The sequence below is a fragment of the Athene noctua genome, chromosome 23 (assembly GCF_965140245.1).
Source record: "Athene noctua chromosome 23, bAthNoc1.hap1.1, whole genome shotgun sequence".
Classification (NCBI taxonomy): domain Eukaryota; kingdom Metazoa; phylum Chordata; class Aves; order Strigiformes; family Strigidae; genus Athene; species Athene noctua.
Window position 1 is genome coordinate 6,406,482 of NC_134059.1, and position 231,252 is coordinate 6,637,733.

Sequence of the window (231,252 nt, forward strand, 5' to 3'; positions counted from 1 at the left end):
TCCTGGCTGGCTGCCACCTCCGAGCTGGCTCCGAGCAGAGCATCTCACACCAGTCAGCTGCTTCCCACCGCAGCCTGGACAACGGGCACCCAGCAGAGAGGATTTAAAGCTCCTCAGCTGCACCTCGTGTTATTGGTGCTCCTGGCCAGGCTCAGGTTTTTGTGCTAAATCCTTTGGATAAGAAAATAAAATAATAGCTGTGTTGGTTCGGGATGTTGGCTGAGCCAACAAATCTCCTCCGAAGGGGAGCTGTCAGTGGCACATACAGCTCTGTTTGTCGAGTGCAAATCTGGTCCGGGAGCACTGGGCAAACCCTGAAAAGGTCAAGCCAGTTAATCACGGGGGGAAGATTTGTTCTCCGAGTGTGCTTGTCCCCCGCGGTGGGGGCTCCTCGGGGGTGTCAATCTGCTCAAGTCAATACCCTCCCTGTGCCGATGGGCAGCAGGCACAGCTGCCCCTGAGCGTTTACCCCTTCCTAGGGGCTACTCCTGCTGCTCTCCAGCACCGGGAGCACTGGGGCCATTGTGGCTGCTGGTTCCTCGAATGAGATCTCAAATGGGGGCTGCATCCAGGGATGGGGAACCAGGCACCGAGACCCGACCAGCAGTCCCCAAACCCGGGGGGACCCCGGCTCTCCGACACTCGCCAGCGTGCAGAACCTGGGGCTGTTTGGAGGGTGTCTGAGCTGGGGTGTCTGTCTGAGGAGCCTCCGGGAAGGCACAGCACGCAGGCAGCTCCCAGATGGCTTCAGCGGTGGGTGGGAAGGACGCACAGACAGGGTGGGGGAGAGAGGGGGACCGTGGGGACGGACACGCAGCATGGGAGGAGGTGGTGGCAGGAGCAGGACCAACCCTGGGGACGAGCAGCTCCTGCCCGACAGCCCCGGGAAGCACTTCTGGCCACAGGCACAGGAGGTCTCATATGGAGAAGGGAAGCACAGTATGGAAAAATATAAGGATTTCTGCTCTGGAGGACATGTTTATGCTAGAAATATCCCTGGAGAGACTCTCAGGTGCCCCAAGCTCAGGGGTTTTGGCCCATTTGCCACACAAGAACAACCTCCTGCTGAGCATCATTGCTCAGGTGTGCAGGGGGTGGGGGTCACGCACCGAGGTGTCCCCCAGCCTGTGGTGTGGGAGCTCCCAGTCCACACCAGTCACACAGGGAGCAGCATCTGAGGAGGGTTGGTGTGTCTGGTGCCTCCAAAACACTCTGGTGCGCTGCACCTGTGGGACCAGGCAGGGCAGAGGTGTGGAGAATGGCTTCGTGGAGTCACAGATATTTGCTTGAGACAGATTTAAAAAAAAAAAAAAAAAAAACCTCAAAACCAGCTTGGTTTTTACATTCAGCCAATTCTGCAGCAGCAGGACAACTTACCAGCCAGGGGCCAGCCTCTCCGGCACTATGACTCCAGGAAGGACAAGGTCTGGCCCTGGCTTTTGGTTCCTTTCAGGGTCTGTCTGTTGAGATTTGTTGGAGTGAGGGCAGGTTGGCTTGCTCAGGAGGGAAATCTCTGCCCCGCTGGGACACAGGGTCCCTCTGACACCGGGTGCTTGGGTCCTGAGGGCTCAGCACCCAGCTGGGCTGGGTGTCCGGGCAGAATTGCTGCAGCACCTGGATCACATCCACAGCATCTGCTTCTGCCTCTCGGCAAGGTCGTTCCCATGCTTCAGCTCTCCCCTGGCCACGCAAGTATCTGGGAAGAAGGAGGGGAGAGAAAATGAGAGAAGCTGCAGGATAAGTGTGCTGGAGCAGATTAACCAGCTCCCTCCGCGCTCTCCCCACCCGCTGCTACAATCGATGAGCAAAGCCCTTGCTCTGCCGCGGGCTCCCCTTCCCCTGCCAAGCACCATCCCGGCCCATCAGCTCAGCCAAGCAGCCCCCCAGCTGCCTGAGACACCCCAAGACGATGCGGGCAGAGGGTGATGCCTGGCGGGGAGCTGGTCCTTGGAGAGGCAAGAAAAAAGGAGGCAGCAAATTCCCTCCCAGCAGACCCAGCGTACCGATGGGAAGGGGACAGTCCCGAGGCGCTGCTGGGCAGGGCAGACTCACGAGTCTGCTCCTCACACCGCTGTCTCCTGCCCCGCGCTGGACTCTTCTTTCTTCCTCTTCATCTTGCAGAAGCCATGGAGCCCGCAGAAGCAAGCAAAGGTGAATTGGGGCATCACCTGGAGCAACAGAGGTGTGGGAGGACCCCCGGGAGACCTGGATGGGGACAGGGAGAGGACTCAGGGCAGCTCCTGCACATGCACAGGGGATGCACGGGCAGGACGGAGGGTGCAGGACAGATCCCCCCAAACCACACAACATCACCCTGCACCGGCACACATCTCCCTTCCCCCTCCTTCCCCGCATCCGAGGCCTCCAGCCATGCACTCCCAGATTCCCCACCCAGCCAAAGACAAGGAGATTAAAACTCCCCCCGCCGCCGCCCCTCAGCCCCTCTCCTCAAAAGCGGGGAACAATCGGGACAGACGTGGGGACAGCTTGCAGTGCCTAATGCATATTCGAGGCCCCGGGAGGTGAGGTGCCCTGGGAGCGCCCCGGCGCAGAGGCAGCACCAGCGGTTACGGCACAATGAGGCACAGCTGAGAGCGGAGTTCACTCTCTTTGTGTCCGTTTCCAACGGATAAAATAATGCCCCAAAGCGCAGCCCACATTATGGCCCAACAGCTGCAAAATGTAATTATGCAAATGAATGCTGTGGGGTTTATTTTAAATAAATTACAAATATTCTATCTGAAATACTATCTGAAATCAAACCGTCGTTTTCTCCCTACTTTAATTTTTAGCTTTTGTACAGTTTGCAGAGGACCAGCTTGAATTCTGCCCCAGAAGAGGCGGTGCTGGTGCTCAAAGCGAGCCGTGCCCAAGCCACGCACCGCCCGGCAAGGCTCATCCTCACCACCACGACTGTGGCATCCCACAGCCGTACGGCGAGCAGAGGGACCTCAGCACCCAAAGCACGGGGCTCCCTGCAGAGCCTCAACTCGGTGTTTTGTGCCCTGTTAGCACCAGCGCGGAGAAGGACCATCTTGGGGCCTCAGTTTACCCATCTGTGAAATGGGCGCGATGCTCAAGCTGTCAGGGAAATCTCAGTGCAGGCGGTACTGTCACCTCCCGAGGCTCACAGCCACTGACAGTAGCAAGCAAAGAGTAACCCCCCCCCGCCAAGACCTGGGTACTACTGAGAGCCCCCAGCCTGCTGCCTGCAGGCCACAGCGCCGGGCAAAGTTTGGAGCAGCCCTAATTCACAACAAGGACAGCTGGGAGAAAATTAACCACAGGGAAAAAAGCCAAAGCAGGTGGGACCCATGGCCCCCCATCTCTACACGCTCTTCGCCAGCGGTGATGTTGCAGGGGGGTGATGCCACCTCCCTGCCTCCCCCCTTTCCAAGGGGCCCAGCTGCAGCACAAAGCGAACGGCAGCAGCGAGAGGCATCGCATTTAATTCACTTTTGCACTGCCCCCCCCTCCTCAGCCATCTGGGTACCTGTCTAGTCGCTCCCAAATTAAATAAGGCTACCTCTGGAGCTCACAAATAATGACAACAGGCTCCTTAATGAGTCTCCCGTTCTGAATGGCTTCTCGGCGTAGCGGCAGGTCTCCGCGTCTCTCTTTGTGCTGCTGCTTTTTGTTACCAGCCTGAGAATGGGATTTTGGAGGGAATGGCTGGTGTGGAGGGGCCAGGCTGGCGGGGTGGTGGTGGCCGCTCACCTCCCAGCCCCTGCGCCCTCCTGGATTTGCACAGCTTCAGCGGGGAAGGGACAGCGGGAAGGGAGAAGAAGCCTCTGGGAGCTATCACCCTGGTTTGGCACCCTGGGTCTGACCCGGCACCGCCAAACCCAGGTTTGGCAAACACCCTCCTCGCCCCTGCAGGGCTCCCACCCAGCGCCCGTCCCTGCTGTTCAACGCTCTCCGGTTTAACCAGGCAAACACAGCACCAGACCTCCCAGGCAGCCTCGGGTCCCCGTGGGTGCCCGTCCCCGCTGCCCCGTGCCACCCCACGTCCCCGCCGTGCCCATCCTGGCTGTCCCCCCCTCGCAGACACAAAGCCAGCCCGAGAGCCTGGGCGGTCCGGCTGGGACCCCAGCGTCTATTAGGGACCTATTGATATATTTAGAGGAGCTTGTAACGCGGAGGCTTTTCAGGCTGACCCTCTGCCTCCCATTCAGGCGACAGACAATGATGAATGAGCCCCGGAGAATAGAGGCAGCCCAGCTGAGGCTGACGCTCCTGTTCTTCTTGAAAAGGTAGAAAAAGGATCCTGAAGGAGCAAGGAATAATTAAAAAATAAATGAACTGGCTTGGGCAGTGATGACAGAAGCCCTGCCTGATTTGCAAGGGCTGGGCATGCTTCACAGACCCGTGCTGCCCTTTCTATTCAAGGGAGAAGATCCTTTGGATAAAACTCCACTGCAGCAGAGAAAATGCGAGGAGCATTAAAAATGTAAAGCTAGAGAATTCTCTTTAGTCAACTGCATAACCCCAGGCCATGTTTGTCACTGTCACAGTGATGAATTGGGAGCTGTCTGGAATCAGCATGCTCACTTTAATAATGTCACTTTCCCTGAGCCCTAAAAAATGTCTTTCTGAACCAGCTGGCCAGAGCCCATTCCTTAGCCCAGCAATTACCCATTTCCCTGGGCTTCGCTGCTCTCAGCAGCCTGCCCGGCAGCTGACACACACAAGACAGGTCCTGGTGCAGGCAGGGGTGCAGGCAGGGGTGCAGGCAGGGGTGCAGGTGCTGCAGACAAGGGCTGGGGCAGCCAGGTGGACACCAGTGGCCACCGGACCCAGGGAAGGGCTGCTCAGGCCCCAGGAGCTTTCATTCCAGCTGATTTTCCTACTCTGCCTCCGCTTTTCTATTTCTGAGAAACGTCGTTGAATTAACTTTTAGCTACTTGGTTGGAAAAAACAACATTAAGTTTTGCATTTTAAACCCTGAATTTCAAAGCCGCCTTTTTGCTGCCAGCGTGTTGCTTTTTTTTTTCCTGGGAAATGAGATCATTTGCAATGGAAATTGGTCCCATATTTTTGCAGGGAACCGAATGGAATTAAATGATTTGTAATGAAATGTAGAAAAGTTCCCAGAAATTTCATTTTATTTGCCTTTCACGATAGCTAGTCCATCCATCCGCCTCTACAGCCAAGATTTCCAGGAGTGGCTGATGATTTGGGGATCAGCCTGGTTTTCTAAAATCCACTGAGCAGACAACCTCGGAAAAGTCCCTGGAGAGGCACCTGGGGTGGCAGCTCTTTGCTCACGAGATTTGCAGAGACTTTCTCCTGAAGCATGGCAGCTCTGCGCCGTGCAGACACTCCCTGCACGGAGGAGCCTTGCCTGGGACTTTTGTTTTTTTTTCTTTTTTAAGCATCAGAAGTGCAGGTCCTACATCCTCAGGGCTCTCTGCCTGTCCTTGAGGGGACACAACCCTTTCTCACACTCCCCATCTCCCTCCTCCTCACAGCCACAGGATCCATCCAATTTAGCGATTTTTCAGCCAAGCTTTCAAAATCATTATTTCCTAGGGTTGCTTTTTTTTTTTTTTTTTTTTTTTTCCCCCACAAACCTTGGACATCTCACTGCTTACAACCAGACCTAAGATAAAACCAACTTCAAAGCAGTTTCTATAATGAGCAGCAGTGCATTAGAAACCCAACAACAGAGGAGACAAGACCAGGATAAAACTAACCTGAAAAGAAGCACCATCCCTTTAAGGAGAGATAATGAACGGAGAAGCTGTTGCTTGGCATGTTTGCAGAGAATCGCTAATTAAAACATCGCTTCTGTAAAGTATGCTGATCCCATTGATTCTTCCCCCCACACAGTTAATTTGCTGCTAGGAAGGCAAAGTCGCAAGGGTCCTCATTATAAAAATTTCACTGGCTGCAGCTAATGGTTGTAATTAATAGGTGCAATAAATTTCAAATGGGCAGCCAGGGTGTTCATTAGCTGTGGGCTGACTCAGCACCGGTGGCCTCACCAGTTACTAAATAACCCATTTCCAAGCAGACGGGAGGAGGAAGGTGCTCTGTGGCACAACCGGCACATCTGTAATTCCCCACCGAGAGCAGAGCTGAATAAATAATTCCTGGCAAGTCCCGGATTTGTCTCTTTTTGTCTTGTTGGTGAATTGTCCATGCAAACCTCCTCCAGCTCTCCGCCAGCTAACCGGGGGCAGGTTTTCTCAAAAGCTCTGGTGCAGCCAAGTGACCTGGATTTCGTGAGGGACTGGCGCTCGAGGAACTGAACCCTCTGACGCAAAGGGTGGGCAAATACTCAACGATAATATCACGGCTCAAACCCCCGGGGACGCCGTTTGTGCAAAGCACAAACCCACGCGGGGCTGGCTCTGCCCGTTGGGGACGTGGGCTGCAGTGTGGTTTTTAACACCCTGGTCCTTCTCTGAGCATCCTGAGCTTTAAAATCTCCTGCTGAGCATCATCCCCTCCGCTGAAGGTCCTGGTGTCACAGCCCCGTGCCGGCACCGACCCTCCCGGGAGCCGGGTGCTGTCGGCGAGGCGCTGGGCGTCCCGCTGTGTCCCGTTTGGGTTGGGTGCTGTCACCGCTTTGATTAAAAACCCCAAGCTTTCCAGTTCATTATCATCTGGCTGTAATTAAAATATTAATCATTGGCACTCTCTCCCTGAGTTATTCCCTGGGACCAACATCCACGGGGCTGGGCGGATGCAGCAAGAAGCTGATGCTGGTTCTGCTGCTCTTCCAAAGCACCATCAACACCTCACGGAGGCAAAGCCCACCCCGAGCCCTGCGCAGGGAGCAGCGGGCAGTGACCCCAGCCCGGGGGGGCGGGGGGTGTGTGAAAGGCCTGCTCACCCCCGTGGTATCTGGGAGCTGCTGCCCCGTTCACGAGCCGGGTGGCCCTCACATGCCTGAAGCCAAAACCCCACGAGGGATGTCCGGGGGGGCAGCATGGGGGCTCTGTGTCGGGGCACGCAGCTGCGATTTCCCCTCGCTGCAGGGCAGCGCAGGACAAGCCTGTGCCTCTCCCACCGACAGCTCTGGGATACGGGAGCTCCACACCCAGCTCCCGGAGGAAGCCGGGGATGGTGGATGCCTCATTCATAAATGCCAGTTATTATCTGTAATTAGCAGCTTGTCCTGCTCTGCACAATCGCTCCAGGGAGCTCAGGAAGGATCCGGGACTGCTGGGAGGGTCCAACTGCTCCAGCATCTTCCTTCACCGGGTGATTTTGGAGACGGAGATGCCCAGGAGAGCCTTTGTAGCGGCTTTTCCTCGAGCTCACTTCTCAGGGATGGGATTCCGATTGCTGCCTTTTTCAAAATAGGTGTGTGCCTAAGTTCTCGAAGATGCTTTGAAAACGCCAACCTGATCTAGTGTTTTATTTAATGCTGTGAATGTTTTATGAGGGTTTTTGCTTTGCCTGGCCCTGGACGTGGGCAGTAATCGCAGCCGCACGGGGCCGCGGGCAGAGGCTGCGCTAATTGAAAGGTGACTGGAGCTGCTGCTGGGAGGTGGATGCCAGACAAGCTGAGAGCTCACCTGGCGCTGGCAGCATCTCCTCTTCACGATGGAACTTTTCCAGGGGTCCCTGCCAATGCCTTCTGGACAGCAGGACTTTCACCGAAACACTTGTCCCGTGCATCTCCCCCCTCGCCTCCTGCAAGCCCCGGGTCGGGTGCGCCCCTGAGGATCAGACAGACTGAAAACCACGAGTCAAATCTCACTGCTTAAACCCTTGTACATTGCCAGGGGGTACCGGAGCTGGACAAACCAAGGCGAGATAGAGATTTGGCAGAAAGTCACCAGCCCTGGCTCCCCAACCAACGTGCGCACTCGATTTTCTCCTGTGCCGGCGGCTCTTGAACACGGCACTGAAGAAACACGGTGGCTCGTGCTCCTTCTGTTTCTTCCCTGTTTAATGCCTGCCTTGCTAAAAGAAAAATCAATAGCATAAAGGGTAGTGAGAGCAGGTCTCAGGGGTGGAGTATCTCGTCGGTGTAGTGCAGACAGGCTGCCAATAATCCTGCTCTGAGCAGCTTGCCCAACAGCCACCGAAATATTAATAGGGGCTGCTGCCTCTCCAGCGCAGGTGTTTGCATCGCTCCGTGGGCTCTTCACGACAGGCGATGTCTGTACCCCCGCGCCACCATCCCCTCTCCCCGATAGCTCCTTCCCTCCGTGCTTGCAGGGATGCTTGTGGCAGGGGCTTTGCCGGGGGGCTCAGGGCTGTGCCCCCCTCAGGGACCCACCGCAGCGCCGAACCCGCTGCCCCACCGTCACCAGCCAGAGAGGATTTTGCTCATTACTTCCCCACCTCAACATTTTGGGTTCCAGCAAAGCAAATGGCAAAATGTGGACTCTTCCTGTATTTTTGGTTAATTCGCCCTGTTCTCCCCTCCTTGGCGGGCAACAGCACCCTCACTCCGGGCTCCCCATCCCCGACCCTGCGCGGGGTCCGGAGCAGCCCCGGGGTGGGAGCGCTGGGGCCAAGCCATGCGTGTCCGACGGGCCCTGCTCGGTGTGAATGGCTCGGGGCAGCCATTGTCATGGGTGAATTTTCTGAATGAGCAAATCCTCATTAAAAAATAATTAAAACAGCCTGGTGAGATTGGCTTAATTCCTTTCATTTTGACTGATGGTGTTTAGTTTTGATGATTTATGTGCCACAGTCTTGCCAGCTCTCATGCTTTCATTGTTGGAACTCGGGGGATTTCATGATTTTCTTCCTTCCACACCTCCTTGAGTCATGGGATTACAGCTGAATCTCAGCTTTCATTTTTTTCAATTACTATTATTTTTAAAGATGCATTCCAGGCTGGTGAAATAAACTTGAAAGCCTGACACCTAATGACTCAAAGCTCAGGAAGTGAGAAAAAAAAAAAAAAAAAAAAGAATAGAGAAATTGCTCGCTTCCTGCTTGGCAAGGGAGGTTTGTAACCCCCCCACTGTTGTTCAGGTGCTGATGGAGGCAGCGGGGTCTGCCGTGGGGGGGTCTCTGATGGTGGGGTCTTGCAGCAACGGGGTCTGCAGCAGCATCTTCCTCTCCCACCCCGTCCAGCCCAGCTCTGCCAGGCTGCTGTGCTCACACTTAAAAAGCACAAATTTCCCAAGTCTCACTCTATAATCGAACCCGTCCTCCTCATGTGCTCCGGCCAGCGACGTCCTCGTGGCACCGGGCTGGTTGTGACCTCGTGGGCCTGGTGCAAACTGGGTGACTCCAAGCTCTGTGCAACCCGCTGGGTCTGCAGCATCCCTGGCAGGGGCATGGCGTGGGGACGGGGGACAGGGCTGGAGGTGCCTGAGCTTTTCTCAGCCCCCTGTGAGCCCCAGCTCGGGAGAGCCAACAGCAAGAAGGGCTCCTGCCATCACCTGGCAGCCGTTTCGGTGTTGGGTTAAAGCAGCAGCCACGGCCCTTGGAAATGCCCTTGGTCTCCGCCTGATGCTTTTGTTCTGCAGGGCTGCAGGTGGGGATGCTTTGAACCGTGTGAGAAAAGCTCGCTGCCAAAGAAAAGCCGCTTCCACCGCCCTCGCAGCCCCCTTCGCCGGCACCCGGCGCCGCCAAGCGCCCTTTCAGCTCTGAATGGGGACGACGGCGCCTGAAAGGCCGTGCCCCCACCATCCCCGTCCCCCTTTGTCTCTCCCTCTACTCGCCACCCCCTGCCCCATCCGTCTTGCTAAACCTCTAAGGCCCTGCAAGGCTTCAATGCCCCCTTTCACTTGTTATTTGTTACCAAATAAATATGGGTGATTAAAAAGGGATCAGGAGTCCGTGCGGTTTGCAGAGGTGCCTGGAAGGTGGAGTCCCTCCTCTGTGTAGCCCATGGCTTTTCGCCCTACATGAGTTAGGAAAAGCAATCACATAGGAATAAAAAGCCATAGACCACAGCAGAGGGCTTACCCAGGATAAGCCAGCAGTCTTTGGGGAAAGAAAAGGAAAAGGGGAAAGGAGGGGGGAAAAAAATGTGACCCTTCCATCTAAGTTGTCCTCCCTCCCTGTGCCCAGCTGGGAGCACGACCAGCTCCCTCCTCGCATGGGGACCCCCAAAATAGGGGAACCTCCCACTCGGAGCACCCCTCAGCACCACGGTATCACAGGGTGCTTTCTCCTGGGTTACCCCCAGGTCAGGAAGGAGAGGGCCAAACCTGCCATGTCTGTCCCCTCAGCAGTAACCTGCCAGCGTGGTGGCCTGACCCAGGGAGGAGGACCCAGCGCCCTGCCTTTTCTGCTCCAAGCGCTGTAATGAACTGTGATTGCAGGGACAACAGTCTCTTGCAGCAGAGGTGATGCTTAGAAGACAACATGCCATAGCCTGAATCAATGGCAGCGTGCCCAAGGAGCCGGCAATGGAAAGGGTTTTTTTTTTTACTCTCCCCATGTCCTGGCCACAGCTACACCTTATCTCTGTCAGTAAGGTGTTACTCCCCATCACATCTTTTTTGGGTGCTGCTTTTAAGGATCCCAATAGACCTGATAAACCTTGAGTTATAAAACAGGTAGTCACTCTGGTTGGAAATGGAGCAGCACAGGTTTACGCCGGCAGAGAGAATGTGCCTTTCTGTAAAGGACCACCGCGCTGTTTGGCAGCTTCCCCTGCAGCAGCTCAGAAGCCCACAGGGTAAATCCCTTTTGCAAGGAGGGTAAGGGCTCACTTTGGGATCTGGCTGTACCCTGCCCTGAAGCTGTTTTGAAAATCTGACCCTTTGGGCCACCGAGGGACTTGCTCACAGTCACAGAGTCGCTCAGTGGCAGAACTGGGAACCGAAAACCTTCCCTTGGCCCCGCTGCCCCCGCAGCTCACCTGGCTGCAGAGGCGGCGGATGCTCAGCTGCGAGAGGTGCATCCAACAGACCCGCCTTTGTCGGCCGAGACAAAGGGTTTAAAGAAAGGTCTGGCTGCAAACCCGCCTCCCGCTCGCTTCCCCTGCTGCTGCCTTCCCCCGTTGCCTTTTCAAGGGAGCCTTCGTCTCCGTACCCACAAAAGAGGCATCTCAGGACAAGGTGACGCGTTTCATGGGGAGCAGCTGCTCCAGCAGCTTCTCTGAGAGCCAGACACAAACCTTATTCTTTAGCAAAAGCCTCTGCACCTCCCTGCACCTGGGGGAGCTCCTCCGGTCGCACCAAAGCTGCCCAGGTTGTCCCTGGGAAAGCACTGGCCTCTGCCTTTATTCTCTTCCCCTGCCAGGACGCCGTCTCGTTCAGCAACAGTGACTGCTAATTGCCAGGAGCTGATGAGGTCAGCTCTGCTATAGTCTAGGAAACTCCCTTTCTTGTTATCCTAGCGAGAAGCCTTGGGAAATTCAATGTTTCTATAACTATACAGCAACCAGGTTTGGAAGAAGGAAGGATTTTGCACCCTGCGGTTCGTAATAGCAGTGAACGCGTCTTTGACCTACAAACCAAACTTCTGAAGCACACAGGTAGCTCTGAAGTGGCGTTTCCCCAAGGTCTTTCCTCTTTTAACTCCCATATATGAATGGCCAGAAAAAAAAAAAAGGCCACCATGTCCCCCACCTTCTGACACCTCACGCTCCCTTCCCGGCCCTTTGCTCTGTGGGTGGCAGCCACGGGGCAGTGCAGCCGTGGGCAGCCCGGCACACCGAGCTCTGCAGGAGCATCATTTGGCCCTGGTGTAACACCCTTGGGTACAGGCATCATGCGGGGATGGGGTCTGTCAGCAAACACCCTGCTCGTGAACGTCAGGAGCTCCACGTGGGTCTCTGCCCCCCCAGCTCTGGCACCAACCCACCCCCTTGTCCCCGGGGTGCATGAACGAGACAATCCCAATTTCAGATTCGAGGGGTGAATCTGTCCAGGTGAACTTAACGCCTCTTTGGGGTATGGCCCCATGGCTCTGCTTCGGCAGCCAAGACCTTCCCAAGGAGGTTGAACCCAAGGCAGGGCAGCTCCGGTGCCAGGCTGCTCTCCCCAGCATCGGAGCACGAGGGCACGTGCCCATCCGGTGGCCACCAGCCCCACACCACACCGCAGGGACCCGAGGAGAGCCCGGAGCCACCGGCCGAGCGCGGCTGACCTCACCTTTGGCAGCGCGGCATCCTCTCCGCGGGAAGGGCACCACGCCAGCCGGCACGGGCGTGGGGATGGCACCCGCCGTGGCATGGCCCGCACCGTCCTCTGCTCCCCGCGCCGCCCTGGCCACCGCCACCAACACCCGGGTGCCACAGGGATGCTCAGGGAAACGCGTGCCCGGCGCTGCCCTGGGTGGCCGCCCCCACTGCCTCCGAGCCCTGGCTGGCTATGGGGGGGGGGGGGGGGGTGTCTCATTTTCGAAGCCTTGACCCCTCCCTTGCTGGCTGCTCCCGCTGCCATCCCCATGGCCCCGTCCCCGCGTCCCCGCCGAGCCTCGCTGCGCGGTCACATACTTGAAATGGTTGTGCACCGAGGGGCCGGGTGCGGAGGGAGGGAGCGGGGGGTCAGGTATTTCTCCATCCCCAGCTCCGGAGAGCCGGTAACAAAGGCGCTATTGAACTGCAGCCTCTCTGGTCTGTGAAGCAGAAACCTCTTGTATCTACTTCACTGCCTTTGATCTAACTCCCCCAGTGGGATGTATATTACTCATGTCCTGCTGCTCGGGTACTGCTGCCAGAGTGGGACGGGGGGGACAACCCCCCGCTCCTCACCCCGGGTTTGGGAAGCGTCCCACCAGCACGGGGCAGGAGCACCCAGCACCCACCCCTGCTGCTGTCCTTCCCTACGGCCCCTCTGCCCCCCCCGTTCTGTCCCCCAACCCCGCCACCCTCCCAGACCCCAAACTTTGGGGGATACGTGCGGGTGCCCAGCGCTCAGCCGAGTGTAGAGGCGGGAGGAGCAGGGCTCTGCGCCTCACATTCCTCTTCTGTAATTAAAGCCGGTGCACTGGGTGGAGGGGGAATTTCCCAAAGGGTTTTACTGGCGTCTGGACAAGGGTCAGACAATGAGAACATTTGACAGGGTGCCCAAATCCACTGTATCTTGGATACGCTCAAAGCCTCCCCCGTGCTGTTCGTCCCAGGGGCTGGTTTGCAGGAGCTGGGGGCTCTTTGGGCAGGCTGGGCGGTGGGGAAGGCAGGCGGGAGACTGGGGACTCTCTCACAACGTCCCCACAGCTTTCGCCCCAGCCAGGCTGCCCCAAAAATGCAAAAGCTTGAGCAGCACCAGCTTGTTTTGAAACTATCCTCACTGGGATCCCCCAGAAAATCCGGGGTAAAGGCATCAAAGGCACCTTAGAGACTCACGGTACTTAGAGTGGTGCTTTAAAAAGTGCTTTGGTGCCTTCAGCTCCCCTGAGGAGCCAGGGGCTCTGGGGCCTTAGCCTGGTTTTGCCAGTCCAGGGGGGGCACTGGGATGCTGTGACAAACTGGCTGGAAACCATCCCAGCTACCCAAAAGCACTTGAGTGCTTTTGGAAATCTTAATTCTCCTGCCTTTCCAGCTGGTTTGCAGAAAACCCTGCGCCTGGCAGCTCCCACGGGCACCCAGAGAGACACGTGCGGGCATTGTCCTGGGAGCAGGCAGGCCCCTGGGGTGCCCACATGACAGTACCCAAAGTGGAAGTACCCAAAATTACAGCACGAGAGGAAGCCTCCCTGCAGCCAAGGGCTCTTGGCGCTGCTTCGCCTCCTCCCAGGGCTCATCCCCTCCTTCCCCAGCTCCCTGCCCGTGTCTCGGGTGCAGGGAGAGCTGAGACACACACAGAATCTCTCCAGGGCTGCCTCCATCCCCACTGCAAGGTGGAGAGAAACAATAAATACCCAACAACTGAAACAGAAAGGATGGATGGATGGACAGATGGACAGGCAGATGGACAGATACTCAAGAACAGAGACTGACCAAGCTGGGTACACCTGAAGGATTTTTGTTTTCTACAGAGATCCATACTAGTTGCCCCCCAAGAGGTTGCAATCAGCCTTTCTTTTAGGGGATCATCTGCTGTTCCCCCCTCCCCAGCCCCTCTCTCCCCAGCTACAGGCTGGCTCGTGCCCCAGGGCAGGGCGTGCGGGACCCAACTCTTGTTTAGTTTTTAAACATTAACTGTTAGAACTTGGGGAGCAGTTGAAGTCAGAGTTGGCCAACGATCCATTTTCAAGCTGTCTTGACAACTGGCTCCAGCACAGCGAGATTAGATCTACTAATCACATTTATAAGGCGCCCAGGATCATGAATTGGGTATTCGGAGAATATTTGTCATTGTAACAATGTCATTTCCCAGCCTTCAGCGTGCATTACTTTGTCCTCCAAGTCATTATGGTTGGACTTTTTGGCTTTATAGAAACAGCTGCTTGAGGAAGAGGAGGCTCTGACGCATTTGTTGTATCGGCGCTCTGTGCGGATAAAGGTGCACGCTGTCTGTCACCTGTACGTCCCATGGATAGGGTAATGCTGGGGTTATTTATGGATTTTAATCAGCTTTCTCACCACCTGATTTTGTATTGATAGCTGCCTTAACAAAACAGATATAACCTAAATCTCTCCAGAATGCTATCTAAATCCCCCAGCTCTAACAGGCAATAAAAAGGGAGGCCAGGTAAGCTGAGCAGCACCCCACACCACGCAGCTCAGCCTTAACGCCGAGCTCAGGTGAGCCCCACCGACCCGCTTCCCTGCCGCTCCCCAAAGCAGGCGTCTGATGGCGAGACCCCACTGCCAACAACACCCTGATGGAGACTTTCCGGAGACACACGTCCAGCAAACCCCCGTGGGCAGCGCCAGCAGCAGTGGCGGCGTCGCAGCCCGCGCGCAGCAGCTGCCGCTGGGCTGCGGGCGCTGCAGCGTTGCATTAAGGAGGGACCAGACGGAGCCTGGGCTGCCTGCACAGGATGTGCTGGCGGCCACAGAAAATCCACAGGCTCGGGAAAGGCTAAAATAGTCCTAATTTTGCAGGCGCGCACACAATCACACGCTCCTTCCGAAATGCAGAATACAGTATAAACCTGGTCTGCTTTGTTTTTAAGGAGAGGAAAGAAATCCTTTAATTTTCTGGCTACTTTACCACTTTGCTTTATGCCCGTGGGGATGCTCAGCCCATCTCTCCAGAGCAGCAGGCGTTGCTCACGCAGCCTCTCCCCAACACCCTGACAGCCCAGGAGATGTGTTTTTCCCTTCCAGTGGGTACCAGAGCTCCAGAGCCTGGCTTTCCCTAAAGCAGGGGCATGTGCAGGAAAACTGGAGCTTCCCTAACGCAGGGACGTGTGTAGGAAAACTGGGGCTCGGAGGTGCTGAGGGGAACGGGGCGTGCAGAGCTGAGCCCAGCACGGCTCAGCCCAGCACCGGGACCCCACAGGTCTGGCTTTTCTGTGGGTGCCTGAGGTTGCTTTAGCGAGCAGAAATGTTCTCACCGAAACAGGCTAGTTTGAGCCAGGAGGAATATTTTGCAAATCCAGTTCGTTTGTACCAGTTGGCTTTGGGTACAAAACCAGCTCTGAGAAGTTGCAACGTTTCCTTCCCACTTTTCCATTTGGAACAGCATGGCACTTCCAGCTCTGCTTTGTTCTTACCAAAAATATGTATTTTAGGTGACCGGAAATGTAATGAAAGGTTTTTCTCTGGGCGAAACAAAATATTCTCCAACCCTAGATGATTTCGTTTCTCGACTTGCTGAAAAAAGTGAGAATAAATTCATTTTGGCTTGACCCCTTGGTGCTCCTGTGCTCTGCAAAGCAACAAATCAGCCCTCAGCAGAGGACTTGCACCTGAGCCAGGTGACCCTTGGAGGGACACGTCTGGCCCCAGGACCCCGAGGACGTTCCCTGTGTGTCCCGGGTCACAGCCCCTATGATCCTGCCAAACCCCAAACCCCTCGCTCAGCCCCACTGTGTTTCCAGCATTGCTGTTTCCTCCAGATTTTTTTCAAGGTGGAGGGGTGAGAGAGGCAGAGAAGGAAGGGACGAGATAATGACCCAGATCTGTTCCTGCAAACTAGCCATCAATTTGCCACACAGCCCATTAAGAGAGGGCAAATGCAGCTCGGGAATCCAGGTAAGTCACTCGCTAACAAGATCCTCCCGGGCCTTTTAGCACATTCCTGGTCACAGATATTTCAGCTCCCGCAGCCCCAGCTGTAATTAAGTCTAGGCTGCGAGGCAGGATACGCTGCAGAAGCCAGGGGGGAATTTGTCTAGATTTGCTGGAGGAGCAGAGAGCTGATGAGCAACGGTCTCTCTAAGGCAGGGGCTGAGGTGGGGGCTCAGCCCGAGCCACCCCGCACAGCCCAGGGGCTGGTCCCTGGCTCGGAGGGCGAGCGCTGCTCCCCTTGGATCTCCAACAACTTGGACTTGGTAATGGAGGGAGAGGGAAACCGATGGGCTGAAGGGGATGGTTCAGTGGCTTGAGAGAGGGAACAAAGAGATGGAGGAATTAGAGGGGGAAGGTGAGGAAAGAGCCCCAGTGGGCTTACAGGGCACTTTGTCCAGAGGTAGAAAGCAAAGGCAGGATAACCATCACCTCTGCACCAGCCTGGCCCCTTCAACCCCCCCGGGGAGCCTCTTCCCTGAGCTCAGACCTGCCTCAGGTGACTCCAGTGACATCACCCTGAGCACAAGCTTGGGAAGAAAAGTGATCAACCAGTCTCCCACCATCATAAATCAGGGCTGAAACCACTAACAACAGGCCTCCGTGACAGGGAAGCAGACGTGCTCAGGTGCCCTTCTGCTCCCCTCACAGAACAGACCCCAAACCCCCTTTGCACGTGGCTTTGCATCACACACACAAGCTCAAACAGCTCCTGTAAAGCCTCAGCCCCATCTCCCTCCTGGGGCAGGAGCAGAGACAACCACCAGCGCCCAGCTGGGATGCACACCGCAGCTTCACGCCGTGTTGGAAGAGGGTTCAACCACCCATCTCCACCGAGGCTCCTGTTCCTCACTGGCACGGGGGATTTGCACTGGCACAAAGAAGAGAAATTGCAACCTCCTTTACAAACATCGCTGCCCCACGGTGTGATCCCTGCACTCGCCCAGCAGCTGCACTGACCCCCCCAGCGCCCCCCTGAATTAATCTGAGCGTGAAACGGAGGATTTCTGGCAGATATTCCCATCCAGGCTGTCCTGTGCAACCCCATCTGGCTGCAACATGGGTCGCTGGTGGGCTTCCCACCGGGGATTCCCCTCTGGCTGCACAAGTGAGGCCGGTGGGGCAAGGAGAGATGAAGGCAAAGACGCTGGCAGAGCTGTGGGGCTGGGGTCACCCTCCCTGCGTGCCCCCGCTGAGCTCCCCATTGCTGGCTGGAGAGGATTAGCCAGAGCTGAGGTGACTGGGATGGAAACAGGACGGGTTGATGGTTTACCCAAGTGGGAGCTGCCATTGCGGCCCTGTGCGTGTGCCAGGCAGAAGGGTGGTTAAGCCTCACGCAGCTATTTGTGCCCTTTTGGGGTTTGGTAAACCATGTTTAGGCACTTAGAGGTCAAGCTCGCTCTTGCTTTGGGCTTTGTGGGCTCTCTGCCATGGTCATCCTGAGCTGGCAGCCCCAGAGGGAAGATCTCCTGAAAGCTGAGCTCGGGCTGATCCCGGCTCATGGGTTGTCCTCTGCCGTTGTAGGCAGCTCGGTGCAACAATCAGTGTGCAAGGGCAGAGCGCCCTGTGAGTAGGAAATGTGGGACTGGAATAAGAGACAGCGCATGGCTTAGCCCCTGGAGAGGGAACGGTGGCATCCGTGCCTGGAGGCAGGTTTGTACCTGCGGGGTGGGGGAGCATCCTGGATGCATCCTCCGTGTCAGGTCCAAGGTGATGCAGACGTGAGATGTTTGTGTTCCGACTGCTGCTGCCCCTGTTGTTTGCTGTTACCAGTGATTTGTCATGTTCTGCTGACAAGTCATCCGGGACTCGTGACATAATGTGACACCTATTAGCATAAGGAGAAATTCGGGTGGAGAAAGTGTCTCTTTTTCCACTTTGGAGACCTCTCCTCCATTGCACACCCCACGGGACAGGACACCAGGGTCCCGTTGCTCCCTCCCAAGGGACCCTCACACCTGGAGGGAAGATGAACCCCATGGGGAGACCCCATAAGAGCAGTGAGGTTCCCCAAGCCCCTACCCGAGCCTGTTCTCTCTGCCTGGAGCTGTCCCAGCCCTGGTCCCACCCAGCCCTGCTGCTGAGCCTCTGCCACCGCTCCCTGGGGACACACAGACCAGCAAAAACCAGGAGGGGACATCCCTGGGGTCCATCTGAGCACCCCCAGCCTGCTCCTCGGAGGGGGGCTGGGAGGCTCTGCCACCCTCCCCTCTCCTCGCTGGCGCTGATGCTTCCAACAGAGAAAAATTATTATTCTCCCTAACAGGCTATCGCAGCCCAGACACACGAGTGCACCCAGGCACTTACACACACACACACACACACGCACACACACAGAGTCTCTGTACACCAGTACTCAAATCACTGCCCAAGCCCCCGGGAACCGTTTGGTCTCCCCAGACCCTGCCAGCCTGCCGGACCCCATCCCCGGAGTCCCCTCGGTTTCAGTATCCCAGCACGCCTGAAATAACAGCAAGAATCAAATGACACTTGAAATCAAGGCAATTCCTATCTCAAACTAATTAATTTCCTTTCCCCTCGCTGACATCACCGTTCAGGTTAATACATGCAGCACTTCCCTTATCTTTCTTTGGGATTACCTCATCGGAGAGAGCCTCCCTCTCCGCCGTGCCGAATACCAGCACTGGTGTTGGAGCTGCAAGTTTGCAGCCGGAGGAAGGATTGCTCAGATGCAGTTCCACCAGCACACCCAGCTCTTCCGACCACACCGGCACTTCATGCTCTTTTCTTACAGGATTTGGCGATATTCAGCAAAGCACAAGCACTAACAAATCTGCTCTTCGCCCTTCAGTTCACACTCAACAGGGAAAAAAAAAATAAAAATACACTTCTGCACCAGGCAGAGTTTCTCTGCCTGCAATCGGGGGCTGATGCACAGATTTTTAGACACGTTATCAACACCGCAAAAGTGTTTCCACACACACACATACACACACACACCCAGCCCTGCAAAAACACCCCCACTTCATGTGTGGCGCTTGAGTAAGACAAAAAACTTATCACGTATGTCCACAAAGATATATTCATATACCGGAACACTCATACAAGTGCAGACTTCATATCGAAATCCAACAGTTAAAGAGCTCACGTGTAATTTAGCCGATAAGTACGTTAACATGTGTTGCATGTAATTGTGTGTCAACGCAAGTCATGCGAATGCACATGAACATATAAACACACGTCTTCACAAACATTCATACAGTGACCGATTCTGACCAACTGGTGATTATTCTCACCTAAAACAAAGAGCATTTAGTTTTTTTCAGCTAAGCACATACATAACCCGCAAGAATACAACTACTGCAAGCAAACGCCACACATTTAGCCACAACACAGCGTGAACAGATGTAAATAGATATCTCCACATCCACACGCACAGACGCCTTTCCAGCACACAGAACAAACGGATAAAGGACTTGAGTTCCTTCGGGATGCTCCTCACACACAGGCATTGCCCGCAGAGTTTCAGTCCCGGGGGGGAGCTGTGCAGGTAATGCATGCACCGGGGAGCTGAGGGATGCTGGTGTTGGGGGGAGCTCATTACAAATGCCCATCGTACACTGAGCGTGCAGCCTCTGCCCCCACTCCTATTCACTGCCTCGCTCTCTCACACACACAACTCCTCCAGGCAAGACTTCAAACAAAGAAAGAAAGAGAAAAAAAATAATGCTGTCTTACTTTTTTTCCTTTTTTTTTTTTTTTTTTTTTTTTTCTGCTCTCTCCTCCCCGCCGCCTCAATCGCGGGACTTCAGCGGGACTGCAATTCTTTGGTGGAGATTATGAAAAGCAACTTAACAAACCGCCGAGCGCTGCACACAGCCGTGCGGAGGGGAAGAAGAGCTTTGCCAGCAGAGAAGAGAAGGAACAAAAGCCCAGCAATGCCAGAGCGGTGCTGAATAGGTGTCTTCCTAATTGTAAGGGGATTGTGTGGCTGTGTGTGGTTGCAGGGTGGGAGGAGGCGGGTGGAAGGGGCGATGGAAAGAGGCCTCCCTCCCACGCCGGCTGGGGATGGCCGCCCGCAACCCCAATCTGAGGTTAGTGCATAAATTATCTCCCGTCTCTCGCGCTTTCCCCATTGGGTCGCGAAGCCACGCACACGTCTGCATCCCCGCTGCTCCGCTCCGCCAACAGCTTCCCATTCCCCGCACGGCCCACCACCGATGCCCGGTACCCACGGCCCCCCGTATGCCCCCCGCCCAGGGCAGGGGTGCTGCTTCTCCCCATCTCGCCTCTCTCCTGCTTTCTCCTTTCTGCTTTGTCTTCGGCCCCGTCTCCCAGCCGAGCAGACACAAAAGAGCCTCTGACCTGAGGAGAAATACTCATTTCCAGAAAAAAAAAAAAAAAAAAAGAACGCCCGAGTGCTCCGGTGTGCGCTTTCAGCAGGCAGGGAAATTAAAAATAGCTGGTACAGCTCGAAATCGGAGGCAACATTCCTTCCCTAATGAGTGTAATTAGCAGAGTGAGGATGGAAGCGTGTTTCCCTGGCTGTTCCCTGCATCTTTCCGTGTCTCCAAGCACCAGCCTGCCTGTGCTCTTCCACGGGCGTTTGGGAAACGGCGTTTTTCCACTTCCAGGAGCTGCCGGGGCAGGAGCTGCGCTTGGCTGCAGCTGTCGACGTGCACTTCAGCTGCCTTCAGCTCTCCCTCCTTCTCCGTCTCAAAACAGAGGGGTTCAGACAGGATTAAATCCCCAAACGCACATCCCGAGTCCTCTAGGGTTTGCAGAAGCAAAGACAAGTAAGATTTGGGACCTTTTTCTTTTTTTTTTTTTTTTTCCCCCCCCAGTCGTTGCTATCCATCCACTTTAGCTCCCATAAATCCCAAGCTGTCAGTGTAACAACGGGTGATTCAGTGGGGATTTAGCCAGGCTTCAGACCCGTGGAGCGAACCAGATCCTCCTCCCGTGGCAGTGCCTGACTGAACATGAGCATGGCGTTACCTCGCCCCACACCGGGATGTGGGGCATTGGGCTGCTCCCCCTTGGGGAGCTGGGAGGTCCCTTGCGGGGAGCGAGGACACTCTCTCCCTGTGGGTAGCCCCCATAAATCCAAATTCTGCCTGGGATTAGTCCAACCACTGACTTCGGCTGCATCGGTCTAGGTGAGAGCAGCGAGCGCCTGCGATGGGATGAGGATGCAGCAGCATCCACCCCACGCATCCTTACCCCGAACAGGGACGGGGCAGCAGACGAAGCCCCACGGGAGGGCAGCACGCTGGGAGATGTGCCGGGCAGCTCATTAACTAATGGGCCTAATGACCTGCTGGGCTGCCTTGTCTGCGCAAGCTGGAGGAGGAGCAGGAGCATCCGCGCAGGGAGACACGTTGGATCTGGGCACGGGACTGCCCGAGCTGGTGGTCCAGCCGTGCCGCCGGGCTGCGGCAGGTCAGGAGCGGCCAGGGAGGGCTGCGCCCTCTCTCAGCATCTGCTCTGCTCTGACATTGTGCTCACTTGGTTTTTTTTTTTAATTGTCTTGATGTCCTTCATTTGCATAATCCCCATAATGCAGCGCAGCAGGACTTTTGCTCTGAGCTAATAAATAGATGACAAAAATAAATGTGTCATGTAAGATTTGCTTCCATTTCTTTCCTTTGTGAGCGAGCTATCACCAAGAAATGATGCTCGTGGGGTTGATCTCACAGGAACTGTCAGCCTGGCCTCCCCTAAGCAGCGATGTTCGCTTCACCCGTGGTACGCAACTTTGCCAGATGTTAGGCTGAAGTCATGAGCTGGGAGCTGGAGGAAAAGGTGGCTGTGAAACGTGTGGATGAGCTCCTCACTGCCTGGGCTTTGGCCCCCATCGGCCCTCCAAGGCTCTGCCCCGAAAGTCATTCCAAAAGCAGCTGGTGAAGTGCCAGTGGAAGGACTGCAGACTGCAAAAAAGGTTCATCATTATGTGCGGAGCGTGTTTGTATTCAGTAACAGCCAGGCAGGTGTCTCTGTGCCTTATTTTTAGATGTATTTTCTTCAAAATTACAGGGCACTGTGGTTTCCTTTCCTCCCTAACAGCACAGTCAGCTCTCTGCTCGTGGTGGAGTTGCACTACTTATGAAATTAGTTCCCTTAGCTGAGAAAAAGAGTAATAGCTCTGCCGTGAATATCCAAGGGGACTCATGAGGCTGGAAAGGTGCCACGTGTTTGCTTCAGGATGATTTCCCCCTCGGTTATACAAGAATTTATTTATCCCCTCAAAGAACTTGGCCAGATGGTGCACGGGGCATCGATGGGAACGCCAGAGATCCCACCCCAAACAGCCTTAACAGGCTCAAAGTTTTAAAACAGAGGCTGCAAATATCACTGGGGCTCTGCATCCCTGGAAATCTTCACTCCAGGACTGAGGGTTTTCTTAGGCTGGAGCTCAGCTGGAAGTGAAGGAGCCGCCAGGCATCACCCCCGTGTCGGTCAGACCAGCAGATCCCGTCCCAACGTCGGGTCTGTGAAGAGACGGGGTTTGGGTCTGACGGCAGGCAGCGATGCGACTCCTTGGGTTTCTGAAGATGTAGTAGAGATGGTTACTTTGCAGGGGGTGCTGGCAGCGCTGGAGATCATATCTCGTGCATTACAGCAGTTGATTTTTTTTTTTTTTTTTTTCCCTTCCCGCAGCCCTGTGATTCTGGAGGATTCTCAGCTCTTATATAAAAACGCTTTAGCGTTTCCAACTGTGTTGTTTGTTGAGAAAAGCCTGAAAACATGAATCCTAAAGGGTAAAAGCTAGAAGAGAAATAAAGACCTGATAATATATGAGCTTTCTTTTTTTTTTTTTTTTTTTTTTCCCTTTTAAAACCCTGACCAATTTTAAATCATTTTTATGACTGTACATAACTGCCTTCTGGCATGTGAATGCTTGTGCCTGGTGTTACTGTAAAGATGGATTCACAACTGCTGGTCAGCAGAGGAAAAAACACAGCCTGTGGTTTCCAAAATGCCCAGATCAGGCTACGAAAGAAGCTCATCAACCTCACAGAGCTGCACTTAATTGACATTTAGCAGGTCCTGGGATGAGGCTTTGGGCTCATCACAGGGTTTCCCGGCGGGGCGGCTCTCTGGAGGTCTCCCCCCACCTTGGAGGTGGGATGTGTTTGCAGAGGCTGGGCTGGCAGCCGGGGTGCTCGGGGCTGCTGGGCTGCTTCGTCTGTGGCAGCAGCCCCCAGGAGGAGACACACGTGGAGATGGGTGCTGGTGGGGGAAGCAAAGGCAGGGAGAGACAGGGAACAGAAGCGGAGGAGGAGGGAGAGGTGAGCTGTGGTGTAAGGCTGGATCGTGCCTCTGGCTGTGGTGAGCCCCAGCGGGAGAGCTTTCCACCGCGGGCAGCTGAGATCTGCAACAAGTCCTCTCCCAGTTTGTCCCAGCGGTGAGGTCTGCACCCCTGATGGCCTGGACCAGGCTCAGCTGCCTCCCAGCCTGAGCACCAGATCCGTGCGGTGGGGTGAGGCACTGGGGTGCTGGGACAAGGGAAGGCAGAGAGCTGTAAGGATGGAAAGAAGGAAAAACCAGCGAGAGAGGTGGAAATTAGATGAGGTACAGGAGCGAGGCATGGAGGACCACAGACCATCCCTCCAGGATGCAGCGAATAATTTTCCCCTTCCCCAAAGCACCGCGGCCAGGGGATGGGATCATCCGTCTTCATTACATCACCAGAATAGGCTCTGTCAGGTTACACTGTAAAACTAATCAATATTCCCTGCGGCCTAGCTGGCCGCAGCTCCCAGCACGCTGGCAGGCAGCCGTGCGGGCAGGGTGGGCACCGGGGCACGCTGGCACCCTGGGCTGTGTGCCACTGGTCCCCGTGGCGCTGGGGGGAGCAGAGACACCCAGTTATCACCACACACTCTCTACTCACGCTTGATGATTTTTTTTAAACGAGCTCACACTCTTTCTTAGCTGGCTACCCGGGTATTTCATTTTTCCCTTGACACCTGGCCACTTGTTTTCTATAGACAACTGAACAAACCTCCTGCAACAAAACCCCACGGAAGTGGATCTCTTCAGGGAGCAGAAATCACCACGGAAAGTCTTATTTACCCAGCTGCGATCACACCACCTCACTTAGACTGCAAACCTAACTCGGATGCAGTGGCCTGTGCACAGAGCAAGGCACTTCCCTCCGCAGGGACATTCCTCTAGAGCGGAGAGAAGCGACGGGGTGTGCTCCGCGCGTTGCTTGGCTCCTCAACAGTTTGGACCAGCTTGGCCAAAGTGCTCAGTAGCCAGCCCCCAACACAACTGGGCGTTGCTTCGCCCTGGTGCAAACTCCTGGCAGTCCCGAGGCAGCGCTGGAAATTGTCTCATCGCCGCCTGGCCCTGCTCAGTCCACACATACGGGGGCAGGGAGTTAATAAACCTGGGAAATAAAGGTCGAGATTCAATCATCGGGTGCTGCTGAGAGCAGAGCAGAGATGTTAAGGCTTTCAATGGTGGTTAAAAAATGACAGAGGGGTGCAGGGGACATGCCTGTGGGAGCAGGGCTGTTGGGGAGGGAGGGGTGGGAGGTGCAGAGGGGTTAACCCCATCGACGCCGCAGGGATCAGCCCTTCCCCAGGGAGCTCCTGGCTGCACCTAAACACCTAAATTCCTGCTCTCTGATTGCTCCTGAGAAACACCAGTGAGCAGACAGACCCCTGGGATGGGAGACCCTCAGGGCAGACGAGACCCTGACCACCACTTGGGTCTTTGGAGGATTTTACCAGGGGATGCTGCAAGTAAAGTGTATCGGGGGTCCCTGGGAGGTGGCTGCCCAGCAGCAGGCAGCCCGCACTAACTCATACCAGCCTCGCAGCCAGCCCGGCCCAGTCCGTGCCCACCCTATGGCCTGTTCCCAGGGCAGAGCGGGGGCCCAGCGAGCTCCCTGCTCTGCTCCAGGGAGCTTTGCCCCGGCTGTTTTCAAGGCAGCTTCCAAAGCAGTCGCTCCCACCCCATGCCCAGGCTCCTGCTGCAAGCAAAAATCTTGCCCAACACAAGACCCATCCATCTTAACTCTCAGCCCGGCCGTGCGGCTAAAAATAAGCCAATAAAGTAGCAATCACCTTGGAGCAGCAGCAGCTCTATTAAAGCAGAGCGAGCCCAGGCACCTGAGCCCCAGCTTCACGGTGTGCTCGAGCCAGAAGCCCAGGAGCATCCACCGGCCCTGCACCGCAGCAGGAGCTGGCACCCGGTGCTGCCCCACGGCCCCACACTCCTGCCAGACCCCAGCCCTGCCTCACTGGGGCTTCTCCAGAGATGCTCCTGGCTGCCCCGCTCAGCTCTGTCCCTCTGGCACCTCTCCTGCCTTCGCTTCGCACCTCTCCCCTGTCCCAGTGGCTCTCGTGGCCCAAATTGCCCAGCCGGGCTCCTCCACCTGGCTGCAGGGAGCCCGTATTCGTTGGGGTTGCTCGTGTGCCTCTTCCCGGTGCAGATGTTGGCCGAGGGGCAGATCCATCCTGATCTGATGCGCTGGATGTTTGCATCAGTTTCCATTGCAAACGCTCATTTGTCATGTAGATCTCCTGGCATTTTTTTAAAGGGTAGATTAATTTAGGGGAGCTCTCAGATCCAATTTCCTCTGGCAATGGCTCTATTAGGCTGTGCACAGCAGAGATACAGGCTCCCGTCCTCCTGCTGCTACTGATGGAATTTGATTCTGCGCTGCCAAATCTGCAGGGCTGCAAACACATTCTCACTCTTGATTAATGTGAGTAATTTCTGCTTGAAAGAAGGTTGAAATGAGCAGCCAAGGGGAAGCGAACGGTGAGGGTTCCCCCCCACTACCCCTCCTCCTCCCCCATCCCTCACTGCTGTTTGCATTTTACCAGCTCTGGCATGGGCTAACAGATAAACAGAATCGCTGGCCCCGTTTCAAGAGCAGCAGAAGGTGCGGGAGGCGGGGGGCACCTCGGCGCAGGCGGGATGCTGCTCTGCTACAGCTCCCGTAAGGCGAGGGGCGAGGGACCCCCCACCCCCGGCTCCAGGGCAAGGAGGGGACCCCGGGCTGGGGGACACGGCTGCTCCGGCCCCACTCACCCACCCTGCGCGGTGGGGGGGCAGCACGGGGAGGGGGGGTACATGGGGGGTGCACGCAGGAGACACGGCGGGGATTGCACATGGGTCTGGCTGTGAGGCGCAGGTGGGTGGAAACGTGAGGGGAAGTGGGGTCCCACCTGGGGGTCTGTACGTGGGGAGCGGGGTCCCCCAGACCTGGCTGCAAGAGAAGGGGGTGCTCGGGGTTCCCTATGGCGACACGCCAGGGCACAGGGGTCCTGCCCTCAGCCTGGGTTTGCTCACTCCCGCTCTGAGCAGCGACACTGTCAGCGGGGCAGCTCCTGAACCTCTCTCCGACTCCATCTTTCCGTCCTGTCCCACCCGTGGGTCCCCGTGGGTCCCCCTGGCTCCCGCTGGGCAGCCGCTGCAGGGACTCCCTGTAGAACATTCACACCATCTGCTTCTGGTTCCTTCAGGCCCATCACCCGGGGCTGGTGTGGGGACCTGAGGTGCCTGCGCCGCTCTCCAGGTGGTTTTGGAGAGGGAGAACCAGTTGCCCCACGCCAGCACGGTCAGTACCCTCTGCCTCCGCCTCCCTGCCGCCCCTGCCACACCAAACCTGCCCCACAGGCAGGGTCTTTGTAGGACAGCACTGTAGCACCATTAATAATGGGAGTTTTTCCCCAGCGAAACCCTAAGTCCTCTCCCTCAGGAGCAGCGGTGGCTTTGCATCTTCTTTTCAATTTATTTTTATAAGGAAGGAGGGAGAGAGTCACATCCTAATCTGGCAAAATGTCAGGGAGTGATTCAGAGAAGAGGCGAGCAGCAGAAAGAGGCAGCCCACACAGGAGAGTTGTTTCTGATTTCCAAATGTCAGCATGTCCTTTAATTAAATGCTGATTAACAGGGGACGTGCTCCCTTGTGCTGGAACCGGGGCTGCTGCTGGTAACATCGCAGCCCGCAGAGAGCCCGGGCAGTGCCGCCAGCCCGCTCGCACCCATGGGATGAGCCGCCTGCCACGAGGGCTCATTCCATCCGCAGGGCTTGGGGGGCCACGAGAGCTGCCTGAGCAAGGCAGCCTCACCCCGTGGCTTGAACCACACCGAGGGCACCAAAAAGTGCTGGTTTGGGGGCTGCACGGCTCGGCTGTGGCAGACAAGCCTCTCGTCCCCGCTGTCTCATCTCGTCTCTGAGCTGGGATCGCGCCTGTGAGATTTTTTGTCTCCAAGTGGAAATTGCATTGGATCTAGTTGAGTGAAACTGGATGCAAACCCTGGTGTGGATGCTCTTACTTTAGTCTGAGCAGCTCTTTTCTTCCTCAGCTTCTGTCTGTTCTCCGTACACTTAAACTAGGCTGCAAAACTTATTGCATTTGGGATCTCCGAAAACAACTTACGTACCTAATAATGTCTCTAGGCATTATTACAATGCTGCTCTTTGTCCTCCCAGGCACGCCTTGCCTTTGAAGCCAGCGGGAGGGTTATCCTCGAGGCTGGGAGGGCCGGGCTATGCTCTGGGCTGTGTCTGCCCTGGGCTGGTGGCAAACTCCTGCTGACCCTGGAAGCCAGAGATCACCAGCCTGGAAGGTGGCCACCTGCTCCGGTCCTGGGTGCCACCCCGCTGCCTCTGCCCGACGCCGTCCCCAAGCACCAGGGCCGATTCTCTCCCGTGGTGCGGGATGGAGTAGATAAGTTGGGGCAGTGCTGCGGGAGCCCGGGGAGCTCTGCACGGGACCTTACTACGTGCAGCCCTTCCTGGAGAACTTCACTTTGTGCCCTGGGACGGGCGGGTGCCCAAGCCCAGCTCTGCTCTGACCTTCGGGATGGCCCAGCTGAAGGTTTTGTTCTGGGCGTTACAGGGTTGGGGCAGCCCCACTGCAGGAGCAGCGGGTTTATCAGGACAAAAGGGGTACAACCTGCTCTGCACCGCCCGCGGCTGCCTGACCATGGAAGTGTTCCTGAGCGTACAAAAGCTTTCTAGACAGCACAGAAACTTTTACCTCGCGCAGGCTCCTCCAGAGACCCATGTCACACTGCGTGTATGGAGCCACTTGCACAAGCAAAGCCTGCCAAGGAGGTGACAGGGCTGAAGTCACACGCCAGACAAGGCTAAATCTGAAGAAATAGTCTATAATTAAAATCACGCTTTTCAGTGCCAGAGCTGAGTGAAAAAGCTTTTCACGCTCACCCTCCCATCTTCACCGCCACGAACGCTCCGCATAGCCCTCCCAGCACCCGCAGAAAGTCTTTCCTCCCTTTCTCTGTTGCTTCCCAGCAGACGGCGGGGCCGGAGGTGTGGGCTTGGGTGGCCAGTGGCTCTGGGTGCCCCGTTTGCCCGTGGCCCCTGCAATGTGCAGCTTGCAGCAACAAGTGTTCTCTCTCCGGACTCCCACCGTGCCGCTGCCTATTCCCAAGCGCCACCTGATGGCATCATCTCCAGAAAGGGTTTCTTAGACAATATTTATCCCGGCACAGCCACGGGAACCAGCTCTGGCACCAGAGAGGGTGGAAAAGGAAAATAGGGCTGAGAGCACCCCTGGTCTCGGCACCCTGCCCCTCCCCAGGATGGGGCAGACCAAAGCTGAGCTCAGCGAACGCACGCGCTGGCTGCTCTCTTCTTTTGAAGGCCACAAAAAGTTCTTCTGAGCTGCCCAGGAGGCAGGCAGATCCTGGCTGGGGGATCCCCACAACTTCCCCCTTTTTAATTCTCCTTGAATTAAGAAGAAAAGCTTGAGAAAACAGGTCTGTGACAGAAATCCTAGGGGCAGCAAGCCCCGAACACCTCCCCCACGGCGATGGGAGAAAAGCCACTTTCTTCTACCGCCAGACAAGGGATTTTGCCACCCCGTTGTTATCTCCACCTCCCTCTGCCTCCCCACAGAGGTGCCACCAGACATTTGCTGGCCCCAATAGCCCTGCAGCAGGTGGGATGCCCTCCCAGCCGAAAGGAGACGGTGGCCCCCGACACAGCGAACAGCAGCCCCGGCTCGTGCAACCAGCAATAGCACAGCAAAGAGGCAGCCAGGCCTCTCTTCCTCCCCTCTCCCCAAACCGGCGCCTGCTCAGAGCGGGGGCCTTAGCTGAGATGACTGTGGTGCTGGCTCAGGGTCCTCTTTGTAAAGCCCCAGGAGGGGGGACCCCCACTCTGCTGCACTGCCTCCCCCTGCCCCCCTCCCTCCCCTGGAATCCCCAAAACTCGTCAGGGGCAACAGCACCCATTAGGGCCAGCCCCTGGTTGCATCCCGAGCGTCGCGTGCTGAGCAGGGCAGTGCCTGGCTCGCCAGGGATGGTTCTTACCAGCCGGGATCCCTGCTCAGCGTCTGGCACAAGCCAACCCGCCAGTGCCCCGGGTCCAGAGCCCACCAACCCCGTGGGTACCACCCGCTCTCTCCTGCTGCTCTCCCCGGGTCTCGCTCAGCCTCCGCTCCCGACTTCGGCACCCACGGGAACACTAAGACACCCAACACGAAGGCACCCAGATGGAGAGACTGCGGCGAAGTGCTTTGTGCTGGGAGGGATGGGGAGAGGACGCAGGGGGAGGGGAGGTGGCGGTGGTGGGAAGGGGGGATGAATCATTTCGAGGGAGCCAGATTTCCATATTCCCCCTGCTGGAAAATTAAAGTCTGCTCTGAGTTTGCATCCCAAATGTGATTGCTTTCGGATCCCTGCCTTGGAAGGCACGTACCTCTCTCAGCAGCCGGCCCTGCCGGGATCAGTGTCCATGCTGTCTACCTGTCAGCAGGCTCTTCCTTCTGTTCACGCTGAGCATCATATTTTCTTTGAACACCGAGGTAGTTAAAAGCTGCAACTTAAGGACTCGAGGGGGGGCTGGAGGTGGACGGACTCACTGAGCATGAAAAGCAGCTATTGGCTCTGCCTCTCCGGCTGCTCTGCCACTGGGTTGGGCTGAACTTGTGTCATCCTTCCCCTCCGTTCCCCTTATTTCCCCGTCACTGTCCTTCCCCGCTCGGTGCCGGGAAGGCGGCGAGTTATTGCTGGGTTCTGACCCCCGCCGTGGCAGCGCACATCGCAGCGGCCCCCCCCGCGGGGCCGCTCGGGCAGATGCAGACGCTGCCCGAGACACCCCGCTCCCTCCCCGTGCCGCGGCATATGGTGCGCGATTTTTAATTTCCTCGGGACGGCGGCTCGTATGGCGACTGGCAGGTTTCTCATCGCGCTTTAGCAGGCCTTTGATTAACCCCCGGTAGATCCTTACGTGCCAACTGTCCGTATGGGCTGAACAAAGCATTTCCCGATTCCACCGCTCCCTACTTCCTTCTCATTAACGGGGAGCTCTTCAGTTGAGCCCCAGCCAGGACAGAGATCGGCATCCTGCCTTTAAAAGCTGCCTCTCCCCACCTTATGGCAGGTGAGATCTGTTGCTGGGAAGAGGAGCCGGGCTATAATCCCTTTTCAAACCCTGCCTACCTGTTACATGTCAGCCCCGTGCAGGATTGATCTTGCCAAGTGAAATAGCTGAATGTTTAAATCAGTGGCAACACGAGAATCCAGCTTTTCTGCCGGGCTTCACTCTCAGGCTCTCTGCAAACACAGGTGGAGTCAGGGAGTTTCACTCGGGTTCTGCTGGGAAAGGTTCCTCTGCAACCCCAGCCACTTCTCTCACAAAATTTGAGGTCCTTAATAACATGAGAAATTAGTCCAGCCCTTTGACAAATCCCTGCCATGCTGTGTCTCTTGGGTAACAGAGACCATTTCCAACAACATATATATTGTGCTTGCAGATCAGCCGCAGGTTTATTCACTCTTCTGCATTAATTACGGATTCCTCGCGGGAGTAGCTTTCACTCTGCAGACTGTTCAAACTGAGACTGGGGCGGGATGGTTTGAAGACAGACGGGCAACAAGCAGCCTGGTTGTTTCTTCTGCTGAAAGGTTTCTACCGCCTGCAGCAGGAATGTCACTGCTGCAACTCCACCTCGTGTCAGCAAGGCCCCACCGCCTCTGCGTGTGGTCCTGGGTGCAGGGGCAGCCCGGAGAGCAGGGACCCGCTCGCCTGGCGGGTTGGGGTTGGGGGGTGATTGCGGAGAAGTGGCTGCTGCCTCCTCGGTGAGGATGTGCGTGTGCTTCCGACCCCTAACCCAGCTCTGCCGTCTCACCGCGGCATCGCCATGGCACGCGGGTCCTCTCGCTGGCATTAGGAGGAACAATCACGTTGCATTTTGCACAGAAGGAGCATGGCAAATGGATTTGCCGTCTTCATGGACTTTGTTTTTTAACAAAAGCAAAAACTACTAAAAATGTAATCACTTTGCGCTGCTGCTGTTACGAAACAAAGCTGAGTCTCGCCCATGCCTAGCAAACACTCAATCTTTCACCTTTGTTCAGGCAGAGAGGGGATCATTAGGGCAGCAGATGCCACCAGAGAAATCCTTCTATTTGCTTTGTTCTTCAGTAGACCCCGAGGTTGCAAGAGCTGTGTGGGAACTAAGGACTTTGATATGTGTTTGATGTCCAGGGTGAAGATTTTGGCAGCACCTCTGGACCTGGGACACTGCTTCCTGGAGTTAAAGACCTTGGTGCCCTGGCTAGAGGCAAAGAAGAGGGAAAGCTGCTGACAAACAGGCGTTTCTGATGCTGCTCGTGAGGGGCAGATCCCATGAGCACAGCGCTTGGATGAACAGTGGGGTGAGTTCCTGCAAAACTGCAATGTAACGCAAGAAATCTGACACTCGCGTGACTGCTGACGGGGTTATACCGTGTCTGCTGCTGGACAGGCAGTCGAGCAATGCATCCCCACCTGCAGGAGTTTTACAGCCTTGCAAGCTGCAGGAGAGTTGCAGCTCAGCTATAGTTAATGTTGAGCAAATTTCTAAAAGAGGAGTCGCATCCTCTAAAATACACATATTGAGATGGATTTCCATAGCGCTTGCTGGGAAGGCAGAAATGAGGGATAGTTGTCCATCCTCGGGGGTATTTCAGAGAGATACAGATGCCCTAAACCACAGGGTTCTTACAAAGGCCCACCTGGTTCCTGTAGCAGCATGTGGGGGGAAGCACTGCCAGGTTTTTAAGTGTTTTTCCAAAATCCACCCGCTAGCGGGCAGCAGGACGAGAGGCTGTTTATGGGAGAAATGAGATGTCGCCTGAGAATGGCAAGAGAAGGATCGTTTGTCTTAAAAACATTTAATGTCGAGTGTAACAGTTGGGGCCCGGAAGAAAACTGCGGATGTTTCATCCTGATCCTCTGCAATAACCAGCCAAATCCTCTGTGTCCCGGCAGGAAATGTGTGTGCGAGCTGAGGATTTTTTTCCTGGAGCATTAAAGCCCAGGTAGGACCCTCAGTGGAGCAGCAGGGACTTGCCCAGCCTTTCAGAGGGTGCTGGTGGCAGAAGCAGGATGGGGACCCCCCCTCCGGGTGTGATCCCCCCTCCCTGCATCTTTTCCCACAGGCCAGGGCAGATTGTGTGGTGAAGCCCTGAGTGTCACCAAGTGCCCGGTGCTTACCAAAGTGTGCCCAAGGCTTTTCCACTCCTTTCCCACCCCACCTGCCTGCGCAGGCGGGTTCTGGGGAGGGCATCAGGAGTGGTGATGCTGTCCCCGGGCAGAACAGCTTTGGCAGCTGCGGTGCCCCAGGTTGAGCTTTCCAAGCACTTGTGTGTCTTTGTGTGTGGACACATGGGCTGTGAAGACGGTGTTTTAACAGACCATGGGCTGCTGTAGCTCCTCCTCAGCCCCGGAGAAGTCTGTGCGCATCCTGAGGGACACCCCAGCGCTGGTCCCCGGGTACTGGGAAGCCTGGGCTCCGCTGCCTGCGCTCTGCCTGGTGTGTGCATGGCGGGTGCCAGCAGCACCCAGGCAGTGCCAGGGCTGAGCAGAGGTACTGGGAGCCCCAGTTCATCCTGGGTGAAGGCAACAGAGCCAGCAGAAAGGGTGGCATGGCCTTGTTTCTGCCTGTCTCAGCTGGGTTCCATGGGCGCAGCCCGGCGTTTCCCAGCCAGTCGTTTCTCCAGAGAGCCACGAGGTGGAAGCATTTTCCAAAAACTCCTGCGATGACCTGGGAGCGTGGGGGCAACCTGCCTCTGACTTGAGCAGGGGACACAGGACAGCCAAGGAGCTGGCTGAGGGGTGACTGTGTCGTGGAGAAAAGAGCCGAGAAGGGTTCAAGTAGGGGCACAGGTCACAAGGGTAAAATCCCCTTCTCCAGGAAAAAGGCTCCTATAATTATCCATGATGGTAGCTGCCCACTACCCAGGGAAAAATATCTTGTATTCTGCACCTCAGGGGCAGAAATGCAGGAGCACAGACCGCCCAGGGCCATGCCCCATGCTCTGGACCGCTCATGCTTGCTCCATGCAGATGACCCTGCACCCCAGATGCTGAGCCCGGACATCCTGCAGAGATGACTGGGTTCCTCTTTTCCCTCCTCTAAACAAAGCTCCTGGACACGTGGGTTTGTGGCAGCTCCGTGCAGCCCACTCCCGTTTCACAGGAGGGCCAACCCAGATCCCCGATGCCCGTCTATCTCTCTCCCCACGCACCAAGTCCTGTTGCTCACAGCCAGCCAGTCCAACCAGTAGCCCCAGGGCTGCGAGCCTGGCCAGACCTGCCTCTGCCTGCCTGGGAGGACCAGTGCTTCCCCGTGGGCTTGGCCGTGGCCAGGTAACACAGCCAGGAGCAGGGTTTGCCCCTTGGCACGGCCTGTGCTCAGCCCTTGTTCATCACGCCCGACAGGGGCGCGGGGTGCTGAGTCACGGCCGCCCAGCTGTGGCCCCGCAGGAATCCCTGGCACGCTGCTGAACGCCGGCACCAGCCTGCCGGGAGGTTGTCTCGGCTCATGAGAGACGTCGGCTGGTGCTTCCCCAGCCCAGAGAGCTCAGCTGCTGCCAGCCAGGGTCTGGCACAAAGCAGGGTGGGGACAGAGCCCCCGTGAAGATCGTTCCTTATGGCCACCAGCCTATGCACCCCTGCAAAACCTTGGTGCCTGTGCCGAAAGCACACGTTGCCCTGAAATCTTTTATAAGTGAGGCCTGGAGAGGATAAAGGACTCAGTGAAGCAGCGGTGGAGGGCTCCTGTTCAGTCCTCCGCTCCGCCACACCATCCCGTCAACCTCGGGCAAGTCCCTTCACCTCTTCTCCTCTTGTGACACTGGAGCTGGATGTTTCCTTGCTCGCTGCGGGTGTGGAGGGGATAAATATGGTAAAAAGCAGGGAGGAGATCATACATACAGCCAGCTAAATGTGTACTGCACTCCTTTGACAGATGATCTCACAGTCAGGAGGTGCTTGCCTTCCAGATGTTTGGGGGGTTACAAGCAGCATCAGCTTCTAGGCAGGACCCACATGCCTTGGCTGGCCCTGCTCCACCCCCAGCTCCAGAGCAAAGGAGTAGTTTGATCCAGCATCCCTGTATGTGACAGAATAAATGCGCAGAGTCCAGCTCGGTATGCAAAAATGCCTTGACATTTAGCCTTCCCTTGTGTTTGTTTAATAAGTAAACAGCTAAAAATAAGTTGGTTATACCCAAGGGGCTTTTGAGTAGCACTAAACCGAGAGAGTGAAGGTTGTATGCTGAGTAACAGAACTGGTATTTTCCTCTCACTCTCCGTTCTACACCAAAGTCGGTTTATGGACTTTATTTGTTCCCAACTTGAATCAGCGTGAGCACAAGGAGAATCAGCCTCAGCATCTGCAAATGCAGACCTCTTCTGTGGTGCTAATTGATTTAATCTGTGAGACAACAAGAGAGCAGATTCATCCAGAACAGTCCTGCCTTAAACCTGTATTTTTCTTTTTTTTTTTCTGGAAGTGCTTACTTAGTCAGAAGTGGTGGCATCAGGCGTGCAGGAAGGCCTGTGCTGGCAGATGGTGGGTCAGTGCTGGATCTCTCCAGGACACGGCACAGGGGAAGGGAGAGCAAAATGCAGCCCTGGGGTTGCTCTGATTTCTGAAACCTCCCGAGAGCTGCGCTGGCAGCGAGCCCTGACGGGGTCACGCACACACACCATCCCACTGCGGCTTCCAGCGCTCTCCGTCTGGCAAAAGGAGATGTGGGGTGCTTTGAAGTCCTGCTGTGAGACCTCTTGGGCTCTTTACCTGGATTGCGGGGCTTTAAGTGACCAAGTGCAGGTTCCAGTCCTAGGGCACCCTGCTCCGGTTCGGGGCATTTAGATTGTATGAAGCACCATGACTGGATGGACCCCCAGAGCCCTTTTTTTGAGCTTCAGGATTTGGGAAGTTTCTGGTCAGATTATTTGGTTCACAGAGAGGTTACACAGCAGAATGACCTCGTGCTTTACCCAGAAATGGCTGCAAAGGCAGCGTTTCCCTACCCGGGGGCCCTTTGGGGATGCTGTGGATGGGGTGATGGGGTGAGCAGCCCCGGCTCCTGGGCGCGCTGTGCAGACACCAAGGATTTCCCTATGCTGTGGAGGCTCAGAGCCCAGAAAAATCAAACCAGCTGAGGGCAGGATGAGGCTGGGATCCGTGGAGCCTGCTGGGCTGCGGCTGCCCTGTCCACAGAGCTCTCAGCATCTGTCAGAATGAATCTTGAGCCTCTTCCAGGCAGAAGAAGTCAGCGGGAAAGTTTCTCTGCAGCCTGTCAGGGAAGATGATTTCAGGCTGTGTTTATAGCAGGTGTGCAGCGTGTGAGCAGAAGAGGAGACTCAACATGCCGTCAGAGCACTGACTGCCTGGGGAATTAACGGCGTTAATGAAATAATAGGTGCATTCAGCTAGCAAGAGGCTTGTGCTGTAGATTCTCCCCAGAGGAGGAGGCCTTGCAGGGAGCTGCCTGCCACCAGCCTGCTGGGGGTTTTGTCCTGAGCAGATGCCTCAGCACCAGTTAAAGCAAGTTCTGGGCTGCACCCTGAGAGCCCTTCCCCAGTGAGGGAGGGCAGCCCATCTCCCCTCCCCGCAGAGCCTGGAGCAGGACCTGTGCTGTGCCTGCAGGGTGCTCTGTGCTCTCCCTGGGATGCCTGGGGTTTTTCCTGGGGTGCAGGCTGTCCTGCAAGGCTTTTCCACCGAGTCTCACCTCCAGGAACCTCTCTCTTCGCTGCCAATGCACGTGTGTTTGCTAGCTGGGAAGGAGGGCGCAAGCGCCTCGCTGCCCTGCCTGCACCAGCCAGTTTTGCTTTCACCCAGGGGAGAAGCAGCACACAGCAGAGTGCAAATGTTGATGGTGGAGGCAGAAGACCGGAGCAGGGTTGCATTCAAGTGCAGGTTTCCATGCCGCTGGGGCGCAGGGACCTGCGGGGGCTCCCACGGCCCCTCCACCCCTGCCTGGTGGCTGTGGGTCCCACCCCAGGCCCACCGTGCTCGTGGTTGCCCTCCCAGCCCCCAGTTGGGAGTATTTTGGGGATGTTGCTGCTGCAGCACCCGGCCCCAGCACCTCGGATCACAGGAGCTGTCATCCTCCTGACATGCCTAAGAGGGAAGGACTTGCGCGCAGCGAGTGGCAGCTGTGTATGAGATTTTCCTCTTTTTCAGCTAACTCTGCTGCCATCTGCTCCCATTCCCTAATTATAACAGCAGCGGTGGGGGATGTCAGACTGGTTAGCAGGCAGTGTGGGGTGAACATCAGCTCCAGCAGCCTCGATAGACCCGTGGGGGCCGGAGCGGCTCCCAGACACCGTGAGTTCGGCTGGCACAAGCGCCGGCATAAGTGTGAAGGTGGGACTGCGCCCACTCCACTCCCAGCTAAGCCAAGCATCTTTCTTGGGCATAGCCCTTCCACTCCTGCCCTCTCAGGGATGCTTTGCTCTGTGCTCCACCGTGTGTGTGTCCAGCACTGCAGTTCAAGCCTTTTCTTGGCTCTTTTCTTTTGAAAATGTTCTTGCATTTATCATCTCTCCAACGCCCGCTGAAGTCTCTGCCTGCATCAATGTTTTAGGAAGCCAAAGCTGGGCTGGATTCCTCATTTGGGCTGAAAATAGCTAACAGACTGTGAGGCAAGCAGCAAATCCTGGCTTAGCATCCTGAGGCTGTCGTAGTCAGCAGTGAGGGAGTCCCTTTCTGGTGCCACCCAAGCTATTCTTGATGAATAGTGCCAGCCCGCTGCCATGGCTCCTCCCTTTCCATCCATCCCTGCGGATAGAAGAGTCCTTATTATTCTCCAGCCAGACCTCCAGCACTGCCTAGGCCAAAGGATTGCATCCTGCTAATAGGGGTCTTACTGGTTTGGGCTGGAAAACCCCATCTGGTGCTCTGTTCTTAATCACTGGGTATTTCTTGTACGGCTGGTCTCGGTCCAAGCAGGGACTCCCACTTTCTGTCAGCAGGAAAGCACCAGACACTTTGCTGGTGTTTCTGGTGTACGCTGGCAAAGAGATGCATCTGGTGTGTTCGGTTTGCCCAGGCACATTCCCCTACAGTACTTTAACCCCGGTGCTCCTTGCTCCCATGAGGAAGCAGAGATTTAAGCCCTTGGTGCACTTACTCACCTCTTTCCAGTAGAGAGGACTGATTGTTCAGCCTACAGCTCACCCCGTGAACTGCCTTGGAAAGGGGAAGCTTGCCCGTGAGTCAGTGGGAGAGAGAGGGATTGTTCTCTGAAAAAATAACTTATCTCCTCCCCGCGGTTGCTTCACCCAGGGTGACAAGGACAAGGTCCGCTCCCAGGAGCAAACTCCTTTGGGGACAGCGTTTGGTTACTTTTGAACAGCAGCGCTGGTGCCTGGGCTCCTCTCTGCAGAGCTGAGATGTTTTGACCCCTGTGAACCAACAGCTAAACCCCCCTGGAAACCTTCTAACAGCACAGTCTTGCTTGGTTTCTCCAGGTCCCACGGCTGGGTGATGGGTGGTGTTAGTGGGGGTCAGCCCCGGTTCGGCTGTCAGCCCCACCTTTGCACTGAGGCTGCCCCTCTCTGCCGCGTAACAGGGAGGAGGCTCCACGCAGCCCTGAGTGAAATGCCAAAACCAAACTCACCTTCCAGTGATGCTTTTGCTCCAGAGCTACTTGCAGGGGGAGAAGTTTTGGTATCCATCGCACTCTGTGCGTTATTCTGGCCTTGCCCACTGGAGTTCTGCACACCTACGGGAGCATCGTGGAGGAAATACTTTGTGCATCATTTTTACTTTTTTTTTTTTTTTTTTTTAATAATTTGGCAGCTCCTGGTTGCTAAGTGCATGAATCTCTGGTGTGGATTGGTGGATCTGTTGTTATGGTGATGCTCCATGGGCAAAAGTAAGAGGAGTTGCTGCTGGATTCACCAGTTTGGAATTGGCCTGATGGTTGCCGTGCTTTGGCCAACTGCACTTTGGGGATGGCGACGTTATTTTTGCAGGAAGCCCTTTGATTTAGGCAGTGATTTACACTGAGGTTAGTTTCAGGGTGTTTGGTGTTCACAGAGAGTGTGGGACGGGAGCAGACTGCAGTTCAGCTGGGATCAGTTATGAATGTGGTTGGAGATTTGCCCTGGGACCCTGAGGAACTCCCTCAGCTCTGGGAACAGGCTCTATCTGCGTTAACAAGGATATCTGGACTTGTCTGCATTTCTCCTGCTCCTCAGTTCACCTGCCTGTAAAATGGGAATAACAACATTCCTTCCGTCTTGCCCATTTACCTTTTGAGTCGGTGGAGCTACAGATGCCCAACAGCGACGTAACTTGTTGGGTTTGCTGTTAAATAAGGGTGCTCTACACCCCTCGTTAGCCCCCCGCACAGGCACACGCTGAGCCTTGTGATGCAGCAGCAGCACCCTCCCACCAACAGCAGTGGGTGCGTTTGGCCTCTCCAGCACTCGCTGTGAGCAGATGCTGATGTGCCAGGCTGGGCAGTTAAGCAGCGGGTCCATTTGCCAGTTTTCCTCAACTTAGCAGCCAGCCTTTAAAAACTGAAGCACTCTGATCGTCGCTGAAATGCAGCTCTGGTCTCCGGGCAATGATTTCCACATGCCTGCGTGTGTACAAGGGAGAACTGTCCACGGGCAGGGGAGGCATTGAACACATTTTCTTTCCATGAGTCGGTGCCTGTGTTACTATTGAATGTCAGGGCAGTGGGGAAGGGAACTGCTGCCTGGATGCAGTGACTGTAAAATATTCCCCGCAGACCCACAGGCAGCCGCTTGCCTCGGAGCAGCACACATGCGTGTCCATGTGAGTTTAGCAGTGGAGAGAACGTGCCTGTGAGCTGCTGGGGATCGGGAGGGATCTGCAACTCAGACACTGCTCTGTGCAGCAGAGGAATGAGGCCGAGGGAGCTGCAGGAAGAAAACAGGTGAAACCCCCCCGGAGCTGCGTTTCCCTGAGAAGACAAGCTCATTCATGTTGCTGCTGGTTCTCTAATGCTCCAGTCTAAGCTGTCAGGTTTAATATACTGCCTATAAGTACTGGGATTGCCAGGACTCTTATGTGAGAGCGCTGGATTGCAGAGGCCCTCCGGATCTCTCTCTAGGGAGACAGTGATGCCTACTGGGTAGAGCAATGTTCGGAGGCTGCATCTTTCTTAACCGGCTCTTACTGGCCGGGAATGTCATTGCTTAGTGTGTTTTAACATCTTTGTTCCATTCGACTCCCTGCTAAGCACATCCAGAGGGCTCCCACTTAGGCTTGGAGTCCAGCCTCTGCAGCCTGGGGACGGTGTAGGTGAGCTCCTGCCTCCCCGCAGGACGCGGGACAGGCGGGCAGGGCTGCCCCCAGGCCAGGGATGGGGGTTAAAGGGGGGCTGGCACCTTACAGCAAAAATCATGTGTCCTTATACCTGTCTGCAAAGGACGCTTGGCACGGCTGTAACAGAGGACAGGCTGCTCCTTCCACTTTTATGCATTTAGAGGCTGCTGTCACCTCTGCTCAGCTTTTTGCTCTCGAGGCTAAACAGCCTGAAGTGCCTTAGCCCCCTCCTGAGGCGGGTCTGCCAGCCCTCTGGCTGTCCCCACAGCCACCCTGGGCACTCTCCCTCCTCTCTCCCCAAGCTGGTGCCCGGGACTGGATGGAGCATCCCCATCGGGGCCTCACCATGTGAGGGAGAAACGGGAGGATTTAATGTGTCTGGCCAGGAGCCACGCAGGGAGCAAGCCTGGGGCAGGGCACAGTTTTACGAGACCCGCTCTATCTCCCTGTCAGTTCGTGCAGTGCTCCCAGAGCTCCGTCCTCCAACAGCTTTGCACAGGGACAAGGGGGGCACAGTGACCTCTCTCACACCCTGTGCTTGCCCTTGCGTTGGCCGTGGGGCTGGGACTGCTCTCCCACCGCCCCGAGGCTGCGCTGACCCCTCGGCACCCCGCGGCCCCTCTCTCCCATCTCTGCAGTGGTGTTTGCTGACGAGGAAGGTTCTGGAGAGGAGCAGCCCTAGCAAACCCCTTGGGTCTGTGATTAAAATGCTGCTCAGGATGCTGCTGCCTTCCCTGCTGCTCCTGAAAATCACTCCAGCCTGCATGCTGCTGTGAAGGAGAGGTACCCTCTTCGCCTGGCTTAGCAGAAGAGCCCGGCTCAGCACCTCTGGCCGCTGTGGTTCTGGGGGTGGCTCTTCAGGAGGGGCGAGGAGGGTGCGTGATCTCCTGGTGCAGAGCAGAACCAGGATTGCTTCCACCCGGAGCAAGTCCTAGGACTGTGCTCAGAGCCATCACCCCAGGTTACGTGCACCACAGCCCTGCTCAGGGTGCTGCTGCTGATCCAGGACACCCTGGATGAGGCCGACGTGAGCCCCCGGGTCTCCGTCAGGCCTCATCCCTCCGCTTGCTGCAGCCTCCTCTCCATCACACCTCCCCCTTCTTCCCTCCCTCTGGCCAAACGCGGAGCTGGGCCGAGGTGCTGTTTGCAGGAAGGTGACAGCAAACAGACCCTGGGTGAGGAAGCACAGCCTGTGTATCTTCAAAAGAGGCGATTTATATATAAAGGGAGAGCAGCTGTGGGCCGCAGCCCAGCACTCCGCTGGCTGCACCAGGCAAGGGACACGCTAGGAACTGTGTAACTGGAGGAGAAGGATAAGGATTTGCTGAGCAAAGTCTCCCCAGCATGAACTGATCACAACCATGGACTTCCACAGTCTTGTAGTTTCCCAGCCAGAGCCATTTAAAAAAAAATACCCTCAACACTAAGGAGCCCATTTCGACACCTGATTTCCCCTGGAGCTCCACGAGGTGACTGTGATTTCACCAGAACAAAACAAAAGGGAAAAAAAATCAACCCCAGAACCCAAAGTAATTTCGGGGAAAAAAAAAAATAAATCACAAAAGACAAGCAGACCTGCCTTTTGCTCAGCCATTCAGCTGGCATGTTTGAAGAACGCCCTGCAGGCACTGCCTTGCAAATCCACTGCTCCCTATTGCAGAGGCATCGGCTGGCTGGCGGGTGCCAAGTTCAACACCAGCGACCTCAGCCCATGTTGCCCTTCACAGAGCACACATTAAGGGACAGTTTGCTTTGGGCTGTTGTTGGTGGAACAGACCCAGCCTCATTACACAGTGCAGAGTCTCGTTAGTACCAGGTCACTCTGCCAGGGAGATGGACTGTGCTCTTGTCCCACGTGCTGGTGAGCATCCATCACGCCGTAACGCAGCTCCGCTCCCACCCAGCCTTCCAACGCGCGTGTCCAGGAATCCCTCCCTGCAGCAGCTGCCTGCTTTGCCTCTCCACATCCTCCTCCCAAAGCCAGCCCTGTCACGCTTACAGAAATCCCTTCCTTGGCATGTTGATTATTGTAATTTATGTTTATGAGGAATATTACGCACCAACGAGCAGCTTGTGTGACACAGCCACTGAGCTCGTGTCTCTGTCCACTAATTGCTTATAACGTTCTTGCTCCTTGCACATCGCTTTCTTTTAGAGCTGGTTTCTCTGTCCATCTCCAATTTGGGGGCTTCCTCTCCTTCATTAGCCACAGTTTTTGCAGGGAATCTCCTTTGCATTCTGTTTTAGGATGGATTTACGGTGCTAGGTGGTCTCACAGCTGTGTCACGGTGTATGTGGCAGCGGTTGTTATGCCGAGGGCTGGGAATGGCACGTAAGTGGTCGAGACATCTCTCCCCCGGGATACATCTCCCCTTTAAACAGAGGAGACGGGTGAGAATGGAAGTCAGAGGCATCCCAGAGCCTGGCAGGACCGCCAGGCTGCGGAAAATGTGCCAGTTTCTGCCGCCAGTGGCATAAAGGGAGCGTGATGGCTAATGTCACATGGAGCTGCCGCTGACTTTGCAGCCCACATGACCAGGTACTCATTGACCAGGGGTTAGGGGAGGGCAATCATTCACGTGAGCCAAGGGCCAGCCTGCACATCGTGCCTCTGGGTCTTATCCTCTGCTGCTCCTCCCTGAGCCCTGCGGAGCAAAGGATGCAAATCCCCAACATGCAGGTGAGAAGCTGCGGAGGGCAGTGAGAAATAAGCTCCTCGCCCTGTGTTGTGGAGAACTGGGTTTTACCCCTGCTGCAAAGTCATCACGCCCCAACTGGGGCAGCGTGCTTCAAACTTGAACTCCACGTCTGCTTCTGGAGGGGCAGTTCCAGTTCAGAGCCCGTTCGTTCAGCCTTGAGTGCTCAGATGAGTCTTGGCTCACGTGCTCGCTAGATGAGGTGACTGAAGAGCTGGTGTCGGAATGTTTTGCCCCACTCAGAGCAGAGAAGCATTACCAAGGGCTCCAGGTCTTGGCTAGCTGTTGCCAAGGGATGGCTAAAGTGAACAAACAAAATGGATCCTGGTGAAACACTCCTTTCTTCCACAGGGGCTCAGCTTTTACACTTCTGCAATTCCATCTGTGAACCACTTCCCTGTTCCTCGAAGTGCCTCCCAGCAAGCTTGAACAGGTTCTAATATAAGAAATGAGAGTCAGTAAGTCCCCTGAGACTCCCACATTCAAAAAAGGGGAAAAAGGACTTTTGTTAGCAGCAGAACTAAGAAAGCCTGAATTTGTGTCTTCTGGACAGTCTTGTGGAATCTCAGACGTCTGGAAAGAAGATCCTATTTGCTTCCCTGCACTAGGATTTAGCCCCCCCAGAGCTTGTGCCACCTTTCCTCCTCCTCGCCAGCTCTGCTGCATCCTCCAGGTTCCCGCTCTCCACACTCCAGATTTTGTGCCTTCCCTGCCCAGTCCTGCTGCTGGCATCCCTCTGCCTTCCCCCGCCACATCGAACCTCCTGCACATCCCCCAGATTTAGGCATAATACCCACTAATTACAAAAACTACTGACAGGATGGTCTGTAGAGAGGGAAGGCGAGGATTAATATAGCCGGCGATATAAGAAATTAATTAGTTTCAGACAGACAGTGTTGGCACCTCCAGTCTGCCTGATTTATTTCCATGGCTGGTCTATTTTTGGCAAACTGAGGATGTTTGGCTAAATCTAAGGCAATAAATAGCTGGAATGGACGGTGGTAAAGCGGCTGTTTAATCCCTAACCGCGCTGGAGTGACAGGGGTTGGTATTTCCAAGGCTGCCTACGGGACGCGGGTCCCGAGCGTGGCCCCGGTTTCACGGGCGGCCCCGCATCTGCCGGGAGCCTCAAGGAAAAGGAGGAGGAGGAGGAGGAGGGGGAGGAGGAAGAGCTGCGGGAGGGAACTCCCCTGCCTCGTGTGCTGGGGCTGGGAGCGGGGGGTGCGCGGCTCCCCCAGCCCGCAGAGCAGCCGCTCTCCGCCGCGCAGCCTGAGCGGGGCCGGGGGTGCCCGCAGCGCTCCCGGTACGGCCCGGCCCGGCGGCGAGCGCCGAGCGGCTCCTCAGCCCCGGGGCTGCGGCGGGGAGGAGCCAGCGCCGCGCCGGGTCCCGCACCGGCTCCGGCACCGCTTCTGCTCCGGAACCGCGCCGGGTCCCGCACCGCACCCGCACCGGCTCCGGCCCTGCTTCTGCTCCGGCACCGGCACCGCACCCGCACCGGCTCCGGCACCGGCCCCGCTTCTGCTCCGGGTCCCGCACCGGCCCCGCACCGGCTCCGGCACCGCTCCAACCCCTTCCGGCCCCGGCTCCGCGTCTGCTCCGGCCCCGGAACCGGCACCGCGCCCGTCCCGCACCGGCACCGCGCCCGCTCCGGCCCCTCCCGGCCCCGGCCCCGGTGCGGCCCCGGAGCGCCGCCCCTGCCCTTCCCCGGGACCCGGCGCGGCGGCGGCAGGAAGGAGGAAGGCGGGAGGCGAGACCTGCTCGGCGGCCGGTGAGTGCCGGGGTGACGGCGGCGGCGGGGGGCTGCGGGGCCCCCCCTGCCCTCCCCTCCCCTCCCGCAGCCCCGCCGCTGCCTGCTGGGGGCTGTGCGGGCAGAAAGTGCTCGGGGAGGGGAGACCTGAACTTGGGGAGTCGGTGAGGGAGGGTTCAGCTCTGTACCGGGCGCAGCCAGAATTTATACCCGTCTGTTCCCTAGTTGGTTGTTTTGGTCCTAAACGTGGTTTCGGGAGCCCTGGTCATCACTCACTATCCACTTCAACACCGTTAGACACCCCAGAGGGGTCCCTCTGTGAAGAACCTGGGGGGGGACCCTTCTTTCTCCAACCTGAAAGCTTCCAGGGGGGCCTGCAGACCCCCAGTGTCTGGCTGGTGGGTTCCCCAGCTCGGGCTGGAGCCCTGCTGCTGGCTGGCCGGCAGCGTGGCATTCTCCTTGCGCTGCATTTTTTTGTGGCAGTCGGTATCAGCTGCATCTCCCCAACACGCCTGTTGCTCTGACAAGTTCCCAGGGGTGTGGAAAACTTGCCCCCAGGATGCCTGTCCCCCTCCTCGCTGGCAAGGAGCTCCCCAGACCAAACCACCCCGCTGAGAGCGGGTCTCCCTGCCACGCCAATGCTAGCTCCTGTAAAAAGTCAGGCTTTAATAAACTGGCTCTTCTTTCCGTGAAAACAAACCGGAATGAGCGTGCTGGCTGGTGGGCACAATGGTGGCATTAGCTCTGAAAAGAAGAAAGCATCAGGGTCAGGCCTGAGGCTGCTGGCGTTGGTATTTTTTGTGCTCTGCATCAACCAGATGAGCGATGCGATGCGATGCGATGCGATGCGACGCGTGCTGGGGGTTGGAGAAGGCGCCTGAAGGGGAATCGCTCTGAACGAGCGGTGCGTTGAAAAGTTAGTGCCTCCAGATGAGATTTGCGAAAGGGCAAGCGCTTTTGGACAGGACCCTCTTTCTGCGTGGAAATAGGATTAATTTCCTCCGCGGTGGTGTAATAGGGCCACAGGTAGTGCTGCAGCATGTGCTCACACAGAGCTGAAATGTGGGAAATCGCAGCAGAGTCTTGTTTTCCAGCCTCACAAGGCATTGTCAGGGCAGCTGGGTCACCCCATCTGTGGAGAGGTCATGAAAACCAGTTGCCGTGATCCTGAAAAGGTTCCCTCGGTGCAAACACCAGGCCATTAGGTAACTGGTCAGCGAGTGTCAGCGGGAACCCAGCGGTGGTGGCGTGCTGAGATCTCCAAGTGTGTTTGTCTAGAGCATCCTTTCCTCCCTGGAGACGATACGTGGATGGGACATGACATGTCCAAGAGCCCGATGCAAAGAAGGAACAGAGGCAGGAATAGGAGGAGGGCACCTGGTTTGCCAGCTGGCCACCCCGTCCACGAAACTTCACCTGTGTGTGTGTGTGTGTGAGGCATCCAGCTCACACTTCGCTGATTTTTAGACTCTCTTTGTCATGCCAGCAGACTGTTGTGCAAGTTTTGGTGCCCATTCTTCAGGCAGGACTATTTTTGATGGGATGTTTTGCAGGTTTCACAGATTTGTTTCCAAGAGCCCCAAATTATTAAGGCAAGAAAGTATTGGTGCTATGTCCAAATGAGGGCAATTAATGCATGAGTAGTGGAACCACTTCCCCAGCAATGGTTGGGAGTCCCTCCTCTCTTACCCTGCTTGGAAATGAGAGGAGATTTAGTAATTAAAGAACAAGATTCTGGAGAGCTGTCCCTGGCCTTGCCATGGGGACAGATCTTGCCACCTATCTGACCTTGGACACATCACCATATCCCCATGGCTGAGTTCCCCCATCTGTTAACACTTGACCTTGCTTTGTTCCCAGAGGTTTGCTCCCAGAGCTCTCTAGAGCTTTGGGATGCGGGCAGAGATAGGCGGGGACGCACTCAAATACTTGTCTGGATGCTGAGCAGGCCCCTTTCCCTAAACAAACGCTCTTTGTGGTGCCCTGAATGGACCCTTCAGGCTGTGCTGGCAAACCAGTGACACAGGCTGAAGTGATGGTGTCACGTATTCATACGTTACAGGTGACTGAAATGCAGCTGACGTGCCCGGCTGCTTTTTTCCGGGCTTCCAAACTAGCAGCTTTAAATCTTTAGCTGCTGCCTTTCGTATGCATTTATTGCCATTGTTGCTGTCTTGTTTATCACAGTTAGGCACAGGCTGGGGTATGGCCCTGCTGTGCCAAGAGCACGGGTGCGGGAGGAGCAGCTTCTGCCTTCTGTTGCTGGCACTGTAACTAGACAAGATAGATGAAGGCAGCTTCATTTTGCATAAGGGAAAATGGAAAGAAAATGCCTTGCTCAAGGGGCTCCAGGGAGCCTGTGGTAGCAGAGGGAATTGAGTTTTGACCTCCCAAGTCCATGAGGATCCCTCCGTTCCCGCTGTCCTTTGTGCTGCTTGGTGAAACCCGTGTGTGTGCTTTCCCGATGTTGCGTACGCATTAAAATATCCACGTTGCAGTTTCCACTGAGACCATCCCCTTGGTCTGGTCTTCTGGATCGAAATGAATGTTTGGTCAGTCCTTGTAACCCTGAGACATTCCTCTGGCTTCCATACAGACCTGAGGTTTGGGCCAGGAGGTCTGAGGATCTCCAGAAAATCTGGGACACGTGTTTGGAGTCATGTCCAAATAATAGTAAGAGTTTCCAGGAGGGTTAATATTCAGTTAGAGCCTCCCAAATTCTCCTTCCGTGCTCAGGGAAATTGAGGCAAACTTAAAGCAGCTTCTCCAGGCAAGAGGACAGGGGGTCTTGACGCCGGGGCCAGCTACAGAGTTCAGAAAAGATCCCAGCCCAGCCTGGAGTGAGTTCTCTGTGTAACTAGTGTACTGAAGCCCTGAAAGGTCAGCTCTGCTTGATGGCGTGGTCTTGGTTTACATCTTTACAGGTAGAAAAACAATAAACAGTGTCTATTTTAGAAAGGCCCTTCAGCTGCTTTCAGCAAACTCTGACCGCGCGGAGGTTTGACCCGCCGCGTTTGCTTTCCTTTAAATTAACTTGCTGATGCTGTTTGTAAAGGGAAAACTGATAGTAGAAAGCAACCTGTTGATTAAACGTAGATGCAAAAGCCCAGATTAAGATCTGGTGAACAATTAACTTTGCAGAGTGATCTGTAATCAGCTGGAGCATCTTTTGCTCTCTCTGCATTTCTAATCAAGGTTTCTTTTCAGGTAGCGTTTTGCCTGCAGCCAGTGTTGCTCATCTGGTGCTTGTTTGCTCAGTAGCTCTCAATCTTTGCTCGTATCTTTGTCTAGGCAGCCTGGCTGGAAAAGAAGCCGGTGTGAAATTATTCTCAAGCCACAGAGCAGAGCTAGCAAGCCTCCAGAGATGGTTGGGGTTCATCTGTGCTTCTGACAACGCCGCAATCTCTCATCTCTCTTGTTCTGTCTTTGCCTCCCTCCTTTCGTGTGGCTTATTCTTGCTGTATCTCCAATCACAACTTGAGATCTGTATTCTCTTGCCTTCTGGGTTTCCTCACTGTTTTAAGAGACGAGCTCCAAGCCACCGCAATTAAGGACAGATTTTTGCAGGCAGGCTAGGCACGCCACATTCCCACTGGGAGATGTCCATGTATCTTCAGCACAGCATGCCTGCCCACTGGGCTGATCTCTGCTGAAAATCTGACTGTTTCTTTTCACACCTGAGCAGCAGCTGGGCTCTTGATAAAATTCTCACTCGTGTGGTGAATGTATAATGCACCACAATTTCAAGCGTAGGTAGGACCTGCAGGAATACACGAAGCGGAAGGATGCTCCAGGCTTTGGGGCACTTGCTTCAGAGAGTTGGCTTCAGATGCCAGCACCAGCTCTTGGTTTTGTCTGTGGCTTTCCCGTGCTCCCGTCTTCTATCAGGTACCGTCCCTCCCACACCAGGGTGTCGGGAGGATAAATGACTCTGAAAGTGTTCACACTGTGGAACGGAGGGGTGTTTGACCTGCTGCTTTCAAAGATGGATGCTCATTGCTTTTTGGGAGCCAGGTCTCGCAGAGCAGCTCAGGTGGAGACATTTCAGAGCATCTCAGACAGCCTGGGTCTGATGCTGACCTGCTGTGAGCCTGGCCCTGTATTCTGCTTCCCTTTTCTCTTCCTTTGTGGATTTAAATCAGGGGCATCTTGAACCAGGAACAATTTCTCGTTGCACAGCGAGTCTTCCATCTCTGGGGCCAGCAGGCAGTAACATAACAAAAAAAAAAATAATATTATTTGAGTAGGGAATTTCTGATAGCTGTCAGTGCCTGGTACCAGTCACCTCTGCCAGCGCTGCGGGGACACAGGGTGTCATCAGAGCTGCTACTGCTTGGGCTGCACAGAGGAGGCAGCAGACGGGATGGAAAGCTCTTGGTTTACTACCCTTAGTGCATGTGGAGGGAAAATGTGCAGCTTCTGGGTGCGCCTGGAAGGAAGGGTGCTGCTAATGAAGACACTTCATTGCCAGTTAACGGTGTGTTCGATCCAGTTATTTTGTTACTTTTTGATTTTCTTAATTACACCCAAACAATTCACCCTCACACCACCCTTGAGCTAGCACTATCATCTTAATTTATCAGGTGGGAAACTGAGGCAAGGAGCGTATATATTGCTGGCGTTGGCAGGGTCCCAGCACTGGTGGCACCAGCTCTCAGACCTGAAGGTCTAATACTCCCCCAATGTGTGCTGTTGTGTGTAGCCAGCAGCCCGTCTCTCACTGTGGTCTGGGGTGACACAAATTCTATTTGTCTTTTGGGCACCCTTTCAGTTTTTGCTCATGACCCGCCACGCAGTGATGTTTTTATGACTGAAGACTTCTCCATGAACCCTCTCCCCCTCCTTCTCTTTCTTCTCCAACCTCTGAAAAACTCAGTGGTTTCCTTTAAAACAACCCAAATTTCCTCAGCAGGGCACTTCAGAGGGGGACGGGGGGGTTGGATTTGACCGTTTTCATGGCGTGCTGCTGTTGTTTTGGTGACTTTTAATTGAATTGCTGAATTAAAAAGGAGAGGCTGTTGAAGCTGACCATAAACACTGAAACCTCTGAAGAAATAAAAAAAAGTCCCTTTTCTGGGAAGCAGAAACATTCCAAACGTTCCGTTTATTTCTGTTACTTCTCTGCTTTGATTTAAATAGTTTATTTTTACTCAGTCTATTTAATTATTTGTAAGTGTTAATATGCTGGTCACTCCGGGGTTGTGATTCATGATCCCAGTTAGATTTAGCTGCACACACACACCCCCCACACCCCCCCCATTGCTTTTCCCTTGCACCCGCTTCTCCCCAGCACTGCCCACTCTTGAAGCTGCATCTTTTTTTAGTTGCTAAGTCTGACAAGGTTTATGAACGAGAGCATTAACTCGGCGCGTGTGAACACGCACATGCATAGAAATTCATCGGCGCTGGGGTTTTTTTTCTGTGTTCCATCATGGAATATCACCTGGAGCTTGGTTTTATGCCTTCTAGCATGACTTGAATTATTTGGTGGAAAGCCTCTTAGAGTGGCAGCTTATGCCCTGAGTGCTGGAGCAAATGCTGCTGATCTGTGGATACCCAAAGATGCAGCCAGGGACCTACAGGGATATTCAATAGCACTTTGTTGTGGCTTCTTTTATTTTGGACTTTAAAAATACGGTTTGAAGAGTATAATAGCAGTTGAAGGGATCTCTTTTTCACCCAGAAAATGCGTCCTCCTCTTGCATCTGCCCACGTTAGTAGGTTAAATTCCACTTTCTGCCTTATTTCACCAGATGCTCAGACGGTGTAAATCAGCGCTGCTCCGCTGAGGTCAGGGAACACGCAGCAGCACAAGACACGGCGGTTTTGTCACCAGCCAAGGTTCTGAGTGTCACAAATCCTCTCTAGTTTTGTAGTAGCATCTCCTCTGTAATACGTGCTTGTGTCATCTCTGCTGTCACCCGGATAACACCGGGAACTAGAAACCACCACTCATTTCTGCAGTACCAGCATTGCCAGTGACCTGGCAGAGCTTCAGAAATTCAGGATCCTAGTCCTGACCCAGTAGAGCCGGGCAGCAGTGATCTATGATAAACACCAGACTGAAGGAAACGGTGCTGCAGGAGTGGTTTGGAGGTAGGATCCAGGGCCAGATCTCCTCAACTCTTTTCCTGGCAGTGCCATCGATTTGCTATTTGACTTTGGGTGAGTCCCATCCTCTCTCTGTGTTTCTGTTTTTCCCGTCTTGGAGGGGGGATAGTAGCCAAATTCACAGCTAGGCTGAGGTACAGCTGGTATTAGTGAAATGCTTGGCTATCCTTGAACAGTGATCACAGAAGGGCGAGGAACTGTTCCTGTGTTACTGTAGGCATAATAACCTCTCTGGCATCTGTTCTCCCTGCCTCAAATTGGAGCGGTGATTTAAGGGCAGGGGAGAAGCAGTAAGGAAAATCTGCGTTCAGCCTAAAGCACGTATTGCTCCTTCTGCTGCAGATATTCCTGAGGGTTGGTCAGCTTGTAATTATTAACTAATTACTGCACAGTAATCAGTGTGCCGCAGGATACAGGAAGTATAGGCAGTCGGGAACAAGCCGTATCTCACAAATCCCAGCCTTTTCTTATCTGTCCTTTGTATTTTACCCATCGTGGTGGTATCTGACTTAACAGCCCTGCCCCGTCGGGCTCTGGGACGGGACATAACAAGTCAGCCTGTGGCTGGGGACTCCTGTGCTCTGTTTGCTTTTCGTGTTTGCGTTTAGGGGACTGAAGGCCAGTGTTAGTCCAGAACAGGGCAGAGCTCCATCCCGGACTGTTGGCTGCTAGAAGAACCTCTCTTGCAGCTCTGCCAACATCCCCTGTCCTGCTTGGAGCACATCTAGGGGCAAGCCTCTGCCGCCCTCGCCATCTGCCTCCACAAGCAAGGCATTGAGATTGTGCGTTTCCTGAGCGTGGCACTGGCTGGAGGAGGTGAATTAGCAACCCTGGAGGCTGAAAGCTTCTGTTTATCCCACGAGCAGGTTCGACACAGCCAGAGGAGCTGCTCTGCCAGCTGTGCCACCCCGGTGTGCTGCGGGCTGAGGGACCTCCTGCGTGGGACCTGATGGAGTCGGTCCCCGTGGCCTGTTCAGGGTGGGTGTGCTGAGCAGCAGTGACTGTTGTCGGGGGTCTCTGGGACCCGGGGGACAGCACAGAGCCCGTGTCACCCCTTACAGCAGCCTCAGACAGAGCGAAGAACAGCACCTCAGTCCATCAGCTGGCATATTTTCTTTTTCAAGGAAAAGCTAGAGTCTGAAATGCTGCCCAGCGCAGCGGAAACCTCTGCAGGGCCAAGTCTCACTGTAGGCTTGTGTGGTCGAGGCAAGAAACCTCTAAGGGATGCCTGAGACTGCCCTGGTCAAAGGAGCCAAGAGGTTTGTTTTTCCGCCGGTTTGTTTTTTGATTCAAGGCAGAAAACATCTCTGACGTGGGTCTGAGGTGGGGGAGGATGGACTGTCGGGGCCATCACAAATCATCGTCGGCGTCAAGAGCTGCTGCTGTGCCTGTAGCCGAAGGGAGATGGGGACATGGGGACCTGAAGCTGCAGGAGTGGCGGTTTGAGCCCGATGCTCCTTGTGTGGACCAGGCGCCCCAGAGCCATTTCAGCTCTTTGGAAGGGTCCCAGAAAGGCTGGGGATGGTCTGGCTGCACCTGGGCAGCTTTCCTAGGACCTGGGGTTTAGGCAGGAATTTGCAAACACCATTTGCAATGTAAATTGGTGTGTGGGGGACAGAGAAGCAACATCACCTGCCTGGGAGTCTGAGGGGGAGGCAGAACTAGTGGGTTTAATGCTCTTTTTGGTCATACCCTGCGTCTCGTCCAAAAGACAAAAATGCAAAGAGTGCCTCTGTGTCCCCAAACTGCTTTCTCCATGAAATGCACCATCACAACACTCCAGCACCCACCTCCCAGTGCCACCTTGGCATCCCTCCCTTGCACCCTGAGCCTCCTGCTTTCGCAGGACCTCTCAAAGCCCCTGGAAAGAGCAGCAGCAGCGAGGAGCTTTCCCATCCCTCCTGTTGCTGCCCTGTCCCTGGAGAGCCGTGGCTGGGAGGCGCAGAGGCGCCCATCCTGCTGCTGAATTCCTCTCAGACCCCGGCTGCAGCTGTGCAGCGATGGGAACAGGTCTTTCCTCCGTGCAGGAGGTGCAGAGAAAAAGTTCGATTGAGTCATTTTCATTCCAGGAAAACACGACACGGTATCTGAGGGAGAAGGCGTGTTTTTATAAATTACCGTTAGCAGCATGTGTTCTATTTAAGTACTTAATCCCTTTCAATCCCTTCTTATTAACGATTAATTGTGCAACTAATCGCACTATGATAGCAGCGTTGCAAGTGCAGTTCGTCGCCCTGTGTACGAGCAACCCTACCAGTATTAAACCAGATAAGAATTTGGTGTGGTGGTGAGGGGGGGGGGGGCACCTCAGCTCAGCCGGGATGCTCTGCTGTGTGAACGCAGGCCAAATCTCTCATCTCTTTGGGTCTCAGGATTATAATCCTTTCTTATCTCGAGCATTTCCTATGAAGCATACAGCTTATCAGCTTGCGAGGCAGGAGGGGAGTAGAATCGAAGACAACCAAGTGAGCTTTGAACAGCCCTGCTTGATGTAGTCCCTTTTCATCTCGCTTTCTGAGCTTTGTCTCCTTGACTCTCGTGGCCCGTTACTGAAAACCACGTGGAAATATGCCTGTGTTTTGATTTGGGGGCGGGGGCTATATTTGAAATTATTTCCAGGCGTGATTCTGATGTCGTACCAAAGGGCAGTGGACTGCAGGCCGTGGTCAGCACGTGTGGCAGCCCAGCACCTATCTCCCCCTAACAGTGTCCAAGGGCTGGTGAGTCCAACCGTGTGTTTCCCGTGCTCGCCCTCGCCCTCTTTCACTCTGTTTATCTCACGCTGGGCTCTGTTATCTCCCCCGGCTTCCAAGGCTTCTGCAGAAACCCATCGAGCTTGTCAAGGACAGCAGAGCTGTGGGGGGGACTCATGCAGCGAGGGTTGAGATAGTTTGTAAAGTGCAGGGGGGAGGTGGGCTGGGAGTGCGGACAGAAGTGGAGAAATGAACTTAAAAAAGAAAAAAAAAAAAAAGAGATAAACTCTTTATTTTAAAACCCACCAAATATACTTGCTCTGTCTGCCATTCCCATGACTGACATTGCAACTTTCAGGACACCGAGCAGCGAGCTGGGGCTTGGCTTGGCGAAACAGATGTTATTTACAGTTTAACAAGGAACAAGGTTTATCTAAACAGTGTGTGCTTGCCGAGTTCCCAGATATGCATGAAATGTTGCCCTCCATAGGGAAGTGAGGTTTGCAGGCACTGAGGCATGCTTAATCTGTTTATACATGTTTCATCTAGGATGTCTCCATTTGGTATCCAGACGTGTCCATGTTTGGTTTAACATGAAAATGTTGTAGTCATGGTGGTGCTTAGCTGTGGCGGGGTGGGGATATTAGGGGGGTGGGTGTCTCCAGGCAGGCTGGCTGAGGATGCCCTGCAAGCATGTGCTGCTCGCTCAGGAATAGTTTTCCTGGAAGGCAGCATCTCAGTGGGTTTGGGATCCTGGAGAGCTTGTACCATCACAGGGCCTGGGCTGGGCTCTTGTAGCATCCCTGTGTTTATGAAAAATGGTGCTGCTGGTGCAAAATACCCGAGAAAGAGCTTCTTGAGCAGAGGAGGTGCAGCACAGACACAGCAGGACAGGCTGATCTTCAAGCAGATCCCTGTGCCGGGCTGCCCAGGGGAGGGAGGTACACCCCAGGGTGTAGGATGAGGAGTGTCTCTGCATCTCAGACCGGCCTCCCGTCTTTCTGCTCTCCCACCTCTTTCTAAGGAAGCTGGTGGAGGAGGCAAGACAGTTACTGAGAAGGTTTTTTGCCATATGGGCACACGTCCAAGCTGGTTGGCAACCCCCGGATCTCAGGAGCTGCCATACATCTGGGGGAGTCCCTCATTTAATGCTGGTTGTGCTAGTCAAAGCTGAAGGACTCTCTGAGGATCCACTTCATTTGCTTTCGCTAGTGGTTCCCTGAGACATTTGCTACTGCAAAAATCCCTTTTGGTGTTTGTTTCTGCATTATTCCTTCCCTGCCTGTGGCCCAGACAACGTCTGGTTTTCAGTGTGTTGCCCAAGCTCTGGCTCTTTGCAAGATGGAAATGCTTCACGTGCAGAAATAAGGAGTGTAGTGTTATTGGTGGCGGTGCTGGCGCTGGGATCTGAGAAGCCAGAGGAGGAACGGCAGAGGCATTTGGGTCCCTTCAGATTATGGAGAAAAACTTGGACACTGAAATGGGGAAGAGAGAGCACAGGGGATGGGAGAGCAGGTGGAATCTGTCTGTACAGGAGCAGCTTGAAGAGTTTGCGGCAGCAGGGCACAAGTCGTGCAAAGCGCATTCGGCTTTCAGGGTGATGCATGTGCACAGGCCAGGGAGAACCATCCCTGCAGCGAGGGAGAACGATCCCTGCAGCGAGGGAGAACCATCCCTGGGGGCTCTTCGTGCTGGTGCGAGGCTGCCTCAAAGCATCTCAGCAGCAACACAGAGCTCTTGCCAAGCTTGCTGCCTCAGAAGAGTGCTCTTATCACCCTGGGATCACTGGCAGCCACCTCTTGGCTCAGGAGGGGTTTTTTTAAATCTTCTGCCTTCCTCCAGCCTTGACAGCAGCTTAGTGGAGCAGAAGTCGCTGATCACCAGCGGGAGCGCGGACTCGAGCAATCCCCTCTCTCATCCTGAAGGCAAAGCCCAGCCAGAGGGATCACACGGATGCCCACCTGCACATCTCAGCCCTGGCTGGGGCTCTGAGCACCGGTAATCGCGATAAGGAAGAGTCTGGATAAAAGCTACTGCGGCGTTACCCTTCCCGGGGATGCCAAAAGTAATTACAGTGTGTGCTGTGCTTTGAAATCCTCTGATTCCTCAAGCGTTGGCTCGTCATGCTCCCTACCTGTGTGGCTGCAATTCCCTCACATCTGAGGGAGAAATACGTACACACACGTGCGCAAAGCCCTCCAAGGATGGGTGCACAACTGGTTTAAGATTAAATACCAGATTAGTGCAATCCCTGGCAGGGAAGTAGACTTGCAGTGTTTGCTCACTACCTTACCACCATGTGACTATACCAGAGCTTTAAATAAAACAGATTTAAAACCCTGCTGCAAAGAGTTTTATGTGCCTAATGCCAAACAGTGGTACCGCTGCTCCAGAGCACAGTCCTGGGGAGAAACCCAGCCCGTAGCTGGTACTGTGAACTCTGCTGGAGTGGGGAGAAGTAGGTCAGGAACACCGTCCCCTTTCATTCATGGCTTTTCCTGTTGCTGCAAGAAAGATCTGTCCAAGGGCGGTGGGGGGCTGGTTCACTTGCAGTGTCAGCTTCAAGTTGCTGCTGGATCTGAGCTGGGAGCTTGCAGGGGGAGGAAGGAGCGTTAATCCCGCATGAAGCTGTCTGTGCAGTCTCTCCAGCTCCTCCTCCCAGTGCCAGGGCCCCGTGGCATTAAGATCCAGGTATCTACGGATTGTAGAGCACAACTGGGAGAGGCCTCAGCCCTTTCGTAAGTGTGGTTTAGCAGGGTAGAGCAAGGCAAGCTGGACTCTGTGCATTTCTAGTCTCCTAGAAAATGCGTGGCAAAGAGCCGAGCTCTTAATTGCTTTGAGTGCTTGTGGTGGTGCTGCTTCTTATAAATGTTGTGCTTCTGTTTATATTAAAACCGTTTTCTATTTTTCTGGGAAATTCGGTCCTGTCAAGATCCTTTGATACCCAGGTCCCTCTAGTAAGACCTTGCATGAGGATCTGGCTTTTATTTCTTCTTTTCACCCCTTCGTTGTGTGCTGGTTGCCGTCTGCCTCATTTTCTTTGCACCAGAGGTAGCTGCATTTCACAAATTCCACGCAGCTATCAGGTGTACAGGATGTAATTGCTGTTTCTTTAAATACCCTCCCTGGGAATGCTCTCCGAAAGGGGACCCGGGCAGTGGGACCGTGTGATCCCTCTGCTCAGCTGTCCCTGCGGAGCTGAGGCAGCGTGATGCCCGCCCAGCTGTGATCACAGCCCTGGGCAGCAGGTCAAAGCTGACTCCTGGGTCTGCCTTCCACATCACAGCTGAAGAAATGAATGACCCCCAGTCCTCATTTCACACTAATACCTTCCTTGCAGCCTTGTTCTCACGTGCCAGAAAGAGACGCCTTGGGTGGAAGATGAAATCATGGGTCATGGGAGGAAAATTCCAGCATTTTGTGTTAAAAGAGAAAGGGAGACATCCTCTCAACCTCTCCTGGCTCCTCCTGACCGCTGCAAGGAAAGTGAATCCTGGCTTTCTGTGAGCTCTTGTCTGCATGGCAATCACAGGCGAGCTTGCAGCTCTGGGAGCATTGTGTGGGCTGGAGAAAGAACGAAAGCTCTAATTAAACAAAAAAAAAAAAAAAAAAAAAAAGGAAAAGGAGGAAAGAAAATAGCAATTAAGAAGGCAGCAGACTCTACATACCCCATGCTGTGTGGGCGTGTGGATGACAGCCTCGCACAGCTTCACGGGGTGTGCTGGGGACATGGCTGGGGGAGAGGCTCAGGGGGGTTTGGTCCCTCCTGCACCAGGGATCTTCTCCCGTAACGTGGATCCTCCTTCCATCTAGCAGTAAAGGGAGGGCAGGTGCTGACAGCCTCAGCCACAGGTTAAACACTCCTGCGAGAGAAAATAAGTGGCTTTGTGTTGCTGGGAATGACTTTCTTTGGCAGCTGGAAGCTGGCACCCTCTTCGCTGTCTCTCCCAGCCACCTGGGAACGCCGGCTGCCAGCTGCGGGGATGACAGTGCTGGGTTTGTCTTTCTGGTGTGTCTTTCATTCAGCGGGATCCGTGAGCGCTTTCTTGGTTGTGCTTGAGCCTCTGTCACTTTTGGGGCGTGACGTGCCAGCCAGGTAACTGGGAGGTGATGCTGGGAGAGGGCAGCACAGGACACGGGGTCTGCAGGGGGTTGGTGAAGAGCAGACGGGCTTCCCCGCGAGGTCCCTGCCGTGTGGCAGGAAGAGCCAGTCCGCCTCGGATGCAGCTTGGATTGTGTTAGTTAATTGTCAGTCAGCAGTCGTTTGAGTGTCATAAAAGGCAAGGACCGGGCTGGCTTTTGCTGGTAATGTTCCTCTTTGGTAATTGCGTGTGTTGATATTGCAGTAGCTACTCACTGTGCTAGGAGCTTGGTATCACATGCTGCTTGTGCCTGCTGTGTAATAAAAGGGTGAACGGAGGAAGTGAGTCACAGAAAAGGGAGGAGAACGGCTAAATATCATGCAGCTGAGGAGCAGCCCCTCCAGGAGCACACCTGAGCTGTCAAGGGCTGCAGCCCCAACAATCCCAGCACAGCTCTTTGCTCCCAGGAGTCACATTAGAGCCCAGGTCTCTGGGCTGTGATCTGGCAGCACTGGATGAGCGAGACCTCTACAGCTACCTGAAAGGAAGCTGCAGAGAGCTGGGTTTGAGCCTCTTTAGCCTAGTAGAAAGCGACAGGACAAGAGGGAATGGCCTCAAGTTGCGTCAGGGAAAGTTTAGACTAGATGTCAGGCAGTATTTCTTTACAGAAGGGGTTGTTGGGCGTTGGAATGGGCTGCCCAGGGAGGTGGTGGAGTCCCCATCCCTGGAAGGGTTTAAGAGTAGAGTTGATTTAGAGCTTAAGGATAGGCTGTAGGTGGAAACTGTCAGTGCTGGGTGAACGGTTGGACTAGATGATCTCCAAGGTCCTTTCCAACCTAAATGATTCTGTGATTCTGCGACAACGCTGCCGTCACGGTGAACGCTGCCAGTGGGACACGCGCCCTCAACTCCCGAGAGACCTGAAATTCAGTCTCGATAACTTTAGATAGCTGCCGTAGCAAAATTGGGTAGCAAAGGGAGTGGCTGTCTCTGAGCCAAACGCAGTTGTGTTGGGCTCCTGGGGGAAAAGTCGTGCGCTGTTGCTGAGACTCATGCCCCACCACCTGCCCCTCTGGTGCAGAGAGCGGTGATGGATGGGTGGGAGCAGGGGATCTGCTGATCTACAGCAGCTGCGAGTCCCGACCGCTCATCCCCGGAAGATGCTGAACGTACCATAGAAACACTGACGCCGTCACCTTCAGGTGACATTCTGCACAGCAGACAATGTGGGCACTGAGCTCCCACCCATGACTGGGATGTCTGTGGTGGACAAACTGGCTATTAGGGGTCTATTGTTGTTCCAGCTGAACACAGGACACTTTTCTCAGGTTAGTATCGGCTGAGGAATAAGTGCCTAGTGTTTTGAGGCTGCTGGAATAATGACCATCATTTTAATGCTTTCCTCAGAGCTGCCCTGATCTCACCAAGAGCCAGGAAGGGAAGAGCCAAGTGAGAACTGCTGACTGCACCGCACAGGGCTGTGGACACAGAGAAAGGCAAAATATACAAAGGCAGAACAAACCTCCTTTGTGTGCTCTTGTTACTGGGCTCATTGTCAGGACTGGGACGACTGAGAGTGGAAATGCACATCCAGCAAAATGCCTTTCCTTCCCACTCTCACCTGTGCATCAAGTGCAGGTTATGAGGTCTCCAGAGGCTGGGCTTGCAGAAAGTTTTCCGTAGCATTCACCCTTCCCAGGTTGTCTTCATGTCTGTTCGAGTCTCAGAGATCTGTATGTGCTCCACGTGGCTCGTGCTTTGCCTGCATCGTGGTTTCTTAACAGCAGTTTGCCACGGCCGTAATTGCAGTGCTGAAATGAGGGACAGAACCCTGCTGTGCTGGGCGCTGTACACCCCACAAACCAGGCGTCTGCCTTCAAGGGTCTCACAACCGGGGAAAATGCAAACAAACAGTCTTGATATATAGCTGAGGAAACCAAGGCATGCCAGGAGGGTCAGAGCCGGAGTGGAAGGCAGACTTGCACATTTGCTACAGGATCATTTTTCCTCCCAGGCCTCCTCTGGACTGCAGAAGTGAGCAGGGAGGACAGTGATCTCCTGGCTGCCATGATCACACTCCTGGTGTGCTGCATCTGTTGTAAGCACAGAAGCCAGTAGTACAGAGGAAAGAAAATTGCAGCACGAGGATAGATCCACTCTCTGGGGACCCAACGTTCCCCTTTCAGTCACGGCCTAGCTCCCTGGGATGATGGCCTTGCTGTTGCTACAGGGCTCCAGTAGATTAATAGGAATTGACTGTGCTCCCTTCCCCGCAGGATCTTGACTGCCAGGCAGGGGCTTTGCTCCCTGTGTAGGAGGGAAATGTTGGACCCCCTGAGTGGGAGGCAGATGTGGAGGGAGGGGAGCTGGCCTTGCTCTCTTCCCCTCATCCCTCACCTTTTGGGGAGAGTCATTGTGCAAACGGCTCTGTGCGATGGGCAGGGTCTGCTCAGCAGAATGTGCTCCTGGCTCTCAGGGCCCTGCCAGTCCTCCCAGCAGCCCAGAGCAGCCTTTGTCCAGCTGAACTAATCGACACGGGCACTCGGATGGGGCTTTGCAGCATCTGTCATGGGGAGGGAGCGACTGGGAGCTTGTTACCCCGGGGAGGGTTTCATGCCAACAGCTGAGCAGCCCCAGAGACATTCATTTGGTGGTTGGAGGCTGGTATCCTTCCCTGCCCCTCCGACCTTGCCGCAGTAGGATTCCCAGCTGCTGCAGAAAATTCAGCATCGCCCCTGGTGTATGTTAGAGTCCTCCCCAGCACGCTGCGATTTCCCTCTGACTCCCCAGCACAGCCCCAGACCTCTCCCGTCCCGCCCCGTACACCGCCGCCGGGGACCCAGCTCTGGCCCTGCCAAGGAAATTCGGAGCAGGGGAGGAATTCAGCTTGTGCTGAGCTCCTGTTTGCACAGGAATGTGCACCGTGGAGGGGCCAAAATCTCTCCCATCGCCTGCACGCTGCGGTCTTGGCAGCTCATGGTACTTTTCTCTCCTCTGCGCTGGAGCTGGGGAGGGAGCACATCAGCTGGCCAGAAGAGACCTGCTGCTGGCCAGTGGCGAGGGCTGCTTGGCACATGGGCCACGCCGGGGAGCTTTGCTGGGTCTGACTTTTGTCTCCACGCCTTGCGATGTGAGGAGGGGCACGTATTCAACTGGTGCCTCGATTCGTTGTTTGTTTAGCCCCGTAGCCACATGCAGCGTTGCACGATAGCCGTGTTTGCAGAGCAAATAAGGCTCTATGAGCAGAATTCCCCATTTCTCTGATACTTCCAGGAGTGAATCAATGCTACCTAATAGCTAGAAGCATGAGCCATAACTGCTGAATAGGACTGTTCATTTTGCCTTGTAAACACAACTGTTAATCTCTCTGGGGATTTAAAAAAAAAAAAAAAAAAAAGCTTAAAAAAAAAAAGCATGCTATTCCCTCCAAGCCTTCCACCCTTTCAGCTGGAAAATAGGGGCAGGAGTCTGTTAAAATGGTAAGGAAAAAAAAAAAAAAAAAAAGGAGCCACTTATCATTTGTGAAAAGCAATAAAGTGGTTAGGCCGAGCCCCTACAATATGCTGAAGGAGAAAGGGGACAGTTTCATTCTGATGGCTTATCTGTGCCTAAAATACCTGTCTCTTGAATTCCGCAGCAGAGAGCCAGCAGGTTTCGCTGTACAAATGCAAGAGAGATTCATGTGGGGAGTCACAGCCCAAATGCCTATGGGAATTGTTCGCTGAAAAATCGCCCGGCTGTTGCTAGTGCAGGCTTTGAACGCAGTGTTTAAAGAATCGTTAACATCTTGTCCTGGGCATGTGATGAGCTTTCCTGATGGGATTCAGCTTTGGGCTCTTTGAAGTGTTTTAGCCAAGTATTTACTCTCTGACTATATTACGGCAAATGCAGATCATTCACACTTCTGGCTTTAATCCCTGGCTAAATTCCAACCCGAGTGATTTCATTTTTGCCTGTTGATGCAAAAATTCTTTATTGCCGTTTTAGACTGCATCTTCCTGTCGTGTTCTGCCGTGCAACGTCATGTTTCCACACGGTCATCAGCCGGCTCCTTCCATCCCAGAGCTGACTGCAGTTCAGGGGTTGCTGTAATTCCCCTCAAGATCCTTCAGGCTGTAAAACAAGTGATGTCATTGCTTTTGCTTAGCGAGTGGCACTTTCTCTCAGAAAGTCAATAAATGCCTCCGCTTCCTTTAGTGCACTGAACGGTGGAAAACAACAGGCAGTCGCTAGTAATTCTCCCTGTGAAATCCACACCCGGGGGAGAGGGCTGGGCTGCTCTGTTTAGCTGTGAAAAGGGGTTGCCTTCCCTCAGAAGAAATGCAGGCGGAGGGTGGACGAAGCCCCTCGCACCTCGGGGTGGTGTGTGGGGAGGGGAACCCACCACGGCCCTGCCCCCTGTGGGGTGCTGCGAGTTGTGGGGTGCTGCGCTTGCAGGAGGGGAGCAAATCCCAGCTGGAAGGCACCTGGATCCGAATGGCCCCTCAGGGTGGGACAAAATCCTCTCCAGGAGGAGTGGAGGGCTGAGGACAAGAACAGTCCCATAAATTCCAGCTGACAAAACACTTTAATGTGAACTCCATCACCAGATGCCAAGCAGGGCCAGGTCTAGCTGGAAAAAAACCAGCCACAATTGCACAAAGCCATAAAGATAACGAGCACAGGGCAGGCTTGTGCATAGCAGGAGAGGTAGCTAGCAATGTCGGTGCTATTTTTACCCCCACCCCACTTCCTCTCCGAGGAGGTTTATATTTAGCAGCCCCGAGCTGCTGGCACTCCAGTTGGTGGCAAGGAGGGGATGGATTTGGACTGCGATTTGCAGAGCACAGATTTTTTTGTCGGTGCGAAGCTGTTTGCCTGCTAAACCGTTTGCACGGTTTTGAGGAGGGTGAGTGGACAGGGAGCGGGGTGGAAGGAGAGACCCCTTCCCCTCATCCCCTTCCTCATTCACCTGAGGGTGGAGCATCTTTTATGTTCCCTGTATCTTTCCTGGTCCTGGAGTGAGGGGCCCTTCTGGAGGTGATGGATTGGCTTGCTGGGGGATTGTCAGAGCAGGAATGGCTCAGCAGCTCACGCTCAGCACCTTCCCGTGACCTTGGGGACCTGTGGTGTGGCTTGCTGTCCTGACCACCCCGTGCCACTCCTTGCCAGGGTGGCACTTTGTCCCCAGAGTAGCAGGGTGACTCTGTCCTTTGAGCATGGCAGGTGGGGTGGCAGGTTGAACAGCTCTGCAGCAGCCCCCAGCCCTCCATCCCAGTCCCTCCCAGTCCCAGGTGGGGTGCCCTTTCCGAAAGGGAAGGGGATCATGCCCAGAGTTGGGATCTGTTCTCCTTGATCCTGCAAGTGTGTTATCCACCATGTGGATATGCTTCTTTTCCACTGTCAGGGGTGCACAGCACTGCTAAATCTCCCTTGAAACAGTCTTCCTCTCCAAGGTGGGATTTGAGCACCTTGGGGGACTGGCAAGGGGCAATCTCATGCAGCTTTTTCTTTCTTCCCTGACCGTTTCTGGTGAAGGCAACCTGGTACCTTCAGGTGGGCTTGAAGTCAGGTAATTGCAGCGTTTGGTGCTGCTAGCGTGTCCTTGCACTCGCTGTGTTATGGACATGTGCAGGGGTGGCTCAGGATGCTGCCAGAGGGCTGTTCACAGTGTAACCTTCACCAGAGATTCGTGGAAACCTGCTTATGCTCTCCTTTGAAAGAATAATCACTGGGGCTTATCTGAACATTGATGAGGAAAGAGTCTTTTGTTGAGCCTCTGCTGTACCTGCTGGGAGCAACACGGATTTCCCCTGAGCTCCTGTTTCCTGTTTGGGAGTAAACCAGTGCCAAGCACAGGAGCCTCTGTAGCTTTTCCTAGTGCCCCTTCAGCAGTGTCAGCACGCACAGGTGGAGCAAAGCACTGCGGGGCGGTTTCAGCTCCTCGGGTACCTGCAACACTGGCGGCATTTCCACCGCCAGCAGTGCCCCGGTTCAAACTTGCTTAGCTTGCAAGGTAGGGAGCCAGGTCAGAGCCATGCGCTGGGAAAGTGGTCTCCAAAGTAAGTATTGAGCTTTGCCTTCCCTTCAGAAGGAACAGCACTGCTTGGAGACTTTATTCTTGGCTATGAAGAAAGCACCAGCATGGAGACTTTGTTAATGCAGCATTCACTGGTGCCAGCATCTTTGTTGTCAAAGCATGTTTCTGTAGTGCTGAGAAAACATTCAAATGTCTGAAGCCTGAAGTGGATGTGTCTAGCATCCCCCTGCCTCGCTTTGCAACTCAAAGCAGCCTCCAGCCTCCCCTCCCACCCCCGGCCAGATACCCCAGCCCCGATTCCAGGAGCACAAGCATCGCTGGCCAAGCCCTCGGCTTCAGGGTTTTGCAGCATGAAAGGTGGGAGCTGAGTGGGGATGGCTGAGGGGTGCGAGTCCCCAGCATTCAGGTGAATCCCACAGATTTTCAGGGGATTGCACCCACAGCAGGGTGCCATGCCTCACAGCAGAGCCTGGCAGACACCCAAACGAAGTGTTTATATTGCTGACGGATAATCTTTTAAGCTTTCAGATGCAGGCATGTCAACCCAAGTGTTCCCGTTGCCCTGGCGACGCGATGCATTAGCTCCCGGATGCTGTGTCTGTTCGCATCAGTCTGGAATGTGATCACCGTTTGTTTGTGCTGATAAGCCCCGGAGGGGGCTGGGAGGGAGTGGGGAGAGCCAGGGAGGAGGGCTGGGCAGGGACACCCAGGGGTAGGGGGTCCGACCTGCTCCAGGGGTGCAGGAGAAGTCGCGTCGCTGTGTCGGTGCGGGGATGAGCTGCTCTGTGGAGCTTTCGATGCCTGTTTGGTATCAAGGGATGATTTTCCCCTTCACATCCCTCCTTGGGCTGGTGGGTGAGAGTAGCACTAAAGGAGCCCAGTGTTGTTAAAGGAAAATCCCCCACCAGACAGGTTAGAGGGTTGAGACGACAAAGGCTGGTGGAGGAGCAGCCCCACGCTCATCAGATTGGGAAGGGGAGAGGGATAGACCCAAACCTCCGTGGGCTCAGGACTGGGATGGGCAGAGCTGTGGCTGGTTCTGGGTGAGTTGCTGGTGCCTGCATACCCAGGGGGCATCGGCTGTTTGCTAGGTCTGTGCTCGGCAGGAAGAATTACACCCGCGTGCAGCAGGACTGGTGCTAAAGGCCAAGCCGTGCCCAGACAGCTCTTGCACCCATGTGCGCTGCTGAGCTGCAGACGGGACTGGCAAGAGCCAAAGTAGGCAAGGCAAAGCGGCGTGTGGCTCCGAGACACCCAGAGCGAGCTCCCTCAGCTGGGGCTGCTCAGACTCAGCACGCTTCGCCGTGTGCCCCTTGAGGGTTTCCTTCCTTTAAGGGTTTTACTGCTTTAATCAGATCCCCGGCTAAGGCGATTCTAATGCCCGTACAGGATGCTCCAAGAGCTTGTGAGCTCGAAGCATCGCCCCTTGCTGTGGTTCTTAGGGATCCCCCCCAGCTGCTACTGGCCCCACTCAGCATTTTGCTGCGGGCTCAGGTAGTCTTTCTTGCGAGGGCAAAGCAGAGACCAAATTGCCAGGAGAGAGGTTCCTCCTCGTCCAGGGAGGAAGGTGGTATTGAATCTTTTCCATCACTGTTTACTTTCTTCCTTTTCTTCTCTTTCTCCCCTGCTTTTCCCTGTTCCTGGAGTTTCCAAGGATGCTGCAAGGTGCAGCCTGTCTTGGTACTGGTGACTGAGTGTGCAGAGCCCTGCCCTGGGCTCATCTCTGGTAACTCGCTCAGAAAATGCCCCCTGCACCTCTTGGCCATAGTCAGCTCTTAAAGACTCGGGGAACCGGGTTCCCCTGGTGACCACGGGCTCCTCTTTTGCTCTGACAGCAGTGGTGCCTCGGGGAGGAGGATGTCCCCAGGAACCCCGCTGGGGAAATTCAGGTCAGGGTGCTGCAGCCCCAAAGAGCTGGGGGGGCTGGAGGGGGCCGTCCGCTCCATCATCCAGCCTTCTCAGCCTCTCTCTTTCCCGCAGGGCTCTGCCATCCCTCACAGCACAAGGTAAAATGAACAAGATGAAAAACTTCAAGCGGAGGTTTTCACTCTCGGTTCCTCGGACAGAGACCATCGAGGAGTCGCTGACGGAGTTCACGGAGCAGTTCAACCAGCTCAACAACCGCAGGAATGAAGGTAAGGAGCCCCCGGGCCCCCACCGCCGTGCTGGGGCTGGTCAGGAGTATCTGGGGTCAGCGCTGCCACCAGGCATCTCCACTCCAACCCCCCCGGCCTTTCTCTGGGTGTGTTGATGAGTGGAAAGTTACTGCCCCTTTGTCTGTGTTGCTCCCCCCATCTATCCAACAGGATTAATAACACCTTGTCATTAAATCTGCTCTGAAGAGAGATTTATACTTGCATAAGGAAAGCCTTAGAGGAGGGAAAGGTATTTGCACAAAACGGAAAGGAATGACACATCCGTGGTTAAGGTGGAGTGGGGAATTGTGGGATCTCCTCCTGCCCCAAAGCGACAGTGGTGTTTGACCCTCCCCAGGGCTGCAGACTGAAGCCAAAGGGGCAGCTCGCTCTGCTCCGGGGGGCATCTGGGGCTCGCTGAACCACCCCCTCCCGCTGGACCCGCTGCCTTCTCCTGGGGCAGAGTTTGGAAGGTCCCCAGGAGCCGGGGAGGTTTAGGGTTAACGCCTCCATGAGCAGAACAGGGCACATCCCTTCTGCAAACAGAGCAGCTGCCTCCCGGCAGGCTGGGGCAGGCTCTGCTGCCTCCGCTGTGGGCATATCCAGGGAGAGGCGACGCTCGAGGCATAAACCCGGAGCAGCTCCCGGCCCTGCAGGGACAAGCAGGCAGAGCTGCTGTCAGGCAGGCGTTTGGAAACCTCGTAAAGTCAGACCTGATCCATCCAGGGGTAAATTCGCTGCTCCGGGTGCAAAGGCTGACCCGCTCCCGGCGATCACGTCACGCCTTCGCTGCTGCCTCCTCCCAAAACAACTCGCTTTGCCACAGGCCAGCCCCTTCGTGTGTTGGTGCCCTGAGCTCCACTCAGGTCATGTTCGAGCTCTTTTTCCCCTCACCCTGCAGCCACAATTGCTAGAAACTTTTTTGCTGCAAGCAGGGGCTGAGGCCATGATGTAATTGCCTGGCGCTCACATCTGCCTCAGCAGGGAGGAACCACCTCTTTGCCAGCTAACCTGCTTGAAAGAAGAGATGCAGTAACCTAATTTAGAGCTGGCTTTCCTCACTCCTGCAGCTCCTGATGCTCTTCTTTACCCCCCTCCCCAGCCACCCAGTCTCCCCTGAACAGCATCCCCTCACCGCCTCCTTCCCTGCTCCTACTCACACCCCCCCCCTCACACCCTAGTAACCAGTGAGGGCTATAATTAGACTTGAGCCCTTAATTAGATGTGCAGAAGCTGTGGGGATAAAATGGTGCAAGGCTAAGGGCGCTGACAGCTGCTCCTGATGTTGCCTTCCGTGGGGGACCTCTGCTCTGGGATGTCTGAGCCTGGGCTTGTTATCTCCGCCGTGCAAACCGAGGCTTTGTCGGAGAGGCGATTTCCCTGTTCTTCTGCTTTAATGAAGCCTCCGTCACGGTTCTTCCTTTGCCCTTGAATGGCAAACCAGCGCAAGCAGCATCTGCCTACCACCCCCCACCCACCCCCCCGCCTGGCTTTTAGTCTTGATCTTGCAGTAGCCAGGAGAGAATAAGAGCAAAGTCAGAGCAGACTGAGCCTGGGGCCAGGACAGAGGGTGTTCCGACCCGGTGGGCAGAGGCTGGACCAGTACTAGACTGTGCCGTGGTATGATTAGGAGATCCTCCTGCCCGGACCTGGGGATGCATCCGGGGCTCGGGGTCTGCCAGCATCACCCTAGGGGGTACAGCTCCTCGTGGGCTGCTGCGGGACGCCCCAGTGCCAGCCCCCACCAGCCCGTACGTCCTGGATGTGACACGTCCTGGCCCCCTGCCCCAGCTTCCCCTCCCTGGTCTTGTCCCCGAGGCCTCTCCCACGCCGGACAGGGGAAACGCTGTCCCCGCCATACCCCCCACCCCCAGCCCGCTCCCTCCTGCCTGAGATCTCTTGATTAAGTTTCCCTTGAGGATTGTAAACAACCCCGAGAAGTCACCTCCCCAGTGCCCTTAATCTCCATCTCCCGCAGGCTGCGGCGGCTGTTTATGAAGAGCCCTGACAACCACATTTGTCTGAGGCATCTCTTCGGGCGTTTAATAACTCCCCCCCTGGCTGGGAGCTCTTTGCCCACAGCCCTGTGCCAAGAGGACTTGGCGGGGGCTCAGCAGAGGGAAGGTGGAGGGGGGCAGAGCTGGGGGGGGGGCACAAACCCCAGCACCCGGGGGGAGGAGGCGTTGGGGCATGGTGTGGGAGCGTGGTGCTGCGGAGGGGGACGGGGACGGGAGCGTTTCGGTGGTACTGGAGGGGATGAGAAGGGGGTTCGTGTGCCAGTTGCTCTTTTGCAGGGTTGGGTGGTGAGGTTTGAACCTCGTGGGAGCTGCCTGGGCTGGAGAGGGCTCTGACTTTTGCTCTCTTTGGGGTGTTGGTCTCCTCCCTTTTACAGATGGAGAAATCGAAGTGCAGAGAGGCAAAACGCTACGGCTGTGCAGAAAGCAGAGCTGAGGCTAGAGCCAGGGCAGTCACTTTTGTGCTGCTCCTCTTCTCCATGAAACGGGTTTCACCTCCCTTGCTCAGGTTCTCAGATGTGCCCCTGGGGCTGTCTCTGCCCTCTGCGTGGCAGGCAGACCTGCCTGCAGTGGTCTTTTCTCTCCTGGAGAGCAGATGACCGGTGACAGTTTAGGCATTGTGATGAGTGGCTCCAGAAAAGAGTGCTAATCACAGCAGAGATCAGCACATCATTTCTTCTTTCATCACCTCACACAGCTCCTCAGGGAATTGCTTGCAGTTTTTATTTTCCCTCCAGCGTCAGAAATCACAGGTTATCAGCATTCACAGGTCACAGCAGGCTGCAAATCTGACACTTTGGTGGCTGTGAGTGCCTCCGCCTCTCCTTGGGGAGGAGGGTGATGCAGAGGCCAGAAGACATTGTCAGTAGATGCTCCACAAGCATGTGCAGAGCTGCTCCGACTCTGGCAACAGGACAAGGCAAGGCCTTCTCTTGGGTAGAAACCTGCCTTGTCTGCTGGCGGTGCGGTGGGAAATCCCCAGCTCTGTCCTCTCCATCCCAGAATTCTCATGACCTCACCCACAGAGGCTGATAAAACGAGGCCTGAGAGAAGCAGGGCTGGCAAATGGAAAAACAAACAGCTTTCCAGCCTGGACCCATCCCATCACGGGCAATGTCACCTTGGCGGAGTCTGACAGTGCAGAGGGGGTGCCTGTGGTCAGAGACAAGTTTCCTCGCAGGCTGCCTCGGGGGGGGGGTCCGATGCCCCCCCACCCTGTGTGCATCCCTTCCTGGGCAGCACAGCCTCTCCTCGGCTGCAGGAGCAGAGGTGGAGGAAAGCCCCTGGGATAAGGAGAGCCCAGGCTGGGCTCTGCAATGTCCGGTACCTTTGACAAAGGCCAGCACCATCTCCACATCCTCAGGGAAGGGAAAACTTCTCCACGGCTGCTCCAGCCTCACATTAAGGCTGTAGGCAGGGAGGCTCCGTCCTTTCCTCCTGGGCTTTCCCAGTCACCCATTGCTCTCCATACTCCAGATTTTCAGAGCTATCGGGTCTTGCTGTCTCCCGTTTGCTTTGATAAGAGCTGGTGGCATTCAGCGAAGAGCTTGTACCCATGCCAAGGCTTTGCCCCAAAACAGCTACTACCCGCTCTGTCCTCCAGGGCCAAATATCTGAGTGTTTGGGCTGCAAAGCCTGTGTAACTCCCAGTTAGCGATGGCATAAATCAGTGCCAGATCTGGCCTTTGGAGTGCAGGGCCACAAAGAAGTGGTGATGAGGGAGAGAAAGGAGGATGAATAATCCGAGATCTGAGTGTAGCCCTGCCTCGTGAGCACAACAGAGCTTTGAGAGGAGAGTTCACACTTAGCAAAGTAATTAAAAGTTATAAGTCAGGCAGGCAGTGAAGGGTTCTGGCCCCTTTCCTTGGGACATCAAAGCTTGTTTTGGCAGAGGCAGTGTTTAAATATATTTATAAAAAAAGGCGGGAGGCTCGTCAAAGGCAGCCGTCGTGTCTGCGGTCTCACTTTAATTTGCTTTGATATCCCATGCAGCCTCATTATTTGCAGAGTGTCAGGGCTCACCGTAATCCACATGAAATGCCGAGCAGAATCAAACAGGCCCTCACGTTTGCACGCCCACAGCTTCACGTCTCCTCCCATGAGCACCCAGCAAGATCCTCCGAGCCCAGGGGCAACCCCAGCCCTGCAAGAGCATCTCTGCGGGACCTGGGATCTCCTTGTGACAGCACAGGATGGACTTGGCCCTCGCTGGCCCCAGGGCAGCCAAAACACCTTTCCCCTCCTCTCTCTGTGCAAGTCTTCTGTGTGTTTTCACGTGCTTTTCCCATCCTGTGGTAGTTCACATCTTTGGTGTATCCCGTTCCCCTAGAGTGTCCAGGTTGTCGCTTTACCTCTGGCCTTACAGCTGATGCTCTTGTAGATGAGAGGTTGACACTAAACTACCTGGTGTGTTGCTGGTTCAGAGAGATAGTGCTGCTGGTTTGCACCTTTCCGGGCAGGCTGCAAGAATCTGGGCACGTTTACCTACGGGAACCAGCACAAGTTCACCCAAACTATCATTTAAAGTGGATTAGTTGAACTCCGCTCAGTCAGATTTTAAATGGCTCTGTGGTTTATTTTTTTCCAGATAATTTGCTTAGGAAGTGAGCAAGTTAAAAAGATTTGATCCAGTTTAATTGATCCATGTTAATGTCATACCTGTGGTTAATTAGGGGGACGTTTCCTCACTGTTCCTGCACAAACAGATGGCCAGAAAGGGACAGGGACCAGAGTCCCGCAGCGGTCCTGGGAGAAGGGGTGACTCTGTGCCTTGTTCTTGCCTGTCTGCCCAAAATCTCCTGGCACGGTTTCAGATGCTCCTGAGCCCGGTGGCGTGGGCTGAGCCCATCCCTTGGGTGCAGGCTGTCCACGGAGGACACCCCGTGTCCCTTAGCTCGCGGGTCCCCTGGTCCCCCAGCACCGTGGCACGAAACCGCATCTTTTCCCAGGTCACTTGCCTGCCACCTCTCATCCATCAGATGAGCAAACTGCAGCCAGGTCCCAGCCCTGCTCACCACCCCGTGAAAGCGAGCCCTGCCTCTCCAGTCTTCAGCAATGAGATCATCGCTGGCTGCCCGAGCACACAGAAATCTGCGATAGGCAGCGCGGGGGATTGTCTCTGTGCAGCTCAGGGAAAAGGGCTTGGCAAGGGGCAGGGCTCAGTGGCTCAGCCTGGGGCATCACAGGTCCTCCTGCAGTGTTCCTCCTTGCTCTGGGGAAATAACTGCAGGGTGTCTGGATGCATGGAGGACTCCGGTGCTTGATGGCAGGGCCCTTGGACCCTGCAGACTTTGCTGACTTAGAGTGTAGCTGCAAAGTTTAGACGAGAAGGGTGAGAGCTGTATGGCCACGGGCAAGGGGACAAAGCGGGAATCCCTGCTCGGCCCCACACCTTTTCAGAGGGAGATGCAGCCTTCCCTGGGGGAGGTGGTTCTCCTCCCTCCCAGCACACCCAGTTAGAGCTGCCTCCTTCTGAGCGGCCCCGTGGAAACAGCATCCGTGTGACTCGGGGGGATCCACTTCGCTGGGGTCCAGGCGACCTGCGTTGAACTCGTCAGTGTTTTGCTGTGCTGCTGCCCGGGTCTGTGCGTGCCAAAGTATTCCCACCAACCCGCTGTTAATTACGGAGTGAGGAGGTTTAAGTGCCAGCCTCAAACTGGAGACCAGAGGGAGCTCAATGGCTTATTTTGTTCTGATTTCTCAGGGTTTCTTGGGCTCAGTGAGGCTTCACACCTGGACTCCCGAGAGAAGAGTTATTTTTCTGTTTTCAAGAGAACTTTTGTGCTTCTCAGGGCTGTGTGTTTGGCTAAGTGCAGCAGGTTGGGGCAGGAAAAGCCTGGAGTGTTTTGTTTTGCAGCAAGCGACTCTGCAGCCTTTAATCCCAAACACCTTTTGAGAAACGGTCACATCCGTGGAGGAAAGCACCCTGATGTCTGTTAGTTTTGGTGGTTCCTGAGGCAGATTAGGTCCGTGTGGTTGCAAGCTCCCCAGGGACAGGGCTCTCTTTTCTGGTTTTGCTTTTGTACAGACCTAGCACAGAGGGATCCAGAGCCACGGCCGAGTGCCTAGGTGTTCCGAAAGTGCAAATCGTGTTTTGTCTAACGTGACGTTAGTGGAGATAAGGCTGGGCAGTTCAGAGGAATGCTCACCCGTGTGAAACCCCGTGGTGCTGCTGCAGAGGGCTGAGCTGCTCGGCAGTGCTGCCTGGCAGGTTGAGCACTGGGCTGGGAGGTGGGAGGTTTGGGTGTGAAGCAGTTCCCCCTCCCTGTCTGCCAAAAGAGACTCTCATTTCAGGGGGCTGCAGGAGGGTGCTTTGGGGGGGCTGCTGAGCAGAGCAAAAAGTCTGGGGCAAAAAGCAGATATTCCCTCTGCCTCCTGGGCAGAGAGAAGGGAGATTTCCCACAGCCCCAGAGCATCTCTGGACCAGCCTGCTCTCACTCTCTTTTCTTCCAAAGCAAGTGCCTTGGGCCTTGGCACTTCTGCTACCCCTCCAGCTGCTCACTCCCTTTCTCTTTCTCCTCAGACCTGGCTCAAGGGCACCTGCAACTGGGACACCTGGGCAGGGACTTCCGAGCAGACACCAGCCCCCTCTCCCCCTCCGAGGGGGAAGGCCAGTCTCCGATGGCCGTGCGCTATCGCAACAACAACCAGCGCCGCTTCTCCATGGAGGCAAGTACTGCTGCGGGCTGGAGCGGGCAGGAGGGACCTGGCAAGCTCTGCTTGTCACCTGCCTGCTGGCTGGAAGAGCTGGTGCTGGATTCGGGGGGACCTGGCAGTCTCAGACACGAGTCCTGATGTCCTCTTGGGTGGTCTCGGCGCCACTGCTGCGGTACCCGGCAAAGCCCAGCGCACATCCCCGTGCACACGTGTGCACACACACCTTGCCTTTTCCTTTGGCTAAGGGTCCCACAGATGCTGCCTGCTTTGTTTCACCGTTAATACCAGCTCTGGTTAGAGAGCATTTCCCCTTGAACGTCTCCTCGCAGGCCTCCTTCCACCAGGCGCTTTCATCCCCCGCTCTTCTGGCTCTCTCCGCAGGATGTCAGCAAACGTCTCTCCCTGCCCATGGACATCCGCCTGCCCCCCGAGTTCTTGCAGAAGCTGCAGATGGAGAGCCCGGAGTTCCCCAAGCCCCTCAGCAGGATGTCCCGACGGGCTTCCCTCGTAAGTCTTATCATGCAGAGCAAGCAGGGCCGGGCCCAGCATCTCGCTTCATGCACACAAGCTCCCCCCAGCAGATGCATCTGCTGATTGTCACCCACCCATGCAGCCGTGCCCTGCTGTGCCAGCGCCCTTGTCCCCGCCGTGTCGTGGAGATGCACACACCCCCCCTGCTCGTGCAGATCCCTTTCTGCCCACTCCCAGCAGCCCACATTCCCCCCACCATGCACATCTGCATCCCTTCCTGTGCACATCTGCATACAGCTGTGCAAATCCCCAGGCCTGCACATTCCTTCACTCACCTCATACCTGACTTTCCTCTTGGCTTGGCCCCTTCCAGAGGAGAGGGGGTGGAAAAACCTCCTGTGGTTTAGCAAGCGCTGGAGCCTCTGCTAGTTGAAATGCAAATGCTGATAAATAATGCATTAGACTTCGCATTAGTGTTGGCATTTCAGTTTCTTTACTGCAGAGCATCAGCACACGGAGGAGGGAAAAAAAAACCCGGTGCCCTGTTTACAAATGTGCAAGCACGTGTCCTGCTGCCCAGGAGCGCTCGGTGCTACGCAGATACAACAGGGAGGTTTCAGCAGGTGTCTTCAGATCTGGCGTGCCTGTTGAGGGGGAGGCAGGAGGACAGGAGAGCTTGCATTTACCTGCCTGCTCTGTCTAATCAATAAAACAGACACAGCCAGAGCAATGTGCTATTAATATTCATGGTCCCCACCATGAATAAATAAGTCACGCTCCTGCAGACCTCGTAGTATGGCTCTGGGGGGTGTAGAGCACCTCAGAGAGCAGCAGCCACATTTCCCTGCTCAGGACACATCTGTTCCCAGGGTACACAGAAGATCTGGGGAAGCCAAAATGGAGTAAAAAAAACCCCCGCTGTGTTCTGCTGGGATTTGCTGATCCAAATCCAGCCTGCGTGAGCAAGAAAGCAGCTTCCCCGCTGCTGTGAGGGCTTGGTGGCGTGGTCAGTGTCTGGGGCAAGGAAAAAGCCTCCCCATGGGGCAGATCTGGAGAGCAGGGGGGGGCTGCCAGAGCGCCCAGACCTGGGGCTGCTGGTTCTCCAGGTAGAGCCCTGGGCACAGTGCGGGGGGCTCCCTCGGGGCCACCCCCCAGGACCCTTTCCCTGCCCAGCCCCTGTCTTTACCTGCTGGCTGAGAGCTCTCCAGCCAGCTCCATCTGCGGAGGGCGAGCGGCGTGGCAGGAGCTGGGCCGGGGTGGTTGGGGGGAGCCTCTCACTGGGCTGGAGTCAGAGCTGGCTGCTGGCCTGGGGGCTACACCGATGCAAACATATTTTGTGGGAGATTTGCGCTGGTTTATTAAGCTTAAAGAGCAAAGATTGGCCCTGGGCCTTGGGCCCTGTTGTGCTGGGAACCATCCTCTGCGCTGGCGCGCAGATCATCCAAACTAACTGAGGGGGTGTCTCTGTCCCCACAGAGCAATTTCAGGGCTCCGCTAGGAGTGACACTTAAATCTGTGGCCGTGCAGTGGTTGCCCTTCTCTCACCGGGTACACAAGAGCGGGTCTCAGCAAAGTGTTAAAAGAGTTACTGTTCCAAATGGGGAAATGTCCCTTTCACGCTTGATTTGAAGAGCAGGCAGAGAAATGGCTGGAGTCACAGCAAAGACCGGGACGTGGGGAAGCACTGGAGAAAAGGGCCGGGCCAGGATCCCACGAGGCTTCTCCCACAGACAGGGAATCTTTGCACATCCCAGCTCCCACCCAGCTCGGCCGTGGCTGTGTCGGGGCAGTGGGTGAGAGGAGGGGGCTTTGCTTAAGCAGCCAGTGGGTTGTGAAGGTTTTTTGATGGATTCATTGCCTGGACACCTGCACGGCTCCTCCAGGAAAGTAACGGACTTTCTGTACTTAGATCAGCTGGGCTTCTGCATGCCAACGCCTCCTTGACTGATCTGCCCCCAAAGCTGTTACTGTCCAGTGTCCTCCGCCTCCCCCCAGAGGTGAAGTCCTCCCTGGATGAGATCCCTCCCAGTGATGTTTTCCTTTCTCTCTTACAGTCAGATATTGGGTTTGGGAAGCTGGAAACCTATGTTAAACTGGACAAACTGGGAGAGGTGAGTAGACTATGAAACCCCTGTAAGGATTTAAATTAAGTTAGAAGGGCAGCTTGAAGCAGACTGTAGCCAAATTTCTTCGATATCTAGCAATTTGTAGACTAAGTCTTTCTGTGGACTTCAGACTTGGCCCTGTAGCTTCAAATGATCCTTCCTCCAAATGTTATGGAGTGTATCGGTGTTGTGCCATCCCAGTAAATGGTTTTCTCGTATTTTCTCTCTCCCCACCCAGGGCACTTACGCCACCGTCTTCAAGGGCCGCAGCAAGTTGACGGAAAACCTCGTTGCCCTGAAGGAAATCCGCCTGGAGCACGAGGAAGGGGCACCTTGCACGGCCATACGGGAAGGTGAGGGCAGGAGGGGGCTTTTCCCCATCACCAGCTTCCTGAGCGATGCTGGGATTTGGGTGGGGTGGTGCAGGAGCTCACACGGAGGGCAGCCCCAGGTTCCTGCCGCCCCAACCGTCGTCTCCTCGCCTTGCAGTGTCGCTGCTGAAGAACCTGAAACACGCCAACATCGTCACCCTGCACGACATCATCCACACAGAGCGCTCCCTCACCCTCGTCTTTGAGTACCTGGTGGGTTTTGGGCCGGGGGGGGGCTTTCTGCAGGAACGGGGGGTACAGCTGCCGTGTGCCGAGGGAAGGACAGGCTGACGTGTGCTCCCCGTTGCAGGACAACGACCTCAAACAGTACCTCGATAACTGTGGGAACCTGATGAGTGTGCACAACGTGAAGGTAAGGTGGTGCTGCCCCCGCCCCTCCCCGCCTGCGGGGAGCTCACCCGAGGGCAGTCCGGGGTGTGAGGGTGAGGCTGGATACCCCTTCTCTCTTCAGTTCAGCTTTCTCACTCTTCTTTGACCTTTTTCAGCCTGCTCTGATGCTCCACCAGCTTTTCTCAAGTCACTGCCACCCTAAATGAATTACTGTCCATGCAGACTTTGTTCAGCCCCTTTTCTGGGTTGCTCGTGATGAGCCTGAACTTGTCTCACCCCAGGCCAGCTTCCAGGGGGCTTTCCTGGCCGTGAAGTCGAGAGCCCCTGAGACAGGCTCATTTCTGGTGCCCGTGACCCAGTGCTAAATGCCAGCCCCTTCTCCTCCCCACAGATCTTCATGTTCCAGCTGCTGCGTGGTCTGGCTTACTGTCACGGGAGAAAGATCCTGCACCGAGACCTCAAACCCCAGAACCTGCTCATCAATGAGAGAGGAGAGCTCAAGCTGGCTGACTTCGGTAGGTGGATCTCTCTCTGGGGAGGATGCGGCGTTGCGAGAAGGTGCAGCTCCTTGATGCCCATCCCTTTCGCCCTCAGGACTAGCCAGAGCCAAGTCAGTCCCTACGAAAACGTATTCCAATGAAGTGGTCACACTGTGGTACCGACCCCCTGATGTCCTGCTGGGATCTACTGAATATTCCACACCCATCGACATGTGGTGAGCCACAGCTCCAAACTGAGCTTCCCGGGGTCTCCGGGATGGTGGCTTGGGCATTTCCATCTGTCTGCCAGTGCAGCACCATACATGCCCACAGTGTTGGTTACACCAGAGGGTGGTGGGGTCTCCCAGAGCTGTTTTCTGTCTCCCCTGGGGCTCAGGGTCTTTGGAGGACGCTGCTGACATCAGCGGTGAGTGGTTACCTGTAGCAGAGAGGGGACACAGCTCCTGGAGCTCATTTCCCTCTCCAGGAACCTCAGCCCTGGCCAAGGGGTGATGGGGCCTCCACAGAGCTTCTCCCTCACTACAGAATCACAGAATCATCCTGGTTGGAAAAGCCCCTGAAGCTCCTCCAGCCCAACCATGAGCCTCCCCCTGACCGTTCCCAACTCCCCCAGATCCCTCAGCGCTGGGTCAGCCCGACTCTTCAACCCCCCCAGGGATCCCGGGGACTCCCCCCTGCCCTGGGCAGCCCATTCCAACGCCCAACAGCCCCTTCTGCACAGAAATCCTTCCTCAGAGCCAGCCTGACCCTGCCCTGGGCAGCTTGAGGCCATTCCCTCGGGGCCTGGCGCTGGGGCCTCGGCTCCAGAGACTCACCCCCCCTCTCTGCCCCCTCCTGGCAGGGAGTTGCAGAGGGCCAGGAGGTCTCCCCTCAGCCTCCTCTTCCCCAGACTGAACCCCCCCAGTTCCCTAATCCCGGAATATCCTCTGCTGCTCTTCTAGGGGTGTCGGGTGCATCCACTACGAGATGGTCACCGGCCGGCCCATGTTCCCCGGCTCCACGGTGAAGGAGGAGCTGCACTTGATCTTCAGGCTGCTGGGTGAGTCTTCTGCTGTCTCGCAGATCCCCACGCGAGGGCAGTGCCTGACTGCAGAGCGGTGGCGCCTGGAGGGAGCCTGGGCTGGCAAAGCCTTGCAGTGGGCAGGGGCTGCAGGCAGCAGAGGGGCGAGGAGCTCCCCTGCCCCTGCCCCGTGGGATGCTCAGGCAAATCCCAGCCCGCTGGGGAAATCCGTGCCCCCTGCCCTGGGCAGGACGGACACTCACACGTGGGAGGAGGTTCTTCTCTCTGCGCCACACGAGCGTGACAGGCTTCCCTCTCTCCCCTTCCCAGGAACCCCAACGGAAGACACCTGGCCTGGAATAACATCCAACGAGGAGTTTAAGGCTTACAATTTCATGCAGTACCGAGCCCAGGCGTTAATAAATCACGCCCCAAGGTACCTCCTCGAGCAGGGACACATGATTCATAATGGGATTGCACTGGTTGTAAAAGGGGGCCGGGGGACACCAGTTTAATTTTCTCCTCATGGTGCTGGCAGCTTCCGAATGCAGCTGTGCGCTGGAGCTGCCACCTGGCCTTTGCATGGGTGACTGCAGCGTCTTCTGGGTGCTATAATGCTTCGTTTTTTTCTTTCCTCCTTCTCTCAGGCTGGACTCAGAAGGCATTGACTTGCTGATGAACCTCCTCCTGGTGAGTGGTAGAGCAGTCCAGGTGGACGGCCAAGGGATTTGCTGAAGTGAAGGCACTCTGCCTGCCCTCACTGGTTGCGGAGCCAGGCGGGAGGGGAGCTGTGCCTGCAGAATAAGCCACAGCCCTGCAGCTATGGCCTCGGAGATGCTATCCCAAATGGCATCTACAAATGGTGAACCATCCTTCACCCTGTGTCCTCTCACACACATGTGAGAGGACACAAACCTGATGATCCATAAGGTCCGGCATGGCCGGTGCACTCCTGCGGTCACGCAGTGTGTGCTGTGCCTTGTGCCCATGGAAATGGCACTGGGAATTGCCAGCACACCCCCGTGGTGTGCACCGCGTTTGGGCACACTGTGTCCCCGTCCCCCCCAGCACATGAAAGCGCTTACGTGTGCAGGGATGCTCCCACACCCTGTACGGGGCCTGTGGGCCCGCTGAACGCCGTCTGGCACGCGCAGGCTGGATGTAATTGCCTTTCTCTGGGGCTTTGTGCAGTACGAAGCCAAAGGCCGGATTTCAGCGGAGGCAGCCCTGCGGCACGCTTACTTCAAGAGCCTGGGAGAGCGGGTACACCTCCTGCCTGACAGTAAGTGCACCCCTGACCTCTTGCCTGGGGGATGTGGAGCAAAGAGCTGCTCTGCAGAGGGTGATGCTTTGCAGCCAGGCCAGTTCGGAGGCCTCTTGTCTTTGCTCACTCAGAGGTGCTCCTGGAGCAGGGAGGGGTGGGAGCTTGGTGGCTGTGGGAGCAAGAAACAGTTTGGGTAGGACAGTGTAGAGTAGGAGTAGGAGTGTGTGAGAAAAGCTCTGGTGAGGTGCAGTGCCGACCCTCCTGGCTCTGGGTTTGCAACTGCTGCTGGCTCAGCCAGCTGGGCTGACCCCTCTCTCTCTGCCCCCTCTGCCTAGACGTCTCCATCTTCTCTCTGAAAGAGATCCAGCTTCAGAAGGATCCTGGCTACCGAGGCTCAGCCTTCCAGCAGTCAGGTAGGGCTGGGGAGAATCACACTGACCTCTCCCAGGTGGTGCCATGGACCGCGCTGGCACTGGGGTTACTCCCAGTGGGTGCCACGTAGGAAAAAAAGCCAAATCTGGTTCCTGTTCCCTGCTTTAGTCCTGGGCCATCCTCACTTGGCACCTGCCGTGGTACCAAAGTCACATCTAGGTGCCCTGTGGCTGCCGTGGGCTCGTTAACCTCCTAACCCAGAGCACCGGCGTCGCTGCAATGTGCCGCTTCTCATCCGACCTCTCTGACCCATCTCTCTCTCTCTCTTCCTCAGCCCGAGGGAAGAACAGGAGGCAGAGTATATTTTAAACTTGGATCTCGTGTTCCCCTTGTCACCATGGAGATTAAAGCACTGAGAAAGGAGACGGCAACATGCTCCCACCTGACCCACCGCAGAATTACTGACTCGAGCAGGACGATGCTGACGCACCCATGGCCGCAGGCTCTCCCCGGCCCATCCCCACAACCACAGCCCCTAGCAGCTGCTCTTGATGGACCTGTGGCCTTTTTCCCCTCTTGTTTCCATGTTGCCCCCATCAGATGTGAGCTGCCACCCTCTGTGCAGGTGTGAGGGACTGCCCTGGGCATCGCCCGGAGCGCAGGATCATGAGCTGCCCCAGGGAACTGCCCTCGGTGGAGGGTGGGGAGCCGGGCACGGTGGGGGGGTTTGTGAGCAGAGAGTGGTATCTCCGAAGCTGGGCTGTGGATTGTAGCGTTTGGCCCAGGTGGGTATGTCTGAAAAACATTCCTTTGCTCAGACAACCTGCTCTGCACCCCCTATTTCTTGGGGAGACACTGCAGCCACGTTACAAGTCGGGGGCATGACCCAGCCTGGCACCTGAAGCATGAAAACCAGGGCAGCCCTCCCTTATTTGCCTGAATAACCCCTTTTTCTCTCCCCATCTTTGGTACCTGAATCCTGACAAGGATGGAGCAGCTGGGAGGAGGGGGCTTCCCATTGCTCCCCCCAGCATCTCCCCTCCTTGCCACCATTGTGTTTCCAAATTGGCTCAGCTGGCTGCTCCCCAGGAGCTGAGAGCAAGGGCTGGTGTACCCCCCCTCGGGGTTCAGGTACCTGCGGGGAGGCAGGAGTGGAGGCAGAGGAGCATCAGCTCCCGTTGCTGCTCCGAGCCCTTTGGCCAGCCTTTCCCAGGCACCGATGGAGCAGCCCCTTTGTCATCGCCGAGCCTGTCACCCCCCCAGCCCGCCGCCCTCTCTGCCATCATCACAAGGGGCAGGACACGGTTCCCAGCCGGTGTCTTGGGAGTTCATCTCCCCCCCCCAGGTCCCGGCGCTGAGCCCCACGCGAGGTGGCAGAGCCTGAGCCGCGCAGCCTCGCCGTACCAAAGTGTTGCACACACCCACCTCAGTGCGTTTCTACCCAGAGGAAGGGGGAGAAGTGCCAAACCTCCCACAGCTCAGCTGTGGGGACCAGAAATAGACCCGAAGAGAAGCAAATCATCCCTCAAACCTCGTCGCCTGGCCTCTACGTTTGTAGCCAGCGTCAGATCATTCCCGCCCTGACTCAGATCGATGCCGCGGGACTGAGGTGCGTGCTTCGATCCGAGCGTGCTCTGCTGGCCGAGATCTGCTCCTGGTGCGTTTTTCCCCTCCGTACGCTCCAGGAACGTGCCAAACCCATCCCGAGCGAAGAGGCCCTGCTGCATTTCTCCCCCGCAGCCTGCAAACAGCCTGAAACATTTTCAAGTGTGTGAGCGTTGCAAGAAGTCTCTCTACTGTATAATATTCACATTCTTTTTTTGGCTGTTCCGGATGACTAGTCCTCTCGCCCACCGGTCCTCCAGCCTGTGGATGTGGCCAGGAGATTCTGGACTTGGCAGGTGCTGTGACTGTCACCCGGCACTGGGACTGCTGTCTGAGGCCATCAGCTCCCAGCCTGGAGGCATTGCTCAGGGGATGGTAACTCTCTGTGCTAATATTTCCCCCTTGAGCAGGGAGTAGAGGGCTCTTGTTTTCTGCTTTGCTGTGCAGCATTTCTTCTGTGATCCTCAGAAAATGCAAAGCGTGAGGATAAATGGAGGAGACCCTGGAGCTCCCCAAAGCTTCTGGGGCAACTCCTCCCTGTGAGCTTCCCCCATCAGACCAAAGCTGTTAATTCGGGTTTGTCCTAGACAAGCATCCAGACGTCTGCATTGTTTGAGGTTTGCCCATCCCTGCTCGGTTCCCTTCTCAGTGTGTCCAGCATACAGCAGGGCTGAATAGTTCATTAATTGTTTCCATTTGATAGGGAAGAGCAGGAATGGCCATCAGCCACCAGTGACGCATTTCACCCTGGTGTCGGGGCAGCGTTTTGCCCGGTCTCCTACACCCAGCTCCTGCTGCGTGAGGCTTTTCGGTCGGGAGGTTCACAAAGGGAGGTGTTGGCTGGAGTTAAGTCTCAACTCTCACGCTCTCATCTTTTCTTTCACAAAGGCATTTTACACAGGAATTTCCTTGGCATGGCAGGGCTCTGTGGTGCAGAGTCAGGAATTAGCAGCTCGCGGGCAGGCAGACCCGCTCACAGCATCTCCTCTGCCCCTGTGGCAGCACCGTCAGGCACACGGGGCAAAGAGTGCTGGTGTGCCCGGGGGGGCAGAGCCCCCCTCACAGTCTGTGAGCACAGATTGGACCCGGGGGGGAGCAGGAACCCCCTCCACCTGCTCTTGGAAGCCCGTTCAGGCCATGTTTGACCTGTCTTTGTGCAGTTTTCTTGCTCGGGGTTACCATCCCCATCCACTGAGATTGCCTTGGGCATAAAGGCCGTTGGGGCAGAGGGTGCCCAGCTGAGCCGTCCTGCTTTCACACTGGGAGGACAGAGCCAGACCAGATGGCTGTGGTCTCAGCTCGCCCCCTCTGTAAGAGTATTTCTGCTGAAGGTCAAGGTCACCTATTGGGGAAAAGACCTAGCAGTGACCGTGTAGACAGGACTGTTTTACCTGGGATCAGATAGCAAAGACAAAGGGCCTGTTAGTGGCTGTTTATTCTTTCGTAGCCTTTGCCTTTCCTCCTACAAATCCTCCCAAAAGGAGACGCTATTATTTATTAGCCCTACGCGCTACTAACAGCCCAAATTTAAGATAACCCCTTTTGTTCCACTGCATTTAGTGGATATTTGATTCCTATTCCGGAGGGCGATAGTGTGTGTAAATATTTGGTGCCCCGCTGAGCAAGGTTTGATTTACAACGCCGTGCTTGCACGTGTCAGCTGGCAGAGCCTCCGATCTCCCACGGCACGCTCCCCGCCAACGCCGTCCCCGCTGCGAAGAAAAGGAGCCGCAGGTTGGCAGCGACTGGAACCCAGAGCCAGCTCCCCCTTTCTCCATCCCCTGGGTGGTGTTATGGTCCCCCTGAGGACCGCGGGGTCCAGTTGGGTTTATAAGGACCAACACCCCGTGGCTGCCCCAGTTTATCAAAGCCCCGGGGGGCTGCTCCTCCCTGCTTGCAAGGGGAGGAAATCTGCAGCATCGCAGCTCATCCCCGGGCAGGCTTTCCCCAGTTCTCGGAGCACCAGCGAGCTCCCAAGTTGGATTTTTAAAGTAGCACTAATGAAAATGCCGGGAATGTCTGTGGCTCTCCAGCATTTTTTTTGTTTTGTTTTGTTTTGTTTCATGGGTTCTCCCATCCGCCGCTTTGCGGAGTAGCTGGGCCCTCCGTGCAGATGAGGAGTTTTGACAAAAGGAAACTGTCGCTTTGTCTTCCAGACATTTTTTTTCTTGCAATATGGGGGGGTTTTGTACCAGTTCTGGTGGAAAATGGAGTTTTGGCTATGCCCTCAGGAAAGCCTGTACTCTTTCATCTCTCCAGCTTGATAGCTAGTTAAAGAAATGTAAGTAAATGTGTAAAGCAAGGTCTGTGTTCTGGGACAATAAAACCTACAGGCAGAGCTATTTAATTTCACTCTCTCTATACACACATGCACACGCCTTTCCTGGCCCAGCCCATTGCCAGATCTGTGTTAAGATTTTAAATAACAAAACTACATTGTGTCTTGGAGACTAAGGACAAAATAAGTGGATTTTTTTTCCTCTCCTTTACACATGATGAAGAAAAAAAAAATAAAAAATTAGAAAGCCATTTTCCCAAGCTTCTCAAATGTTTTGTTTTTTTTTTCCCATGACTACTCTTCAATCAGAAATTAAACAAGAACAAAACAAGGAGCCGGAGCTCCCCGAGCAGGCTAGGAGCAGTCAGGTTAGAGAAAGAGTCTAACCCACGGGACTGAGTGATGTAAAAGGTTTAGTGTGTGTGTGCCCCAGGGCACGGGGAAGGGACCAGACCTGGGGGTGGGAGCCTGCCCAGCCTTACGTGGCCAAACTCTGCTTTCACCAGCGTAAATCCGGCATCGTGCAGCCTGCCAGGGCCATCACGTCTTGATCCCAAAATACCTGAGGATAAAAGTGACATGAGCTCACCTGCCCAAAGCTGTGGCTCTGCCTGGCCCTGCCGCACCGCTGTCCTGTCTCTGTACGCTTGATTCTTGTAAAAAATTCATTTGAATGTCCCCTTAGCACTCCCCACTAGCCATGTCTGGGCACAAACACTATAAAACCCACTTTCTGGCTTCTTCATTGCTTTCTCTCAGCATCATGCTTGTCCTACAGCAGGAAAAATAGATCCAAGCGGCCAGGATACACATACTGTGAATGTTCTCTGGTGTGATCCATTTGCAGAATACCAATAATATATTTAACTAGCATTGTACAAATGAAAGAGGCATTTTAAAAGAAATGATTTTAAAGATTTATTCCAAAAGAAGCAATGATTTTTTTATAGAAAGTTTTTCTGGAATAAATGGAAAGGTGCAAAAAAAAAAAAAAAAAAAAAAAAATAAAAGATTGTATCCATCTATCAATCTTGTGTCTGAATGTTTTATAAGAATATTTCAATTTTTGTATTTCAGATGTGACATGGACTATTTTGTGGATGTGCTCATTTTATTGCTAAGGCTTATATTACAGTTGTATTGTGAACGCTCCAAAGCCAACATTGGACAATAAACTTTACTGAATACGGGATAGTTTTGTACAGGATTTAATTTTTTTTTTTTTTGGTAGGGGAAGGACCCGCGTTGTTTTTGAATTTCAGCTAGGTAGCACTGATGTCTGAGGCACGCAGGTCCCTTGGCAGGCTCCCGGGCAGTGAGTTGCTCCGTGGTGGGTGTGAGGGGAGTCAGGCTACCAGACCCCGTGCCGTGCCATCTTCGTTACCCCCCCAGAGTCATTCCCCACAGCTGCTTTCCGTGCAGCTCCAGGACGCCTTTCATTTTCACTCCTGCCAGCGGGGCACTTTTTGGCTTGGCTGTAGTAAACTCCCAGACGCAGACTTAGTACAAAAGGAATTTCCCACTACCTGACCTTTGCAGGGGCTTGAAACATGAGACTTCAGAAACTTGGTGCACAATAGGAAAATGTTTCTGTGGTCCCTTGTGTAGATCCTAAGGCCCTAAACAAATATTGCCATAAGCCTATCGGGCAAATAAAGCGCAGAGCCGACATGCCCAGCCCATGGTTGCAAAGCAACTGAAGGGCAGAGCTGGGGAAGGGACGGGGGAGCCCTGTTTCCCACAGCTCTAGCAGCTGAAAATCTCCCCGAGTTCAGAGCTGTTCAGCACAGCAACCCCCTTCACATATTCCTGCCCTCTGGCCCATCGGTGCTGAAGAGAAACTACCCCTGCCCGGGTCTGGGCACCTGGGAAGAGCCAGACGTGGGGTACGGGGGGACCTGCGGAATCTTTGGGGATCTTTGGGGCCAGGGCCATGGTGTGGGCCCACAGCTGGTTTAGGGAAGGGTGCTGCACCCTTCATCCCCCTCCCCAGGCTGCACCCCCAGCCAGCACCCAGCCTGCCTGAGTCACGTTCAGGCACCGGTGTGGGCAGATCCCCAGTAACAAGCCATTCGCCAAACCAGTTCCTCCATCTGCCGCTCTCATTCCTCCAGTCTGGTGGCCGTGGCAGCTGCTGGGGCTAAGGGAACGTCACCGGGCAGTCCCAGCCCTCCCGCAGACCCAACCAGCTTCTGGATATTCCCAGGTACCCAAATACCCGGTGACCTCCCTCGCCGTGGCCCTTACGGGGGTTTTCCTGCCTCACAAGGGTGCCCAAGCCAGGTCACCCTTCACCCCCGGGTCTCTCGGCATCTCTGCAAAGTGGGGACGATCTCTGCTGCCCTCAACAAGATTATTTGCGTGTCATTAATGACAGGGGTGTTTCGGGAGGCTCAGCCTCCTCGTCTCGTTGCAGCCCGCCCTCCTCTGCCGCAGTCCTAGAGCAGCAAAGGAGGAAGCACATTGATTGCAGCTAAATCGCAGTGGGCGTGTGAATTATTTCAGTTGGACGGTAGGAAAACGTGTAGGTGAGTGCTTCCTCCTTTTAGACAAGTGTGACAGGATCTGTAATAACTGGGCCAAGATCTACGGCTAATGTTTGACCTAGAAGTGGAGCCAAAGCTTTCCAAATCACACGGTGTGTTTTGAAACTCTTGACCCCAAAATACACGAGGTGAAGAGCTCTCGTGTGCTGCAGTTCCAGCTGCCCAGCCCAGGTTGCTGAACGTCTTACACACAGCCTCGAATAATCCAACCCGTTGTACGAAGGGTTTACCCTCTGTTGTAAGAAGCATCACACCTTTTCTCGGTCAGGTTTAGTGGTTCGAGGTGGTTATTTTCTTACCTGCCCCAGCTTGCTTGGTGGCGGGTTTTTGGGCTGAGTTACAGCTGTTAGGTGCTCCCGTCTCCAAATGTGCGTGCAGCCCTTTGGCCCATCACACCGGTTATGAGATAATGTGTTGGGGTTTCAGAGGGTGTCAGCCCAGATTTGCCCTTTGTGGCCTCTTGGCAAATGGAGGACAGGGAGAAAACTCTTTGACAGTATCTCAGCCCCAGGCTCTTGGCCTCAGCTGCCAACCCAAACACTGGTGAAAGCCTCGGAGGAGCCTGTCCCTGGGCAACTGCTGTGCCAAGCCCACATGTGGGGCCTCAGCTGTTTCCAGCCAGAGGAAACTTTTAGAAAAACCTACTACTAGAAATGAATTTCCCCACTGCGTTGAGATTGGGCTATGAGAAGTGATGTCAGCATCACAACAGCAAACCTGGACAAAATCTGGCTTCTAGGTTGCAGCCCCATGCATTAGTCACTGCAAGGCAGGACTGATCACATTAAAGGAAGGAATTGCTCCACTAGCTGAAAAGATTAACTGATACAGTGTGGAAAAAAAACCCCTGTCATGCTTCTTGCTGCCCCAGGAACGTGCGAGGGCCCAGGAAGCAGAAGGGGAAGGTGTTTCTCAAACGCACGTTGGATCTTTTTGAGCAGCAATGGCACGCCCCAACCGACGCCGCTGTCTCTAATCGCGCTGCTCTGCTATTCCTTCATTCATGCTTTCACTTTGCAGTTTGCAGCAAGCGCAAAAATGTGGGTGTTTAATTCATTGCAAGTACAACATCGATTTCAGTTTGGAAAACAGCCTAAAGTGCCTCCTCGTGAAGCTAATTCTGGTATTGCATATACTCATAGTCCTGTGGCTTGCATTTTTATGAGCTACCTCTGAGGATCTGGGTTTCAGTATGTGGAGCCAGAAAGGATCTGTGTGTTCTTATGGTGACTAACCCACCTACGCTTCGTTTCTTATTTGCAAGCATAGCTCGCATGATTTGCGTTATCCCTGATAAAATGGCCTGATATTCCTGGAAGCAAGTGTGCTGGCGTTCAGGCCACTGCTTAGCAAAGCGGGGGTCAGCTGATGTAGCTGGGTTGGGGTTGTACTAACACTGGCAGCCTCTGGTGCCTGGATGCTGCCTTTCACCTGGGAGTGGGTGCAGTGAACCTGCAAGGGTGGGGAGAGCATTGCTCAGCCATTTTGTGGTTGGGGAGGTCAAGGCCTGGAGAGCTGATGCTATCAAGTGATGGTGATGCAGTACTGGAAGCCAGGAGGAGAGTGCAGCTCTCCTGACTCCCTGTCCAGTAAAGAGAGAACCAAGATCAAGATTGAGATCAAGAATGTGGTCCAGGGGAACCACGGGTAAAGCCCTGTCAGCCCTTTTCTTGGGGCATGACAGCTGGTGTGGGGAAGATAAGGATCTGCTGTTTCATCAGGTAACTCCAGCTCCACGCATGAGATGTGTGGACAAAATGGGGCAGGAGATGACTTTCCCAGCAGCATTCTGATGGAAAGGCCTTTCCTCTCACAATCCTCCCTCCCTTGTGCTGTTCTGTCTCCACTTATGGATGGGGAAAGAGAAGCTGAGGGGCTGCAGTGGCGCGGCCTCTCGAAGCTACTCACTGCCTGGCAGGGAGAGCCTGAGGCTGTGGCTCCCAGGCCTGTGCATCAGCCTCCCCTCCATCCTGCCATCTAGGCTATTAAGGAAGATGGTTTATCACATAATGATAAAACCCAATTTCCGGCTATGCTGTTGACTCACTCCGTGTCTGTAAGTAAATCACTTCATTCTTTCCTAGCCCTCAGTTTCCCCATAGAACAGAATAACAACATTGCTCCGGCCCTGCGGGCAGCTGGGCTGGTTTTTTGATTGCTTAATGCTTTCAGGTGCAGGTGCCCAACAGCCACAGGAGTTCTCCCTCAGGGGCAATCAGGGCTTTATTGCTCCCCTGTTCTAAGCTATTGCTCAGGGTCGCTTTGTTCACTTTGGGGGGGGGTGGAAGAAGATGTGGTCCTGTTCTCCTGACTTTGCGAAGGCTCTAGCTGATGTCACAGGCGGGGAAGAACAAGGACTGGGGTGTAATTTAGATTAGCTAAACATTAAGCTATGTCCAGGTGGAAATGAGCAGCGCCAGCCCCGGAGCAGCATTCCTGGAGCACGGGTCAGAGGATGGGTGAGTACCGGCGAGGGAGGGGACCCGGTGCGCAGCTGAGCTCCATCCGTTCCGCTTTGCCTGGAAAGAGCGTTCTAAAAATTGCTAGTCTTTCCTAGCTAAAGTAGGTGAAATATTTATAAATCCATCCTCTAGAGGAGACCTTTTGCGTAAGCATCAACCGCTCCGACTTTAAAACATGCGCACCCCCCCACCCCCCAAGCCATCTTGTGCTTCTCATCCAGGGAGGGGGAAACTTTAATCGCATTTTGTGGAATTGTTGCGCTTAGCGATGGGTCCAGGGGCGGTCGGCAGCAGAGAAAAGGGATTTCTGGGCTCTGTTCCCTCAGGTTTGCTGCCGTGGCCGTAGCTCAGTGTCACTTGTGCCGGGGGGTGCGGGAGGGGAAGGGGGGGGGGTGCCCCACTTTTGGCAGGATGATGCAAACCCCGGGGGTGGGGGGACACTGAGGGGGTGTGGGGATGCGCTGAGACGGGGGATGGAGGAGGAGGAGGAGGAGGAGGAGGCGGGGGGGGGGCTCCGCCCCGGCCCCGGGAGGAGGCGGCGGCGGGTCCCGGTCCCGGAGGCGGAGCCAGCGCCCGGCGCGGCGCCGCGGGCTCCGGAGCCACATCCCGCAACGGAGGGATCGGGAGCGGGATCCGGAGCGGGACCGGGCGGCGCCGGAACCGGGGGGGAGCCGCATCGCCGCGGCCGCCCAGGATGTGGTGGGACGAGCGGGTGTCGGCGCGGTTCCGGAGGAACCTGCAGCCCACCCTGACCTACTGGAGCGTCTTCTTCAGCTTCGGCCTCTGCATCGCTTTCCTGGGGCCCACGCTGCTGGACCTGCGCTGCCAGACCCAGAGCTCCCTTTCCCAGATCACCTGGGTCTTCTTCTCCCAGCAGTTCTGCCTCCTGCTCGGCAGCTGCCTCGGAGGGGTCTTCAAGAGGACGTAAGGCGCCTGGCAAACTCATCGCACCTCCCGCGGGTGGGCTTAAGCTCTCCGCAAACAATCCTCCTCCTCCCTTCCCTTTCTCCTTCTCCCCGCTGCCGCCGGGTTTGCATGGCTGCGCTGGGATGCTGCTGCTCCGCCTGGGAAAACCCTGCCCGAGCGGGGGGGCTCCCTGCGTGGCCCGAGGGTCCGCAGCCCCACTTGCCCCGAGCGGCTGGGAAAGAGCAGGGGGGAGGCTTCCCAGGGCAAGAACTGGCTGCTGCTCCCCGCTGCCACCCGGTTTCGTACCCTTGGAGAGAGGTTTCCAGTTCCCCCAGAGCTCAGCGCCTTTAGCGTGAAGTTACAGCCAGAACTTCCCGGAGGGTATTTTCCTTAACCTGATTGTTTGTCGCAAAAATATTATTGGAAGCCTGTTTTAATAACCTCGGCGTCAGAAATTGAGGCATTGTCTGTGCTCCCCGGGAGTTTGGGCAAACACGAGTGGTCCTCGTGGTCTCGCTGCTGCGGGGGACGAGGGCAGGGGTGGCCAGGGCCAGCAGCCCGTGGGCCAGCAGCCCGTGGGCCAGCAGCCCGTGGGCCAGCAGCCCGTGGGCCAGCGAGAAACCCTGGGTGCAGCCCAACGGGGTTTTGCGCTGCGCCTTCTGTCCAGGATGTGTTTAAAATAAATAATACGCGATGGCTCAATCCAAAAGATCGCCAAACAGGCATTTGATTTGAGGCTTGATGACAGCTCTGCTCTGCTGAGAATCAGCTGATATTTACATTGTCACTAATTCTTCGGGCAGCGATGTAACGTGTCAGCTCCGCGTGTCTCTGATGTCCACGTCATGTATATGTATAACGTGTATGCGAGAGAATTCTGCAAGGATCCTTCGCTGCTTTAAACCGCCCGTTTAAAAATGTTTTGGTAAACTCTTGTGACTCGTGGCGAGCGTTGGCTAATGAAGATGGCATTAGAGCACCTGTTAAATTGCCATCCTGGTCCGGATAGAGCCCAGAGGCTTCGTGGAGCAGCAGGAGCTGCTCTTCTGTCAGGCTGTGCTGGGAGAGGAGATGCAAGGTGGGCTGAACGGGGGCGAGGATGGCACGTGGAGCCTTGCCCTGGGTCTGACACAGATCCGAGACTGCTGGGTCAGCCGGCAGTGCCTTTGCCAGCCCTCAGTTTGCTTCACATATGTTTGAAGGAGCAGTGAAGGAAAAAGCAAAATTGTTTCCTGCTGTCAGCTTCCTACCTAAAGCTCCTGCCCTTGGCTGGTGGGTTACACAGACCCGTCTCTGGTTTTGTACTCGGAGACTCTTAAACTTCTAACTCGGCAGCAGCACGCTGGGGGAAAGAGCATATTTGTAGCTCGCTGTGGTTACGAACCAGGATGTGTTTGTGGTCGCAGCCTCTTGGAGCGACCGGCTTGTGCAAAGTGTCTGCGAGCCCCACTGAGGAGCAGCAGCCGTGCCGGGCAGGAGGGCACGCTTCAGAGAGTTGTAGCTTGTGAGCGCCGGGGGGGAGGTTACTCGGAGCGGTGTGGCGTACAAACGTGTAGGTTTGGATGAGAATATTAACTCTGAGAGCTCTTGTGCTATCCCCTCCTCGGGGAGGGACAGATCGAGCTGTCCTGCTAAGGATCTCTAATTCTGGGCCATGCTGTGGGTTTGCAAATCACATTATGCTGGTGCCGGGCAGGGAGGAGCACTGGACAGGTCGTTTTTTTCCGGTTAGTTGCTGGTGGAGGATCCCAAAGCATCACCTGCCTGCAAGGCAGCCGAGCCAAGGTCTGGCTGCAAGCTGAGTTTAACCTCCAATGCCTGAGGAACATAGGTTTTGTTGCTTGCTTTCAATTAAAATATGTATTGGTCTGAGCCATCTGCTCTGAATGACGGACTCGTGAGGGAGAGCGGTGTGGTTACAGGGTTCTGTGGCAGAAGTTGGGGGTGGGACCCAACTAATGGTTTGGTTCCTCTCATCAGAGAAGTTGCTGAATGCCAAGTCGTAGTCTCTGCTCTCTCGGCCCAGCTGGAGTCCCGGAGCACCGGGAGGACAGAGCAGAATGATGGCATCCGTCCCTTCTGTAACTCGGTGTGAGCCTGGACTGCCAGGACTACCTCCAGAATTCCCTCACCTGTGAGATTTTAAGGAAGAAGAAAGTTTGCCGTGCGAGTTTCCCCGGAGCGATGTAGAGGTGCAGTTGCTGCCCGCGGTGCTCTGCACCAGAGAGCCGGGCTTGCCTCGAGGTCCTTCCCTGGCTTGTGCAAAGCCAGAGCTGTGGGAAGAGCAGTGTTTAAGCTCACGCTTGGGCTTACAGTGGGCTGCTGCTCTCTGGTAGCTCATCCTTGGGCTTTGCTGGGTCGTAATTACGAGCTGTGCTTCAGGAGGGTGCATGAGTAGGGTTGGGGTTTAGGTGGAGCACGTGCCTGGGCTCAAACCCTGGTGTTCCTGTGGTGTTGGTGGAGGTTCCTCGAGCAGAGACAGCCCTGGCAGCAGCTGATGCCCTCCCTAACGCCCTGCGCTGGAGACTCTTGTTCCCTGGTTTTACCTGGGCTGGATGCTCAGAGTGCCTGACACGCTGTCAGACTGTGAATCCAGCCGGCAGTGTTGGGGTGGGAGCGCTGAGAGGACCCGAAACCCTGCCTACACCCAGAAACCCAGGTGGGAGCCGAGCTCTGGGGTAAATCCACCGCAGAGCACATGGCACTGCAACCTCCGGGGTGAGCTCTGGGCACCTGCATCCCCCATCACTCTCCCTCTTGCTTCCCTTGCCTTCCCCTTTTCCATTTTATTGGGTTTTAAGCTTGCGTTGTGAAGTTAAAGTCACAATCCCTCACACTGTTGTTCTACGCGTGTTTGTGACAGAAGCACCAGAGTAACTGAGCACCCGTGCCTTGGTGTGACTTTTTTTTTTTTTTCATTCAGATACTGCTTTTTTGTCCTTCTGTATTTTTTTGCTTTCACTCCCAATGTTCGGGTCAGCCCTGAGCTATTCCTGCTGGTGTGAGGAGAGGGCTGGTAGGTCTGTTGCTGTGTTGGAGCCCTGAGGCTCTGCTCGAAGGAGTGATCCACGCCAGGACCTGGAGGGCTGATGAGATGGGACCCTTTTACTCTTCATTCCTCTTCATGGGACCCATCTTTCCTCTTCACCCCTGGGCACCTGTGTATGTCACAGCACGTCAGCTGAGAGGGGGTGACCCTGCTCTCTCTCTGTCCTGCAGACTCCCATCTTCTGAAGGTTTCTGTTCAAGCATGTGGCTGGTCGTTGCTGAGAGAGCAGAGTGACTTGAGCATGAGCTCCTTGGGGGATGTGATGCTCCCCAAGCCTGGCCAGTGCTTTTTGCTGGAGACAAGTGTACCTGAAGGCAGATGGAGGAAGAAGGCAGCATGGATCATCCCACATGTCCTCACCTCGTCCCCTTAGGGCTTTGGGTTTTTAATTATCAGTTTTGCAAGTCTGAATTAGCCTGATTATAATTTTTTGTCTTGATGTGAGGGACTTAAAAAATGCTCCCTGGGGTGGGAAAAAATATGCTTGAAGTTGAAGGGTGCCTGCTGCAACAGGAACACCGAGGTGGGGGTTTATATATGCTGTGAGGGAAGGAGAGGGGAAGCTTTGCTGGCTGTGACTGCAGGATAACATTAACCATCCTACTCTTGTAGAGGAAATCAGCCTAAGCCTTCTGCAGGGAGCTGCAGGCCTTCCCTCGAGCCTTGTGATGGAGCCAAAACGTGCTCTGGGTGGTCCTGAGACAGTCTGTGATGTTACAAGACTCGTTTCACACGCTGCTGAAGCAGAGGCTGTGCTGGGCACAGCCACAGCTGCCCCCCCAGCCCACTCAGCTGGGGACACGGGGACCAGTTAGTGATGGGGAGGGCAGCGAGCTCAGGAACTGGACCATGGCATAACATCAGAGTTGCTTTTTAAGCCCTTTGGAGGGGGACACTGGTTTCGCATCCTCAGGACCCCCTCTGAAAGTCACAGGGTACCTCATTTCAGGGTGCTTTCAGGGTTTTTTTTTCTGAAGAAATCCCCATTTGTGCCTCCTTGGGTGCTGAGCAGTGTCCTTCCACTGTATCCTGGGGAGCTGGCATGGGAAGCCAGCAATTTCTTGGTCCCCCCCCTAATGCCAGAGCCAGGGAAGGGGGCAGCAGTGCCACCGGGGGCTGCGGGTGTTTGCGGGGGGGGGGTGCAGTTGTGTTGTTAACATCTGATGGCTGTAGGCGGGAATTTTTGCTCATTGGAGAAAAGTGGGGTGATCTTTTTTTAATGCTTTTTAAGGACATAGCATCATCTGCAATTAATGTTTAACTCCAGTAATGAACGTGCTCCCTGGCCAAGCACACGCGACGCTGTGGTTGTTTTGCTGGGGCTGCAGAGGAGAAGAGGCGTTTCTGGGATGGCTCAGTCTGCTTTTCCCTCTTTTCCCGTCGCTCCCGGCCTTGGATTTGCCAGCTGCTGGTGCCTCTGCATCGCTCCCTTCTGCCGGGCTCCTGCTGTACCCTGGGGAGTGCTGCCTTGTCTCCCCAGGCTCGGAGCTGCTTCTCTCTATTTGCTAGTCATTCTTCCTGCTGTGACTGTGCACATCTCACTTTGCTCCCTCCCTCCCCCAGAAATCCCACGCTGGCTCCACGTTTTGCTGCGAAGAGCCGTAGTTACGGCTTTGCAAAACGTCTCCTCCAGCGTGGTGTGGCTGATGGAGGAGCGAGGCCGGGCTGGGTGATGTGAGCTCACCGAGGCTCTGCTACGGCCAGGTTTGTGCCACCGGGCAGCAGAATAAAGGAGACGGTGCCCTTGGCCCGTTTCTTCTCCCCGGAGCCGTTGAAGTGCAGTGTAAGCAACAAGCAGGATGCGGAGGGCCGGGTCGCTCTGGGTTTGCGGATGAATGAGGCCACGCAGAAACGCGGTGACATGCCCGAGGCCGGGCCGTTCCGGACGAGCGCTCAGGGCAGGAGGGCTGGCAGCGCGGTGCCCGGCAGCACCGAGGCTCGCTGCTGCAGCTCCAGCCCGGGCCGCCTCGGAGCCGCCTTCTCCTCCTGCCTTGGAGCAGAGATGTAGGTGTTTTGCTCGCTGGTTACACCTCTGTGCTGGGGACGTGCCTGTGCCTTGCCAGTCCTTCACTGTGGACCGAAGGCTGTGCCCTGCCCACCCCAATCGCTAATTAGCAACTCATTACAGCAAGCTGCTGGCTATTGCAATGGGCTTCTACAAGGTTTGGGAGCCCAGGGTGGGATGGGGACGTGCCTGTGCTACTTACGCCCTGCTGTGACTTTATAGTCCCATCTTTCTGCTGGTTTCAGGGCTTCGCTCTCTGGTCCCTGTTTCCTTCCTTCCTGCCTTTCGACTTGGCAGCTCTGGAGCAGCGCGGTGCCAGCCTGGGCTGGCTACGGCCCGGCTCGCCCCGGGAGCAGCCTCCCCGCTCAGGCCGGCCTGCCTGCACCACTGCCCGACTCGAGACGTTATGCACCAGCTTCACCTCTACCGCACGCATCCCTTGGGCTTCTCCGACGGACCGTGTGGCTTGGAAAGTGGCCGCCTGCACCGGGAGCAGCAGCAGGGCTGCGTGCTGCCCTGTCGTGCTGGGGAAGGGACGATGCTGCTCCAACAGAGACGGCGCAGGGCACGGGGAGGGAAGCACAGCAGCTCCCTGTGAGGCAGGACAGGGCATGCAGGCAGGTCTGGGATGACACAGCAGCTCTGGATGCCAGCAGCTCTCTCCCTGCCGGGAACTGGGGTTGCCTGCTCAGCCTGCTTGTGCGTTACAGCCCTGCGTGAGAGGTGCCCTGGAGCTGCTTGAAGGTCATGATGTGGCCTCGCCTGCATGTACTCACGTCCCTTTCCGTTCCCAGTTCTGCCCAGTTAACAAGGGAAGGTTCTCGGGCTTTATTCTGGCTTAAAACATGCAGAGCAGAGGTTTGAAGGGATGGTTACTCTTCTCCACAAGAGCTGGGTGGAAGATCTGCCTCTTTGAGGCATCGCCCTCCACGCAGGAGATGGCAGTGCCGTAGGCTGGCCACGGCTGTGATGTGGAGGCAGAGGGGGTGCAGGGTGTGGAACATCTCCCTTGTCTTGTCAGAAGAGCACGTGTTGGAGCTCCAGCCTGTGGGTGCTTTTTCCTGCAGCACCGACTGACCCGGGGTGGGAAACAGGAGGCAGGGCTGTGGTGTGGGTGCTGTTCTTGTGGTAGTAATTCTGTTCTGTCTTTCTTCTTTCTCTGTCTCAGGTTGGCTCAGTCCTTGTTTGCCCTCTTTGCCTCGTCACTGGCAATCTCCTTGGTCTTTGCCATCATCCCTCTGTGCCACAATGTGGTGGTCCTGGCTGTGGTCATGGCTGTGGCAGGACTGGCCATGGGTTGCATCGACACCATCTCCAACATGCAGCTGGTGAAGATCTACCAGAAGGACTCGGCCATCTTCCTGCAGGTGAGCGCGGAGTCCCCTCTGGCTGTGCTTCTTCCTCTGAGGAAGAGTGAGGGGCTCAGCCGGCCTCCCTGCAGAGAAGAGCAGTAACCCCCCCCCCGCTCTACCTGCGTGTCTCTTGCAGGCCCTTCATTTCTTCGTGGGCTTTGGAGCGCTGCTAAGCCCCCTGATAGCTGACCCCTTCCTCTCGGACACCAACTGCATCCTCTCAAACTCCACAGCCAACGCCTCCAGCAACCTCCCTCACATCCGCAAGTCCCTGGTCCCGCACCATCCGGGCAACCTGTCTCATTACGACCTGCCAATGAAAGGCATGGTGGTCACACGTGTCTCCTACGCCTTCTGGATCATGGCCCTCATCAACGTAAGTGCTGCTGCTGCTGGGGACACCCCTGCTGCTCGGCTTTGCAGGTGGCTGTGGCCTTTGGGGGGTGTTGGGGCCTGTGAGGTGGTCCCAAGCGATGGAAGGAGGCATGAGAATGGTTGTGCTGGTCCCCAGCAGAGCTTCGGTTTTTTTGCCAAGTGCCCAGCAGGTCCCTGGGGCAGGAGGCAGGGCTCAGCGGAGCAGGTGTGATGGGGTCAGTGTACCGTCCTGCGGGGGTTTGGTCTCTCTGGGAGCAGGTTGTACCTCCAGCATCCCCCTGGGCAGGACTTACACCAGCCAGCTCTGCTCAGAGCCCCAGGGTCTTCCTCCGTGGTCAGCCTGGGGAGGAGCTCGGTGGTGTGGGAGGGCGATTTGCAGTGATATTTGTGGAAAAGTGTCTGCTGATGAGCCAAGTTACTGCAGCCAAAAGCTTGATCAGGATGTCTCTGCCTGTTTGTTGTGTTTCCCTGGTGATTTGCAGCAGATGTAAAAGCCCTGTGGCCCACCCTTTGAGACAGAGATTGGGGTTTAGTGCCCATCCCCTTTCTCTGCCCTGCAGAGTCCCAAAGCTCACCTCCAGCAAGCTGCTCTTTGAGAAGCGGCCCTGTGCCTTCCCCCGCAGTGAGCACCCAAATCCCAGCATGGTTAAATACTGCTGCTCCCTTGCACAGCCCCGCTGGGCTGTGGCCATCGTCGTGCCCATCCCCAGTCCCTCTGCGGAGCTTTTCCCCGGCGGCAGGAGCCTGGCGAGCGCTTGGGAATTGTCCCTGTAGATCTGGAGCGATAAGGGCAGAGCGTGTTGTTGCAGCGAGGGGTTCCCCTCCTGCCGGGCTGGATGCTGGGGGCAGCTCCGCTCCAAACCTGCGGAGCGTTGGGTTATGCCTTGAGTGTGGGAGCTCCCGCTGGCCGGGGTTTGGGTTGCCGCCACGAGCAGGGCAGTAGCCTTTGCACTAGGGGCTCTGTTGTCTAACAGAAAGCCAAACTGGGGCCTGTTTGCCCCCCTGGAGACCTCCTGTGGTAGAAGTGAAGGGTGGTCCTGCCAGAAGGAGCTCTCCTGCCTGTGCAAGTTTCACCATTGCCCTTCTACCAAAACAAGGATGCGCTGGTGCTCCCTCTCCTGTCCCAGGCAACGAGCGGCCTTTGCTCTTCCACCCCTCCGTCTGCACTAGGCGAAAGGAACGGGTTTCTTTGTGCTCTTGGTCTTCCCGTTTGCTGAATAACTAAACCATACCCCAGCGCACCTAATTCAGGGGCTTTCGTTAGCAGCTCGCTGATGTGAGGAGGAGAAGAGTTGACCCAAAGAGCTGGGCAGGTGCTCTAGCGAGCTGCTTTGCAGAAGTACCAAAGGAATGCTCCCTGCCTAGGAGGAGAAACCGGCTTTAATTACCTCTGACTCTGCGGATGCCATGGGAAATGTCCTTTTAATTACACCGGAGCATTATCTATTTTGCCAGTCAATCCCTGAGCAAACTAATTTAGTGTGGAAGGCAGCGTTTAATATCTGCTTTGAATACGACGATGTGTCTGATACCAGGAGCACTGATGGGGCGGTGGTGGCCAGACCCCTCTCTGCTCCTAGCAGTGTCCCTTGGACGTTTTGGGTGCAGGATGGGCCCCTAGGCTGAGTCTCGTGAGCTGGGTTTGTGCCTCGCTACACGCTCAAGTGCCGTTTGCACACGTGGGAGGTTTGCACGTGTGCGCACACGCTGCGTGGGCTCACCGGGAGCACGGCAGCGAGCCCCGGGGTGTGGGGAGGCTGGGGGGTTCGGGGAGGAGGGAGAGATCACAAACCGGAGTGGGGAGTTGGACACACGCTGCACACGCAGCGCTGGAGCGTGTCCCCTTGCCAAAGCTGAGCTTATTGTCTTTCCCATAAGCCTCGCTGAGGGAGCTGACTTGATTCCTTGTTTAAACTAAATAACCCAACCCACTGGCCGGAGATACTGAGAGCAGCTCAGCTCCAGCACTGCTGAGCCTTCTTTAAGGTGTAAACACCAGAGAAAAACGGTGATGATTGATATTTAAACCCCCGTGGAAGTGGACGAACTGAGTAAGCTACAGAGATGGAAACCAGCAACTTTGTTATAAAAGGGTGAAAAAAACCACATTTCCATCCCATTTTCCACAGGGCTGTGTGTATTCTGACAAGACACAAGCTGAAATGATTCATTTCAATTTCTTGCTTTGTTTCAACGTCTCAATTTGACTTTGGCATAACTTGCAATGCGTAAAGCTGACGGAATAGTTGTTTCAGTGTTACTGAAGCAAAGTGGTTTTGCTTTAGTAAAATTAAGTGGTTCAATATTATCAAAACGAAGTGCTTGGATGACTCCAGGCCAAAATTTTTCATTCTAACAGAAAATTTTGGCTTTTCATCCAGATTTGGAACAAAAACATATTTTAAAATTCGGTTTCCCACAGAACGGAAATTTCATCATCCAGCCCGTTCCAAGGGGCTGGAAATCAGGAAAATGTTCCTCTGAGAGGGATGTGTTTGTCCGGAAGGTGGTTTCCCAGGGGAAGTGTGGGACACTCCATTGTGCTTAGGTTGCTTAAAAGTGTCCTGGGTACAATAGCAGGGAACAGTCCCGTGCTCCTGGGGAGAGAGACTGAAATAGAAACTGGAGGGAAGGAGCCTGGATCATACCCACGCTGAACTGCGTGATGCAGCAACTTGTTGAGTTTATAATAATGGTTAAAAGCTGCCAGGGGGAGGGGACTGTCCTGGGGAATTTGTTGAGCGGAGCTGGAACGCTGGGCCCAGGCAGTGGGGGTCTCGCTGCCCGCTTTGCCCTTCGACCCGTGCGGGCTCCCAGGGGACCCTCGGATGTCCCAGTCCCCTTTGAAAAAAAAAAAAAAACAAAACCACTTCTCATTGAAAAGGGTGAAGCAGGGTTGTACCGGGAGGAAAGCCTATGAGCACCAAAAACCTCTGCCTGCCCGGGAGGGAGGGCTGGTCAGAGCTGGGGCCTGGGGGTGTCCAGCTTGGTGTGGTTGGGGCAGGGCAGGGAGGTGCTTTGAGGACCGAGTGTCATTATTTTAGGGGCTGTGGCTCATCCCTGGCTCTCGCTGTTTGGGCTCCCTGCAGGGTGGGAAGGCTTTGATAGCTCTTTGCCTCGTGCCAAGCAGCCGGGGTGTCGGTCCCAAGAAAACTGAAGCTGCTTTAGGAGCCACGTAGCGAGACCCTGTGCCAAGCACGGTGGCCCTGCCCGTGTGTCGTGGCCCGTGTCCTGGCTCCAGGGCCCAGCGAGGCTCGTGATGGCCACCCGACCTCTCCAGCTGGGTTATGTGGGAGCTGTGGGTGGGGAGAGGGGCTCAGCACCCACCCAGCACCTCATGGCAGTGGCTGTGCTCATGTGGGGAGCAGAAGGGACAGTCCTCGAGCTGCCCTTGTGCTGTGGTCGGGGTAGGCTGCTCCTCCGGGCTGGATTTGTCCCTTTGCTCGGTGAAACGTGCCCTGGCAGGGCTCTGGTGTTTGCCTCTGTTTGCTCCTCTCCAACTGCCCATGTAACAACCAAACTGCTTTCGTGGATGCTCCCTCCCCTGTACACACCCCAGATTTATGAGTGGCCTCTCCTGGGGCCCGGTGGCCACAGGTGACTCTCCCCAGGCTATTTGCCAGCCAGCGTGCAGGACACAGGGTTGGCTCAGGATGAAGCCCTTGGGTCCTGCTTTCTCTTGAGCTTGATCTTTTGCTTTTCCCCACTTCCCTCAGTTTGCTTTGGCGTGGTGGCAGCCCATGGGCGAGGGCTGCACTTGACCATGGGTGAGTCTCCAGCTTTTGGGCGTTTCCTACCAGAAATGACCGGTGCTGGCAAGGGGCTGATGGGGTGAGAGCACTCGTGCACCCGAGGTGCTGCCAGCTTCGAGATGGCACAGTCTGGATAAAGAGAAAGGGACCTGCTTGCTTTAGAGGTGAGGATCTGGGGAGCGGGGATATGCCCATGGTTTGATTGGGAATTTGGGGAGGCCGGAGCTGGGGCCCTTTTCCACATAGGCACCGAGCGCTCCTTAAGGCTGGAAGCGCCCAGAGATGTTATCTGTACAGCCAGTCCCTCTGCGTGGGTATATTTTTTGCAAAATCTGCAATTTAGAAGAATAAAATCTGGTCCTGACCTCCGGAAGGATTAGAACTATCAAGCAAATGCGTTTTTCTTCCATGGGACCGAACTAACTGTTCCTATTCCCATTGTTTCCAGAACAATGAAGTCCTCGTAAACGAATTCAGGCAAGAGAGAGGGAGGGGGGGGGAGGAATTCTCCATACATTTAAATCATGCCATGAGCCAACAAAAGGCAGGAAATTTGGAGCTAGAGCTCACACTTGCTCACAGACATGTAGAAAACAAGCGCTCAGCGGCTGGAGAGTGAGCTGTCACTTAGGATTTCCTGGCTTTCTACCCCAGTTTGTTGCAGAATAAACACCACTTGGTTGCGGTGGGAGGAGAAGAGAGGGCTGGCGAGGGCTTCATTTGCTTCCCTCTGTTTTCTCTCTCTGTCTCAAAGGAAGAAAAAAAATTTAAAAAGAGCAAGTCTCTCCGGGCTTGGAGGCACCACTGAGTCGTGGGTGTGCGCAGGGAGGAGGCTCGTCCCCAGGCGTGGGGGAGCGCGGTGCTGGGGGGCCTGATGCTGCTGCCCGGGGGATCCTGACGGCAGGTCCAAGCCCACGGTCCCCGTGTGCGTTAGCACCAGGAAGGAAGCCCTGACCTGGGGGGGGTCTCCAAGGCAGCGAGGGCCGAGAGGGCAGTGCCTGGACGCTGGACGCTCTGCGGTCCCGGGTCCCTCCGCGCAGGCGGTACCCAGGGGCCGGTTGAAGCCGCTGGGCTGTAGCGGTGCTGTTGGCCTGGGAACCAGGAGCTCATCTCTTAGGAGATGCTGGGCAACCTCTGCTGGTGGCTGGAGGTGGGCAAAGTAGGGCTTGGAGCAGCTTGCTCTTCCCTCGCACAGAATTTCAGCCACGGAAGCTCTCCCGTTAAAACTGTTCTGCTCTCCACAGGCAAAAGCTACTTTATTATTTTTTCTTTTTTTTTATTTATTCTTTGGGCAGAAGTGGCCAAACGCTTGGAAACCAGAACACTTTGGGTTTGCAGGGCTGGCGTGGTGCTTTGTGAGGTCTGTATTTAGGTGCCTTCTGTTCGTGTCCCTGTCCCAGGTGAATGGTCCCCACCCCACCCGCCATCCCCCAGGGACTGGTGGGACATGTCCCAGCCGTGCTTTGGATCAGGAGTCTTTGCTCTCAACTTGCTTTTTTCATTTTTTTCCCCCCCTCCCTGCTAGCTCTCCTAACAAGCCTCCATCCCTCCTGCAGTGGCTCCTTGCCCCGTTGCCAGCCTCTCTCCTTGCTCTTGGAGGTTAATTCAGGCGCATCTATCGCAGACGCTGAGTGCAGCTTCCCAAAAGGCTGTTGCAGGGGGGAAGCAGACAGTATTTTGAGTGAGGCTTGTCACGCTTACCTGCCCGTCTCTGTTCGTCCCCAGCTGCCGGTGCCCATCGCGGTGTTTTTCTTGCTCTACAAGGAGCGGATGGTGCCGTGCTTCAGCAGCACCAGCCACCCGCTGCTCTCGGCCGACGAGCTGGCGATGGAGACGCGGCCCGCGGAGAAGGACGATCTCTCCACCACGGTGCAGAGACCCCATGCAGCAGGAGGTGAGCTGCAGGCACCTCTCTCGTGGGTTTGGAGGAAACGGGGCTGGGGGGGCGAGTGAGCAAGGGGAGAAAAAGCTGCATTTCTGAGCGTGGCCGCCGAGTTTAACAAAGCGAGATCCATCGCTGTTGTCTAAGGAGGAAACTTCCCCAAAAACACAGATGTGAATGTAACCCAGAAGTGCCCAAACACAATCTGGTGCCCAATTGCCCTTGAATTAGACGGGACTGAAGCCCATGGACAGAGATTAGTCTCTGCTGTTGGGACTCCAGGCTGCTTTCCTCCAAGCTGTCCTAAACCTGAGCTCCCAAGTCGTTTAAGCACACGTGAAAGTTGTGCCCCTTCCTTTCCTTCTGGCTTTCAGCCAGGTTTTGAGCTGGCTCCGTTGACTGCTCAGTTTAAAAGTGGTCATCATGCTGCAGAACGCTGATTTTTTTTTTTTTTTTTTTTTTTTATAAATCTGAAAGGAATAAGGACAGCGCGCTTGTTTGAGGGGGAAAGTTAAACTCCAGCAATGGTTTGCTCTTGAACTTGTGGCTACACCCTGTTTTGGGGACAACAGTAACATTGTTCTTTGCTACCCAAGAGAAATGTGTCCAAGTAAATTCTTCAGCGAAATAGTGACTCTCGGCAGTAATCCTATTTCAGGGTTATCAGAGGAGCATTTAGTGTTATTACAGAGGAGATGGCTTTACCTGAACAATAAACGGAATTTTTAGGGAATACTTGAAGGGGGAGGCAGTTAGAGATGTGGTGAGGTGCTGTAGGGAAGGATCATGGGTGTCCCTAATGGAGTGGAGTCTGATTGATAAGGTTGTGCTCATCTGATATCACTTCCCTTAGCCGAGACACTGATGGTTTCTTTCCTCAACCCAACTGCCCATTTTCATACAACCCATTGGAGCTTCATGTTCTTCAGATTTCCATCTTCCTCTTAAACGCAGTTGAGATTAATCCTAGAGAAGCAGGAGGGCTGTATGCTGACCGCTGCGATCTTTGACAGACACATCTGTGCTGGCAAAACCCCTCCTTCCCCCTAGAAGTAGTGAGAGTTTCATCTTTCCCATGCAGGAGCCTGCGCTGGACTCCTGCTACCTCAACACCAGCCCTTTGCACGTCCCAGAGTGGTGTGATCCGAGGACAGGGGAGTCGGGGATTCCTGGGGTCCTGACCCCCAGCTTTGGCAGGCCGTTGCTCCCAGTGGTCTAGTCAGAGGAGGCGACCCTAGCTGTGTGTTTATCACTCTCTTTCCCAAAGTTGGCGTATTTGGTTAAATATCATTGATGTGAGGAACGTGAGCTCTCCTGGGCAGGACTCTCCTGTGTGGTGGCACCAAGGACGAGGGGTTCTGAGCACTGTGCTGTGGTCGAGTGGGCTTGTTTCTATTGACTGTAAGAGCGGGGCCAGCAATGCAGAGCTCCTAAATGGAGAGAGTAGCACACAGCAGCTACAGGCAGAGAAGTAGCAAGTACCCTGGAGAGCTAGGATCCCAGTCTGTGGACAGCAGCCCGTAAGCATATCTGTCTTCCTTCTCAAAGTTTAGAGGTAGGTAAAGACAGAGGTGGCGCCAGCAGAGGTTAGCAGTGCTCCACGTGTTTCACGGTCCTCTATGAATCTGTCCTGCAGCTGAGCACAAAAGAAATCCCCATTGCGGGCTGGCAACCACCCAGCCCCAGGGGGACGTTCCAGCTAAGTTTGCTTTGCATTGTTTTTCACCAGGTCATGATGACTTATTTAGCTGCTGCCAAAGCAAAAACTTCAGAGGGGCTTCTTACACCTACTTCGCAGTCCACATCACTGGGGCTCTTGTTCTCTTCATGACTGATGGGATTGTGGTGAGTTCAGCTGATAGAGGGATCTTGTCTGAGCGAAGCTCTATGGCTTTCTTCCTTCCAAATCACTTGTAACAGCCCAAACCCAGCTCGTGTCCTCTGTGTGCAGTGGGCTGGACCCGAGGGTCTGCCGGTGCAGCAGTCTGGTTCCAAAGGCAGCTCCTTCAGTCGGGCTGATACGTGCCCTGCTTCTTGGGAGGGTTTTGTGGCTTCTCCTAGGCTCCGTGGCGTTGCAGCTAGATTGCTACTGCTACTACCTTAGCCAGTTTAGAGCTGGAGTTGTGACGTTGTCTACTTGTACGCAGTGGAGGTCTCTTCTCGCTTCAGCCAAGAGGCAAGAACAGCTTCATTTTATTTCATAAGAAATGGTGGCTCTTTGTGTGATGGGTCTCCTGAGCCCTCAAAATTCAAGACAAGAGCATGTGGGGATGGTGCAGTGGCCTGGCAGCATGTCCCTGGCCGGCGCAGTCACTCGGGCTTCGCCGTGTGTAGCACTTCTGTCCGGGCGAGGAAGGCTCGCTCTTGGCTAGCAAGTGGCTGTTCTTTTTCTTTCAACAGTTTTGTGTCAGTCCCCTCGGGGTAAAATACTGCTGGGTCTTACGAGGGCATTAAATAGGGTCTGGAAAGATGAGCGGGGTTACACAAAGCAGCTGTCAGGTGCAGGAACCATCCAGGGTCTCCATCTTCGAGGATGATCAAGTCCAAGTTCTCAATGCGATACGTTTTGAGAGTATGAGATGCCAAAAGGACAAGAGAGTCCCTAGGGAAGAGAGCGTCTCTACAGATAAGAGCTTAGCATGCGTTTTACCTGGGAATGCTGTTAAGTCTTGCCCTTTTAGGAGAGCTTAAGTCCTGTATTCTACTTCTGGTGGAAGCCTGTCTCCAGCTGCAAACCCTTGGGAAGAAGGTTCGTTGAGGTTTGGTAGCAAATCCGTAGGTGGGCTCTCCAGCACTGTCACAATAATGTGAGTGGTTGAGGGACAGGTTGAAGTTAAAGTTGCAAAGCCTGGAAGTCATCACATCAGCGTGACAGGGTCTTTTTGTTTTCCCTGCAGGGAGAGTACTCGGGCTTCATTTACAGCTACGCAGTGGAAGAACCCCTCTCCGTAGTCCATAAAGTGGCCGGCTACTTGCCCAGCCTCTTCTGGGGCTTCATCACGCTGGGCAGGCTCATCTCCATCCCGGTGTCCTACCGCATGAAGCCAGCAACTATGGTCTTCATCAATGTGGTAAGGCTGGATTTACTTTGTTTTTCTTCTGCTTGCTTCCTAGGTGCTGCCTGGTTTGGTTTGTGCAGAGCTGCAGCACCTCTCTGGCTGTACCTAGGGGAGGTTTGCACCGGGCAGGTGCCCACCCTGGGCTGCCCGAGCCTTCCTCTGACCCCAATTGCACGAGGTAGCCAGGACGTGCAACTTGATTGTGTTGCTTCTCTGAGCTTGCTCCTCGGTTAATCTAAGGCTCGATTTGTGAAAGCACCTCGCGAAGTGTCTGCCAACTTTATTGACTTGGCACAGTGTCTTCTCTGGCATCTACAGGGAAATTAATGCCTGCGTTAGCCGTGGGAAAGGGAAGGCAGAGAGTTCAGTAAATTCTCTGCTTAGACTGTGGCAGCTGTCAAAAAAACCCGATGTGATGCAAGGTTGCTTAAATTAATAAAATGCATTGACTTGAACAAAGGGGAAGGAATCCTTCAAGGATATGTAAGGATGCGAGGATGTGGCAGACAACAGGGAGGGAGTTGTTCCCATTCACACTTCTTACAAAAAAAAAAAAAAAAAGCCAAACAAGTGAGAAGGAAGTTAATTTACAATTTATTTAAAGCAGAAGTTATTTTGGTAGCAGGTTTCACAGTTAATATTGCAAGGCCAAGAATCTATAGCAGGGTGGTGAGAGAACAGGAGTGAGGGTTCACGTGGGGACGTTTTGAAGATTTAGTTTGATGTTGTTTGGAGGCAGGTGAGGCAGCTGGCTCGGCACCTTGCTCCTGCTCCCTTTAAAAACTGAGCTTAGACCCTGACAGACACAGCCAAATGAAACATGATTGGTTTTAAAATTAGCGTAATCTCCTACTCCAGCACACGGTCACTGCTTAGAGGGGAGCAGGGAAGGCTCGGCCCCCGCAGAGCCATCGCAGGATGCGGGCAGGTCCGTGCAGCTCCTTGATTGAATGAATCCCTTCTCTGAACTGCACAACTGCTCTGGGACCAAACCTGAGGACAGGATTCTGCTGTAGCTGCTGCTGATGTTTGGGGAGAAGAGGGAACAGCCTCCAGCCTTCTCGCTTCCCCTTAAAGGCATCACCCAGGGTCGAGACGGATCCCGCCGGGGTCACCCAGGGTCGAGACGGATCCCGCCGGGGTCACCCAGGGTCGAGACGGATCCCGCCGGGGTCACCCAGGGACCAGAAGCGACCTGGGTGACACCGCACCCTCCGTGCCGTGCTTGCTCCTTGGTACCGCTGTCTGCCGTGAGGTACCGCAGCTCTCGGGGTCATTTCAGGATTATGGCAAACTGCAGTTTGAATTCGGTTTCGTTCGAATACAAATTGCTCTTGTGAACACGCACACACCCCATAATCAGGGCCTAAACAATGAAAAGTGTAACTTGTGTTGGTATCGCAGAGCTCCCTCTGCTGACTCCCAGTGCCATGGCTAATGGGGCACCGGGGATGGGTTTGTTGTGTTTGTTTTTTTTTTTTTTTTTCCTATTATTTTCACACTGTGGCCAGCCAGAGCAGAGGGCAAGTTTATTTATATTCAGTTGGGTCTTTGGCTTTATTGCTGTGACTGGTTTCTGAGTAATTATTGAGAGTGAGTTAATTCTTTAACCTGTTGAATAAGACGTAGTGATTGAGATGTGTAACTGTTATGGAAGTAGCGGTATTATTGTATTTAAAGCTGCAGAGAAAAAGCATTTTTTTCAGATAGGATCAGCTCTACCTAATGGAGCTGCAATTTAAGTATCAAGTTATGTCGTAAAGTTCTCTTATAAAAAAATACAAAATTCTTTAGGGTAGAAGTAGACGGATTTTATTTGGCCAGTTCAGATTTTCAGTGATTGCAATCTTTTTTTTTTTTTTTCTATAGACTTTATTTTCTTTTCCAGACTCTTTTCTACCAAAAAAAAAAAAAAAGAACTTAAACCCCAGAGCCTATTACAACTCAACATTTACCATCCTACTGAGTCTGGGTGTGTTGTTCACAGGTTGGAGTCCTGATAAGCTTCCTCCTGCTCCTGATTTTCTCCCGCAGCGTTGTTTTCCTGTTTGTGGGGACAGCATCTCTGGGCCTGTTCCTCAGCAGCACGTTCCCCAGCATGCTGGCCTACACTGAGGACATCCTGCAGTACAAAGGTGAGCAGGGATTCGGGCGCGCCTGGCAGGCTTTGAAAGCAGGTGGGTGTTTGAGACAAGAGCTCAGATACCATCGCGCTTAGCAACTCCTTCCCGCTGCAGGGGTGCCTGGAAGAAGGATCTGCTTTCAAATACAATGTTTATTCAAGCTTGTAGTCAGAAAAACCAGACTGCACAAATCCCGGCTTCATTGTACTAATAACTTCTAGAGGCAGGGATCCAGGATGGTTCTTAGTTTCCTGCAGCTGTGGGGCTCTCAGGGCTGACAAGAATGTCTCCTTGAGAGGCTCGCAGGGAAGTAGCTTTGAAAACATCACCCAGATTATCAGTGAACTGAAAATCCTAGAGTTTGGCCAGCTTTTACGGGAGGTCTCTGCCAATCTCCGTCTCTGGGGCAGCGATACAGAAGAAAGAAAATTTTTCCAACAAGAAGCAGCATCCCCTCTGCCAACAGGAGATGGTTTTTTGGCTGAAGCTTTCACCTTTCTGCACTGCTGCAGGTTAGAAGAGGCGTTTTCAGCACTAGACGGGAACACACATGAGTGTTTGTAAATCCTGTACGGAGAGATCCGTGACAGAGCGGTTTAAAGAAGCTACAGGCTGATCCTGCTGGCGGTTTCACCCGTTCCCTGCCAACATCACTTGCACCGTTTCTTTGCAGGCTGTGCCACAACCGTGTTAGTGACCGGAGCTGGAATTGGAGAGATGGTGCTCCAGTTACTGGTGGGATCGGTAAGTGTAGGCAAAGGAGAGACAAGGCATGCCAAAAACTGACTGGAACTTTTAAAGTAAGAAATCCTGGTCCTGGTTTTGGACAGCCGCTGGGAAAAAGCATTGTTACCCTTGAGCTATCAAACACTAAAGCTCTTACTGAATGCTAATTAGGTATTTGAGTGCTATGATGACACATCTGCTTTTTTTTTTTCTTTTTTTTCTTTTACCCTCCAATTGCAGATTATACATGATCAGGGTAGCTACAGTTTCCTGGTCTGTGGGATGATCTTTGGAGGCTTGGCCTTTACCTTCTACGCTTTCCTCTTGTTTTTCCACAGGATGTACCCCAAGCCCTCATCAGGTAAGAAAGCACCAGCACTCAAACCTGCTTTATAATGAGAGGAAGAGTGGCATCTGCACCAATACACAACCAGGGTGCAGCACTTCAGCAAAATGCAAGGAAATGTTTATTTTACTGCTGCTTCCTGCCCCCTCTTCCTGCTTTGACTTGCCCACAAAGCCTTGGCAGCCATAACTCAGGGTTTGCTTTCTTTTCTGCTGGAGAAACAGGAGAAAAAGTAGGAATGGTCTGTGGATCGCAGAGGAGCTGTAAACCACAGAGCAGGCTCGGGTGAAAGCACGACCCTGCCGCTGCACAAGCTTCCCGACAGAGTTCCCTGGCTAAAATCCAGGGAACGAGGGGTCTGCCATCCAAAGGCAGCTGTCGGGCTCTTGAGAAAAGCCTCACTGATAAAGGATTTCTCTTGCCTCTCACCTCAGTCTGCCTGTGCTATTTTTTTTTTTATGAGCACCTTTTACAAAAGAAGCGCTGCATGACACGCAAAAAAAAAAAAAAAAATACTTGTCCAGGTTCCTGGAAATGGGAGGTTTTTCTTCCCTGACCAAGCCAAGTGAACAAGGTCTAGTGGGGTGGGTGATAGAATATCAACATTCATGTTTGGGAGAGCTCGTGCACCTTCCCTTTGAAGCTCAGTAGCATCAGTACCTCCAGATGAAACACCCAGTGTCCATTTTGCAGATGTGGATGATGCTTCACCTGCCAAACCAGCAGTGACAGATGACACCGGACAGTATCAGCGCTAAAGAAGTGGCCAAGCTCTAGACAAGCAATAAAACGACACACAATTAAGAATTACTATTGAGGATGATTTCACATTTAATGACTGAATCATGCAAGTTTTCTGCAATCAAAAGCACATTAGATTGGGTAAGTCAGAATCAAGAAAACATCCTAAAACACTGCATTGAGCTAAGCACAAGTTGCCCATGTCACGAAAAAAAAGATGACTATAAGCATCAGGCAGACCCCGTGCCTGAAAGGCTACAGGCTGTGGCAGGGATGATGGGAGAACAGTTACTCCTGCAGATGAACTTCCTTATCGATTCAGGACGGAGAGGGGGCAGGAAGAGGTTCTCTCTCTTCTGTATGTAAGACTGAACAGCTCCTGGCCTAATGGTTGAACCTAACAGTTTTTTTCTTTCGGCCTCTTAACGTGCAGAACCCCTACAATTTACAGCACAATACTGGATTTGGATTCATTTTTGTGCAACACCTAACTCGAGTCTGTCACCTCCACACACAATTCCGAAGGGGAAAAATGACGCGATGGGTAGAACCCACCAGGGCGCAGCGGTAGCAGGACCTCTCTCTCTCTTTGCACAGTTGATTCCTGTACAATACACAGTATCAGCTATGTTCACTAAGACAGTGTCTTATTCAGCATGCTAGGGTCTCTTGATTATTAAAATCATTAGCGCTTTTTTTTTTTGAGTCAAGAATGAGTTGCAATGGTTTGTTTTTTGCTTTGGCACTAGTTTTAGCTGCTACAGTTGCAGTGTCTCTTAGGGTGGTTTTATTTCTAGCTTCCAGTTGAAGCTTAAACAGAGGTATTTGGGAGCCAGCCTCCAGCTGCTTAACCTGTGCAATACTTATTATACCAGGTGCCTTCCGTAAGGTACTCTCATTCCCCACGCATGACCTGTTACAAGCTATGAAGAGAGGACTGGCTTTAGAAGAGTGTAAAGCTACGTACATCTATTTCTTCAGTGAGTGATTGGACATGTACTTTTTGCTTTAACTGCTGTATGTGGATGTACATATGTACGTGTGTATATAAAGCAGTGTTTAATTAAAGGTGATTGATTGCTAGATTCTCAGCATGACTGGACTTGGGTAACTTAAGCTGTTTCTGGGCAAGATGATCAGCTACTACCTTCACCAGTTCTAGCTTAACTCAGACTGAATCAAACAGCCCTTTAGCTTAAACTGGTTTTAGTATTTTGGCATTTGGCATAATATATTATCGGAAAAATAGAAATGCCAAAATATATTACATTATATATAATAGATCTTCACAAGTTCCCAGGGGTAGCTCTGTAGAAAAAGTCTCAAGAGAGTAGACTTGACTTTGTACACCTAAAGCTGTGTGAACATCAGGCCAATGCAGCTGAATTCTGGGCTTAACTCATCCATGGACTTGACAAGCCCTCCTGCCTCCCATCCTGTGCAGTATGTGCTGTAATTCTTCTCCAGCACCACAGGATGCCACTGTTACTCTCCTTGAGATACCCAGAATGAAGAAAGGGTGTACTGCAAACCCCCTTTGCAGCAAAAACCCCGATCTGTCACGAATAGAGCCCCTCCCACCATGACAGCATCCTCTCCATTCCTCTACAGAGGAAATGAGCACAAAACAACACAATGAGGGAGTTTATTTTGAAAGAATTCTACTCAGATGACATATATATATATCACACCAGGGACTGACAGCTATTTAAAAAAAAAGTATCTTAGGATGTCCTTGCAGATTGATAACGCAGAGCTAAACGCTAGTGCCAGAGCAATACGTCTTTTGTTAGGCGTGTACTCGACAATTCGAATCTCTGCCTTGCTCTCAGCACTATATATAGAATGGAGCTACTCACCAAAGGGAATTTTTAGCAGAAGAGCACCTGCTGCGGTAAAACAAGGGTGCAGCACAAGGAAGCTCCCACCAGCAACTCCCTCTGTCTCCATTCGAGCGAGATGTGAGGGCACCTGTGCTGCTGGGCTGACCCACTCCCCCTCGTCACCCAGCGAGCTGCCCTGCAGCTGGAACTTTCAATTTCCTCTACCGAAAAAAAAAAAAAAAAACAGTCAAAAGATCAGAAACTTTGTTAAAAATATTTATTTAAAAAAATACAATTGTTTTGCATGTCTGGTTGCACATAACTATTAACATATGATTGACTTGAATAATTTGCTACAATGCTTTTTTAAAGCCAGCTTGCATTATACAAAGCAAATCCCTCTGTCAGTTCTTACATAAAATAGTTTTCTTTAACTATTCCCACCCCATTTTTAAAAAAGATTGCAATACATTGATTTTTTTTTTTTTTTCTTTTTTGCACAAAAATTGAAGCAATAGAAAAAGTCACCTGATTTTTCTCAGGAAAGACCTTCATTATGTTTGAATAACAACTGCCAATACGCCGCTCTGTAAAAGCAGCTTTTGTTACTCTGAAGTGTCATTACAGTGCACTTCCTCCAAAGTTAAGCTTTGCATCTTCAAACTTTGCCTCCAAATTGTATTCAAACCTGAAATGTGTTCAAATAACTGCATATCTGCTATAATCAAGTTGATCAAGACTTTTTTTTTTTTTTCCCCCCCCCAATACGATATCAACACGCTGAAGGTCTTCCTAATATGTTACCTTGGAAGGTTAAATAAAAGCAAATTTAGTAACACTGAACAATTACTGAAAACTTTGGCTATTTATGTACTTGCATTACATACCAGCATTTTTTTTTTAAAACACAATGGCATTAAGATACTCTTATTATAAGGTATTACTTTCAAAAAGTTAGACTGAGAAGCTATTCTCTCCCAGGCAAGTTTACCCAACTGTAATGAGAGCACCAAAGCGGTGTAAGATTACAGCTGTCTCTAAAAGACCATGTCTAGAAAAAGTCTCCAGTGTAGGAAGTTAAGACACTCACTACAACATAACTTGCTTTGTCTCTTGACTTTGTGCTATATATATACACATATATATATATTAAAAAAATGCAATTCTGTTCTGGAAAGAGTAGCTGAAAAATGTTCTCTCTGCTGCTTTCAATGCAATTCTTACCACTGATGGTTCTTCTAAAATTACAGGAAAGTAAAATGGAATCCGTTCCAGTGATAAAAACCAAGTTAACTGACACAATGTCTGCTCAGCCTGCCCCGAGCAGAGATGTCAGGGCTGCTGTAGCATAAAAACCCACTGCAGACATCATCCTGCTGATGTGCAAAAAAACCAGGTTAACCTAAAAATTCCATTGAGGAGTAAACACTAAAGGCATCAGAAAGCCACTTTCCAAAACAGATGTGCACTTTAAAAATAAACAGAACAACTGTCACACATTACCACAGCTGATTAGGTTGCTTAAGTTCTCTAAAATTGAAGTGAAGCTTCCCTCCCCTGACTCTATCTGAGCCACGGAGGAGAAGCTGCAGAGACCAGGTTCTCAGCCGGTGTAAGTTGGACCAGTTGCAGCGAAGCCAACAGATCTGCTCTGATTTACAAGCCTCTGGCGTACGATTCCCAGCGGCTGGCTCGGAGATTTCTCAGCATTCCCAAGACAAAGTCTCATGCTGGTTAACGATCCCTGTTCAGAGTCATTTCAGTCCCAGATTAATTCCAGCTGTCCTAATATACATTAGTGGAGACAACCATTATCCTTACCATACATGTTGCTAGAAATTTCCCATTTATTCATCTCTATTATTAAGAATATACTTCTCAGCTATAAAAACAGAGGGGGGGGGAGGGAGATAAGCATTAAATGTGCTACTGTACTTATCACAAAACACTGTGACGTACATAAGGCCATCTGGTAACACTGCAACAGAATACAAACAAGATCTTAAAAGGGAGTTTTAGAATAACAACCTTTTTTTTTTTTTTTTTTTTAACTTCTTAACTACAATGAATAATCTCAACCCTGTTCACAGAGAATTAACGTTAAAACTAGTACATCATCTATATAAAACTCTGTGCAACTGAACAACAGCAGAACAAAAAGTCAACACAATTCTATAAAGCAGTTTCAAAGCCTGAAGATTTAAGACATGCTAGCCAAAAAAAACACAACACATCTCAAGGAGCCTAGAGCAAACCCAGGTATTGTAACCCCCCCGCCCCCCCCCCCCCAGCACACAGCACACACTAGGAACCATGCAGAGGCCATCCTCAAAGCCTTCCTGTGTTCAAAAATGAAAGGAAAACAAAAAAAAAAAAAAAAAAAAGAAAAAAACGAACCCCAAACAAAAATAAACCCCAAAACCCAACAGCTTCCAGTTATTAGCACAGCACTGCTGCATGTACTGCTCAAGGACTGAAATGGGCTCCGCACACATCCCTTCCAACCTCTCCTCCCCTCTCCTCACTGCGCTGCTTTACAGTTCATTCAGTGTCTCCATTAAAAGACCCCTGTTTTCCGAAGGTTCATAATTATCCTGTTACACCTCCTGCCAAAAACCCTACTTTGAGATGAAAACCTTCTGCAACACATGGTCTCAACAGAGAAGCGAGTGATTTAAGTAAAAAAAAAAAAAAAAACACACAAAAAAAAGACGACCAAACTTTTGTTCTATGAACGTCAAACTATTCAAAGACACATGAAGACACAGATTTAAGATGCGCCATACAACAATGTCAGATGCATTTTACAAATAACCTTTGGCAACTAATTAGTCCACACTGTGGTATAATTGAATCCTCAAAAAAAAAAAAAAAAAAAAAAAAGCGCTCTGGAAAAACCTCACCAGCATGTGCAAAACATTTAAAAAGTGGCAACTGCACAGTGCAGTATCTGAGCGTTGAGGGTAAGTGTTAACATTTACACGGCTCTGGGAGCCAGCCTGCGGGAGCTCCCAGCCACAGCCACACGTGTGTTCACATCAAGAGTGAGTCCAGTCTCAGCTAAACGATGCATCGAAAAACAAGTTTTCAGCTCTCAAAATATGCTTTTTATCAGATGCCTGGAACTGCTCCACAGTCAAAAGTCTTTTAGTACATTCTTTGGGAGGGGGTAAACAAAAATAAATTCTAGTCAGTTTTTACTTTTTTTTTTTTTTTTTTGGTAGAATAATTTATACGAAGCAGACATCTTGCTATCCCAAAAGGGACATACATTAGCACACACATTCAAGAAGCAACACTGGGCCCTGCCCAGCTTTCTTACCTTGCATCTTACCTTGCAGGTCACTTTTTTTTTTTTTTTTTTGCAAAGCACGGTTACAGTCGGCAAAGCTGCATCCTCCAAAAAGAATCAACGTTCTGCAGTGAACATATTCTCCCTTATTTTTGTTTGGTTTTTGTACAAAGGCAAGAATAATATCCCTCAGTTTGAGATCCACTAGCCACCCCAAACCAAAGCTTAGCCTTTCTGCTTTAGATGGCACCAAGACAGCCAGGAAATTTCAATAGAAGCTCTGTTGATGATAAACACAGATTGCAGAAATAGGGCAGCACTGCCATTACTGCGGCTTTGTAGCTCCTACATTACATCCTGATGACTAAAAGCAGGCTATGGAGAAAAGATTTAGTTCTACTTTCAAAAATTATTCTCTGTCCAGAATCAGCTTTTACAAAGGGCTCCTACACAGCCGATACACGAGCTGAGTGCCGTGTCCACAGAGGTCGGTCCAAGACAAAGCCTTTGCAGTAATAGTCCTGAAGGATGGTGTTAAAACAACTGTCACTGCATTTTATCTTTTAATCTTCATCTGGCAGCTTCTGATTTCAGCAGATCAACTTTAGCAGGTGACATATTAACCACCACTCAACTCGATGGCAATAGCTAAAGACCGCCACATTAAGCAGATTTGCTAATACTGTTCAGACTAAACGGCAGCCATTGCCAATTACTGTTTAATTAAATTCAAATCAAACCATAAAAATTCCTGTTTAGGCAAGACATACTACACCTCATTAAAACATCCCAAATAGCTCCTAAGCAACGTGATCGCGATTCTAATGATTTTCAACTTATCTGCCGAGTGTAAGATCCTGTGGGGCCGTTGGTTTGCAACACCATGCTCTGTGATTATTGAGAAAAAATAAACGGTCCGTACCCACGACCTCAGAGGCCAGAAGGTACATGTTATTTCTTACACAGGAGAACTAAGGAACGAAACAGAACAAAATTATTATGGACGCCCAAAACTCAAACATCGAGTTTTAAAATACCTGACACCTTTGACAACGTTCCTTAACTACTGATGTAGTTAATTTTCATAGCTGACAATACCAAGATAGCCTCTTGATACAACACTGAGATGTGTCTTGTAAACAAGGATGCATTCAAAATGGAAGAGGTTAAATCGTAGAGTAAAACATGAGTACATACAAAAATGCTATAAAACGGTAGCAAAAGGTAACTAAAAGACAGGTGAATAAACCACGGGCTGTCAGAACGGTGGGTTCTGAGCTCAGCACTAGACAAACGCTACAGAAGGGGATCACAGCTCTGAGCCTGCGCTGCCCTGAGAAACCACAGCAAGGAGCGAGGCTCGCCCTGCCCTGCCCAACCTGCCGGCGTGAGGGAATCTGACACTCATGCATCTCAAAGAGCCGTCTAGAGGGCAAGATGAACGCTATAAAAACCCAAGAAAAATCTACCTGCTAGATATCTGAGGTTTGAAAACATATCGGAGGGAGAAATGATCCCAAACAAATCACTGGACAATCAAAGCCTTTCTTATTATAAAGCATGCTCCACTATACCGAAGTACATGGATACTAAAGTCTTAGGATGCTCGAAGTTAAAACAATGAATTCTCAAATTCAAGGAATTTTATTACTTCCTGACCTATTCCAAAATGTAACTCAAATGTGCCAAAGACAGTGCATAGGAATTACATTCAGCCACCACTGCTGAAGACCGATTTCTGAAACAAAGATCTTAAGCTGCTGTTAAGGAAAAAAAAAAACAAACCACCAAACCCAAAACACAAAACAACTTTCTTCCACCACCCTCAGGATGAGGATCACATTCTCTGAAAACAGGTAAGACAGAACAAGTATGGTTCTATAACCGGAGGGTATTATTAACACATTTCTGCTTTCCATGGACCGTTTCTGCTAGCAGCACGTGTTGCTAGTGGCATCCTGACAGCTCAGGATCTCAAAAAAAAGCCAGACATAGCACACGCAGCCACAGCAGTGCGAGGTGTCTAACTCTGCAGTACAGAGTACGCAGCAGCAGTGACATGTAAGAGAGATTTCCAGAAGCAAGACAGATGTTCAGCTTCCATGCTCATCCAGTCTAATCCTACCACCACCTACGAATTAACCGATGCAAATATTATCAAGCATTCAACAATACCATGGCTACTTCAGCAACACCAACTGTAATGTAATAAAATGTTTCTGTAATGCTGCGTTATAATTTTTTTAAACCGACACGGTACTATACCCATATTACAGACTGCTACCATGATAATTAAAAGTGAGCCTATATTAACTCCCACTTTCCCTACACTAAATTAAAAACAAGTTGCAACGAACTGCAAACTGCTCCTGAAGTGAGCGAGTAGAGTACCAGCAATTCACAGAACCAAGCTCCAAGAAGTCACAGCGACACTGCGCTCTGTCAGGAATGTGATCCAAAAAAGCTGGCAGTTATACACTTGTTAGTAAATGTGTGTTTAATGAAGCAGCATATATACAAGATAACATTACCTTAAGTGGCCTGAAAGCTGTAATGGAGAAAAGGCGAGCAGGCTGCTCCTCTCCCACCTCCCCTCCCCTTTCAACTTGCTTTCCTAACTGCCTCCTGAGATTATCATCCTATACGGGACTTTTATTTTCCTAGGCAGGTGCTTAAGAAGCAAAAAGCAATCATCTCCTCAGTGCTGTCTGTCGGGAAGTTGGCTATTCAAAGCTTGAAACCAACACGCACGGGCTGCTTTTCCATGCTAACTCTCTGGGAAGAAGCTATTCCCGAAGGCGAGCGCGTATCTCATCAACCAGCTCTGGCACTGCAATCTCCCAAAACTACTTGGAGAAGAGCGTGAAACCAGGCCAAGCACAACCGACAAGCTACGTCAGCATTTGGTTCTCTTGCATACCTATGCTGAAAGTGAAAAAGTATACAAATAATTAAGTGCATGTGTGCACATACACAACTTTTAAACAAATAAAACTTGGCTTTTCTCCATAGGGGACAAGGAAAGGGAAGCAATTAAATTGCAAGTCTTTAGTGCTCATTAATTATTTTTAAACTCTAATCCTAGTCTGCAATGTTGCTCTCAAGTCCACACATTTGGTGGGCATAAAATTGGCCAACCTAAAACAACCATTAAAAGTGCTGCTATTTATATATAGCTATATATATATTTTCTAGACCAGACTAATAAGCCATCATGCAAACCAGAAAATTCCAGATGCCTGCTCTTAATTATGATCTGCAGCTTGCTTTCTGCATTTAAAAAAAAAAAAAAAAAAAAAAGGTCAATATTGCACATTGTCTTTTTAAGAGCTGCTGGCACAGGAACTTTACCCTGCATCTGCTGATGTCTAAAATGCGAAGCAGTATTATGCCTCCAACGTAACCAAACAGGAAGGCAGTTCACTACAGGAGCTCGCTCCCTGCTACCTCCACCAGAAGAAGGCATAATCTTTTCTCCCACCTCCCACCGGGCAGAGGACTTTCTGGATAAACAATATCCAAAAAAGCAACTCCGTTACATCCCCCCCCCCCCCCCCTGTCTCGGATGTCATGTCAGGAACATACTAAGTGGTTTACATATTTCAATGCTAGAATATAGAAAGATAACATCACTGCAGTAAATTAAGTCTTGGGTATTGTCATACGCTTTTAAAGTGAATTCAGAGTCTGCACAAGTGGCAAAAGGAAAACTTGGGAGAGCTCGAGTTCACCACTTATCCATAAAACAGGTGCAATATATACAGCGTACACTGTCAGCTCCTCTTGCTGTAAAGGTACAATCTTCCTCTGCTCATTAAAACTTTGAAGACAGCCAGTGAGGTTGCCAAAGCAGAGAGAGGGTCTCCATCTCTTTTCTAATGGGTATTTTACAGAGAAGATTATCTTACGTCACCAACTCAATGTACACAGTAGCAAGGAGAAGTTGCTGCCTGACACCAGATGCCCAAAGTGGGAGGGCACGGGGCCCAGCACCCACAGACCACGAGAGTCACCCAGCCTCTGAGGGGCCGTGAGAGGAAAGTCTCTCTTCTTTCATTCCTCAGTTCTCTTAAAAGGCCTCCTGAATTGTAAAAATCCTAACTCCAAATTTCATTTCATCAGTGTTTCAACTGGCTCTGGAAACTAATCTCGTATTAACCTGCACACACAGCCACCAAGAAAAGGAATGCAAAGCACAAATTTACAAGTAGGCTGGTAGGCTGTGGTACCCCTCTCAGGTAGCTGTACACACCGAGCCTTACTTATTTTGGATCCGAGTGCTTCCTCAAATTAAAAAAAGCAATAGATCTAATGCAAAACTTGAGATAAGAGCTGGTAGGAGAGATGCTTCTCCCCTTCAACTGTGGGCAAAGAGCGGTAACGCTAGTGCTCGGACGTTAGTGTTCTCACCCACTGTCTGGGTCTGAAACTCCAGCATCGGGCAGCAACCTCACCAAATACAGACGCACCCTCAAAACCGCATGTAACATCCACCATCCTGCCAATCTTCTAGCAAGTGAGATTACAGGCTTTGTAACAGGTCTCTGGCACAAGAAATGTTTGGACTTGAGCATTCAAACTCTCTGAGAACTGAAAGGAACCAATCCCACCATTCATTTGTCTCCAGACCTCGCCTCCTCAGCCAAGGGAGGGCGGGGAAGCACCCAGAAGCTAACCAGGCCACTTCTCCGAGGGGCTGGACTGTCGGTAGGCATCGCCATTCAAAAATTGTCCGTATCTCAGGAACACAAACATTTGAATATTCCTTGAAAAATTTCTCCCTGCAAAAAGACAAGATGTTTTTACAGCAGAAAAGACGCGGGCTGTTTTGTTGCTGCAGAAGTTATCAGGCCCCAAGGCAAAGCTGAATGCACACACCCCTTTCCAAAGCATTTCCTGGAATGCCAGCTTCTTTCATGATTAGATTTCTTCTTGCCAAGCACAGGAAGCAGAAGAACAGAGGGTTTTTCCAAGAGTCACAGAGAAAAGACTTCTCTGATAGGGTTTACTGCAATCAGTGCAGACTCAGTTACTGCAACACCAACTGAAACTCCCTTTAACCATAGGGAAGTCTTCCAGACCAAGGAGGGAAGAGGAGAGACTGGAGCTTCAGCTCCTATTAAGGCGTTTGCATATACATTCCCAACCTGGGTCTTCAAAAAAGGGAATTTTGCAAAAAAGGCATTTTATTTGGGAATGGCAAAAACTATGATTGTTGATAATCTCTGTGGAATTATAAATTGCTCATTTAAAAAACATGGTTAAATATAAGTGTCATATCTTTCCCTTGCTTGCCAATACGTCCTTCCCGTGAGTTCATGTGCTATGTCTTCTGTAGATCGGGAGAAAACGGGCCAGGGGTAGAGGGTCCATCCAGTCCAGACAGAGTAAATGGGCCATGACTGTTCAGCACTGATGGAAACTAAGAGACAAAACAAAAATGATTAGGGAAGAGGCAATTTTAATTTACTGTTCCTCTCATACCTGTGAATGTGAGGAGCTCCCTCACAAAAAAACCCAATACAAAACACAACAAAGAAAAAAAAAAAACAAAACAAACAACTAAACAGTCAAAGAATCTTCTTGGCTTCCCCCAAGTAATTAACTTTTTAAATGCCACAGCATCACAGCAGCAACGCAGCTGCTATAACCAGCCTCACCAGGGCCCTGCCTGTAAGCTCTGCACTGAGCCCTGCCTAGGTCCTGAACCCGTAAGTGACTTTAATACAGGTTGTTGGGAAACCATGGTCTAAATGGTTCCTCAGTTAATTATCAGCTATTTATAGAGAAAAACCTCCAGCATATTTTCAGACCTACTTGTTTATTTCCTATTCTCACGGTACATATAAGCTACTTCCTTCATCTCCATGGAGATGACCGATACAAACCCAAAAGGCAACTAGTTAAATTTTCCCCCTTGCCTAAGCAGACTCAGGCAACAGATGTGGTTATTCCAATTTCAAAGTGGAAGGTGAAGGAAGAGCACGAGTAATTACAACTTAACGATATATATATTTTTTTAAAATATAGGGGAATTTTTTCCTGATTATTAGTTAAACAAAAATATTTATTAAAAACAGTGAAGCTGAGAATTTCCAAACAGAAGACACAACACAGAGATCATAAAGAACTGTGCTATGTATTGCCACAGAGATCACACACACCATCTTCCTTCTTACTAGTGATGACATTTAATTAATATCTTTCAACGGAAGAGACTGTTAACAACTTATTAAAACCACCAATACCATAGCAAAATTCAATTTCCACAAAATCTCAACCTGTTAAGTTACAAGGAGCCAAGTTTTACAGGAAGAACAGACCAAAATCTAACTACAGCACAGACTGCTATTAATTTAAAACATTTCTGAAAAACCAACATTTACTATACCCTTAAATAAAACTGGATAAACACTAAAGTTAAACACTCTCAAAAGCTGAAAGAAGGGATAGAAAATAAAGATCACTGTTTTGCTTCTTCATCAGTATTTCGGCTGATTCCTGCAGGTCTACTGAGGAAGGTACTGAAAAGCACAGAGAGATTGGCTAAACTTGCTGGAACTTACCTGAAAGAGTGTGTTAGCACCTTGCAACCTTGCAGGACTGAGAGGAGCAACTGGGCTTAGCGTACTCCAGAAGTGAATACTGGAGAGCAAGGGACTTGGGGTCAGCAAGATGGGAGTCTGCAAAACACAGGAAGACACTCAGCTGTGTGAAACCTGCACCGTAAATAACACAGAGCACGCGTAAATCCTGCCCCTACAGCTGCGAAGGGCTGGCTCCAAATTTCAGAACTCCCATTGCCTCTTTCTGCCTCCTCCCTCCTCCTCCTCCTCCCTTCAAAGCCCCCAGCAGCAGGAGGCACCATCCGGCCCTCCCTCCCCTCGCTGAGCAACTGGCTCTTGTTTCCCCACAGCTGCCAGATCCCACAGCAAACCAGCTCCTCCTGCAACCCCCTGCACAGCACCTGCAAGGGACTTCGGAAAACTCAAGTCTATGAATTGAAAAAGAGCAGGCAGTGGGCACACACACGGTCCGGGTGGCACTGAGGACGTAAGCCACCACAAAAGACATCGACATCCAGCTTCTGAATATTCCAGATGTTCCAGGTTCACAGGCCAAACACTGCACAGGGTGCCAAAAGAGCAACTCCCCTTGATTTTATTTCCCCCCCCCCCCCCCCCCCCGTCTTCAGCCATTTCAGTTTTCAGTCAGCAGTTTCCCTACGGTTTCTCTCTAATTCCAATTTATTACAGGAAAAAGATTAAATATATACAGAACAATTTAACAGCCTAGTTGGATTCAGTTCTCTTCCAAATTTTCCATGAGGCGTAAAAGCTTTCCCTTCCCCCACAAAGATAACAACCAAATTAAGCAGCTGTTAAATCACTATACTCTGGTCTTCAGTAAATGGCTACTAAATCGAGCAAAAGAAAGCTGCTACATGGACACCTTCATGGTTCTCTATCTGTAAAACATTTTCAGAATCAGCCTGAAGGATAAGGGCAGGGTTTAGGGGTTTTGAAATAATTCAATATCACCCTGGCAAGATTTACAAAGGACCCTGCTGGTGCTGGTTTGGGTTTTGCCTCCACATGCTAACACAGTACCCACGTGTACAGCTGACGTACCACTTGGGCACACTTTGGGGTGGAAGCTAATACAGATTATGAATAAAATTTATGTTTTATAAAAAAAATGGGAGTGACATCCTGAGTTTCAGAACTCCAAATACAAATCTACCGACTATTCATTTTCCACTTGCCTTCCTTTACTGTTTTAAAATATAACATAACCACTATTGTTACTTAAAAAAACCCAACCAACAAACAGGAAGGGAATCGGGTTACCTGAGAGAAAAGTGCTGGAGTAAGAGAAGCAGTTGGGAGAGAAGGACTCAGAATCCCCAGAGGACTTGGATCGCTGCCTGTAATGACGAGGGTAGGAGCCAACTCCAGCCCTTTGGGTTTTTTAGATCTGGAGAGGTGATTGGCAAATTCCTTCTCCAGCACAGATGAATCCTGCTCTTTGGGCTCTGGGGATTGGTGCTGAAGGCTCTGAGCCTGCTCCAGCTGCTGAGAAGTCACGGACTCTATGTCCGTGTCAATGTCCAGGTCAGGATTAGAGCTCAGGGGCGGCGACGGGGGCGTGGAAGGAACTTGCAGAGTGGGAGAAACTGAGGATATGGGTGGAGTTGGGGTGAAGCTGGTGGTTAAGTTTGGCAAAGGTGCTGGAGCTTCAGGGACAGTTAACTTGGGTAGAACAAGCGTCTCCAAGGTCTGGAGAGTTTCTTCTGATCCCAGGGGAAGAGAGGATGCGGTCGAAGTGGCAGAAGCAGTGGAAGTGGCAGGGACTGTTGAAGTGGTAGAGACCAGGGGGACAGATGGAGGCTTTTTGGAGGGCATGGTGACAAATTTGATGACAGAGGGTGTTGGATCCTGAGCAGGTTTCTTCTCTGACAGCTTCTCAGCTGGATTCTCAATCTTGATGGACCTGAAGAGTTTTACGCTGGAAGAGTTCAGGGAGTTCAGAGTAAAAGAGGAGTACAAGCCTGAGTGGATATAGTCATTGCGGCTGGAGGATTTAGCACACGTCTGAGACTTCTCCTTCCCACAGTTTTCCACGTCCTTTGGAGCACTGCTAACTTCTGCAAAACCAGTCACTTCAGGGTCTCCTTCTATACGGCCCACGACAAGTGGATCCATATTTAAAATCTCCGGATAAGAAACAAACTTGTACACAAACTTCTTACCATTCACTTTTTTAATGATATTCTGTGGGCAAGAAGATACATATATTTAGACCTTCTTCAGATTAATTTTCTTCCTACAAACACTGCCTAAAATGGACTGAGGAATTACAGTCTGTAATCTTTCATCAAAAATCGTTTCTTTTTTCTTTTCTTAAAAACACCCTGCATTCTTGTCATTCAGTTACTCCCAAAGTATCACTTCCAGATCTCGCAGACAAAACACTAAACCAGCTGAGCTTAACCTGACATTAAATACACTAACAGCAGCCTTAAAACTGCCCAGCAGTTCTGTTTAACATATTTTAAAAGATCAACTAAGAAACAAACAAAAAAAAAATACAAATTGCCCCCATCAAAGATCACTGACCTGGGTACAGTAAGTGTAATCTAACAGGAGAACCTGCAGAATCAAAGCTTACAGGTTTGCAGAATTCAGAGCTAGTACTTCAAATCGAACTACCTTTATTCTTAATAAGATGAGTGGCTGAACGAGTCAGCAGAATGTAGGCTAATCAGCTATTTCAATACCACAAAATAGCATATGTCAAACTTGTTTTGCTCCTAAGTGAAATGCCACACACAATCTGGATTGAAGAAGATTTTTATTTATCGTACAATTATTATTGCTGAGACCTCTCAGTACAAAGTCAGCTTTGTGTCGCCCAATAATAAACCCCAAGCAACATACCACCTGCTACAGGCTGACAGGTTCCTCAGAAACTCTGTTTTATTTTTTCTCTCGTACACCCACACAATAACAGTTGTGGGATAAACGGCTCATTGAAACGAAGGTAAGACTCCCACACTGTGGTTCTAGTTCAGCTTTTTGACACTACCTGTGCACTAATGAAAGGCTCTCCGAGTTATTAGAAGACATTAGCTAAACAAGAGAAGATCTTACTCTGCTGGACCTAAGCTTGCTGACCTCATTAGAAGTGCAATTCTGACTACATGGAGAAAAAGAAAAATACTTTGGGCTGCTTCACTGAAAATCCTTAGTTTGACAGCCCCTTCGTGGAGACAACTGCAGAAAAGAGCTCCAAGTGGTGCAATGTTCACCATCTCAGTCATCATTCTGCTGCTTAAACTGGAGTGCTGAGGATTTTAACCCTTGCAAGGGCACATATTTTTGGAAAGGGGATTAGTATTCAAAGACAAATTTGTATTAGCGAAGACGTAAATCAAAGAAGATAAAATTTTGCACAAAGCTCTCTTGAACCTTACAAAATAACCACTGGGTACGAAATGCAGCACAATGATAAATGGAAGAAAAAGCCCTCTAAACATAAACTAGTACAGCTTACTTAAGTCTGGGAGACAGAAGTGACACCTATCCCCTTGAAGAAAAGGAAACAGGAAACAAAGCTCATTAGGCAGAAGCTGGTAAGATGGATAAGGATTTGAGGTGGATTTACAGACTTTGTTACCTTCACATAATAGTATCTGAGAGCACGGCTGAGTTTATCGTAGTTCATACTGGGCTTGTTCTTGCGGATTCCCCAGAGTCTGGCCACCTCCTCTGCCTGCAGCAGTTTGAACTCCCCGTCGTTGGAGGTCCAACAGATGATATTCTTGTTCTGAGGCTCTTGGAGGAGTTGGAGGAGGAACTGCCACAGGGTGATAGCACTGTCCATAGCAGTAAGCTGAAATTCAGAAAGGCAGGTAAGAGGCAACAGATTAAGAACAGCACATTTTCTTCGTCTCCCTAGAAGGGGGTAATGGAGCAGAGATGTTATTTCCAAAGCCAGCAAGAGTAAAAATTATTAGTCACCAGTCGTGAAAGATGTTCCCTGCAGAACAGAGAGGCTGAGAGCCAACTGCTGTCGTCTCCTCCCACATGTCAGTACTTTTCACATGGGTTATATTTAGCCTCATTTAACTAAATCAGGTCACTTTGGGTAAGTTGCAATGAGTCACTATCCAAAAAAAATTTTTTCTAAGTTGTTCCATGTTCACCCACTCTGACTTGTACTGCTTTAGGAGAAAGAGCTCAGGTACACCCAGGTAAAAACCAAACCACCCACTCGCCTCCTCCTTTCCTTACCTGCACCCACCTCCAAGCTGGGTATCTTCAAGAAAACACAGCAGATCAAGTAACTGCTTCAGCTACGTGAAGATGCCAGTGCAGAGCAACTCAATTTTCCTTCCGTTCACATTTCTACCGCTCCTTTGTAAGCAGTCCTCTCAATCAACCCCCAGTCCCCTCTCTTTCAAATCTTTCTCTTCCAGATATCATCCCTGTCTTCGCTTTCATGTTCACTCTCTTAGAAAACAAAATGATTTCAAATGTTCCCTTTGCTTTTCTCTTGATTCCTGCCACGTCTTACCTACATCAGCCATTTAGGCTGAGACTTTCTAGGACTAGTATCTGTCAGCTGATTCATGCACTTCCAACGTGGTTTTCTTGCACTGAAGCTGCCGATGTATAAATTCATCCAGGACAGACCAGGCAGCAGAGAGGACATTTTTCCTTGACCATACCCAATTACACAAAACAGTACTTCCACGGATATTTTCAAGCAGAGTACTAATAATCTTGTCGGCACATGGGAAATATAAGATACGCTGTGAATTAAACCAGGTAAAACGATACTAATTCAGTATCCCATACAGATTCTCTTATTCCAGAACAGAACAGCTTCTATTAATGCAGCTTAGACTTCCTCCAATGAAATAAAAACAAACCCAGCCACTCTGGAATAAGAACCATCACGACGAATTACACCAAAAATGTTTTGATGTTTAACTGCTGATGTGTAACTGCTGGATTGTTTGGGGTTTTTTTTTCTCCTCCCCCTACACAGTCAAACCTCAATAAAAGGCAAACCTAAAGAGCACAGGGATTTCCATCGGGGCGAATCTGCAGCCTGAGCGACCAAATGCTCTTCACAAGCAGAAGCTCCAGAACAAGAAGCATCAAGTCCAACTTCAGCAAGCAGGCCCCACGCCCCTATTGTTTGAAGTCCCTGTATACGCAGAGATGGATAAGTTTAAGATTCAGTCGAGACTGCCAGTTCATCTTTGTTCCCAAAGCCTTTTATTCCAATCTCATTACTGCCCAGCACTTATCCAGCCCTATATAAGGAAGAGAACGGTCTACATGTCAGAGCTTCAGCATTTAGTCAGCCCAGTAAAAGGATTACTGCTGACAGTTTACACAGGACTGCACATTCTTATTTAAATAAGGTGCCCTAGGGCAGGTACTTTTTTGGGCACAGCCCGATGCATTTAACCTATTTTTAAGAATACCTGCCTAATGGCATGCTTACATGACTACACAGGGATGTTACATTGATCAAGTCAGTTAAATTGCTGCAATTACAAGGAACGATCTCAAAATGAAGGACACCCACACCACCTTGTTATGCTGGCCTAAGGTGCTTTCCTTGTTAATTACTGTATGCATACAACTCCATGCTTGCCCAAATTAATTGCTGGGTACTCCCAAGAAAATATCAGCTGCTGAACACTGTGCTTTGAGACTCTTCCCACACCGCACCGTGGCACGCCAGCTGAACCATACAGGAACTCGGGGCCAGGCAACCACATTGAAACTCTTCCAGGACTTCTCCTCCGACTCGTATTCGCATTTGCCAATAACATTTCATATCTGCCTACTGGCAACGCAGAGGACGTGCACGCCACGGAGCATCGCAAAGCGGAGCCTCATTATCCTGTCAGGATGATGCACATGCATGGGGTGTTGTGTAGACATAAGGACTTGATTCTACCATTCTGCAGAGCTGTCAATACTGGTGATATGTGTTAACAGAGAAAGAGCAGGAAAATGAAGTTGAGTGATTATTCCCACGCTACATTTATCTACAGCACTTTGAAAACCCATAAGCAGCACTGCACCAAATAGCGCTGACTGATGCAATGGGAGGCAATCACATCGAAATTAGATTAGCAGCAGAATTTCAGAGTGGCAAAGGCTTTTTTTTTTTTTTTTTCCTCCTCCTAAAATTCCATGCAGATTTCACCCCAGAATTTAAATGCTATTATTTCACTGGGCTGCTTCCCTTCAGCAAGAAGTACCTCGCCGTTATCTCAAAGCTCACCCACTTCTGCGGCAGCCAGGCGTTATTGCCTAGGTCAGAGCTGGTTCTGAATCGAGCTCGAGAGGCACCATGCTGAGACACCAGCACGAAGTTCAGCAAGAGAGGGTACGTGTGGAGTGACCAAAATGATGGAAGATACAATTATTTTTTTTTTAAATAAAAAAATAACCTTTCCCAGTGATGAGCTGTGTTGTTCTGAAGAGCATTTGCCAAAATAAATTAAAAAAAAAAAAAAAAAGAGTTCATGCTGCCTTAATCCCAAATACTGCAGCTTTCTGGCTGGATCATTCTCCCAAGGGCAGCTACAGACCGGACGAGGGTGTTAGATTGATCAAGTTACTCCTGATATTTCTGGTATTTACAGGCTTTATGGTTGTCATGATTCCGTCCATCATTTGGTGGATACATTGCACATCCTCAGCACCCTCTACTTTAAAAAGTCATGTCACACATTAACAACAGGGTGGAAAAGTTTTACTTATTCCTTGGCTGGCGTAGAATGGGAGAGCACTTTGGAATTGTTAATGGATAGGTTATATTGCATATGAGAGAATTAATGCTCCTCTTTACTAAATATTTATTGCGTGCATCTAGGGGAAGCAATGGAGAGATACCTCAGTGGAATTGGGAGCAGAGAGTTTTTTCTGAAGATTATGCACAGACAAAGGGAAGGCCAGAAAATAACCCTCCAAGTTGGTCAAAGCAATGGGCTCACAGGTGGGTCTTGCCACTTCAGAGTCCAGGAATAAGCTGTAACTGGGAAAATGTAATATGTATACAGGAGACAACGTTGTATCATGAACCGAGACATCTCATTTAACTTTTTTATTAAAGTTGCTTTGATACAGCCCAAGACTACATCAAAGAACTGTTGCTTCTTCAGGAAAAAGCAGAATAAAAAAAAAAAAAAAAACAAACAACAAACACATCACACAAGATGTAAAATTAAAACCAGTATAGGCGAGATGTGCAGTTCTCTTTGTTCAAGAAGAACCAAGTAGCATGTTAAAAAGGTTCTTCCTTCTTCAGCACCTGGGGCACAAGGGGCGGGTGCCTTTCATGAGCCTTTACCTTGCAACCACAGGGGCTGAGCAGCGGTTCAGGCTCCTCACGCTACCCACGTTTTGCAGAACATCTTCAGCTGCCCCGGACCAGCTGTTAGAGAGGCTCCTGTCCACGGCACAGCCATTCTCAGGGCCACGTACTCAAAAGCATCCCACTCCTGCGTTGACACTGGAAGGAATTCAGAAGATCCTCTTGTTCTTTTTATTCAGGCATACAGCAAAGCCCACACTCTTCAGAGATGTTACAGGCCCACTAGTTAGAGAAACTAAAGAAATCAGGATGAGGACAGGAACCCACTGTCCCACTCCTACTCTGCACTAACAATAGTGAGATGTTACTTTTTCCTCACAATTTCTAAACAGCACTGCAACTTCTTTCAAAACTACGACTCCTTTCATGAAAAGGCATCAATCTCCTAGTACAGCTCCCCGTCAGCATAAAAAGCCTAGTAGTTTGATTGCTTTTTCTTCAAGATGAATACACCAATAATTACAAGCACAACACAGCAAACCGTCTTTTTGCTGAAGGTTATTTTCCTTATAAGAGTCTACGGAGGAAGAAAATGGTCTAATTTGAAAAGACAATGAGGGAATTAAGCGGAGAGGCAATAGTGCTGCTTATGACGACGGCCTTTCCACTTCTGCACCGTTTGAGTAAGAGGAAAAAATAGTTGCTAGAGGCAGAGGGCAGTTATACTTTGTAATGAGTATGCTAAAATAGAGCACTATTATTGTCTTGAGATCTTCTCTGACGCCTACAGATGACCCTTGAAGTATACCAAGTAGCTGACAGAATTTGGCTGCAGTACTCTAAATACAAGTGCTGCAAACTTGAGCTTTCTCGTGTTGCTGCAGCTTTGGTTTAGGCCTTGACTTTACAAAGCCTTGAGTTCACCGAAGAGCCAGGACACGAGATATGTAGATATGTATCTTTTCCGGTGACTTCTCCTCGTGCATCTGTGCCACAACGCGCTCCACGCAACCCCTTTGATTACAGAGCCTCAAGGCTTTGCGTCTTCTGTGGAAGGAGCGCACGCAGGCGCTGGGTGGCGGAGCAGACAGGAGAGCAGTTTAGGAAGTGGCATGTGGTAATCTTCCCCGTGGCCAGCAGCTATACTTACTACTGCAAAACTCACTCAAGGGTTCATCCCTGCATGCTCTGAAAGGAGAGGGACACCTCGCTGTGCCCCAGCAAGGCAGCAGCCAGCCAGGCCCTGAGAAGGCAGCAGAGGCAGGACCAGAGCAGAGGGGTTCTGCCCTAACCCCCGTCTTCAAGGCCTTTTGGCAGATTTTCTGTGCTTTGACTCAACACCAAGAAGAGCTCGAGTCATCTTTCACCTCGATTTGTTCCAACAGCCTCTTACAAGCATCTGCAGCCTGATGACTTCTGCAGATGGACTGAAACAAGCAGTCAGGTCTACAGCCTCGTCAGAACCCACACAGAAACAAGGGATGGTGCAAAGGAAAGAAAGGACGTCACCCAGACGTTGCACAGCGAGGACAAAACCATCACTACCACATATTTAAATGGCAGGGTTACAGCTGTCCAGGTACCAACACAGAAGTGACATCTCAAAGGATGCAGCACAGAGGTAAACACGGAGCGACACAGAAACCTCAGATCACAAACACTTTGCTTAAAAAAAAAAAAAACCCAACAAAAAAACCCAACAAAAAACCAAACATAAACAGCAGCAACAGTAACTTGGAGATGGTCTCGGGGACCTCACACTTAATGGTGCAAGTCGGATGTTCAGCAGGTGAGCAAATTTAAGTCTTTACACAATTCCAGGAAAACCGGACTTGCTGTGCAGACAACACACGAGCACCCCGCACACGCGCAGCAAAGCTGAGCTGGTTAGACTTTCCTGTGCAGAACCATTCCCGTGGTTTCTTAACAGTTTAAGATGGCCATGGTGTGTGAACAGAAGGAATTTGTAGACAATAACTCCTACTACGTTGCGCAATATTCCTGTGGACACAAGGCCTTGATAGTTGTTCCAGGAAAATAAACAACAAAATAACTTCGGCTGAAGGAGATTTTTGGAGGTCACAGGTCCAACTCTTTGTTCAAAACGGGGTTAACCTCAAAATCAGAGCGGGCTTTTTAGTGTCTTTGTCCAGGCAACTAGATAAAGAAAGGGCTGTCCTATTCCTTTTATTTTAGTAAAGGGACAAAGAGGTGTAACACTGCTGATGAAGTATCTAATTCGGTGGTTATCAACACACAACCAAGCACCTGTTTCATTAGCGCAGCACATAAAATATCCCATTACTAATAAACCTTTCCTAAAATATTTTCAAGCTCCTGGGACTGCAATTCAGCTGAACTTTTAGGATTTTTACTTTTAGAATTTTATCAATTTTGATTCGTTTTAAAAAAAGCCTGCTACCCAACACATATGAAACCTACTGTCCAAAAACCATCCTCAGGGTGCCAGTAACTAACTACTGACGTACTCTGACATGGTGGGAAGCATGTAAGGGTATTTAGACCTTTTCCAGACCGCGCAGAGCACTATAAAAATACTTCAACTACCGTCACACTCGTTTTGTTAGCTTACTTCCCAAAGACAGGTGAATTACCAGTTAAAAGCCTACTATATGTGTAAAAAAAAGTTACTATTTACAAGGAATTAAACTGGAGATTCATACTTCTACATCTGCAACATCACTGTTAAATCCAAACCCTGACAGCTGGTAACAGCGGTATACAAATGATACCTTCTCTGAATGCTAAAATCAGGCAAGAATAAGAAAAAAAAACACCCTCCAATAAATTCTTGTCTTCCCTCTTGGCTCTAGCATTCACCACAGTGTTGTTTCCAAACCAGTCAGGAAAATCAGCTTGTTCTGAAGGAAAAACCATGTTATCAAGGCAGGAAGCTCCTTGGAAGGAAATGTTGGAGGATGTCCTCATGATAAGAGCTGCTCCAGAGTTTTCACTGCCTAATCCCGCTCCAAGTTTGACAGTTTTACTTACTTAAAACAAACGCTGCAATAGATTTTGGGTTCTCGGCTCAGAAATCAAGTTACTTTACATGAAATTAAGGGGTTAGCAAATATTTTGGGGTTTAGGAGCAAATTGTTTCAGCTTTTTAACTCCTGTCTGAGGAATGAGTACTTCATTTTCTTAGTAAGCCTTTTCCCATCTTGACCACCTCTCTGTATTAGCAAACAAGCCACGCAGGAGAACAGCAGCATCAGGATTCCCATCGCGCTTTACAGCTGAAGACTCGAGTTGGTCGTAGATGAGTCAAACAGCTTTTTTTGGTTTTTTGAATCTTGATAGAGACGATGGTGCCCACTTTGTTATCTAACGTGGCTTTGACTAGCACACCCTGAGACTTAAAAATGTTTGACCTCCTTCGAACGCAGCCAATAGAGGGATTTCAAAGCACAGTCCATGGGCTTTCTCCAGCTGTTACAAACATTCTGATCCTCCATCCCTGGCCAAGGATGACTGACATCCCAGCATAGCTAGCTTTATGGACAGCACACCTCATTTCCCTGCTTTTCTGAACTTGGATGACGAGTCTCCCTTTTCTACCTGTCCCTTTTACAGGATATGAGACCGAAGAGAACATGGGAAGGTTTAGGACAAATAGAATGAAATGCCTTTGAACAGTTACTGGGTTGGTTTTTGACACTGATTGTTTCCGAGTAAGGCATAAAAACACTTATTTCCCTGGAAGCTCCTCTCTTAAATAGATTACACTTGCTTCCTCCTTATCTACCACCACAATGGGCTAAGGGGAATGTTTACCAACAGCAGATTAAATCAGCTTCAATAGGCACAATGCCTCTGCTGAAAGTAAAAGCATCCTCGTAGGAGAATAAGGGGTCAGGTCTCTGCATCGTGCTATGGAGTCAACCCTGAACAAAAGGTTAAATGCTTCATGTTGATCCTAACTTTATTATGAAAAGGAAGTCTCATTTAAGATGGAAAAGGTTTCCTTTAATAATGTTTATAATACACTCAGCCTGGTTGCTATGACGATGGAACAACTATTCTCTACAAACAGGCGCTAAGACCCTAAAAATAAACAGGCCGACAAAAATCACGAACACGCAGCTTTGTCAGGCAGGCTGTGCCTGGTGCAGGGATCATGTTTGTTCTGAATGTGATGAAGATAAAGAAATGCTAATGACTCCGTTCTGCACCCACTGAACAGAGCCCTTGCCTACAAAGCGATTCCTGTATTTCTCAGGAGCTGCTACTTAAAAACATCACTAAAGCCAGAACTCCAGATCCCCCCCACACACACACCGGGGCAGGCAGCAGCACATCCGAAGTCAGTCTGTGAAAATAAGGTGAGTATTGTGAAAGTAGCACACAGCTACACGTATATATGCGTGTGTGTATGCATATAAAATAATAAAAGTGTAACTGCATGTATTTGCATACTTTCTCCATGGACTCACTTATTGATGTGGGTAGGCATCCACCCATTTCACAAGGAGTACACAAGTATTTAAAAAAAAATAGCAGCAGAGTCGGGAAGGAAAAAAAAAAAAAAAAAAAAGGCAACAAAACACAACCACTTGATCTCCGTCTCTCGCTCGCTCTCACATCAGCAGGGAGAGGCAAAGTCAGTCAGTCCCGAACGGCGACAGCTCCGAGGAACCCCCCCACCTCCCCCCGCCGCTCAGACCCCCCGCCCGAGCGCCGCTCGCCCGCTCAAGCCCAAAATCAAGCCACGAAGACACACGCACAGGGCGAGGGGCCCCGGGAGGGCTTCTCCCTCCTCCGGCCCCGCGTGGGAGGCGCCTCCAGCGCCGAGCGGGGAGCCCGGGGGGCACCGCGGGGCAGCGGCGGGGGCTGGGGAGGGGAACGGCCCCGGGCCGCCCCGCAGATCAAAGTCCCGCGGCCGCCCTTCGAGGCCGTCGCTTTCGTTTCTCGGCTTCCTGACACGGGCGAAGCCCCCACGCACACACACGCCCCCCCGCCATCACCGGGAGGTTCCCCCCGGCCCCTCCGCCGAGAGAATCCCCCGAGGCGGCGACTCCGCGGAGATGCCCCCAGCCCCCTGCTCCGGGATCCCGCCGCCCCCCCGCGGCCCCGCAGGGTCCCCGCTCCGGTCCCTCCCCCGCGCAGAGCGGAGCCCGTTCGCTCCGGGGCCGGAAACCGCCTCCCCGCTGTGCCCGGCCGCCGCGGGCGGGCCGGGCCGCCGCCACTCACCGAGGAGGAGCCCCGCCGGTGCCCGGGCGTCGCGGTCCCCTCGCGGCGGGCAGGTGCTGGGAGCGGCTCCCCCGCCGCCCTTCATGGCCGGGCGCCCCCCCGGCGGGCCGGGCGCCGGGCCCCCATCCCGGGCGGGAGGAGCCGGGCGAGCAGCGAAGGGCAGCGGTGCGGAGGCGGCGGGCGGGCCGGCCGGCCGCGGGGGGCAGCGGAGCGGCGGCGCGTTACATGGCGGGACGCGGAGCGCCAGTCCCTCCGCCGCGGAGCCTCCGCGGCCGCCGTAGCCCACACTTCCGCCCACGGACCCCGCAGGGGCGCGGGGCGCTCGAGGACGGCGGCCAATCCCCGCGCGGACCGGGGTCGCCGCTGACCAATGAGGAGGCGGCGCCCGCCCGCCGCTCGCAAAGGCCGCTGGGAAGGGTAGTCCGCGGGGGCCTAGCGCCCGCCCGGGCCGCTCGCAGCCATGTGCCCGCGGCCCGGTCCGGCCCCGCTCGGCTCGGGCGGCCCCGGGAGCCCGAGGCGTGAGCTGCGCCCTGGGGGACGTTTGCGACGCGTGTCACGAATCGCACGGAAGCCCCCGCGCTGCCGCCGGCGGAAAGGGGGGGGTGGAGGAGTGGGGCTGCGCAGCAGCGGGGTCCCCCTTGTCACAGCGAGGGCCGCGCCGCGACAGGGGCCGGGGCTCAGGATGACGCGAGCTGCAGAACAGTAAAATGTTTTTTAAAATTAAAAAGAGAAATCCCGCAAAACCGGGGAGGTTCTCAGGCAAAGCAAGGTGAAAGCGAGGGAGGAGAGGGGGCAACCCAGCGCCATCACCTTCCAGACGCCGCTGTGTGCTCTCGTGAGCTGAGCTCCCTCGTTTCTCCTGTACTGAGAAACTTGCACATAAAAAATATTTCTCCCCAGGAGAAAGGCACCACCACGCGCTTGTCCCCTCCCTGGGGAACGTGGTGGCACCAGGCCACTTGGTTTTAGAAACCCACCTGGATGTACCCCCTGCAGAGGGCTGCGGGGTTCAGCCAAGGCTCAGGGGACGTTCTCTGCTCCGGGATCTTTTCCATGGCTCACTCGATCCCAACGCGCCGGTGGCCAAAGGCACGATGCCTTCGCGCTCCCCTCAGATGGAGCAGGAGGGAGAGGCGACCCCGGGCTGGCTGCGGGAGACTGCACACGCAGCAGGAGCCTTAATCAGCCTGAAGCTCATTAACTCGGCCCATGCTCAACACACGAGTGGCCAGGAAACTGCTCTTCCACCGCCAGGTTGTTTATCGCTAAGGTGCGCTGCCTTGGCCTACAGATGAGGAGCCTCAGTCCTGAGGGATGTGCTAAAAAATAGCCACTCTTCGTACCAGTTTGAGAGCTGAGTTATTCTGCATTGGATCAGGCATCAGGAGCAGAAGGTGAAGCGCCGAGAAGGCAGCACTCTCCCACCTCCCTCCGATGAGCAAACAGCCCTCGCTGCTTCGCCATCAGATTCCCACCCATTGGCAGAGGAGAAAAAAAAAAAAAAAAAAAAATTAAGCAGCACTTCGCTGTCAAACACCGCACATGCCAAAACATGCAGCTTTTGGTTTCCTAGACACATGCCGGTAAAAGGTTAGCTTGCGTTAGGGCAAAGTCTTCCCTGCACATTGCACCCAACTGCCTTCTCACAAACCCGAGTCCTGCTCGATGCCGGGGTACAAGCCAAAGCACCACACAGCCGGGTACTTGTTGGGCAAGTACCATCATCCCCAAACACACGGGTTGTAGCTCAGAGCCTGGTTAAACCCTGAGCAGCTCCAGCTGCAGTTCATGCTGTGTCTAGGAAGGCCGGTTCTGCATTGTTACCATGTCATCTCCTTCAGCTGGTCCCGTTTCATGGAGCCAAGTGACAACCAAACGAAGTGAAAGGGAGCAAGATGGGGAAAGAAAATGATGCATTTCGCAATACCTTTAAATAATGCCTTTATCAGCACTTACTGCACACTCACAGGGGATCAGAAGGGAGATGAAAGCAGAGAAATCAAGGAAGTTTAGGGAATCGAGATGCCTTTTAACTGCAGGGAAGAAGTATAGACTTTTTCCCCCAAAGCATGCTTTCTGTCATGGGGAGAGAAGAAGTTTTCAGCACAACTGACCATTATTTATTTATTTACAGAAGTTAGCTACCACATTTTGAAATCAAATTAAGAGAATCGTTTCTGGTTTTCCCACCTCTGCTTTCAAAAAAAAAAAAAAATAAAAAAAAAAAGTGGGGGAGAAACTGGGCAGAGAGGGCAAGCAAAGGAAAAAAGACAAGAAAATCCTCCATAAAAGTCCACAGTCAGTTTCTTCAGCTTTCAAAATAATTAAAGCCCCTTTGGAATGAAAGCATGTGCTGTTTTCTTTTTCCTGTGGAAAACATCGGTCATTATACCCACAGAGCACTCCACCTTATCAGTACTCTCTTCCCTTGGGAATGCCCAAGCCAGGAAGCACTGACCCAGGAACAAAGGTCTGGAGCTCAGGAGGCCTTCTTCCCATGGCACTGAGCAGGAGCCTCTTCACCTCTACCTGATCCTCCGCGCTGCAGGTGACTCAAACACAACTAACCCTCCGCGGGTGAGCCAGACTTGCTAACAAACACCACAAGCCTTTGGTCAAGCATTTCCCTGCAGCCATCCCTCTTATCTTCTTCTGCCATGCTCCATCCTAACCTCTTGCTCTGTTTAGAGCTTGGACTCTTCTCTCACATTGAAACAAAAAAACAAAGAGGAAAATAAAGAAAAGCCCTGTGCTCTCTCAGACTCTTCCTGTAGAGTCACACGTGGGAGGTTTGCCAACATCTGCGTGTGTGTACCTCAAACAGAGCTAAATCCATTTCTCTGGGAAAGGATCAGCACCTGGCTTTGCCCAACTCGCTCGGAGTGCTCCTGAACCCAGCTCGTTTCTCCGAGAGCTCCTGCAGCCTTTGTGGCAGTGAACAACCTACGGGGCTGGCGCACGCCATGTCGTTTCCTTGAGTATCTTTTCCTCCTTTGGCACCGAGCATCGCTCACTTGCGAAGTGGGAGAATGATACAGCTCCGACAGGGAACATTTCACAAGATACGTGATCACACAAACCCGGTGTTTCAGCACGCGTGCCAGACTCAAGTGGGGTCCGAACATGTTTTGCAAAGCAAACAGCAGAGCTCCATCTCTGAGCACACCACCACAACTCCAGATTCTTCCCTGGCTTTGTTTCTACTTGCCATCAGCAAAATCTACCAGCACACCCCAAAACTTCTTATTTCCTTAGCACTCAGTTAGGGAACAATGCATGAGCTGAACCCAAAAATCCAGTGCAGGCTGCCACGGAAGAGGGACAGCACACAGAAACCAACTCCACTCCACCCCAGCAGCCAAAGGACGTGCAGGGCTTCAGCTCCAGCTGTATCAGCTGGGGTAACTCCACTGACAATCAAAGCATCTTTTTTAGACGGATAATAAATTTCCTGCTTTGTGCAACTCTCACTTTGTTCTGCTTCCCCTGCCGTGGGTTTGCAATCCAGCGTGGGCTTGTTCCTATCTTAGACAACATCACAAGGGAAAAAATATAGGACAGACAAAGGGATGGAATAAAATCAAGCAGGCAACAAGGCAGGATTTGGAAAAAGCTCATATGCAAAGACCTTTTAAAAAAGCAGCAGCTCGCACACAAAGGCATTTTAAAGAGAAAGAGGCAGCAGAAAAAGGAAGTCAAACAAATACATTTCAGTTGGGATTTCTGGTGAAGGTTAATCAGATGGCAGCACCTAGAAATAGATTTTGCAAGTTCTGAGGCAAGGACAAAGTCATAAAGTGATACGTAACTGCCACTTCTAGGAAAATGCAGGACAACTCAGTCAGAAAAGCGCAGAGATTTCTAAAAGCACTGACTTTCAAAAAAAAAGGAGAAATCTTACTGCAAGGTTCTGACATTGCCATCACGTGGTCGTGGCTTGGGAGAGTGACAGGAGGGAGCAGGGAAGCACAGGCACCAGGAAAGCCAGAAAATTATGCAACAGCTAATCGGACCCTAACGAGGCTTCGCTCCAGAATATGGAGGTGCTATTTTAATAGAGCTCCCAACTCTGAGACCGAGCTTTGCAGGAGTCCTGGAGTCGTGAAATAAACAGAACTCTATGAGAGGTTTCGTGCCTCATTAGTGAGAGGATACACTCACGAGGGAAAAGCCCTTCGATCAAGGAAGGGTTGGTTGTTTTTAAGGCTTCACAATGAAAATCCCCTCGCTGCTCTCTCAAGAGATCCTCTCAGGAAGCCTAATGTTCAGCACCTTCTCGGATCACCACGGCTTCAGTTACCAATATTGGTGCCTTAGAGCAACAGCTCCTCAGACACCCTTGGAGGAGAAGGGGGGGAAGGCAAGCCCCCCGCTTGCTTGGAGAAGCACCTGGGAGAAAGCCGGGTTGCTGGCCGCAGGCAGCAGGAGCAGCACCAGTCCCGTAGCAGCACGGATTCGCAGCGGGAAGGTCCAGCTCTGGGGCTGCCAACTGCCCCCTTACCCTACAGAAGCTCTACCAAAAAGTGGACACGAGTGCTAGTTTGCCTACGAGGCCTAGATGGTGCTAGTCATCAACTGACAAGTTTACAGCAGGAAATCTGCTGTCACTTGGTTCAGAGCAGCTTCCCACCCCGCTCACAACCCACGGCAAAGCTTCGCCACCCAGGTGAACGTAAATGCTCTTCGTAGAGACGCCACCCCAACGTCCCAGAACGTGGTGGCACTTGCTCATGCGGGAAATCGTCACTTCACAGAGGTCCCGGAGATGCTGCCGGATGCCCACGGAGTATTACAAGGCACAGAGGGGCCCACAAATACCAGCTGCCTTTGCTGAAGCTAAAAGGAGCGCAGGAAGATGGGAGAAGTAACTCAGTTCTCAACCTCGTGTTCCCTTTCACACCCAGGCTGCCAGTGATCTCGTATTTCTCAGACCTGATAAAGCCTTTTTGCACTCTGGCTTTTCAGCTCTCTGGGTTTCCTTTGCACAGAGCAACTCTGCCTCTGCTTTGGTGTTTGCTGCTGCTCTCAAAAAGCCACAGATTCACACTGGTTTCAAGCCCTTGTTATTTCTGAGGCCGTGAATTTAAAAGCCCCTGCCTCGAGGAGCCGGCAATCTGCACGCTCAGGGCGGGTAAGAGGCAGAGAGGAAGTTCAGCATCCTACAGCAGGCACTGGGTGGCTAATCCAGGCCACGAGCCTCCATCTCCACTCTCCCAGGAGATATTTGACTGGGGCAAGCCCGAGGCTCCTCAGCAGGCAGCCACAGAGGGGAGTTCACCGCTCTAGAGTTAAATACTTTGCTGGACGGGATGCGCAATGCCCACATCATACCACAGCTGTTAATACTCAAAGGAACGCCCAATATTTCATTACAGGAAAAAGCAGAATTTCCCAGTGACGTGAGAACTTCACTACACAGCGAGGAACTGGATGCAGCAGGAGAAAGGCTGGGGTTTTTACAGAAGGGTCAGTCTCCACTGACTCAGGTAGGCTTGGAGGTGGCATCTGTTAAAGCCTTAAAGTCGTGCACTCTGGTTATTACACAACGTTGCCAAACTAGTTTCCACCATGTTATCTACATAACCCTTCCCCTCCTAAAAGCACAATTCCCCTTGTGAAGTTCCCACATCCTGAATAAAATTCCTGAATACAACTCTTAAAAACCTCAGTGGTTCCACTCCTGGCCCGACCCAACAGCACCATCACAGCTGGGAACAACAGGGCAAAGTCAGGACCCATCGCGACCATTTAAATGACATCTAGAATTTCATTTCAGAGCCTGTTTGTGCAAACAACCCAAGGTCTGAAATAGAAGAGGTGAGAAGCAGACTGCAGCGCGCTCAGCTTTCTTAGCAAGGAGCTGTGAAACTGCAGTTGGGGAGAAATTGGTGTAGTTCACAGAGAAAAGCCAACGTTTCCAAAAGCGAACACAGCTCCGTGGATGTCAAATCACATATCTGATTTCCCCCCCCCCCCCCCCCCTCCCACCACATACTTTCTAAGCTAAAAAAAGGCTTTATCTGGGTGGATTTTCCAGGAAAGCTGGAAAGGATAAGCCCTTTCTGTGTCACTGCCCAGTTCCTGGATCAAATGATGAGAAATGGCACAGCTGACCAGATATTGTCACCCCCATCCTCTCCCACAGGGCTCCAGCCAGGGATTTATCACATCGGCCGAGAACCTTCCCCCAGCAAGGCAGCTGGGAGAAAACACCAGAGAAAGCAAAGTGTTTCACCTGCTCAGGCAGCGGAGAGCAGCTCCTAGGAAAGGTGCATCCCTGCAAACCATCTGACCAAAGTCCACGCTAAAAACAAGCGTCCAGCCTGGGGTTGGGATCGCTGAGCCCCGCGGGGCAAGCGACCAACAAAAGCCGATGGCTCATGAGCCTTACTCCTGCCCAGAGATGTTCTGCCCTGCTCCTGCCGCCCTGCCAGCGGACTTGTGCCTACTGAGAAAGCTGATTATGAGGCGGTAAGTCATCCAGCATGGCCAGGCCAAGTCAAGGCAGGCAGCTGTTTTAATTTAGCTCTTTTGCTCACTAAGCTTTGCTGTGCCCTTAACCCCTCTGCTGCCAGGGCGGGAGCTCCCCCAGAGCCTGCTGACAGCGGGGGGAGACCGGCAGAGCATCAGGGGTGAGCTACTGCCTCAGCTGCAGCACAAGGCCATGATGTACCCCGCTTCTTTGCAAGGAAACACTGATTTTTGTGCTTAGCTGCGGCTCCAGAGGAGCTTGAACCACGTCCTGGGACTCATGCAAACCAACAAGGGGCTCCTGTGCCTTTTGCTTCAAGCTTCAGGCCCCAGAAGTGCTGCTGAGCCCCCCACGGGTTCACACCTTGCTGACAGGGCTGCAAACCTCCTCCACACGTTTCCCATTTCCAGCTCCCACCTTTCCTTACACAGGGCCAGCTGGTGGCTAGCCGGCAAGGCAGCAGAGAAACGTTCAACTGACCCTCTTTCCACCGTCCCAGGCCCACAAAGACTTTTTCCTGGCCTGGGAAAACTCCAGCCCCCTGTCTGCTCCCTGTCCCAAGCCAGCTTCTGCTGCTTAACCACCGGGAAAAAGAGAAACTACGCCAAGAATTACATTTGACCCAAATAAAACTGGATTCTAGAAGGGATTAATAAAAATCCAATTCCGATTTTATTGGGGAAAAAAAAAAAAAGAGAAACCTAATGATCCATCTCGGAGATATAATTTCCACAGGGACCTTAAACCAAGGCGTGGATTTGCACTGGCCCTTATCTCATCTCAGCAGATGAGCAGCCAGCACGAGCTCCACGTGGGCTGCAGCTTGGGGATGTCAGTGCTGTCACGCTGCCGAAGATGGAGGGCTCTGCACTGCGCACTGCTATATCCAGAGCCCCAGCTGCAAATTTAGAAACGTTGCCTGAATTTCTCTTTGTGCTCTCCCACGTCCTGCCCTGCTACAACTCCTGTCTGCTTGCATTTCATTTCTTAAAAAGCACTGCTTAGCAACCTGACAGCCTTTTCACTTCGAGCACAAGGCAACCAGTTCCTCCCATTCCTCCTCCAGCAGGGAAACCATGGCAGGCACATGGCCCTGTCTGCGACGGAGCCGGGGCTATAACAACCCAGCAGCCCCGGTGACACGAGGGCACTTTGTGTCACCTCTTGGCAAATCCAGTGTATTTTTGTCCCTGGGAAGACAGAAGAGCCCACGTCCCTCCTGATGCCACAGATCCATCTCTGCTTCCACCCCAAATGTTTCTGCTGTGGAATAATATCCTCACTGGAGTAAAGGATAGGTAATTACAGAGCCTTCAGTAAACTTTTTAAGCCATTCATCCAAAGTCCCCAGAGGGAAGCAGGTGAGACTGTAATACTCATTGCACAAGAGATACATATCTAGGGTATTTTATTTTACAAAAATCTCTCCCCTCCCTTTGTGGTTTGTTTAAAAGGAATGGCAAAACAACCCAGGTACGCTGCAAGTCGCCGCTGCCAGCGCTCCCAGCCCTGTCTGCCATGGCAGATCCAGCCCAGGACCAACGTGGACTCTCTGGGAGCCGTTCTCCAGGTAGAAGCTGCTGGAGAACAGAGGAGGGCCTCGGACTAACAATGAGGCACAGCTCTTCTTGCTCCACAGTCTGGAAACACGCAATCTCCGCAGTCGCCTTCGGCTGAGAGCGGAGGGAGGCAGGATGGGGCAGGTCCAAAACGAACAGGGAGTGCTCTGAAAGAGTCTGGAGCGAGGGAGAAGAAGGAAGGGGGACGGATAAAAGCACAAGACGGGCATGAGTCATGTTGGCGTGTGGCCTCCGAAGAGAGCCCTCAAGCAAAGGGGGTGTGAAGCAAATTCCCAGTCAGGCAAAAGTCCACTAAAACAAAAGGCAACCCAAAATAGGCTCTTGCATACCTGTCTCCTCTGGCCCATCGTTAAAGGTTCAGCATCACACGAAGAACTCGGGCTGTGTTTCTTGCTGGCATCTGGTCACGCGTGGCCAGGCCAGGGCAGAGGTGGGAAAGGTCACGGCACGTTGGGGGGAGCGCTCGCTCGCCCCGGCAGGCCCAGGTCTCCAGCTAATCCCTGCAAAAGCTGCCCTCCTCCCCCGGAGGGGAGAGCTTGCTCCAGAGAGTCAACAGGAGGGCTGCCGCTCTCACACACTTCCACTTGCACACAGCGGAAAGAAACCCCGCTGCTGCAGGCAGCAACTTTCCGTTCAGCCTACCCACACGTCCCCACTCAGGGGCTAAGGATGAAGGAGTTTCAGCTGGGCTCCAGAAACCAGCTGTCACAGACCTGTGGGGAAAGTTTGGATCTGAAGTCAAGCAGCGGTGGCTCCAGCAAGTTCTGCTGTAAACCCTGCCCTCCCGCCTGGGGATTGGGAAAGCAAATCATGCAGGTGTTCTCCCAGAAACACGCAACGCAAGCACGCCAGCTCTTTGGAAACCCAACAGCAGAGCCATTAGCCGCGGGTCACGCTGCAGCCCTGCATCTGGGGGAGCCACGCGCCGCCGCGGCCGGAGGCTGCCCAGCGCGCCGGCCTCCCGCTGCTGGTCTTCACAAGGAAGAATCCAGCCCCCAAGCCAGCGTTAGTAACGTTTCTCCACTGCGGAAACATCATTCCTGCACACTGCAGCTTTCACTTCAGAGAATTTTTTGCCATTTATAGGGGGCCAAAGGCCTGGGGGCAGCAGACCCTTCTCTCTGGTGCTTGTATAGTGACCCGTAGCACCAGGTCCTGGGCTGGACCGTGGCCCTGCAGCACTGGAACAACAAACACCGGGAGAAACACGTTCGTTGTGCACCCTGAGCGCACCAGAGAAACGCCATGGTGGAAGGTGCCCTACCCCATCCTTCTCCATTCTCCGCAGCAGCAGCATCTCCTTCAAGAGCATCCCTAAATATTCTAGACTAGGAATAAATCCAGGAGTTTCATCCCCCTTGCTCCTTCTTTCCCTGAAGTCACACTGCGGCAGTTTCTCAACAAAGCTGGAAGAGGTGCTGAGGAAGGAGCAGTCACCAGCAACAGACATGTCCAGCCAGACGATGCTGTACCTAGGATGGATTGCTTTACAAGCTTGTGTTTCTTGCACAGAAGTTTGGTGCCTCTTCCAGAGATGCTTGTACCAACCCTTAGAGCAGGGCACCATCCCCACCAGTCTGGCTTTTTGCTTCCCCACTCGAAAAGGGCTGCAGGGACCGGAGAACAACCTCTTTGCTGTCCAAACAGGCCCTCCACAGGGCAGGTAAAAATGGTTTAGCTCATTTCCCCATCTTTATTTTGGGTACAACCCAACACTCCTCACTAAAGCCAGCTCAAGGGCATCTTGAGACAAGTGCATGAAGTCCTACTCTGGAAGAGTGTCGGGGTAACAGCAGAACAGCATGAGTTGAAAAGAGCCTGGAGGCGCTAAATATCAGCTTGAGACACGCTGGCAAAGCCACGTAGAGAGGGCACGCTGCCTAGCTCAAACTCCTGACGCTTATTCTTTGTTTGTACAAGCACCTAATTCCCTCCCAGATGTTTGCAAAAGCTCGGGAAGTTGGCACAGTAGCAAGGAGTTGGCCTTTAATTAACCAGAAATCAAATAGAAAAAGGACGTAAGCAACCTGTGAGCCGCACTGCTGCCCCTGCCCGGAGCGTTCAGCTCCTCCGCGGGTCTGTGCAAGTTGGGGTCTCTCCATACTGCTGTTCTTTCGTGCCAGCATGTAAAAAAGGACTTTGCCGGGGCTGCTTACGTGTCTCCTAATACCCTTTCAACACGCACCGTTGAGCAAGCTGAACTCACGCGTTTCCCACCCGTAGCCGCAATGTCACTTTCCCCAAGGACACCAGCGCACCCGGCGCCGGTCGGGTGGAAACCCACCAGCACAGAAAAGCAGCGTTAGGGACAACACAACCACCTCAACCACAGCAGAAAAGCCACCACCACTGTCTGCCTTCAGCCCCCACACAACACCCAAACCCCCCCCGCCGTCCATCCCTGGTTCTGCCAGGTGGGCTCACGCACCCGGGATTCTGAGCGAGTCCGGCCAGAACAAAAAATCCTCTCGGGCCGTCTCTGAAGTGCTGCCGATGCCTTGGGAGGCTGCTGTGACTCTGCAGCAGCCCCCGGGGGTGCCCCACGGCGGGGCTGGGGAGCTGCGAGCACGGGTGGAGGTGACACCTACGCGCTGTGCAAAGGGATCTTGTAAAGCTCGTCCTCTACCCCAGCCCCGCGCCCCGACACACACACCCTGAATCAACTCAGGTTTCCATCACCTGTATTCAAGAGGGGGACAGTAGTACCAGGAACAGGCCGTGAACACGGGTCACCCAGATAACACTGGATCTCCTATAATTTGTTAAAGAGAGTCATTTCTCCCCCACGTCATTAGTGTAGTGGGTTTTGCACTGTCTGCCCGGCTTCAGGGCCTCCTGGACTCAGCCTCGCAAGGATGAGCAGCCAGACTTAACTTCTGCTGCCGCCCTGAAGCGTCCGCTGGCTGCAGGGCTGGCCCCGGTGGATCTTCACGTGTTTGGCTAAGTGGTCACTGCGGGCAAACTTCTTCTCGCAGGCGGCACACTGGTAGGGTTTGACACCGGAGTGGGAGCGCTTGTGACGGGAGAGCTCATCCGACCGGGAGAACCTGCAGGAGAAGGGAAGCACGGTGGGCCCAGCCCTCGCTGCTCGACGGGACAGGGGATCTGAGCACCCCAGCGCCCAGGAGGCTCAGGTCTGTGTCTGTCACAGCACCTTGGGGTGAGCCTAGACGGGTCACTTCTGCTCTGCTCCATCCCATCGCCCAGCGAGGCACAGGCTGGAGGAATGGAAGGAAAGAAACCCCTCCAAGGGGTGACTCAGAGGTAGGAAAGAGGAAAAGAATTCACCCACCGAGATCTTCATTTCTTTCCACTGCTTGTAAAGGACAATGTCCATTTATTTTAGACTCGCTGCCGCCTTTTGGGAGCTGACAGCCCCAAGGCCAGATGCTTTTTTGGGGGCATCAGCCCAGGCTGGCAGTGACTAAAGGACCCTGCCCAGGAGCCTGGGTGGAAAGGCTTGGGGTGTAACTCCCACATCCAGCCAAGAGCATCGCTGGTGAGAGGAGGCTTGTTTATCCTGGGAGAGCACGGGTTCTCCCTGCAAACTCTGAGCATCCCCTTGTTGCTCAGCAGTGAGTTTTCACTGTCAGCCAGGCCTGGATTGGGAGCTGGGGAGAGAGAAGCTGCCTGTGAGCTGGTTTCCACACGAGCCCAAGGGAGGAAAAGCAAACGCACTCAGCCTGGAGCACAGAGGCCAGGGTCTCCATGCCGGAGCAAACTGCTGTCCTGAGGATGCAGTGACAGGGACCACAGGAATACCCAGTGTTCAGACTGTTTGTCCGTCTGATTCCCACACCTGGGGCAGATCAGCTGAACAGCCTGGAAAGTCCCTTTAACCACATGCATGTCCCCACTGAATTCTCCCTCCTTTCTGCCACCTGGCACACACAGATCCAGCCCCGGGGGGAGGCACCTGCAGCAAGCTGGCCCCCAGCTGGTTTGTGAGTGTCACCTCCAAGGTCTCAACAAAGCCTGGGAGCTGGCGTGACTGAAGCAAGCTTGGCATGCCCGAGTGTCAGGGGAGTGCTGGAGTGGAGGACCGGACAGGATTTACTCCCGTTCTGCCTCTAAGGAGCCAACACAGATGGCAGGAGTATCAGGACGGAAGGGTTTTTCCATCTGGCTGAAACATGCCCACGCAAAGAAGCACAAAGCAAGGAACTTCAGATGTAACCCCAGACTCCCAGCGATAGGATTTCAAACTCACACCTGGTACAGTAAATACTGTGGCTGCTCACAAAAGGCTCTGTGAGAACAAACTGTGTCCCAGGGCCTTCCTCAGGTCTTCCCTGCAAACCACTGACTTCTTCATCAGCTTTATTGCGAGAAGAGAGGTCCAAGGTCTCAGGTCCTCACAGAAAGCAGGGCCAGGAGAAATAACAGTTCTATTTACAGTTAGGGCCACATCTAGAAAAGGCAGCACGGCCCAGAGAACCCCAGCCCCAGCTGAGCACATCACTCGGCAGCGTAACTGCTCCCACGGAGGGGGAGGGCAGGGCAGCAAGCGAAGAGGAGCACAGAGACTCAGTGGCCAGCCCCCAGGATGCCACCAAACAGGCTGGCACCATCCCTGTCCTCCTTCCCAGGAGGAAGAGCGCTGCTTGGAGGGGTTGCAGTTGTCCCCTTCCTCAGTCGCCAGGTTCTGAGCGTGGTTTAGCAGTACTGGGTGGTCCTGGAAAAGGAGCCGACGCCTATAAACATGTGCTGCAGTTGTAGTGAAACGGGGGGACAACTGCTGATGGCAAAGGGACAGCAGCTTGGCAAGAGGGAGTCCCAAAATTGGCATTTCGTCTTGTACCTTCCAGAGTTTCACCACCCTGAGACAGATGCCAAAATGCACCATCCGGGGAAAGAAGGCAGCGGGTATATGCCAAAGCATTGCATAAGAAACCAGGAAAGCTCAGTGCTGCCAGCACCAGTTTTCTTTGTGATATGCGTTGAGATCTGCTGATGAAAAGTGCTACGCAAGACCTGAGGATTATTAGCCCTTCTTGCCAAAGGCTGTACTGAGCATCCTGTCCCCCAGGAGAAGTACACGGTACCAGGAAGAGAACACAACAGCAGAATAATAATCAGAGAAGTGTAGCAAGATTAAAAAGCAAGGTTAATTTAGGGAACACAGATGAAAGAAAAAGATAACCACCATCATGTGCAGAGCAAACAAAAGTAACTGCAACATGGAGATATGCTACAGGCCTACAGGTGTCTGAGGGGTACAAGCAGCCAGGGCAGGCAAGCAGCACGAGAAAGCAAAGAGCTGCTGAACAAACACAGAACTGTGCGCTGGCTCCTGAGGAAGCAGCAAGATTCCTGTTTCTTGGGACAAATATTAATGGGAAAAGCTGGGTTTTTTTGTAGCCCAACTCTGCATTGGAACTAGACAGAGAAAGCTTGCAAAATTACAACATCACTTGGACAAGCTCTATTGCCAGAGGGTGTTTAGGCATCCAGTTCAAGGGGGATTTGAGGTGTTGCAGAGAGTGTCAGCTACGCTTTCCCAGCTGGAGGTTTTCAGCACTTTTGGCCTGAGTGAAAACTGCCCAAAGCGCTCGACAAACTTTACTCCTCCAGGCCTCCTTCCAACTCTCACCTATAATTCACTCGGCAAAGAAAACTTGTGATTTTTATCCTGGATTTTCACCAGCCAAGAGCTCTCCTGCATCTTGGCAACCAACGGCAGGCCTCTGGCAGGGACACCCATTCGCACAGTCCCACGGCTCCCACTTACCGCCAGCCACAGTTGGGCCAAGCACACGTGTAGGGTTTCTCGCCGGTGTGGCGACGGAAATGAGCCTTGAGGTGGGAACTCTTGGTGTACATCTTGCCACAGCCCGGGTGCGAGCACTTGTGGATGCGGACGAGGGAAGGGGGAGCTTTCTGATACTTGGGGGTTGCCTCCACCTCTTGCACATCCCCTGGCCTCGGGGCGACTGGCAGGGGGGCAATTTTGACATATTTCTGGTCCATGGTGGTCACTGGGGGCTGGACCTGAGGGAGGAGGGACAGGTTTTGGCCCTGCAAGCTGATAACCAGCTGGGCCACCCTGACACCAGCTGTAGCACTCTGCGCTAGCGGGCTGCCACTGTCCATCTGCAGAGGTTGGATCTGGAGGACTACGGGAACGCTCCCAGTGGCTACTGCCCGGTCACAACCATCCGCTGTCCCTGCAGGCTGAGCAGCCTTTGAGACATCTTCTTCTAGAGCCACGCTGGAGACAGGCTGTCCCCCAGAGCTACCTAAGCTGATCTCGGATCTGATCTCGACCTTCCCTCCAGCTGGGTGAAGCTCGCTCACTTCATCTTTGAGGAACTCAGCCTTCTCCCTGAGGAACTCCTCAATCTCCTCCAGGGTGGGAATGAAGTCCTGGGAGAGGTTGCTGCAGAAGTCAGGCAGCCTGAGGTGAGCCTCGCAGACAGCGACGGAGGGTTTTGTGTCGAACAGGGGGAACGAGGTGCCTTCCGAGTGGCTAGTGCTGCCTGCAAGGAGATGGCCAGAGCCTTCGGGGCGGCCGGACGCCCTCTCGCCGCCGTGCCCCGGAAGAAGGGATGGTGGCATCCTGCGTTGCAGAGCGCTGGCAGAGCTCTCCAGCAGGGAAGAGCTGGCCAAGGAGGGTAGCAGCTCCTGGCGACTCACAGAGACCATTTGGTGACTCAGGTTCTCTGCCCACACAAAGCTCTCAGCTCGGCTGGATCAGAAGCCTCGGCAAGAGCTCAGCTGGAGCTCCTGAGGCTGGGGAAGTCTTCGTTCACCTACAAGGGAACACCACCAAGGTTATTTCCAAATTAAAAAGCAAACAAGAAAACCTCAACCTTTGAATAAAAGACTGTACATGAGAAAGAAAACATCAAAACTAGTCAGTGGCCTTTGTTTTTAAAGAGTTTGTTGCTCAAAAAACCCCACGTGCTAACCATTTTCCTATGCAGGATGCCAACAGGCTGCAAAGAGCTAGATTCCCCCCCAGAAGCAAACTTCTCTGGGGAGTTTATTAAGGTAAAAATACACAATGAAACACTTCATCCCTCTTCTACCTACGCCAGAGGGCACATGTGTGCTGCTAGATGGCAGAGAGGATGACTTAGGGCTTACAACTAGGAGTTAACAGATCCAAGAGAGGGTGCTGGTTCTTCCACACTGCAAATGTTGGTACAACCACAACCTGACGCAGACCTATCATGGCTGGATTAAAGCTAACTAGTTCGGGAACAGGTAACGAGACATGAGAGTGGCTGCTGCCAAACTGCTTGGGGCTCTGGTGAGCACTCACCAGCCAGCCCGCTGCTGTGGTTACACTGGCTACCGGCGCCCGAGCGGGCGAGTTTAAAGCCAGTTCAGGCAGGTCCTGCCCAGGCTCAGTCACACCGCCGGAAAGCATCGCAGACAGTCTGTCTGGGGTCAGCTCACAGGGCCCTCGAGGACACAAACAGCACCTCAAAACTGGGGAGAAATAGCACAGGATCTCCAGGTCAGACCCTGCCGTCTCCAGAAGGTGACTTTGACCCCTCGAACCCCAGAGGCCCGGCTGTGCACCGTCCCTGCCCCGGGGAGAGGGCAGCACCCTGAACTGCCCAGGAAGGCAGAATCTTTCTGCTTTTTACATTGAATGCAGAAAGTGAGTTTCCAAGAGAAAAAACCACCTGTGCCAAAGCCCCTCGTGGACCTTTTCCAGAGTAAGTTCAGGAGATTTCTGCAGAGCTGCAAACCAGTCAAGCCAGTCCTTGTTATCAGTGCTTCCTCTGGGTCCTGAGAGCTGGGGAAGGGAAATTTTCAGAAGCAGCCTGGACGTGATATAAAGGCTCTTCCCCTTAAAAAGAAATAATCCCCACGTTGTTCAAAACCTGCGAAGAGCAGGACACCCCATTGCTGGGGGCCGTTTGCAGTGCTGCCCAGAGCCTGGCTCCAGCCCAACTCTGCAGCAACAAGTCCTGGTGAGCAGAGACCAGCGCTGCTGACACGTGAGGTGAGAAAGGTGTCTGGGCCAACCTCAACCTTCAGGCTTCAAGTTTTCATCACAACACAAATCCGTGCTCTGAACCGCCACCTTCAAGGCAGCACCCAATTCCCCTCCTTTCTCCACACCAATGTTATGGTCCCTTTCTGATCTCTGCTTCGCTGACTCTCGTCTCCTCCTTCTACAAGCTTCAGAGGCTAGAAAAGCCTTCCCCCCTCTGGCTACCAGACCCTTCTGTTTACCTCTTCCAGAAGGTCTTAAAACCTGATATTTCAACAAGGCCTCCTCGCAGAGCAGCTCTGGAACTCTCCATCCCATCAGCATGCCCCCAGGACAACCGAATTAAACTATGAACTCCTCAGCTCCAGAGCCTCGTTGAGCACATACCTTGTAAAGTCAGAGTGCACAGTTCTGTTGAACCAACACCACAAAGAAAAGCACAACCAGAGGGCAGGAAGGTCTCGTGGTTAAGCTGCTGGTTTGGGACTGAGGAGATGTGAGCAGGGTCTCCTGCTCTGCTGCAGACTTCTCGTGTGACCTTGGGGTAGTTGTTGGAGTGCTCTGGTGCTCAGTTTCCCGTCTAAGCGGGGTACTAGTAAGGTCCTACCTGTCAGAGTGGTGCTAAGGGGAAATGTGTAAGCTGGAGGTGTGCTCTAACAGCCCTTGCAGACCCTCGTGACAGATCTCAGTGCCTTGTCAATCCAAGGTATTTCTGCAAAACGCACGTCAGCGGTGCTGCCATCCCAGATAAGCTGCTGCAAGAAAATGGAGACCTGGCTTTGGCCTCTAGCGAAGCACACCGCAAGGCAAGGTCAACGTCGTTTTCAAGCTTCATTTTGTATTTTCTATTCCTACAGTTTTTCCGATCCCTAAGAGCACTCAATTACTGTACGAAATCAGCAGATGTGCAGTTTGAGCACACAGAAAAAAAAGTAATTTGCTCAAGGTCAGCCAACAAGCAGGAGCTGGGAACTCAGCCGAGGGTTACGACTCTCCTCTCGTGACTGAACAACACGAAGGAACACCTGTAACCTCTTCAGAGCCGTGAATTCCTGTCAGGGTGTCTGTGCAAAACCCGGGCTCACGAACCTTTCAGGACAACCCCGGCCACGCTGTCAGCCTCTGGCAGCCCACGCCACGGGCGGGGAGAAAGGGATGTCCCGCGCTCCCACCCGGCCGAGGACAAGCAAGCGTGAGCGAAGCGACCGCTGCCCCCAGACCCCGCTGCGGGGAGCGGAGCCTGGAAGCCCCCCCCGGGCCGAGGAGACCGAGCCCGGCCCGGCGGCTCCCTTCATCCCCGGGGGGAGGGAAAAAAAAACCCAAAACCAAACAAAAAAAGCAAAAACCACCCCGCCCCAGGGCGACCTTTGCCCCGCCGAGCCGCCCCTCCGCCGCCGCGGCAGCCCCCGGGGAGCGCGGCGGAGCGGGTGTCCCCCCCCCGCGCCCCCCGCACCCCCTTACCCGGCTCCGGTCCATGCTGGCACCGCGGCTCCCGCGGCGCGGGGGCGGCTCCCGGCCCGCCCCGCCCCGCCGAGGGCTCGGCTCCGGCCGACGGTCCCATTGGCGGCCAGCGCCGGGCCCCCACCGGGACGGCACCGGGCCCCCACCGGGACACCACCGGGACCCCACCGGGACGGCACCGGGCCCCCACCGGGACGGCACCGGGACACCACCGGGACATCACTGGGACCCCACTGGGACGGCACCGGGACACCACCGGGCCCCCACCGGGACGGCACCGGGCCCCCACTGGGACACCACCGGGACACCACCGGGACACCACCGGGACATCACTGGGACCCGCACCGGGACATCACCGGGACAGCACCGGGACGGCACCGGGACGGCACCAGGACAGCACCGGGACAGCACCGGGACATCACTGGGACATCACTGGGACCCGCACCAGGACGGCACCGGGACCCCACCAGGCTGGCACTGGGACACCCCCGGGACCCGCACCGAGACGCCACCGGACCGGCAACTGGGCTTCGTATCGGACCCCACCGGGCTCCCACCAGGACCCAACGGGGACCTGCATGGGGACTCCACCGGGACCCCACCAGGTCCCCTCCGGGCTGTCACCGGGTTCCACACGAGGACCCCACCAGGACCCAACGGGGACCTGCACCAGGACCCACACTGGGACTGCACCAGTTCCCCCACTGGGCTCGGCCCCGGTGCCGCTGGTTGCCCACTGGGGTGGCCCCCAGAGCCCCCCCGGTCCGGGAAGGGCCCATGGGCCACCTGGATTCAGGTTGTCCTGGGTCCGGCGGCTGAAAAGCAGGTCCTTGGGCCCCGCCGCACTTTGCCGTTAATGTACGTTGGAAACAGCCCAGATTTCTCCAGCAGTTCAAGCCAAAAAGTCCTGGCAGGCCACTGGCATCCATTCGGACGCCGGTTTTCACTTCCACAGGAAGAGTTTTGGCAGGGCTGTAGCATCCCGACGCTGCTGCTGCTGCGATGAGGGGCTGCGTGAGGTCTCCTCGTGGCTTCCCAGGGGAGGCCCTACAAAGCTGAGCTTAAGGATGGTGTAGGCTGAGCCTAGCGGACCCATGAAAGCAGCAGACCCGCAGGATGCCGGGAGCCATCCGCTGGTGGGGTCACTGTACAGCACCTCGTGTTCCTCTCGGTGTCACCGGAGCCCTGTGACGGAAAAAAACACGAGAGTGAGAAAAACGACGGTGTGCACCGGGGCCAAACGGTGCCCAGAGTGAGGAATCACGTTTACCTCTGCTCTCTCAAACCACTTGTAGGGTTTGATGGTGACACGGGTTTGGGGTTGAAGGTTTCCAAGCAGAAGGACAATTGTGAGGCAGGCGGTGTCCCTGCGGGTGGAGTTTCTCTTACGCTGAGCCCCGCAAACCTGCGGGAGTGAGTGCAGTTCCTCTGCTTTGTCAGAACGGTGAGATTTTGAGCCTGAACAAAACCTCCTGGACCAGAGCAAAGCTTCACATTTGAAAAATAAACCTAATAAAAAACCCCAACAATGGAAGTGCACGGTCCCTTGGGAAAGGCAGCCCGACTGCTGGGCCTGGGTGTCCCTCGCCCCGTGTCTGTGTCACGGCCGTTAGAGTAAGCGCTGAGAATATTTAAATTCCCTGTCGGGACTGGGCAAGTCTTGGCTCTTCAGACTCCTCCGTCACTGCCTAGTGCCGGGTTGGAGCACCCGGGGCTGTTGGGTGCCGTGTCACAGACTGGCTGGGGGCAGCGGCAGGCAGCGACCCCTCCCCTTGGGCTGCGGGCGCCCGGGAGCCGCAGGCAGCAGCCGGCAGCTCGGCACCCCCCTGCCCACCGGGCCGGTGCGGGCAGAGGCAGGGAACCGGGACAGGGAACTGGGACAGGGAACGGGGCCGGCGCCCCCCCCCTCCCGGTGGAGCCGCTCTGCCTGTGTCCCTCCGCGCTCCGCCACGAGGAGGCGCCTCACAGCCGAGTCCTCTGCGCCCCGCCCATCGTCCTGCCCATCACTCATTGCCCCGCCCATCACCCATCGCCCTGCCCATCACCCATCACCCCGCCCATCACTCATCGCCCCGCCCATCACTCATCGCTCCGCCCATCACCCCACCCACCGCTCCTTAGCGACACACGCCGTTTGTCCCATTTCAACGCCTTTTTTATTTCCTCCTTTTCATAAAAATTTATAATAGCCTTCCTCTTACATCGTATACAAAATATTTACCGAAATAAATAAAACACGAACATCTTGCGGACAGCACGTGATCTCGAAAGAAGAAACAGCATCCAGAGACCCTCCCTGGAGACTCACGCCAGTCCCACGTTACAAAGACATTCTCCCTTCTCCCCTCCGCTCCCCGTCTCTCCACATCTCACAGGAGGGACGGAGAGGCACAGCACGATTCACCCGTGAGAAGAAAGCAGCAGCACACCTACCCCCGACGGTAACCGCCTCTGCAGAGCTCGTCCCCGTCAGTCGTACGGAATTATCAAGTCCTGGGGAGATTTTTATGCTCGTGCAGGTGCTGTCGGTAACAGCGCGGAGGGGATGCGCTTACCTGAACTAGAACATGTCCCTTGCTGGTCTGTACGTGACCCCGACAGAGCAGCTGTCCCTAGCAGAAGCACACCAGGTTAGTCAGCAAGGACAGGCTTACCAAGGAGGGAGTTTCTCAACTGGAAACGCCCCTCCTGTCAGCCCCAGCGCCAGCCTCGACTAGGAGGAAAAACTTTTGGTAGGAACAGAGCGCACGGACGGGGCTGCTGCGGTAACGACAAATGCGACATCCCTTCCGGGCTGGGGGAAGGCAGGTGCCAAAGGCCCAGCTCCAGGCTGAGCTCAGGCTGCCCAGCCGGTTCCTGGGCTGGTGCTGGGGGCAGGCTGCAGGCTCGGAGGGTTATGAGGAGCTTCACGGCCAGGGCAAGGCCGCCGCGAGGGGCTCGCTCCCACCCGCCGCCCGGTGCCAAAGGGCCACGGCCAGGGCAGAGCCAGCCCAGTTCCAGCCAGTGCCCCTCACCCCCCATCTACAGGCCTCCGATTTGCCCCGAACCCCCTCTTCCCCCCGCTCCCTCGCTCTGATCTCTCCCCGTTCTCTGACACTGCTGCCTTGTCTTCCCTCCCCGCTGGACTCTCACACAGAAAGCGGCTGCCCTGGTGCCCCTCCTGCCCAGGACCCGAGTGCCTGCAGCAGTTGCCTACAGCCCTCCCCTCCTGCAAACAGCCACGCTCTCGGGGCAAATGGCCCCAACCTTCTCCTGGTGTAACAGGAATTCAGAATTCCCGAATCCGCTGGGTTTCACTCCAGACGGAGAGATGGGAAGAAGGGTGCCAGGGGGAGAGGAGAAATCCAAGAGTCTTTTGGTAGATAATCAAGGGAAGCGTATGTGAACTGGGAGAGAACAGGACAAAGCCAGCCTGCCCTCTGCTAGGACCAGCAAGATCAACACTCTGGATGCAGACAGATTTGCCGAGGAGATTTGGGTGCCAAATCTCTGACCCAGTGCAGTGATGGGAATGGAGGAACAGGGGGGGCTGAAGACGTGCTCGATCTGTCAGCAGAGGACAGGCCTGAGACCCAACCTGCACTGACTGACCCCCAGCCCTCCAGCTCAGCCAAGACAGAGCCTGCTGCACGCGCCCTGAGCCCAAACCTACTCATGGCTATAGCCACACCAAAGCCACCTCAGCGGGTGGAGGGCAGGTCAGTCGGGGTATCTGGCAAGCTTAAGTCTTCTCCTCTCCAGGGACAGATACAATTATGCATCAAGAACTGCAGCATCTTGTTCTTTCACATTCCAAACCAAAGGACATTGTAAAACAAGGCTGTCTCCCCGCTCCAGCCCGCTGCTTTATCACTTGGATGTCTGTAATGAAGCATTCAAGGCCTTTATCATCAAACCTGAACACCTCAAGTTTGGTGTGGAAGTACTCTTTAGGCACTTAAGTAAATGGCTCAATTATCAAAAGCACTTATCATTGTAGCAGCCTCCATGTGTGAAGGTTCCCCACACTTTATGTAAGAAAAAAAAATAATTAAGGATTCTTCAGCACTCAGGTAGGGACCTGCTTGAAAAATCTTGGGTTAGAGGTTACTGGTCACTAGGAACATTCGTCCAAGAAACTTCCAACCTCTGGCAATAATATTTTGCCTCAAAGATTTCCTCCTGAAGCCTGAAGTGGACAGAGACCAGGGTAGGAAGTACAGATGAAAAACTGTTTCCGTAGGCGGTTAAACAGCTGCCAAATCCATCCCCAAAGCAGCTGCGTTTCAGCACACAAACCTTGCTGTGGGAAAGGGAGGCTGGTAGGCATATAATTTGAGAAGAAATAAAACAAAAACAGTGACCCTTTACGGGAAAGAAATGTTTAAAAAACGTAGGAGAAGCCTTCTCTGGACCCGTCTGCAGACAGCAGGGGAGTGACCTTGCCAACAAATGGTCTGACAAGACCTTGGAAAAATAGCAACATTTTGCCCTTCTGCCGAGCCTCAAAAGAGCATTTCACTGCCCACACACCTCCACAGAAAATTAGTCACAAACACTTTGTTTAGACCAGCCAAAGTTAAGGACTGTTGAACTCCTGTGTACTCCCAGCCTAGCCTCCAAAGCTGCTTTCCTCCATGCGCTGTAGGCAGGGTTTGGATCATTTCAAAGTCTAAGAGCTGACTGTGCGCCAGGTTCTTGACTCCTACTTGGTGTATGGGTAGTCTTGGAGTGGTAGACATCTGCCCCCAGCAGAATTATTTCAGCTGGTCCGCTCGTGTGGGGAATGGGACTGGCCAGAAGGACACGCAGCTGCAGCCACTCTTCTGCCAGTGGAAGGGGACTCACACCTGGGAGCTGAACCGTCTGAACAACCCAGTGCTACGGGAGCAAAAGGCACAGGTAACTGTTCACACTGTGCCTCGGTAGGAGTCTCGACTCCTGGCTTGGAATAAAATCAATTTTAAAAAGCCCAAACAAGTATAGCATATTAAACATGTAATCTGGATTGGCAAACCAGAGGCACAAACAACATCAAGAGTGTCTGTCCTGTTCCTTTTGTCCAGCACACCAAGAAGGAGGCTCACCCTGCTCTGTGAGCCCCTGCCAGAGTGGCTGCAGGCACATTTCATCCTGCCCACCTCCTGTTTACGCTGCTGTTTCCAGCAGCCTCTGCTGGCAAAGTGTGAGCTCAGGCACCGTGCTGGGTACCGGGGCGCAGCGCGCTCCGCGGGATGCGCTCCTGCCCGCCCGCCAGCACAGCCGGGAGCCTGTCTGTCTGGAAAGAAGAGTCTGATCTAGAAGGTTGCTTTGGGGACGCGTCTTTGAGGGAAAACCGACACAGTCAGACCAACTCCAGGTACCTGCTATGGGAGCGACTAGTGCTGAGTTCAACTAGCGGCCAGCGGACAAGCAGTTCCTCAGGCCTGGTACTCTTGTCCCCCCGTAGCCTTGCAGGAGAGCTCTTCCTGCTCTACTACACTGTCACAGGACTGAAAACCCTCCGAGAATAGATTTTCCTTGGGATACGGCAGCATCTTTTGGGGGCCTGGTGTGGAAGAGGCAAAGCAGTCTAGATCTGTTAGGGGAGAGAGCAGGCGGCAGTTCTGAGTGCTGAGGAGTCAGAGGTCAGAGGTGCTGAGAACTGTGTGAGGAAAGCTAAAAACAATCATTAAAAAAAAAAAATATTAAGAAGCCCTTTCTATCTGATGCAACTTGGTACATAGGTAAAAGATAAGTCACCTTTTGGAATTGGTCCTAATGAAACGTAACTTGTTTTTCCCAAACAAGACATAGTAACTTTTCTCCTAAATGGTTTCTCCCAGTCAGAGCAGAGGTGGGGAAGGACGGAAACGTGCGAGCACACATACGCACCCCCTTTGCTCCATGGCCAAACCTTAGCCACCCATCTTTTTTTTTTTTTTTTTTTTTTCCAAGGAAATCTCCTCCCGGTGTCCTATTTGCAGAAGTATTGCTCAAGAAGTTGAGTAAAACTACAACAAGCAGGGGAAGAGGAGACAGCTATAACTGGAAAACAGGAGAGCCAATGATTTCTTCCCTCCCCTTCCCGTACCACTGCCTCTCCTGCTCAGAAACATGACCCGTTATTAAAGGAAAAGCCCATTTCCTTTCTCTCCCCTGTATAACCCCCTTTGGTGCTGGCTGTGCTGTGCTTTCTTTTGATAAAGGCACCTTTGGAAAGCACTGATGGCCCGAAGCGCAACGCCCCGATGCCTCATATTTACACCTGAGATTAGCCCTGCTGCATCTCTCCTGCCCCCAGCCCCAGAACTACCCCCCAGGGCCACAGCAACGGCGTGGCGAGAGCAGGGGCCACACGAGGCTTCCCACAAGTGGCCACGTGAACACACACACGCACGTCTCGTTCTGCCACGTGCAGGCGCCCGCGTGCTGCCCTCGTGCCTCCCACGTCACACGGAATATTTCACCATGTCACTCTTATCAAAGACAACTTTGGTTGCAAAGTAAATGGCTACCAGGCCAAAGCCGGCAGCCGACACCATGTAGGCAGTCACCGACTGCGTAAACTGGACGATGGACCCCATGAAGAGGGAGGGGACAACCTGAGAGAGGAGGAAAGCACTGTCCAAAATAGCCAGGTCCAGGCAGATCCCTCGGCCAGGAGGCACCGAGTCTGGTTCTCCCACCATCATCATGAGCGAGACGTCGCAGGAGGAGCTGACGCACAGAGCCGAGCTGGCGGCTGGAGGGGAGGAGGAAGAAGAGGAAGAGGAGAAGAGGCTCCCAGCATGTCCGTTCTGGTAAGGAAGCTTCTGGCTGGAAAGCAGGCCTTTAGAGAAAGCTGATTTCTTGTCCAATCGAGCTGCATCTTCCTCCTCTTTGCTCTTATATTTATGCAAGAATACCTAGGGGAAAGAAGGAGGGCACGTGAGGATGAGTGGGCAGGGTGGAGCCCAGCAAGCGAGGTGGGGGCAGAGGGGGCCCTGGTGCAAGAGAGCAAAACCGCTCTGTGCTTTGTGTGTGTTGGGTCAGGCTGCTAGAGGTGGGGAGTGCCCGCAGTGAGCCTGGCCCACGTGAGATGGCCTCCAGGAGCCAGCCTGGCTCTTCCCGACTGGCACGGGATTCAAAGCAACCCTGACTCACCGGGAGAATGGGGCCAAGCGGAGCCTTTGTTGTGCTGAAGCTCTGGGGCTCAGCAGACCTCTGCAGCCCAAAGCCAGCCCGGGCTCTGCCTGGGGACGTTTTGCACTGAGCCCTGGGTTGTCACCTCCTCACCCAGGGAATCTGGGCACCAACTCAGCTCAGCCCATCCTGAAATCAGCCGATGCACACTCACAGGGCAGGAGTGAAGGGCCAGAGCCCGCTCTGGACATATCACAAAGGCAGACGGTCCACTCCAGAGCAAACAGAAGTGTTCACAAAGTGACTGACTGGGAACCCAAACCCAGAAGAGCCCGAAGGCAGACGAACAGTTCGGAGCCCTGGATGCATGGCTGCTTCTTAATGTCTGGGATACATAAAAGTGACACCAGCTGAGATGGCACAGCGCTGGGAACTCAGCAAGAGCTCTTTTCTCAGCTCTGCAACAGACCGTGCATACATGACCTCAACCGAGTTGCTTCATCTGCCTGACCTAAGCCTCCTCACTCAGGCTAGAAAAGAGGGGCAGGAGGAAGAGAAATCTAAAAATCTTTTTCTCCTCACCCCTTTTTTGCCTTACTCTGCTCAAGCTGTGAGATCTCTGGGACACGGCTCACGCGAGCAGTATTCACGCGGAGTATTTGGATCAAAAAGCTCTCCAGGTTAATGCCAACAAATAATGGGCAGTCACGTGCAGACAGTGAAAATGCTGCCAGAGCTCCAGCTTTAAAACTCCAGGGCATTTGCAATTATGCACAACCACTGGTCTGCATGAGGTAGAGCAGATAACGAAGGACATGCTAATCCATTATCTTCATGGTGAGATTGAATAAACAAAGAAAATAAAAAGGAAAAAATAGCACCTGTTTGAGAGCAGAGAGCACCGTACCCAGCTGCAGGGCTCGGAGGGGCTTGCCCGAGCTCTCTCTCCTTTTGCAGGAGGGACCTGGCCACAGATGAACAGGAGGAGCTGGCGGTGCAGGAGTGTGGGCACTCGGGCTCTGTTGTGGCCATCGTGAGGCTTTCAGCAGCCCTGGCAGCCACCCAGCTACACCCAGCCCTGCCCTAGTGTGTGTCAGCACCAGCCCGCTCTGTTCACGCTGCCCCAGGCCATGGCTGCAGATCTGTAGCACAGTTTCAGATTCAATCGGAGAAGAGAAACCAAAAGAAAAGAACTTCACAAAAGAGCAATCGGCTTCCAAAAGCTTTACCTGGCCTCTGCTCAGCTCCTTGCTATACCCTTCAACTCCTCAATTCTGCCTAAGCTCACTGATTTACGCTTAAAGGCATCAATCCGGGACCGTCCGTTATCTTACGTGGAGCTTAAAACTCCTGCCAAGTGCCTCCTATTGCCATCAGACTTCAAAGCAGCTCAAAACCCAGCACAGAAAGGGCATTGTGTGAGCCAAACTAGGATGTCCCCCCTAGTTCCAGCCCTTTGTGTTTCACCCTGACATTCCCAGAAGCCTGCCCAGCTGCCCTGCAGGCCCACACCACATTTTCTTGGTTTCTAGGCTGATCCAGGCCAGGACTGCAGAGCTGGGAGTTCTGGCAGGGATGTTTTCTTTCTCCACCTAGCGTGGAGAATTTAAATCTAGAGAAAAATGACTTAAATACAGACTCGCAGGAATGAGCTTAGCGAGAGCTTAAGCTTTACAATCACCCCTTGGAACACAGGATACAACCACGGGAGTCAGTGGTGCCTCGATCAACAGCTGCATCTCCCTCTGTAGCTGATGGGGAGCGGTGGGAATGAGGATCCCAGCTCTCCCTGACCTCCCGCAGGAGGTGTGACTGCCCACCGTGCCCCTCTGCCGAGCTTGCAGGCGCTGTCAGAACACGCAGATCTTTCCCTCCCGTTCTAGACCAGGTTTGGTGAAGATGGGAGGGCACCAGGAGAACAGAGCGACTCACAGAGCCTGCGCAGAGCAACGATCCCGCGCAGGGTGGAAGCAACAGTCGCTCTGGATGCTCCTTCTGCTGGTTCGCTTCAGGAGGGGTGTTTAAAATTTAAAAAAAAAAATAATTCAAAAAAGACAGAGCAGAGAGGAAGCAGAAGCGAGGGAAGGCAAACAAAAACGGTGACAGATTTCAACAGTAAGAAAAAAGAACAGAAATGGGGAAGATGGAGATTTTTCTGCAAAGGGCATTTTAGGGACTACTTCTTGGGGGGTCTCCCTGCAGCCTGCTGCAAAGCAGTTGGTAAAGGAATGAGGAATTTTCAAGTTAGGGCAACAGAGAGACCAAACCCAGCTATACCCTACACCTCACTGTACTAAGAGTGTTTCCCTGTCAGGCCTTTGGCAAACAGTTGGGCATGTGGCCTTCCCATTCCCAGGCTGTGGAGTTTGGCTTTCATTCTGTTGCTGTTACGGCCATGGGAGATCCCAGATGAGCTGAAGTTTTTGCAAAGCAGAACACTCCCTCGTACCCCTATTTTGACAGGGTGTCTGGTGCAAATTGGGATGGGTTGGTCAGAAGTATTTGTTCAATGTGAACATCTGGATGCCTGTGGTAAAATCTCCTACTTATTTCACTGCATAGCGAACCGCCTGCCATTGGGATGAAAGGGCTGCTCTCAAACCACAAATGAATTTTGCATTTGCAGCACAAGAAAAACTCCTATTAATCCAGTGTGCAACTCAGGAACCTCCTAGGACTCCTCCACGAGGATAACATCTGTGGGACAGGATTACTAGCTTTTGTGTTGGTGTCAAAAGTTTCACAGCGTTTATTTTTCTTGGAGCTAGGGGAATAGGAAGGACCTCAGTTTTCATTTTACTGATGTTCATGCTAAAAATTGAAAAGTGGGACCTCTAAGGGCTGAAAAGTCTTGAGTTTTTTAGCGCCTCAGCTTGGCAGTGCTGCAGATGTGACTCGGCTGCAGAATGCACACAGGTATAACTAACCTGCACCAGGTTCCCTAAAAATATGCAGAATGCAGATGAACACAGGACATCCCTTTTGATACACCAATCCTACCCGATTTCTCTCATCTTATCCACTCCCCGCTTTTTTAAAATTGCATAATGTTTGTTGTGAGCAGGGGATGCCTAAGGAAGGAGATGCTGAACTCTCTTATCTCCTCCATTTCAGGTGAATCTTCAGAGAAGACACAGCCTGAGACAAGAGGCACGTGGGGAAAACCTTTGCACGCAGGCATGTCATCGTCTTCTTCCACGGGCTGAACTGACTGTACCAGCTACACGTGGCAGGAGAGGCTGGCCAGGCTGTCCTCACCTGGCCCAGAGCCCTCTGGAGCAGATCCCTACCTGTTTTTCATGATGATACAGTGATGCCAGCGTGTAGGGCAGGATCTGGAGTGCAGAGAAGGTGAAGCCCGTCAGAGCAGCGGAGATGGTAACAACGATGACGCTGTGGGAAAGGCACATGATGAAGGCAGCCACGGGGAAGAACACCACGCTGGCCAGGTAGACCGCCCGCGTCCCAAACTGCTTCACCATCCGGTCCATGATTGTCGAGAAGAAGATGGATGTGATGCACTGCAGGAAGAGGCCCAAACTGCCCATCCGGACACCTGCAGGTAAGCAGAGGCAGTGACAGACACTGCCCTGACAGCGCCCAGGCTTCACACAACCTCTGGGCCTCCTCTCCTGCAGAGCCCAGTTCAGTACAGTCCACGCAGAGTGTGGCACAGCCACAAACAGCCCTGACAACCCCACGGCTGGGTCAGGAGGCAGAGCAGCATCACCAACGTACCCCAGGGTTGCGCCAGCCAGACTGCAGCTCCCACCCTCCCCACCAGCAGTGAGTATCTCCTACACGTGCTGCTGAGCACCCCAGTCTAACCAGAGGGGCAACAGGAGATAGAAATCCGAATGCTGCTCTTGTCTTTGGCAGTTGTTGTTCACACCTTTCTACTCTTGACCCAAGATCTGTCACCTGCTCACGAACCAGGATCTCTTGTCATCTGATGCCGAAACCAGCAACAGAACACAAGGAACAAAGAATTGTGCTTAAGCCAAGGTAAAGTATACAACATCCACTAAATGACTGCATTATCCGGTAGCAATCCGGACCTTACCCTTTGCAAAGATCTATCAGATTTCAGAGAATTAAAACCATTAACTCTTTGGAGGAAGGATCATTACTCAACACATGTTTCTATGACAGCCTGCACAATGGAGTCCTGACCTGCTGGAAGCTATACAGCGCAAGTGTTAAATAATAATTAAGCTCCCTCTAAGTTAAACAGACACTCAGCACAAAGAGGCAGTGTACTGCAGAGCTCACGGAGGCAGTCAGTGGAAAACTCAGAGGGCAAGATGTACAGCTGGAAGAGGAGGGCCAGGAAGGTGCCTCCAAGAATAAAAGACTTAGATCAGGAAGAGGAAAAGAAAGCCCAGGGAGTGAGTCAGGGCTCTGGCCCAACACAGCAGCCAAAACGGGACAGCAGGGCAAGAGCAGCGAGCAGGTAACGCGCTGCAGTGAGCACTATCCCGTGGTGGGGACGTGGCAGCTGCAGACTCCAGCGGTGAGCACTGTCAGAGAGCACTGGAGACGGGGGTGAGAACTGGGGAAGCTGCTCTAGGGCTCTCCAGATACAGATGTGAGATGGGAATCTCACAGTAGCATGAAAGGAAGATGCAGCAAAGCCTACCTCACTGCTACTGAGCACGTCCTGGCTTTCCAGCCCCTGCTCTCCGAGAGATGGGGAGCACCATCACCCCGCATTTAAAGAGGAGGGAAGAGCAGTGAAAGGACCTGGCAGAGGCAACCGCAGCTTGCAGAGGTCCTGTTCAGCACGCAACCTGCCAGACCATTCTGCCACTTACACAATTCAGCCCCGGGCCAGGGCTGCACTGCCAGTTCCAGCTCTCTGCTGGGTAGCTCTGAGGACAAAGAGGTGTTTCCCTATGTGGTCCACTGTGCAATGCTCTGCGGGCCATGGGGAAACGTTTTTTCCTGACCCATCTGCAGAAAGTCTAGTTTCCTGTAATGTTTTCTGGCATCACTAGCAGTGCTGAGCCCAATCCTAGCTCCCACTAAACGCTCCTGTCCTAGGGAACGGGCGCAGAGCAGCTGGTTCACTTCTCACCTTCATCATAGTGGCGTCTGGCATCCGTGCCCGGCTTGGCTCTGGGGACACCGTGGTACAGCCCCTCCCCAACAAAGTCTGTGTAGAATAGCATGAAAGTCATGAGTGCCATCCAGCTGCAGAGCTCAGCCACGAACAGGCGGCGGATGACCTTGGGGATGCGGCAGTAGAGGCTGTGAAGCCGAGGCAGCAGCGTGCAGAGGTTTCTCAGGGCCTGCATCATGTGCCTGGCCTGCAGGAGACACGAGCTCCTGGAGAGCTGGCAAGAGCAGCAGGCTGGTGGTGAGGGCTTAGGGGGAGCGTCCTTCAGCACTGGGCCATCCAGAACATCTGCCTGGGTGGCTGCCTCCTCGGTCACAAAGAGTGTGGCCAGCACACAGCCGAGGAAAATGACGGCCAGGAGGCTGAAGAGGCAGGTCTCCTGCCCTCCCAGGTACGGGGCCAGAAAGCTGCCGCCCCAGTCAATGGCTGGAAGCAGGTAGCCAATGCAGCCCCCCAGGCTGATCATGAAGGCGTAGAGGGAGAAGGCCTGGCGGCAGTTGTCTGGCTCCTGGAAGAGGTCTGAGAGCAGGGCCTCCAGCGGAGTGAAGCAAACCTGGCCGCAGAAATCCAGTAGCCCGATGCCCAGGATGAGGAAAGCAATCTCCAGTGGGCGAGTGTTGAGGGCAAACAGGCTGGCCAGGCTGCTGGCGTGGGGGATAACGAAGAGGCTCAGCAGGACTCCCAGGCAAAGCATCCAGATGAAAGGTCGCCTTCGGCCATAGCTGCTGTGCCAGTGGTCGCTGGCGGATCCAATCAGTGGGACGAAAACCAAGCCAAGGACAGGTCCTATCCCTGGAAAAGAGAAAGAAGCGGTGTTAGGGGGACAGCTCTGGAGGACACTGGTCTGTATGCGCTGCCAAAAAAGCCTGGGATGTTTCAGTAAGCTTCACCGGGTCACAGCACACAAGGCTGCTCTTGACTCAACAGCAGCACTACAACCACCCCGCGGGGACAAGCCTCCGTGCCCCTATTCGCCCCTGCCCTCCACACTCAAAGGGGAAACAATCACCTCGAAGATGAGAGAAAAACTGCCTACCCAAAACCATGGTCATGAACTTCTCCTCCACACCCACTTCCAGCAGCAGCGGAGGCACGTAGGTTATCCCGGCAGCCAGGCAGACCTCCAGGCCGAACGTCAGGGAGTTGACCAGCAGGAGCTGGGTCTTGCGGCTGTGGAAGAGCATGCTGCCCCCGCTCTGCAGCCACACTGCCCCGACACCCCTTAGTGACCCAGGGCCGTGCCACTGCCACGCTCCCACGGATGCCCCGCAGGCAAGGTCTGGAGCTTCCCTTCCTGGTCTGCTGGACAGATGCTGCCTCCCATTTTTAGCAGCAGGGAATGAACTGTCTTTTCCTCTTCCTCTTAGTGCAAGATGTGGCTCCAGCAGTGTCGAGTCCAGGTGGGGGCAGGCAGGGATCCCACTCCAGGCTTCCCCTTCTGCTCACATGCTGTGGTCTGAGAGAAGAGAGAGCTTGTTAGACACAGCGGGGTCCAGGGCAGGGGAAAGGGCTAAAACCTGGTACCACGCAGACACACAATCACCAAAAGAGACAGTCCCCACCCCGACAGGCACGGGAGGATGAGGAGGGGACATCTGCGGGAGGGGCAGGGTTAAAAGACACGGACTGCACTGGTGCCAGGTTTCTCTCCAAGGGCTTGTGACAGGTGAGACAGGCACCTGTCAGACATGGTTTGGGAAAATCCAATCCTGCCTTCGGGCTAAGGGAGGTCTAATGACCGCTCAATGTCCTGTCCAGCCTCACGTTACAGACGGGCAGTTAAGGATTGAGGCTTTAGGGTCCCCTCTCCCAGTGAAATCAATTAAGGGTCCCCTTCGAGGATGAGGGCTGCAGGCACTCGCCTGCAGTCACACAGGGTCATCTCCAGAGACCCAGGCCACTGCCTAATGACCGGGGCATCCTCCGTGCTGCCCCGCAGGCTCCCAGGGAAGCAGTTTCACCCAAATCCTGGCTCCAGCCCCTGAGACAGGGCACAGAGAACAGATGGTGCCTCCATGGAGTTTCACAAACAAACCTGACCCACTTTAGCCTCATCTAACAGTGAACAGCAATTACCTTACTCATTAGTCTGAGTCATTTATTTGCCCTGTAACGTGCTCCCTCGCTCCAGCCTTCTTCGGAGGGGAGAGGCCACCACATCAGATCAGGGGCTAAAGCAGCTAAGGCAAGAGTAAGCAGATGCCTCTTAGTAACCTGTTATAAGCCTGTCACTATGTCAGTGTACAAATGTGAGGAATCCTGCAAGGTTACCAGCATTTAGGCTGCTGTTTTCCTAAAAGCATCTCGGGAAGATGGACTGTAGTTATGTTGGGAAAAGCAGAACGGGTTAGCAAGAAGGGTGACATTAAGCTCCTGCACAGACATCGGTTTAGAAGTAAAACAAACTGCAGTCTAACTCTCAGGATTCACATGGTCTAACTTCTCACCCTAAATGAGCCACCACCGAGTTTCTCTGTGGGGACAAGGCATAACAGGTCCCGCCGGCCCGAATGTGCCATTTCTGGACCGTGCAGCGTGCTCTGAATTTGCACAGAAGGTTCTGCCTCTGTCCCACCACAGCGCAGCCCCCAGGTGCTTCGGGTCCTCTGGATGAAGGAGGCTGAACAGAATGTGAGACACGCAGGCGGAGGAGTTTATCTCCGCTCGTTCCCTCCCTGGCTGCAGGAAAGCTGTAAGTGCATACCTGCCTGACACCCCCTCCGTGCCAGAGCAGCTAGCTGGTGCAGTTTCCCTTATTAAACTGCAGAGAGTGAACCCATCAGAAGAAACGAGGTGAAAATCCAGTTTTGCAGCCCCGTGCCCCTCTAAATTCGTTGCCTTGGCTACAGGGGAGAGGAGAAGACTCCTGCGGGGAACATCTCCAGGCCAGCACTCGTCTCCCTCCCCAGCAGCGGTGCTGGAGGCCATGCCAGGCCGTGCCAGGCAGGGTCAGACCTGGCAGAGCTGGAGTGGGATGCAAAGCTGCACGCAGGAGGAGCTGCTGGACCACAGCCTTACCACAGCTGCACTGGGCAGAGATAAAACTCCCCATCACCACCAAACATGGTGCAAATCAGCGGTCCTTAACTTCACAGCGCGTGTATTTGACCTCCATCACTGCACAAGTGTTTGTAGACGGGTACAGTCAGGACAGTTTCTGCGTTCTCGCTTTTCCCTCTCTTCCCCTCTTTCCACCAGCCAAATAACCCACGTGCAGATGACTGGGTGAAGCTGGAAGCGTGGCGATGAGGTTTTTACAAAGATACGAGCACTGCTCTCCACCTCTTGCAGCTGCAGAGAGGCAGCACTCCTGAGCTGAGGAGTTGACCAGCTGCCAATTACACACAGTAAGTACAGATTATTTTCCTTCCAGCATCCCTCACCTTCCCCCTCCACACTCACTTAGACCTCGACTGTCACAAAAGATATCTCGTTTTAACAACTGTGAACATTTCAATGACTTGCCCAAGGTCAAATAGCAAGCTAACGGCAGAGGGGGAACAGCAACAGTTTTCCTTTAATCACTAGACAAGGCTTCAAAGGAATACTCAGAGGCCCCAGATACACTCAGCATTACTTCAGATGCACTGGATCAGCAAGGAAGCAACTGGGGGCAGCAACCACCTTTCTTAGATGTGGGCTAGACACAGGATGTCTCAGCCCTGTTCGTTTATGATGGGTGCCCAGCTGGCTGACAGCCTTGGGACAGGAATTTAAGCTGCAGCCCTCCAGCTCCAGCAGCACAAGCCTTGGTGCTGGTTAGCTACAGAAAGCAGACTTCACATGGCAAAATTAACTGAGCCACCAACACTCAGAGCTATGCCTGGAGGGGAGATGTGATGTCCACTGTCTGCTGTAGTGCAGGGTCTGGAGGGCTTACAGAAGGGGACTTACCCCAGGGTAAACCCCAAACGTTAAGTAAAAGGCATCTCTCTCTCTCACACACACACACAGAAAAAAAAAATATTTTTCATCCTTTTTAATCACAGTGACATCTCTAGCACTGGGGAGGAAGCAGGAATCTGTACATCTCCCTGACTGCCTGAGAATCTCAGGTTGAGGCAGAGAGGATGAATTTTGTATCCGTAGGTGAGAGAAGATCTGTTTCTTCCCCCCCTCCACACCCCCAGAGGGCTTTAACGAACAAATAAATCCCGGTGTACCCAGAGGCAAGAGTCATGCACAGCCAGAGATGAGAAGTTGTCAACAGCAATCAAGTCGTGCGAACCCTTTTCTGTTTAAATTGCATTTTATCCCAGTACCCATCAATTACTTTATTTTGTTCACAGAATACAGAGATGGATCGGCTTAGCTGGAAGGAAATGCCCGTGCAGAGGAGGAAAATCATCTGAACCATTGATCTGTAAGGATGGGGGGCAGAGGGATTGAGAAAGAGGATTTGGGAGGCTCGCAGGAGCCCGAAGCCAGGACTCACCTCCTCTGGGCCAGCAGTGAGAGGGGATCCCTGTGGCTCTGCGGAGCTGGGCTCCCCAAAGCCAGCCCAGCCCTGGCACACAGCATTCAGGAAAAGCTCCCGCAGTAGTTCACAGGCGAGCAGAGGTGGAACCCAGCCGCAGGTACACACGCGGGTTTGGTTTCAGGGCCCTCCCTGTCTCCCGATAACGCGGAGCTCTGGTGTGTTATTAGCACCACACCTGCGCCCAGGCCCCTCACGCGAGGGCTGAGCACACACGGGCTGTGAACCAGCCCCGTGAGCCCGCTGCTCGCGGGGTGCTCGGCCACCGCTCCCCCAAACCACCTGCCAAGGGAGCTCCGCGTCTGAACTCACACCTGACCTTTGCCCAAAGCCCTGCCCTGGTGTTAACATTTGTCACCTTCCCCTTGCCGACTTGCTGGTGCTTCACAAACAGCCAGCAGAGAGAGATGTAGGACATGGGGCTATTATTTCCTTTTTAAAGACAATGAGACGTTCCCCGCAGTTTTGCAGGTAACAGTCTGGCTCTAAATAACAGTCCCAGCAGCAAGACCAAACACTTCATTTAAACTGTTAATCTCTTCCAGGACAGTTTATCTGGCAGGCTATGCAGAAGGACTGGTTTGGGTCTGGTGCTCTGTGCTGATGTGGAAGCAGTCAGTTAGGCAAACCACATCCCAGCTGGGAGATCCTGGTCTAACAGCAGCATTTACATCACACCCAAATGAGCTGGCACGGCCTGTCCAGCCCAGGGGGATCTGGAATTTGTGATGGGGAGACCTTTCACAGTCAGACAGGGGGTGGCTGGTCCAAAAAGCTGTGTGACAGCAGGCACTTCTTGCCCTCTGGCCTCAGTTTCCCCAAACTTCTACAACAGAGACAGTGTTTGTCCTTCCCTACAGAGAACAGGCCAAACACCTTGTCAAGGGTAACAGCCAGCACCCCAAAAAGGGGCATACCAGCCCTTCTGTGGAAGGTTCCCTGCACGCAGAAGGGAGCCACATGTGGGGCTTTTTCACAGCTGCTCATGGAGCCTTCGTGCCATGGGGACATTATCTGCTGCTGAGCATTAAGGCTCCTTCTCTGCTCTTCCTCTCCCTCCCCAAGGAGAAGTAAAGCATCTTTAAATTCAAGTTTTCTGTTTTACTTTTAAGCTCGCAAACCAAACTTTTCCTTTCCTTCCTCTGCAGAGAAACAACAGATCAATTCCGAGAGGCTGGTTCACCTGGCAGGCAGGTAGGAGGGCGGGTCCTGGGGGCAGGAGCAAGGCAGCACACTGCCGGCCAAAGGCAGCCCCAGCGGAGAGGGCTCTCCGCCACCCACCCGGGCACAGGAGCCTTTTCAGCAACGGCAACCAAAGCAGGAAGGATTGCACCTCCTGCAGTCCCGGCATCTCCTGCCCTCCCTCCCCTCTCCCACTTAGGCTCCCCAAAGGACAGGGAGGAAGGCAGGCAGTCTGCCTCCGCGGAGCGCAGCTCCCTTAGCAGCGCTGCCAGGGAGCAAGGGGATGGAGCAGGGACGAAGGCAGGGGAAGCGGCTTCCGAGAGCCCATTTCTCAGCCAGCGCACTGGATTCACACATTTCCCCTACTCAGAGTTTGATCTCTGTTCACACGCTACAGAAAAAGTTCTGACAAACGTCTTCCTGTGCTCGATGCGGTACGGAGATGCAGCAAGGCCCTGCTCGAGGAAACCCGCGATCTGAATTTGAGAAAAGCACCAGCAAGTGCACAGACAGGCACGTGGAAACGGGACTGGATTTACTGCTGATGTCAGGTGTACGGACTCACTTACACAAAGCAACACCATCGCCAGTACAAGCTCATTTCCCCCTTCCTTTCTCTCCGCGGGCGCAGACGTTGCTCTGTGTGCGCCCTTGTGAACGGACTTTGAATCACACCTTTTGCTTTTACAAGAAACAAATCCCCAGACACATGAGGGCAGTGGCCTACGTGCAGGGCGCTGATGGACACGCATGAGCAAAGGCTGAAAGAAGTCTTTCCTCCTCTCAGTCTCCTCAAGTCTTTCCAATATAGGATCTGAAAAGGAATTGCATCTAAACAGTGCTTAAGACACTGAAGGACGGACATTTTAAAAATTAAATTTGGGTATATTTCCACAGCAGAGAAAAACACATCTATTCCTCAGAAGAATCTATATCCTGCTGCTCCATAATCCCTCCAGTCTCCCATGAGGGTGCAGAAGGGACAAGAGATGTTATTAAACGGGGTAGCAGCCTCCCTGATTTATGACGGTCACGCACCCACCCCACAGTTCAACAAACAGCCACAGTAACGATCAGACAACAGAGAATTAGATTCATCGACTATTTGTGATCTGTCAGGGCTCTGTAATAACCTGAACCCTGTCAAATAAGAGGAAAATTCACCCCACGAGAGCCTTTGCCTTAGCAAAGTCAAGGCCTTCTTTTTTGGGGAAGCATCCGAGGCAGCTGGCACGGGCCAGCGCTGGAGGCAGGAGATGGTGCCGTGCAGGGGAGCCCCGCAGGGGCTGCTCTGGTCCCGCAGTTCCCAGGTGATGTGAGCCTGCACCTTCCCTCCCCACAGCACGGCAGGTTGGATGCAGAAGCCTATTGTCCCACCGGGCAGCAGGGAGAGGGGAGGGCGAAGGGTATTGCTAGCCGTTGGGTTTCCATTCATAACCAAAACGTTACATTTCCAACCTTCCAAGGGGCTCTTTATGAACGTTATTAATTCCCTGCTCCCTGGAAGCCCTTTGGAAGAAAGGGTGGGAGAGAGCACAAGAGCAAGTGCTTGGGGAAGGGCTGTTCATGCAGTGCCAGATCCTTTCACAGCTATCAGTGTCCATTCACCGCAGCTGAATGGGAAATACACCATGGAGAATAGCTCTGGCAGGCTCGCGCGGGATGAAATGGAAAACTCACCTGACCTCTCCTGACCCTCTCCCCTTCCCCCTCCCCTGCCAAATCTCCTTGACCCCATTCACAGTGTGGGGAGAGAGGAGTGGTCATTAAGCAGGGATGGGAGAACGGCGATTTATTTAGTCTCTCTGAATTAACTCTGCGTTTCCTTTGAGCTCGGGGGCTCCATTATATCGGCCTCGGCAGCTCGGCTTAGGGAAAGAGCAGCAGCGGGTGGAAATCCCCTCAGACAGAAGGAAGACCCGGGTGCCCCAGCCCATTTGAAATTCCCTCCCTCACCCTGCCCAGCAGCCCAGACACCAGGGTGTAGTAATCCAGGACAAATGTTACAGATGCATCCAGAGTTACGGGAAGGGGCAGGTCACCGCAGCAGCTCAGAAGACTTTCCACACAGTTTGGTTCAAAGGGAGACGTTTGAATTTGTCAGGACTGGGGGTCGGTTCTTTCCTGCCACGCTGCTTCCCTGTAGCACCTTCAAGGCAGTCGTCCTGCTTCCAGGGCTATCGAAAAGCCAGAGCTTAGTTCAAGCCCTTTTGTCCTCGCTGCTCTCCTGATGCACAGACGGATCTCTGGCCCAACAGACAGATGTGCTGACACTGAAGGCAGCTCCCTACCATCTCCATTTTGTGAATTGACAGTAAGAAGCCGAAGAGAGAAGGGGCCCAGTTTTAAGCCCCTGCAGCCAGCAGCTGATTTTCAGGGGGCTGCATCTCCCACTTTCTGTGGGCCACTAAAGCAGACTACACCCATCCAGACGCAGAGCAAAGGTCTTGTCTCCCATAACCACCGAGCCACTCACCTTCCCTGCAGATGGCTGGGGCTCACTGAGATGGAGTTTGAGGTGCAATCTCGGGTCCTGCCCGGTTCCTGCTGCTGTGACCACAGAGTGCCAGTCATTTCAGAGCGACCAGGATACATCCGCGACTGCCAGGGAGCAGAGGTGGGGCACAAGCCACCCAGTGACCTTTGGCCGTCCGGACCTGGGAGGCTGGTTAGTCCTGAGGGTTAGCAGGGATGGGCTGTTCCAGAGCCAGCCCAAGGGACTGGTTCACATCTGCAGAAGCTTTGGGAGGCTTTTTTTCTGATATTAGTGGTTCCTTCAGGTAAAAGTGCATCTGTAAGCGCAATTGACTGTCGAGTATCTTCCGAGTTTTAGAGTAAGCAGCAAGGGCATGTGGAACAGGTCACTTTGTCCCACAGCCAACAGCGGCTGTGGCAATAGCAAAGGCATCCATATGAGATGGATGAGGTCAAAATACATATTAAGAATGGGAGCTAGGAAAGGATGCTTTCCCAGCCCGGCAGGCTATCAGCACCGTCCTCGCTCTGCCTGTCACACAGAGATGATGCCTTCCAGTGTGGTGAAAGGTCTGTCCCCTTTGCCCTTCACCCTGCAGATCTCTGGGACCTCACACTCCTTTCAGGAGCCGTGCCAACAGCTCTGTGGACGCTTTTATCTGCAACACGAACATCAAACAGACAGCAGGGCAGCCCACAGGCTCCGCTGACCTCCTGTCACACAACCTGCTTCTTCCTCTGGCAAAGGAATTGCTCCTGGCAGGAGGCTTTCTCCCAAGCTGCCTTAGCCCCCGTGCCCGCCTGTTTGACCAGCAGAAAAGATAGAGCAGCAAAGAGTGGCCAGTTCCAGCCCGTCCTCCTCCTCCTCCCCTCACCGTTACAAACAGGAACCGCCTGTCTGACTAACAAGGTCACTGACTCAGTGGAGGCCACACTGACACTTTCAGAGCTTGCCACGCTGCTCAGAGGGACAGCCATCAGCCCGGCGCACACGGCGATGCCAGCGGGTGTCATTAACTCTCCTGCAGTTGGCAGGCGTCACCGCCACGTTAACCCAGCGGCAGCAACAGGCGACAGCCTGCCTGGGGGATCCTGCTCAGTCCACGCTAGGAGAACCCTGGCCAAGATAAGCCAGGGAGCAGAGAGCTGAGCACTGAGTCTTCGGAGGCTGAAGGGCTCAAACCGTGCCTTGCTGGTCTGTAGCTCAGCCCCGTTTCCATCAGGGACACGGCAAAAAACTACTGCACGGGAGGGCCAAGTTCAGCTGTGATGTGATGAAGGACTGAGTGCTCCAGTAAATAACCCACAGCCGAGCTCAGACGTGCCGAAGGAACCGCAACAGGACTGCTTGTGCCCGCCACAGAGTAGGACGGTCTCGCAGCGTTTTACCTGCGCACGACCGGCATCTCACCACCAAACTTCAGCAAGCACAGACGCAGCCTCACGTGCTCCTAAACGTACGTAACGCAACCAGAGAAGCGGCATATTTAGCCTCCGCTCTCAAGAGCCTCTCTCCTTCTAGTCACCCTTTCCTGAGTTGGCCTCAGGTCTGCTATAAACAACTCAAGACCTCCAGACAAGGTTGGCTGGCTCTACATCAGAGCTACAGCTTTGTTTTGCTACTGCATGACCCAAGCTCTTGCTTTTATTCATGAGAGGAGCCCCTGTTTTGAAGCGGGAGGGGAAATGAGAGACGATCTGGTTCTGCTTTTCACTTGAGCTCATTTTTGGTGTTTAAATACCGTGCCCATTACCCTGGCATTTGGTCCAAGTCAGCCTCTCCCCCACCCCCTCTTCTTTTTTTATTATTTTTAGCAGAAGAATAAAAATGTAAATTGAACTGGAAAGGGAAAAAATAAGCCCCCTCCAGGTGCCCCCCTTCTCCGCAGCGTGGTAACGGGCACAGATTATATCCGGCACCACATGACCAGGACCCGTATTTATATGTCAGTGTGTAAAACCTACCCTGCTGAGCTGCCTTTTCTCTGCCTGAGGCTGGGGGCTTCTGCTACGCGTCTCGTCAAACAGGCCCACAAAGGGGATTAAGGAGAGCCCCTCAACCCCGCAGAGTAATCCATCAAATTATCCCTTGTTGGCGTTGCTGTCCTCTTCAGGAAAAAAAAAAAAAAAAAAAAAAAAAAAAAAAAAAAAGCCCTCCAAAGGCTTTTAAAGGCACTGAAATTACACTTGAGCCTGAAACACTCCACCCAGCTGCTGTAGCCCACAGCACAATGGGCTGGTTGTAAAGGGAATACCGGGAAGCGAGGGGCGAGGAAAAAGAGACGGACGCTGTTAAAAAGGGCAGCAGCCCCCCCACGTCTGAAACTCCCACAGGTGGTTGAGCCCCCCCCGCTCCCGGGACCCTGCAGCAGAGCTGCCCAATAGCTCCGGCGCTGCTCCCCCGTGCAGGGAGGCTCTGGGATGTGTTTGCTGTGCCCGGACGGACGCACGGACACGTCCTCATCCGAGGCGAGGCTTGCAAAGGCAGAGTCCGCACCCCGCTGCGGAGGAGCCCCCAACCCTCTGCTACTCACTGAGTCCCCAGAGCCCTGCAGCTGGACAGCCCTCCAGAACTCCTCAGAACCCCCAGCACAGGCACCGGGCTCGTCTAAAGCCCTTCCCTGGTTCCCCCACGCGCAAAGCAAAGCCAAAGACAGACCACGCTCCCCAAAACTCTGTGACCTGGACACAGAATCTGCATTTTCCTCCACTGCAGCTACTTAAATCGCACATGAACTTTTGTGCTGGTCATCACCGCCCTATTCTGAGCTATGAAGTCGTCTGTCCACCAGCCCTGCCCAAGCAGGCAGATGGGATTTCATGGGTTTCATTACTGTAATCCTCCTTAGGGAGAAACGATCAGCAGGGGTGAAACAGGGAAAGCAGATAGTAAAGCACTTACCCCAACACAGTGGAACCGGCAAGGAGAAGAGCAAACCAGTTCTGGTGGCAGGTTGTTACCACGTACAGAGAAGACATGGCTGTCCCACTGCACGCTACACGGGTCACCTTAGCACTGACAACGGTGACACACAACAACTGAGTTTTAATCGCTAGTGCTGAGTTCAAGGAGAAGAAGTTCCCCATCTGTTACACAGAAGGGATGGGAAGGCAGAAACCCCAGCTGCTTGATTGTGTCCACTTTGCAGCGCCTGTTCACAGGGCTGGGAAAATGGGAAGTGAAATTGGAACTTCTTGTTTCCAACCAAAGCACAAATGCTGCGTAAGGGGACGTCTGACTCCTCGGCAAACCAGCGCTGCACTTCAGGTCCTCCTGCCTCCAGCACACTGCGGCTCCAAAGCAGCTCTAGGACTTTTACCCCATGATAAAACTTCACTATTTCTGGCTTTATTTGGAAAGCTGTGACAGTCATGGGGCCAGCTGAGTGTCCAGACCAGCCTTGAGGTGGAGAGGACAGTTCGAGCAAAAACCATGGGCCAGAGCAAAGGCCACAGCTGGCACTGACACATGAGACTGCAAATCCAGACCATCAACCAGGGATCCCAGGCCAGCAGTGGCCAGGAGATCTGCAGAAACCCACTGCCAAGCCCCGGCAGGAGAGCTGAAGGGGTGTTCATTAGCCCAAAGAGCACCCCAACAGCCTGATTAAAAAGTAGCAGCGAGAGGTCTGACAAATTTAACCACAGCGGGAGATGCTGCGACCTAACACTGAAATCTAACCTTCCCCCATTTAGCCAGAAGTAATGTTTGTCAAGGTCTGGGCCTAAAAAAGAGGGAGGAGAGGAACCAGCTACAACTCGACACATGGCAGCCCTTGGAGAGCATCAGGCAACAGGCACAGAGTTACACAGTCCCTTTCGCTTAAAAGTTTTGGGAGCGTGACCTCGTGCTCTTCCTCAAAGGATATACTTTGAATCCTAGACACACACAGAACTAATGGGCTCTTTTGTAATCACATGGTAGTTAGTCCATTTTTTCATGGTAATTTTCTGGTCTGCAATTCCAGTTATTTGTGTCCCTGCCGGAGAAGTTTGATGCTAACATATCTCTCAGCGAGCCCTTTGACCTTTGCTGGCAGGTTGGTGGGTTTCTCCCTCTCTGTTTTCTGTCTCTAAAATGAGGTCATGGCTTTGAATGAGACAAAGAGCCTTTGCAGCGTGAGGAATAGCCCCAAGACAGCTGTGAGCACAGATCCCCCATCAGTCACATCAGGCCCTGAGTGCAATGAGAGGCAAGCGAGCTGGGCAGCAGCCTGCAGCTCTCCTGGGAACGGCTGGATTTTACCCCCCTGCTCTGAGAAGAGAGAAGAGATCGTGCAACTGCTCATATCGGAGCCGGTGGCACGAGCAGGCCTGGAACAGGCAGCCACCCATGGTGGGAGCATTCAAAGTGGGAGGGAATAAAGGAAAACTCTCCAAAAACTTTGGACTGGGAGTTGCTGTAAGATATCGCTGTCCCTGCCGCCTGCCCCTCTGGCAGAGTTACCATTCCCAGTCTGGCTGCAGGTTCCCCAACCACCCGTGTTCCCAGTCTAGCTCTGGCCCTCAGCAGCCAGCAGAGGTGGGTTTCTGCCAGCCTGTCAGCAAGACACCTTCTGTCACCCCAGCCACGGGCCAGCACCCTCTGCCACAGGGACAGGTGAAGAGCATGTGCGCGGGGAATAACAGGATTTCTCTGGGGTGCTCGAAGGTCAAAAGTCCCAAGATCTTTCTTGTAAGAACAGCAGTTTTACGTGCCTACAGTAGCAAAAACTGCACGAGCTCTGACTTCTGCCTGCAGCACACCGACTTCTCTGTGTCAAGGAGGGCCCGCAGATCGCTGCCGGAACAGAGAGTCTTCTCCTTATCATGACAGACCAGTCAGGAGGCCTGCGTCTGAAAACATGAGATTCTGTGATTTCACTTCTGCCTGAAATTGTCTGGGTAATTGCAAAGATAAGAAGCAATCAGATGTTATTTTTTTAAGGCAGATAAGTTTCACTTGAAGATCTTTCTAGGAAACTTAAGATGCCTTTTCCTTTCCCCATTCTCACCACCAGTTTAATGTGTTATCGACTCCGAACGTGCAGGGATTTAGCATTAAGCTGTAGCTGTTCACACAGAACACGCAGCAGCACGGAGTATCTGGAAGGGGAGTTTTCCACTTTGCAAAAGACAAGTCTCAAAGCTGCCATTTCTACAGGAGGTGAATGGAGGAAGGCATTTTTACACACACCCCCCCCCCTCACTCCCTACCCCAACTCTCCTTACAAACAGGAACCTGACTTCTATTTTGAGCCCTGGAAAGATACCTGCCCTAAATTATTAGCCTTTTAGTAATTAAGCACGGAGTTCAGGTTCAAAGCTCCCTGGATTTTGCAGAGCCCTCTGAGCAGAGGTGCTCAGGCTTTTTGTTGCACATTGTTGGTTTCTTGCTCCAACACAGACAGCATCTATCAAGGAGAACAGGCAGGAAAGCTGTCTGAGTGCTGAAGTTACTTAGCGCTCGCTGAAAAAGTCTGCTGTAATGGCAAAGGATAATGGAAGTTTATGCATTTCAGACTCTTGAGTAGAAGCAGGATTTTCCCTCCACGCCGGGCTCTCTCTTGCCCATATTTACTGGGGTAAAGTTCAGTGAGCTACAAATGAAGCAGAAAGACCTCTGATATTTCCGCAACACGCTCCGGGCTGCCTTGGGCAAACAGCCAGGGCACCTCGGGCAGGCACAGTGCTGGCTTTGCCCAGTGAGAGCTGGGAAAGGCTTATCACCAGCACCGGCCCGGGCCATTCTGGCTGCGCATCGGCATGTGCTAACTAGCCTCAGCTACAGTCTTCTGTTAGCAGAGGGGATAGCTAGCATTCCCTGCTCTTGCCCAAAAGGCTTATACGCTGCTATCAACATTGGCCACAGACAGTGATGAATGGGAGGATCTGGGGGCAGCACAAATGTAGACTGTGTTCACAGAAATCAAAGATGAAAGAGGCCCTGTTGAATCATCCTCCCTGGGGCTGCTGCAGGACTGCTCCCAACAGCACATTCTCCAGTGATTTGTCCAGCCAGGATGGATGGATCTTGAGCACTGAGGTTGCAAGAATTTGCCTTGAAACAATATCCATGGGCTAAGAGATTTAATAGCTGGGAAGTGTCCTTCCTTCCTTCCCTCCAGTTATCCCCTGCGTAATTCCTGTGCTCCCCTTTTTATATGCACGGAAAGATCCTCTCCAGCTACATTTAGCCACACTCCTAAACCTAGCTTTAGTCAATTCTCATGAAAAGCCACCCTTCCAGGCCCATTAATTGCTCAGTCGGCCTTGGCTGTAGCACAGCAGCCTTTTGTTCTAGCATTGCTCCAGCTGCTCCCACCGCCCCTCGCACACAGGAGTCGTTTGTCATAAACATTCCCAAACGCACCTCTGGAGTCCAACAGCAACAGTGCCCGCACAAAGCCCCCCCCTGTCACGCCAAGAGCCAGTACCTGGTACGCACAGACCGCTGCCTTGGAAAGCCACTGTCATCTCATTGCTCCTTTGTGCTCCATCTCTTTGTATTTATGAACTGCCTCTCGCCACAGACCTACAAGGAAGCGCTCTCTGCAACCAGAACAATCCTTTGTTCTGTTTGCATAGCTTTAAGCAAAAGAAGATTTTTATTTTTTTTTCCAGAATCCAGAGCCAGGTAGCACAGCAGGAACCAGTACACCACAGGGGCAGGGAGAGCACTAGCAGCGGGCACCCAGCAACAGCAGCGTTAGCTCAGATCTCACAGATCACCAAAAAGTTTTGGGTACCCCCTCTCCAAAGGGAAAGGCACAACAGAAGTGGCACTCCGGCCCTGGGCAGAGGGAAAAAGAGAGAAGCGTAACATCCTGGGTCAGTGGCAGATGCTTCTCCAGAGGCAGAGCACAGCCCAGCGTTTCCAGACAGAGCACTGAGGGAAAAAGCTTAAAGTCACCAGCAGGGAACTCCCACACAGGTTCCAGAGGAACGTAGAGGCTTTTGGCCTCTCTGCAGAGAGGACAGAGAACTGAGTGAGCTCACTTACCCACTTCGAATCAAGCTGAAGAGCCAGCTCTGCCCAGTGCTCCTAAATTGGAAGCAGGCAATTGGGAGAAGGCAGAATAGGGTTAGATCTGAGGTCTGATCACCGACCCGGTTTCTCTGATGTAGCAGGTCAAATCCCAGCAGGAATCGCTCCTAATGTTTGGTAAAGAAAGTATGATCCACGGATTTTATTGCATGCACCATTTCACCAGAAGTCCTAACCCATAAATCTAAAGCAAGATTTAGATGTTATCCACAACTATGTGCACATAATTCCTGACGTTGGCTCTAGCCTGCTCTGCAAGAACATTAATGTCTTTTGAGTGCTGACAACTTGCATGGATTTGAGTCACTGCACTCATTATATTTGCATTTTTCTTGAAGTCCTAGCTCCTGGAGACAAACCACCAGAGAGAATTTTAGCTTCCAAGAACATGAAGGTGGAAAAAAATCTGCTCCCTTGACTGAAGAGAACAACCTTAGACCTCACAAACCGAACCCAATGCCCGTCATTGTTTTAAGTTTCTTTTTTCAAATAAACCTCATTATTTTGCCAGAGGCCATCCTTACACCTTCTGAGTACTCAAAGCCTGGCAATTATGAGAATTCATCTGCGAGTCACCAGAAGCTGGTTCTGTCTGAAATGGATAGAACTGATTTCATGTGTTACTCAAACAAGGTTTCCCCGGATGTAAGACAGGGCCAAGTCCTTGAAATCTGGTCTAGCAGCAGTTTCTTTTAGTGCATGTACATGGTGAGAGAAAAAACTGTTCAGAGCCGCAAATCAAGCACCTGCTTCTTGCTGTGTGTGTTCCAGCCACCCTCCAGCACTGAGACAAAGAAGCCATTCGGACCACATTCCTACATTACATTTCTTATTTTGCCAGACAATATTCACGGGGGTCTGTTTCTCCTCTTATGCAGGCTGGCAAAATGTTAAACAAATATTTTTGAACTGCAAGAGGAACTGACATTTTAGGATATGAAAACAAGGAGGAAGGGCACAAATTTGAGGACCTCCAAGGAACAGCATGCATACAAATAATAATAAAATGGTGACTTTGTAGTTCCACTTAGTTATGTTTTTTGAACAAGCAACTCGATAGCTTAGTCGGTGGACACATCAACAACTTCCTGCAGTTCTGTAACACAAGATCAGACTCGGATTCTGACAGCAGCGAAGAGCAACAGCAGCACAAGAAATAGGACAGGTTGCAAGGGCTATATGGGTTCAACATATTGTTAGTCTTAGATAGAGATAGATGCGGTCTGACTGAACAATACAAACATCAGGACACAGAGCTGCAACAATAATCCTTTGGTTTACTATCTTCCTATTCTTTTGTTTGTGGTGAGTGAAAGATTTCCCTCACGTTATGCTGATCCATGTTTACAGGCAGTCATTTATGAGCAAATATATTGCTTGACTACCTCGCAGAGACTGTTTCAAAGATTCCCCGTTTCTTAAAATCCAGGATTCCTCCACGAGGGTCTCTGTCCCCTTTCTCAGCTGAGCCCTAGGGCTCCTGTTTTCACACGGATGTCTGATATTAAGTGTTCAGAAATCAAGTAAACATTGGAAAGAATTGACAGCTGCTCACAAGCTTCTCATGACTCCCTTGCTCTGCTCATAGCACAACCTTGGTCACAAGTTCAGCTGCATGGCTGAAGGATCACGAGGCTCCCTCCGCAGGTTGGCTGTCCAGGGTTAGTTTTAGTTAAAAGTAGCTGTCTTATGCTGACTGCCTCCCACCTCCTGCAGAAGCCACAGGTCACGATCATATGATGGAATCATTTGCAACGGCAGAAGTGGACGGAGATTCACCAGATGTAACTCTTCCTGGTTTCTGCATATCCCTCTCCATACCATCTTACTTCTCTCTATCCATATTTCTCTTGAGGTACAAGGCTTTACAACTACTATCGCCTGGTCACCCCTACCACTGCCTGCAGCTGCTCTCCTCCCCACCCCTCTGGTCCTTTTGTTCCTGCTCCCTCGCAGCCTCGAATCCATCACAAACCTCCACATCTTTCACCCAATGGGTCAAGTGTTTTGTTTAGATGTTGCCTTAGCCAAGATAAGGAGATAGCAACACACACATTAAAGAGAACCCAAAACATTCAACTACCAAAACAAGACACTCCTTGGCTGAACTGCTGCAACATACAGAAAGGTGGGGGATAAAAACAAACAGATGTTACTCACACCACTTAGAGCTCCTCTGAAAAGCTCTGTAACCCCACTGTGACAAAGTGGTACAAGCCTCTGAAGAGACTGAAGTCAGAGGAGTATTTTAGTACCACAGTCATTTGCTGTGTATGAAATATTCTTAAATTGCCCGAGCATACGTCGCCACCGAGAAAACATCAACAAATTACTCTGCCAGGTCTGCCATGTGTTTTTTCTTGTCATTTAAGCACTGGTCTAGCCTGGTACCAGACCTGACAGACTAAGAGGCAGCTCGAATCAAACCAACCACTAGTTATGTCCAGGGAAGGATACACAAACCCAACAAGACCCTGAAGCTCTCTGCCACATCGCTGTCTGCAGTGATGGGAGTTCGAAAGGGAGCAGCCAGGAAACTGCCACAGGTGTAACTTTTCACGGTGGTATGTTGTCAGTGTAGAACCATGGAAGCCAGAGATTGAGCACAATCAGCTAGAATATCACTTATACATGATACAGAATATCACGTATAAAGACTACTGGTACAGAGGATCGATGATGTCTTTCTTTGCTTTTGTACATTCCCCAGAAGTAATCTGCGAACCCTCAGAGCTTCGTGGGGATCCCACGCAAAAGGCTCTGGGTGAAGACTTTCAGAGTGATGCAGGCACTCTGCAGACGGGTTGGTATTCCCAAAGAGGCTTTGCAAAAAGACACGCAAGGAGACCCACACGGTTATGTTCAAAGAGCAGTTTTTGCCCTGTCACTTCATCGTACGACAGATTTGATGCTTTTTGGACCAACGTTTTTGATCCAGACTCTGGACAAAGCTTCTACTAGCAGCTTCATTACAAAAGTGGGCAGCTAAGGTTATTTTTTTTTTATTAAGACATGAACCCACAATGCCACCAGCCACAAGAGTCTAGCCATCACCCTAAATTCCATATGGAGGCTTTAGTCAAAGAGCAGGGATGTGTAACTTAGGGAGAAAAACAAAAAACAACACCCCACACACACCCGCCGCACACTGTCACTCAAGTGCTCCAGCAAAATAAACAGTTTGGGGGAAAAGTTAGCAACAGTTTATGCTAGACATATATATTCTAGGGACTCTGGCACAGATAAAGCAGACCAAAGGCTGTATTTTCTAACTCAGTGATCAGTCCAGGGATTCCATCTCTCACACTATGGATATAGCATGTCTCTCCACCAACAAAAATTGACTGTGCACCTTCAGAAAGATGCTGCTGGAGGAGTGTGTCCGGCGTGCACCGCAGTATCTACCACCACTCCATCATATTACAGCGAGGACAATCTTAGAGCCTGTAAGACTACTGCTTTGTTCACAGATAATATTGCTGTTATCTCTAGGCAGCTTCTACACGTGGCTTGGGCCTTCCAGCAACACCTCGGTGTTGGGGAACACGTTGAGGTTCAGGTACTTTCATCAGAACCTCTTCAAGAAGACGAGATGCTCTCATAGATGACGCTGCACGGGCTACGTACGTAACAAGCTGTAGGGGGATATACCCCCAGCAGAGCGTGCAAGAAAAATCTCCCTACAAGGAGAAGTTTCCTACTAAATCCTAAAATTGGTTTATACCCTAAAATACAGGGATTTATGTTCCTTGTAAAGCTCTCATTTAATTTGCTATTAATTCTGGAGATTCTTGTTATCCATATCAAATTTCTAATCCTTTTTTCAAATCCCATAAGCCAAGCACTCTTGGCTTCCACAATATTTTGCGGTAATAAGTTCCAGAGTTGAAGGCACTGCCTTGAATCCAAGCATGGGGCTGGGAATCTGGCATTCCTGGCTCTGCCACCACAGCCACTCCCCACCGACTGGAAGGGTAGTAGCTACGGATGATGCAAGAAAGTCCAGGTAGCATCACACATTTAAAAAAAAAAAAAAAAAAAAAAAAGAAAATTGCATGTAGGGTGAATAATAGAAAAAGTTTAAAGGCTGGTACACGTTTTTCAGGAGTGCCTGCATGACTTCAATGCCCAGGTCATTTGGGTACTTTTGAAGTTCTTACTCATGTTCTATTTTTATAATTTCTAGTTTTCTCGTGTTACGCATACAAACGCTGCTCTCTTGAGCCCACATCTAGAAGTAAAACAGGGCCAGACTGGGATACGGTTTAAGCCTGGCCACTTTCTCTGTGTTGCTCATGAGTCTGACAGATCTAGACCAGGAAAGCTGTTCCTGATACGTTTCCCTTGCAATTATTTTTTATTTTTAAAACATAAGCATGAAAGTCAAACTTCTTGCCAAGTCTGCCCATGACCAGCGTAAAAGTATTAGTTTATTCTAGTGCTTTTATCTTCCTCCTAAAGCTGTCATCTGCTGGAAAACCAAGTAGACTCTTAGCTTACGTTAACATACACAACTAAGGCATTTTACCACCGAAGTCTCCGCTCATGCCAATGTCAGTCATCGATGGAATATCCACATCATGACATTTAGGTACCGCTTTTAAGAATCCTCCTCAAACTGCCGCTACAGCTGAAGGGGGGCACAGGTTAACCTGGCAGCAAACCTAAGCGGAGCCTACAGTTAGGTGCAAGGAAAACTTCCCTTTGATTCTAAGGATTCACCGACCTTATCCCCGCCAAGTCCTCAGGGTTTCTGGAAGTCCACACTCACATCACGCTTCGCAAACTCTTTTTCTGTTCCATAATCTTTAAAACGAGCCTGGCCGCAGCAGATGCCTCTGTACCAGGGACGAGTACGGAAGAAATTCACGCCACATCCACGCACGAACACAGCTCAGGGAGCCCCGAAGAGGCGCAGCACGCACCGCCCCGCAGCCCTACCTGCCGGCACTCTTGCTCTGCTTCCCGATGCGCGGGGTTTTTGTGGTTTTTTTTTTTTTGGTTGGTTTTGTTTTCCCACAGCACAGCCAGCGCCGGGCGGCCGGGAGCATCCGCGGGACCAAAGCGGAGCGCGCAGCCGCCTCCTCCGCGCAGAGCCGCGCTCCCCTCCCGGCTGCGAGCACAACCGCGGCTCTGACACCCCCCCCCCCCACCCCGGGCCGCCCCGGTACCCCCCGCCCCGTCCGAGAGGGACCCGCTCCCGCTCTTGGCAGCCGCATCCCCGCCCGCGACCCTCCGCGGGGCGCGGAGCCCCCCCGCACCCCCTCCCCAGCCCTACCTCGGCGGCGGCCGGGGCTCAGCCCGGCTCAAGGCGCCTCCGCCGCCGGTTAAATGGGCAGGTTGGGGCCCGGCAGGGAGCATGCGCTGCCGCGGGCGGAGCGGGGCCGCCCCGGGCCGCCCCCCCGCCGGGGACGGCAGCCCCTGGCCCGCCGAGCGGCCACCGCTCGCCCCAGCCCCTCACCGCGGCCGCCCCCCTCCCGGGTCGGTCACTCAGAGGGAACCAGGCGTTCAAGGAGAGTAACTCGCTTTTTTTTAAAAAAGCCCTGCTTTTTGGTTTTGTTTTTCTTTTTCTTTTTTTTTTTTTTACTCCCCCCCCCTTCCTTCTTTCTGCTCGAGAATTACTCACAGTATGAAGAGTTTCTTGTTTTGTTTGGTTTTACTAATCTATTCATGCCTTGTAATTGCGTGGATTGTATGTAAATGGATTCCATGCTATGGGAAGCTTGTGACCTGGCCCCTGGACATTATTCATGGTAGATGACTGCTTAAAATCACATGGCGTGCGTGCATGTGAGGGAGACAGACTATATGTGCTTATAGAGAGAGATCTAGACATTAGAGTGGTATCTAACTGCTCTAACAATAGCTGAACAGAACCCTGAGCTAAGAAAAAATTGAATGCTTTTATTCATCCATCCAGCCCTCAAGAAGCCTCAGAAAGTAACAGCCTCCCTTAAACATCTGCATCAACAAATACCATTCTTTGTGTGAACACTCATGAGCAGAGGATAGGAAAAACGAGACAAGAATGCAGTCGACAAAACCAGCTGTTCTTAAATTAATATTTGCAAAAGCTTGGGCCAGTTCTTCAGCCAACAGGTCATCAAAAGGCTTGTACCGGTTTGTACTATTTAAAGATCTGGCCCTCTGTTTTGCAATGTATTGATCCAGCTCTACTAGTTGCCGAAGCGTTAAAACGATCTAATTATTTTTAATCTTCACAGGGTCCCTCCTTTGAGCACCTTTGTACCGCTCAAGGTCAAAAATCCCATTTCCATGTCACATTTCAGCTTGGATCAGCAGGATAGTCTTGTTTTCACTGTGAGCAGCTGTTCCCTCCCAAAGTTTGCTGAACGACTCACCCTACATAGGAAAAGCAGAGAAGCACCTGCATTTGTTGTCACTTGAACTGATGAGAACTCCCTCACTGGGGTGGCTGACAAGGAGAAATGACACTGCTGTTTCCTGAAAAATTTTACTGGACTCCAGATGCAACTAGGAACTCACTAAAAAAACCTCAAAACAAACCCAACAAAAAATGCTGAAGAGCTAGGCTATGACCTAAGTTGGTAAAGCGCCAGAGTCCAAATTTGGGTGGGGAGAACTGCTCCTGATTTCTAGTCAGGGAAGTTCACAAGCGATTAAATACCTGTTAGTGCTGCTTTTTCTTTTTTTTCTTCCCTCTTTTGCACTGGAGCGTATGACCCTCGCTAGGTGGATTCCCAAATGCTGTGCCTGCACTGAGCTCGAGGAGCTCGCCTTTGCAGGGCTCAGTGGTTAGACTAGCAGCATGAACTTGAGTTTCCAATCTATTCCTGGTTCTGACTCACTGTGTGATCTCGGTTCAGGCGCAGGCAGTCAGTTTTAACACAGAAATTGCAGGCTGTGGTGGTGGGTGCTCCTGGGCTGTCACTACGAGGAGGCTCTGCTCGTTTCTCTGAAGGCCACAGCGTGCTGGCACTGTTTCAACGGGCCGGGAGTTCTGCGAAGCTTTGCGACTCAGAGAGGAAAACAGCAGCTCCACGTATCATCTGTACTAACAGGAGACAGGGCGTAGAAAGTCTCATTTGTTGCTCTCAAGAGTCATGAGCTAGATGAACGTTTACAGTTCTGTACCCGTACGAAAGAGCTGTATCTCCTGGAGACAGATGGGGGTTGCTCAGAAGTGGTCCAGACCAGAGGCAGGGGAACTTATTAACAGGCAGATGGCATTTTCTTGATTTACCAGACAGAAAGTGGGTTTAACTATGGCTAAGAGTGGATTAGGACAACTGATAACTCTGCTCCATCAAATACTAGTTCATTCATACTTTGCTTATATTCCTAGTACCTATGACCCTTTAAATTGAGGCATCATAAAAGTGAGGTGCTACTCAAACATTTCACCCTTCCCATCTCTCCCCTCATTTTCCCTTTAATCAACCAGTGATAACAATATTTACGCACTCTGACAAGCACTTGGCAACTTGTTGACAGAGGCTCCGGTTGGTGCGATGTATCTTTACTGCAACAATCTCTTCTAATTCCAGCCAGACACTCTGCCCCTCAGTGGAAAGCATTTGCAGGTAAAACACAGCTCTAGTTCCTCCCCTTCAGCAGGGCATTGTTACACTTTGCTCAAAGCACGCCTTCATCTCACCTGCCTTCTGCTGTACAGGAATAGCTCCGTGCTGAACTTCTGCGTCCTGTACTAGTTCCTGGTACAAGGAGTGCTGAGGGAACCCTGAGCTATGTGGTTTTCTTTTGCACAACTTTTGTCCCTTCCTCTCCACAATGCCACTGCTTACATTTACTGCCTCCTGCTCATTCATGATGATTCTTTGGGACAAGGCCATGTTTTTTCCTAAGCAAGGTACCAGTCCTGTGTAGATGCAGAAGAAAATAAAAATGAGCAAAAATGACTCCCTTCTGGAGGAGCAAGCACTGGAAGTTACAGCCAGAGACGTACACAAGAGAGACTGAGGTGGCAGCGCATCAGGGATGGCACTTGCATAGCTGTGAGTGAGCACAAATTTGAGTTTCATGGTCCCCAACACAGCAGGGACAGCTGCAGGGGCAGCTTTTCCCCTCCACCCTCTCACCAGCTCATGCATCCGTGCATCATTTGAGTGCCGATTTCCAAAACAGCAGTGCTTGCCCACAGGGCCTCAGCCGAGGCCTTCCACCATCATTTCGTAACCGTTACCAGAGGGTAAGAAGGCACATGTCACCACGAGAAGTAAAATACAGCCACACACTGGTGGAGCTTCCACTCCTCCCTGCTCAGGCCCTCCCGCCTTCCACTGCAGCGTTACAGACCTCGCATCTACCAGACAACAACTCCCCACAAGTGGGCAAGACCAAAAGACCAGGCGTTTCCTGAGCCTTCTTATGTGCTCCTGTAACTCACCTGCCAACCAACCAAGGATTTCAGAGCACATCATACACTTTGCTGTTGCAGGGCTCCACACTGACAGCTACTGAGGATCCCAGCCCTAGCTCCCAGCAGCACGCTGCCAAGGGCCCGGTGGGATCTTTTGTGGGATCAGCGGCTCCAAAAATTTCGACCATATACCTAAACATGGCAATAAGAGCCTGACGTTGTTTATGCTACTGGTTTCAGTAGATCCAGCCCTGGGCTTATAAATGGATTTAATAATTTTGTTGAAGTAGGACTAGAAGGTTTAGAACATTGCAGGATTGAGCCATCATGGGAATCTGAAAATGAGATTAATTTATCAAAAGGGGGAAATACGGAGTCAACTGCCATCTCAGCTGCTCATGCCTGATTAGATCACAGCGCAGATTTGCCCTGGTCTTATCTAAATCTCATGTACCCGGCCAAGTGGAGCTCATGGTATCAGCTAGAATATTGACAGGGGTTAGGCACCGTCGCATGCAGCAAATAAAACAAGGAGCCAGAGAGCAGGAGACCATCTCAGCTTTACCCTGGGCTCAGACTCTTCTGCTACAGCTACGCAGAGAGAGAATGCACAATCCCGATCTCCTCTACAGACCTTAATCTTGCTGCACAGAGGGATTTCACGGCTGCTCTGATTTACTCTGGAAGCTACCACAGCCCCAGACTGGCCAAAGGTAGCTTTAAAACCCATTCTGTGCTTAATTTACAGAAAACACAAGTCCTGAACTTGATTGCAGACTTGTCTGCTGACTCACAATGCAAACCTTTCGCTCTCTGCGAGCAGAAAATAAACCCTTCCTCAGCACCCCACCCAAGGAGGTTAGGAGTGACTATTTACAGAGCACTCAGATACCGAGGTGGAAAAGTGTTGGAGAAATGCAAAGCAGAAATACACTTTGGTGGCGCTTAGTGCTGTTGTCTGGAGAACAAAGGTGGGAATTCATGGTGAAGATTTGGGGCTTTTAGAAGGATCTTTCCTGAAAAGCTGACAGCCTCTCGTGCCAGTTGGGAGGGATGCTGCCAGAAGATGAACTTTGTATAATTCTGCCTAATGCACCTTTAAAGAGAAAAAGCCACTAGAACAAACAAAAGCAGCGCCCGGCTGTGCTGGCTGTTTATACTTGAGGTAGCCAGAGCAGGCGGCTGCACTTTAGGGCTTATCTTCACTCTCTTTCTAAACAGGAAATGTATTTTTGTCTCAAGCATTTCAGGAGAAGCCACCAGGCTAAAACTTTCAGAATGTGGGCTGCCAAAAATGAGCATTTCAACTCCCTCACAAGACCTGAGACAAGGTGGGTGGGTCCCCAGAACAGCAGGGGCATCGCCTCGAACCACGAGAGGAACTTTGCAGGGCCGGGACACCAGCTCTGCTGTGCACCAGGGCTCCTCCATCACATCAGCTGTAGGAAAATCACGGGATGTAAGCAGGGCTACCACATCAGCTCTCGTGCTTGCAAAAACTGCTACAGTCAGAGTAATTGAAGAGGGAGAATGCGGGGCAGGGAAACTACAGAAATTGCCTTTTCCCTGGCAATGGGGGTTCCTTGGTAGAGGCAATGCCTCTGGTGGGAGCAATGCCAGCCTGGAAGGTGCCCGCTCCTGAAGACTGAAGAACAGCACACGATCCTGCTTCCTCTCCGACAGCAAAGCTGCAACATCCTACAGGTTTACTACCTCCTTGCTTAGCACCGTTATCCCCAACTAATGGTGCCAACAGCTGGTTTTCTCTGGGTAAAACTGCAGGGAAGATACTATCAGCACTACACTGTTTTTGCACGATTTGTAGCGCCTCCAGTTTTGCCATAAGTTCCACAATATTTAGTCTCAAAGCACTGGGAGAGTCGTGGATTCAGTGAGGTGGGTTTTCTTTGTTGTTTTTTCTTTTGGAAAAGATCAATTTCCACATCTTTTGGTTGTAGAGAAAAGCCTGGAAACGTGATTGGCCATAAACTGCCAAAACCAAAAGGCAATTACTATTTTTTTTTTTTTTTCATTGGGAGTCTCAAGACTTAAACAATCTCGTGATTTCTGAGACTCTGCAAAGCCTGTCTCATACTGCAAAGGCTGGGTTTGGTTAGAGAGATTTTGTTTGGTAGGGAGATGGGGTCACTGTGTACCACTTACTGGATTCCAAGGCCTTTACAGCCAAGCAAACAAACTTGCTCCCTCATCAAAATCCATATTGATACTGGAACGGCTCCCACTGTTTGCTGCTTAGCGTCAACTTTACTGTCCCTGCAGGCGATGCAGAAATAAAGAAGCTGTCCGTGAAACTGCGCGTATGCGAGCGTTGCTAAACCGGGTTTGAAATCTGGGCATATCTGCTATATTTACAGAGTGCAGGACAAACATTTTAGCATTCCCCCTGCTGTTCCCTGGGCTGCATTCTTAACCTCTGCCTCTTCTAGCCAACCTCCTTTCCCCGTACACAGCATGACGTGCTCAGTTGCCTTCCCTGCCTTTCAGAACGTCGCCAGAGTTTTGAACTGTGCCACCCGCCAAGCGAGCTGTGGCTGCCCCTTGCCCGGCCAGGAGGAAACTGCAGAACCTGGCAGGGAGGGCTGTCCTTGCTACCAATGTACAAGGACAAACAGCCAACCACAACACCAGCACAAAATCCAGACAGCTTCACTTAGGGGAAGTTTGAGAGGAACTGAACAACAGCTCTGCTGAATCCTCTTCCCTCCGTTGTTGCTTTGCTTTTTTTTTTTTGGTGCTGTCACCTCCGGTAAGCAGGTAAGCACAAATTTCCCCTGTGTGAAAAGGCAGCGCAGCTCTGTTTCAGTCCCCTGCCTGAGAGCAGCCACAGACTCCAGGAGTGAGGCTCCAGCTCTCTGAACCTCTGGCTACTTCGAACTTTAATCCTTAGCATTGCACAGCCCCCCCTTCCCCGCCTCTTTAACCCTCTGCACCCCAAGGACAGCCAGGCCCCACTTAGGAAGGCCACTGTAAAGTTAAAGATCACTTTGCACCACCTTACTCTACAACCTAGAGCACATCTCTAATACCACTCAGCCTCTCCTCCCCTAATCTATCACTCCTCAAGCACCTCAGTCCTACAAATGATGCAGGAAAGAATTTACGGGCCAGTATCTTCAGCAACAGCCTGGCAGATGCCACGTTAGGAAGGATCCCACTGTCCTCTGATATAGCTCAAGCTTCCCCCACCATCCTGCCCTCTTCCCTCCCCCTCTTACCCCAAGGGGGGAAATTTTATTTCACTGGAGCCCAGAGTCACATTGTCATGGGGCAAAACAGACAACTCTGGTGTCGGTTTGTGATTTCCAGCTCGAAGGATAAGATTTGTGGGTCTTCCTTGTGAAACAGCCTATTTTGATTCAAATCTGGTGGAAGAAAGCTGCCTACAGTCTGAGCTCGTTCCCACCCTGCACGTTTGGTACCTGCAACTTAAAGCTACTCTGTGCCTTGCTGCCCTTTAGTTCTGCTAAGCTAGAGACAAAGCGACGGATTTCTTTCTGGTTCGGGTGCCAAGGAAACTGTCAGCTCCCATTCAGTCTCCAAGCCATTCCCTGCAACACATTTACTCAGCCGCTTGCAAAGGCTGCGCCCCGTGAGCCACCCAGCCCATTTCCCAGGGCAGCCTCAGCAGCACGCGCTGGCCAGGGCAGCCTGGGACGTTAAGGGGGTAACAGATGAAACCAGGGGCCCTGGTATGCAGGAGGCTGATGGCCTTGACTGAACAATAATTCACTAATACAAGTCCCTCTTGAACAAGGACAACTAGATGAAAAAGCAGGTCTTGCGGATTGTTCCAGCTGAGGGCCTTTTCACTACTTAAAGGAAATCCTACTTATTTGCAAAGCGACATTAAAAATTCCATTTCCTTGAATAAAGCAAGGCCCAAGCGATGAGAAATGCCGCCTTTGACGATGAATCCAAACCCCTCTCCAGGCAGTACCTAATGCCACAGCACTCAGCTCACACTGGAGGTGTCCCAAGACTCGGACACTGCCCTTGGCTTTTCTGCCCCACTCTAATATTTTTCTTCCCACCTCTGGTGCTCTCACGTAGTCACAACGCCTCCAGCCGATGTCCTTAGCTTCTGCACCAGCAAGCCCTGCTGCTCGCATGACAGTTCTTAGCTTTGCCAGAGAGTTTTGTGGAGAACTTGGGAGTCAGTTCCTTCAGAGTCGTTCTTTGGCTCCATCACAGGCTGGCACACCCCTGCAGATATCCCAACAGAAAACAAAAAAGGTGGTCCTAGGCCTAGATCTTGACATCACAGGAGGAGATAGGACAGATGGGGGTAAAACAAACAAGAAGGAAGCAAGTTTGCCCACCTGGTGGCCTACAGGAAGAATCACCTCTCCAGCAGAGGAACGGGTACCTTCTAGCCAAGAAAGTCAGATTGCCCGAGTGAAACACGCCACGTTCAGACAGCACTCGTGCTTCTCATCGCTGCCAACTGACCTGCAAGACCCTGGCTGGTACCACAGCAGCCACGCAGACACCCCCATGCCCGTAGGGGACACACCACGCGCCGATACAAACCCACTCCCCAGCCTTCAGCCTGCCACGCTGAACCAGGCCTGAGCTCCAGCCTGACCGAGCTGTAGGAAATGATATATGTCTAAATATAAATTTTACAGTGTGAGATCAGACTCCATCTGTGAGCTGAGGAACTATGCATTGTGGTGGATACTGCCAGAATGGAGAGATTTCCAGGGGTATTTGCTCCAGCAGCTCAGCTGTGAAGAGCAGTAGTAAAGAAGGCAGAGAACTGCCACAATTCATCGTTACTGGATGAAGCAGGAAACCTGAAATAGAAAATAACTATATTTACAGAAACCACCCCAACCATATTCGCTGAAAAATAAGTTTCTTGTCAAACCAGCTGATTAATTATCTATGAAACTTTACAAGATTTAAATTTCCCTTTTCTTGACTATTTTTATTACACAATTGAAGGGCAGATATATGCTTCAGGTAAACAACGTGCACCCTGTTTATAGCACACGGTGCAAATATTTCCCAGCATGTTTATTCTGAAATACTTGTATTGTACAGACAGGAAGTGATTGCAGAAGGCAGACACCCAAGCTGTGCTCCTTTCCAAAGCACTGGGTGGAAGCGGCCGTTAGATAAACTGGATGATGAATCCTGCCTTAGCGGAACTGAGATACTAGAGATGGAGAGGAATGAGGCCATACACCTGTCTGCGAAGAAACACGAAAGTGATCCTGTAGGACTGGGAGAACCTTGATTCTTTTTCATTAATTAAAAGAAAGGGATCATCAAAAGAATAATAAGAGAGTTTTCCATTCAAATCTCACCATGACAGACCAGGGCAAACATGGCGATCTCATTTGCTTACCATCATCCCAGGTTTTTGTGTCTTCATAGGTCTTGCCCTTCGCTCCCTTTAATCTCTCTAAAAGCTGTTTTTCTTTCTGTGTCACATTTCTCTAGAATTTTTATTACTGTTCACGGTACTGGGAGTCAGGAAGGAGGTATGCTAGAACCAGCCAAGGCATCAGCTCCTTTGCTTCTGCTATTCCCAAACAAAATAATAAAAAAAAAAATTAACAGTGAGCACGCATTGATGACTCTGTAATTCACCTAATCAGCCTCACTATTGTAAATCCTAGGGATGACTTTGACCTGAATGTTAAAAATTGTTCCATGGTGAACCCCACCAGATATTAGTATTGACAATTCTGTGTCGCTCCCAGCCCCAGCAGCTCCAGACTTACTAAGGGGTCACTGACATTCAACAAATCACTTGTTTAACAAAGGAAGAATGGAAGAATCGCCTGGGGTCAAGACACACAAACATCACTGGAGACTTTCCCCAGCAGTGGTCCTAGACAGAGTCCCCCCTTTTTCCATATGGTAGAGTGAGTGCTCAAATCTGATGTAATGAGCACTGTCAGAATGGGATCAACTACAGAGGGCAATCTATTACCCCCCCTTATTCCCTTTTTTTTTTTTTTTAAGGAGCTGAGAAACCTCTTCTGGAGTGGACTTAGCTGTCACTTGCCTTAATTTTTATAGGGGAATTTTTCTCTTGTAGAAGCCTAAATGTAAGAGCTGGAAAAGATCAGCCAGCCTCGCCACCAGAATTAACACAGCGCTGCTGGTTGCCATGCCTCCCCTACAGCAGGGCAGCTCAGAAGTCACCAGCTGATAGGCCACGGCCACTTCTCTGTAAAATTCAGAAGGAACATCTTCAAGTGCTCCAGCTGTGTTCAGGGACAAGACCCATGCTGAGAGGTGCACATGATTCAGACAGCAACTGAGTCAGCTTCATGAGGACAAGTCTCCTTGAGGTTCTTCCTCTTTTTCCTGACTTTTATACCGCATTTCTCAACTTTTCCACCACATGACCCCCAGCTACAAAGAAAGAGAGCAGCTTTTCTCTCATTCAGTTGTAGCAAAAGGGTACGGCTGCAGGGGTCTGAACATTAAGTCTGCTCCTCAGTTAGGTGGAGAAGATTCCCAAGAACACAAGTAATTTGTTTCAACTGCCTTTCTCCTTTTATATTATTTTTATTTTTTTACTGTCACAGTAACTTCAGATATATTCCAGCAAGAAACGTGCTTGCAATTAGCAGCAGGCTGAGCCCAAGTTTATTATCAGGGCTCACTACACACCAGGACAAACTTGTGTCTACCCTAACAAGATTTTAACCTGCAAGCACAGCCTCCTCGAGCAGATGCAGCATGTGCCCAGACATGGCATTTCCCAGCCCTTCCTTGTTGTAGGTCCATGTACTTTAGAGAACAGCCTGGAGATCAAAGTCAGTTTTGAGAAACGTTATGGTATCAGTGAGGAAAAGGAGGTGGCAGCTTTTTTTTTTTTTTTTTAAAGTATGTCATGCCAACAGCTATTCTGCCAGTGCTGCCAGATAGACCAGGTTTATGTTTAAAGCTTGGCTATTCGTTTTGGTGTCAGCAACACCTTCAAGCGTTTAAAATCTTGGGAATGTTTAATTAGTACAGCGTTCTACATTCAGATAACACCTTTTTCTTGTTGGGTTTGCACTAAAATGACTAAATGTGCATGGAGAAGCATTCCCTACAGCCTACTTCCCATGCTGCACTCGCTGGGCACACTGGTCACAGTTGCTCTTTCCAGCCATCTACATAAAGTTGTACCAGGGGAACAATACTAAGAGGCAGAGAGCTACCCTTCGGCCAGCCGGACGTGCCAGGGGTAAGGGAGATGGTTTCTTCTCCCTACGTTGTCTTAGGGTCCAAGCTGTAACACAGCTTGGGCCCCTTTTAAAGCTGACTTCATAGCTGTCCTCCTCACCTACCCTCAGCACAGCCGTCCAGCAGAGACCTGGCCAGCAGAAGGCAGAGCCCATGAATTTAAAGCAGACAAAGACGTATTTCTGGAAAGAAACAAATATCCAACAAGCTCACCATAGATCTGAGCCAAGAGAGCAATATTTAGCACTCACATAACAATTCTCTTTTTCAAAGTGATCTATTCACGTTAAGAATATTTATGTGAGCATTTAATTGTCTTGGGAAAATGAAATATAAGAGGTAAGATAAATTATTAAACTCTGCAACTTGGCCTTTGACACTTCAAAGCCCTTGGTGGTGTGGGGAGATGGAGATGCAAGAGTGAGAACAAGGACTTGCACCCAAGGATATTTTCTTTTTCCTTCTGGCACCCTTGCTCAACAAAAGAAGGAAATGGGAAAAATGTTTAAAAAGCCATTTAAGTGGTATTACGCATTTAAAGGTGCAAAAACAGTTCAATATGAATGAGACTGAAAGAACCTGAGTCACTTCCAAATATGAGACCTAGTTTGATTTTGAGAAATGTGTCACGTATTAGTTTAAAACTAATGTACTGAACCGTTTCTGGGAACAGAAAGAACTGTTTCAAACGCAATATCATAATCAGCAGTGAAGTAAAAGGGAAAGAAAAAAGCCAGTTCAGAGAAAAAGAAATGATGGCTTTATGTAATAAATAGGATTATACTCAAACTATTCCTTCCCTTCATTCGTTTCTCAGGAAGTGAAGCAGAAACACAGCACATGCTTTAGGAGAGACTACAATAATATCCTCTTTATAAAACATTCAGAAGACCATTTAGCCAAAAAGAAAAAAAAAAAAAAACAAGCAGAAAGAGACAATTGTAAAAAAAAAAAAAAAAAAATCAGTACTAACTTCATCTCACAGAGGGACAGTTCTCAGACATAAAACACTCCAATTAATCAAAAATGTTTAAAAATGTTTGTAATGAACAAAGCTAACAGACCCCACTGTTAAGGAAAGCCACTAATTGATAATGCTAACTGAAACCTCCTAACAAGGCCAGCTGCTTAGTTAGAAATGCTTAAGGAAAAAAGATAAGTGTGACAACAGGAAATTTATTGCTGCTGGAACTGTTATCTTATCTACTCAAAACACAAATGTTATTCAATCTGAAAGACATGAGATTATTCAAATAAAATACCAGCCTCTCTTCAAACTGCAGAATTCGCAAGTGAATACAAAGCAAACCCTTGAATAGAAAACAAAACTTATAATTTTGAAGGGTAAATGAAGTAGTATTGAAGAGACAGAATAGGAAACGGCTTTGACTTTGTGCAAGATTGTTTTCATTTGTTGTCCATCAAAAAACATGCAGACGCAGGAGACCAAACTGCAACCGCAGTTTAAGGCCAAGGGCTGAATTTGACCTAAAGACTTTAATTCAGCATTAATTTTAAAAAAGGAGCTATCTCTTGCTGCTCTTTTCATTCACGGGGAGAGAGTGCATTCCAATGCTTGCCCACAGTGGGATAACAGCACCTGAACTTGACCTGCATCTATGGAAAGAGGAAAAAAAAAAACAAACCAACCAACCCAAAACACACAAAACCATTTCCTGGTCTACATAAAACTCTGAAGCTGGAGATGTGTGTTAGCCCAGGATGTGGTTATGAACTAACAAGCAGCACTCCCGGATCAAATTCAAGTGTAACGTATCGCACGTTACAGACGTTTAGCGCTTTTCAATCAATGCACAAGGAACAGACACCTTTCAGAGCTCTGCGTTCTCCTTACCCTGCACCCCCGGGACAGCCTTTGTACCATCTCCACAGGAGTTTGGGTTATTAGTGATAACTTCCTATATTTGATTTATCACGTTGCATGGTACGTAGACCCCCAATACCAGTGAAAGAAGTAAAAAAAAAAATAAAATCTGTTCACTTTGTGCTTTGCTGCGTCAAAACTATACATAAAAATATGCTTTTAAAGTACAGGGAATTCACAGGGAAGTATCTCCATTTCCACAATTTTTTGAGGCTTCCTTCAACATGAAAGATGGGGAAGAACAGAACAGCAGCTCTTAAATCGACCTTTGTCCCATTTACTTACTCTTTCAAGCCACCTATAGAGCCCATAGCAGAAAAATGTCTGTACTGCAGAAAACAGATCTAATCTTGAATTCTATCTTCTGACTTATTTTCATATAACAAAATACTACCAAAACAAACACAAACAGGATATTCCTGAGGCAAAGTTCTGCTAGATTAAAACTTGACAGCTAATATTCTTTGCCAAGGGAATCTTATCCCCCCCCCCCCCAACAGTTTGGCAGCACTTGCTGTAGTTACAACACCCGATGCGTGTCCACTTCTCAGATGCACATCCTTTAAATGTGAAAACAAATTATTTGTTTCTGGTATTGCTTCCCTGTAAATATACTACGAAGCCAATGGGAATTTTAAACTTATACTGGCAAGGCATCGCCCTACGGGGCCGAGCAGTCAGTAGATACACTGGGTTCAAAGGAGCAACGCTGAGGAGAAAAGCAGCCAAAGGCTGTGTAAACTAATAGTATGGTCAAAGAGTGGTGGCAGCGGGAAAAAAGAAAAAAAATAAAAGAGTAGCTCTTGAAAAAGAGTTCTTAGTATTGCACCATTTCTTAGAGTAAGTGGTGTTTACTTCTGTGGACAAAAGTGCCTCACCTACTAACTACTCATTAATCCTAACGCTGCAGTAGTGGAGCAGTACCTGAAGGTAACTGCAGCTGCTCCAGATAAAGAGCCCATGCAGATACCACAGCGGTGAGGTAGAAATACCTGTCAAGGTTACTTGGCTGGTGTGTTTAAAAAGGAAAGAGAGGAATGCCACAAGCTGCGTTATTAAACCTCTCCGTTCCAGAGGCCTGGAGCATCGTTGCCAACAGCAGTATCCAACCCCAAGCACACCTACGTTACATAATCTTATTTTGCCACGCTAGGGAATTAACTAAAGAGCAGGTAGAGAAGCAGAACACGCAATCGGGTGCCAGCTTACGGCTGTCAGTGAGTGGCCGGGGCCTTGCGTTGGGCAACAGGAGACGGTGTTTCACCAAGGAAAAAAGACGCACGAACCATCCTGTGCTGCAACCGGGGGCAACGGCGACCGCTGCTACCGGCACCTAACCTCTCAGAAACCGTTTCGCTCTGGGCGAGTGAGTTGCTGAGCTGGGACCAGTATCAGGACGCACCAAAAATCACTTCGTAAGGTCACGAGCGGTTTTGCCACACCGAACCCTGAGGGAAACCAGGTCCCTCGTCACCCCAAAAGCAGCTTCGTGCCGAAGCCCGCTCGAAGCCAGCCGCTCATCCGGGAGGTTTCGCACACACAGACGGGCGCACACGACAAAACACCAGCGGGAGCCCAGCCCCGAGGTCGCCATCGGGACCCGGGCAGAGGCCGCGGCCGGTCCCGCCTCACCCCGGGGCCGGGGCGCCCCCTGCCGGCGCAGCGCGGAGCCGGTACCGGCCGGGCCGGCAGCCCCGAGCCCGCGGGCAAGGGGCCGGGCCCGGGCTCGGTAAAGCGCCGACCGGCTGCGTGTCACAACCTCCGCCGGCAGAGCGCGACCCGCACCCGCTCCATCCCTCTGCACCGCGAACGGCGACCCGGTGCCGGTGGTTCCACACGGGCTCCCGAGGAACCGGCGTTTTCTGTCACCGCCGGGATGCGTGTGGCGAGAGAGGTTATCGACTGCTGAGGGAAAGCTCAAGGAGACAAGTGCGACAGGTAAAAGGCTTCGGCTCTCCGTCCTCGCTTTTTGTAATTGGTTTGGAGCCTGCAAACCGCAACTCACCGCTCTGACGGAACAGCCTGTCAAACCAAGGATTGTGTTCTTTACAGCCACTATGACTTAATTCTTTAAATCTTCCCCTTAATTCACAGGTACTAACGGCGAAGGTTGTACTTGCCAAAACTTTTCTGGCCGAAATCTGACTTCCCCTCCTCAGAGAAAGCACGAGCTCTGCAAAGGAATTAATCCCCAAACCATCAGACGTCATGAAAGGTGAACACGTTTTTCCAACTCACTATCATCCACAAAACAAAAAAGCAACCGTAGAAGAATAATACTTTTGAATAGCAGAAAAACTACACAAGTCACGTTTACGGGTTATAAAAGCCCTTTTATAAAGCCATTTTTAAACAAAACCAAAAAGTTTACAAAAGAAAATAAAAGATACAGAAGAATGAGTTGCTTAATATATTCCAAAAAGGAGAAAAATAAAAGAGGGGACACAATTCCAACATGCTGAACAATAAAGGGTTCTTTTTCCTTGTGGTTTTTTTTAATACAAAATACAAGCGAAGGATACACATACTTAAAACAGAGCTCAGGAGCAGGTATGCAGTCCTGGGAACCCTTTCAATAAAAGCAAAGCAGGGTTTTGTTATTTTTTTTTTTTCTCTTTCTTTGCAGGTACATACAGAGACTGGAATATGTAAAATTAAGTAGCACAAAAGACCATCACACAATTCTACCAATGAATGTTGCATCTATAAATTCACGAACATGGTCAACAGTCATGTTCACTTCAACCCCTTAAAAAAAAAAAAAAAAAAAAGAAGTGTTGTTTTTATTTTAAATAAAGCATTAATGTTACATTCAGACTTAACTCCTAGTACCATGCGGTAGATCTCAGTATTGTCAAGGTATTGCAAGAGTCTCCAACCCTGTGGGCTGCACACAATCCCCGAGCGGGGGCCAGCAGCACTGGACACCCTTTGCAGCTGCCCCTTTTTCTGTTCACTCTTGAGATTTAAAAAAAAAAAAAAAAAAAAAATTTAAAAAATTAAAAGGGATGGGGAGGGGAACTGCAAAGAGCCTGATTTTTAGAAAAAGCTCAACAGGGGTTTGCAAATACTCAAGACAAATATTCACTGCATACCATAGAATGATGTCTTGCTGATAGCCAAAGGCCCAAGGCCCTACCTGGAGTCTCCTCCTCTACCTTCAAAGTGATTTTTTTCAGGGTTTGCTGTGACATGATGTTCATGGTTAAACAAAAATTATGTAGCTCTTATTTACAATTTTTTTGTAACAATTGCTTCTGCAGAAGGAAAAAAAAAAATAAGTAAAACTCACAAGTCTTCAGAACACAAAGGGAATAAAGATGTCAGACACTCCCATGCGCGCACTCACACCCGCGCACTCACACACAAAATACTTCAGGGGCTTTTAACACACATTATTCTGGCTTAAGCTGATTGAGTTATTTCTCCATCCCACCCACTACCCCTCCCAAAATATATATATAAAAAACCCTTGCCCCAATATACAAAGCATATGCACAATGGTGTTTTGCAGTCACACTGAGCATGCTCAGACCGATGGACCCACTCGATTCACCGCGGCTGGAGGGGGCAGGCAGTCTAGAGAGTCACTTCCAATAGTGGTTGATACACAAGAGTCAGCACATGGTGAGAACTGGACTAGACTTAAGAAATATTTGTGTTTTGTTTTTAATAGAAAGAGTTCAATGAAAAAAGACATTCAAACGCCAGTCACCTACTGAAGTGGGAAGTCTAAACCGAGGATACACTTGATTTGGGGAGGTCTCGAAAGGACACTGTCATCTTTCAGAGCTCTGATATTCCTCATAGTACTTGGGGAAAAAAAGTGATCTTGGACAGTAAGAACAGAACAGTTAGTTTTGCTTCCTGGTTTCATTAGCAGAACTTGTATTTAAACCTCCCAAAACTGTAGGAAAATATTCAAAGTTCAGGGAAAATTTTCTATCTGATCATATACATATAGAATACATAATTTCCACATATAGATGTGACCCCCCCCCCGACCCAAACTAACATATCCTGTATGTCAGCAGCTATTTTGTGACAGTGTCCCATTAAATATCTATCTGCTTACATTTTCATATCCTGCCTCCCCCAACAGATGAACGTCCACTTCTCAAATATTAAACTCGTGGATCAGTTTGTAGTTTTTAAGAACCATGTGTTCGACAATATGATCTGTTATAAAAATAAACACTTCACAAACAAATTACATAAAGCAAAGCACCAGTTTCTACAGCTCAAAAGCTTCCAGCATGTTACAGTTTACTTCCCTCCCTCCTTAACCTGGGTGCCTCAGTGTCTATTGTACCTTTGTGACCATCACCAGCGGAGGGGAAAAAAAAAAAAAAAAAAGAAAAAAGAAATAAAGTAATTCAAGCGCATCTTCTGCCACTGCCCTGGTAGTCCATCCCCTGCGGACACGGCTGTGCGGTGGCACAGGAGCTGAGCACGCTCAGACCATTACCTGGCATTGGTGAGGTTCCCTAGCAGGTCACCCAGGTGTGCCGCTTCTCTCCCCACACACAATTCTGCTTTGATGAAGTTAAAACAACAAAATTAAAACCTTCTTGGCTGCCCCATTTCTAAGTCTTGCTCTCACCCACAATCCATTCTGAAACCCATTTAGCTTGGCATGTTTGGCATTCTCATGCTGATCAAACAGAAACTGAAGCAAATCACCTTTAGTATGAAATTCCAACCGAAATTGCAGATTTTTACTGATCAAGCCTTGTGGCCAGTTAAAGGCAGTACTATTGGCATGTAACTGCAAAACTGAATGTGGTGGCGTGGATTCAGAAACAGCACGTACAAAAGGATATATAATGGGAGTTAGTTATGAACTACCATTTGAAGAGTAAGACCAGGGCAGAGCACTAGATTAACTAAACTTTGGAATAAATCCATTTACCTCTCTGCAAAGGCTCCGAAACTACAGCTGTGTAACAGAAGACAATCTTTTCAAAGCCTTCTTCTGTGAATGAAACTTTCTGCTCCGTGAAGAACTATTCATGCTCCTAAAGAAAGGCATTTTTACAGCTTTCCTTCAAGAAATCAGAATGCTTAATACAATTTAAAAGGGCATTAAAAAATCTTAAGTCTGCTGCTACTGAAAAATGTGTACTCAAAAAAATAAATTAAAAAAAGTATTAACCTCCACAATTTTCTTCTATCTGTAAAAATGTAAACTGCTGTATTTCTAACAGAGTAACCAAGAGACCATTAGGGCTTAGTGTTTGCACAAATCAGCAAAACCGTAAGATATAGAAAAAGTTACAAAATCCCAGAAGTAGTACAGGATTTACATAGTGTTTGGGTTGTGACAAACTCAAAGATAAGCATCATGCAGCCTGTAACAGCCATGAAAGATGAACAAATGAAAAAGCAGAACAGTTTTAGAAGATAAAGGGCCAAAACTGCCAGGCATAAAATAATCCAGTCCAAAACCTGAACCGAGAACAACGGAACCGTATTTTTCACAGCCTTAACTTCAGTTAACTGTGTTAGAAAAAAACCCCCAAAAATATATTTTAAGTGGAACTTACAAAATACTCTCTTCAAAAAAAAAAAATCTGGTCTAGCGGGTAAAGAAACAGCTGTTTGACCAGATCAGCTAGAGGTATTCTACGTTTAAGTAATCCTTGTTCATTTTAATACCAAAAAACCCCTAAGAACCCAAGAGACAAGAATAGCTTGAAACAGAGTCTGGACTGAAGGGGAACAACTATGTGGACCAGACATTCACAAAAGCGTATGCTACCCCCAAATTTAATCCAAACGTGTTTGTTTTTTTTTTTTTTTTTTAAAACTTGGCCATTGATTTTCCCGTATTACCCAAGAAGCACCAGACTAGGCGTGGAGGGAATGCAAGAGACTCTGCTCTCCCAGAAATCTGGAAGGTGGGATGAGGTGTGGGAGAGGAGAGGGGATTACATTCACTTCTTTTTCAAGACTCCAGCCTTAAGCTGTTCTGCAAAATTAAACCACTTAAAAAGATTTACAATGGAAACACCGATCATCTTTATTGTAACGGCAACAGTAGTTTCATTATAGTAAAGAATGTTAGAGAACTTAAATTTTTATAAGCCAAGGTAAAGTAATTTACCAGCCTCAGTAAAATCCATGGCTATGAATCACACAAGACAATCACTCGGCTGTTATATTAATATTCCGTTCCACATTTTAGGCTCCACACTGTGCTCAGCATCTTCAGGCTCCCTATGTCATTCAGCCAAGTGTCCTTCCTGGTCATATTAGTGTATCACATCTAAAAGCTCTCTAAAATCCAAACAGGATTAAAAATCTGGTAGCACGTGTACCAGAAATCCAACTAATTAGCTGCCTTATGTTACCTTCAAGAGGCTGGTTACAAAATGTGTAGTTCTGTGACAAAAAAAAAAAAAAAAAAAAAGATGCAAAGCTTGTCAGCTATAAGATAACTGTGAGCAACATACAGAAAGCACAAAGGGTTTAAGAAAAAAAAAAAAAAAAAAAACGAGAGAGGAAGAAAAATGGCAGGTCCAGTTTTCAATATTTCCACCAACAAACATGGCAGCAATCTCTGTATTAGGGTTTGAAAAACCAAGGCTTGTGTAGTTTAATTAAAGTTTAAAAAAAGGATATGGCTGCTTTGATAAAAACACATTAAAATGCCACCACACACATCTCAAGTGTCTTGCATTTAGAAGGACATCCTGCTTTTATAATAAAACCATTGCCCTGCTACACTGCTTCCAGACTCCACTTCCTCCCAGCTTCATCCTTGACCACAGTTCCCTACTCAGCGCTCGTTAGGCTTAGGGAGCAGAATGAGGACCCACAGTTAGAAGCAGACATGTCGCTGCGGGAGCGAAGCCTCCCGCACTGTAGGATGGAAGGATGAAGAAATGGAAGTGGTTTCGTGGTGATGTTCACTATCGATGGAAGTCTGCTGTCCAACACTGTAGCTGGAGGCTGAGAGGTATGACTACATTGCCTTTCTGAGGACAGATGGAGGGAGAGAAGAGAAACACTTAAGCGTGACTCATGGGATCCGAGACTGACCAGAGCATTACAGGAATCCTTTGCTTCACATTTATAAAAGGACATCCCTCGCCCCAAAAGCTAAAGAATTTAGGTTTACACTACCCATTAATCTTTTTTCCTTGGAAAAAATTTTAAAGACATTTTCCACAATACCAAATGGAAACCAGAGTTTTAAAAATGGTTTTCAATTTCTCTTCCCTATTCTGCCCATCTATAGCCAACCTTGGAAGAAATAAAATAGTTAATGGATGTGAGAAGCTTGTAGGTTGTGTATCTGAATTTGTGTAGAATGGACTGCAATTTGCCTAAAGCAGAATAGTATTCTATCCAGCAAAGACAAAAGATCTCGCATCCTAATTGGAGGGTCTTTTCTAAATAAAAGACAGTAGACCATCTACAAGTCTCTTGATTGCTTTCCATGAAAAACGTGCCTGATTCCAAGAAACACAGGTTTCCTCCCCATGTTTCCTCTTCCACAATTGGAATTCGTATCAACTACGTTTTTTCTGAGAGTGAACTTGTATCAACAAAAGTCTGTTAAAGCATAGGTTCATTTTTTTTCCACATATTCAAATACAGAATAATAGTTTTAAAGAACTCTTACCAGGAGTGGGAAATCTATTCTATTTAACGATTTGTAAGTATGGTTTCCACGTATCAGTCTCAAACCTTATTGCTTCACAACTGCAGTATCCCTTGAAAAAAATATATATTTAAATGGTCTGTTAATTTGTCTCAAATGGCTTTCAGATTTGGTGGGGGAGGGAGAACGGAATGGCCAACAGAGAACATTGACTTCAAAATATTACTGTATAAGGGTTTCCTCTTATTAAAAAAAGGATACACTGTATTAAACAGCTGAAAGTAAAGACAGCATTCAAAGCCCATGAGTCAAGCCACAGCCAAAACCGTGTTCTACCCCTAAGTATGTTTTCTTTTCCTTTTTCTTTTTTTTCTTTTTTTTTTTTTAAACAAAGATTTCCTCAACTGCCATTTAATCTTCACCAGAGGGTGCTTCATCTTCAGATCCCTCATCCCCTGACTTCTCTGGTGGAGGGCTGGCTGATTTTTTCTTTTCTGGGGGACTTTCAGGCTCTTCATCCTCTTCTTTGGGGGATGGGGTCTTTTCTTTTGTTGCCTTGGAAGCTGTGGGGCGGCCTGCTTTCCCTTTGCCTTTCACTGGACTGGGGGTCACTGAAAAAAAAGAAAAAGCTTATAAAAGTTATGATCAGCAACAAAGACAAAATATATGGCTTTATACAAACAGGATCTACGAGACATTTCAGTAGCAGGTTTCAGGACATACGTCACTATTATGATTTTAGACTTCCTGCAGAAATCCATCACATTTTCTTGTGGTTCAGATTTCTCCATCTTCCTCCACCCCAAAAACATCACAAAGTCCACAAGTCCCAGATAAACCCACAAATTATATCATGTGGTACGACAGACAAAGTCAGACTGCAGCATCTCAACAGGGAAGGGTTTTGCAATCTGTGCAGTTTTTGCTGACAAGAACACAGACACTAACTCAATCTCTTAAGTAAGAATTAAAGTCACTGTGTTATTGCATAGTGCTGCTTTAAATCACGGCACGTTACATCAATTAGCCCTTCAACATTATAGTGAATGCCTACTCACCCCAAGATTTCTACCAAGTCTTCTATAGCAGAAAAAGAAAACACTAGTCTCCAAAGCAAACCGTGTACCTTTCTTTGCATACTCACCTGTAGCCTTTAGCCTGGGCTTCGGCATTTTCTTTTCTTTCCTCTCTGGCTTAGATTTCTTGGAGACCTTCTTATTTTTCTTTTTTGAACTGCCATAGTCACTATCATCATCATCTTCCATGAGGAAGTCTTCATCGCTTCCTGAATCTGCTGAAAGCACAAAGAAATTTAAGTTTTGGGACAAAAGGAAAGGGAGCAGAAGATAAAGTTTGAGACATCTGTCAGTTAAACTACAGAGACAGGAAACTAGGACTCTGTGATCTTACGAGCTTCCACCTATCTGCTGTGCTAAAGAAATTTGCCATAGCAGAAGGTTTTACACTTGCAGGGATAAAGCACTAGTATGACAAAACAGGTAAGTGTTCCAAGGTCCTCAAAACATGCTCCATCTCCTTAATAAGTAATCAATCTCAAAATAAGGAATCTCTCAACGGAGAGAAGTTAGATCATCTTTTCAACGGGACTCTTACTCCATTCTGAAATTATGTCTGCACTCGGTATTTCAGGTATTTACTGCAATTCATTACCAGCTGAACTCATCTATTCTTACGAAGCCAACCGCCCTACTTTGATCAATCAAGGATAAAGTACTTTTATATCATCTGAAAGTAGCATCAGTGCCTCAAAACCAACAGGATAGCAAGAAGTAGGAAAAAGCACTAAGAACTTTATAAGCAGCCCTAAAGGATTATTGTAAAGACACACACGTACATCTTTGCTGCAAACGTCGAACTAAAGTTCTTAAGTGTGAGAAATGTCTGTTGGGCAGATACACGGTAATAAACAAGTTACTAAGAAAGACAACTGATGTCTTCACAATCAGAAAGTAAACTGTTCCCTTTGCTGTCTAGTACTACACCACGTCACATTGATTTTAACCTTTTACAATCCCATTTACTCACTCTCCTGGAACTGTGCCTCATCATCCTCTTGCTCCTCCTCCTCACTGCCCACATCATCCATAAGCATCTCGCGTTGTTTAGAAGCTGCTTTGGATGCTGCCTGTCGTTGCTGACGCACATTTTTGTGGTCTTCTTTTTCGTCCTCACTGTCCTCTGCAGCAAAAGTCACCAAGTTACAATGAAGGTACAGAATACAGACCACATTAACCATCTTGAGGTAGCATTTGGGCAAGACAAAGGTCAAGTCATTCACGAGAAAGGTAATCAAGATGCTCGTTGAATAACCGAGCTGTGAGAACACAGTCACATTCAACCTAACAAGCACACTTCTGCAGTCACCCAACAATGATCCTGTGCAGTATCTTTCACTGCAAAGACTAGCAGCCTTTTTTCTTTTTTTTTTTTTTTTTTAAATTTACCTGCAGGCCTTTTCCTGGATTTGGAGGCTGCTCTCTTATTCTTTTCTGGTTTAGCCTTTTTTCCTTTTTTGCTTTTTTGAGAGCTCTCGTAATCACTGTCAGCTTTGCCATCATCTGCTCCTAAGTCATCATCTTCACTACCAAAATCTTCATCTGGGAAGAAAAGGTAGGAATATGAATTTTCTTGTATCGTTCTGAAATACCATCAAGAACTACAGGGAAGAGATTAACATACATCTATCTACCTGGGAAGACAAACTTTATAGCAGCATCCTATTACACAAAGAAATATGTTATCCCAAACCAGGGCTGGAAGTTCCAGCAGTGGAAGCACCATCTAGGTTAAGGTATGTGTATTAGAGGACCGCATGCTTCTCTAGTCATAACAACTTATTTCTAATGTCAAATCCCACTCCTGTAACTCTTACAAACTGGTCTGTATTTTGAAGATACGCTCTCAGTACAATGTAGTTACCTGCTGAGTGTGAATCATCTTTCTTAGTCTTCACATCTTTTTCTTCTGAATCCTCACTGAAAATTAAAGAAAGAGAGGGTTTGACTGCTGTTTAAACTTTGGTTTCAGTCACTGCTGTGTGGAAAATAGCAATTTTCAGAGAGCAAACTGATCTCTAGGCTGGAATATGCACTTTCCCTGGACATTACCACATTATACTTCAGGATTACCCAGCTGTATATGTAGTTATCATGGTTGGAAAGCTAATGTTCAAACTCTGAATCACATACACACTTACTAGGAGTCAGGTGAACCAACCAGGAAATAATAAGGTTGAGATAAACCACGCACTTCACTCTGGAACCTAACAATAACCCAGATGTCTTTCATTTTACAGTTAGAATTTTTAAACTTTATATGCTAATGCATGGCTTTCTAAATGGAATAAAGTTTTACTCTGAATAGATTTACAGTCATCACTTGTCTTTATGCCCTTGTTTTCTCCGGACTCTTCCATTCTCTGTACATACAGCACTTAACCGACACACATTTGGTCTACAATCTCTCAAATTATCTGATCTCTGATAGAGTTTCACCGCTCCCTTCTGGTGGTTTCAGTCCTCACCAGAGGGTATCTCCATCAAGCGGGTATTAATGTTCCATCCTAATCCAACCCCCCCATCATTAGGCATTACCACCGTCTGGAAGGGGTTTTCCTTCCCTCGTGTAAGAACACGCACTCCAATCAGAGAGTGAACAAGTGTTTTAAACAGGAATGGTGAATACTCTGGTGAGGGCCACTGATGTACAGCATATGCTGCAGGAACGGCTGAACTGCAGAGTTTGCCAAGGTCAGGAAATACAACAGATCAAACCCTTGCTACTTGCAGATTTGACAGTTGGAGCTGACACACCACACTTGAAGAACTCTCATAGTTTAGGGAACTTGTCACATCACAGCCTCTCAGGCTGTATGTTTTCAGTTTTACAGAGACAGCTGTGGATTTCAATCACTTAAATACATGAGTTTGTTTTAGATGCAAGCCCTCTGCGACGGTTGTGGCACACAGAAATGTTCTTACACACTTAAAAACCCTGAAAGCTAAGAGGACATCAAGGTGAACTATTTAGTTGCTTTGGGAGCTTGTCTAGCCCAATTTCTTTTTATGTTATACCCATTACATTTTTTATTTCAGGTGTTACAGGCATTTGCCAGGCTGAAAATAGTCTCTCCCTCTCGGTTCACAATAGCAGGTGGACCATGCAAATACTCCCATGCCTACATTCAGCTTTCAACTTACAGAACAGGAGCAGGAGGGGAAGCCTCTTTCGCAGACCTGCTGGGAAGTTACCTATATTCCAGCAAACAGCACAACAGAATAAAGAAACACCTCGGGCTTACAGAGCAAGAACCAGCTGGCAGAACCTCCATCCCTGAAGCTGTCATGAAAGCATCAACTGACTTAAACAGGTCTTATGGCAACCATTTGCTGACCATAGTTATTGTAAAAAAGGAAGATACCTTCGCTCTACTGGAAAGACTTTCACTATTCAGTAGGGCATCACTTAGAGCTGAGTTCTTTCACACTGCCGCAGCAACTCAGTTATCAAAACAAGTTACTTTGTTTCTGAATTAGACAAAACCAGAAATGAAAAACAAAGAACCACAAAACTAACAAACGGCCCTTACTCCTAACTGCCACTGTACCGTCCCATTTAATCTTTAACCACAGGAATGCTCTGAGCACGGAAAATTAAATGCATCTTGCCACCGCCTTACCTGGATAATTGCACTAGTTGCCAATTTTTGTAATTCAGATCGTATTCCTTCCCATTCCAACTGTCTAGCTCTGGAAAGCTATTTTAACAATGAAGTACTAGTGACAAGTACTTTACACATGATTTCTCTGTCTACTCGGATAAGAAAGAGCCACCTCAACGTCCAAGCTGGTTATGCAAGCTTTGTGACCGAGAGCTCTGTATCTCACACTGCAGGCTTTGAATTCCACTTACAACCATCCCTCTTAGAAGACACCGCTCCCCACATACAGGGCACGGTTTGGAGACACGTTTGTAACGGATGAAGTGCTTCTTTTACCTGTCCTCCTGAGAATTCTTCCCAGATCGCCTCTTATTTTTAGCCTCCCGGGGAGACGAACGGATTTTCTTGGATGGGGGACCTGAATCTCTTCCATAATCTTCATCTGGACGGGACAGTACAAAATGGTTTTGAATCAAACTCCTAGTTCCCAGCAAACTGACTTCCTCAGCTATAACTTAAACTGACCATTTCATGCACATCAAAAAGAAGCCCTTCAAAAAAAAAAAAAAAATCACAAAGCTTCAAACAAAATTTATAGAAGCAAAGTCCTGTCTTAAACTAGTGATTTACCCTTTCTTTTTTGGCAGAATAAAAATGCTGCACACAATTGAGTCTGACACAGGAATATTAGAAAACAAGAAAAAACCTCACAAGAGGACACAGTATCACATTTTACAGCTAGTCAGAAATGGAGTTATTATGCAAACCTATTAAAAGTTAACATCCATATGTATTTCTACATGCTTTTAACAGCAAAACACTTTATTTACTGTCCTATGATGGGAAAAACTATCTTGTTATGTAGTAGTTTACAGTGCAACTTTTTACAACTATTACACAATGCCTTATACAACATAACAGGACTGCAATTAAGAACTACACATATTTGTTTCCAATAATTATCAGTGCAACCTCACTTAGCAAACAGTAGCAATATGTCTATTTTCTAACACCACAAAACATATTCCCTATGGCTTCCAGAAATACTTTGTTAATTCACACAAAACATAAAGATTTTTTTTTAGATGCAATTCACAAAAATGCCTGATATTATGGGATTAACTTGAGGCCAGTAAAATAAATTGAAAACATATTTTACTGTAGAAAAAGAGTGGCATCAGGGAGATTCTGCCACAGACCATAACATAGACCAAGGAAGGCAGTTGCTGCCAACAGCCTCAAGGCGCTACAACAATACAAGCATTAAATAATAAGATTTCTATCACCATTGTTTGTTTAATACAAAACATATGAGAATCATTATATTTTCAAATACTGATTAACAGTTCAGAGACTGTGAAGAGCAGAAACTCCTTAGAATTTAAGATGTGACTAGAAGCAAAGCAATTAATACGCAAAGCAATAAATAAACTGCTCTACCCCAAGATTATATTGTTAAGAAAAAAAGTCATTTACCAGCATCATCTGATTCCTGAAACTGGGAGTAATCGACCACCTTCCTGTTCCTGTTAAAAAGCAAGGGAAAAATAATAAATTAGCAATTCATAATCTTAGACATACACAAGATTTCTTCAAGTAACAAGAAAGTGCCATATCCTTGCTTCCAGTGCAGGATTTGTAGCCCAAAAACATCCCAAGAAAACTCACATAAATAAACCACCTACACCTTTGAAGTCAGCAATGAACACACAGTATATTCTCGCATTTTCCTCAGGAGCTGTTATAACAGACTGGATTACATCCTCAGAATCTGAAAGTGATTTTTGATAAGCAGCAATCTCTTACACCTCACGACTGCAGCGAGGAAGAGCCATCTTAACTTATGCTACATGGTTCTTTCATTATTAAAACCACGTATCTATCATTATCTATCACTATACTACTGAAAGCACTATTTCAAAGCAGCGTCTGCACCCCAAGACTGAAGATGCATTTAAAGAATGCATCAGCCAGAATTTTAAGCCAGAGCTCCCCCTAACACCCTATCTCAAAGCTGTGATGTTTGATATCTGGAATCCTAGTCTTAAATACATACAAAAATATGATCATGAATTAGATGAACATTTCCTAACTACTCTTTTTTTGAATTTCTGCTCCTCACAGCTCAGTAGGATCATGCTTGCTCTCATACCTTCTCCTCAACATTTTTGTTTTCCCCACGTGATCCCTGTTTCTAACACATTTTAAGTTTTCACCAGGGACTTCTCGGAGCTTTCTCTGAGTAATTAGTTACTCTGATAAGATGTAAAACAGCTGTTCCGATGCTTAACTCTATCCCTAAGCACAACAATGAAAGCAAATATTCATTTCACCCAACCTATGTTTCTGGACAGTGAACAAGCACAAACCTGTACTTTCTTTACCTCAGCAGCACCTTCTCTGCTACTTTCTTAAACTGAAAGTAGCACAGGCAACAAGATATCATTTAAGAGTGCAAATGCAATGGCCAATTCTAGACAAAATTAGTTAAACTACACAAGCAGCTGTTACTGACACTAATGCCTCACTTGCCAACAAAAAATCTGTTTCTCTACTCACTGAAAAGTAAAAAAACCAAATACACACAATTGTTAGCTATTTTCTCAGCACCTATCCCACCCGCTCTATTGACAAGACATAACTGCCTTGTAATACAGCTACTTGAGCGAACCAGGACAGCTATGTAATTGAATTATATTCGAGTTCTAGCTGATAACACCTCAGTCAGACTCCAAACACCCACCTCTGCGGGCTGACATGCAACGGGAGGAGGCACAGCTGAAGAAGGCACCAAGATTCAGACAGCCCTCCACACACGTTTTTTATAATCCCTTTGACCCAAAGCCAATGATGAACTTGATTTTGCAGTAACCATCACGTGAGCTCACATCTACAGCTAGAAAAGTCAGGCAAGCGATAGAAAAAGCGACCTACCTAGCATCAGACTGAGGACCGCTGCAAAGAGAAGCCAAGACAGGCTCCGTCCAGCACACGAACCGCAACGCCCTTCCCCTCTCCTGCTCCGCAGAGCGCGGCTGCTGGATTTCCCATCCAGTTCCCGTAACTGAACTGCACTTTGTGATTAACACCTTGCATTGCTGATAAGACTGTTTAGTTGAAAGATACCCCAAAAGTGATTGTTGTCTTCTGGCTGTTGATCCATTTGAAACCAATTATAAGTGGCCCTCCTGCACAAGTACCTCTATTCATGGCTTACAGCAGCAGCCTTCAAAAGATGAAGGAGCAAAGTTATTTTATATCAACCCTGCACCAAGCCTCTTAAAAAAAAAAACCCAAAAACAAACAAAAAAAACCCACCCAAATCCATCAAAAAACCCTCAAACAAACAAGCAAATAAGAGGAAGGCAAGACCAGCCATTAGATTTCTACAGGTTGAACCCCATCCAAGCTTCAGAGTACGTGTGAGTGGAACAAAGTACAACAGCAACGTGCTGCAGAGCACTGCTCGCTCCCTCGCAGCCCGAATAAGGTAAAATACCAGTTTAGGAACACAACTGCTGGCAAGGCTTGTTATGGCCAACTGTCCGGGGACTCAAATTCCTGTTCCAACAGGTAGTCTTCCTGAAGATTGCCTTCTGACCCATCTCACATGTAAAAACATTAATTTTATTCCCACAAACATCTGAAGAACAATAAAGTTATAAATAAGATGTTTGATTTGGTTTAAGTATCAGGTTTTTTTCCTCTAACAGCATAAACAAGGGGGGAGAAGAAGTAGAATTGCCATGTATTCTGATCTAGCAGCTTTGTGAAACAACGGTTTCTGATGTCACTTTTCTAACAAGCAAGATGGAAATTGCAATATTGCCACCTGGTAGTAAGTTGGTCATGCAGAGCTTCATCTTGCTTTTTTCAGTCAGAAACCCCTATTAAATCAGGTACCGAAAACACAACACAGTCAAGTCAGATAAAACACTAACGACAAACATTGTCCCTAAGGAAAACACTTCCTCTTTCTAAGCACCTTACCCTATGTTTTCAGCTAGAAAGTAAATAACTACGGCAGAAGAGAACAAGAGCCGGCTGTTTGGCTTGCTTTATCTTATTTTGCAGGGCAAGGAGAAGGGTGGAGGAAAGAAGGAATATCTACACTGATATTACTGAAGAAACAAACTTGCAAGTCTTCCCAACAGAACCAGAGCTCACAGGGGCAGAAACTCACACAAACTGTTCTTTCATCTGCCATTCTCCTCACTCTATACTCATCATTCACCCCATTTAGATCAACTGATGTTTTCCTTCATATCTGTCAACAGCGCTGATGTGCAATGCTTAATAACTACCAGTTTGCAAAGAGACTGCATCCATTATGACACCAAGGTGATAAAAACACAGTAGGTAAGTTCACTGGAGTTAAGAGCCAGGAAAAAAAAGCATTGCTGGTTTTGTCGATGAAGAATATTTCTTTGCCACTAGCAAAAACTAGGAGATGTTAAGGCAAGCAACAAGACATAAAAATAAACTATTTGTTAAATTCAGTTAGATTGAGCATAAAAAGACAGTCTAGTAGACATCTGGGATGGATATTGTTCAATCTGGTTTAAAATATGCACTGAAATTTTAAGATAACTTACTTGTTAATTCAGCTTAGCATTTAAAGTGTGCATGTGAGAAGAAACTGGGGGAGGAAAGGTAGAGAGACATCCTGATAGCATAAGTTTTTTAGTAACAGCTGTCAGTCAAATATTTCTGGAATAAAGAGTAACTCAGCTAGTAAGCCATCAACACGTTACGCTGGAAGCTCTCACTTAGCAAACTAATACTCAAGTAATTTAGTAAGAGCTGAGGAGATGCACAGCAATTCTTACAACCCATACTTGATGCCTACCCAGCTGATATTTTGAAATGATGAAAAGCAATATTAACATTTAAAAGGATCACCAAATGCCTATAGGACTGAATAAGGGTTGTATAGTGTCCCCCATTTCCAGCTAGTGAGGTCCTTCAACGCTCAGCCTTTGTAAGTCAACATGTCAGAATACAAACTAACAATCAGTTCGGAAGCTTTTGGGTTTTTTAAGAGGGAATGCTTAGATCCCCAGATATTTCCACAAGCATTAAAATCCACAAATAAGGTCCAAGTTTAAAAAAAAACCCCAAAAACTCCTAAAAAGCAATGCTAAACAGTCTTCAAAAAGCTAGTAACTGATCTCATGCACTGAAGAGGAATGTTTAGGTCAAAGGATTAGCAGCAGAAGTAACAACCCAGCCTCTTATACAGTATGGCAGGTAAGATGAATGACAGATTAAATGGTTACTGATTTTTTTTTTTTTTTTTAACTACAGCATTTAACCAATATAACTATCAAACTAAGCATTTGTGAGAAGTGCTGGACTTTTCTTCAGCTTCACCTCCTGGTTCTCCCTGCTGTTGGGAACGGTGGCCCCCTTCGAGGTCAACACGTTATCAGTAAATATTGCCGTTAAAAGCTCCCCTTTGGTGCCTTTTTTATACACAGATAAGAAAAAAAAAAAAAGATAGATAGGAAATGTTTCTTATAGGTATTTTCAAAGTTGTGCAAAACAAATACGCAGTGCTAGACTGAGGCCTTAAATGAACATCCACTTACAATTATGCATCAGAAGTTGAAACATCGAAGCCTAGTGACAGTTACGGACCTAAAAACACATCACTATGGTGTTAGTCTATTTAAAAATTGGCACAACTGTACTCAGACAAGACTCACCGACTAGAGGTTCCCAATTACAGAGGTCATTGTTTGGGTCTGGGCTTGGTGTAACTTCAAACTTCTGTAAGACTAGGCACTGCTCATGGTATCTGCAGAATTTTTAGGGATACACATGACTTGAAACTCCATAAAACAATTAAATGATTTATGCAGCAACAGTTTAAGCAGTCTTGTGCCCATCCTCTATTTGAACCTAACTACAATTGAGAAGACTTTAAAATACAGTATAGAAATGTTCTGATGCAGAGCAGGGGAAAAAAAAAACAAACCCAAACCCCAGAACACACACACACACACACACACAAATCAGTTCTGCAACCTGTGTTGTTCCTGGTATTTTGATTTTTTATTGTACCTCTACCTTGCTCTCTGTTTCTCTGTAGACTCAAAGTTTTCAGAGCAAAGATCACATCTTTTTACTTATCTGGAAAGCGTCTATAGCTTATCTCTGGACACTACCACACATTATTACTCAAGTTAAATGCCAGTCCCCAAGGAAGTGTTGCTTTCCTGCTACCCCATGGAAGTTTTCCAGAATCACAATGTTTATACTTTACATTGTCCAGGTACAACACTGGCAACAAATTATCTTTAATAGATTTTTTTTTTTTTTTCCCTGCAAGTACCATTTCAAAGGACCACCCTACCACTGTAGTGCCAATGCAAGACTGGTGTTCAAGAGTTACTAATAAAGGAAATTTAAGTACGTATAGACTTGAAGTGCTGAGCTACCTCAATTCATAACTGGCCTTAAACTTAAAACGAACAAGCAAAAACCCATGTGATTTCCATACTTGCCCACACCATTTCATTTTGCAATGCCTGCAGGAAAGGAGTACCCGCAAGTGAAAGCAACAACAAGGGAAAGCAGAAGCAAGCTTCATCCAATTTAGAGTCAAAATTCTTACTTACAACACAGTAATTGATGCTGTATATAAAAATAGTGACTCAAAATCATTTGTATTCAAGAAGAGATAGGGAGATAATAATGTAGCCACCAGCTCCAAACGTTCTTTGCAGTCCTTCGGAAGAGTTAGCTACAAGATGCAAAAGTTCAACAACTTTTTCCAGCAGTGCAGACACCATCATTATCCACCCAGGAGAAGTTTAATTGAGTAGAAGGTACTTGGCTCTAAGTGCCAGATGCATGAAGCCTGGAAATACTGGGACTTTATTACTGCTCCTTAACAATTTTAAGAAACTGGCTTCAACAACCAGACTCAGTCTGAAGGCAGTCTTCTACTGACAAGTGGAACAGAAACTGTGGACAGGTGTTGGATTTTATTAAGTTCAGTGTTTTAAGAGCAAATATATTCACTAGAAACTAACAGACATAATAAATTAATGCAAAGACCACTGAATCGAGGAAAACTTTTCCAACACTAAATCTTATTCTGATGAGGAACCTTTCACCAGACTTCCATATTACCAACAATAAGCGAAGATATCCAGTAAAAAAAAAAAAAAAAAAAAATTTATTACAGTTTTACAAGTTTTGGATTTAAATCTCCTAGTAGAGTTCTCCAGTTGCTACCTAGTAGAGCAATATAACACACTAGCCACTGAATATTTACAACTTTTTCCCTGAAACGGCTATTAAATACAGCTAGATAGCAGACTGCTAGATCTATTCCTGACATGTGCCAAAAGGTTTTCTGCCACTAACAGCCTGCTGGACTTTGGCACTTAATTTTCCTGTAGACCAGTGGCTGACAACTGAGCGTAAGACAAGTCAGACCTTTCACAACACTGCAGGACTGTACAGATTTTATATTTTTTTTATTTATTTTTTTTTTTTAGAAATGGTTGCTTACAAAGTTACTTTGCACCAGAAGCCTTAGAAGCTATTCTTTTAAAGATACGACACTTTCCTTACCTGTAGCAAGAGTCCAGTGCTGGCAAGTAAATCACCAGCAGAACGTACACCGAAGTGTCACCCTGAGCACCACAGACACATCACCACTGTATTTCAGAACACAGGCACTGTCATTCAAGATCAGACCACTAGTCCATTGAGTCCAACATCCTGCCTTGCAAAAGGCCAAAGCCTGATGCCTTAGAGCAGGCTATACCCAGTCCTATTAATCCACCTTTCAGACCCGAGACAATTCCTTAAGACTGGAACTTTGAGCTTTATTTACCCTTAACCTTTCCATGCAGGAAAACACTACTGGTCAAAAAAAGAGCTATGAAAAACAACTGTTTGTCTAATCACTGTGTCAAACCTCCCTACTTAGCAAAGTACTCCCAGTTTCCATTTATTTTTTTAAACTCTCGTGTATTAGAGGTGTTACTTATATACGAAGGATGTCAATATCAATGTATATATGTTTTATAGCCGCAATTAATTCCATATTTATTATTCCAAAAGATCCAAAATACCTAGGATCCACACCCTAGATGTAGTTTACTGGCCACAGAGGTACAACCACTTAAAGTATCGTGAGAATGGAAAAGTTTCAGCGCATTCAAAGAATATCTTATGAACCCTTTTACCTTTTCTATGAAGACAATTTCAACCACAAGTTCACTCTCCGAGTACTTTCCAGAGAAAAGTAAAAAAGAATACACTCCTCCCCCCTCAGTGAACTTTCAGATCGATGGCAAGTTCTCCATGCCACAGATTTACAAAGTTATCACGATTCAACCCCATAGTTAAGACTCCCCTGCACCTCCACGCTCCAGGTCCAACGCTGTTTGACCAGACACAAACACCACGACCTACCTCCTTTGCTGTTTGGGGAGAATACAGCCCGTTTAGCTAAACGGCCCGCGGTTTCCTCCTCCTCCCCACGGCCTGAAATCAGCCCTCTCGGGGCGGGGAGGGGACACACACACACACACCCCCCCCAGCGGGAAAGGGACGCGGGGAGAGCAGTCAGCTCCCAGGCGAGAGGAGGAGAAGGGCGTGTGTTCAGCGCCGTTCCCACCAGAGGGGGCGGCTCCTCCCAACTCCTCCCCTAAACGTGGTTGAACTCGCATGCACAGCCCCTCTCCTCCAGACCCTCGCTGGTCACAGCACACTGCATGCGTGTCCCCTCCCCCAACCCGCACGGCGTGGTCTGCTCAGCCCCCCCTTCTCCCCACTCCCCGAAAAAAAAAAAAAAAAAAAAGGGGGTGCGGGGGGCTGCGGCAGAGGCCTGCTGGCGAGCACCGCCTCCCGCCCGCCCGCTCCGCACGAAGTGGGTCGCGGTAGATCGCAAGGATTCACTTCCCCGCCGCCCCCCCCAACCCCGCAGACACACGCACCCCCCGTTACAACAAAAATGTGGGACGCTGCACACGCAGCCTCGGCTCAAGGCCGCCTCTTCGCACCCCCCGGCACGGCGCAGCGGAACGCGCTGCCGCCCCCCCCCCCCGCCCCAGCTCCCAACCCCTCGCCCTGCGCCAGGCCAGCGGCGAGGCGCCTCGCGAAGGAATAAATATTAAAAGTTCCAAGTGTGGAGGGGAGTGTGGGGGGGAAATCCAGCAGAAAACGGCTCATGCTGCACCCGCGCGGCCTCCCCCTGCCCCCGCCGCCGCGCACGCTCCCCTCCCCACGGCCACGCAGCCGCCCCTCGCCCCGCGGGAACCCCGCCGCACGCCTGCCCCCTCCTCCCCGCCCCGCGGGGGCTCGGCCGGGCCCGGCCCGCCTCGGGCTGTCCCTGCCCCGGGCACGGCCTGCGGCGAGGCCTGGTGCGGGGCGGGCGGGAGGGCCTACACCGCCGGCCGGGGGCCGGGCCCGGGAGGAGGGAGGGAAGGAGGGAAGGAGGCAGCGCTGGCGCCGCGGGTGGGAGGAGAGGCGGGAGCGGGGCCTCCGCGCTCCGCCAAGGACTCACCTGACAGGCCTGGACATTTTCCCCGGCGGTTCGGGCCCGGCCCGGGGGACTTCGCCCAGCGCTGAGGGGAAGGAGGAAAAAAAAAACGGTCGCCTGGTGCAGGCTCGGCGTCGCCCGTCCCCTCCCCGGAGCGAGCGGGAGCCCTGGGCCCAGAGCCTCAGGCCGCGCCTCCGGAGCCGCCTCTTCCCCCTCAGGCGCTGCCGCCGCCGGCCCGCGCCCCGCCGCGGGAGACGCCCGCTCCTCTGCGTGGGCCGCGCGGCCCCCCCCGCCCCCGGTCACCGCTCCGCCACCGCCGCGGTCGCCGCCGCTCGCCGATCCCCCCCGCAAAATGGTCGCGTTCGCACCGCCGAGAGGATGCGAGCGGGGGGCGGCGCAGCCTACCCCGCTGGCACCACCTCCTCCCCGGCTCATTGGCCGCGGCGGGCGCCTCGCCGCCTCCCATTGGCTAGTTCGAACCATCACGGCGGGCAGACCATGCCCACTCTCCCCGCGGGGAGGGGAGGGGGGCGAGGACGCTCCGCACGCTCAAGCTGCTGTGAGCGGCAGAGCGGACCGCGGCGCTACCGGCAGATTCGCCACCGGTTCCCGCTGCTCCCCCGCCGCCGCCGGGCCGCCCCGTCCCGCCCCACCGGCCCCACGCCGCCCCCGCCGGTACCCGCCTCGGATTTTCCCCGCGGCTCGCGGGGGCCGGCGGGCCGGCGGGGCCCGACCGGCAGATTCGCCGCGCGGGGCCTGCCGTGGTTTTGGAGGGAAAACGCGGGGAAGCGCCGCGCCGCCTCGCAGCGGCCCCGGGAGCGTCGAGGGCCCCGCCTCGCCGTCCCCGGGCCCTCCCGGCAGCGCTGCCCCCTCGGCGGAGCCCTCCCGCGGCCGCCCGGCCCGCGGGGCCCCCGCGGCCCCAGGGGTAGGGGCCTACCGGGCCCTGCAGCCCGCCGGCTCCCCTCAGGGCCGGCCCCCGCGTCTGGGCACCCCTCGGGTGGGCCCGTTTTCGGGGCAGGGGGGAGGAGACCGGCTGCTCCCTTTCTCCGCAGCCTGCCCCGGGCCACGGTTGCCCGGCGGGGCCGGGGTGTGCGCGGGGGCCGGGCCGCGGGCCTGCCGTGCCCTCGAGGCGCGCCATGGCTCTGGCGGTTAGGAAGGCAGGTTAGGGCCCGGCGGGGCCATCCCAGCGCCCTCCCTTGGCTCTCAGGCCCTTTGTCATGTAAGCGCGCTGCCATTCAGGCCAGACTTCAGAGGGGGCTGCCGGGGAGGAATACACAAACGGGTAGAGCAGCAGGATGGGCCGCGCAGGGTCTGTCACTGACCCGCCGCGAACACCCAACGCCCAGAGCGGTTCACACCGAGCTCCTGGCGCAGGACAGCATGAAATCCTCCTGCGTTTACTGCGCCCTTCCTTCACAGTCCACCACCTCGGCTGAAACGGCACCTCTGTGCTCCGAGAGAGCCCCCAGGTTAGATCAGATCGCCCCGTCTGATGGGATTTATAATCAGTCTACGTACCATCATATTTTTACAGCACATTACTTTTTTGTTTGTTTGTTTGTTACATGAATCACCCCTAAATTCCGTATTTTTCTTACGAAGAAATGCAGAAAACTAATTTCAGCAGGCACAGATTTTATTATCAGTACTGATTACCGCCACTTTTCCCTCTACTAGTCAGCAGACAGAAAGAACATGCGTAATTTGGGCAAAGGTTTTGAGTTTTTTAGACTTTAAATTCCCTAGAAACCCCCAAATAACTTTTTTTTTTTTTTTTTTTTTTAAGAAAAGGAGCTGCTTTTGCCATGGAAAAACTAGATCTATTCCACAGCCCACTAAAATGGCAGCTTCTTCAGTAGCAAGTCGCTTTAGCTTTGCATTTGAATCTTTAGAGAGGCTTATTCCTCCATTTTATTAAAAGCGGTACTTAAAAAAAATTTTTAATACGTCAGATTATCTGAGAAGACTGGTTTGACAATACAAATATGGTCAGCTTTTTACCTAATTTTAAAAGTAGCTTTTTACCTAATTATAAAAGTAACTCGAGTTCATTTAATGCCCTGCTTGAACTTAATTTGTCTCCTTTGGAATTACTGCCATTTCTGTGACCAATTCAGATGTGCCCTGTCCTTCGTGCAAGTCAATACTCATGAAAATCAAGCTGATGAGGAAAGAAAGAGGGGCATTCAGAGCAACCGCCTGCCTGCATAGCCAGCCCCAAAATACACTCTGAATTAATGAGCCATAAGGAGGAAGGTGTATTAACAAACAACCACATCAAGGAATTCTTTTCTTTCTCCTCTTAGCTGGATATATTGGATTAAAAGCCACTATGACTCACTCCCAGATGTGAAAGTTTTGCATGCTTATATCCCGCTTGCAGGTCAGTAAGACTACAATAATGGAGACGGCAAGATGTTTCAGTGAAAAAAGCACCTAATTTGTTTTGCTGGCAATACAGGGCAGTTCACACTGTATGCTTTACGCACTCCCTGTTACTGACTGCAAGCCCGTTTCTAGTTTGAACTTGTGAACCCATTTGTTAGGACTGTTGAGACAGGAAAACAACGACTACTACTACACAAGCAATGTCAAACTTTTATTTCAGACTTTTGCAATACTGCATTAGTTACTGATTGATACGGAGAAAAACCTCCCAGCAGTTTCTTCTCTTAATATAAACATGTCAATACTGCAACTTTACAGTAATCAGAACCCTGTCTCTAAAATACTTCTGCATACCTGCAAGCAGGTGTGTTTGGTTTTTTTTTTTAAAAAAAGCTAAGTTTTTATATCGTTGACTTATTTCTGAACTACAGTCTGCCCTCATGCTTTCAAATTCTATTGCAGTAAAAATTTTCAGCTGTGTGGACCCACAGTGTGCTGTCATCAACATCTAAAATGCACCGTTTAAACTTCATGTGGTTTTGAGGCCCATGACCACAAATTAAAGTTACAGGAATGAGAAACAACATGTGGAAGAGAGGGAAATAGGTACAGTTGGCCCAGAGTCACACTAAGAGTACAAAGTGAAAGCAGGCACTGCAGAAGGGAAAACCAAGCACCTTCATTTTCAAAACAGGTCATTCCTGACAAAGACACCAGTGAATCACAGTTCATCAGAATAAAGACGAAGCTTTTCTGATTCATATTTGAAAGATTCAAGTTTTTATCGGTCTGCGTGAACAAGACTTTGTTTAAAATATTTCTCAGGAACCGCTTCACTCAAGTTGGCTTTTCCCTTTCAGTTGTTTTAAGAATTAAAAGAAATAATTAAGAATTATTTCACCTAGCACAAGCTGGGCACAATCAGCTTCACAGGCAACCGTTCTTTCCACACTGCCTGTCCCAGCAAAGAGCGTGTTTAGTTCGGGCTTTTCAATCAGTTTGGTTTACAGGACTCAACCAAGGGGTTGGTTTTTTGTTTTGCTTTGCTATTTTAAGCACCTAATGTGTCACAGAGCAAGCTCTGAGAAAACACACACATCTGCACAGTGAAATCGTTTTCCTGTCTGATTGGGTTTTTTATACCCATCTCAAGCAACGACTGTTTTTGTTGTGCAGGCTTGGGTTTTGACATTTGTCTACTGCGTCTATTAAGATGTTAACAAGCAGTAAGCAGTGTGGAAAAAAAAACCCAAACAAACAGGGCATACACCGGTACCGGAAACCACTGGGCAGAACAGAAATGATGTATAATAGAAGAAAATCTTCAAAGATCCTGCTTTGGATTTTTCTTTGTTTCTGAAAGGCACTTATGGAAAAAAGGTCCAGATTAAGAGGTCCAGACACCGAAGAGGAGACACTGGTACCTATCAAACGGACACGCAAAAGATCCCTGGCCTAGCAGCTGGGCCATCGAAACAGAAATTTTCCTTTCAATGCCAAGCTCCTACTGACTTGAGTGGTCAGTTGGTCCTGGGCAGAGATTCCTACCACGTGCCTCGGTTTCTCCAGCTGTAAGGAGAGCTCTAACTCTTGACCTCTCTGCTGAAACGCTCTGAGGTGCAGAAATCAATAAATAACACATGAATATTTGTGGGTTCGTGACAGATCCTTTAAAACATTAGACCCTTCTCTCCGTGTTCCACAAAGAACTAAAAGTATTTATAGGATTAAAAAACCATTTTTTTTTTTTTAAACAGTGTTTAGGAAGTAAAATTCAACAAGACAGTTCACTTTTGTTGCTAACCAGTTCTACACACTTCACACGTTTCTACAGTAAATCCCATCAGCACAGAAAAGGGAATATTCAAGTGCCTATAAAACCGAATTTGACAAAATTTGCACAACAGAATCCTAGCCCCGACATTTTAGCTTTTAATTAAAACAGTGGAACACAACAACACTAGTTCTAAATTTCTTAGCCCTTACTGTTTACTTATCAATCTTTTTCAACTCCGGAGAATGAAAACTCAAGAATTTTTTGTCTTTAGTGAAAGCAGTTCCTGTTCCTACCACCTTCTCCCTCCACTGATGATATAAAGTAAGAAACGACAGACAGAAGGAATATTTTGCCAAAGAAAAGCAGTTCTAATCGAGCGGGAATCAGGACAAACCGATTTATAGTCCCGTTTTCAAACTAAACGACTCAAAAAGGGGAAAACGTTACTGAAGACTTGTTCAAATCCTAACGTAAAACACGGGCAAGACAATTCTACAGCATAAACCTTCAACAAACCACATGCAGCGCTCTCTAAGTCCAGCCCTACAGACTGAGTTTCCTATTAACTCTCCTGAGATAACTACCTAGAGTGCTTTTACCAATTTTTTGTTGTTGTTGGCAAGAACTGTTCTCACTAACGAGTACCTGGGGACGTGCTAGGGAAAGCAGGCACCAAGAGGCACGTGGGGAGCGGTTCTCTTCCTTTCCTTTCGTCCTGCAAAGCCTTCTCCTTTGCTCCCCCCCCGCAGCACTAAAGCCAGCAGGTTGGCTTTGGGAGAGCTGCCTCTCCTGCACCATCCCTGCTACCAAATCCACTCGTCGCTACAGAATAACTGTGGGGAGGCAATTCATCAGCGGCTGCAAAGCTATTTGAGATGGTAGGATACAGGGTGTTCAAAAAGTGAAAAGGGCTGTTGTTCCATCATACAAAGGAGTTTACAACCTATTCCTCATTCAGCACTCCGTGCCCTAATAAAGTGGCAGCAGAACAGAACACAGAGGATTGTGCTAGGGAGAGCGAGAAGGAACGAACAGAAGGCAACTGGGCAATTCTTGACAAAAATTTGAAGTCTCTGCTGTTACACACCCCAGTCAGTACACACGACAGCACGGGCTGTGCTACACCATTTCTCAAATTCACACTGATAATTTTACAGGTCTGGTTACGTGGGACACCGTGCTAATCCACATCTGGCTTCACATCTTAAGGACGGTCAGTGGCAGTGGTGGGATGTGCTGGTCCCTCCAGGACACGTGAGCAGAGGTCTGTAGTTTCAGAGCGTAACGTAAAGAGTTTGCTGTAATCCCACCCTGGAATCCACACTGCTTGAACTCTGTGTGCATCAAATGAGGGTCACTCTAACGCTCTGGACTGGTGCCTCTGCGTATGGTGGGTGCAGGCGGTGGGGAATAAAAGGTGCAACAATATTAAAAATATACCTTCGACATCCTTCGCCCTGCCTGAGACAGGTCATCACATGTCGGAAGATGAAGTGCTCGAAAAAAAACCCAACAATTAATCCAAGCCATGTGCTTGACCACGGACTGTGCTACATTACTAGCAGCAGAGCTCCCAGTTGCTACTACACTAGAAGAAAGGAATCTTCTCACTCCTCCCTTCTTTCCACTCCTCACCCCAAGTCATTGTAGCAATGCTCTGTTGAGGGAGAATATGCACTAACCAGAGGGCAGTCCACGATCGCGTAAACCCCCCCCCCCAAAAAAAAAACAGTGACAGCCAATTTAGGAAAAAAATGATGATAATAAAAAGACATTGCTGCTAGACCCAAGGCAGATGGTGTAGTCAGTGCATCTAACAGCAAGCCCAGCCTGGTGGGGTTGTCTCTTTTATGTTAATATAATCCCCACTCCCGGCAGCAGAGGAACTTCCATCACCAGTGGATGAGGACATCATCTTTTCAATCAGGACTCTAGAAGACAAACATATGTGAGTTTGTTTTGTGGTGGTTTTGTTGTTGTTTGTTGTTGTTTTTTGTTTTTTTTTTTTATAAAGAAGCAGCAATGGGCCACATGGTTTTTCAGCAGTACAAAAAAAGAAACAGCAATGTATTCTAGAAGGACACAAAAAGCCAGAACTTTAATGACTTAAAAAAATCAGGTTAAGGAACTTTGTAGCACTGACAGCAGCATTACTGCTATTACCTGGCAGCATCAGAAGACTCTGCAGTGACTGGATAACTAACAACACCCACTGCAACCACCTCTCCTCAAGGCCAGGTTAGGACTGAGACACTGCAACCGAGGTACCAAGTGCCCAAGCTCAAGATCAGGTGTGAATACATTTCAGAAAAGGCCAAATCCTCCATCAAAGGATTGGTGCATCACAAAACAATTCCTAATATCTTTGCACAAGAAGTCCCATCCTCCTGGGAGAGGCCAGCAGATGAAAAAACACCCCTCGGTGTTGCTCAAAGAATTCTGTTTCTAGAAGCATGTCAGAGCTTAACCAAGGAGAGAAAAACTTCTGACCTTTCAGAATTCAGTTTCCCTTCAGGAGATTTACTTGTGCATTATTGCTGCTATTTGTTACTTCCCGACAGCATCTCCCCTCACCTCAAAGATGGCTGTGTCTGAGAGAGGAATCAACTCTTAGATGGATCACCAGTGCCTACCTCATGGCCTCATTAATATTCTTATTTTCCTTGACAGACGTCTCCACCCAACCAGAAAAGCCGTTTTCTTTGCTGAACCGATCCACTTCATCTCTTGTCACAGCCCATGGGGAGAGGTCGCACTGTAAAACAAAAATCAGTCCGTTTAAGTTTAGCCTTCTAATTTTTAAGCTGGGAGGGGAATTCTCCCCCTCAGCCAGTTATTGCCCGTGTGCAGGCAGGCAGGCAGCAGGTAGGCTCAGCCCTCCACATCTCCCAGATCACAAGCTGATAGAGAGCTCTTAGGGCAAGGTTGTTAATGGGATGTTGCAAGCAACAATATATTTATCTCATCTGAGATACTGACACACCTCAGTCAGGCACGCATGGAATGGAGGTTCAATCCAGCACAGGACACAAAAGCATTTGTCACTCATCCAAAATTTGCCCGGCCTCTCAGCAGCCAGGCAACGTGTTACCGGTGTGGGGCCACCGAGGCAGCCACGCTGATGACAACGGGACGTACGAAGAGGCCGTGAGAAACCCTGTCCCGTAACAGCTTGTATTACTGACTGCAGTGTGTACAGTCACACATTGTTCCCTAATGCAGGCAAAAACGGTGCCTTAAAACAGCTGTCGGGGGAGAGCATTATTTGTGAAGAAGTGGAGAAGAAAAGCCACTCTGCTGCCCACCCATCAGATTTTTGAGTCATCTCCAGTTTTATGCTTTCTCAAACCAGGCAAGTCTCAAACTGAATCTGGAAAGGGCTGCTGAGCCAATGTTGGCACATGAAGAACATCAAGGTAGTTTTTAAATGAAAAAAAAAAAAAAAATCATTAAAAGGCAGCAACCAATCTACACGGTGAAACTTGACGCTGCATCCAAATGAAAACTAGACATCCCTCTGGCAGCTCTGAACAGAAACTTTACAGTGTCGTACACAACCTTACCAGGCTACTGCAAGTGAAAGACCAAAAAAAAGAAAAAGAAAAGCTTTATAATCCAGGAGCTACAGAGCTCGAGCTCCGACAGCACGGCACAAGGCCCTGCGTCCTAGGCCAGAGCAGCTGTTAACATCTCCTCATGCCATCCACGCACTGAGTCCTACCGGTGTCTGAGTTACGGAGGAGAATCCTTGCTAGAGAAAGAAAATTCAAGGAGAGTTAAGAAAAGGATTAAAAAGACCGCAGGGTACGGGACAGCTCTCAGCAAGGCTGGGGGTTACGGGTGTCTCCTGCCATCCCGCGCCCCTGCGCACCCCCACGTGCACACGGACAAACACCCAGAGCGTGGCCAGGGCTGCTCACTTTGTTTGCCAGCAGCAGGCAAGGCACTGGGTTGCCGTCTGGCAGCATGAGCTTGCTGTCCAAGTCCTGCTTCCACTTCTGGCTGTTGCTGAACGTGCTGATGTTGGTGACATCAAACATGATAACGCAGGCTGACGCCTCCCTGTAGTACAGCCGCGTCATGGACGTGAAGCGTTCCTGCCCTTTGGGATCAAAAGGAGAAAAATTTACCCTCCAGAACGACCATTTTTAGATTTGTTCATGCAAACAAACATGTTTATCGTGGCACATCATTTTCTAGCTTGACGCTAACAGTCTCCACCTAAACAATGAGGAAATACAGGCACTGGGATGCGTCCTGCCTGGGGCACCTCAGCGTGGCAGCCACAGGGCTGGAACAAACTGGGCAGCTCTGACCCAGGCACTCAGATTCCCACAAGTGTTACTCCTGGTGTAACAATTTAAATGGGGTGTCCCCGACCACAGGCTCTCCTGGCCACCAGCACCGTCACCTCCTGCTGCCTGTGTGGGCACAGCGTGACAGAGCAGCCTCTCCGGAGAGGAAAACGTGATGCTGAACAGAAAGTATCACAGCTCAGGTACGCTGTTATTAGTGTTTACACCTCACGGCCTGCCTGGAGTAACCAGAACTGCCTCCAGAGAGTAACTCCACCGTGCAGCTGCGTGGTGTGACTGTACTCGTGCAGATGGGGTCACACCACAGAGCATCCGCACCGCGTCACACGGGCCGGGGGCACGGTGAAAACCAGCGCTTCTGACACTGGTGAGACTTCACTGGGGGCTCCCACGCAGCCCTGGAGCTGCAACAGGCTTTTTGGTTCTGAAACCATCGAGATCTGGGCGCTCTGAGTTACCTCAAGCCATCGGACTGTCGCTGCAAGCCCTGTGGCAGCAGGTGACACGTGTGTCCCCTTCTGCTCAGGGCACGACAAGAACACCGTGACCAGCGTGGCCCCTCTCCTTTCCAAACCTTAAAACTCCTTTTCGGGGCTGAAACTGAAATCAGTTCCTTGCTGCAACCCTCTTGCTGCAAACTTCTCCTTCCTGTTTTCTTTTTAAGGATTCCAGACGCACGCGTCTGAGCTGTGAAACCGGAGGAAACCGCAACCCTGTTTTCCTCGTCCCTCCAGATCCAGAGGTGCCATTTTAAAGACACTGCTGCACCGACCTGTCTTCTGGTGCTGGGGAGATGGGGAACGTGTCCCTCCGTGCCCCCCCCGGAGAGCGGGGGCTCCTCCCTCCACTTCATCTCACGTTAACGCTGTCCCGTGGCGCGTGCCCCGCTGCCGACCCAGCCCCACCACCTCGGGGGCACCCAACAGCCTCCTCCTGCCGTGGCGGCTCCCGAGGGATCCCCTGGCTCCGCACCGGTCCCTGAGCAGCCGGGTCACACCCTCGATCCCGGCAGCCAGAGCAGCGTGAGGTCACTGGGGCTGCTCCACGCCAGGATCAGGCATTCCCGGCTCTCATGCCAGAAACCAGGATTTGAACAGAAGACTCTGAGCTGAGAAGTCACACACCCAGCTACAAACGAGCCCGTTTCCCCATTCACTCTGCTCGGGCTTCGAAATGGGAGAAGAAAGGCTCGATAGGATTTATCATCTGTGCTGCTGCGACCTTTGCAGGTGGGCTTCTGATTAAATATTTAAATTACTAGTGCAAACTAGAGGCAGCACTAAAGCCAGCCCTTGAATCGATAGACTTTTAGGATTGATTTTGTAGCAGACTCCTAGAGAAAGAAAAAGAAAGGCCAAGCCACTGAGAGCTTTAAATTCTGCTCCTGAGCAGCTTCGTGGTCCGTGTGAACATACCTGCAATGTCCCAGAGCTGAAGTCGCACCGTCTCCGATTCCGACCACTGGACCACCTTCAGGGCAAAATCCACTAGAGAATCCCCAGGAAGAAAAAAAAAAAAAAAAAAAGGAAACCTAATGAGGGGCATTCTGCACCACGAGGCTTGTTCCTCCCCAGCAGCACAGCCCAACCCAGCAACTGCTCCTGCAGCCACAGGAGTTTGTACCGGAGCATCACCCGCCTCAGCACAGACCAGACCCAGAGCAGGAGGGGCTGCAAGTGCTGACCCCTCTCCTCCACCGCAGAAAGATCAAAAATAAGTGTTAAATCCAGAGGGGCTCCACAGACTGTCCGCTCCAGGCCCTGCAGCGGGGCTGACCACACAAAATGCCTTCAGATAAGCAGAAGTCAAGCGCGTTACCAGCATCTCATCCCTCCCCAGGCTGCGTTTGTCCCTTCCTGAAGTTCAGATTAAGGGTTAAATAACACAGCAAATGGAGCAGCGTTCCCTCCCCGGCTGGCAAAGCAGGCCTGCTGTCAGAGCCCTGGCAAAGGGCGGCAGAGATGCTGCTCTGCAATTCTTCGGGCAGGAGCAGAGCAAGGTGGAATTTTTCCAGCCAACGCAGCGTTGGGAGGATCCCCCCTCCCCTGAACAACGGGGAGCACCAGGGGCTGTAACCACCCCGTGCACAGCAGGGAGCTCAGACACCCATTCCTGATCTCTGGAGCTGCAACCCCGGCAACTGGACGCACTAACCTAGGGGTAAGGAAGCAGAAATTAAAATGCTCAGGAGTAAGGATTCCTCCAGCACATAACCCTGAGCAACCACAGGCAAACAAAACGATACTGGACACCTCAGTGCTTGGGGAGCCTTAAAGAAATCTTCCCTTGCCCGACTCCAAATGCCAATAAAATGTTGGATTTGCTGCTGTCACCCGTCTTTGCTCTGCGCTGCCCAAACCGTTCAGCCCCTGGGATGTGGAGCCCCGAGTCTCCTCCACACCCGCCGTGTCCCCCCCCGACACCCGGCTGTAACCGGTGCAGAGTCGAAAGGGGAAACGCTGCGTCTTCCTCAGATTATGACGCATCAGGTTTTCACTGCAGGGAGAAAACTGTCCGGCTATGCAGCCAGCCGTGCTCAACAGGGCTGGAACTTACCGAAGCCAGAAACTAAATTAAAAAAAAAAAAAAAAAAAAAAAAGCAGCAAAATAAAAATAAAAACATCTGCAGCTCTTGCTGCTGGGAGTGACTGTGCAGGCACAGCCCAACGCTCTGCCCCAGCGGGATGTGGCTCTCCAGTGTTTTCAACTTCTAACTCATCCCCTCTTACCCATGAATAAGAAGATTTAAGCAACCGGGCTCGGCCCCCACTATTTTGGGTCCTCAGGGAGATTTATTTACTGGGTGATGTAGCTCCTTGCCGGTTCTTCATTTACACCGACGTTAAACAAAGAACCACCGATGCCGCTTAATCTCGTTCCCAAGCTCCTTGTCACAAAGCTGCTGCTCCCCCATCACCTTCCCGGGGCACCCCCGATATTCCAGCGGCGGTTTCGCGGCCGTTAAACCCACCTCGGAACAACGCTGCTGGTTTTGCTCGGGAGAGCGGAGCCTCATCTCAAACCCTCCCGGTTAACGCTGCTGGGAGGGGGGGGGGGGGGAACTGGGGCACCCCGAGCCTGAGCCGAGAGGGACACAAAGTCCCTGGCTGGTCCCCCCGGCTGAACGCGGGCTGCGAGCGCCCCGGGAGCTGCAGAACACCCCGTTTTCTTTCACAAATTTTTGCTTCCACGTCTGCGAGAAAAGAGAGAAGCGAGCCCCGGCCCCGCCGGCCCCCCCGGGCCCCGCTCACCCCCCACCGTGGACTTGTAGTGCCGGTTGAAGCTGTCGTTCGCGTAGCGCTGCACCAGCGACGTTTTTCCCACCGTGGCGTCCCCCACCACCAGCACCTTGAACATGCGATCGCGCTGCCCCATCCCGGCCCCGGGCCCGGCCCCGGCCCCGCCGCGGTCATGTGAGGGTCGGGCCGGGCGGCGGCGGAACCGCTGCCCGCAGCGGGGCTGCCGGGACCTGTAGTCCGCTCCGCCGGGGCCTGCCCCTGCCTGCCTCCGCCTGCCCCTGCCTGCTCCTGCCTGCCTCTGCCTGCCCCTGCCTGCCCCTGCCCGCTTCTGCCTGCCTCTGCCCGCCTCTGCCTGCCCCTGCCTGCTCCTGCCTGCCTCTGCCTGCCCCTGCCTGCCCCTGCCTGCCCCTGCCTGCCTCTGCCTGCCCCTGCCTGCCCCTGCCTGCCCCTGCCTGCCTCTGCCTGCCCCTGCCTGCTCCTGCCTGCCTCTGCCTGCCTCTGCCTGCCCCTGCCTGCCTCTGCCTGCCCCTGCCTGCCCCTGCCTGCCTCTGCCTGCCCCTGCCTGCCCCTGCCTGCTCCTGCCTGCCTCTGCCTCCCTCTGCCTGCCCCTGCCTGCCCCTGCCTGCCCCTGCCTCTGCCTGCTCCTGCCTGCCCCTGCCTCTGCCTGCCCCTGCCTGCCCCTGCTTGCCTCTGCCTTCCTCTGCCTGCCCGTGCCTGCTCCTGCCTGCCCCTGCCTTCCTCTGCCTGCCCGCCTCTGCCTGCTCCTGCCTGCTCCTGCTTGCCTCTGCCTGCCTCTGCCTGCCCCTGCCTGCCTCTGCCAGTCCCTACCTGCCCCTGCCTGCCCCTGCCTGCCCCTGCTTGCCCCTGCCTGCCTCTGCTTGCCTCTGCCTGCCCCTGCCTGCCCCTGCTTGCCTCTGCCTGCCCCTGCCTGCCCCTGCTTGCCCCTGCTTGCCTCTGCCTGCTCCTGCCTTCCTCTGCCTGCCTGCCCGCCTCTGCCTGCCCCTGCCTGCCTCTGCCTGCCTCTGCCTGTCCCTGCCTGCCCCTGCCTGCTCTGCCTGTCCCTGCTTGCCCCTGCCTGCTCCTGCCTGCCCCTGCCCCTGCCTGCCTCTGCCTGCCCCTGCCTGCCTCTGCCTGCCTGCCCGCCTCTGCCTGCCCCTGCTTGCCCCTGCCTGCCTCTGCCTGCCCCTGCCTGCCCGCCTCTGCCTGCCCCTGCTTGCCCCTGCTTGCCCCTGCTTGCCCCTGCTTGCCCCTGCCTGCCTCTGCTTGCCCCTGCCTGCCTCTGCTTGCCCCTGCCTGCCTCTGCCTGCCCCTGCCTGCCTGCCTCTGCCTGCCCCTGCCTGCCTCTGCTTGCCTCTGCCTGCTCCTGCCTGCCCCTGCCTGCCTGCCTCTGCCTGCTCCTGCCTTCCTCTGCCTGCCCCTGCCTGCCTCTGCCTGCCCCTGCCTGCCTCTGCCTGTCCCTGCCTGCCCCTGCCTGCTCTGCCTGTCCCTGCTTGCCCCTGCCTGCCTCTGCCTGCCCCTGCCTCTGCCTGCCCCTGCCTCTGCCTGCTCCTGCCTTCCTCTGCCTACCTGCCCACCTCTGCCTGCCTCTGCCTGCCCCTGCTTGCCTCTGCCTGCCCCTGCTTGCCTCTGCCTGCCCCTGCCTGCCCCTGCCTGCCCCTGCCTGCCCCTGCCTGCCTCTGCCTGCCCCTGCTTGCCCCTGCCTGCCCCTGCCTGCTCTGCCTGTCCCTGCCTGCCCCTGCCTGCTCCTGCCTGCCCCTGCCTGCCCCTGCCTGCCTCTGCCTGCCTCTGCCTACTTGCCCGCCTCTGCCTGCCCCTGCTTGCCTCTGCCTGCCCCTGCCTCTGCCTGCCTCTGCTTGCCTCTGCTTGCCCCTGCTTGCCTCTGCCTGCCCCTGCCTGCCTCTGCCTGCCCCTGCCTGCCTGCCCCTGCCTGCCCCTGCCTGCCCCTGCCTGCCCCTGCCTGCTCCTGCCTGCTCCTGCCTGCCTCTGCCTGCTCCTGCCTGCCCCTGCCTGCCCCTGCCTGCTCCTGCCTGCTCCTGCCTGCCCCTGCCTGCCTCTGCCTGCCTCTGCCTGCCCCTGCCTGCCTCTGCCTGCCCCTGCCTGCCCCTGCCTGCCCCTGCCTGCCTCTGCCTGCCCCTGCCTGCCTCTGCCTGCCCCTGCCTGCTCCTGCCTGCCTCTGCCTGCCTGCCTCTGCCTGCCCCTGCCTGCCCCTGCCTGCTCCTGCCTGCTCCTGCCTGCCCCTGCCTGCCTCTGCCTGCCTCTGCCTGCCCCTGCCTGCTCCTGCCTGCCCCTGCCTGCCTGCCTCTGCCTGCTCCTGCCTGCCTCTGCCTGCTCCTGCCTGCCCCTGCCTGCCCCTGCCTGCCCCTGCCTGCCTCTGCCTGCCTCTGCCTGCCCCTGCCTGCCTCTGCCTGCCCCTGCCTGCTCCTGCCTGCCTCTGCCTGCCTGCCTCTGCCTGCCCCTGCCTGCTCCTGCCTGCTCCTGCCTGCCCCTGCCTGCTCCTGCCTGCCCCTGCCTGCCTCTGCCTGCCCCTACCTGCCCCTGCCTGCTCCTGCCTGCCCCTGCCTGCTCCTGCCTGCCCCTGCCTGCCTGCCTCTGCCTGCTCCTGCCTGCCTCTGCCTGCCTGCCTCTGCCTGCTCCTGCCTGCCCCTGCCTGCCCCTGCCTGCTCCTGCCTGCCCCTGCCTGCCTCTGCCTGCCCCTGCCTGCCCCTGCCTGCCTCTGCCTGCCCCTGCCTGCCCCTGCCTGCCTCTGCCTGCCCCTGCCTGCCCCTGCCTGCCCCTGCCTGCTCCTGCCTGCCTGCTCCTGCCTGCTCCTGCCTGCCTCTGCCTGCCTCTGCCTGCTCCTGCCTGCTCCTGCCTGCCTCTGCCTGCCCCTGCCTGCCCCTGCTTGCCTCTGCCTGCCCCTGCCTGCCCCTGCTTGCCTCTGCCTGCCTCTGCCTGCCCCTGCCTGCTCCTGCCTGCTCCTGCCTGCCTCTGCCTGCCCCTGCCTGCCCCTGCTTGCCTCTGCCTGCCTCTGCCTGCTCCTGCCTGCCCCTGCCTGCCCCTGCCTGCTCCTGCCTGCTCCTGCCTGCCCCTGCCTGCCTCTGCCTGCCTCTGCCTGCCTCTGCCTGCTCCTGCCTGCCTCTGCCTGCCCCTGCCTGCCTCTGCCTGCCCCTGCCTGCCTCTGCCTGCCCCTGCCTGCCTCTGCCTGCCTCTGCCTGCCCCTGCTTGCCTCTGCCTGCCTCTGCCTGCTCCTGCCTGCCTCTGCCTGCCTCTGCCTGCCCCTGCCTGCCCCTGCCTGCCTCTGCATGCCTCTGCCTGCCCCTGCCTGCCTCTGCCTGCCCCTGCCTGCCTCTGCCTGCCTCTGCCTGCCCCTGCTTGCCTCTGCCTGCCTCTGCCTGCCCCTGCCTGCCTCTGCCTGCCCCTGCATGCCCCTGCATGCCCCTGCCTGCACCTGCCTGCTCCTGCCTGCCCCTGCCGGTCCCTGCCTGCCCTGCCCAGCACCAGGCACCCCTGGGCCCTGCCCCAGGCACCCCTGCACCCCCAGGATCTGCCCCATGTACCCTGGACCCTGCTCTCTGCACCCCCAGACCCCATCCCATACACTCCTGCACCCCTGAACCCTGCCCCAGGCACCCCCAGACCCAGGGTCTGCCCCATGTATGCTGGACCCTGCTCTCTGCACCCCCGGAGCCAGCCCCATGCACCCCTGCACCCCAGCCCCTTTGCAACCAGCAGGCAAATCAAAAGAACCCCCGACCCCCCCGTATCTATTTCAGAGCAATGCCGCGGTGACACCTTCAAGGTGTTCAGTAACACGCGCTCCGTAGCTTCCCCCATCGCTCTTTCCCCCACCCAGAAAAGTCAAACAAACCCTCCCCCCGTGCCCAGAACAAGACCCCAAAGGGCCCATCCTGCGCCTCAGCACCCCGACGTTCAGCAGGGGTGGGAAAGGTCCCACAACCACGGGGCC

The 231,252-nt window shown here is 51.8% G+C and overlaps 8 protein-coding genes across 17 annotated transcripts; 2 read left to right on the plus strand and 6 right to left on the minus strand.

Moving 5' to 3' along the window:
* Window positions 1-1,305: 1,305 nt before the first annotated feature.
* On the minus strand, window positions 1,306-29,719 carry BLACAT1 (BLACAT1 overlapping LEMD1 locus). 3 transcript variants are annotated; one of them, XM_074925738.1, is made up of 3 exons: window positions 29,652-29,719; window positions 2,004-2,205; window positions 1,306-1,696 (listed from the first exon to the last, which is right to left on the minus strand). In XM_074925738.1, the coding sequence occupies exon 2, from the start codon at window positions 2,163-2,165 to the stop codon at window positions 2,064-2,066; it is 102 nt and encodes a 33-aa protein (XP_074781839.1). In that variant the 5' UTR covers window positions 2,166-2,205; window positions 29,652-29,719; the 3' UTR covers window positions 1,306-1,696; window positions 2,004-2,063. The 3 variants fall into 3 exon arrangements, with proteins under 3 accessions (XP_074781839.1, XP_074781837.1, XP_074781838.1); XM_074925736.1 differs by lacking the exon at window positions 29,652-29,719 and adding an exon at window positions 12,027-12,158; XM_074925737.1 differs by lacking the exon at window positions 29,652-29,719 and adding an exon at window positions 5,697-5,810.
* A 21,286-nt stretch (window positions 29,720-51,005) lies between these two features.
* On the plus strand, window positions 51,006-82,978 carry CDK18 (cyclin dependent kinase 18). Its single transcript, XM_074925345.1, has 16 exons — window positions 51,006-51,065; window positions 64,862-65,016; window positions 71,554-71,699; window positions 72,069-72,194; window positions 74,213-74,269; window positions 74,502-74,616; window positions 74,753-74,847; window positions 74,945-75,007; window positions 75,377-75,500; window positions 75,580-75,700; window positions 76,427-76,524; window positions 76,816-76,921; window positions 77,133-77,175; window positions 77,677-77,767; window positions 78,085-78,162; window positions 78,456-82,978. The coding sequence occupies exons 1-16, from the start codon at window positions 51,037-51,039 to the stop codon at window positions 78,488-78,490; spliced, it is 1,482 nt and encodes a 493-aa protein (XP_074781446.1). The 5' UTR covers window positions 51,006-51,036; the 3' UTR covers window positions 78,491-82,978.
* Window positions 82,979-87,598: 4,620 nt separating this feature from the next.
* On the plus strand, window positions 87,599-115,976 carry MFSD4A (major facilitator superfamily domain containing 4A). Of its 3 annotated transcripts, none has more exons than XR_012635064.1 (11): window positions 87,599-87,936; window positions 94,141-94,339; window positions 94,461-94,700; window positions 100,177-100,345; window positions 102,063-102,178; window positions 103,231-103,404; window positions 105,380-105,527; window positions 106,189-106,259; window positions 106,482-106,602; window positions 107,281-107,469; window positions 115,108-115,976. XR_012635064.1 is itself a non-coding variant. In XM_074925322.1 (10 exons), the coding sequence occupies exons 1-10, from the start codon at window positions 87,707-87,709 to the stop codon at window positions 107,343-107,345; spliced, it is 1,533 nt and encodes a 510-aa protein (XP_074781423.1). In that variant the 5' UTR covers window positions 87,599-87,706; the 3' UTR covers window positions 107,346-108,702. The 3 variants fall into 3 exon arrangements, 1 of the variants encoding a protein (XP_074781423.1); XR_012635063.1 differs by lacking the exon at window positions 115,108-115,976 and adding an exon at window positions 107,762-108,704; XM_074925322.1 differs by lacking the exon at window positions 115,108-115,976 and having other exon boundaries at window positions 107,281-108,702.
* Window positions 115,977-116,016: 40 nt separating this feature from the next.
* On the minus strand, window positions 116,017-131,770 carry ELK4 (ETS transcription factor ELK4). The gene is made up of 5 exons (XM_074925396.1): window positions 131,503-131,770; window positions 122,623-122,838; window positions 120,294-121,217; window positions 119,010-119,126; window positions 116,017-117,865 (listed from the first exon to the last, which is right to left on the minus strand). Exons 2-5 carry the CDS (start codon window positions 122,827-122,829, stop codon window positions 117,767-117,769), a joined length of 1,347 nt encoding a protein of 448 aa, XP_074781497.1. The 5' UTR covers window positions 122,830-122,838; window positions 131,503-131,770; the 3' UTR covers window positions 116,017-117,766.
* A 6,875-nt stretch (window positions 131,771-138,645) lies between these two features.
* Window positions 138,646-149,021, minus strand: LOC141969667 (Krueppel-like factor 15). Of its 3 annotated transcripts, none has more exons than XM_074925692.1 (5): window positions 148,967-149,021; window positions 145,286-146,306; window positions 142,234-142,601; window positions 139,884-140,267; window positions 138,646-139,710 (listed from the first exon to the last, which is right to left on the minus strand). In XM_074925692.1, the coding sequence occupies exons 2-3, from the start codon at window positions 146,197-146,199 to the stop codon at window positions 142,424-142,426; spliced, it is 1,092 nt and encodes a 363-aa protein (XP_074781793.1). In that variant the 5' UTR covers window positions 146,200-146,306; window positions 148,967-149,021; the 3' UTR covers window positions 138,646-139,710; window positions 139,884-140,267; window positions 142,234-142,423. The 3 variants fall into 3 exon arrangements, with proteins under 3 accessions (XP_074781793.1, XP_074781791.1, XP_074781794.1); XM_074925690.1 differs by having other exon boundaries at window positions 139,884-141,026; window positions 141,983-142,601; XM_074925693.1 differs by lacking the exons at window positions 138,646-139,710; window positions 139,884-140,267 and having other exon boundaries at window positions 142,575-142,601; window positions 142,847-146,306.
* Window positions 149,022-154,905: 5,884 nt separating this feature from the next.
* SLC45A3 (solute carrier family 45 member 3) lies at window positions 154,906-181,651 on the minus strand. The gene is made up of 5 exons (XM_074925514.1): window positions 181,608-181,651; window positions 162,205-162,624; window positions 161,127-161,960; window positions 159,340-159,605; window positions 154,906-155,832 (listed from the first exon to the last, which is right to left on the minus strand). Exons 2-5 carry the CDS (start codon window positions 162,350-162,352, stop codon window positions 155,377-155,379), a joined length of 1,704 nt encoding a protein of 567 aa, XP_074781615.1. The 5' UTR covers window positions 162,353-162,624; window positions 181,608-181,651; the 3' UTR covers window positions 154,906-155,376.
* A 14,452-nt stretch (window positions 181,652-196,103) lies between these two features.
* On the minus strand, window positions 196,104-215,932 carry NUCKS1 (nuclear casein kinase and cyclin dependent kinase substrate 1). Of its 3 annotated transcripts, none has more exons than XM_074925426.1 (8): window positions 215,611-215,932; window positions 207,558-207,607; window positions 206,418-206,523; window positions 204,341-204,396; window positions 203,866-204,018; window positions 203,447-203,599; window positions 202,545-202,691; window positions 196,104-202,011 (listed from the first exon to the last, which is right to left on the minus strand). In XM_074925426.1, the coding sequence occupies exons 1-8, from the start codon at window positions 215,625-215,627 to the stop codon at window positions 201,812-201,814; spliced, it is 882 nt and encodes a 293-aa protein (XP_074781527.1). In that variant the 5' UTR covers window positions 215,628-215,932; the 3' UTR covers window positions 196,104-201,811. The 3 variants fall into 3 exon arrangements, with proteins under 3 accessions (XP_074781527.1, XP_074781526.1, XP_074781528.1); XM_074925425.1 differs by having other exon boundaries at window positions 202,545-202,694; XM_074925427.1 differs by lacking the exon at window positions 203,866-204,018 and having other exon boundaries at window positions 202,545-202,694.
* A 2,240-nt stretch (window positions 215,933-218,172) lies between these two features.
* On the minus strand, window positions 218,173-227,465 carry RAB29 (RAB29, member RAS oncogene family). 2 transcript variants are annotated; one of them, XM_074925490.1, is made up of 5 exons: window positions 227,319-227,465; window positions 225,483-225,554; window positions 223,672-223,853; window positions 222,385-222,506; window positions 218,173-221,682 (listed from the first exon to the last, which is right to left on the minus strand). In XM_074925490.1, the coding sequence occupies exons 1-5, from the start codon at window positions 227,440-227,442 to the stop codon at window positions 221,565-221,567; spliced, it is 618 nt and encodes a 205-aa protein (XP_074781591.1). In that variant the 5' UTR covers window positions 227,443-227,465; the 3' UTR covers window positions 218,173-221,564. The 2 variants fall into 2 exon arrangements, with proteins under 2 accessions (XP_074781591.1, XP_074781592.1); XM_074925491.1 differs by lacking the exon at window positions 225,483-225,554.
* Window positions 227,466-231,252: the final 3,787 nt, after the last annotated feature.

Excerpts from the sequence above, each read along its gene's own strand:
- CDK18 (XM_074925345.1), top strand. The coding sequence starts at position 51,037 with ATGGAGTCGGTCCCCGTGGCCTGTTCAGG. Across the intron at positions 71,700-72,068 it reads AGCGCCGCTTCTCCATGGAG|GATGTCAGCAAACGTCTCTC; the intron begins GCAAGTACTGCT and ends CTCTCTCCGCAG. Across the intron at positions 75,008-75,376 it reads TGAGTGTGCACAACGTGAAG|ATCTTCATGTTCCAGCTGCT; the intron begins GTAAGGTGGTGC and ends TCCTCCCCACAG.
- NUCKS1 (XM_074925425.1), bottom strand. Across the intron at positions 204,019-204,340 it reads AGATGATTCACACTCAGCAG|ATGAAGATTTTGGTAGTGAA; the intron begins GTAACTACATTG and ends TTTTCTTCCCAG. Across the intron at positions 202,695-203,446 it reads TGAGGCACAGTTCCAGGAGA|CAGATTCAGGAAGCGATGAA; the intron begins GTGAGTAAATGG and ends TTGTGCTTTCAG.
- RAB29 (XM_074925490.1), bottom strand. The coding sequence starts at position 227,442 with ATGGGGCAGCGCGATCGCATGTTCAAGGTGCTGGTGGTGGGGGACGCC. Across the intron at positions 223,854-225,482 it reads TCAGCTCTGGGACATTGCAG|GGCAGGAACGCTTCACGTCC; the intron begins GTATGTTCACAC and ends TTGATCCCAAAG. Across the intron at positions 222,507-223,671 it reads GCCTGCTGCTGGCAAACAAA|TGCGACCTCTCCCCATGGGC; the intron begins GTGAGCAGCCCT and ends TTTGTTTTACAG.
- MFSD4A (XM_074925322.1), top strand. The coding sequence starts at position 87,707 with ATGTGGTGGGACGAGCGGGTGTCGGCGCGGTTCCGGAGGAACCTGCAG. Across the intron at positions 106,260-106,481 it reads TCCAGTTACTGGTGGGATCG|ATTATACATGATCAGGGTAG; the intron begins GTAAGTGTAGGC and ends CTCCAATTGCAG. Across the intron at positions 106,603-107,280 it reads GTACCCCAAGCCCTCATCAG|ATGTGGATGATGCTTCACCT; the intron begins GTAAGAAAGCAC and ends TCCATTTTGCAG.
- SLC45A3 (XM_074925514.1), bottom strand. The coding sequence starts at position 162,352 with ATGCTCTTCCACAGCCGCAAGACCCAGCTCCTGCTGGTCAACTCCCTG. Across the intron at positions 159,606-161,126 it reads CAGACGCCACTATGATGAAG|GTGTCCGGATGGGCAGTTTG; the intron begins GTGAGAAGTGAA and ends GCTTACCTGCAG. Across the intron at positions 155,833-159,339 it reads TGTATCATCATGAAAAACAG|GTATTCTTGCATAAATATAA; the intron begins GTAGGGATCTGC and ends TCTTTCCCCTAG.
- LOC141969667 (XM_074925692.1), bottom strand. The coding sequence starts at position 146,199 with ATGGTCTCTGTGAGTCGCCAGGAGCTGCTACCCTCCTTGGCCAGCTCT. Across the intron at positions 142,602-145,285 it reads TGGCCCAACTGTGGCTGGCG|GTTCTCCCGGTCGGATGAGC; the intron begins GTAAGTGGGAGC and ends CTTCTCCTGCAG.
- ELK4 (XM_074925396.1), bottom strand. The coding sequence starts at position 122,829 with ATGGACAGTGCTATCACCCTGTGGCAGTTCCTCCTCCAACTCCTCCAA. Across the intron at positions 119,127-120,293 it reads CTCCAGCACTTTTCTCTCAG|ACTCCCATCTTGCTGACCCC; the intron begins GTAACCCGATTC and ends TGTGTTTTGCAG. Across the intron at positions 117,866-119,009 it reads GTGCTAACACACTCTTTCAG|TTTCCATCAGTGCTGAACAG; the intron begins GTAAGTTCCAGC and ends TTTGTCTCTTAG.